The sequence below is a fragment of the Gavia stellata genome, chromosome 32 (genome assembly GCF_030936135.1).
Source record: "Gavia stellata isolate bGavSte3 chromosome 32, bGavSte3.hap2, whole genome shotgun sequence".
NCBI lineage: Eukaryota > Metazoa > Chordata > Aves > Gaviiformes > Gaviidae > Gavia > Gavia stellata.
The window spans coordinates 966,860-1,216,927 of record NC_082625.1 but is presented as its reverse complement, the minus strand read 5'-3'; the positions used below and the strand labels follow the sequence as shown (position 1 = coordinate 1,216,927).

The 250,068-nt window shown below is 59.4% G+C and overlaps 17 protein-coding genes and 2 non-coding genes across 22 annotated transcripts; 7 read left to right on the top strand and 12 right to left on the bottom strand.

The window, feature by feature from the left end:
• Nucleotides 1–16,664: 16,664 nt before the first annotated feature.
• On the bottom strand, nucleotides 16,665–17,261 carry DIRAS1 (DIRAS family GTPase 1). Its single transcript, XM_059831842.1, has one exon. It carries the CDS (start codon nucleotides 17,259–17,261, stop codon nucleotides 16,665–16,667), a length of 597 nt encoding a protein of 198 aa, XP_059687825.1.
• A 6,713-nt stretch (nucleotides 17,262–23,974) lies between these two features.
• On the bottom strand, nucleotides 23,975–26,000 carry SLC39A3 (solute carrier family 39 member 3). Its single transcript, XM_009810557.2, has 2 exons — nucleotides 25,771–26,000; nucleotides 23,975–25,199 (listed from the first exon to the last, which is right to left on the bottom strand). The coding sequence occupies exons 1-2, from the start codon at nucleotides 25,975–25,977 to the stop codon at nucleotides 24,459–24,461; spliced, it is 948 nt and encodes a 315-aa protein (XP_009808859.1). The 5' UTR covers nucleotides 25,978–26,000; the 3' UTR covers nucleotides 23,975–24,458.
• A 4,206-nt stretch (nucleotides 26,001–30,206) lies between these two features.
• On the bottom strand, nucleotides 30,207–40,136 carry SGTA (small glutamine rich tetratricopeptide repeat co-chaperone alpha). The gene is made up of 12 exons (XM_059831721.1): nucleotides 40,109–40,136; nucleotides 38,633–38,782; nucleotides 37,362–37,465; nucleotides 37,084–37,168; nucleotides 36,336–36,435; nucleotides 35,144–35,248; nucleotides 34,816–34,954; nucleotides 33,904–33,966; nucleotides 33,444–33,481; nucleotides 32,333–32,422; nucleotides 31,959–32,082; nucleotides 30,207–31,637 (listed from the first exon to the last, which is right to left on the bottom strand). Exons 2-11 carry the CDS (start codon nucleotides 38,730–38,732, stop codon nucleotides 31,968–31,970), a joined length of 939 nt encoding a protein of 312 aa, XP_059687704.1. The 5' UTR covers nucleotides 38,733–38,782; nucleotides 40,109–40,136; the 3' UTR covers nucleotides 30,207–31,637; nucleotides 31,959–31,967.
• Nucleotides 40,137–40,672: 536 nt separating this feature from the next.
• On the top strand, nucleotides 40,673–47,993 carry THOP1 (thimet oligopeptidase 1). The gene is made up of 13 exons (XM_059831683.1): nucleotides 40,673–40,733; nucleotides 41,361–41,564; nucleotides 42,957–43,105; nucleotides 43,603–43,710; nucleotides 44,443–44,545; nucleotides 44,702–44,862; nucleotides 45,029–45,164; nucleotides 45,267–45,633; nucleotides 45,887–46,088; nucleotides 46,196–46,382; nucleotides 46,836–46,964; nucleotides 47,276–47,412; nucleotides 47,549–47,993. The coding sequence occupies exons 1-13, from the start codon at nucleotides 40,718–40,720 to the stop codon at nucleotides 47,705–47,707; spliced, it is 2,058 nt and encodes a 685-aa protein (XP_059687666.1). The 5' UTR covers nucleotides 40,673–40,717; the 3' UTR covers nucleotides 47,708–47,993.
• Nucleotides 47,994–52,817: 4,824 nt separating this feature from the next.
• Nucleotides 52,818–57,698, top strand: ADAMTSL5 (ADAMTS like 5). Its single transcript, XM_059831908.1, has 12 exons — nucleotides 52,818–52,876; nucleotides 53,739–53,808; nucleotides 53,891–54,051; nucleotides 54,482–54,542; nucleotides 54,624–54,732; nucleotides 54,825–54,952; nucleotides 55,050–55,173; nucleotides 55,812–55,895; nucleotides 56,466–56,629; nucleotides 56,715–56,958; nucleotides 57,233–57,304; nucleotides 57,385–57,698. The coding sequence occupies exons 1-12, from the start codon at nucleotides 52,818–52,820 to the stop codon at nucleotides 57,696–57,698; spliced, it is 1,590 nt and encodes a 529-aa protein (XP_059687891.1).
• Nucleotides 57,699–61,795: 4,097 nt separating this feature from the next.
• Nucleotides 61,796–68,262, bottom strand: PCSK4 (proprotein convertase subtilisin/kexin type 4). Its single transcript, XM_059831618.1, has 16 exons — nucleotides 68,068–68,262; nucleotides 67,453–67,557; nucleotides 67,274–67,369; nucleotides 66,988–67,116; nucleotides 66,222–66,298; nucleotides 65,999–66,087; nucleotides 65,266–65,438; nucleotides 64,975–65,187; nucleotides 64,645–64,745; nucleotides 64,174–64,277; nucleotides 63,895–64,012; nucleotides 63,497–63,676; nucleotides 63,067–63,191; nucleotides 62,609–62,728; nucleotides 62,193–62,537; nucleotides 61,796–61,827 (listed from the first exon to the last, which is right to left on the bottom strand). Exons 1-16 carry the CDS (start codon nucleotides 68,260–68,262, stop codon nucleotides 61,796–61,798), a joined length of 2,202 nt encoding a protein of 733 aa, XP_059687601.1.
• Nucleotides 68,263–68,444: 182 nt separating this feature from the next.
• Nucleotides 68,445–73,276, top strand: REEP6 (receptor accessory protein 6). The gene is made up of 5 exons (XM_059831887.1): nucleotides 68,445–68,559; nucleotides 71,491–71,584; nucleotides 71,828–71,966; nucleotides 72,296–72,464; nucleotides 73,214–73,276. The coding sequence occupies exons 1-5, from the start codon at nucleotides 68,445–68,447 to the stop codon at nucleotides 73,261–73,263; spliced, it is 567 nt and encodes a 188-aa protein (XP_059687870.1). The 3' UTR covers nucleotides 73,264–73,276.
• Nucleotides 73,277–74,209: 933 nt separating this feature from the next.
• Nucleotides 74,210–75,607, top strand: C32H19orf25 (chromosome 32 C19orf25 homolog). The gene is made up of 2 exons (XM_059831896.1): nucleotides 74,210–74,333; nucleotides 74,439–75,607. The coding sequence occupies exons 1-2, from the start codon at nucleotides 74,210–74,212 to the stop codon at nucleotides 74,633–74,635; spliced, it is 321 nt and encodes a 106-aa protein (XP_059687879.1). The 3' UTR covers nucleotides 74,636–75,607.
• Nucleotides 75,608–75,974: 367 nt separating this feature from the next.
• GZMM (granzyme M) lies at nucleotides 75,975–77,999 on the top strand. The gene is made up of 6 exons (XM_059831617.1): nucleotides 75,975–76,113; nucleotides 76,247–76,406; nucleotides 76,533–76,677; nucleotides 76,976–77,230; nucleotides 77,436–77,635; nucleotides 77,936–77,999. Exons 1-6 carry the CDS (start codon nucleotides 75,975–75,977, stop codon nucleotides 77,997–77,999), a joined length of 963 nt encoding a protein of 320 aa, XP_059687600.1.
• A 1,422-nt stretch (nucleotides 78,000–79,421) lies between these two features.
• On the bottom strand, nucleotides 79,422–89,162 carry APC2 (APC regulator of WNT signaling pathway 2). Its single transcript, XM_059831616.1, has 16 exons — nucleotides 89,022–89,162; nucleotides 88,828–88,918; nucleotides 88,584–88,752; nucleotides 88,404–88,512; nucleotides 88,201–88,314; nucleotides 87,687–87,764; nucleotides 86,715–86,807; nucleotides 86,237–86,633; nucleotides 86,006–86,101; nucleotides 85,715–85,854; nucleotides 85,551–85,628; nucleotides 85,343–85,459; nucleotides 85,050–85,264; nucleotides 83,835–84,966; nucleotides 82,401–83,705; nucleotides 79,422–82,358 (listed from the first exon to the last, which is right to left on the bottom strand). The coding sequence occupies exons 1-16, from the start codon at nucleotides 89,160–89,162 to the stop codon at nucleotides 79,512–79,514; spliced, it is 7,122 nt and encodes a 2,373-aa protein (XP_059687599.1). The 3' UTR covers nucleotides 79,422–79,511.
• Nucleotides 89,163–96,213: 7,051 nt separating this feature from the next.
• RPS15 (ribosomal protein S15) lies at nucleotides 96,214–98,190 on the bottom strand. The gene is given in 5 exon segments (XM_059831867.1): nucleotides 96,214–96,366; nucleotides 97,209–97,443; nucleotides 97,675–97,703; nucleotides 97,705–97,761; nucleotides 98,166–98,190. Coding segments are annotated over 5 exon segments (438 nt in total). The 5' UTR covers nucleotides 98,169–98,190; the 3' UTR covers nucleotides 96,214–96,252.
• Nucleotides 98,191–100,633: 2,443 nt separating this feature from the next.
• On the bottom strand, nucleotides 100,634–127,545 carry DAZAP1 (DAZ associated protein 1). Of its 3 annotated transcripts, none has more exons than XM_059831942.1 (12): nucleotides 127,493–127,545; nucleotides 121,357–121,397; nucleotides 120,730–120,896; nucleotides 120,356–120,421; nucleotides 119,622–119,732; nucleotides 117,175–117,223; nucleotides 112,551–112,633; nucleotides 109,052–109,205; nucleotides 107,513–107,542; nucleotides 106,943–107,083; nucleotides 105,889–106,071; nucleotides 100,634–101,637 (listed from the first exon to the last, which is right to left on the bottom strand). In XM_059831942.1, the coding sequence occupies exons 1-12, from the start codon at nucleotides 127,522–127,524 to the stop codon at nucleotides 101,465–101,467; spliced, it is 1,230 nt and encodes a 409-aa protein (XP_059687925.1). In that variant the 5' UTR covers nucleotides 127,525–127,545; the 3' UTR covers nucleotides 100,634–101,464. The 3 variants fall into 3 exon arrangements, with proteins under 3 accessions (XP_059687925.1, XP_059687927.1, XP_059687928.1); XM_059831944.1 differs by having other exon boundaries at nucleotides 119,622–119,729; XM_059831945.1 differs by lacking the exons at nucleotides 112,551–112,633; nucleotides 120,356–120,421; nucleotides 120,730–120,896; nucleotides 121,357–121,397; nucleotides 127,493–127,545 and having other exon boundaries at nucleotides 119,622–119,656.
• Nucleotides 127,546–129,061: 1,516 nt separating this feature from the next.
• GAMT (guanidinoacetate N-methyltransferase) lies at nucleotides 129,062–131,779 on the top strand. Its single transcript, XM_059831892.1, has 6 exons — nucleotides 129,062–129,245; nucleotides 129,912–130,057; nucleotides 130,138–130,201; nucleotides 130,534–130,601; nucleotides 131,074–131,184; nucleotides 131,542–131,779. The coding sequence occupies exons 1-6, from the start codon at nucleotides 129,062–129,064 to the stop codon at nucleotides 131,680–131,682; spliced, it is 714 nt and encodes a 237-aa protein (XP_059687875.1). The 3' UTR covers nucleotides 131,683–131,779.
• A 1,173-nt stretch (nucleotides 131,780–132,952) lies between these two features.
• On the bottom strand, nucleotides 132,953–137,195 carry NDUFS7 (NADH:ubiquinone oxidoreductase core subunit S7). The gene is made up of 8 exons (XM_059831946.1): nucleotides 137,167–137,195; nucleotides 136,557–136,593; nucleotides 136,164–136,232; nucleotides 135,606–135,723; nucleotides 134,701–134,880; nucleotides 134,570–134,616; nucleotides 133,680–133,768; nucleotides 132,953–133,165 (listed from the first exon to the last, which is right to left on the bottom strand). The coding sequence occupies exons 1-8, from the start codon at nucleotides 137,180–137,182 to the stop codon at nucleotides 133,068–133,070; spliced, it is 654 nt and encodes a 217-aa protein (XP_059687929.1). The 5' UTR covers nucleotides 137,183–137,195; the 3' UTR covers nucleotides 132,953–133,067.
• Nucleotides 137,196–137,419: 224 nt separating this feature from the next.
• Nucleotides 137,420–137,493, bottom strand: TRNAN-GUU (transfer RNA asparagine (anticodon GUU)). The gene has a single exon. It is a non-coding gene; the product is annotated as a tRNA-Asn (tRNA).
• Nucleotides 137,494–137,784: 291 nt separating this feature from the next.
• Nucleotides 137,785–137,857, top strand: TRNAF-GAA (transfer RNA phenylalanine (anticodon GAA)). Its single transcript has one exon. It is a non-coding gene; the product is annotated as a tRNA-Phe (tRNA).
• A 1,857-nt stretch (nucleotides 137,858–139,714) lies between these two features.
• On the bottom strand, nucleotides 139,715–148,633 carry PWWP3A (PWWP domain containing 3A, DNA repair factor). 2 transcript variants are annotated; one of them, XM_059831763.1, is made up of 15 exons: nucleotides 148,597–148,633; nucleotides 148,119–148,161; nucleotides 147,538–147,633; nucleotides 147,186–147,277; nucleotides 146,766–146,836; nucleotides 145,322–146,350; nucleotides 144,610–144,732; nucleotides 144,141–144,211; nucleotides 143,586–143,662; nucleotides 143,023–143,083; nucleotides 142,437–142,512; nucleotides 142,261–142,311; nucleotides 141,393–141,823; nucleotides 140,410–140,498; nucleotides 139,715–140,167 (listed from the first exon to the last, which is right to left on the bottom strand). In XM_059831763.1, exons 3-15 carry the CDS (start codon nucleotides 147,592–147,594, stop codon nucleotides 140,089–140,091), a joined length of 2,307 nt encoding a protein of 768 aa, XP_059687746.1. In that variant the 5' UTR covers nucleotides 147,595–147,633; nucleotides 148,119–148,161; nucleotides 148,597–148,633; the 3' UTR covers nucleotides 139,715–140,088. The 2 variants fall into 2 exon arrangements, with proteins under 2 accessions (XP_059687746.1, XP_059687747.1); XM_059831764.1 differs by having other exon boundaries at nucleotides 144,610–144,669.
• Nucleotides 148,634–152,090: 3,457 nt separating this feature from the next.
• LOC132319832 (calcium/calmodulin-dependent protein kinase type IV-like) lies at nucleotides 152,091–161,549 on the bottom strand. The gene is made up of 11 exons (XM_059831615.1): nucleotides 161,452–161,549; nucleotides 157,511–157,589; nucleotides 157,156–157,218; nucleotides 154,705–154,787; nucleotides 154,452–154,524; nucleotides 153,768–153,858; nucleotides 153,594–153,668; nucleotides 153,294–153,369; nucleotides 153,012–153,138; nucleotides 152,744–152,896; nucleotides 152,091–152,315 (listed from the first exon to the last, which is right to left on the bottom strand). The coding sequence occupies exons 1-11, from the start codon at nucleotides 161,547–161,549 to the stop codon at nucleotides 152,091–152,093; spliced, it is 1,143 nt and encodes a 380-aa protein (XP_059687598.1).
• A 21,762-nt stretch (nucleotides 161,550–183,311) lies between these two features.
• EFNA2 (ephrin A2) lies at nucleotides 183,312–231,791 on the bottom strand. Its single transcript, XM_059831902.1, has 4 exons — nucleotides 231,670–231,791; nucleotides 188,933–189,222; nucleotides 184,977–185,042; nucleotides 183,312–183,433 (listed from the first exon to the last, which is right to left on the bottom strand). Exons 1-4 carry the CDS (start codon nucleotides 231,789–231,791, stop codon nucleotides 183,312–183,314), a joined length of 600 nt encoding a protein of 199 aa, XP_059687885.1.
• Nucleotides 231,792–250,068: the final 18,277 nt, after the last annotated feature.

Below are 250,068 nucleotides of genomic sequence, written 5' to 3'. Positions count from 1 at the left end.
TCCGCAGAACCAAGCGTCTCCCCCGGCCACGCAGGACTCGCCATCTTCCCATGAACGCAAGGACAAAAGCCCACGCGACACGGAACAGCACCATCCCCGCCCAGCCGAGCCGCAGCAGCGGACAACAAAACGGCAATGCTGTCAACACGCAGCTTCACACTCTAAAATACTAAGAAAAATTACCTAGGATTACGAGGTGACACCACAAAACAAAATATATGTTCATTGTTTTTTAACAGAGCCGTTTACCATTTGTTCTTAATCTCCAGCCCCTGTACTCAGGGCAAAACTACTCACGTAGCAAAGCTCTGCTGTGCTTCAGAGCATCGCAGAAATAGGCCTTTTTAAAAAAACATATTTAGAAAGGGATATCTGAATAATACTTTGCCCTTTTTTGGTATCTTTTCTCAAAAGTGTCTTAAGAAGCAATAGTTTGCTTCCCTACTAATCTGGCGTTAGAAAAAAACCGAAACTATCTCAACTGCCTCATTATAATCATGTTGATGCTCCTAAAAATCTGCAGTCAGAGACTTGAACTCAGAGTGAAGCTCCTTCCACCTTTGAAACACCAAGTATGGTTCACATCATACAGAAGACAACAGCTGGAGTCCACAACATCCCGAGAGCCAAGCTGACTCGTGGCAATGTAATTTCAACTCTCCTCTTAGCACAGTTGTCCTCACTCAGACCAGCTAATGAAGTCTGAGTTGCAAGAGCAAACCTCGTAAGATCGGAGCGGCAACCGCTACGGGTAGAAAACTGAAAAAGCCTTCAAATGCTACAGAGAAAGCCCTCTCCTAATGAGATCTGTTTCAGTGTCACATAAGCCAAGAAAGCAAACTAATACCATTCATAGAAATGGATTAGAGCTGAATCTTCTGTAAATCTGGTCATGCGAAGAAACAAGCAAATTCACATTCACGGAGAGGTACTTGCCAGCTCTTGGTGCAAGGGTGGAAGAGGTCACGAATTTATGAGCTTACGAATCCATTCTTCTCTAGCACATTGATACAGCTCGCAAAACCTTGAAAAGAGCACTTGGCGACAAGTCTGCCAGCAAGCTCTCTGCTCCCTGAATTCTTTGTCATGCTCATTCCCTACGGTCTAAGGGAAATGCACGCAGGCATTAGGGACAAGTATTAGATCATGTAACAGGTTCACCTGCTCCTTAGCTTTCTACTCCAACAACTAGTTCCACAACAACCCTTTAAATCAGGATGCTAATAAGGATAACGCCATTATCCTGGAAGGAAGGTATAAGAATCAAGAGCAAGAGCACTATCAACTTTCATCCTCCTCTATTTTTCTTAGACAAAATTAAACACTGCTAGTGAAAATGTTTGGGTTTTTTTTTTTTTACTTTGATCATCTCACTCAAGTTTGGTCCACACAACTATGCAGGCCCCAGGGTGAAGTGCCTAGTATTTTAAAATGTAAAAAACCAAACAGTTTTAAGAATTCCACAATTTATGATTGCCCGGTGCTACCAGCACTCGGAAGAGGAAATACGCCTGGTCGGATGCAACCTGCAAACAAGCTCAAGTATCAGCCAACATCAGGCAGAAGAAATACAGAAGATGTGGACAAAAGCCTCTCAAACGCTGTTATAGGATTAAGTGGAAAGTGTCCAAGCCCATCCTTCTTCCCACCCAGCCGTTATATTTTATTTTTAATCAGTGTAAGGCTACAGGTTAAGCCAGCACATCCCTCGTTTCTTTGGTTTGAAGGAATGGGAATTTACAATGCAATACCATTCACAGCAAGCAAGCAGCCAACAAGAGAAAGATGGAGAGGAACACAGAGCCAACCTACAGCCCTTTTGCAGCAATTAAAAAAAATACTGCATTTGATTCATTTTTACCTTGTATGCACTTAAAAAAAAAAGTTCAAGTAGCATTTGGACAACTCTTAACAGAAGTCAGCTGCACTGCTCTGCCTGGCAGTCCAACACCCGGTCCACGGGCACAAGCACTCAGGTTAGCTCGATACAATCAGTCCCCGCAGGAATCTGAACCCATAATTACAGCACATCACAGCAGTCTGCACATGGAAAATATGAAGGAGGAAGGCTTTATTTATGCAGGGGACAACAGTTTCAAGGAGGATATGATTAAATCAAGGAAAAACCGTTAAATGCAGAAAGTTAGCAGATTCAGGAAGCTCTTGAAAGAAAAACAGCTGCACCAGAGACTCTTTGGCTTCAAAAACTACAGGAAAAACACCTGCGTGCCAGAGAACTTTCAACCTGAAATGCCTCAGGAGCACTCACCAGGATCCTCAGGGTTAAAAATTCAGAAGGGCACTGAACTTTATTACCTCCAGCAGAAGCAACCCTCCTGCCAGCCTGCGGCCCCTCCCTCAGCTCAGGGTGTTAACAAATTTCCTACACCACCAGCAGTTTGCTTTGTTAAGCCTGAAACAAGATTTCCTGCCCCTCCACCAACCTTCCCCAAGTGCTCTTCCTGGAGGCATTCGCATCTTCCCCAGGCTAGCAGAACTGCCCTCCAAAAATTAGGGAGCAGCACGCTTTTTAATCAGGGTGGTTTGCCTGCAGACAGATCATATTGCACCTACAAAATAACAGCATACGCAGCTATTAGCCAAACAACCTCTCCCAGCTGTTATTTACTGAAGAGAGTAGGAAGTGGTTACTCTCTCGAGCTACAGCTAAACCACAGCAACTTTTAAGTTATTTTTTTTTCTTAATGCAGTACGAAGGGAGCGCAGTAACAGTGTACCAAAGAGATGCACACAATACATCTCCTCTGTTAGTTGACAACCCTCTTCTATTTCGGGAATGCTCATCTGCAGGTGGAATTGGATTTATGTTCCCATGACTGACAACACAACTCACTCGACTCCGCTCCATCCTGGCCTGTGGCAGCTGCTGCTATTTTGAGCCCTATGCCTCTCCAGCGCTGCCGAACAGTATTATTCCAAAGGTGAGAACTATTTCCAGATAACACGAGAACAGCATTTTCCACACTTAAAAAAAAATAAATAAATCATGCATTTTTAAGAAGTTTTGCAAGAGGGTGAAGAACCCTCTCCAGCAAAGTCAGGGTCTACTTGCATTAATGAGCTTTTCTTACACATAACCCACGGAGTCGCTGAGACTATTAAAACAAAATTAAAGTCACTGCCCTGTAGCCCACTCGCTGCCCCGCTGGAATGGGTAAAATACTCTTAACCTGGGCTATCACATAAATATTCTTCACCAGCTAGTAGGAAAGCATCTATTCCCTCTATCTTGACAAGAACCTTGCCTTCTGGCAACAGCTGGGCAATGTAGTCCTTCAGAAGTCACAGCTACAGCCAGTCTATGCTGGAATTGTCCCCAGAAATATCCATAAACCAGAAAGAAATAGAAAAATGAGACGTAACGTTAAGATTGAGTCAATATTGTATGTATTCCTAACAAAAATGTGAAATCCAGAGCATATAATTTTGTTTTTCACGCATAGGCACCACAAATACTTTTCACAAACACGCACCGAAAGAGCAGGTTCTTTTTAGACTACTTAAGAAACGTAAGAGTTAACTGCTCCTCAGGAGCCTCTAGAAAGTGTCAGCCCAGATCCCCAGAAAGAAAAGCTGAGGGTGGGATAATAAGGCGAAGAATGTTAACCATCTAATTAGCAATCAAAGAAGAATCTTGCGCTCAGTCAGAAGCGCTGACTTCTTTAAGCTTCGTATTGACCCGTGCAAGTGCAGCAGTTCAGCTAGAGCTGTTCTCGGTCGCTCACCCTGAGGTCCCTAACACAGAGAGCCTTTAATCGCTACAAGCAGCCAGCTCTGCAAGATGAAGGGCTAAGCAGGACGATCGACCAGAAGGTCTGAAACCAGAGCAGTTCTGCTTCTTCCCTGCACCAGTTGAAAGGCTGCCCACGGCAGCTCTCGTGATCCGACTTCCACTGCAATTAGCCACAAAAGCTGTACGAGGTCAGCGATTGTTTCAGCCTTCAGAAGCTCGTGTCTTCCACGATGCCTGTAATGAACAATGCCTGGACAAATCAAATTCTAGTCAAGCCATCACCAGCTGCAGCTCATATGCGCACAATTTTTTAACTAACATTCTGGAGCAAGCCCTTCCTTGTCCTCCATAAGCTGAATTGCTTGTGCCCCACAGGGCTGTTAGAAAATAATTACTTCTCTAAACCCACAGGCTACTCTTCCAAAGTAGGTGTGCCCCATGACTAATATCTGGCAACCAACCAGTTCCATCTGCATTGGTATGCTGCGAGCACAGAGCTACTGCTGTCACTTGCAACAGCTCCAGTTATAGCTACACTAACAAATGTGAAACCCTTTTTTTCACCCCAGTGTCCTATGTTAAAACTGCTGCATATATTTCTGTCAATGTCTTTACAAAGTCTATCTGCTATTTATCATAAGCGCTAACAGAGCAGTCTTTAAAGCAAATGCTCTAAGCTCCACGAGTGTCTACAAGAGACCATAACACCATGTATTTGAGCGCTGACAAATGAATTTGGCATTGCACCTCTGCAGTGTAAATCAGCAGAAAACACAGGATTTTGTTGCCTTTCCCAGAAAGATATTTGCAGCAAGCCCCTTCAGAGCACAGGGTGGGATTTACGCTTTAACACGCACAGAACAGTCTGTGGACTCACCAAAAGGGAATTAGAGAAGCCCACCCGTTGCTGCTGCAGCTCCTCCTGGGGACACGCTTTCTATAGCTCGCTTCCCGACACAACCGGCAGCACGGCACCAGGAAACATGAATTCATTCAAATGCGGAGGGAACACACAGTACAGCCTGAAGCGGCTCTTTCAGATGGATACCGGAGTGCTAGAAGCCAAACTCAACTTAGTAAAACAGGCTGCAGGAGAAACTTGGGAGATAAAAAGATACTCATGTTCACACTGCTGACTGCCTGAATCTGTACGGAGTATGTTTGAATCATCAGTTTCTTTCCCAAAAGACTGGCATGCTGCACAGTCCCACCTCAGATTAAACACACCTGATCCAAACTGACAGCACTTACAGGTCTACTGATGGACAGACACCCAGATTCTGGAAAACAGACGTTTCTGGAAAACATTTGTAGGCAAAGCAGCACGGGGTTTTAAATTGGAAGAGAAAGACATGATGAGAGGTTAGTTTATTTCCAAGTACTTCTACATTCCTCTTTGAGAGCTTTTCGTAAGTCACATTCACCTGACAACAATCTCCAGGTCCCATCCGTAACAAAAAAAGCAAACAGTAAACCATTGTACCGACCAGCATTAATCCCATCCTACCTGCAGTTATCTTTACCTGACTCCAGACAGCGACTAGAGCATAAGGTGAAGGGTCCTCTTCATTTATACATTTCCTGTGTTCCTTCTTTATCAACAGACACCCAAGAAACCAACCAACAAAATAAAGCTTAGTGATTCCCTGACCACATGAAAAAAATAGAGTTTAAAGACCATCAACACTTGAATTTCCAGTCTTGCACAGTTTCATCTCTGAACTTCATTCCATTCTTAGTCCTCCAGGACACCGACCTGCTCTCAACTGCTAGATAATATTTCTTTATTTTAGTACATTCTTCTCCCCCTTCCTTGCTTTTCAAAACTGATACCTTCAAACATCTCATATAAAGACTATGACTTACTGAACATTTATTTCCTCATTTCTAAGCTACAGTTTCAGTACTTAAGCAGAAAACATGCTGGTTCCAGGAGGGGTGTTCCCCTTCCATTTACTAGCTGTAACACATACTTTGCAAAAACTCATTTTATATCCTTCCAGATGATCAGCAGCACTTTTGTTTCAAGATTTACCAGTCAGTATCTTACAAGGATGGAAGCCAATGGGTCAAGATCAACAGCGTAACTCCACACGCGATTCAACGACGGGAATGACGACAATGTTTAATCAGGATTAGCTGCAATTAAACCTGCCTGACTCTAGCGTAACACCACAGGTGCTCACAACACTCTTGGGTTACAGGAAAAATGGTTTCCCACAGTTTTGCCCAAGACACAAGGAGCATGGTGCTCCTTGAAAGTGACGCCAGTTCCTCTGAATCACTGAGCACGCGTTACCTGGAGCTGTCTGCTCAGACACCCAGCACCACCGACCGCACGCGCTTCAATCCCACACCAGCCAGAGGAGGATCCACTGCTGAAGTTACACTTATGGACAGAATTCCAAAGTTAGAAGCAAAAAGGTCATATTTCTTGGCCTTAACTATGGATCTTTGACTAAAAGAAGAAAAAGAGCCTCTCGGGCCTGTTTTTTTTCCTTCCAATAGAAAAGTCACGTAGTAACACTAAATTCACAACATTTGTGTTTGGGAATTGTGCCATAATTCATAGCGAGAAACTGAAAAGAGAAGCCGTGATATATCATGATTTATTGAGCATAAACACTGATCCTTTGCCAGCAAAAAAAAGAAGTTACCCTTAGACTGGAGGAAACGAGAATAACCATGACTACAGCAGGAATAACCTCCTAAAAGCAGTTTCTACAGCATGTCCACAGAGAAACTCTTCTGTAGTTTCAGAACTGCAGCAGAAAAATCTGAGGACAAGCTGCCAAGGGTTAAAACATGAGAAACACTTAGACCTTGTGCGTTTTTCTAAGAGCAGATGAGGCAGAAATGGACAAAAAGCCTTCAGGGCTCAAAAAAACCCCCGAAGTATTCTATATATTTAAAAATAGATTTATTTTTTCTGAAGGGGATAAGTTGGAAAAAAAAAAAGCTTTTGGAGAACATTAGCAGAATGTCAGTCTCCCTTGCTGGCTGCTCCCCGGAGCCACGAGAGGAGGCTGTCACCTCCACGCTGCCACCTGAGCGGGACCGGGGAGGTGTCGGCAGGAGGAACAGTCTCCCACCGTCCCCGGGCCCACAGCCCTAACGCTGGCTTCCAGCCAGATCCGATTTTGCTACTCGTACGTTCGCATTCGGAGCAAGATATTTTTAAAATTACTCTTACATGGTCTGTTTTTTAGCTTTTTTGTTTTTCTTCCTCTTTCTGTAGAAAGAAAATAAAACGAAGCAGGAGTTACCGAGGTTTCTCAGCTTTTACAGCTTCTTAAAAGTCCATTAAAAATGTATCTTTAACTGCAAATTTGGAAATGTTTTCAGTTATACAAAACCGACATGGGCTGGAGTACTTCAAAACTTTTCTTGTCTGTTAGAAGGAAGGGGGAAAAACACACAATAAATTACAAAAAAGCATAATCCTTAACTAAATTTCCTGTTTTGTGTCTCAGCATTAACAGTGTGCCTGAATTTCCTCCTTTTTTTTTTTTCTAAACATCACAGCCAATCCCTACCCACCCATTTAACAAAAACCTAATCCAAAACTACTGGAGATTTCAGGCATGTTTGAGTTTGAAATATCAGCTGAATTCATAACTCATTCCCAGGAAAAATCCAGCTCCTACGCCCCTTAAAACAAAGATTAAACATACTTCAGCTGAAGAACTGCTCCTCTCGCACAATGGCCGCTTGCGCTGAACACCACCAGCATCAAGAATTAACTGCGGATCACTATATTCAGCTTTGTCAAACAAATTTGTTGTCATGACCGCTTTTAGTGGGTTTTTAAATTAATTCGTGGCTTTTCAGGTATTTTGGAGGAGCAGCAGCAGGAAGGAGGAAAGCAGTCAGCACAATCCCACAATACAAAGGACATTTTAAAGTGTTAATCGAATTGATGGGTTTGCTGGAGAGAAAATTTACAAACAAGAAACTTGAGACTGAGCAACTTTCACAAATAGTATTTAAAATGAAAACATGGTTGTGTTGCACAACAGCCTATTTGTTCTAGTATTTTAATAAAGGGCCTTTTAGCAGAACGAAGCAGAAGCGAGCAGATGATAACAGGAGGCTCTTATACATGACAGCAGTAAAATCTCTATGGCCAGAGCTGAAGCTGAGGGATGGAGCAGAGTCGCCTCAAGCAAGCTGCCCATCGCTTACACACGCACAAGGCCACCAAAACCAGATGTGCCCAGCTGGTACCCAAAAGCAAGGTCTGGCTCTTCCACTTCTAAGTTCCAGCAATTTATTTTTAAATACAAACTAAGCGGGTAAATCTAAAAACAAATTAGGTTTTGTTAAAAAAAAGCTCTCTCCAGCTTTGCTGCTTTGCCCTTACTGTGACAGGATGGTCAGACAGCACAGCAGGAGGGAACTGGATTTACATTTTCTTTTAGTTTTGTTCCCGATTTAATTTCTTCTGACATTCTGCACATCAAGCTAGGAAACCCATAAAAGAGAAAGTTAACGTATCACATTGTCTGGCAACAGGTGAGAAGAACTAACCGACACGCACACTGTCCGAAGAAGTCAGAGATGCTACAACTGGGAAATTCTGAAACTCGCTATGTGCACAGGATCCCACTGAAAGATTTCTCGTCCGTGACTAAATTGATTAAATAATTTGAGCGATATTTGAGCAACAATAGCTTTCTACCTCAAAGTTCAACAATTAGACCTTCGCACCTCAATTCCTTTGACTTCTCGTGAAGATGGGGAAACCAACCCTGGATCTACCAGCCACCCGAGCAAGCCAGCACCGTAGCCACAGCGGCTACCTTACTTCAAACCATACCCACTATTATGTTGATACAGATAGTGTTTTATTTATAAACCCTATTTTCCTCTTGCTCTACCCTCCCCGTGCAAGAATGCCCAAACAATCACAAACCTTTACCCTGCTTTTTACGCAGACGTCATTTTTGGGTCATCCACCCACAGCCTTCCCACAGCGCGGCAGGGCTGCCATCCCTCTCGCCGGCTTCGCTGCTATCCATCGCGTTCGGAAGAGCGGTTTGGAAACTCTTGCAAGTTCAGAGCTGCGTTTGGGTGTACAAACCCAAGACGACCGAACCACCCGATCTTTCCAACCCGAGCTAATCTTCGCAGCCGAAAAGGCAAGAAGATGCGCTTTTTTTTTTTTAAGTGGCAGCTCGAGTTCTGCCATTCATCACCTCCTCACGAAGAGGTCAAAGGAAACTTCCCTCGGCCGCTGGCGAGCGGACAAGCGGCTATTCCAAGCCCTACACAGAACAGACCATTCTAAGGGCAATTAGTTAGGCGCTGGCGCGCGGCCAGCCCTGCATCTCTGCAGACTAACCACTGCGCTAACGGGACGACTTCTGGCAGGGCAAGCCACAACTCCCCGTTACAGACAGTGACAACTTCTACCGCCTTACTCGCACGCGAGGAAGCGGAGAATGGCAGTTACCGGCAATAAAGATCAGTGTTTTCCAAAGGGCAGAGTGTCCAGTTCCTCTGAAGCCGAGTCCAGGGACAAGCAGCAGGACCACAGGTGCGGGAGCCGGGTGCTCGCCTCGTTACGCTAACGAACTTCAGGGCATGACAAGCTCCCAGCACACGAGGTAGGGCAGAGCAGTTATCGCCATTTCGCAGATAAGGAAATAAAGGCAGGAAGGCAGAAGTTGGGCCGGCCACAGGGGAAGTGTGATGAGCCGAGGACAAACCTACATCTCCCGAGTCACACGCTCCTCTCCTGGCCACTGAATTGTTCTTCTTGCCTGTTTAAACCAAGAGAAGCCTGTCTCCCGGTGTGCTGCTATTCCCCTACCTTCAAAGAGGGATAACGCCTTCCTAAGATAACTCTTGATGTCAAAAAGCATTAATTACCTTAAGTAATACCAGTTAAATACTATATCCAGGGATAAGATGGATACAGAACAAAAACTGGTAGGTATGTTGAAATGTGCCTCCTGTGTAAATCATTAAAATCCACAACAATACTCCAGCCACACAAAAGAGCTATTTCCATTTGTTTCACAGCTACAGATGGCAGAAGAAAACCTCTCAGACAATAAGCTCTATTTAAACATATTGATCCAGCTTTTTTGGTGCGTTTTCCCCCATACTGGCTACAACCAGAATATGATAAATGGTGCTACGTAGTCACAGAGCTCCCGTGCATTTGCTTTATGATCATGCAGCTGACTTGGAGCCCAAACCAGCAGCGATCAGCTCATCCACCTGCACACAACGGGATGTCCCACACAGCAGAAAGCTAAAGATAGGCAAAACCTCCAAAGGGTGAAGGTCTGACTTCAGTACTACGTGCTTGAGAAGCAAGTAGTCTCTGAAAAGCAGTATGTTAAGAAAACCAAGCAATTACCTAAAAGGCCTCAAGTTTACTTACAGACTCAGGCTAAATATCAAGTTACTGACTGCTGTGGTCTACCACAAGTCAGCTTTTCTGCTGGTAGTAATCGCCGCAGTCGTACTTGTCCGGGTCAGTTTTACAAGGAAGCCCACAGCTATAAATAAACCTGAAGGTTGTCAGTTTTCCCCAGAAAAACCCCAAACCCATTGAAGATAATTCAGCACCTTAAAAGCCACAATAACTTCTTGCCTCATTTACAAGCAGTAACAGAGAACGCATCTTAGAGCGGAATGCAGCTCTGTCACAGTCCATTGGGGTTTTATTTAAGGCCACACCTGATGGCGATGGCCCAGTACGGAGGTAAATCCCAGTCACCTGCTCCAGCACTGATGAAGAAAACCAGCTGCAGAGATCAGGTACCCAGACCCAGATCCCAAACCAGGCACCGTGACACCTTCCAGTCCCTGCGTGCTACATGGCATACGCTTCCCTTCCCTAACCTCGTAAAGGACACCCGCCAGTAGCCAGCTTTTCATTCCACACACTTCTATTTAGAAATGAGGAGAAGGAGATGGATTTCTTTGTCTGCGGCACCCACTTCTCTACTCTACCTCAACAATACAGAAAATCCAGACACTGCAGCTACCCCTCTTTTATATAACCCATGCACTACCATTCACTAATGCCTCCAAAGTACTGCCCAGAACAGGCAGGCTACCATTACTACCCTTCGCCAGACATCAACTCCTCCAGCTATTTTCCCCTTCTCTCCGCAGCCTCTAGCCTCTATACCAACCCACCATTAATTCACGCATGGAAAAAACAAGTAGATTATGCGATATTAGACCTTCTGACAAGCTTCCCAATCTCCTTTTATACCCCGAAAGAGGGTCTAGACCCATTCCCCATTAAGTCACCCAACTTTCAAAGCAAGCTGGTGCTGAACTGTGTCTCTCACCGATTACGATTGCCCCCTCTCGCCTCACCCACACAAAAGCCCAAGACGCCCCTCACCATCCCAGCTCCAGCCACGCGCCCCACTGCCCCCCACCTCCACCACGACAGCCCCTTCCACCCAACACCGTCCCGCTTCAGCTCACCCAAAGACCTCAGGGGCCCCCCACCACAATACAGCACAGCCCCTCCCTGCGTTCACCCCCAAGCACACCCCCAGATCGCCTCCTCGCGCAGATCCTCATGCAGAAATTATACCCCCCCGACCCACCAGCACCCTGTGATCCCCATCAGATACCCTCCCAGCTGCTCATCCCTATCCTTCACCCCTCTACCACAAGCTCCAGCACCTCCAGGACCCTCCTAGCCCCTCCAGGGCCCCTTAACCCCCACCCCAGCACAGCCCCCTACCCCCAGCCTCCCCTTCTGACCCGCCCAGGGGTTCCCCTTCGCCCAGCCCTGTACCCCAGGCCCCCAGCACCCTCCTGACCCCGTCACTCCAGCCCAACTCACCCCTCGTACCCCACGGGCTTCCCAGCACCTCCCAACCGCTCCAGCCCCCCAGGGCCTCCCAGCCCCTCCACCTCCGGGGCCAGCACCCTCCCCGGCGCCCAGCACCCACCTGCCCAGGCGCCCCTCACCGCCAGCCCCACACCCTCAGGGCCCCAGCACCCCCACTGCCCCCTCACCCCACCACCCCCCGCCCCAGCCCGCCTTCGGCCCCCTGCCCCGGGGCCCCCTCACCCCCACTCCCGCACCCCCAGGCCCAGGACCCCCCCCCGGCCCCTCAGGGCCCTCACCCCCCTCCCCTCCGCCCCACCGCCCCCCTCGCCCCGCCCAGGGCCCTCTCACGGCCCCCCCGAGCCGCCGCGGGCACCCCTCGCCCAGCCGCGCCACCCCCCCCCAGGCCCCGCCGCCCGGGCCGCAGCGGGCCGCGAGGGGCCCCGGGCCGGGCCGGGGGCTCCGCCAGGCCGCGGGCTGCGCCGGCCGTCCCCGTCCGCTCGCCGGCGGCCGCCCCCCGCCCCAGTCCCGGCGGCGCGGGCGGCTCCTCACCGGTCTCGGCGGGGCCGGGGCACCGAGGGGCGGAGGAGCGGAGCCGCCGCCTCAGACACCAGCGCCGCCGCGCAACGCACCCTGCTGCCCAGCCCCGGCCGGGCGCGGGCAGGGCTGGCCCCGCCCCGCCGCCCGACTGGCAGCCCCGCCCGCCAATGGGCGCTGGCGCCGCGGGGCGCGCGGGGGGGCGGCCCGGCGGGGAGGCGGGGCTGGGTGCGGCCGCCAGGTTCGGTTGCGACGGGGGCCCGGAGGGAGGGCGGTGAAGGGGCGGGGTGGGCTGTGGAGCGGCGGGGGTGGCAGCCAGTCAGCGCGCGGGGCGGGGAAAGCGGCGGGCACATGCAAATACTACATTAATATTAATGAGCGAGTCGCCGCGGGGAGGGGGCGCGCTGCCGGCGGCACGTGGCGCCCGGGGCGCGAGGCACCGGCACCCGCTGCAGCCCCGGAGCAGCGGGACGGACCCCCCCCCGGGGCCCCCCCGACGGCTGCGTGGCCGCTGGCCCGGGCCGGGCGGGGAGAGGAAGGGCCGCAGGACGCTGCTGCCGGGTCCCTCCCGGTGTGTCTCGCTCTGAGTCACCGGTTGCTTTGAACCTGCCCTTCCCCTCCCAGCGCGGGGGGGGGCAGAGCCTGCGGCCGGCCGGGCCCCCCCGCTGCCCCCAAACCCCCCTGGACAGAGCCTTTCCAGCCTGGGGGGCGAGGGCGAGAGCACGGGCCCATGGCCCTGGGCAGAGCCCCCCACCCCGCTGTGTCCCCCCGGTGCTCCGGCCCCGGGTGCAGCAGCCCTGGAGCTGCTCCAGCCTACGTGTGCCGGGGGGGCCGCGGTGTCCGTCTCCCCCAGGTCCCGGCGGAGCCGCTCTCCCTGTGCAGCGAGGGGAAAATCCAGGGGGTGAATCCGCAGTGGGCGGGAGTCACGCCGCCAGCGCCGGGGAGCAGGGGTCACGCTCGCCCGGCCATGAATCGAGGCTTTGATTCCCCCCAGCTGCCACCAGCACCGGGCTGGCCCGGGCCCGGTGGTGCCTGGCTCCCGGCTGCGGTGCCGGCGGGGCGAGGGGGGCCCGGTGTCCCCCACGGGAGTCACCGTGGGGGGACGGAGCCACATCCCTGGGGCAGGAGGGGCAGAGGATGCTGCGGCCATCGCTCCCCGGCAGCGCTTCTCAGCACATCCCAGTGCTGCGCTGGCCTGCGGCAGGGCCGCACCAGTACGCACCAGTTGCAGCTCCAATCCCAGCATGAACAGAGATGGAGAAACGCCGCGTCCGGGCTGTCCCCACCGGCTCCCCCAGCCCCGGGGGGGGACGTGGCCCCGCTGCCGGGCGCACGCCAGCCCTCGCCGGCGGCTGTGCCGAGGTTGGGCAGAAATCCCAGTAATCCTGTTAGTGGGAAGAAGGCTGATTTTTCCCCTAATCCAGTTTGCTCCCATATGCCCTCGCCTGCCGTGTTATAAGCCGCTTTGACCGCAGATGGGGCTGCACCGGGCACGCGCCGGGGCACGGGGGGAACCCCCTGGCTTTGGGCCGGAGCCTCGAGGGGTGTAAGGGCCACGAGCGCTGCCGGCAGCCTCCCCCCGCCGCCCTCCCTGGGGGGGACGCGAGGGACGATGTCCCACACAGCCACCGGCTCCCGGGGTGACGCGTGGTGCCAGGAGCTGATTTGGGTCCCAAACACCGGAGTTGTGCTTTTAAGCATTTTTACGGCCGCGGGCTGCAGCGACGGCTCCTCATCAGCCGGCGGAGCGCCGGGAAACGGCTGCACCACGGCTCGTCCCACCGCTCGCTAATTAACGCGGAGGAACGGCTAATCAACGTCAGGGGAAGCGCCGGGTGCCCTGCGAGGATCATCCACCTCGATCCTGTGCCGCTGCCTGGCCGGGCTCCCATCTGCGGGTTTCGGGGGGCTCAGGGTGCCCCCAGCCTGGGTGGTCTGATGGCTGCTGGGTGCCGGGCTTGGGCACGGGGGGCTGCAGTGGCCAGAGCCACCCAGACCCTCCTGGGAGCAAGTGGCCTTCTCTGAGAGCGAGAGTATCCCTAGGGACATCCCAAGGGACATCCTGATGGACATCCCGAGGAGCACTGTGAGGGACAGCCCTCGGAGCAGCCCAAGGGACGCCCCACGCTGCAGCAGGACCGTGGTCCCCCCCGAAAAGCCTCTCCTGCTCCGTGGTGTCTCGATGGTCAGAGTCCCCATCTGTACTGGCCAGGGTGGGGGGACAGAAAGAGGGGGACAGAAATGGGGGACGGGAGACCCAGGAATGGGGGGGCAGAGATTTTCTGTCCCCAAGCTGAAGGCGCTGCAGAGCTGCTGTAAACGCTGGGGGGGTCTCAGAGCCCGGAGTTTTGGTGTGACAGTGCCCAGGGGGCTGCCCCCCCCAAACACCTCTGAGCCCCCCAGCCTTGCCTGGGCCTCCGCGGCCCCGGGGGGTCCTGGGGGGTCCCAGTGGGTGGGGACCGCCATCAAGCGTCCCTGCGCCCGCATGTGCCCGTCCCGCTCTCCTGCCCTGGTGCCCACCGAAGGTCCCGGCTCCCCCCAGCCCACGGGAGGGACGTGGGGACAGAAGCAGTTCCTGTGGCCGGTGCCAGGGAGCCGTGACATCCCCACGGAGCTGTGACTGTCCCCATGGAGCTGTGACCATCCCGGCAGAGCCATGACCATCCCCACGGAGCTCTGAGCATCCCCACGGACCTGTGAGCATCCCGGCAGAGCCATGACCATCCCCACGGAGCTCTGAGCATCCCCATGGACCTGTGAGCATCCCGGCAGAGCCATGACCATCCCCACGGAGCTGTGACTGTCCCCAGGGACCTGTGGCCATCTCTGCAGAGCCGTGACTGTCCCCACTGAGCCGTGACATCCCCACGGAGCCGTGCCCTTGCCAAGGCCCTTGCAGCCTGCGGCAGCCCCGCTCCCCCCGCCGCCCCCCCGCCCGCGCCCGCGTGCCCACGCGGCTCCCGCGCCCGGGGAGCAGATGGTTTCCATGGCAACAGGCATGATGACGCACGCACCGCGCTCCCACCCCCTCCCCACGGGGACGCCAGCCCGCGCTGGCAGCGAGGGGCGGGGGGCTGCATGCAGGCACACACGTGTGCACACGGTATGGCACGCGTGTGCACACGGTATGTGCATGTGCACGTGTGTGCACACGGTATGTGCATGTGCCTTGGCACAGACGCTGGTACATGCGTGTGCGTGCTTGCGCATGCACTGTGTGCATGCACCTGTGCATGCGTAGTTGTGCATGCACTGACATGCATGCGCGTGCACACACGTGCACGCACACGCACCCCCACCCCTCCTTTCGCCCCTTCGGGCCCAGCCGTGGCCCCCCGCGTGGTCCCGAGCCCCCGGCCGGGTGCTGCTCCGCGGGGACGCGGGAGCGTTTCTCATCTCTTTATTGAAGGAAGACTATTTCTAGAATAAAGGCTACATCGTCACGTCACCTCGTCCCCTGGGCGCTCGGGTCGTGTTGTAAAAAGCCAGGGGTGGGGGGAGCTGGGCGCAGCGCGGGGGCCCAGCCTGCCCGGGGACCCCCCCTCGGGGACAGCCCCAGCGGAGGGTGAGCGGGGCCGGAGCGAGGGGACAAACCCCGCTGGGACGAGGGGCTGGTGACAGCGCGGGGGCCCCGCTCCGGCCACGGGGGAACAAGCAGGGCTGGGGGGGGTCAGGGGCCCCAGGGTGTGGGGCCAGGCCACCCCGCAGCAGGGACTCTGCGGGAGCGGGGGGACGCTGAGCGCCGGCGGGGCACGGCGGCGGGGAGCGGAGGGCCCATCACCGTGGCATCGCGGCCCAGCCGGGCTGCGGGGCTCATCCTGCGCGGGGAGGGGGCAGCGGGGGTGTGGGGGGGCCCGTCTGGCCGCGGGGCCGGGGGTCTCCCGCCGGAGCTCACCAGGATTGTGCTGGGTCAGGACCTCCCTCGGACCCGATGCCTTGTGCTTGGGCTGGCGGCTCCGGGCTGCGGCGCCGGGACGGGGCTGGGGGCTGCGGGTCAGGAGGGGCCGCGGTGCCAGGGCAGGGCTGGGGGCTCGGGGGCAGCGGGCACCGTGCGGAGGCTGCTCCCGCCCCGGGTCTCTGCCTGCAGGAGCAGAGCACTATGGCGTGGGGACGGGGGAGCAGGGAGGGCCTGGGACGCATGTGACTGTCCCCAAGGGTGTCACCGACACCCCCACGTCGCACCGTCCTTCCCACCCACGAGGACCGAGGTGGGGTCCCCCACCGGGGAGGGGACGGGGACTGGCTGGTGCCATCGGTTGTGCTGCAGAGTGTGTGTGGGGGTGTGCGTCCCTGTGCTCCGCGGCGGTGCCCGGCCGCATGTCCCTGGTCCCGTCGTGCCGGGTGCAGGGCAGTCGAGCATCCCTCGGCTCGGTGGGACGCCCCGTCTTCATCCCCAGACCTGGGGCGAGTGCAGCTGGTGCCACCGGTGCGCCGCGGCGTCCCTGCACAGTCACGGTGATGGCACGGAGCAGGAGGGGACGGTCCCGCCGCGATGCCACGTCCAGCCGTGGAGGGGGAGAGGGGGGGACCGGAGAGGGGGGTGCGGGCCAGTCCGGGGCTCTACATGATGCTGCACTTCCCCTTGATTTTGTCTGTCCTCTTCTGCTTGCTGGAGCGCTTCCCATCGATGGTGAGGCTCACGTTCCTCCTCTTCTCCAGGTTCAGCAGCTCCTGGAAGAGCTCCTTGACGTTGTAGTTCATCTTGGCCGAGGTCTCCATGAAGGCGCATTTCCACTCCTTGGCCACAGCCTCCCCCTCCCTGCTCTCCACCTCCCGCTGGGTCTCGTCGCACTTGTTGCCCACCAGCATGATGGGGATGCTCTCCACGCTGCCCTTGATCTGCACGATCTGCTGGTAGATGGGCTTCAGCTCCTCCAGCGACTGCTTGCTGGTGACGGAGAAGACCAGGATGAAGGCATGGCCCTTGGAGATGGAGAGGCGCTGCATGGCCGGGAACTGGTGGCTGCCCGTGGTGTCGGTGATCTGCAGGGTGCAGACGCTCTTGTCGCAGCTGATGACCTGGCGGTAGGTGTCCTCGATGGTGGGGATGTAGGTGTCCCGGAAGGTCCCCTTCACGAAGCGCAGCACCAGCGAGCTCTTGCCCACGCCGCCGGCGCCGAACACCACCACCCGGTAGTCGTTGCTCTGCTCCGGCATCTTGCCCCCCGGAGATGCTGCCGCCACTGCAAGGGAGAGGGCAGAGGGAGGCGTCACGCCGGGAACGGGGGCTTCGGGATGGACACCCCCGGGCACTACTCTGCGGGGGGAATGGGGCAGACCCCCCCTGGACCCCGGCTCACAGCCCCCTTTGAGATGCAGCCCCCCCTGCTCCAACCGGGCCAACGCAACTGGGGGGTCCCGGCCCCTCCCGTGCCCTTGGGACGCCCTTGCCGGGCAGCCGGGGCAGGACGGTGCTCGCCGCCGGCCTGGGGTGCAGCAGCATTCGCTATTTTTACCAGCCGCCCGCTGCGGCCATATGGCCGAGCCGCGGCCACCGGCACAGCAGCTGCGGCCAAGGCTGCCGGGGCAGCCTGCGGTTGGGGGGGGCACACCAGGCACCCGCGGGACCCCCAGAGCTCCCGGGCAGCAGGAGCAGCCCCGCGAGGCAGCTGCCAGCCCAGCGAGGACCCGGCGGCACCCGGAGCCCCCGATGGGCCCCTCCAGCTCTCCCACATGCGGCTGCTGCGGCTGCCAAGTACGGAGGTGCCATTTCACGCAGAGACCTCGGTGCCTGCCACGCTGCCCTGTGCCCTGCCACCCCCCACCACCCCGCGCTGTGCCCTGCCACCCTGTGCCACCCTGTCCTACCCCGTGCCGTGCCTCCCTGTGCCGTGCCACCCCGTGCCATCCCTCCGCTCTGCTCCCACCCCAGGGATGCAGCGGGGAGCAGAGAGACGTGGGCACTGGGGGAGAGCATGGCATGGCCGTGGGCTCGTGGTCCGCAGGCTCAGAGACCCCCCCGGCTGCCCCTCGCGCTCCCAAACCTCAGTGCTCGCTTGCAGGGGATGCATGGGCCCGGGAAGGGTCCCCGCTTGTGCCCCCCCTGAGTGATGCAGCCCTGGGGTGTGAAACGAGGGGGCACAAAGAGCCCCAGGCTGAGCATCGCCTCGGCCAGGCCCTGCCTCAGTTTCCCTGCTTGCAGCGCGGGACTGGCAGCATCAGCCCTGCCCCGTGAGGTATCTGGCACATGCGGGAGCATCACGGAGCCTTGGGGCCATGAAACCTGCCGTGGGACGGGGTTCCCCATGGTGCCCGCCAGCGGCAACGAGTGGGGCAGGAGGGGAGGGGCCCCTGGGTGCTGCTTCAGGCGGATGCTGGAGGGGGTCAGGTCTGTCCCCAGCCAGCTCCGCTCCCGCCACCCTCCACCTCAACGCAGGCACCAACAGGCCTGGAAGGGGGGACAGCAAAGCGCCTCCGGCAGCTCCGCGCTGGCGGCCACCTGGGCACCGCAGCCCCCTCGTCCCTGGGCACCTCCGGGGGGAACCAGCCCTTTCCCGCGGCCGCTGCATCCCCACCCCGCGGCACCGGTGGGTCGGGGTCCCGCAGGCAGCCCCAGTACCCCGGCACGTCCCCAAACATCTGGGCAGGTGCTGGTGTCTGGAGAGCCAGGCGCGCAGGGGTGGGCGCTGGGGAAGGAGCCCATCGCCGCAGCCTCGGGCACCCGAGGAGCTCGTCCCATGCCCGGGCACAGGGCAGAAAAACACCCCTTGGATCCCACCACATGGGAAGCGTCGCTGGCACACGGGGGCCGGGGACGGAGCAGGGGCCGTGGCTGAGCTGGTGCATGGGAGCATCAAACCTCGGCCGGGGGCTGGCGACGGTCCTGCCCGTCCCACCTGCCCGCGGCACAGCCAAAAGCACCCCCGGCCTCGTGGCCACGGTGTGGGGTGCTGGGACCGAGGGGCTGGGCTGGACGGGCCTTCACGGCACCCAGGGGTGCCCAAAGGCCCCGTGGCCTGTGTCCAGCAGCCCCCCCACACCCCCAAACAGCCCTCTGTGCCTGCGGGTCTGGACCACGGCCTCCCCTCGGCTCCCGGGGAGGGGGCTACCCGCCAGCCGGGGGCACAGCCTGGGCCTGATCCTGCCGGGGGGCTCTGCACCCCCCCCAGCACCCTCCCACTTGGACCCCCGGCGCTGGGGGAGACAAACAGCCGGGGGGGAGCCTGGGGGTCGGGAAGGAGGGCAGGGCAGGGCAGAGGTGAAGGAACTGGGGCAGGATGGAGATGGAGGGGCAGGGAAGGGGCAGGGAAGGGGCAGGATGGAGACGGAGGGGCAGGAGGAAGGGGAGGAAAGGGGCAGGGAAGGGGCAGGATGGTGATGGAGGGGCAGGGAAGGGGCAGGGAAAGGGCAGGATGGAGATGGAGGGGCAGGGAAGGGGCAGGGAAAGGGCAGGATGGAGATGGAGGGGCAGGATGGAGATGGAGGGGCAGGAAAGGGGCAGGGAAGGGGCAGGATGGAGATGAAGGGGCAGAGGCAGGGGCGGGATGGAGGGGCAGGGAAGGGGCAGGATGGAGATGGAGGGGCAGGATGGAGATGGAGGGGCAGGAAAGGGGCAGGGAAGGGGCAGGATGGAGATGGAGGGGCAGGAGGAGGGGGAGGAAAGGGGCAGGAGAAGGGCCAGGATGGAGACGGAGGGCAAGAGAAGGGGCAGGGAAGGGGCAGGAGGGCGGGCAGGGGCAGGGACCGGGGTCCCCCCCCGCCGCTCCCCAGCCGTGTCCTGCCCTGGCCGGGGCCCCCCCCGGCCCCCCCCGCCGGTGGCGGCTGCCCCGTCCCCGCTTCCCCCGGCTCCCCGCCGCGCCGGTCGCATTGCGGTGCCCGCCGCCTCACCGTGTCCTGCCCGGGATCCGCCCTTGGCTGCGGGCTGCGCGGCGGCCTCAGCGCATGGCCCGGCCCGGGGCGGCCCCGGCGCGGCGGCTCCGGTCCGCCCGGCGCGGCGGGGCTCGGCTCGGGGCGGCGGGGCTCGGCCCGGCCCGGCTCGGCGCGGTGCGGTGCGGCGGGGCCGGCTCGGCACGGCACGGCTCGGTGCGGTGCGGTGCGGTGCGGTGCGGTGCGGCCGCCGCAGAGCCGATCCCGCCCCGCCGCCGGCCCCGCCCGCCGCGCCCGCCCCGCCCGGGGCCGCCGGACCCCCGGGCCCAGCCCCGAGCGGCTCCGGGACGGGGCGGCGGCAGCGGCGGGGACAGACGGAGAGGGACGGGGACAGACGGAGAGGGATACAGGGGGATGGGGATGCACAGACGGCGACACAGCGACAGGGATACAGGGGGATGAGGACACACGGACAGGCCTGTGGACACACGGACAGGGACCACACATGGACACGGGGGGGGACGGACACAGGTGGGGCCACGGACCCACGTGAAGAGGACCGCGGATGCACAGCCCGGGATGCACAGCCCGGGGACACGTGGATAGGGACAGAGACCCACAGATGGTGACAGGGGGGCACAGGGACACACAGACAGGACAGACGGATGCCGACACCCCAAGCTAGCAGGGCGCCGGCAGTGGCAGGGTGGCGTAAGCCCCCGTGGCAGTTGGGGGGGCCCTGGCAGTGGGGTCGGGCTTTGGGGACACAGCTCCCTGCGCTGCCACTGTGCCACGCCAGCAGAGACCGGGAGCCCGTGCACGGTGGCACCGCGGGGTCTCTGTCACCAACCGCAGTGTCCCCTCCCCGGGTGCCGCAGCAGAGCGGGGTCAGGAGCCCCAAAACCCCGGAGGGACCCCGGCTGGGGGCAGAGCTGCTCCTCGCAGCAGCACCCGTTCCACAACTCCCCTGCGAGGGGACACGCTGGGGGTCCTTAGGTGGGACCCAGGGGGCCATGGGACCCCCAGCCCACCTCCCCAGTGCCGGCTGAGCAGGACTGGGGCCTGAGCAGCTTCGGGGTACGGGCTCAAGGGCTGACCGTGCCCGGCGAGGCCGCACCACGGAGGGGCTGGCTCCTGCTCCGAGGGTCCTGCAGCCGAGGCGCAGCCCCCGAGAGCCGTGGGGCTCCTCTGCCCGAGGAAAGCCGGCTCCCCACCCCGCCACCGGCATGGGGGGCTGGAGCATGAGGAGTTTGAAGTCCCCTGCCAAGGTTGGGGTCTGCCGGCGCTGGGGACCGCGGCCGGGGGCTGCCAGGCCGGGCTGCGTGACTCACGCTCACTCCTGAGCAGCAGCAATTAAAATCCGCAGCTGCTATTAATAGCTGCCGGCGCAGGAGCGGGGCCGTGGCAGCACCCACGCGGCTGTCAACACGCATCCCATTGAGAAGCGCTGCCAGGCCCAGCGGGAGCGGGGGGGCCACGGCCGCCTCTCCCCTGGGGGGGACACCAGCCTTCCCCCTTGGGGACAGGGCCTGGGCCAGCAGCCACAGGGCCACGGGCAGCCGCAGCCCCCTCCCGCTGAAAAGCCACGCTGGCAGGTGCCCCCCCATCCCTGCAGGCCCCCCGCAGCGTTATTAGCCGGACGGGTACTACTCGTTAGAGGAAATGAATGAGTTTCCTTGATCATTTTAGCTGCGGCTCCTCCTCCGTTTCATTCAGTCCCCAGCTCCCCGCCAAGCCTTACGCAACGGGGACACTGCCGGCTGCGCTGGGGTGGCTGCACACGCATGGCTGAATCACGCGGATGCCAAGCAGGGTGGGAGAAGGGGGGACTGGAGGGTCCTGCCCCCACACTCCCCCTCTGAGCTCGGCACAGCTCTGGGGGGGTCCGACCAGCAGCCCCACACCCAGTCCCCTTGGTGGGGTTCACCTCCCCGGGGGGACTCGGCCCATCTCAGGGATGTGCACGTGCTCCTGCTGCGTGATGCGGCACCGAGCAGCCGGCGGAACGAGGTGGGGGCTTCAATTAATCAAGTGACACAAATGGGAGAAGGCCAGAGCCTTTATTAGGAGCAGCCGAGGGGACTCATCCTTCTCTGCTCCTAAACCCACACAGGAGTGCTGCGCTCCGCTGCCCACAGGTGAACAAACGCCCCCAGGCACAGGGGAGCCCCCCCGGGCGAGGCGGGAAGAGGGGGGGCAGCTCAGCATTATGGCGCTTGGCACCCCCCGTCCCTGCCCCCCCGGCCAGCCCCGATCCCACACTGCCCCAGAAGAAGAAAGGGCGTAAAATGGAGGCTCCAGCCGTTCCCCCGCTGTCACACTGACCACAGCCACAGGGAGCGCGGGGGATCCCTGATCCCTGCTTGCGGCAGCAGATCCCTACTGCTCTTTTGGGCGCTGGTTAAGAAATGTCCTCATGCCCACAGCTTCTCTTGGCTTTAGTACATCAGCCCCTGGTTGCAGATGGCGCGGGGCGGGAGGAAGGATGAGGAAGATGAGATGATACACCACGCCCTCGGGGCCCTGCTTTCACCAGTGCTCTGGGAGATGCTCACATTTGCCCAGATACAGGGAAAAAAAGTCCCTACAAGAAAAGCGTTAGCTGCAGAAACGAAGAGGCAGGGACGCAGCAGCCGTGCCCAGGAAGGGACAGTGCCTGCTGCGCTCCCCTGCCCAGCATCACACCTCACCTCTGCCCCCTTGTCCCACCTGCCCGGGACAACCACCAGCGCGGAGAAACAGCCGATGGGAGCGATGCCGCCCCACACGAGCTGCCTGCAAGAAGTGAAATAACACACAGAGGTTTACCACGTCGAGGCAAATTACGTTCTCATCAGGCCCTGCTAATTTGTGTCATCTGAGGCCTAAAATAACCCTCCCTCCCCCCTTCCACTCCAGGTTTTTCAAAGGAAGATTAATTGACTTGGGTATGTTGCAGCAATTAAAATACCGAGCACCAGGAACTGTCAGATGATCCTCATCAGCCTCCATATGCTGCAGCTGTGCCAACCACTGGCTCCAAGATGCTGCTTCACAGTCTCACCCATCCTTCTTGCCGCTTGGATCACGGTAACAAGGACTGCGCCACGGCTAAGCCCGCTCTACATCGTTATAATTCCATCAGCGCTCCCAACAGCTCTGCCTGCGGAAGCTGCTGCAGAAGCGAAGGCTACGTCTAATTAAAATGCATCCCCCGCGAGAGGCCGGCGAGGAGCGCGGCTGCGTCACCCTGCCGGGCTGCGGAGCGGGAGCCGCTCTCTGGCGTTACAGCTGCGGGAGGGAGCGGGGAGGGCAGGTCCCTGGCTCCAGCCTCTGATCAGAGCTCCTCGCCTAGGAGGGCAAATCCGAAGAATCCCAACGGGATCCGCAGCAGGCTGAGCTTCCCTGGGGGGCCACGCTCCGGAGACACAAGAGAGATCTGCTTGTGCGCAGTCAGATTGCAAGTGCCTCTAATCAGCCCTGCCACAACCTCATAAACCCCCAGGGAAGAGATTTCTCTCCTTTGAAAACACCGACAAAAGGCCCGGCAAAGACCCCGTAACGCGGCACAGCCAGGCGAGCCTGCTGACAGCACGAGTAGGGGCTCCGGCAGCAGCCCCCAAGACATGTTTGATGGCGACTGCTAAACCCATTTCACTGCAGACCAGTTAAAACACAACCACTTGCCCTAAAATATTAATGCTGGAAATTGCTGCTGCCTGTTTCTTACAAACTAATGGATCCACGAGCGCTGCGGAAGGGCCTTCGGACAGGGGCATGAGGATTTTCAAACGATACACAGACACACTGCTGGAGGTTTTCTTGAGGGAATGCTCAACATATGGATGAGACGTTGAGAACGAAGCACGGGACGGGGGCACGGCCCAGCCTAATTTTTTCCGTTAATCACTCCGAGAAAGAAAAGCTCCCAGAGCCACTTGTGAGCTAAAATGGAAGCTCTGCTTGGGGGGAGCTGGCGCAGCAGGCACACCGAGCAGCCCCAGAAGGGATGTTATTTCTGGCAGCTATCACAACCAGGTTTTGCTCAAAACCAAGCTAGCAAAAGCAGCTTAGTGCAGCTGTGAAATCCGTGATCCCACCTGCTTTTGACTTTATTTCTGTTATTTTCTCGCCTTCTCAGAGCCTGAGAGCTAAGGAAGGAGACTCTTGGCCACAGTTTCTGCAATGGGTGTGAGGGGAAGGAGGGAGGGGGCTGGCCACACAGATTAACAGGAAACCACACGCTTGACAAACTCTTTGCAGGCAGCCTTAGAACCAGATTCTTAATGTTTGCATCGACTAATCTCCGCCCAAGCTGCTGCGCCTGCAGCCCCAACGGGCAGGGACAATACCTCGTGACACCTACACTGGGACACTCCTCATTTTTATCTCCCTCTGAGCACACAGGAAGAAATTCTCCTTCTTCAGGTCAATATGGAAATACCACCCGGACCATGATGTTTCATTTGGCCATTGAGCTTCAGTGTCCCCCTTGGCTGAAGAGGAGGCTCATCTCCGGTGCTGTTGGCAAGGGAAGGAGGCGAGGTTTGCTTTCCATCGCTCCTGCGTTCACCACTTGAAGAAGACCAGCCCAGCCAGAGCCGTGTAGCCCAGCACCAGGAAGAGAACCTTCAAGAGACGGTCGTTCTTGTCTTCCAACTCCTTCGCAAGGATCTCGAAGAAGGTGATGAACAAGAAAGTGCCCCCCGCGATGCCTTGCAGGAGCAGGGAAGTAATGTTGCTGGCCGCGTTTTGGGAGCTCTCAATCCCCATCCCAATGCTAATGCCCAGAGGAATCATCAGGCTCACTGTCACAGCCATCTTCACAGCATCCTTCAGTGGCAACGAGGTCTTGGCCATGCTGATGCCCAGCGCCACCGCTACCAGCGTCTCGTGAACAGCAACTCCTAGGAACAAGCTCATGACTTTGCCACCCTCCTCCTGCAAGCCCAGGGCCAGTCCCTCGAAGATGGAGTGTGTACACAAAGCAAACACCAGCCCGATGAGCCGTAAGGGGCTGGAGCGGGAGAGCTCCTGGATATTCAGGCCATGGCTGTGGGAGTGATGACCGTGTTCACTGTACGACATGCGCCCTCGGGAAGATGCGATGAAGGGACTCTCATATTCAGAGTCACTTCCGACATCCGAACCGGCATTGAAGGTCTCCAAGTCGATGAAGGAGGGCTTTTCCTTCTGGAAGGTCAAGATGAGCTGCTCCACAAAGACTGTCACAAAGAAGCCAACCATCACGATGGTCTCAGCCACCGGGTAGTCCGTGGTCACGTTCCCCTGCCTGAGAACTTCATCAAGCTGGAAGGAAGCAAACAATCCACAGTGAATCAGTCACCTTTGTCCCCCTAAAGGGGAATACTTTTATTGTGCTCACAGACCTCTAAAAGGACACTAAATTGATCCATGATGCTTTAATACCCTTGTATACAGGCCTCAGCATAAGAGTCAGGTAACCTATTTCCCTTCCAGTGGAAGGTTCATGGCTGTCTGAAAGTGTTTTAAACACAGGCTCAATGGCAGGAGTTTGAGCCTCACACCCCAGGCGATGCTCAGCCGCCTTCTGCATCAAAAAGGTCTCCAGTTACTCCACCCAGACAGTCAGCGGTAGCCGAATGGGAGGCGGGTGCAGCTCGCCCTCCTGACCTGGAACACCAGGCACAGCACGGCAGTTTCCGAGGAGGCTTCATGGGCCACTCTGGCAAGACATAGACCTCTCGCCCCCATTTCCACAGGGGCAGAGGTCTGGCGGCCTGGGCTCCTGCAGGGCAGGAGAGGGGAGGGTGGTCCCCCCCGCACAGGGGTCCCTAAAACACTCAGTGGCACAGGTTCATTAAAATTACTCGTAAGCAAGAGGCTCGTGAGCAGTTACCTTTTCTCTCACAGCAGGCAGCAAGGCGTTGAAGCAGGTGGCCAGGAAGACTCCTCCTCCAAAAGAATTGCAGAGAGCAAGAACCTTCTTGGAGCGATGAGCTTTCTCGTAATCAGCCTCAATTATCTTGACGGGGAGGAGGGACCCAGCCAGCATGAGGACACAGATGCCCAGCAGACACAGCACTTTGGCAACCACGATCTTCATCGTTCTTCCTGGTGAAGGCTCCCTGCCAAGGGCCCTGCGGATGGCGGCTGGGGGGGGTCCCTCCGGCCGCTGTCAGAGCGGGCACATCAGCAGTCAACAGCACAGACAGACCACAACGGAAAGGTGCTCCCGGGCTCAGTTCCTGTGGATGGGAGTAAAACGAGAGAGATTTTTCCTATATAAGCATATACTGTGCAAAACAGCACCTTGCATCCCAAAGCGCATAGCACGCTCTCCAGAGGAATCACCCTAACCCCCCAGAGGCAACGGGTGGAGATGACAGTGGCAGCACCTCACGCACAGTGGGTAGAGAAACCAGCAGAGAAAAATTTAACTGCAGCAACCAGTAACTTAAAAACCTTGTAAGAATTGTACTGGCCACACAGAACTGGCACAGCCTCAGATTTTAGAGGTTTCATTTGAAACACCTACACAGTGACAGACACAAAACACTTTATCCTCTGCAATAAGATCCATCCTGAGTCCAACCAAAGAATCGAGTCTTTGGTTTTTAACCATGAAAAATTAATCCGGGCTTGAGCTGGTGGCTTTTTATCAGCCAGAAACGAACTTAAAGATCTCCCTTCAACATTCACACAGGTTTTTTTTGTACTACCCTTGAAGCTAGACTATCAGATTCATTCCTGCTCGGTTTCCTGAGCCACCATCACCATCTCACTAGGGTGGGCCACAGCCTCTACAGTTGGTTGTTTGCTCAGTTAGTGGAAGTTTCGACGGCCGATCGATATGCACGTCTCTAAAGGGAAACCCTACAGAGAAATTCACTGCAAGGTTCTCTGTTGTCCACAGGACGTAACAAGAGAGGAAGCAGAGGTTGTTTCATACAAGAGAAAAATGCAAGATTTGAGTTGCCTAGGTCACAAAAATTGACTTAATTTGAAATGTAAAAGCGTTTCCATCCAGGTTACATGCAGCGGCACTGAAACTTGTTTTCCTAAAATCATTTTACGAAATAACAATTTTAAATCTATTTATAAAAATACATAAACACGAACAGGTCCCTCTACTGCTGCTCGTTCTTGCAGCAGCACAGCAAGCACCTTGGAGGACTTCACTTACCACTTGCACCAAATTGACTCATAAAGTCAAATCAACGGCACCTCAAAAAGGTTCTCTTGCAGGTCACCCAGGTAAGGGCTGCCAGACAGCCCCGAGCACTGACGAGATGCTGCAGCCTGTATAGGGGTAATGAACTAACACAGAACACTTCCAGCCACGCTGACACCCACACCTGTGATGGACAAGGTAAATAATTGGATACCTGCTTGTTGGAGCAGCAAATTAATTTTAATACAAAAAGATTCCTGAGGCTAAAGCCTCCCTTGAGGGCTGACAGTATTAATCACGATCACCATTTCTGCGCAGCGGGCTGCATAAATGGTGCTTTTATTAAAAAGAAAGTGGGAGACTGAATGACTCTGTACTTGGTAAGGGAGTTTAAAGCCCTTTTCCAAGTTTGCAGTTCAAGCAGGAGTGAACAGAGAGGTCAGGGCAGTCAGGCCGTCTGTGGTAGGTCTGGTTCTCAGCCGGGTGTCCATGGGAAGCGATGTTCATCAGAAGAAACCCATGCTCGGGTGACACTGATTGACTCACTCCCTGGTGAACCCAGCAGACGAGCCAGGTCTGAACAAGTCCAGAGCCCGAAATATCAGTGTACGTTGTCAGGGCTTCCGCAAGCAGGCAGCCTGTCACTGGGGCTGACGAGCAGGCTCCCTCTCCAGAGATGTTGACTCTAGGACTGCCAACACTCATCAGTGCTGTGCTGACACAGCCAGGAGTCATGCTGCCTTCGTAAAGCACGCGCTGCAGTTTCAGCATCAACAGAACGACAAGGCTTCCACCTCGCACAGCGACGGTCTGTTGTTATGCCAAGCTTCTCAAATGAACTCTCTCAGAAAACGACGTTAGCAACGCCTTGGGATCACCGATCACGAGAGCTTATGACTGCACTGGCTGGGTGCGAAGGCACCACCCACGCCTGCTGTGGTAGGCAGGCAGACAGCTCCCAGGACAGAGGAGAGGAGAAAAAGCCTCCTTTTCCAGAATTCACACCTCCTGTGGAACACTCCTGGCTTCCACTCAGAAATTCAGAACCCCCCTAACTTCATTTTTCTTTTTCTTTCTTTGTTTAACCCAGCAACAGCCCCCAACAAAGCGTAAAGCCTCAAGCTGCTGACAGTTGGCAGAGCAGCCGCCCTTCAGTGGCCCCTGACCTGGGGTGGAAAGCAGCTTAGTGAAAAACGACATGGTAAGCAGGAGAAATACCTTGTGTTTCTCCTCGCCTGCTCTTTCCAACGGCCCAGCGTTCAGGAGCCAGGGCCACCGATGTCTGGATTATTTCGTTAGCCTGAAAATTTCCATAACAAAAAATAAACTCAGGACAGGTACTGCTTGGTTTAGCGGCTATTAGATAAAGCAGACAACCCTCTGTGGAAGAAAAAAAAGGGTCTCCTTACGTGTGATCCTTTAAATCTCGGCTGTTCTGTTAAGAACACGCACTCACGATGCCCCCAACACAATGGCACAGGGAAGAGAGGGTGATGCTGAAACCAGCCTGGATTGCCCCAGAGCCCCACTTGTCCCAGCACCCCCCAACACCCGAAGCCGCTTGAAATCGTCCGGGTCACGCTGGAGAAGGGGGTGCTGGGGTGCTGTCTCCCAGGCCGCCAGAGCAGGCCTAAGGCTGCCTGAGCAGCCCGGAAGGGTGCCGAAACTGGGGGGACTACAAGGGGTGCTGGGAGAGGGTGGCCGGCAGCTCGGCCGAGGCCTGCCGCAGGCGGGGAGCGGGGTGTCCCTCGCAGCTGGGGACGGGGCCCAGCCTGGAGCCCCGCTCCCCGGGGGCCCTGTCACCCCGCACCCCAAAACCCCGCCACCGCCCCCCCAGCCCCGGTGTTACCCCCGTAACGCCTCCCGCCCCCCCCCCCCCCCCCGCCGTTACCTCACGAAACCGCCCCCGGCCCCCCCTTACCCCAACCGCCGCCCCCGGTTACCCCGGCAACGGCCCCCTCCCCTCGGCCCCCCCACTCACGCGCCGGCTCCCGCTTGCGCCCCGTCCAGGCAGCCTCCGCAACGGCGCCCGCCCACGACGCCCTCCCATTGGCCGCGGCGGAAAGGCCGGTTGGCCATTGGCCGCTAGAGCCGCCCGTCAGCCCACCCACGCCCTGCATGGCGTCCTCTCCCAGCGCCCGCCCCAGCGTTGCGGTGCGCCGCCGAGTAGCGCCCGCGAGAAACGCGGACGGCGGCGACGGGTTCCGGGGCAGCGCCGGCCCCGCAGAGCTGTCCGGGGCGGCCGGTGCTGAGCGGGGAAAGCAGCGGGGTCCGCGGCCAGGCTGGAGCCGGCCAAAGCGGCGGAGGAGACCCACAGCCAAGGAGGAGCGCCCTCCACCACCGCACTCCCTTATTCCCGCAGGTTTTCGGCTGCTTTTAGCTGAAGAAACCTGCGAATTCGGTTACAATAGCACCCACAGCTGCAGGAGGCCTCAGGGAAAGCTGAAATGAACCAAAAAAATCCGTTTCCCCCCCCCCCACTATCAGCACACTCCCCAGAGGAGTTAGGAAATGGGAGTCTGGAAGGAAACCCGCTCTGTGGAAAGCGTGCCGCCAGCTCGGCACTTCCAGTTCAGCCGCAGGCACAGCGGGGCAGGCGGTACCCAGAGCCGCAGCACCCAAAATCAGGGTCCTGCTCTTCCCTCCTCCGTCACGGACCAGCCACAGCCTGACAAGGGCAGGAGCACTTCTCCGGGGAGAGCTGCACGTTGAACTTGGTGGTATAAACCATCAAGAGACAAGGAACAGATCTACAGCTACAAAAGAACAAGCAGGGTAAGGAAAGGAAATAGCACTGAAATCATCTGAGAAGGGAGGAAAAAATCCCTGCAGTTTCCTCCTTTTGGACAATTCTTGAACTTTTTCTTTCCACACTGTCCTACAGTCTAAAACTTCTCCTTTTGCTAGGTTACAAACACCAGCTGGAGAGAACTTAAAGGGAGCAGGGGAGGCAGAAATGGAAAGAAAATACTTCTATTTCTGTGCTGCAGAAACACACAGGAGGAGCATTTCAGCAGGAAAACACAAAAAACCAGGGGAGGGGGATAAAACCCGTCTGCAGGTTGGGCCTCGCAGCCGCCACGGCCCCGAGGGAGCAGAGCCCTGACCCTACACGGGGTCTTGCTTCAGTCATCTGGGCAAGAGGGATAACAAAGAAAGTGTCCAAATACTTTATTCTTCACAAGTTACATTAACAACATATTACTTTATGTAGCATTTACAAATCTTTTTTCTTGATAATAATCTTCAGATATACCTGCTCGCTCACACCACCAGGTCTCCTGAAAGGGTGTTTTCCATCTCACACCTACCCACCTTTGGACCAGACGCTTTTTGCGGTCAGGCCCCAAACACGCCTTCCCCACCACATAATCGAAAAAGCTACTTTAAAACAAATTCTGAGGTCGATATAAAAGTCTCTGGCCTCAACTACTGACTTCTAGGGGAACTGGCCAGAGCTTTCTATTCACCCAAGGAAGGACACGGTTAACTCTAGAGGGGCGGAACGCTGCAGGTCACTTGAGTTGGCTACAGGAGCTTTTCCCCCCTCGTCTCATGCACTGTGCCGAGGTGTAACCGCTCCTCGCCAATCCCCTGTGTCAAACCAGCAGCCACTTGCTTTCTGACTATCCAAGCAGCATTTTTATTCCTTCTGCTCTCTACTCAGGCACCCTCTGCTCCTACCATTAGCACAGTCAACCAGGTTGATTACTTACATGCATAAAAGACAGATTAAAAAAAGCAGAAGAAAAAACCCTTTTAAACACCAAAAAACATCATATATCTTTCTTACTGTCCACCGGACTAGTTCACAGATTGGATCATTCCAACAACATAGCCATAATTACTAAACACTAGACAAATTTTGTCAGGACCGGGAAAGAACCCCAAGAAGCATACCTGGAAACACTCACTAAAGGAGTAGTCGCACATGGGCATGTTCTACCAGTCCCAAGCCCAACACATTTACACTAACCTTTGAGAGGCGACCACCAAACTCCCGTGTATTAACAACGCTGGCAATGCTGCTACAGACCTGAATGAGAAACGTGGTGAATCTAAGTCAACAGAAACCCTGTTCCTGGAGGCAAGAAGGTCCCGTGATCTCCAGAGTGTTCAAACACTACCGTCTCGTAACGGGCAGGAAGGTTAAATGGGGCAGGACAGGGGTTAGGTAGGACTTGAACACTTCCTTGAAGTGGTACATGGGCAGGAAAGTGAAGACATCCTGTAGTGAAGAGTGCATCGTTCTTCAAAAACGGGTTAAAAAATTCCCATGTAGCAAATAACATAGAAATGTAACAGTGTAGTTAATTTTCTGAGTTTCTTTAGAAAGACTGTTGATGCTGGTTTGTGTTCAGCTTGCTGGATCTTCCAGAAGAAAAAAAGACTAATGGAAAGGCTGAGGGGGAGGAGCAGGGACGAAGACTAGGGAAAGAAAGCGTGATTCTGTCTTTAACATGCAGGTCATATAAAGTATTTTGGTTTTCCACTATTTTTCCCCCCGTCTTGGACACTTCCAACTCAAGAAATGGCAACACGCACATGGCTTCCAGTTTTTAAAGCAAAGAACATAGTTCCCACGGACTGCGCTGCAGAGACAGGAAGACAAGACATTTGCAAATTCAGTCTTTCAGGAAATAAAGTGTCCCTTTAACCACCATGACCGCTAGATAATGAAACTCGTTTGCCAGTCACACAGTGTGTGAAGAAAGTTCTTATTCACCACTCCTCAGGGCTGAGCCTTGCATCTGAGGCATGGTACTAGCAGTACTCATGCAGAGAACCCAGTCTGTACGGAGGGGAGACACATCAAATTGCTAAATTAAGGCACAAGACAGATACTGCAGCCAAATACAGAAATTCCCACTCAGCTGGCCACAGCACAGCAGCACTCCCGGCTACAGCCTCACCTGGATTGCTCATTCCTGTTGATCTTCGTTACTGGCACTTGGAGTTCGACTCCTAATCTGGCTTCGTAGCTGCTCTATTAGTTCCGGATTCTGCTGCTGCATCTGCTGAGCAAACTGCTGGCCCCTGAAGGACAACAAGCAACAGTCCCATGAGTGTTCTCACACACACAAACACGGTCTGGTGCCAGGAAATTCTTTACGGCCAATCGTCAAAACTCCACTCTAACAAACAGTTCACATCACAAAAAGAGGCAGTACTTTGCCCAACATTTAAGCGTTGCTCAACTGTTAAATTAAGATTCCACTTTTTGTCAGAAAAACCCAAAATCCATTTATTGACCAAGGCAATGGGGAACACCCAGTTCCATACTCACGCTTGTATGAGGCTGGCGAGATCATTCGTAGAGGGGCTGGTGCCTGCTGCTCCCATGGCGTTGTGGCCACCCGAAATCATCCCAGACATGCTGTGGAAATAACAGTCATTGCTCAGAGAAGGAAAGAACCACAGAAATTGTTTGGTTTATGCTGGGAGGGGAGCATCAGCGTAATGGGAACTCCTTCCCACACAGATTATGATGATATCTGCAAGGAAATCTTCTGCAACAACTTTTTGTACATTAACTGCAGAAGAGTAACTGTAACATTGAAGTGCACAATATGTAGAAATATTTATGATAGTGTCAGCTACTGTATTCACAGAGATTTCCCCTTTCATGTGCAAGCCCCATGTTGTATTTAAAACACTGCCCTTCCTCACACAAGCTAATTGCTTGCTCTGCAGCAAACGGTATCTACTGACAGGACAGCCTAAACACCAATTCACCCATGGTGAACAGCCCCTTCTTCTGGAAGTCCTCAGGCTGCATCTGGCACAGAAACTCAGTTGGCAACAGCAGTGGAAGGAGCAGGCAGAAGCAAATGGAAACAGTGGCTGACATTCAGCTCTTTAGCCAAATTATCTCATCTGGTAATCAAAGGATGGGCTCTAGAAGGTCTCTACCTCACTGCCTACCTGTGCTCTGAAAGGATGGTCAGGAGAGGTATGTGCCTTATTAATTTTATGACTTTACACTATCTAAGCATCTCACAAACATTGTAAATTGATCCCCATAACCTTGTAGCACAAAGAACAGAAATATTCTCGTTCTAACTGAGACAGAGCTGTGAAATCCTGTCTCTAGGTCACATAAATACTGTGCAGTAGGGCCAAACTGATCCCAAGCGTCCCAAACCCAATTCCAGTGCCACTATCTATCCTGCCTCCCTTCTGCAAACCTTTATACTAAGATCCCTCTTCAGCACAGTCCAGGCTACTCAAAATACACACTAGCTCAGGCAACTGGACTGATTTAAAGGCTGCCCTCCATACCTCTGGCCCAAATACCCTCCCGCTCCCACCAGTTCAGACCTACTGCAAATGCCAAACACACACAGAGCCTCAAACAAGCAATTCAAAGAGGAAATACAAGATGGGATCAAACTTACAGCTGTTGTACTTGTGGATTGTTCATTAGGTTAGATGCCTATTTAAAGAGGGGAGAAAAAATGACACCCTATTTAGTCAGAAATGACTGGGTAGATATGCAGATGTTATGCCATTCAACTCCAAACAAAGTGAAGGCAGAAATACTTGGAAACAGATCAATAGGACAAAAATAGCCAAGAGGAGCACAGCACAACACACAAGACAAGGCTGGTAATGCAGAACAGGCACCCTTTCACATCCAGCATATCACAAGGAGAAGCCTGTAAGTCACTGGCTCTTCATTCGACCCCAGTGAAATACAAGCAGTTTCCACACAGCAACACTGAAACCAAGAAATGAAGTGAAAACAAACCGCTAAAGCAACACAGGAGCTCCCCGCGCCATGTACCAATACATTTCATCCTGAACAGACCAGCACACAGACCATACAGCCTGGCTGTGAGCTGTGGCCAGATTTACCATACTCATGAAGCCGGGGTTGTTCAGCAAGCCAGCTAAATCAAATCCTCCTGGACCTCCAGTCTGTAAGAACAAAGAAACCACACGCAGATGACGACATCCTCTCACTTCCTGATGCACATTACAATGAAAATTACGTTAATGCTTTACTCCCAGTGTAAATCTGGCCCTTAAACCATGACAAAGGGAAGAGGCTCTGTCCATACCCTTTCTGTAAATCTGAGTCAGACAGCCTTGGGGGATTTAGGCTCACTAAGGGAGTCAAAGGACAGATGTCTGCATTACATGACTTACTGATCACCTCTCTCACCAGCTGAGTCACATTAGTGATGTACAGCTGTAACCCATTACAACTGCCAAATTAAACACATCCACTTGGTCACCTTTGCACTGGAGAAGTCTTTAGAAAATTAAAATCCCTTCAAAATTATACACTAACTGTTTCTGCATGGAATGTGTCAGCAGTGCAGTCACCAGCTTTCTGGCTAGGAAAGCTCCATGTTTCTTTTCTTAAGAAAACAATCTTTGTAAGAAAAAAGCCACCTAAAATGCCCTTTTGGTATTGCTAATAGGTCATTAGAAAAAAAACAAGCTGGATTTTAGGAGTAGTGACTAGAAAACATGCTTAAGGCAAAATTACTGTTTCAAAACACTGCCTTCTAATCAGTTTCATTTTCCAGCTCTTTCAAACAAGCCCAAGGTGACTGTGCTCAAGCAGTGAGAGAAGTTACCCTCTCTGGATTTAGTGGAAACATTCACATGAACTATCTCCCCTGTCTGCATACAAGATCTGTATTCTAAACACAACCCAGGTCATCAAGGCTCTGCCAGACAGCACCTGTCAGCACTTACAGTGAAGAAGCCTCCTTCTAATCTCACCCACATATAACAAGCATTAGTTTCAGAACTTACTGGACTAGGAGTCTCCTTCATTTTCTGTTCAGCTATTTTAAGGTTTGATTTGTATGTGTCGTTGTCTGGATCCAGCTCCAGGGCTTTTTTGTAGTAAACGACAGCTTCTGTGTGTTTATTTAAACTGGAGAGGGCCAAGCTATTAAAGTGGAAATAAAATTAAAAGTCAGAGTTAGAGAAGCACTTGCAGTCTTCCTCCACCCCCAGCAGAGGTGAAACACTAGGTATTTTTGCATGGCATTCCAGGGCAGAACACCCCTGATAGCATCACTGCCACAAGACATTTTGAGATTTACATTCTGGCACAAAACCCCCTGTTCTTACTTACCCCATTCTGCCATAAGCTTTGCTGTAGTTTGGATCAATGCCTATAGCTCTTTCACAATCTCTCACTGCTCCGGCATAATTTCCTAGTTTACTGTATGCAGCAGCTCTGGAGGGAATGGGAAAAGATGTGCAGAAAAGACTTATCAGCTTGAATATGCTGATCAAGGTCACCCCTGTTGTACAAGGCAAAGTCAAGTGTGAACTTGACATAAATCCAGGCCATATCTAGGCGAGCAGGCTGCTGTCCAAACACCCAGCTCCACGTTCCGCTCCTACTGCAAATAAATCCAGGCTCTTACTCCTCCTTATGGACTTTCCAAGAGGAGCCTGGGCTCCAGGGAGGCACGCAAGTATCACGCTTGCTGGCTCAATCTCTCTCAGCTTCCCTTATGCCTTGATTTCTTAGTCATAATGACCATTTCATCCATTTCCCCACACACTCCACATAAGAGGGAAAACTGTTTTTGAAGCCATAACCTGCTCTTTCAAGCCTCAGTCTCACAGCTCTTCTAGATGACAGGGCACTTGCCCAAAACCTCATGGGTCTTTAGCTTAGCTAAAAGCATCAGTGGCAGTTCCTCACCCCAAGAAACACCTCACAACATCATTAGCACATGTGCAGACATGTTACTTACATAGCCAGCTGTATGTACGTACACATAAGCACATAACTAAACAATTCCTGATTCAAAGTCTGTTTTATTCAACAATTGTCTTCCCATCAACTTTCAAACACTTTTGCTTGGAACTGAAAAAATAGGAAATTCACTTGCATACCATTTTGCACACACATCAGCTTATCTAATTCTCAATAGCAAGCCTTCAACTTGCCTCATTTCACTCCTTTGTTTTTATTATCAACACAGTCTCTCAAAGCTGGGCTCTCTATCCCACTTAAGAGTTAATTGCATGAAAGCAGACAATATTTCTTGGCATCCTTATATCTCCTCTAATGCCTAATAAGAGTTTGTTTCCACACCCACATCCTATCTAGAGATGCCAGGGCACAGAGCTGGCAGGAGGCACAGGAAAGTGTGTCACTATGAGCTTAAAAAAAGACACACAAAGAGCAAGCAACAGAACAAGTAGTCTACAGAATTGTAAAAAAGGGATTTTGACCATTCAAGAGTCTTGGATATAAGTACTAAAAACAAAAACACAGGTATACAAGGGTGGAGAAAGATAATCAGTACCTGTTGCAAAAATACACAGCATTGGATGGATTTAATTCAATTGCTTTTCCATAGAAAGACACAGCAGCTTCGAAGTTTTCTGCCTTCATTTGTTCATTTCCTAAAAAGATGGCGAAAAGGGTCCTTAACAAGTGAAAAATGGGGACAAACAAAAGCAACAGGCCTGGATCTACGCTCTACTTGGGAAAATAGAACAAGAGAGAAACCAGCGACTTTTGCAGGTCAGTCAAACTCCTTGCAAGTGTGAGGCATGTTCAGCAGCGAGGTAGGGGACCCACATTTTTGGCAATTCCAGGGTGCCTGATGCCACAAGCCCCCTAAGCACCCTCAGCTGTCCTCCCACCTCAGGCCTCCCCAAAGCAGCACCATGTCCTGAAAAGCACTGCAGTGTGTTGGCTCAGAGAAAGCTCTCCATTGTGCTTCAGCACTAATCATGCCCTCTTGCACGGCAGAGAAAAGGCAACATGCAGAGGAGAGCTCAACAGGAAAGATGCCCTGTTCTACACAGCGCAGGCTTCTTTGGAAGCAGAAGAAAATGCTGACCCAGCTGTCCATCTAGGCTCTGTGGCAGCTAAATTATGCCAACCTACACACACTGGAGCACAAGCAGAGAAACAGGCAGAAATGGAAGGGTTGATCCCATTTGCTTTTTTCCCCATTCCAAGCATTCCCTAGGTGCTGAGTGAATTAAGCCTCCCTCCCCACTACCATCTAAACCTCATTATACACCAGCTCCAGAGGACGTTACCTTCAGTCTTGAGTCTTTCAGCTTCAGCTATATCATCTTCAGAGGGGGTGATGGGCTCCGAATTTGTTCGGATGTGTTCAGGCTCCTTACAAGGAAAGGAAGAACACTGTGGTAAGGACTCCCACTGAGATGTACTAGACCTCCCCCTTCCCAAGCACCAGCTCGTCAAGCCCAAAACATTTCACTCCCACACACCTCCGAGGGGGCAGCACTGCCACAGAAATCAAGCAGAGCTCGCTGCTTAAATGGAAACTCAGCACATATTTTAGGGCACTCACCTTCCCTGCAGCAGCTTCAAATATTTCAGGAAGAGTCTGGGACACAGCTAGGCCTTGGTCTTCCATCGAGACCCCAAATGCTGTCTCCAGGCACTGGATGGCCACTGGACGAGAAGAGTCAGGTAATTAGCTTTCCCCACTCCACCAAAATACTTAGGCTCCTCCCATAGCACCTAAATTTCTCACTGTTGAACATACCAGGAAAAAACCCACAATTTCACACACCAGACTTGATACTTGGGCCATATCCTCAAATTTTGCCAACACCTCAGAGCTGGGCAAACCTTAGCTCTGGAGATCAAGCTCCTGGATTGAGTCAGTCACAACTCCCATCCTCACAGGTGACTCCAGAGCAGGTGCTGGGGGTAGAAGTTAATCAAACTGGGGCTTTGCCAGCATCCCCACAGCCACAGGTGGCACAGAGCAAGGAGAGACCAGCATGTTTCACTTGCTAGAGGGTAGCTGCTCTGTGAAGCACCGTGGCCACACAGAGGTCCATGGACACCAAACCACCACCTCCTCCCTCATCAGGCACATGGTCAGGAAGCCATTCCCAACACAAAGGGGAACCTCAGTGACACAGAGCTCAGTTTTACAGAGCTCATGCCATATTTCACAGTCCAAAAGCACCAGGAATAAACGCCTCCTTCGACCCAACACCCTCCTCCTGCCCTCTTCTCCTGCCTCGCCCAGGAATGTACCCCACTCTCTGCAGACGTGCCTGCGCTCTCTTTCAGTGGGACAAATGTACAGGCCAAAGACTAAAGCATAAGCTCCTTAAGTGGATCTTTTAAGATCAGTGTGCTCTTGTTACCAGTGAAGCCCTCTGAAAAGCCTGTATAAATACTCCAAGGTGTGCTGTGCAAAAGCATTTCAATAGCAGAATGGGAAAAGCACTCTGCAAGTATAAAGCACTTCCATACAACGACAAAGTTCTCATTTTACACTACACTACGAGCCTCCTGACTCCACCTCATTTAAGATAAAACTTTTAGTCACAAACCCAGGGAGGCTTTTGATCCCAGGTATATCCCTTCCTCAAGCTAATCTGCTTTTAAAAGAGATACCAAGAAATCAGATAAGCAATCAGCATCCCTCATGCCCTGGATACCTCCCCAAGGCAACAAATTAATTTCAGACCTTGAGCAAGGTTTGATGTTAGGAACAGCCCAGCCAAGTAAGAGGCAGAGCAGAGTAACCGTTCAAATTTCCCCATGCGTTGGGCTGACAGACCTAGACACACGAACAGGGAAGTGCATACGACCACCTACCTTCCAAACTCTCTTGAGCATCTGGAGACAGACCCCCATTCTGTAGCTGGTCATGTAAAAACTGGATGATGGAGTAGGCAAGGCGCTTCTGGTCTGCCATTCTGGGAGGCTGTGAAGAGTTTGTTTCGACTTCTTATAACTTTAAAAAATCTGCAGAGAGAAAAGTTACCTGACTTGATGAACAAGAAGTCCAAGGGCTTTCCCGCTGCTCTCCCCTAGTATGAATGTGGGGGATAAGGAAGTTGTTCAGGACTGGCCAAGGCCTCCAGAGCCTTCATTAAACTCTCTGCTGTAATCACAACCCCTTTACATGAACCCTCTGGGCCTCAATGCACCCTCTTCAGCACAAGCTGCACAGCACAGTCCTGCCCCACAAGGCTCCTGCCGAGGGAAATGCTTCAGAGATGCTGCAGACACTTGGGCTACCAAGATGTCTCTGACTGACCAGGACTAGCCAAACTGAGCACTGAGGAGTTCACCACTAAAAAACCGCAGTCTTCTGCTTTCAGAGCATAATTTGCTTCTGAAACAAAAACAAGGGCTGAAGCAATTTGCCACTGTAGGCAGAGCTGGGGTTCAGAGCTGCCAATCCTCTGCACTGCTCGCCAGCCTACATCACCTGCCCCACCAGGGTGCTGATGGTAAAGGAGAGTGAGGACCCAAAGCAAAGTGACCCCCACAAGCACATCCCAAGGCTGGGGCTTCCGATGCAGGTCCTGCAAGCACCACAGACACAGCTGCTCGCATGGCCTTGCTGCTGAGCTGCAGTGCTCTGCCTCTCCAGAATGCTTAACTGCACTTGTAGCAAACCATTTAGGGTCATTTAATAGAGAAACTAAATTGCTTAAACACAGCCACTGTAAAAGAGAGCCCAACAGAGCAAAGCTGGCCCCAGCGCACTGAAAGACACCAAAGATACCACAGGTCCCAGACACAGACAGGCATCGCGGTGCATGGTGCATGCCTTGGGTGAAAGCCTGTGCCAGGCCCCCAGCCCCGGTGACAAGCGAGGCCAGAGAGCCCACAGACCCTCCCAGGCCCCCGGGGGCATGCAGACAGGAGGAAGGCACCTGTCCTCAGCCACAGCGCCGGGTCCCTGACAACAGTCCAGGCCGCAGCTCCCACCGGTGCCCCCGGGCAGGCAGAAGGGAGGCAGGCCTGAGGGGCGCGGCGGGCCCCAGGCCACCGCCCCGCTCCCGGCAGGGCAGCCCCGTTCGCGGGGAGACGGGAGCAGCGGCAGGGCTCTCCCTCCCGGAGAGAGCAACGCGCCCGCAGCCCGGGGCCTGCACGGGTCGGGGCGGGGGGCACACCCCGCCATAGCCCCGGGCCCGGCCCACAGCGGACCACGGGCGAGGGAAGCGCTAGGCCCCGCCGCGACACCCTACCCAGCCGCTGCCCCTCCAGGACGGGAGGCAGACAGCTCCCGGCGCGGAGCACAGCGCAGCCCGACCCCCCTCCGCCCCCCGCCCCGCTCACCGGGCACCCCGACACTCGCCTCAGCCGGGGCGGGCTCAGCTCTACGCATGCGCCGCGCCCACCGCGCCTGCGCACTGCCTCCACCCAGGGCACGCCTGCGCTGCGGCTAGGCCTTATCTACCCCGGCCCCGCCCCTATACGGCCGGGAGGAGGCGACCACGCAGGCGCCGAGTCTTCAACGCATGCGCAATCTCTGCCCCTCGGGGGCGGGGCCGGAGGCCGGAAGCGCAGCTGTCGCTCCTCCCTGAATTTTACCATAGAGAGGGGGCGTTGCCATGGGAACGGGCGGGCGGCAGCCCCGGGCCGCGTCGCTGCTCGCGGCGGGGTCCGCTCCCGCTGCCGGGCCCGTGGCGTCGCCGCCGCGGCTGAGGGCCGGGGCAGGGATGGGGCTCTACGTGTGCGGGCGGATGGGCCTCTCCCCCCGGCCCGGACGGGGTGAAGGGAAGCGGAGAGCGGCCCAGTCCTCCACTCTCCCAGAATCCCTCGGCGCGGCCGCTCTCTCTGCCGGCCTCTATGGTTGGGGCACATGCTCCGTGCGTGGGGCCGGCGCGGTCTCCTCCCGGCCTCGTCAGCAGAGCGGGGCCTCCCGGCACCCCCGGCACCCCCGGCATGGCCCCCCCCACAGGTACCGGGCGGCGGCGGGGGGAGCCGGGGGGCAGCGAGGGGGCTGGGGCGGGGTGGGAGCGCATGGGGGGGGCGGCGGGGGAGAGGAGGGGAGGGGAGGGCAAGGGCGAGGGGCTGGCGTGGCGTGGCGTGGCGTGGCGTGGCGTGGCAAGGGGGAGAGAGGGGTGGGTGGCGGGAGGAGGAGGGAGCCGGGGGCAGCCCCCCAAGGGCCGTGGAGGGAGGCCGTGGTCTCCTGCGGCCCCCGCTGTCACCTCTCTGCCCCACGGCTCCCGCCCCGGGCAGGGGACAGCCTTGTTCCCGGGCTGCGACAGCCGCCCCCCCCCCGTGGGCAGCGGCACCTGCCAGGGGCACGGCGAAGAGCGAGCGGGGAGGGAGTCAGGTTTCTGTGAAGGGGTTGGCATGACTGGGAGGGTAAACAGTGCCCGGAAAATAATCCGGCTGCTGATTGCGGCCGGCGCCCTGCTTCCTTAGAAGCCCGGTTGCTCATCAGTGCGGTTTGTTTGCTGGGCCTCTCCTTTAAGTGCTTTTATCGAGCTTTAGCTCTGCGGCTGAATTTTCTTCCCAGCCCCTGTGAGGGGCATCTCACAGACGGTTTCCTCCCCACCTCGGTTTCCTCCCCACCTCCCAGGTAACGTTGTGGACAGCCAGTCCCCCAGGCTATTGGCAAATCAGCTAAGATGGGACCTGACTGCCGAACAGATAGAAAACATGGCCGCAGAGCTCACGGAGAGGACCAAGCTTGTGTACGACCGGGTGGGCTCCCAGGAGCAGGGCGAGGTGTCCTATGAAAACACTCTCAAGGCATTGGCTGATGTGGAAGTGGAATATACAGGTGCGTACACCGAGAGGGAGTACTGGCTTTCTGGAAATCAACGTGTTATTAAGCTTTTTCTGGTCGTTCTTTTGCTCTGTACTGTCCTCTCCTTTTTTCTTCCCTTGGCCCCCTCAGCAGTACGTTGGGTTTTTTTCCAGTTAATGTTTATACAGCTAGATGTAAGTACAAAGACTAGAGTAGATTTGGAACGGAAGAGCGAGCCTAAAATGAGGGCGGCACTTTGGCAGCAGGATGGTCTGCAGGAGGAGCAGCCAGGTTTTCAAGGTTGTCTGCAGCTTTTATGTGTCAAGGTGCATTAGCGGGAACAAATTGTGCACTGGCAGAAATGTTTTGGATGATCTAAGAAATCTTCAGCTCTCTTCTAACTTTTCCCCTAAGGCAGCGGATAAATGTCTGTCCGTGTGCCTTGTTTAAACACTGCTGTCGTTTTAGGGATTATGTATAAAATAACATGACACGATGGCATTGTGCTGGCAAACGATGCAGGCTTCGACATATCTCCGGCTAATTATTTACAGCAGTAGAGTGCCAAAGTCACGCAGCCCCCTTCCTGCCTCACAGCATCTGTTAGCTGTCCTGACTGCCCGTGTTGCGAGGTGTCAGGTCTGTATGAAGCAGAAGCCAACCTGAAAGCCTCCTCTTTCTTCTCTCGGATTTCTTTTTCCTAAAATAAGAGGAAAAGCCCTTACTAAGCAGGGGTAATGTTAACTTCAGCAGAACTCTCAGCACTTTCCCTGGAGAGGAGCTGCCTGCTCACCTTCTGCCGGGTGGAGAGTTCTCGTGCCTGGAAGGCAGTGCCTTCCCACCGGAGTTGTATTATTTGAGGTTTTGCAGAGATGGTGGCAGGGAATGTTTTCCCTGTTTTCACTTCTAAAATGGAAATACGTCAGGACAGAGCACACCTGGGACGTGGTGGCTTTGGAGGAGCGCCTGCAGTAAAGGTGTGTCACTTGTAGCCTGGTCCTCTAAGGAAAGGAGTCACGCAACGATGCTGCCTGTGTGTCTGCCAGCATAGAAGTCCGGTGATTCTTGAAACTGTTGATACCAGCTGTAGCTGGGGCAAAAGAGTTGGGATCTGACACATGTGAAATTCATGAGAGTTTTGTGAGAAAGATGGATTGCAGTGGGAAATCAGTGACAGCTGTGCTCGGCAGCAAGGAAGGGGTGAACGGGTGCTGTGGGTGGCTGAGTGCTGCTCAGAGAGGACAGCTCTGGGTTTGACGGCAGCAGCTTGCCTTGCTCTTCCTTTGTGTGGGCAGGCAGGTCAGGCTCCAGGGCCGTCAAACTGGCTCCCAGTTAACACAGACTCTCTGTGTACACTCCCACTCAGGAGCAGTTCTGGGACATGAAGCCATTGCCTTCGCCGTAATCCCTCTTCTCTCTTTCCAGTCCGTCGGAACATGCTGGATTTCCCCCAGCACGTCTCTCCTTGCAAAGACATCCGTGCAGCGAGCACCGAGGCTGACAAGAAGCTCTCGGAGTTCGATGTGGAGATGAGCATGAGGCAGGACGTGTACCAGAGGATTGTCTGGCTCCAGGTTTGTGCTTGGGAGGATGCTCTGTCTGTGATACACCCGAGCAGGGCACTGAAACCTCCTGGAATTACAACAAAGCCTTTTCCCTTGTCCTGGAACTTAGAAGTGAATGATACCGAGGCAGGTCTGGAGCTGAACCGCAAGTGATCATGGCAGAATGGTCCAGCTGTTAGTGAGAACTGGGGACTTGGGGTTTGAGGGCTCTGCCCCCCTTCAGGGCCTCGATTACCCCTTTGGTAAAACAGCGTTAGTAAACCCAGCCTGCCTCGCGCGGGGAAGGGGCTGGGTAATGCCCTGAAAAGTGCTGTAATACAGCATAAAGGTGAGATGTTTAAAGCAATCCGACAGGAACTAATACACCAAACCAAAGCCTTCTTGTGGGGTGTTTCCATCTACTTCTGGGTCACTGATGTTACAATAACCTGTAACTCCTCCCAGGACCCAACTTTCTGCAACACCTGATCCTGCGGTTCCCTGTGCTCATGGGTTTTGTTTTACAGGAGAAAGCAGAGAGCACTTCGCTGAAGCCTGAAGCAAAGAGATATCTAGAGAGGCTGATCAAATTGGGTAAAAGAAACGGTCTCCATCTCCCTGAGGAAACGCAGGAGGTGAGATCGCAGAGCTTAAAGTAAGCACATGTAGAAGAGGCCTTGCAAGGCTAACGGGACAGCGTAGCGTTAGAGCAGAAGACTGAGGCTCAGACTCCTGAATTTTGTCCCCGATTCGTGTGACCTTGGGTGCATTGGGTGATGTCTCTGGTCCCCTCTTTTTCCTTTCCGTTCGATGGGGATGACGTTTACAAAGTGGGGTCGATGCTGGGAGTCGGGGCGCTCCCGACAAGCTGAGATTGCAGACGGTGCTGTGCAGGTCAGGAATGGAAGTGGCACCCGTCCCCGACATGCAGAGGGGCGGTCAGGGTGCCCCATTGGGGCTGGGGTCGGGGTGAGCGGGCTGCGGGGGGCTGAGCTGCTCAGGGTCTCCCTCTCTTATCATGTGCCAGTCATGGAACTTGAAGCTGGGTTAAAAACAGAAGAGAAGGTGAAATGAAATAAGGGTAGAGGAGGTTGTTGCTTAAACACCTGCAGCTCCTGAGCTGGCAGGAGGCAGCTGGGACCTTGCTGAGGTGGCTGCTTTCCTACCAGGTGGGATCAAAGGGAGCCTGTTCTAGGCTGAGAGCTCAGCGCCTGCATGCAATTAATTCTGCAGCGTTGCATTTGAATAAAAGCCAAGTGCAGACCGCTGGGCAACTCAGCAGGCAGGCTGCTGGCTGGAGACAGTGAACGGTGCTGTTTGACTTCCCCCTTTGGACTGACTTTTCTCTCTTCATCTATATTTTAAAGAAAATTAAAGCTATTAAGAAAAAGCTGAGCGTCCTTTGCATAGACTTCAACAAGAACCTCAACGAAGACACCACCTACTTGCCCTTCTCGAAGGAGGAACTAGGTATGGAACACTGAGGCTTATTTCTCTCCTGGTGTGGCCCTGAGTGCCTGGATTCCTCTGGCCAAGGAGCAGGAGCCTGTTCCTGTGCTCCATCCCAGAGCTGGTATTTCTGGAGAGGCCTGAGCTCTCCATCAGTCCTGTCTGCTCTTTTCTCAGGGGGACTCCCTGAGGACTTCCTGAACTCCCTGGAGAAGACAGAGGATGGCAAGCTGAAAGTCACCTTGAAATACCCGCACTATTTCCCTCTCCTGAAGAAGTGCTACGTGCCTGAGACGAGGAGGAAGGTGGAGGAAATGTTCAACTCCAGGTGCAAAGAGGTAGGTGGGCCTCGCTGCTTGCCAGCAGGGCCAGGTGGGATGCCAGGTCAGGTCCAGGCACTGAAGGGGTCTTGTCTGAGATCTGTGCTTCTTTCCACACTGGGACTTGTGCTTCCTTTCTTGCCTGCATACCCCACTTCACTCTTTGGCTGACTCTACCTTGCAGGAAAATTGCTTGATCCTCAAGGAGCTGGTGGACCTGCGTGCTCAGAAAGCCAGTCTCCTGGGCTTCAACACGCACGCGGACTTTGTGCTGGAGATGAACATGGCTAAAAGCAGCAAGACAGTGGCTACGTTCCTGGGTACGGCACTTGGCTGTGGAGGGGAAGAGCAGGGACATGTGCTGAGCCGTGTGTGCTGCTCTCAGCCCCGGACACTAACCCTGTCTGCCTTCGTTTTCCCAGATGAGCTGTCTCAGAAGCTAAAACCCCTTGGGGAGAAGGAACGGGCTGTGATCCTGGACCTGAAAAAGAAAGAATGCGAGAAGCGCGGCCTGGAGTTTGACAACCGCATCAATGCCTGGGACATGCGCTATTACATGAACCAGGTGGAGGAGACCAAGTACAGCGTGGACCAGAATCTGCTGAAGGAGTACTTCCCCATGCAGGTGGTCACCACAGGCCTGCTGGCCATTTACCAGGAGCTGCTGGGGCTCACCTTCCATCTGGAAGAGAAGGCTCAGGTCTGGCACGAGGACGTCCAGCTCTACACGGTGAAGGACACCTCCTCTGGGGAGACCATTGGCAAATTCTACCTGGACCTGTACCCGCGGTGAGGCCTTGGGCAAGGCGAAGCGAGGGAGGAGGGCTAGGGTGCGGGGAGCAGAGCCTGCCACGCGCCTGGGGAAGAGGAGAGGCCGTCCTGCCCCCAGACGCGTGGCCGTGCGGGGGGAGCGGTGTGTACTCAGCCAAGGCTGTCCCAGGAGCACGGGGTCACCAGGGGCTTCTGCTCTGAGCAGGACTGTGGTAGCTCGTGGCTGGCCATGGGGGAGGATCCGTGTAACAGTCTCCTCTTCCTGGCATAGGGAAGGGAAGTACGGGCACGCAGCCTGCTTCGGCCTGCAGCCGGGCTGCCTCTTGCCGGACTCCAGCCGGCAGATCTCGGTGGCTGCCATGGTGGCCAACTTCACCAAGCCCACACCGGATGCACCTTCCCTGCTGCAGCACGATGAAGTGGAGACGTACTTCCATGAATTTGGGCATGTCATGCACCAGCTGTGCTCTCAGGTGAGGCCGGGCTGAGCTGGCAGAGGGTTGGTTTGTTCCCTTTCCCCCTGTCATGCTCTCCTGTGGGATTAAATGATGCCCCGCTCTAAGCTTGCTGTGTCTCCTAGGCGGAGTTTGCCATGTTCAGTGGGACACACGTGGAGCGGGACTTTGTCGAGGCACCATCGCAGATGCTGGAGAACTGGGTGTGGGAGAAGGAGCCGCTGCTGCGCATGTCCAGGCACTACAAAACTGGAAGCCCCATCCCTGATGAGCTGCTGGAGAAGCTCATTAAATCCCGGCAGGCAAACACAGGTGGGTCCCTGCAGAGGAGCCAGCGAAGAGGGGCCGGAGGGGAGCGAGGGCAGAGCCTTGCCGTGGTGTCCCCTGTGTGTGGGGAGGAGAAGGGACCCTTAGTGACCTGGCTGGGTAGAGGAAAGGCTTTGTCTTGCTCCCTGTGGGGACTGAGAGGACTGGGGGGAAGGAGCCACATCTGCCTGCTCTTAATCTGGGAAGAGCGAGGGTGGTGTGGTGGGAGGTGCAGCGGGCTGGGTGGTGGCACAGTGAGAAGAGGTGCTGGGAGAGGCAGGGATTGTCTGCAGGCTTAGGGCTGAGCTGGCGCTGCTTAACTGGGCTGGTCTGGGGAAGCGGGTCGGAAGTTGGGTGTGGGGAGAACTGTGGGAGCTCCCCAGCCTGCCCTGCTGCGACCCGGCCTCGGAGATGCTCCTGCAGGCAGGAGCTCAGTTTGCCTCCTCTTTCTGGGAACAGGTCTTTTCAACTTGCGTCAGATTGTCCTGGCCAAGGTGGACCAGGCACTGCACACCCAGACGAAGGCTGACCCCGTGGAGGTGTTTGCCCGGCTGTGTGAAGAGGTGCTGGGCGTCCCTGCCACCCCAGGTACCCGGGGGCTTGGGGGTCCCGCTCTCGCCATCTCTCTAGGCCTGGCCTGCCAGCTTGGCTCAGCAGGTTCTTTTCACGGCTGGGCCTTCAGGCTGGCTCGGTGGGGACATTTTCTGCTGGCTCCAGGAAAAGCAGGACTGAAACCATACAAAAATAACTGTAAAGTTCTTCCCTGTTTCCCCTGGGATTGTGAACAAGCTGACCCAGTGCCTGCTCTGACATATTTACAGTACGGAGGGGTTTTTCCATGCTGTGAGCTGTTCAGCAGCCTTTCACGTTAACGCTCCTTCCCTTCCTTTGCCGCAAAGGTACAAACATGCCCGCTACATTTGGCCACTTGGCCGGAGGCTACGATGCCCAGTACTACGGCTACCTCTGGAGCGAAGTGTACTCCATGGATATGTTCCACACGCGCTTCAAGCAGGAGGGGATCATGAACTGTAAGGTAGGGAGGACATCCTGCGCCGCCGGGCTCTCGGCGTGTGGCAGGGGCTGCCTCCCCTGCCAGAGGTGGTGGGAGACGGCAGCATCAGTGGGAGGGCGGGTGTCCTACGCATACCCCTGTCTCTCTCTCCTCGCAGGTGGGCATGGATTACAGGAATTGCATCCTGCATCCCGGCGGTTCCCTGGATGCTTCCGACATGTTGAGGAAGTTCCTGGGCCGCGAGCCCAAGCAGGACGCCTTCCTGGCCAGCAAAGGACTGAAGGTGGAGAGCAACTCGCTGCCTTCGGCCTGCTGAGAAACTGCCCCAGCCCGTTTGAATCAAGCCAGCTCCTTTGTCTACGCACCAGTCCTCTCAGGCCAAGCGATACCCGGTACTTCTGTCACCAAACGCATCCTGGGCCGGCCCCTCCCTGGAGCTGTTCCTCCAGGATCCTGCTCCAAGCTCATCCTGGGCTTCAGGAGCCGGATTCAGCCCTGGTCCAGGGCTCTGTGGTGACAGCTCTGCAGAGGGAGTTGAATTGCCTTTGTCACCCCCCCAAGGGGGATGGGGCTGTCGGTAGCCCACACAAATTGGCTGAACTTTGAACCTGATTTCTGCACGAGGGTGAGTTTCGGCCTCGTTCGTAGCCGGGGAGGAGGGTGAGAGGAGCTACCAAACTTGAATCGTTGTTTTAAAATCCCTTCTTTCTAAGAATTGAGACTTCCCACCGGGCTTGGCTTGTTTTGTGCCCTGAGGCAGACTTACTGTTCAGAGCACGAAACAAGCAGCCTGAGAAGCTGCGTTGGGCATCGTGCTCTCCCCGTCTTTGGGCAGCTGGCAGCTGTGGAATAAAGATGGGGAGATCCCAGAGCTTGTAAACCATTGTGTTTACTGGAATGTCCTGCCCTGAGCCCCTCAGATGTTCCTGCCTGGGCAGCAGGCCTGGGAGTGGGGCAGAGATGGCCAGTACAGCTCTTCCCAGAACAGGGGGTCTGGGGAGCGTGGCCTGGACCCCGCACGCTGCCAGGCGTCCTCGGGAGGTTGTACCTTCCCCCAGGCTGTATCGGAGGTGCTGGGACCCCGTGCCCGGGGCCATCTTAGGGCAGCCGATGCCTTCTGGGCTCAGGTTGTAGGGGCAGAGGGTGTGTTGCTATTGCTGTCACCTCTAAGCCAGGGTGGGACAGGGGAGGGCTGTGTTAAAAAAAAAACAAAAGCGGACAGCTTCAAAACAACACGGATGCTGGGGATAAAAATATCAAGTGGGCTTTGTGCCAGGCCTTGAGCGGCCGGGCTCTGGGTGCGGCGCCAAGCTGGGGGACGGCAGCCAGCCCTTTGCCCAGCTTTGGGAGCAGCCGGGCTGTGCCACCTGCCCCCCCAGCTGTTCCCCTGTCCCCGAGAACCCTAAAACCAGTGCTGGCGTGGCATGGCGTGCCTCCCTCTGCTCTCTGCTTGCTTCTACAGCGCCCTGCCCGAGCAGGCGGGAGGGCAGGGCTGTGGATCGGAGCTGCCGGAGGGAAGAGTTGACCCTAAGGGCAAAGACTGATTTCGGGTTTTGCTCATGTAGGAATTACGCGCGTGCTGGGAAGGGTTTTTAGGAGCGAGTGTGTGGGGTAGGCTGCTTCCTCAGTAGCAGAGGGGAGCCGAGGACCTTGGAGGGGAGCTGTGAGCTCCCACTGGCGTGAGGGATTTGTGGCGACGGGGTACTGAGGGCAGGTCTCGTTTTCTGGTGTCCCAGCCCACCTCCAGCCTCGGGTCAATCTGCGCAAAGCCATTTCAGGGCTGCGCCATCGGTCCCTGCAGCTCTTCTGTGGTTTGAGCACGCGGAGGGTGCCGGCGGGAGGCCGAGTGCCCATGTTCGCACCCACCATCCTGGCCAGGGCTGCGCGTGGGAGCTGCCGTCCCTCCCCAGGGTCTCGTGCTGCGGCTCCCTCCCCAGCTGGGCTGTTCCCTTCGCTTCTCCTCTCATCTGGGCTGCGTCACCAGAGCGGCTCTGGCTTCCTTCCCCGCAGCCGCGGATGAGAGTGTTGGAAGAAAGCTCGTCCCAAGTGCAGACAAAGTCGATGCTGTCACCTCCCTCCCCCAGACCCCCCCTGGTGACACGGGAAGGCCGGTGACACCCTCCCTCGCTGGTCCCCTCTTGCGCTGACATGTGGACGGGTCCGTAAGCAGCGAAGTGGCTCTTTGGTGCTTGCTGGGGCCATGTTGAGCATCTTGTCTTTGTCCCCCCCTCCGTTTTAGGCATAGGCAAGTGTCTGTCCCGGGTGCCGGCTGCGCAGGGCCGGGCGCTCTCGAGTTGACGCTGTGGGTGTTTTAAGTGTCATGTTTTTACTGAGCTTTCAGGGTTTTCTTTCAGACCTCTTCTCTCGAGGGAGAGAACTGGAGCTGAACGGGGAAACCGCGCACTTTCCTCCCTCCTTCCCAGGCCACAAATAACTCCGTCCCTCCCTCCATAACCCCTGCTGCTGGTGGTGTGGTGAGAGGTGCTGCCGGAGGCTGCAGCCGGGCAGAGCAGGGGGACCTGATGCCTCCCCAAGTGCTGCTGGTCCCCATGCGTGGGTGATCCCCAGGAGCGATGCTGGGCAGCGGGCTCCTCGGAGCTGCACCTTCTCCCCGCCAGCTCCTCGTCCTCATCCTGTCCCAGGCTGGCAGGGAAGAGAGGTCCCTTTCAGGTTTGGGTTTTTTTTTTTCTGTTAACCTTTTCTAAGGGCAAACTGGTGTGTGTGTGCCGTTTGTAATGGTCACGTCCCACCCTGCTTGTTTCAGTGACTGGATTTTAGATGATTCCTAGCACTAATAAAGGTTTTCCTAAGCGGATGTTTGCATGGCTCAGGTCCTGCCGAGGAAGCTGTTCCTTCGTGGCGGGGAGATGGTTGTCTCCTGGTCCCTGCCGCGCCGGGGCAGCAGGGTGGTGAGTCCCCTCACCAGCACCGCGGCAGCCCCCGCAGCAGTCTGCACAGTGGGTCCTGTCCTACGAAGACGGGCACCGAGTGGCAGGCGCGGGGCGGCAGCCTGTCTGGTGTGAAGCCCTGGGGAGCGAGAGGCAGTGACCCCCCGTCCCCGCCCGTGTCCGTGCGGGCTGTGTGCCCCCCGCCGGCCCCACACCTGGGTGAAGAAGCCGTGGTCCAGCACGTCCCGCAGGCTGGGCCGCGCCGCGGGCTCGGGGGCCAACAGGCGGGCGATGAGGTCCTGGGCGCAGGGCGAGAGGTGGGGGGACAGCGGGTACTGCGCCGCCCGGATGCGCCGGTACAGCTCCTGCCGGTGAGCCGCCTCGAACGGGGGGCTGCCCGTCAGTGCCACATACCTGGGGGGTCTGGCTGCTCAGGGGGGCCGGGAGCACCCCCTGCCCTTCCCTCCCTCCAGGTCCCCACTTACATGGCACAGCCCAGGGCCCAGACGTCCGAGGGCACCCCGTGTCCCTTGCGGTCCAACACCTCCGGGGCCAGGTAGCTGGGCGTCCCGCAGAGCGCCCTGGGGAGACGGGCAGGGTGAGCCCCGGCCTGGCAGCACCCCCCGGCAGCACCACGGCCACACTCACCCCCAGCACCGTCCGGCCGGTGCCTCCCGCTGTGCCAGTCCCAGGTCCCCGATCTTCACCTGCATCTTCTCGGTCACCAAGAAGTTACCTGCGGTGGGAGATGAGCCCGAGTGGGGCCGATGCAGCTCACCCTCCCGCCACCCCGGCTCTGCCCCACACACTCAGCTTGAGGTCCCGGTGGACGATGCCCTGTCCGTGGAGGTAGCGCAGCCCCGAGATGATCTGCCGCAGGTAATACCGCACCTCCGGCTCCGTCAGCCTCCCCCGGGCCCGCAGGATGTCAGCGAGGGACTGGGGATGGAACGAGGCTCCAGCTCGGGGCCTGGCAAAGCCCCGGCGTGGGGATGCTCCATTTTGGGGTGCTGGCGCTTGCTCACCCTCCGGCTGCAGTACTCCAGCAGCAGGTAGACGTGGCTGCGGTCGGCGAAGTGCCCGTGGAGGCGGACGATGTGCCGGTGGCGCAGGCGGCCGTGCAGCTCCCGCTCCCGCTCCACCTGCATCGGTGCGAGCCCGGCAGCCCCCCGGGGAACCCTCTGGATCCGGGGACCCCCAGCATGCACCCTTGGGGAGGGGAACCCACCCAGCAACCCGGGAAGGAGGGAGAAGGGGCAAGGGCAGGGCGGTGTGGCTCTGTGGGGTCCCCATGGGCATCGCCCCCCGTCCCTGGGGTCTTTCTGTGGCCCCCCCGGACTCACCCTCTCCCCGATGCCCACCGCGGCGAGCCGGGCTCGCGGGATGACCTTCGCCGCGTAGACCCTGCCGCTGGCCACCTCCATCAGCTGGTAGCAGCGCCCAAAGGCGCCCTGCGAGGATGGTCCCACAGGAATGAGCAGCACCGGCACCCCGGGGCGAGCCGAGGGGCGAGAGGCCGCGGCAGAACGGGGTCCTGGGTGTCGGGGTGCCCTTCACTGGGGGCCCAGGGGACCCGGCTGGCGCTGGCCCCAGGCACCTGCTCCGCTCTGGCTCGGTCCCAGCATCCCCCCACTGCCTCAGTTTCCCCTTCCCCAGAGGGGACGTGGCGGGTGCCCCTTGGAGCGGGACACCTCGGGGACCCCCTGCAGCCCCACGGGGTGCGGGTGTGTGACACTGCCGGGGGGCCCAGCGGGGAGGGGGTGCTGGCTGGGGTGAGGGGCTGTCGGGGGGTTGCAGGGACGTTGTGGGGGCGATGGGGGATTTACCTCTCCCAGGAGCCGTCCCCGCTTGTAGAGCGTCCCGCTGCCCCTGTCCTCGATGCGCCATCCGGGGAGCTCGTCCCCCGCGCACCCCCGGGCCATCCTGCCCAATCTGCCGTGCCCTGGCAGGGACACCCCAAGGGACACCCGCACCCCGGCACCGTAACCCCTTCGGCTCCGGCCTGGGGGTGCCTGGGCTTGCTCTGGGGCACCCAAGGGTGCTGGGTGTGTGTGTGGGGGGGGCATCAAGCACCAGAAGCCCCCCCCCAGCACATCCCACTGTATCTGCCAAGCACCAAGCGGGGACCACCCCCCCGGGGATTCCCAGCATCTGGGGGTACCGGGAGGGTCCCGGATCAGGATGAGACGGGGTGGGGGGGTCCCGTCTGCCCCTTCCTCTCTGCAGCTGGGGCTGGTGGGGTCCCGGGGGGGCGCAGATGCTGCTCCGCAGCATCTGCGCCCCCCCGGGACCCCACCAGCCCCCCCGGCCCGCCGGAGCTCCGGGCTCCGAAGGGTTAACGGGCGGCCGGGGAGGGCTGGGCGCACCTTTGGGGCTGGATATTAATAACGCGGCGGGGAGGGACGGGAGGCGAGCGGGGAGCGGGGGGGGGGGGGAAGCCTCGCCCGGCCCCCCCGGAGCTGCGCAGCCGATGCCCGATCGTCCCGGGTCCCCCCTCCCCGCTGCCGGGCCGGGACTGAGCCGCCGGGACGCCCCGGTATGAGCGGGTGGGGGTGTCGGGGCGGCCCGGTCCCCCGCGGGGGACCCCACGGTACCGGGTAAGGTCCCGATTTCTGCTTAACCCCTCGCGGACCCCCGAGACACCCCCTTCCCCACGCCCCGCCCGCGGTCCGCTCCGCTCCTGCGGGGAAACTGAGGCACGCGGAGCCCCCCGGCCGCCGGCGGGGTCTGGGCATCACCCGACCCTCGCCGGGCTCCGGACCCCCCCCCCACCCCGGAGCGACGGCACCGCGACCCCCCCCGCCCTGCCGGGGGGACCCAGGGCTCCGGGGCTGCGGCGGCCACTCGAGACCCCCGGTCCCCGTGGGAGCTGCGCGGCGGGAAACCGGCAGGGCCGGGGGGGTTCCCCGGCGTGGGGCTGGGACCCCGGCACCCCCCGGCACCCCCCGGCACCCCCCGGCACCCCCCGGCACCCCCGGGCTGGGCGGGTTGGGGTGCGCCAGGCTCAGGCGCTTTGGGACCCGGGGGGGCCCCCCGCTGCCCCCCATCCCGCTCGCCCCATGGCGGGGCCGGATCCGGATCAGGGAGCGACAGCGAGTCCCGGCCCCGCCGCGCAGGTCTGGTCCTGTCCCGGCAGGCAGCGAGCCCGGCCCGGCTCCCCGCCGCGGGGCCGTGGGTGCGGCGGGGCCGTCTCCCGTGCCCGGAGCCGCGTGGGCACGTGTGCGGGACACGGCGTCGCCCGCTCGGCTGCGCCCACCCGCATGGCCCTGCTCGGGGTCGCACCCCACGGCCCCGGCTGGTGGGGACCCTGCCGCTGTGTCTCGCCTTGCCTCCGTCTCGCCTCCCTCCCGCTCGCTGGGGTCCCCGTGGGGTGCGCGGCGGTGCCGGGATGTGGGACACCCCACTGCCGGCCCCCCGATCCCTGGGGCCGGTGGGGCTCAGGGGTCTCTGCTCCCGCAGGCGCCGGCGGCCGTGGCGGCTGCTGCTCCTGGCCTGGCTCAGCCTGGGCTGCGGCGTCGGCACCGCACAGGTGAGGGGTTCGGGGTGCACGGCGGCACCCCCGGGCTGCTCCAGCCCGGCCCTGGCACTGACCGTCACCTTCCTCCACGCAGGGCCCAGCCCTGGGGATGCCGGCGCGGGTCCCCGAGCCCCCAGCCCCTGCTCGGCCCCGCCGGCAGCCGGCCCGGGGTGCCTGGGGGCCCTGGGGACCCTGGAGCTCCTGCTCCAGCTCCTGCGGGGACGGCGTCGCCCTCCGCACCCGGAGGTGCCTGCGGTGAGTGGGGGACGGGGCAGCATGGCCCCCCCAGGGCGTCCCCACTCCCCCGCAGCACCCACACCCTGTGACACGGCTCTGCCACTGCCTCCGCACGTGCCCCTGCGGGCCCTCGGCACTGCGCTATGCCCTGGCCAAATTTCAGCCTGATTTTGGAGGGGAAGGGATTGGGGAGGGTGGGGGGAGCCGGACCCTGCCGCCTCCATCCTGGGGTGCAGCTCTGGCAGGACGCGGCCCCATGCGGGACATCGTGGTCCCTGCTCCTGCTCCCCCGTGGCGGTGCATCACTCCCAGCCCGGCTGTGGCTCGGTGACTCGGTGGCGGCTTGGCCCCGGAGACGGGGAGAGTCCCCGTGGGGGATGCAGGGTGCAGGCAGGGGTGCTCGAGGGGGCCGTGTCCCGGCCCCACCACACTGACGCTGTGGCCACAGGTCTGCCGAGGAGGAGCCGTGCACGGGCGACCCACGGCAGTACCGGCTCTGCCAGCTCCAGGTGAGCGTTGCGAGGGCCATGGCACCGGCATGGCCAGCCCCAGTCCCGGTCCCATGGGGCTCCATGCTGCCACTCCCGCAGGGCTGCCCCGGCGGCTCGGTGCCCTTCCGTGCCATGCAGTGCTCCCTCTACGACAACAAGCCCGTCCTGGGCACACCGGCCCGGTATCGCTGGGTGCCTTTCCACGGAGGTGAGTCCCGGGGCTGGCGGCATCAGTGGGCTGACTGGGGGCAACGGCTGCCACCAGCGTCACCCCCTTCCCTTCCCGCCCGGCTCCTGCAGCCCCCAACGTCTGCGACCTCAACTGCCTGGCTGTGGGGCACAACTTCTACTACACCTTCGGCCGGGTGCTGGACGGCACCCGCTGCGGCCCCGGCTCCCCAGACCTCTGCGTCGGTGGGCGCTGCCTGGTGGGTGTGTGCGGGGCCGGGACCCCTGGGACCCCCGGAACCCCCAGGACCCCAGCCGTGAGCCCCCACCCCAAGGCTGCATCTTGGTTCCCCGCAGAGCGTGGGCTGCGACGGGATCCTGGGCTCGGGCAGGCAGCCTGACGCCTGCGGCCAGTGCGGCGGCGGCCACGACATGTGTCTCTTCGTGCACCGGCTCTTCCAGGGCGCGGACTCCTCCTCCGGTGAATGAACCATTGCCCCGGCCCCCTCCATGGGTGAATGCTTTGGCTCTTGGCTCCCCTGTCCTCCTGTCCCCCGTCTACGTCCCCAAGGCATCGCCTGGGTCCTCCATCACCTTGTTCCCCTTGCCATCTGCCCTGTCGCAGCCGGCGCATCGTCCCTGATCCCTTCCTGTCCCCAGCACGTGGGGACAGGGACAGCGGGCTCAGAGGACCCCCCTCACTGGGGTGATTTTCTCTCGTTGCAGGGGGTATCACTCCTCCGGAGGCTGGGTGGGGGAATCTCTGGGGCACCCCTGTGGTCCGTGGGGTCCCCAGGGGTGTCCAGAGGTCCCTGGGGGCACCCAGGGTCCGTGTGGTCCATATCCAGTGTCCATGGGTGCCTGGCCAGACTGCGGGGATGATGATGCCCATGAGGGCAGACAGCCCCCGATGGCACCCCAAGGACCCCCAGGGCCATCGCTGGGTGCTCCAGATGTCACAGAACGTGGGGCCCGGCTGGGTTAATGCCACTGGTGCCGGGGACAGGGCTCCTCTGTGCCCGGTCCCCTCCCGCCCCAGCCCTGACCCCCCTGTCCCTGGGCTGTCCCCTTGGGCTCTGCCCCAGCTCAGCCCTGACTCTGCCCCCCGCCCCCCGCCAGGTTATTTTGGGTACATGAATGTGACCAAGATCCCGGCTGGGGCCACCCAGATCAAGGTGACGGACAAGAGCCGCAACTACCTCGGTAGGACGTGTCCTGTCTCGGTCCCAGTCCATCCCAGTCGGTTCTGGTTGGTGCCACCCATGGGTGCGGGCAGGGCAGGGGGTGGCTGTGCCGTGCCATGCCGTGCCGGTTCCCCGCTCAGACGTTGTTTTGAGCATCGCGGGTTCAGTGAACTCGCCGGCGCCCGGGGCACTTTTCCAGAGGCGGTGGCCGTGGGTTTTGGGAACGGCTGCGCTGGAGCGGGGCCAGACCAGCCACCGCGGGAGCAGGACCGGGACCCCCATCCCCAGACCCCCCAGTCCCCCTCCCAAAGCAGCCGGGGCCCCATCCCCGCCGGGACCAGGGCTTGGGGGCTCGGGGGGTTTTGCACACCAGGGTTTGGCTCCGGCTTGGGACCAAAGCCAAGTTCTTACAAGAAAGCAGATTTCTCCCGAGCCCCAACCGCAGCTCTCCCAGCCCACACTGCCCTCCCCGCTCGGGGAGAGGCCTCTGGTGGGGACCCAGGCATCCGGGCTGTCCCCCAGCCCAGCCCAGTGCAGGGGTCTCAGGGACTGAGCGGCGCTCTGTCCCTGGACGCGCTCCCTCCCGCAGCCCTGATGACAAGCGATGGGCGCTATGTGCTCAACGGGGACTGGTCCATCGCCTGGCCGGGGCCGTACGAGGTGGCTGGCACCCAGCTGCACTATGCCCGGGCACCCGACGGCACCGAGAGCCTGGAGGCACCCGGGCCCACCGACGAGGATCTGCACGTGATGGTGAGGGTGGGTGCGGTGCGGGGACGGGGGCAGCTGGCCCCATGGTGCCCCATCGCTCCCCTTAGCTCTGCCCCTGCCCGTGCAGGTCCTGCTGCAGGAGCCCAATCCCGGCATCGAGTACGAGTTCTGGCTGCCCCGTGGGCACCCCCAGCCCGGCCGTGGCGATGCCAGCCCCCTGCGGCAGCCCCAGCCCCGGGGGGCTGGCAGCCCCCCGCCCTGGGAGCCCCCGGTCACCCCGGCCCCTGTGACGCCGCCCCAGCCCGCGGGCTCTGCCACGGAGCTGCCACCAAGAAGCGCCCCCGGCCGGAGCGGGGCTGGGGCTGCCACAGGTGCCCGCTCTCCCGTGGGGGTCCCCACAGCCCCCCTGCACCCCATGGCTCTCTGCTGTGGGGAGAGTCCTGGAGAGCCCCAGGGGTTCTCCATGAGACGGGGACTCTAAAAAAGGGCCCCCTGACTTAGCCCTCCCCGGGACCCTTGGCAGCCTGGCATGTCCCCTCTCTATGGGATATGGGCCCCCATACTCCCTCCCACTGCCACAGGAGGGGGTTTTGGGGGTGCCGTGTCCCCTCTCCCCCCTAAACTACTGCAGCTCTGCCCTCGTAGGGCGATGCGGGAGGTGCCGCCCGGCCAAGGGACGCTCCCAGCGCATCCGGCACTTCTGCCAGAGCGACTTTGGTGAGCACCGGGGACAGGAAGGGGCTCAGGGCGATGCTGGGGACGTGCCCGGCTCAGGGTGCCCCGTGCTTGCCCCGCAGTCTTCCAGGGCCGGATCCTGGCACAGCGCTTGGTGGGGCAGGAGACACGCTACGAGGTGGAGGTGAAAAAGCCGTATAGGCACCGCTTCCCGCTGGTGACCCGGGAGTACGTGTGGGTGCCCAACACCTGCGGCTGCCCCCCGCTCCGGGAGGGCGGTGAGTACCTGCTCATGGTGCGGCGGCACGTCAACTACGAGCGCACGCTCAACCGCATCCTGCTGCAGGACGACGGCTACGCCCGGCCGTGGACGCCCCGCGAGGACCGGTTGGTGCAGGAGGCAGCCCAGCACTGCCCCCAGCCCCGGCCGCCCTGAGCCCCCCCAGCTCCATCGCCCAGGGAGGGGGTGGCCGGCGGGACCCCGAGGGCAAACCCGGGGGCTGGAAACGCTCCCGCGGTGCGCCGAGCCCTTTCCATGGCCGTGGAGGGGCCATGGCCCCCAGGGACCCCCGTCCTGCCCTCTGCCCCGTGCCGGGCATCTCGCCATCCTTGGGGTCAACTTGGCTGCGGTGGGGTGGACGAGAGTGGTAATTTATTTTTTTGCAGAAAATAAACCCATATATCACCTCGCTTGCCGCGTGCACCTTCCTGGCTGGAGCCGGCCCAGGGAGTCCCTCGCCCTCCCCACCCCAGGCTGCCCGGGCAGGGGGTCCCCTCCCGCGTCCCCATGCTGAGCCCGCAGAGCAATGCACCCGCCCAGCAGCGTGTCCCTGTCCCCGAGATGGACACACGCCAGGCTCTGCCTTTCGAGGTCGGGGACCCGTCGCTTATCTCTCTTCCGGCGGAGGCGAGCGGGTCCCTCCCTGTGCTGGAGCCCCTTCGCCCGTAACCCAACCCGCGGGCTGGCGGGTGCAACCGCGGGGCCTGCGCGGGGACGGGACGTGCCCGGGGGTGCCGCGGGGACCGCCACCCCGGGAGCACTGCTCTGGGTCCCCCCTGGGGTGCTCAGGGCTCCGGGGGTGGTCTGGCACCCATCCAGGGGTGAAGGGCTGAGCTCTCCCAGCTCATGTCGCTGGTGGCTGTTCCCAAACTGGGCATGGGGCTGGGGCTGCAGCTGGGGGGTGCCCAGGGTGGGTGCCCTGGGGTGCCCTGAGTGGCAGCTGCCAGCCCAGGATGGTCCTTAGCATAACGGGCAATTAATCACCAGGAGCCAGAGATGAGCTCTGGGGGCAGCTGGGGCTCCATACTGGGCTCCCCATCTGGTCCCAGTAACACCTGCGTGATGCTGGGTGCTCTGGAGGTGGGTGGAGGCACCTTGGGGTGATTAGGGGTGGAAAAGTGTCTCTGCCCTATAAAAGTGCCCCCTCCCACTCCCCCATAGCTGATTTAGGGCTGCTGGAAGGGTTGTCCCTGGGCAGGGTGGGTGTGCTGGCTGCTGTGCCCTTGGGGGGGTCCCCAGGGCAGCACCCCCAGCTCCAGCAGCTCTTTTGGAGCGAGCGATGCCCAGCAGCCCCAGGGCTGGGGCTCTGCGCTGTCACCTTTGGGCATCCTGTGCTTGGGGTCTCCCTGTTTGGCTGTCCCAGCCATGGCGGGTTTGGGGACGGTCACCCCGCGGGCAAAGCGGCCCCGCAGGGAGAGCAGTGGGGACCTGGGGCTCTCGGCCACCAAAGCTGGGGCTCGCCGGCGGGCCAAGAACCAGCGGCGAGAAGGGGACCAGGGTGAGCATTGCCCGCTGTGGGGCTGGGACCCCTGGGAGCGTGTCCCATGTCCCCCCTTGGTGCCTGTGACCCCCAGGAAGGGCCGGCTGGCAAAGCTGCGTCTCGAAGGGGAGGGTCGCAGACCGGCATCTGTTCCCTCCTGCCCCAGGAAAAGGGGTGAGTGTGTCCCCCGGGGCAATCCCTGCCTGGGGAAGAGGGGGTGCCCCAGGCTGTGCTGATGGGACCCCTCTGTCCCACAGAGCCTGCGAGCCCCCGGTTGCAGCCCTGCTATAAGGGCGCCTACTTCTCGGGGCTCCCTGCGGATGAATGCCAGGAGCCTGCTGCCCCCAGCCTGTGAGTATGTGGGAGGGGGTCCCCACAGCCCCCCAGTCCCACTGTACCACCGACCATCTGCCTTCCTCCGGCCAGGCTGGTCCCCGGTGTCCCGGTGCCCGGCAGGGATGGTCGCCGGAAGACCCGCAGCACGCTGGAGCGCACCCTGGTCCTGGAGCTGGTGAGCTGGGGGGGCTGGGGGGGGGCCTGTGGCTGTGGGGCTGGGGTCTGACTCTGCTCCCCGCCCTGCAGGAGGGGACCCTGGTCTGCTCCTCCGTGCTCACCGGCTGGCGGCAGGGTGCTGCGGCCACCTTCACCACGGTCTTCCAGGGAGACTCCTATGAGGTGGGTGCCCATATGCTGGGGTTGGGACAGTGGGGTGCTGAGTCCTTGGGGTGGCACAGAGGGCTGTGACTCAGGGCTGTGATGAGCCACAGTGTCCATGTGTCCTCTGTGCCTGTGTCCTTCCCTAGTAGCTGGAGAAGTGGGCCCCAGGGGCTGAAATCCCAGGGGAGAGGGTGGCCAAGGGACCCCTGGGATCCTGCTTGGGGTGCTGTCGCCCCTCTTGGGGGTCACCGTGGTGTCAGGACAGGGGTGCTGGTGGTTTTCTGGGTCTGCCTGACGATGCTGTTCCCTTCCAGGTCCACGTGAAGCTGCGTCCCCATGTGCAGCAGTTCCTGGAGAGCCTTTCCAAGACCTACGAGGTACCTGGAGCCCCCGTGGGGTCTGCGCGGAGCTAGCTGGGTGCTGCTGTGTCAGGGTGGGGGGGGCAGGACTCAGGCAGCCTGCGCAGGGACCTTCTCCTGCTCTCCCAGATCTTCATCTTCACAACCGCGAAGCAGGACTACGCTGAGAAGGTCCTGGATGTGCTGGACCCCAAGAAGAAGCTGATCAGGTGATGGGCTTGGTGAAACCCCGCTGGAGATGTCCCCTGTGGCAGGGATGGGTCCCCACGGGCTCTGCCTCCCCCCTCCAGGCTCTGCCTTTCCCAGCGGGACTGCCTCTGCGCCCGGGGACGCTACTGGAAGGACCTGACCCGCCTGGGCAGGGACCTGGCCAAGACGGTGGCCCTGGACCACACCATCCAGGGCTTCCCCGTCCAGGTACCGGCAGCGCTGGCTCTCTGGGGGTGGTGGTGGTGGGGTTGTGTGCACCAGCCCCCCGGGAGCACCACGGCTGCGACTGCTCCTCCATGGCCAGTGCTCGCCCCCTCTCCCCAGGCTGCCAACTGGATCCCAGTGCTGAAGTGGTGGGGAGACCTGCGGGATGAGGAACTGCTGCGCCTCATCCCACTGCTGGGACAGCTCAGCTGGGCGGTGAGGACCGGGGGGCTGGGGACAGGGACGGGGAGGGGATGGCCCCCTGGGCTCCTGGGGCAGGGTGGTGTGAGCTACCCTGGACCCCCCTCCGGGCACAGCCCTCCCCGTCTCTCATCTCTCCCCGTGCAGGATGACGTGCGCACCGAGATCCAGCGGCGCTTCCCGCACCGCAGGCTGCCTACCGAGGACTAGACCAGCCTGGGCAGAGGGGAGCGGGACAGAGAAAACCCCTCGGAGGGGCCGGGGGGCTCACAGGGCTGTGGGAGAAGCCATGTTCCAGTGCGTCCAGGCCCTAACTCATCCCGCAGCGCTGGGCTGGTGGGTGCTTTGGCAAAGCTGTCGTCCCCCAGGCCCCTCCCTTGGTGTCAGCACCATGCTCTGCCGCCTGCGAGGCGTGGGTCCCAGCCTGTCCCCAGGGCTGGGGGTCCTGCCGGGGAGAGCCCCTTGTTCTCAGCTGCTACTTGAGGGTTAGCTCTGTCCCGGCTCCCTCCCGTCTGTGCTCTGTAAGGTCCAGCCAAGGGCTTTTTCATGGGTGATTATACACTTGGACAAAGGTCTTGCTCTCTTCTGTAGCTCCTCAGCTGTACAAACACACTGCGCCCGGGGATGGCACAGCCGGCGGGGGGAGAAACCGTCCCCACCATGCCACAGCCGTGTCCCGGGGCAGCCGGGGTCCTGCGGTTGGGAGGCTGAGCCCCGTGCCGTGCCAGTGCCCCTGGGAGGGCCCCAGCTGGCAACTCTCCCCGTGCCCGTCCCAGCCCTGCCTGGTGCCGTGCTGCGTGCCGGGGCGCAGCTGCTGCTGTGCCGCTGCCAGCCCTGATGGGACAGCGAGGGCCCAGGACGTTTGTCCCTGCTGCTGTGGTGGGGGGAGAGCAGGGCAGCTGTGGGGTGCAGCAACCCCGGGACCCCTTTTTTTTTAAGGACTAAAGGCTGCTGGTAAACAAGAGCCAGGGACTGCATCATGCTCTGCACCACGCAGCAGCAGTGGGGTCCGGGCTATCCTCCCCGAGCAGCGGTTTGGAGTCCGGCTGCCTCAGCTCTGCCAAAAGCTGCGTGGGCTCGTGGCTAAGCTCGTGCTGGAGGAGCTGGCTGTGGTCGCTCGGGTGCAGCTGTTTGGAGAGAAGTCACATCTCCTCCTCCCCACGGCCCTCCATGCCTGGGAAAGGGCGCAGGGCTCCCGGCCATGCAACCCCAGCCCTTCTGGAAATAGCTCCCTTGCAGTGGTGCGCCAGGACGGGCCCCCCGCCATGGCTCAGGTCCCCATGGCATGTGGGGGGACGAGCCAGGCAGGGAGGGAAGCCACCACCTGTGTCTGTGCCCATGCACAGGGTGGGATCAGCCCAGGTGCTGCTGGAAAGGGAAGTCACCCTTCGGAGAGGGTGGTCCAGAAAGGCAACAACCAGTTTATTTCGGAAGCCAGGTGAGGGCAGCTCTGTCCCAGGCTGGGATGCGGCCCTCTGTGTCCGTGCAGCCCAGGCTGCTGTCACGCTGTCCTTCCAGCCCAGGGACAGCAGGCATTACCTTTCACAATGCAAAAGGCCGCACGATATGTGACATAGAGGATGGCTGAGAGGATCAGGCCCCCGCAGATGAGGACAGGGAGAAGGTCCCTCTGCAGCCCCTCCTCGGGGGGGCGGTCCTGCAGAGGGGAGCAGGAGTGGGTGAGCTCGTCGAAGGTGCAGGTGGGGGGACAGGCCGTGCAGTTGTTGGCCGAAGCGCCCTGGCACGTGTAGCAGGAGGGGTGGCAGCTGGCACAGACACGGGCTGCGTTCATGGTGGCGGCGTCTCTCCGGGAGTGGCCGTAGTAGTGTGGAGGGCAGTAGGACAGGCAGGAGTGCCGGTGGGCGTACGAAGAGCCGCCGCACTCTGCGGAGGGAGGGTGGCATGAGCCAGGCTGCGGGGCCGGGAGCACCGTCCCCTCCTGCCCGAAGACTCACCCTCGCAGGCCCCCTGGGCATCCCGCCTGATGCACTTGTCCGCAGCAGAGGCTGCAAAGCGCCTGGCCGTCATGTCCTCATCTGTGCCGTGGAGGTGCAGGATGAAGCTGGTCAGCAGACCTGGGGGCAGGAGGGACAGGACTCGGTGCTGATGGCAGCTGCATTCCCACTCTCCAGGGTTTGGGATCTGCAAGCTGGTGGATGTGGGGCTGGAAGCTTTGGGGCTATGTGGGGGAGAGCAAGCCATGCCCCCTTCCTGGCTGTGTGTTGGCCAGGGAGACCCTCAAAACAAATACACATGGCCCTGCAGAAAAAGAGGGCTCATGCCCAGGATGAGCGGGAAGAGAACAAGCCAACAAGTTGCTAATCACTGTGGGGGAAGGAAGAAGAAAGGATGACCAGGCACTGGGTGACACCCTGTAAATGGGGTTCGCTCCCCTGGGGCCCTGGGCACCCACCTGTGTTATAGGCATCGCCCTTGTTCTCTAGCTGGAGCATCCAGGTGCCATTGGGGTTCTCGTCCCAGAAGTGTGTGGACATGAAGGTCCAGTCCTTGTAGCCCTGCTGACTGGTGTCGTATGGGCTGGAGGAGAGGAGAGGGGAGCCGGGAGTGACAGCCCGGGGGGCTGCAGGGGGGCATGCAGCCCGAGGAGGCCCTAGAGTCACCCTCTTCTTGGTACAGTGGGGCGTTGCCACGATGTGGCAGGGGCCACAGAGGAGTTTTGGGCAGCGTGACTCCATTCCCCGTGGGGGCCACAAGGAGCTTCAGTGTGGGGGAGAGTCTCCCAGCCCCAGGAGAGGCTGTGAGAGGAGAAGCCCCCTCTGCCCCCCAGCAGCTGGTAAGTCTCACTACAACGAACTCCCTGCGAGCTCGCAGAGCGTCCTTACCGCACGGTCACCAGCGTGGACGTGGTCCCCATCGGGCTGGTCAGAGAGATCACCAGGTCCCCTCTGCGGCTGTAGCTCAGAGAGAGCTGGACCTGGACGTGCTCCAGCGAGCGGATGCGCTTGGTCCTCCCCGAGCAGAGGGAGACGTCTGTGGAGATGGTGAGCTTGGAGCCGATATTCCTATCAAGTACAAGAGGTAAGGGCATCTCTTCCCCCTCCGTGGGCATCCTGCCCACCCGCCACCATGACGTCTAAGCACAGCCCTGTGGTTACAGCAGAAGCCGTGCAACACAGACCACCTTCTGGGAAGCATTGCTTGTTCCTGTGGTGAGCACAGCATGACTTCACTGCAAGAAAGTCCCTGTGTGAGGTCAGACCCAGGGGATATCGTCCCTTACCGGGGGGCATGAAGAGCTTTGACTGAACACCTCTGCTGAGGCCGAGTTCCTGTCCACACCTTGGCCATCTCCACCAGCAGACCAGCGTCCAGGAGCCCGTAGCCGTAGTGGTGGCTCACTGAAAAGCAGAGGACACGTGAGCTCCTCTGCACTGCGAGAGCACCGGGGGCTCCTGCCCCAGGCCTGCTGGCAGGAGTTTGAGGGGCAGCACGTCCCCCCGCAGCTAGGAGAGGGAAGCGGGAGCAGGCAGGGCAGGCAGCAGCTGAGCCCTGAACCCACCCTTGCGTCCGACAGCGTTCATGGCCCAGTCTTCTGCCTGCAGGTGAGCGGGCTTGGAGGTCCTGATGACGAGATGCTGCAGGTCACGCCAGGTCAGTGCTGGGCTGGAAGCAAGGAGGACTTGGGGACAGAAGTCTCTGCTTTGGGTTAGCTTTTGAGGGTGAGATTTGGCTTTTCTAACTTCTGATGTGGGTAAGTTAGCTGTGTCGGTCCAAGATGGTCCCCGCGCAACCTCCTTCACTGCTGAAATGGGAGCAACAGAGACCTCCAGAGGACAACTCTCCTCCTGCCTCTGGCTGCTCTCCCGCAGTGTCCTGGGAGAAGAAGCTGCCCCACCAGAGCCCGGGGAGACCTCAGCTCCACACCCCCAAACCTGCCTGGTAGCAAAGTCCCCCTTCCTTGTCCCTGCAGGGTCCTGGCGAGGCACCAGGCCCTCCCTGGGGACCGTCCCACTGCTGCGATGTCACCTACTTGGCCTCCAGCGCGAGGGCAATCATCCCGGCAGCCAGTGGGGCCGAGGCGGAGGTGCCCGTGTGCTTGTCGGTGCAGCGGTGGTGCAGGTCAGTGGTCACCTGCGGGGGAGAGGGGGGTCTCTGCACCGCTGCCTGCTGCTGGAGCAGAGGGCAGGACTGGCTGGAGTTGGGTAACTTCAGTAAATGCTCCCTCCGGGTCCCTTCATGCTTTCTGGGGTTTAATGCAGACACTTTATTAAAGCCTCCCTCTCCCTCCCCAGGTAAGGAGGGCTTGATGAGCCCACTCTCTGCTGGGAACCGGTATCTGCCCGAGGGTCATGGCACTCACAATCTGCGCCTCGCTCGTGGTCCTGCTGCTGTAGGTGGTGGTGAGGATGGCGGAGCAGCCCTCACTGTACCAGGGCCTCCGGCCGCCCGCCAAGACGCTGCCCACTGACAGGGTGTAGATGCTGTTGGCGTACCCGTCGCAGTTGCAGTTGTCGTAGTTGATCCCGCCGTTGCCGGAGGCCCAGATGAAGATGGAGCCGAGGCCACCCCGTCCCTGGCAGGAGGGAGGCAGAGGGGGTTGAGCAGGGAGTCCTCGTGCCGGTGAGGTCCCCAAGGCCAGCGCCGAGCTTACTTTGGTGGCCCCTCTGTAGAAGGCCTCCGAGGCCAGCATGCCCGGCCCGTCCACCGTCTTCCCATCATCCTCGGGGCCCCAGCTGGCACTGTAGATGTGGATGTGCTGGGAGCGGAGGCTGAGGGACTGAGCCTCCACCATGTCCGTGATGGGACCGTCCAGCATCCGCACACCTGCAGGGCCAGGACACCTGCGGCAGTGTCCGAGAGGCGGCAGCACTCGGGAGGCCACCCCAGCTCCGGGTGGTTGGGAGCCTCGTACATGCCATGTGAATGTAAGGACTGAGCGGCATCTCACCGGCCCCCACTTCACCCCCCCCAATTGCCTTGAGCACCTTTTACGCGATGCTGCCCCAAGGAGATCAGGCTCCCACAGGTCTGTTCGGCCACTGCCGTGAGCTTGTCCCCAAAGCTCCTCGTTAAGCCCTTAGCAATTAAGCCCAGTGAGTTCTCCCAGCTTTTAACCCCATTTGCTACACTCGCTTCCGCAGGGGAGCCTGAGCCTGCGCGGTGCTGGTGCTGCCTGCTGCAGCCCCGCCTCATGGTGGGTGTTAAACCCCCAGGGAGCACCCAGCCCCGCACGGTGGCCGGGTGGCGGTAACACTGCAGCACCCTCTACCCCCCTGCAAGCCCCTGGCTCCCCCCAGACCCTGCCTGGGGCCACGCGTCCCCCCCGGCGTGCCAGAGCTGGTTGGTGACCCCCGTTCCACCAGCATCTTGGAGCAATGGCTCACCTCCGACTTTGGCGTTGTATGCGACACCTGCTCCACAGATTCGGTTGTTGGCTGCAGCCGCCGCTTCTCCTGCACAGCGTGTCCCATGCCTGAGGGGCAAAGTCAGCATGTGAGCCGTCCTCCGTGATGGGTGAAGGGGCCTGGGACAGCCTCAGCCCCCAGAGAGATAAAGCACCCAGCACATGGAATAGACTTACTTGGACAATCAGCTGGCAAAACTCACCGATTCTCGTCCCCGGTGGCGTACCTGGGCTGGGGATCGGGGTCGTTGCTGTTGAAGTCGTAACTTGCCAGGGGGTCCTATTGCAAAAAGAGGCACTGGCATGAGCAAACTGCCTTTCAGTGTGGGTTGTGACAGCTTGACAGGGGCTCCTGGCGCTTCGCCCGGTGTCTGGCAGCGCGGATCGCCCTGCCTTGCCCGCAAGCTCCCTGCCTGCTCAGCCCGGAGAGGGCGGGGGGGCCCCTTTGCACCCAGCAACTGCGTGGGGTTAACCTGGCGTTGTTGGAAATGGGGTTTCACTAAAGGAGCGTAACTTTGCACGTTGCTGCTGTACTGCTTCGTCGCACTCAGGTTCAGTGAGAAAGCCCAGCACGGCGAGTCACGCGAGGGCGAGCCTCACCAGCCGTGCAGTTAGGAGAGAGGAACTACAAACCACTGAAATGATGTTGTTCTAAACAACTAAGATTTACCTATTCTTTCCTCTTTGCTCTGGGAGCACGTGAGGACTTACTAGCTTTACTGGCTTTGCAGCTTGCTGTAATTACGTCTATTTTGGGGGCTTGAGCGTGTACAAGTTCTAACATTTCCTCGAGGTGAAAATTCACTGCGGGAGACACCAAACCTTTTGATCCAGCCACGCAGAGGCTGAATTCCCACTGCAAAGTCCCACGGGTGGGATGAAGGCACCAGCTCCCACCCTCCCCTGGAGACAACATGCCCTGAAGGAGCAGGTTCCTGCGGCCCACGCTGCTCAGCCCATCGTAGTTACATAGTTGGCAGACAGGTCCGGATGGTCCTTCTCGATCCCATCATCCAGGATGGTCAGCACGACCCCCAGCCCAGTGTACCCTTTGCTCCAAGCAGTGAGGATGTTTAGATCGGGATTGATGTCATTGTTCTGGAAAACGGATTAAATTCGATCAGCCCCTGGGCAGCAGGCTGAGGGTGACCTTCAAGGACTCTGCTGCTGCCTCATCACTGTCAGCATTAGTCCTGTTTATGCGTGGGGGAGGTGATTTGCTCGAGGATTAGAAGAGAGCGCGGCAAAATCTCACCATGTACCACTGTCTGTGGAACCAGGGATCTGTTGGCACCACGCTGACACTTCTCTTCGTGCGCCTCTTTACAGTTTGCTGCTCAAACCAGAGGACCTGGGTGGGAAGCAGCGTTGCTGGGGCAGGCAGAGCCTGGCCAGCATGGCACGCCTCCGTCCCCGCAACCGCCTCCTCCCTACCTTTGGCTCTTTCGTCAGGCGCATATTCCAGCCCCAGTGCCTGCTTAAGGCTTTCTGCCTGGTGCCGCGGTGTGTGAAATGATAATAAGGCTCTCCCTCCATCACCTGCAGGCGCAAAGAGCTGTTGTAAGAGACCATTTCTAGACAAACAGCTGGGCTGGGGACGTGTGTGCCAGCTCTACGTGGGTCGCAGAGATCAGAAAGACGCATTTAATGTGAGCTGTATGTGGCAGGACAAGCAGAGAGCATCACTTGGGGACAGGGCAGGCTCCCAGGGAAGGTCTGTGTGCGCGCTTTGCGTTTCCTCGCTCACCCGTGCACACATGGAGGCCGTTAGCAACCCACAACTTTTATGCTTTCATCCGCGTCCGATGGTTCAAAACTAGAGGGAATGATCCAACGCCCTATTTTAAAATTAAACCAGTGTCCCGGTGGGGATGAGCGGAGGGGACAAGTGGTGGGGACAAGCAGAGGAGGATGAGCGAAGGGGGACACCGGGTGGGACGAGGGTGCCTGGACGGGAGGTGCTGGGCTCGCCCCGGCCCCCCACCGCCCCGTTGCCCTCCCCGTGGCAGCGCGCCGGTCCCCGGTCCCCGGTCCCCGACCAGGCCGCACCTGGCCCAGGCAGAGCAGGCCGTGCCGGCGGGCCAGGCCCCCGGCCTCCCGCGGCCCCGCCGCCACCCGCACGGCCCAGCTGCTCAGGTAGACGCGGGGCTCGGCGGGGCCCGGCGGGGCGGCGGCGACCGCCACCAGCAGCCCCAGGAGCAGCCCCGGCCCCAGCGCCGGCCTCGGCCTCGGCCGCGCCGCCATGGAGGCCGCGGCGGTTGAGCGGGCGTTGCCGTGGCGACAGCGTCGCCCCGCCCCTCCCGGCCCCGCCCCTCCCTCCCGGCCCCGCCCCTCCCTCCCGGCCCCGCCCCGCCGCCGCGCTGGCCCCGGGGGGTCGGACCGGCACCGGGACCGGGACCGGGACCGCCGCCGCCGCCGCCGCCGCCATGGGCACGGTGCCGCAGCGCCTGCAGCGCCTCCTCGACCGCCCCGGGCCGCTCGGCGACCTGCTGGGTCGCCTGGAAGCCCGCACCGGCGTCCGGCGGCTCTACCTGGCCACAGGTGCGACCGGCAGCCCGGGACCCCCAGACCCGCTCCGGTTCCCCCCCGGCCCCGCTCCCGGGCTTACGCTGCCCGCTCCCCTCCCGCCGCCCTCCCCGTTTGGGGAGGGTCCCTCCTTTGTCCTGGGGCGCCCTGGCAGCCCCTCACCGTGCCTCTGGGCTCTGCGGGGGGGCGCGGGCAGAGCCCCCCCTTTGGGGGCTGCTGGGTGCGCTCACGGAGCGGGGCCGCGCTGGGATGGGCGCCGGGGGGGTGGCGGTGCCGTCTGTCCTCGCCTTCGGCAGGTGCGAAATCCCACACCCCGAAACCCGCGGGGTCTGCGTGTCGGAGGTCTGGGCCCGTCCCTCAAAACCCCTGAGAAGTCTGGCCCTGACGGAGGGGGGTCCCCGCTCCCCGACAGTCGAGCCCCCAAATCACAGCGGGTCAGACCGGGAGTTGGGGATGGGAGCACCCGTCCCGCTCGCCCCGCGGGACTCGCCTCCCTCCCCGGCGGGAGGGCAGAGGTCCGGCTGTCGATCGGATCCTGTTTGCTCATTAATGAGAAACCAGCCGGTGTCTCCCTGGGGAGCGGCCTCCCGGCACGACGTGACCCCTCGCCTCGGTCCTCGCTGCGGCTCTGACCCTCAGCCCCGTGCCACGCTCTGCCAATTAACGATTTGCCCATCCACATTCTCTGATTCGGTATTTCATATAAAACCTCCCAGGAGGGGCTCGTTGTTTTCTGGTTGCCCATGTCCCGCCGGGCGCTTCTCCTGCCTCTCACCTCCCGGTGTGATTTCCTGGCCTTTTACCTGCTGCAGGGCTCGTTTTCCTGCTCCGAGGGGGAAAGGGGTCCGTGAACAGGCACGTGCCGCTGTGAGCGGTTTGTGTTTGGACGCGCTGCATGGCATAGGGCGTCTTACGAGCAAAACGGTCCCGGGGCTTTGGTCGTGCTCGGGTGTGATGGGCTTTTGGGGGTAGGGGAAGAGCGGAGGCACCGCTTCCACCAAAGAGCGATGGTCCCTTGTTCTCGGTCCCTGCCTGGAAAGGAGAAGCTGGTGTTAAACTAAAAATACCCAATTTCTCCCTCCCTGGCTCTGGAGCAATTCCCAATTTGTGTTTGAGCCCAGCAGGGTTGGTTCTGCATCTCTGGAGCCAGCAGTGACCCATGGGCTGTGGTTTGGAGCCCCTCTTGCCTGCCCTCTGGGCCCCACAGCCAGGTCAGCTGTGCGGTGGCTTCGGCTGGGTAAAAACCATCCCGGAGGAGGACGGTGTCCCCTTCCCGAGGCACGGGGCCACCGGGCTGGCTGTCACACTGGCTGCTCGCCCTCCTCGCTGGGGAAACCTCTCTGCCAGACTGGCAAAGCCTCTCTCTCTTTTAAGTGCTGTTGTAAGGATCAGTGTTCTCCCAAATGTCCGCTCCTGTGTGGGGCTGGGGGTCTCGGGGGCAAGGGGGGACGGGACAGGCACTGTGGGACGGCTCCGGCTGCCCCCTCAGCAGCTCTTCTTTGTAAGCAAAGCCTTTCACTTGTTTTTTTGGTGTTACGTAAATTTCTCTGGGGGCTAAACTTAGCCCGTGAAATCCCTTCTCAGGCTCTTGGGGGAATGACACCCAGCGCTGCCTGAACCTGCCTGCTACTTTTCCTTGAAGGGAGGTTTGTGACTGCTCCAAAGCCGCGTTGCTCCTGCCCATCTCCTGGGAAAGACCCGAAGCCCTGTTCGTGCCTGGAGCTGCGGCTGCCCCGCACCAGGCGCCAGAGCAAGGCACAGAAATGCTGCAGTGAGCAGAGCGGGGATAATCCATCCTCTGAGCAAGGGCTTTCCTCTAATTCGCTGGCACCGACAGGTTAAGTCCTGGCTTTCCTGCCTGCTGCAGGGCAGCGCTTACATTGATGGAGGAGTCTGTAGGCAGGGTGGGCGAGACGTTGCTGGGATGTGACAGTAAACGCCCTTGACTCTGGCTCTGCGCGTCCCTGGGCTGCTTTCCCACCCTCTGCCTCTTCGGGGTCTGCGTTTCAGCTGCCTCGGGCAGGTTGGGAGGGAGCTGCTGGGTGCCGGCATCTCTGGGCCCTCTGAGCCCGCATGTGAGCGAGGGCCCTTCGCCGTGGCCGTGGTTTCAGCAGCAAGGGCTCCTTGCCCCGGTTTCCCCCTTCCGCCGGCTCTCCTGGCTCTCCCAGCTCCACTGATCCTGCCTCCTGCAAGCATCTGAGGGCTAGGCAGGCTCCAAACGACCAAAGCTGTGGCTTAAATTTAATTTTAATGATTTGATTTAATAACAGGGAAGCAGGATCGGATTGCTGGTTCTCAGGGGGCTGAACCGTTAACGAATGGTGGCTGCTCAGCACGAGCACGTGCAGGGGATGTGTGCAGGGAGCAGAAAGGAGACGCAGGCTCCGGGAGCAAGGCCGCTCGCTGGGTGCTTGGCTCCGGTAGCAAAGCTTGTCCTTGAACAGTCTGTATCAGAATGCCAAGCAGCTCCCCGCGTGTGCAGAGGAAGCTCAGTCCCTTAACTTTGGACTGTAGGTGTGTGTTAAAGTCTCCGCTTCTGACGTCTCTGCAGCCTTGGCCCGGGTCCAGGCTAGCGATGGGTGGAAAGCACCACGAGTTTGTTGTGGGAAGGTCCCTTCTGGGCCAGGGAGGGGACAAACGGTGACAGGACCAGATTGTGGCTCCCTTGGGGATGAGTGAGCGCCCGCACTCCACAACAGATTCTGCCATGCGCCGTGGCTCAGCACGGCTGCGCGAGCAGCGTGTTGAGCACCTCGGTGGTCTGGTGTGTGGAGAGTCGTACTAGAATTAATTGGGGGTGGTCGTTATTCCCAACTGGAGGGTGCCAGCATGTGCCTCTTCGCACTACTGGGATGAGAAACGTGCTCAGCGGACTGAGCCAGTGTCTCTCATCACCATCTCTGTGTTGGCAGGTACGTGACTGTCCTTTCTGTCCCCCCCCGGCAGGTTCTGTGGCGTTCCTGGGGCTCTACCTCATGTTCGGCTATGGCGCCTCGCTGCTCTGCAACCTCATCGGCTTTGCCTACCCCGCGTATGTCTCGTAAGTACCAGTGTCCCAGCCCAACCTCCCTGCAGCACCTGGAAAGCTTTCCCTGCCGTTAGCTGAGGGTCTCCCTGGTAAATGAACGGGCGGTTATGGTCGGGAAGGTCCTGAGACCTTCCTGAAAATGGGCAGCAGCACCCGGTAGGCAGGTTTGCTCCAGGGTTTGGAGGACTTGGGAAGGAGGTGCCCACCCTGGCAGCAGGTCTGCAGCAGCAGTGCCCTTCCCCTCTCCTGCCGCAGCATCAAAGCCATCGAGAGCTCCAGCAAGGAGGACGACACCACGTGGCTGACGTACTGGGTGGTGTACGGCGTCTTCAGCGTAGCCGAGTTCTTCTCCGACACCTTCCTCTACTGGTTCCCGTTCTACTACGCTGGGAAGGTAACAGCTTTTCTGGGGGCTGCCAGGGCCAGAGTCCTCTCGCCCGATGGCTGAACTTGGAGGAGCCAAGGGTGGTGGGCTCTGCCCCGGTAGCAGGGTGGTGGTGGTGGTTATGGTGGGGCCACAGTCTGTCGTGGAGTTCTCTGCAGTCAGCTGAGGTCCTGGTACCTGCAGCGAGCTCCAGCCTTGGGAAGCTGCCTTTGGGCCAGGCTGGGGGGGACTGGAGCAGCTCAGCTGCTGCCCCGTCACTGCCCCCCTTTGGCGGCTGCCTTGCTCAGCCCCTGCCCGCCCTGCCATCTCCCAGCTCCGAGCGTCTCTCCTCCCCGCAGTGCCTGTTCCTGGTGTGGTGCATGGCCCCCGTGTCCTGGAACGGGTCGCAGGTGCTCTACCAGAACGTCATCCGGCCCTGCTTCCTCAGGCACCACCAGACCGTGGACAACGTGCTGGGCAACCTCAGCACCAAAGCCCTGGACGCGGCCTCCAGCGTCACCCGAGAAGGTAACGCCCCGGTCCCCGCTGTCCTGCTCTGTGTCTGGGGCAAGCAGTTTTCCCTGGAGCAGGACCCGGCTCCGATGGGACATGGGCAGCTCTCATTTTAATTATCAGCAAGCATCTCTCTCTCTGTGACCGCGGGCCGTGCTCTCACCGCCACGGCCCCGTCCCCCCACAGTGGCAGGAGCCAAACGGAGAGGTTTGCTCTCCCCGCTCTGTAATTCTCTCTCTTCTCTTTGCGCCTCGCGGTCCAGTCCTGCAGACTCTGGTCAGCAGCAGAGCCCGGCTGGCGGCCGAGGTGGCACCGCAGCTCAGCTTGTCTGTATGTAAGAGCCGTGGTTCCCGCTGCCACTGAAGGGAGAAGGGGCCGTTCTGCGTGAATCGCCCGGCCGCTACCACCGTCCTGCGGATGGCTGCGGCCACCTTGGTGCCGGCCAAAATAAGCTCCTGCTCTTGCGGACGCCGGCATGGCTCACGCGCAACCGTCCCTGTCTCCCTTGGCATGGGTAGAGCAGGCGCTTTCTCCCCTGCTTCTCCGTAGCCAGATCCCCAAGCCGTGTGTCCTCCCTCGGCCCCGCCGTGTCTGTGTGTTCCTCAGCGCTGGTGCCAACTCGGGGCTCCCATTCAAAGCCCCCACACGCCCCGGGGTGCAGGGAGGGGGACGCATGGCCGGGACGGACTCGTCCCCGGGGCCACCGGCTGGGTGGCTGCTGCTCCAGGGATGGGCCCTAACGCCATCCCCGTGTCTCCTGCAGCCTCCAGAGCAGCCCTGAACCTGGCGCAAGAAGCGGAGAAGAGCAAATGAGAGTGGCCTACGGTGCCACCGGTACCGGTACCGGCACCGCGGCCTGGGCCTGGGCCTGGGCCTGGGCCCCGCTCGGCCGGACCCGGCCGAGCGGGGCCCAGGCCCAGGCCCAGGCCCCACCGCTGCTACCCCCAATAAACCCCCGGGGCCTCCCGGTGCTCCGCGAACCGCCTCTTCCGTGAAACCGCGCGGCTCCTTTAAGATCGGGGGCGGGCGACGCCTTTAAGAGACAGGGCGGGGCCCGGGGAAGGAGGGGCGCGGCGGGATGACGTAACTCGAGGGCGCGGCGGAAGTGAGGTAGAGGGGAGGGGCGACGGCGCTACGGTGGCCGGGAGGAGGGCGGCGGGTGAGGAGCGGGGCGGGGGGGGTGGGCTGTGTGTCTGTCTGTCCTGGGGGGGCGGGAGGCTCTGTCTGTCCGTCCTCGGGGCGGGAGGGGCTTTGTCTCTCCTGGGAGTGTGTGTCTCTGTCTGTCTGTCTGTCCCGGGGGGAGGGAGGGGGCTCTGTCTGTCCTGAGGGGCGGGGTGGGGCTCTGTCTGTCTGTCCTGGGGTGGACAAAGTGGGGGGGGCCTCTGTCTGTCTGGGGAGGGGGCCTGCCCGTCCTGGGGCAGGGAGGGGGGAGGGCGGGCTGTCTGTCTGTCTAGCAGGAAACGAGAGGGCTGCTCTCTGTCCTGGGGCAGCGAGGGGGTCTGTCTGTCTGTCCGGGGAGGAGGGGGGGAAAGTCCCTCTGTCTGGGGGGGGCAGTAAAGGGGTCTGTCTGTCTGTCCGGGGGAAGCAGTGAGGGCGGTCTGTCTGTCTGTCTGGAGGGGATAGGGAGGGGAGAGGTCTGTGTGTCTGTCCAAAGGGCAGCGCAGGGGGGTCGGTCTGTCCGTCTGGCGGACGGGGTGGGGGCAGCGCAGCCCCCTCATCCCGCCCCTGCACCAGCCCCCACGCATGAGGCCGCCCCGTGATGAGCTCCAAGGCCAAGCGGGTGCTGCCCACCCGCCCTGAGCCCCCCAGCCTGGAGCAGATCCTGGCCGACGTGCGGGGCACCCACCCGGCCGACCCCGTCTTCCTCCTCCCCGCGGAGCCCCGCCAGGACCACGGCCCCTCCCCAGGTGAGTCCCAGGAGGGGGAGAGCAAGGGGGGGGGGCGCTCCGCCAGCCCCCGCTGAGCCCCCCCTGCTCTGGCCCCCCCAGGCTCCCCCGGCCCCGCCAGGCAGGAGGCCGCCGCGGAGGAGAGGGAGCGGCTGTACCAGCAGAGCCGCTCCTACGTGGAGATGAATCAGCGGCTGCAGGAGTCCCAGGAGCGGCTGCGGGAGCAGTGCGAGGAGCTGCGGCAGGCGGGAGCGGCACTGGAGCGCAGCATTTCGGAAATGAGGCAGAAAGCTTTCTGAGGCCGGCAGCTTCCCTCCGGGCAGCATTGGTGCTCGGGATTCCTCTCTGTGGGCGCCCTGGACTGCGGCGGGCACCTTGGGACGCCCCGCCATTGCGGTTTCACCTGCCCAAATTGGGGGTAGAACCGATCGCGTTTGATTTACGGGAGGATCTGGCATCGCCACGTTTGCCAGCACCTCACCAGCGTGGCAGCGGGCTGGGGCTGTGCCGCCTCGGCAGCCTGACCCTTCCCCAGGGAGCGGTGGGACCTGCTGCCCGCGCTGGGAGGGTCTGTCCAGGTGCGGTGGCAGGTTCCCGGTGTGGGAGGAAAGGTTCAGCACCCGCATTTCGTCCCTGCTGTCAGTGAACTTGATGCCCTCGTCCCTGGTGGGTGGCATGTCGTCTGCGCCCTCGCGCCGCAGCTTCACCTATGACTTTTCCATCTGGTACTGCCCCGAGGACGACCACATCGCCTCCCGCATCTCGGAGCACTTGAAGAAAGAGGGTTTTCGGGGCTACACAGAGCACCAGGACCAAGTGGCCGGGACATCTGTCATCCTGACTGCCATCAAGGTCATCGAGGCCAGCCGGGTGGCCATCCTCCTCCTCTCCGCCAAGTCCCTGGGCGACCCGTGGTGCCAGCGCATTTCCCAGTGGAACCTGTGTCACATCATCCAGTGCCACGGCACCAAGATGATCCCCGTGTACGTGGGCGTGAAGAAAGCTGAGGTGCCTCCCTTCCTGCAGCACCTCATTGAGCTGGAGTACCCGACCGAGTTCTTCTTCGACAGGCTCGTGGACAGCCTGAGAGCACCCCGCTCGGCAGCGAGCAAAGCCCGGCGCCCCGCATCCTCCAAAGCGAAGAGCTGAGGGACCGTGGGTGGCTGGGGTCCGGTTTAGCAGCCTGTTTGGGGTTCGGAGCCAGTGGCCCCACAGCGATGGTGGCAGGAGTGGAGTTGTCCTGTGCTGCTAATAAAGGTGGTGGGAACGGGTCACCCCAGCGCTGGGGATTGTCACAAACCTCATTTAAAAACCCTTCTCGGAGAACTGAAGATGCGACTTTTCTGTCCGCACACCCCCGCGTCGCTTGCCGAGCAGGGGGTGAGGTCAAAGCAAAACCCCAGGGAGCACCGGGGTCGCTGTGGGTGGTTTTCCACCCTCCCAGGCGTTACCCTGTGGGTGCCTCTTCCCCTTCCTGCCCCCCTTAGCGGGGGTCCGTGCCCCATTGCCGCCCTGCACCACTTTCACATGTGACCCGGGACCTCTGCTGCCGTGCTGGCTCGGCGTGGAGCGTGGCAGCATCGCCGCTGCAGAGCGACACGGAGCAGGCGGGCGCTGCCACCCCACAGCGAGCGAGGGATGGGGGCGAGGGGCAGCCTGGGGCGGCTGCTGCCGTTGCTGCTGACCCTCCCTTCAGCCGGGCCAGGTGAGCGCCGGGGCGGTGGGTCGCGGGCGGCCGGCGGGGTCTCGGCATCGCTGGCAGCAGAGATGGCAGCTGGCTTGCAGAGATAGGGCTGCTGCATGTGCTGGGGGGACGGGGGGGCTGGTTGGGGACCCCCAGCCCTTTCCCTTTTGGTGGGGCAGCCGATCAGCAGCGGCAGGAGTGGGACAGGCTCTCCTCTGCCCGGCAGCGTGGGGCTGGCTCCAGCCGTCGGTCATCGGGGGACACGAGGCCAAACCCCACTCCAGGCCCTACATGGTGTCCGTGCAGTTCGGGGGGGCTCACGCCTGCGGGGGAGCGCTGCTGCACAAGCGCTGGGTGCTGACGGCCGCCCACTGCTTCCCTTGGGGGTGAGTCTGGAGCGGCCGCATCCTGCCCGCCGCAGGGATGGGGATCTCAGAGGGGCTCCGCGTGGCCGGCATCGGGCTGAGGCTGGCACCGGGCTCCCGCCAACACCGGCTCTCGCTGTGGGGCAGGACAAGGGCCAGTGGGACGGCGGTGCTGGGGCTGCACAGCCTGCGGGAGCACGGGGCGGCCACACAGACCTTCCCCATCCGGGCAGCCTGTCCCCACCCTGGCTACAACCGCCGGACGATGGAGAACGACATTCTCCTGCTCCAGGTGGGGCTCGCACCAGCCATGGGGAAGGGTTTGCCGTACCGGTGGTGCCAGGAAGCGCTGCCGGAGATGGGGCTGAGCTGGTTCACGCTGCACCGGTGCAGCCACAGCGAGGAGCTGGGTGACATTTCCTCTTCTCACCTCTGAGCTCTCTCACAGCTCGGTGACATCTCCCCAGTCCCGCGGGTGCTGCGCCGGCTGCGTGCTCCCCCTCGGCCGCCCACCCGCCATGGCGGTGGGGTGCTCCCTGCCAGCCCCAGGCCGTGGTGGGGTCTGACGCTGCCTGCCGCCCTGCCCGCAGCTGGAGGGGACGGTGACGCTGAGCAGGACGCGGCGGCTCATCGGGCTGCTGGGACGGGAGCCAGTGGCCGGGGAGATGTGCAGCCTGGCGGGCTGGGGGGCCCGTAGGCACGGGGGGCTCTCACCCACGCTGCAGGAGCTGGAGGTCACGGTGCTGGACACGCGGATGTGCAACAACAGCCGCTTCTGGGACGGCGAGATCACCCCCACCATGATCTGCTTCCAGGGACGCCACAGGGGCTCGGCACCCTCCAAGGTGAGGAGCTGGGGGGGGGCAAAGGGCTTTGCACCAGGGCCAACCGGCTGCAAAGCTCTGTCCCGCCCCGAGCCACTGTTCCTGGGCACGGGGGATGCTGGGGAGGATGGTCATCCCAAGCAGAGAGGTGAGATGCCCCCCTTGGCCATGGAGGGGGTCCCTGGCCCCCGGTCGAGGTCCACTTCCCACTGTCACCTCCACCCAGGGTGACTCTGGGGGCCCCTTGGTGTGCGGGAAGCGGGCAGCGGTGGCCGGCGTGCTGTCCTTCACCAGCCCGGACCTCACCGACCCTTTCAAGCCCCCGGTTGCCACCTCAGCCGTGAAGCACAAGAAATGGATCCAGAAAACGCTGCGGGGGGGCTGTGGCTCCCGGGACAGACAGACCACCCCTTCCTATTTACACAGGTTGGCTTTTAATTCTTAATACTGTCCAGGGTCCCGGTAAAATAACATTAGTACATACATACAGCGATGGGGGGGAGCAGGACACCGCAAAACCCAGCAGGATTGTCCGCAGAGGAGGGCTGAAGCCGACGGGCACACGAGGAGCAGAGACAGACGAGAGCAGGGCTGGATGGTGGGGCTCGAACCCGGGGCCACGGCCGAGCGCGGGGGGAGATGCTGGCCCTCCTGGCACATCTTGGTTATGGCACTCCGCAGTGAGGACACATGCTGCCCCCGGGGACTTTGCCCCCTTTTCTTCAGCCCCGGCTCGAGGTCCCGCAGTGGTGGCCGCTGGCTGCAGCCCCCCAGCTACTGCCGAAGCTGAGGTCCCCAGCGGGCACCGGGGGGTGCGCGTCCCCATGACCCCGGTGCACATCCCTGGGGACCCCATGCATGTCCCCACAGCCCTGGTGTCTCCCTGGCCTCCGTGTGTACCCCTATGGCCCCCCTGCGCATCTCCGTGGCCCCGGTGCAACTCCCCAGGGCCCCTCGCTATGTCCCCACACCCCCGTGTGTATCCCTGTGTCCCCTGCACATGTCCCCAGCACCCCCATGGCACTGGTATGTGGGGGGCTCATAGGTCACCCCATCCAAAGTGGGCAGTGACCCACAGGGTGGGAGGACCAGGAGACACCCAAGGGGTCGGGGAGCACCCGGGGAGGCTGGGGATCACCCGGAGGGGTCGGGGAGCACTCGCATCGGGGGGTCCCTCCGCAGCCCATCTCACTCCCCGGGGCCAAGGCGCTTCCCGCACACCCCAATCTCAGCGCAGGGGGCTGGCTGGCAGCAGGAGTGGGGGGTGTCCCTGGTGCTTTGGGGCCGGGAGCCCCCACGCTCGTGGGCGTAATCCAGTCCTGGATGGACTCGTGTCCACGTGCACAGGGGGACGCTCCAGGATCCTGGCTGCGAGCCAGGATGGGGCTCTTCCACCCTGGGGCGGGAGGCTGGGGGGCTGTGGATGGGGGTGAGGGGCCCCAGACCCTTCCCTGGGGGTCGGGCACCCCGGCACCAGCTCAGCACCCCGTCCTCTCCCAGGGCAGCTCCCTAGCCCAGTGACACGACCCTGCGAGCAGCCCCCTGGGATGAGCCCGTCAGGACCCCGGCCACCCACCAGCGAGCCCCTGCCCAGCTCCTCCCGCGCCTTTGCCACCCGATGTCACCCTGAACCAGTGCAAGCACCATGGCTGCGGCTTACCCATTAGCAATCAGCCGGGCACCTTAATTAAGAGCCTCCAGCGGCACAAATGGGGGGTCCCAGTCCCGTCTCCCCACGGCCATGCGCTCTTCCCCCGCCACGAAGCCTCTCCCTGCCTTGATCCAGCCACGGGTTCCCTCCCCTTGTTAATAAATGAGCTGCGATTGCTGGCAGAGCCAGGTGTGGGTGCCGGGACAAGCTGAAGCATGCGGCGGAGACCTGGCGTTGGGGCGCGGCGTGCCATCTTCCCAGCGTGCAGGATCAGGCCCTGGTTCAGCCTCTGCCTGAGGCGGGCAAGCGGGATGGAGGTACGTGGGGACGTGGGGACACGGCCCCTGCTCACCTGTCCTGGGATGTCCATCAGCGGGAGGAGATGGCCACCGAGACTCACCCCAGGTTGGGGTATCGGCCCCGGCCCCAGTGCCCCGCAGGTCCCCCTGGCTCTGTCCGGTCCTCGGCACTGGGAACTGCGGCACTCCGGTACAGCAAAACCCCAGTGGGGGCAAGCAGCAATTTGGGGTGACTTGCCAGTCCCCAGCATGTCCCGTGTTGCTTTCCCCCCCCCAGCACGGTCCTGGGCAGCTCCCATGGGGCGGGGGGGTCACGGGACCCTTGCCACGGCGTCATCCGTGCGGCAGCTGCTCAAGCTTGGATTTTCTCCACCGCCTTGTCAGCCACCACTGTCACCGCCATGGGGCTGGGAACGTAGTTGAAGGGGGTGACACGGGCGGCTCTGCTCGGGGAGCCATGGCGGCTGCCAGGGAAGGTCCCGGCCGGTGCCTCGTGGCCGAAGGAGATGGGCAGGGTGGTCTTGGCAGGGGCCGGGGCTTCACCATCGCAGGCGGCGCGGGCATGTGGGGGCCCCTCGCGGGTCTCCAGGGTGGGAGAGGTGCTGGAGTTGGTCTTGGTGGTGGAGAAGTCCTCGGTCTGCACCACGGCATCGCTGGTCTTCCTGGGGCCGGGGGTGCCGGGGCGCTCCTCCTCGCCGGTGCCCGCCAGCGGCAGAGCAGAGGAGGGCAGCGTGCTCTTGAGGATGTGGGGAATGTCTTCGTCCCGAATCCTCCGCCACGTGCCCTTCATCACCACCACCGGTGGCTTCGCTGGCTGCCCGCCGGGCACTGCCTCAGTCTGCCGCCGCCGTGCCGAAGCCTCGGAGCGGGTGGAGAGGACGGAGGAAGGGCTGCCCGTCCTCCGTGGCACACTAATGTTGGGCGAAGACGAGTACCTCTTGAAGGGCTCGGGCGCGGGGATGCTGGTCTTCACCGGCAGCCGGGAGGGGCTCTCGGAGCTGGTCCTCCGTGGTGGCTTGGCACCGGCGGGGACTTTGCTGCCAGGCTGGGCCCTGGTGACGAGGGGCCGTGGGCTGGGGGCCGCTGGCTTGGCCGCCTTGAGCTCCTCGCAGCGGGAGGAGCAGAGGAAGACGGCTGGGAGGGTGGCACGGCTGCGCTGCGGGGAGGCGCGGCGAGGCAGTGAGGCCGCCGGCTGTGCCGGGGAGAGCTCGGCACGGTGCCGCAGCAGCAGGCTGGAGGATTCCTTGATGAAGGTGAGCTGGCGCAGGAAGCCGGAGCGGTCCGAGTCGCTCCCACTGGAACGGGCGGACGACATCCGCACCAGGTTGAGCCGGCTGCCCCCCGGCCCGCCGCCCCGTACCTTGCCACCATCCGCCTGCTCCTCCAGCACCGGCATGGCTCCCCGACCCGGCAGCACCTTCCTGCTGGGCTTCTGCATGAAGGGGATGCGGACGGGTGACTTCTGCGTCTTGGACTGCTTGGGGGCCGGGGACTTGGGGGCTGGAGCTCTGGCCGGGGGTCCTGGTGGGGAGGGCGAGCCGCCCGCCTTGCCCGCAGCCGGGGGACCCTGCTTGGCGAGCTGGGAGGGCGACGGCAGCTTCTTGGGTGCGTGCTGGGAGGGGGTGGAGGTGCGGGAGGAGCCCGAGGAGGGGGGACCCTTGCCGATGCGGGCGGGCGGTGTTGTGCTCCTCTTGGGCAGCGCCAGGTCACTGGTTTCGGGGGGCTTGCCCAGCCGGTGCAGGCTCCGTGAGCGCTGCTGGCTCAGGGAGAGGTTCTTGGCCGGTGGCGCCTCGGGCTTCGCCGCGGGGCTTTTCTTCGGGGTGGCCCGCGGGCTGGGGGCGTCCTTGGCCAGGCTGGGCATGTAGATGACGGTCCTGCCGCGGAAGACCACGGGCAGGTTGGGCACCGGCTTGGTGGGCACCGGGCTCCGCTCCGCCCTGGCGGTTCCACGGCCGGCGGGACGGGCACCCGGCGTGTCTTTCCTCTCTGGGCGGCTCTTGCTGTGCTCCCTCCTCGCTGCATCCCGGCCAGCTGCACTGCCAGCCCGTTTCTTCTCCTGCCTGCCCAGGGAGAGCTGCAGGGTCGACCCGACCGAGAGCCCTGACACGAAGGAGAGGATGGAGTCAGACTCGGAGGAAGGCTCCCGCGAGAGGGAGGCAGCAGCCTGGTGTAGCCAGGTGACGATGGAGTTGGCACCCTCCTGGATGGCTTGCCACTCCACGCTGTCCAGGTCCGAGCCCCGGTCAGAGTCGGCATCCTCGGCAGGGCGATGCCTTGCCTCTGCTTTCCGTTCCCTCCCACCAGCGCCCAGCGGCTTCTGCTTGCGCTCCACCATCCTCCGGCGAGCTGAGGGCCGCCGGCGCTTGGGCATGGCCGAGCCAATGCACTTCTGCAGCAGGTCATCCTCCGAGTTGAGGCTGGGGGAGCTGGGGGAGCCCCCCTGTGCCTGCCCTGCCGCCGCGGCCGACCGCGGCCGGGGGGCTTTGCCGCAGGGCTGGCCTCGCTCCTCGCCATCGGAGAGGTTGGCATCGCTCAGGGAGCTCATGGAGGAGCTGAGGGAGTAGCACGGTGGCGTCTCGTCAGCGATGAGGTTGTTCTGCGGTTTCGCCTTCGCTGGCCGGGGACCGGGCTCGGGCTCCCTCCGGGGGACGGAGCCACCCCAGCGTTCCCTCCTGGGTGCCCGGCCGGGCTGGGCTCTGCTGCCGGACCCCTCCCTGCCCGCCTCGGGCGGCTCGTCCGAGTCCTGCTCATAGAAGCAGTAGACAGCTTCCTCCGTTGGCGTGGTGTGGCACAGTGACTGGAAGGCCACCCCGTCCTCCTGGGGAGCATTCTTCCTCCCGGGGGGACCACTGGTCCTCCCCACCTCCAGCTCCAGCCCAGATCCACTCTTTGTTGGGGGCTGGCCCCGCTTCCCCTCCCCACCTTGGCCACGGCTCGGCCCCGCTTTCCCTTTGCAGGCTGAGCTCAGCCGGGCAGGCGCCGAGCTGCCGGAGGCAGCCCTCCTGGCCGGGATGGTGCCGGCACTGCCCGCCTCGTGGTGCCCCTCGGGCAGAACCTCCGCCGGGCGCCCCGTCCCTGGGCCGCGGGGGTGCTCAGCCTCCTCGGCGGCTGGGTAGCGCAGGGTCTCGTCGCTCAGTGAGGCAGCGCTGGAGAAGTTGACGGGGGTCCCGTCGGCCGAGTCAGTGAAGGAGTCGTCATCCTTGAAGAGGTCGCGCGCACTGGCACGCAGGTGCTTGGGGACACCGGGGTGTGCATGGGCTGGCACCAGCATGTAGACAGGGACATGCACCGGCTTCTTCGTCTGGGGGTGGAGGACCTGGCCAGAGAGCAGGGAGGTCTTCACCTTGCGGAAGCGGGAGGGCATGGCGGAGCTGATGCACTCCTTCAGGATCTCGATGTCGTCGTCGGAGGGGGGCTCAGGGCGGTCAGCCCGCCGCCGGCCCTCCAGGTACCGCTCTTCTCGCCGCTCCTCCCGCTTCTCGTGAGCTGCGAAATTCAGGCTGTTCTTCTCCGGGAATGTGGGCATCAGTTTGAGCTCCACGTCCTTCTGGACATAGTGCTCGTGGAGGGGCAGGGCACTCAGGCTGGAGGCGCAGGAGAAGTTCTCGTTGGGTTTCTCCACCGTGAAGTAGACCATGGAGTCCAGGTCCTGGGGCAGCTGGAAGCGTTCCTTGAAATCGGTGATCTCCATGAACTTCTTGACGTTGTTCTCCCACTGGATGTTGAACTGGCTGGTCTCCTTCTCTGCTTGGCAGCCCAGCTCGAAGAGGGGCGTCTTGCTGCGGCTGGGCGGCATGGTCTGCCCAGGGCTGTCGGGCAGCTCGCTGGGACTGATGGTGCCGCTGATCATCTCGCTGCAAGGGTCGCTCTGGATGGAGCTGGCGATGGAGGGGCTCTCAAAGCTGCCCAGGGAGCTGACGGAGCTGCAGCGGCTCATCACCAGTGGCGTCTCCTGGATGTAGTTCTCCGAGGAGCTCGAGGGCGTGAGGTCGTCCTGGCGTGATGGTGATGACTCCCGCAGGAAGACCTTGTCACGCTTCGGGAAGGGGATAGTGATGGGCTGAGAAATCTTCACCGGTGTGGCCGGACCCAGATCTGCCACCTTCTCCTTCTCCTGCCTCCCATCCTCACCTTCCCCATCCCCTTCCTCCATCTCCAGGATCTCCAGGGAGGAGTCGCTGTCCAGGTCGTTCTCGCTGTGGCTCTGCCCATCCAGCACGTTGTCGGCTGAGGAAAGGGAGGAGAGGGAACTGCACCGGGAGAAGCAGATCGGGGTGTCTTCCACCGAGTATTTCTGCACCGACTCCTGCTCCGTTGTGGCCGGCGGGTGGGCAGGCAGCTTCTCCGGGATCTTGCTCAAGGTCTCGGCCGTCTGCAGCAGTGCAGGGGGGAGCCAGGCTTGCTTTCTGCCCAGGAGGGAGGGGTGGTGGCCGGAGCCGGCAGCCGTGCCGCTCTTGGCCAGGCTCTCGAGCAGGGGGACATGTTGGTAGGATGGGGAGAGTTTGATGGTGCGGACCTGGGGGTCAGAGGAGAGCTTGCTGCTCACCTCCTTCTTCCACTCGGGCTCCTTGTCCAGTGCCTTGGGGCTGGGGAAAGTCACCGTCTTCTTGGCCCGTTCGGGCAGGTCTCGCTGCTCCGGCTTGTCTGGTTCAGCCGGGTCTCTGCCCTTGAGCGCAGGGGGTTCAACCCGCTCCAGCTTGCTGCCCAGGATGCTCTTGAGGTCGAGCCGGCTCGGCCGCTTCTGGTACCGCTGCAGCTCGTCCCGGTAGTCGAGAAAGGCAGCCCTGGTGCAGGGCTTCATGTGCTCCTTGGTGCAGTAGCCGTCGCTGGTGCTGCCGCTGTTCAGGCTGTCGTTGGACAGGCTGGTGTAGGCGGTCTTCAGCCGCAGCAGTGTGTGCGCCTGGCTCAGGCTCTCCCGCTTGGCGAAGCCGCCAGCGTCCGAGAGGCGGCATGGTGAGCAGGACTGGGCACGTGCCTCGTGCACCTCCTCGGGGCCGTACTGCCAGTCCAGGCAATGGTCCTCTGAGCTGAGGCTGAAGCTGTCATCTGAGGATGTGTGCATGGTGGAGATGTCCTCCACCAGCTTGTCGATCTTGGCCACCGTGCTGGAGATCTTGTTGGCCAACTTCTCGGCAGCCAGCGAGACATCGTCCTCCGGCAGCGGCAGCTTCTTGAGCTCAGCTGGCTTGCCACTGCCATCCTTCTCCGGCTCCGGGCATCGCCTCTGTGCCAGCGCCCGGGGCAGCGCCTGCCCCTGGAGGAAGGAAGAGTTGAGGAACATGGAGAGGACGGAGGCGCTGGCCGTTTCCACGCCGGTAGAGATGTTGGGCACCTCGTCATCGTCAAAGCAGCCCGAGTCAGAGGCGTAGTCCTTCACCAGGCTCTCCATGTGCCGCGTTGGCTTCTTGGCGCTCTGGCTCTTCAGGCTCTGCTTCTCCATGGTGTCGAATGTCTCGGCCAAGTGCTTGGCATCCAGCTCGGCCTCCAGCGCCTTCTGCTTGCGCATGTAGAGTGAGGGCATGCAGGAGCCAGGCGAGACGACGGTGGCGTCCTTGTACTTGGGGGGCCGGTTGGTGAGGAGGTTGCGGAGAGCGGCCGCGCTGCCCATGGCGATCATCTTGTGCTTGGAGTGGATGAGGTTGCGCAGCATGCTGACCGCCCCCAGGTCCCAGAGCAGCTCCTGGTCACGGGGGCTGCGGGCGGACAGGTTCCAGAGGGTGCCGCAGGCGTTGCTGACGATGGTGAGGCTGTGCGAGCGCAGGTGCTGCAGCAGCGTCTGCAGGCAGTTGTGGTCCCGGAGCACCTGCCTGCGGGACAGGGGGACCCCGGCCGTCAGGATGGTCTCTGACCCCCCTCCCCAGCACCGTCCCCACTCCGCGGCGACCCTCACCTGTAGTCCTCCCGCGTGGCGACGAGGCTGGAGACGTTCCTGAGGATGCCACCGCCGCTCTCGATGATGGCCAGCGAGTTGCTCTGGCACTTGTAGGTGAGGGTGCTCACCAGGAAGCCCAGGGCTCCCTCCACCGCGCAGATGGCGGCTTTGTTCTCCGTGCTGTGTGCCGACAGGTTCCACAGTGCACTCAGGACGCTCTTCAGCGTGGACTCCTGTCCAGGGACAACCACCCACCCATCAGCCTCTGTCCGGCCACCCCGACGCCCGCTCCCGCCCGCCCCGGTGCTCACCTTGCCAGCGTGCAGCGCACACCGCGTCAGCCCGGTCACGCTGCCCACCTCCCGCAGCACCTTCTTGCTGTTGATGTCAGCCCGCCAGGAGAGGTTCCTCAGGATGCTGGAGACCACCTGGGAGGGCAGAGCGGGGTGGGTGGGCGCAGGGACCGTCCCCCTGCCTGTCCCCCTCCCCGGGGGAGCCCCCCACGCCACCAGCACCCACCTGGTGCAGCTCCTCGCTGTCGGAGCCCAGCTGAGCCACGATGGCCTCCATGCAGCCCCGGCGGGAGCACAGCGTCGCCTGCGGGGAGGACGAGGGCAGTGAGAGTGACGCCACGGCCCCCCAGCCCCGCTCCCTGCCCCCCAGCCCCCCCGGCTCCCCCGGACCTTGTTGACCACGTCGCCGAAGGTGAGGTTGGTGAGGGCCATCCCCGCGTAGCGCCGCAGCGCCAGGTTTAGGGGGTCGCTCGTCATCTTGTGCATCTCGTAGTCCACCTGCAGCAGCTCGGCCACCGCCTGCAGCCCGCCTGCGGGATGGGAGAGGGGGTCACTCAGGCAAAGGACCCCCCAGCACCCCTTCCCCAGCGCTGCTGCTGTTGCACCAGGGAGGAGGATGAGTGGAAATGGCTGTGGTGCAAAAGGGATGGAACCCCCTCCCCGCGCCCACCCCACGCTCACCCAGCTCGTTCATGGCCCGCCGGTATTCCTCATCGAAGGAGAGCTTCATGATGGCGCAGGTGGCCTGGCAGATCTGGGGCTCGATGGGCACCGGCGCTGCGGGGAGAGGCGGGGGGTCAGCCCCGGGGTCTGGCACTGACGGCCCCCCCATCGCCTGCCGCCTCTGGCACACACAGATGCTCACAGCCGCGTGCACTGCCATGCACATCTGTACACACACCGGCACCCCGCTTGCCCCCGTACCCGCGCCGCCCTCGGGGCCTCGGCCCCCGTCCCTGCTCTGCATCTGCAGCCAGTCCCAGCACGTCTCCGAGTAGGAGCGGATCTGCTCCAGCACGTGCAGCACCCGCATCTCCTTCTTGGCCTGGCCCTCGTCGGGCTGGGAGAAGACGATGTTGTGGAGGGCGGCGTTGGCACGCATGCGGGCATCCTTGGCGCCGGCGGGGCTCTCGGGGGGCCCTGGCTCGCCGTCCGAGTCATGCAGGATCTGGATGAGCAGTGGCAGGCAGCCCGACTTGCGCATGGCCAGACAGCTCTCCTGCGAGCTGGACATGGCCAGCAGCGTGCGGGACATGTCGTCCTTGTCCCGCGTGGCCAACATGGACAGGAGCCAGAAGACCACCTCCACCTGCGGGATGGGGACTCGGGGTTACGCGTGGCCACCCCACGCTCCCCACCCCAGCCAGGCTCCGGCGCGGCTGCCCCTCACCTTGCTGCTGCCCAGGCTGCTGCCCCCCTCATCGGGGTGGGTCGGGGGGTCCAGGCTGCCGTCCCCCTCCATGCCCGGGACCTTCCCACAGAGCTGCAGAGGAGGGGGCAGACGGGGGCAGGTTGTAATGCACCGCCCTTGCCCCCCCTGCCCGGCCCCTCCCCGCTTTTCAGGAACCCCCTGGTGCCATTAAATTTGGCAGCGTTTCCCAGCCGGTGCAATTGTTGCTTCCGTCAATGCCAGGCTTGTATTTTAAGCCGGAACCGGGGGTGATCGGGGCGGGGGCTGCCACAGCAGCAGGCTCCGGAAAGGAAGAGTGTGGGGGAGGCGAGTGGGGTGGGCGGCATGGACTGTGCCGGGGCCGAGCCCGTGGAGCTTCTCGCGTGGGGTGGCAACGTCGGGGCTGTGCGGGGTGTGGGGCTGGCTGGGGCGATGGCGGGGCTGGGGGTTATGGAGGGGGCAGAGATGATGGAGGGGCTGTGGATGATAGAGGGGACATGGGTGATGGAGGGGCCATGTGTGGAGGGGCCGTGGCGATGGTGGGGCCGTGTGCGATGGAGGGGTCACGGCGATGGTGGGGCCATGGGCGATCGAGGGGCCAGGAGCAATGGAAGGGCTGGGGGTGATGATGGAGGGGCTGTGGGCGATGGAGGGGCCGTGGGTGATGGCGGGGCCATGGTGATGGCGGGGTGCCCGCCCTGGCAGCTCCGGCGGCCGGCAGATGCTGCGGGAGCCACCGCGCCCGCCCGCCCGCTGCGCGCCATGGCCTACTTCTCGTCTCCATGGCAACTGCCCATTTCACGGTGCCCGAGCCACACAAAGCCCTGGCTGTGCCGCGCCAGCGGGCGACGGGGACAGGACGGGGACAATGGCGGGGGGGCTGTGCCTGTCCCCCTCCTCCAGCCTCCCTGGCGGGGACAGACCCCAGCGATGGCCCCCAGCCCCAGATGGGCTCAGCTGCGTCCCGGCTACCTGCGGCTCCGGCTGCTGCACCTTGTCCTGCGCCTCCATGAGTTCTTTGTCGATCTGCTCCAGCCGGGATGCCCGGATCTGGGGGGGCAGAGCAGGTGTCAGCGAGGGCTGGGACCCCCCCCCGGGACCCCCAGCACACCTGGAGCCAGGCGTGAGGGTGCACAGGGCTGGGGGCAGCTGGGTGCCAGGGTGCAAAGAGCTGGATGTGAGGGTGCATGGAGGTGATGGGAGGGTGCAAGGAGCTGCACATGAGGATGCAAGGAGCTGCGTTCGAGGGTGCAAAGAGCTGGGTGCAGGGGTGCAAAGAGCTGGTGCAAGAGTGCATGGACCCAGTTGCAAGGGTGCACAGGGCTGGGTATGAGGATACGTGGCACTGGGTGCAAGGGTGCATGGAGCTGGGTGCGAGGGGGCACAGGGCTGGCGAGGGCAGGATGGGGTGGGAAGGCAGCTGGAGCCCCCCGGCACAGGACAGGAGGTGCGAGGAGGGGAAGGGACAGCTCCCGCCCGCCCTGACCTGCGCCCGCTGCACCATCTCGTCCGCCGTCCCGAAGCGCTCCTCCATCAGCGAGCGGATGTGCTGGGCCTCGAACTCCAGCTGCTGCCGGATCAGATCCATCTGCATGGAGAACTGGGGGGGTAGAGGCGGGGGATGGCATGAGGGGGTCAGGGTCCTGCCCGCGCCCTGGGGCCGGGGGGGTGCTGGGACGCCCCGCTCACCGTCTCCACGTGGGGCAGCTCGTCCAGGCGCGTGGCCAGGCTCTGCAGCTGGGTGTAGTACCACACCTTCTCCTTCTCCTCCTTCTCGATCTCGCCCAGCAGGAAGCACCTGGGGAGGGGGGGAGCCCCGTCAGCGCGGCCCCCGGCCCCCCGGCCCCGGCCATCCCCCCCGGCCGTCACCTCTCCCGGTCGAGCTCCTCCAGCAGCCGGAGAGTGGCTCTGCCCAGGTCCCCGACACTGTCCCGCTGGGGCACGGGTGGCGGTGGGCTGTCCTCGGCGCTGCGCCCGGCTCCGGCCACCTCCGGCGGGAACTTGAGGTTGTAGAGGCTGGTGATGTCCATCTGCAGGGCTGGGGACGGGGACAGCGGCGTGAGGGTGGGCTTGGTGGGGACCCCCCCACTCCCCACCCTGCCAGGGCACCCACCTTTCAGCTGGTCCAGGACCTCCGTCTGCCCCGAGGACACCATGACCCGCGCCTCCTGCTCCAGCTTGCCCTGGAGATGCTTCAGGACCTCCTAAAACAAGGATGGAGCCGTCAGGGGGTTGGGGGGGGGGCGCAGAGGGAAGCCCCCACAGCCCCAGCGCGGGGTCCGTGTCCCCCCCCGGGCTTGTCCTCACCTTCATGTCCGAGGTCTCATTCTCCAGCTTGGAGAGGTGGTTGGAGTTGTCCTCCAGCTCCCGCCGGAGATGGCTGTTCTCCTTCTTCAGCGCCTCCACCTGCCGCACCAGCTGGTCGTACGAGGCGATGGAGCCGGACATCTTCACCTCCTCCAGCGCCTGGGGGGGGGCGAGGTGGGCAGCACCCCGGGGTGCTCGCTGCAGCCTGCCCCCCCCCCACCCCGCCACCCGCCCGGGACCGCAGCACAGCCTGGGGGACCCCCACTACCCGCACCCCCCCCCCCGAGGGGGCAGAGTGCCCCGGCGAGAGCTGGTGCCCCCCCAAAGCCTCCCAGAAGGGACATCCCCAGCACGGGGTGGGCGTCCGGCCCCCCCGCAGGCCCCGGCCCCCCCAGCCCCCTGCCAGCCCCTGCCTGACTTCCATCCTCCGCAGCAGCTCAGCCCTCCGCTCCCTTCCCCCTTTGTCTCGCTTTTGTCTTCTCCTTCTCTGAACCATCTCCCGCTTCGCTCCCTCCCGCAGCAGGGCCAGCCCCGGCCCCCCCGGCAGCACCCCCGGCCCCGCTCTGCCCCTCCGCCCCCCCCCGCCCCCCTGTCCCCCCCCCCGCCGGCCCCGGCCCCCCCAAACCTCCTCCGCGCCGCAGCGCCCGCGGCGCCCCTCGCACCTGCGGGGGGGGGCGCACACGAGGCCGGCACGCGCGGGCCTGGGGGGGGACGGGGACGGGGTCCCCTCGTCACCCCCCCAGCGGGTCCGGCTGGCGGCCGAGAGCGCGAGGGCCCCGCGCCGCCTTCCTCAGCGCCACGGGTGTGCACGAGTGTGCGTGCAACGGGTGTGCACGGATGGGGGTGCACAGCGGAGGGGGGGGGGCCCTTCTCCTCCCACCCCACTGCACCCCCCCCTGCTCAGCCCTCCCCGCGTCCCCCCGCAGCGCTGGGTCAGGATCGGGCCCGTGTCCCCCCCGCAGCTGCAGCGGGGTCAGGGGCGGCGGCTGCCCGGGGCAGCGGTGGGGATCGATCCCCCGGGGCTCGGGTGTCCGTGCCCACCCACAGCGGCCCCGGGCGCCCTGGGACCCCTCTGCCCCTGCGAGCCCTCTGGGGGGGCTCCAGCACCCCCTCCAGCACAGAGGCCCCACCAGGCAGCGGAGGCACCCAGCACCCTCCCCGAGGCCCCACCGATGTCCTTCCCACCCCAGGAGCCATCCCGGCCCCCACCCCAAACTGCTCCTTTGTCCCTGCACCCCACAGCGGCTGGGGGGGACCCCCCCCCCCCATCCTGCCCTGCCCCGGGTCCCGCTGCGGGGTGTCCCCCCTCCCCACCGCCCGGCTCCGCGCGCCGCGGCCAACCACACTGCCGGGGGGGGGCAAAGCCCCCACGGCACAAATCCCCCCCCGCAACCGCCGCCCGGGCGGCAAATACCCCCCCAGGGGAGACACAACCCCCGGGAGGGCGCGGGGGGGGGTGAGGGTGGGGGAGCACCGCGGGGAGGCGGCGGAGGGACGGGGGTGTGGGATGAGGGATGCAGGATCAGGACACAGGCTGCAGATCTGGGATGCAGGATGGACAATGAGGGATGCAGAAGGGAGGATGGGTGAGGGATGCGGGATGCGGGATGCGGGATGCGGGATGCAGGCTGAGCACGCGTTGCTATGGCGACAGCGGATGGGGCAGCGCAGGCGGGTCCGTGGCCCTTCCCAAGCACCCACCAGACACGGGAGTGGGGTGTCAGCACCGCGTGAGGATGAAAGCGGGGGGCTCCCGCCCCTGCAGGGGTACACGTACCCACCCACCCCCCCGGGCACCCCAAACCGCTCAGCGCCAACCGAACTGCTCAGAGCCGGGACTCCCCCCGGCTCAGCTCAGTGGGTGCTGCTTGAGCACCACGGGGTGCCCCCGCCCTGCGCGATGCCGGGGTGCTCCGGCCGCCCTCCCCACGGTGCTGTGTCATGCTGCAGCAGGTCAGGACGGGCCGGGACATTTGGCTACTGGACACCGCAGGCAGTACATGGCACCAGCCCCATTGCAGGCGGGGGAAACTGAGGCACGAAGCTGTTTCCCCCGCTCCCCGGGACCCCCATCCCCACAGCTCTGCAGTGACACCTTTGGTTTGCAGGGGGTGGGGTGATGCTGGGGCAGACAGCGGCTGGAAGAGCCTGGGGGGGCCACTGCAGCCCCTCAGTGGGGTGGTGGCCAGTCTGTGGGACCCCCCACCAGCTGGGGGTGGGGGGGGCTGTCAGTGCAGCCGCAGGGCTGGGGCACCCCACCCCACCAGCCCTCACCAGCCTCGCCCCACCTCCTGCCCCTCTCCTGCCCCGGCCAGGGGCGTTGGGGGGCCGGGGGTTGCTGGGGGGGGGGGCTGAGCTCTGGCCCCCCGGGTCCCCTGGCAGGGCCGGCCGAGCGCAGCGGCCCGCAGCAGCGCTGGGGAGCTGCAGCCTGCGGGGAGGGGCTGCTGCGGCGGCACCTGCATTTGCGAAGCGTCTAGACACAGCGGGGAAAGGGGGGGCCGGGGCTGCGGGAAGGGGGGGGCCGGGGCTGCGGGAAGGGGGAGCCGGGGCTGCGGGAACGGGGGGGGGCCAGGGCTGTGGGAAGGGGGGGCCGGGGCTGCGGGAAGGGGGGGGCCAGGGCTGCGGGAACGGGGGGGCCAGGGCTGAGGGAAGGGGGGGCAGTGCTGCGGGAAGGGGGGGGCCAGGGCTGCGGGAAGGGGGGGCCAGGGCTGCAGCTACGCTCCCGCAGCCCACGCTCCGGCACCGTGACGGTCACTGTCCCACAGGACGCGGTGACCCCCTCACGGGCTGCTGGGGGCTCGGTGGTGGGGGGCTGGATCCCAGGCAGGGCCGTGGGCTGTCGTGGGCCCCCCCCGGGGGGACGCGATGGCTGCGGGCCCTGGGGACCCAGCTCCCCCCCACCCAACAGCCGCCCCGCTCTGCTCGGGGCCCCGGGATCCCTCCGGCGAGGTCCCGGCGGGGCAGGTGCCGCAGCAGGTAGATGGGTGGAGAAGCAGCACCCACGCTGCCCACCCCACCGCGCTGCCCACCCCACCGCGCTGCCCACCCCACCGCGCTGCCCACGGCACCCACCGCTCTCGGCGCTGCCCTCTCCTCCCCTGCACCCTCCAACCCACCGCATCAGCCTTTCGCACCACACCGACCACCGCACCGCACCACGCCGCACCGCGCCGCCTTGGCCTGGGCAGAGCAGGGCCGGGGGAGCCCCGCGCCCCCCATGCTCCCCCCGCCCCTTGGCCCCCTCCAGCCCGGTGGCAGCGCTGGGGACGGGGACAGGGATGGGGACAGGGACGGGGACAGGGATGGGGACAGGGATGGGGTCAGGGATGGGGTCAGGGACGGGAACAGGGATGGGGACAGGGACGGGGACAGGGACGGGGACAGGGATGGGGACAGGGACGGGGACAGGGACGGGGACAGGGATGGGGACAGGGACGGGGACAGGGACGGGGACAGGGATCGGGACAGGGATGGGGTCAGGGATGGGGACAGGGACGGGGACAGGGACGGGAACAGGGATGGGGACAGGGACGGGGACAGGGATGGGGTCAGGGATGGGGACAGGGACGGGGACAGGGATGGGGACAGGGACCACGGTCGGCCCCAGCACTGCAGCATCAGCCGAGCGCAGCCACCTCCGACAGATGCCACATCTGAGCCCCCGACCGGCTGCGGCTCCCGGAGCCCCCCGGGACGTTAAACAAACAGTGTGTTGTCACCAGCTCCCGCTGATCGACCCGGCCACGCGCCGCGACCCCGGGGACCCCCGACCACAGCAAACCCACCCCGGGGAGCAGCAGGCCGGCCCCGCACACGCAGCCCCCCCCCGCACGGCTCCTGGGCGGCACAGGCACACGCGGGGGCACACGCGGGGACATACTGGGGGGCACACGCGGGACATTGGCACGTGGGACCGGCTCCCTCCCCACGCGCAGCACCCGACCCCCTGCAGCACCCACGGCCCCGCACAGGGGCTGTTCCCACACACGCGTGCACACGCGCACGTATGCTGCATGCACACGCGTGCACACGCACGTCACGGCCTTTGGAGAGCTGTGGAGCCGTGGCAGGGCCCCGGTGGGGCGAGCGCTGGGGTCCCCTGCGCCCCCCCAGAGACACCCCCATGCAGGGACCCCCACGCCCGCCCCACGCCCCAGCCCCAGAGCGGGGCGGCCGCGGGAACGGGCACCGGGCACCGGGGGGCAGGAACGGCGCCAGCCCCTGCCCGGGGCAGCACCCACCTCGCACCCCCCACCCGGGGCGGGGGGGACACCCCTGCCCGGGGACGTGGCCCTGGGACCCCCGCAGGGGTGTGGGGCTGGGCCCGGGGGCAGGTTTGGGGTGCGGGGTTGGAGGGGCGGGGTTGGGGTGCTGGTTTGGAGGCCGGGGTTTTTGAGGGGCAGGTTTGGGGGGGGGGGGCGGGTTTGGGATGCGGATTTGGGGGGGGGGGGGGGTTGGGGCTCCGGGGCTCAGCCCCGGCCGCCCGGACCGGCCCCGCCGGGGAGCCCCCGCATCGGGAGGGGCTCTGCGGGGAGCCGAGCCGCATCGGGGGAGGGGGGGGGGGCGACGGCGATGCTGCCACCCCAGCGGGGACCCCCCAGCCGCGGGCCCCGCTGCCCCATCGCCCTGCCCGCAGGATGGGGTTGGGATGGGGATGGGGACGGGGACGGTCGGTGCTGCCCCCCCCGCCCCGGGGCTGCCGGCGGGGCCCCGGCATTGTCCGGCCTTTGTCCCCGCGGCCGGGGATGCGGGACGCGGGGGTTAAATGCTGCCCGACCTCCCCGGACCCCCGATCCCCCCAGACCCCCCGATTCCCCCCCGGTTCCCCCCCCCGCTCCCCCGGGATGGAGCCGCGCCCGCCGCATGACAGCAGATTCAGCGCAGCCAGAGCCGGGGGGTCCCTCCGCCCCGGGGGGGGGGGGCGCAGAGGGGGGACCCCCCGGCCGCATCCATCCCCCCCCCGCAACCCGGCACCGCACCCCGAACTCCTCCCGGCCCGGCCCCCCCCGCCGCGCAGCCCCCCCCGTCCTCCCCCATCCCCGCAGCCGCCGGGACCCCCGGGGTGCGGGGGGGTGCGGGGGATGCGGGGGATGCGGGGGGTGCGGGGGGTGCGGGGGGTGCGGGGGGGCAGGTGCGGCCGTACCTCATCCCCGGCGGCGGCGGCGGCGTTGCGGAGCGGGGAGAGCAGCCGGCGCGGCCCCGAGCAGCCGCATCCCGCCCCCGCCCCCCCCCGCCGCTCCCGGACGGGATTTTCCAGCGGCGCCGCGGCCGTCAGAGGGCGGTGGCGGGGGGGGCCCGCGCCCCCCGGGGGGGGTGCCGGGGCGGGGGGAGAGGGGCCCCGCGCTGCCCGTGGGGTCGCGCCCCCCCCCCCCGCCTCTTTTCCAGCCCCCCCCCCCGCAGCACCAGGGTTTGCGGGACCCCCCCCGGCCCCCTCTCCCGGGCCAAAGCTGCCCCCCCCCGCGCTGCCGCCCTGTCCGGGGGGATCGGCCCGGGGGGCGGCCGCATCCTGCCCGGTGCAGGGCTGAGCCCGGCGGGAGGAGGGGGCCCCCGGCGCAGCAGCCCCCCCGCGGCGGAGCCCCCCTCAGCCGGGAGCCCGAGCGGGGCCCGGCAGGGCAGGACCCGGGGCCGCATCCAGCCCCAGGCCTGATCCTGCTGCTCCGCCCGCGCCGCGCACCGCCGCACCACGCACGCCGAGGCCACCGTGGCCCACCCGGGGTGTCCCGGCTATCCCGGGGGCGCGGGCAGGGCAGGGGAGAGGAGCCGAGCGGCAGAGCCACCCCAGCCCTGTCCCCCGCCAGCGGGAGCTGCACCAGGACCCTCAAGGTCACCTTGCTTAAGGGACGCGGAGCCCGGTGACCCTCCCTAAAGGACAGTTGGCCCCGGCCGCGCCGCGGCATCACCGGGGAGGAGGAAAGGGCCGGGGTGCGTTCAAGACCCGAAGGGCTGGCGCAGGCCCCGAGGACCCCGTAACACACCCAGGGCCAGCAGCAGGGACGAGCCAAAACCGCCCTCCGAGCCTGGCACATCCCAAAGCCGCCGGGCACGGCCCCCGCTGCCTCCTCTCCACGGGCTCAGCCGATCCCACCACAGCCCAGGGCCAGCGCTGAGCCCAGCGGGTCCCGGAGCCGAGGCCTCGCAGGGCAGAGGTGCGGCTGTTCGGTCCCAGTGAAACTGGGACGAGACCATCAGCGCGTTCGCCACCGTCTCCGGCAGCGGGATGTCGTGGCCTGCGTCGCTGCCCGCCTGAAGGTCGTGAGGTTTTCCCAGCGCAGCTCATGCCAACACCCGTCACCGCAATGCCAGAGATGTGCCGGAGCAGGGTGGTGGTGGTGATGCTGGCACAGCAGCAGGAGTGAGGGGAGGGAGGAAAACCAGAGGACAAGTGTGCCAGGAGCAGCGGGGGACGGTGACAACCAGCCCCTCTGCCGCCTCTGGCGATGGCTTGGCAGAGGGCGGCAGTGCCAGGCCTCACCGCCGCAGGGGCTGGGGACTCGGCCCGGCGGCTTTTGCAAAGCACGCTGCCTGAAAAAGGCTCCTCGGAGCTGGGGACACCGCAGCCGGTGTAGCCGTCCCTGAACCGCCCCGGTGGCTCAGGCACCAGCTGGGTTTCCGTGGGCTCAGCCCAGGCCCTGGTGCAGCTCCTGGGCTCGACTGGATCATCCACCGCGGATCATCCCCCTCGAGAAGCTGCCAAGGGAAATGGCTGCAAACCACCAGCTGGAGCACCCCCCAGCCACCGCCACTCTGAGCCGACATCCTGCCAGAACAGCCTTCGGAATCCCACATTTAAGATGGGAAAAGAATTGTTTGGGATCTCGGCCTCTGGCAGTGCGTCCCTGGCTGCTTCCCCGCAGGAGAGGGGCTGGTTGCAAAGCCCCGGGAACCCACCCACCCCCTCAATTCGCTGCACCCCAGGCAGGACCGGGGCGATTTCACCTGAAATGCCACAAACGAAGAAAAGGAAGCACCATTCACTGCTTCCCAGCAAAGCACAAGGAATTTCACTGGTGTACTAAACCCACTCGAAGAGAAGCGTTTGCTGCGTGTGCGTACCAAAAAAAAAAAGGGAAATCTTCAGGAAAACATCAAATCGTGATTAAGACCAGCGAGTTTTGTTCGCCTGTGGCCCAGCCCTCACCCCGCCCTGACGTGTGCCCGCAGCCCCAGGAACCGCAAGGCCGGGAGAGAGAGCTGGGAGAAATTTCTTTATTTACACGTGGAAAAGGCTTCGTTACTTCAGAGGAATGAACCTGGAGGAGTGGGTGGCACCGATACCGGGCCGGCCGTGCTTCACCGGCTTGTAGGTGATGGAGAATTCCCCCAGGTAGTGTCCGATCATTTCGGGCTGGAAGAGAAAGGAGCGAGCCGCGTTGGAGGCAGCAACCAGGGCGGGGGGCACAGACCACCAGCCTCCCCCAAAACCACCCCCCCGGGGCAGGTCGGGGACTGTCACAACCCTCGTCCCTGCACCGGCAGAAGCCCCGGCGCAGCCGGTTGTTCTGGCAATGCAGTGCATGGAGCAGGCGCCGCACCGCACCGCGCCTGGGCTCCTCCTGTGGTGGCTGGGACCTGCAGGCAACGGGTGCTGCCGGCTTCGCGTGGAGCCAGAGGGCTTCAGTGGGACGAGGGGCTCCCTCTGCCCCCCAAGAGCCCCCGACCGGCACTGTGCCCCCCCCGGGAGAGGGGACACGCGAGCCTCGGAGGCTTTTTGGTGTGCTTTCAGGTTGGATTTAATGCCAGGGACAAGCCGAAAACGCCATTTAATCCCATCAGCGGTATCAGGTTGCACCACCCCACAGGTTATCCCGCTCCTCCGACACCTCACGGATCCGTTTCATCGGAAAGTGGCGCTGTCGGGCAGGGAGCCAGGGCTGAGCGTGGCCAGCGCACATCCCTGGCCCTCCCGATGCAGCGGCACACGCACGCTCACAACAGCCACGTTACGTCGTTACTTCCAAGCCACGCTGAAGCCTCGTGAGGCCTCGAGCCCCTCTGCGAGCAGCTCAGGATGGACCCTTTCAGGTGTCCCTTGGGGCCAGCTCTGCTCCAGGCCAGAGCCTCGACCTCCCCCTCAGGCACAGGGCAGGAGCAGGGTTACCCAAGGTGTTAAAAAATGAAAGCAGACACGTGCAGGATGCTCAGCTTGGATCAGGACCCGGCTCTCAGGATGCTGCCGTGACGCCTCACCTTGATCTCCACCTGGTTGAAGGTCTTGCCGTTGTACACGCCGACCATGCTGCCCACCATCTCAGGGAGGATGATCATGTCCCGCAGGTGGGTCTTCACCACCTCCGGCTTCTCCATGGGCGGCGCCTCCTTCTTGGCCTTGCGCAGGCGCTTCAGCAGGGAGTGCTGCTTGCGGCGCAGCCCCCGGTTGAGACGCCGGCGCTGTCGGGCGCTGTACAGCTGCATCAGCTGCTCGCTGGAAGGGATGGAGAGACTCAGCCCGGAGCGCAGCCCGCGGGGACCCCGCGCCGGCAGCGTTACCCACTCAGGGAGTTCAAACAGCCCAGACGGGAACGCACAGAACCGCCCAAAGCAGAGGTTACTGCAGCTGTTTTCACCCAGCCCGAGCAGAGTGCCGGGCTCTGCCCCGACCCGCAGGAAGAGCCCCCGGCCCAGCGGCGGGGAGCGCCCCGCTGCCCGCTCTTACTAGGACATGTCGAGGAGCTGGTCCAGGTCCCACCCCTCTGTAGGTGAATTTCCGGAAGGTTCGTTTCTTCTTCTGCTCCACCTCCGCCTGCAGCCGGGAGCGCCGAGGAGGGAAGGAGGGAGGGAGGGAAGGGGTGTCAGGGCCGCCCGGGCCCGCGTTCACCTCCACGCACACGGGAAGGCAGCCCAAGCCGCCCCCCACTGCCGCCGCAGCCCCCCACCCCACAGGCAGCCCGCCCCGCTCCCTCCCACCGCCCCGCGACCCTCAGCGGCGCCGGGCCCAGCCCCGGGGAAGCGGGCTCCCGCCGCGCTGAGGCCTAGCCCGGCCGGGGCAGCCCCGGTCCAGGCAGGGCGCCGGGGACGCCAGCCCCCCACCCCCCCAGGGAAGAGGCCGCGCCGCCCTCGGCGGCGGCGGCGCCCCCGGCCCCGGGCGGCCGCCCCCGCGGAGGATGGAGCCCGATTGGAGCCGCCGGCACCCCCGCCAACACCCACCATCTTGGCCGGGTCTCCTCGGAAAGGGCCGCGCTGGGGCCGGAAGCGGCGGATCTCGCGAGAGCGGCGACGGGGCGGAAGGGGCGAGAAGCCCCGCCCCCCGCAGCCTCTGGCAGCGCTTCCGCCCTCACTTCCCTTAAAGGGGCCGCGCCCGCAGGCAGGCGGAGGAGCGGGTGGAACGGGGGAGGTTGGCGCTGGTACAGAGAACGGCTACACGATGGAGCAGGAAGCCTCTTCCCGCTGAAGCCTCAGCCCAAAGCGAGGGGCAGAGCACCGGGAGGGGATAAGGCACCCAGCAGTAGGAGGGATGAGCCTGCACCGGTTTCGGAGCCGAAGGGCTGCATGTGTCCCCGTGGGTGGCACAGTGAAGCGGCTCCTTCCCGCTGAGCCGAGGTGGGACCCAACAGTGTCACCTTCACGGCACGGCTGGTGCTGCAGCCACATGCCGACCTCGCTGCCACACCGGGCGGGCTCTGAGTGTCCCTCACCCACTCGCTTCTCTTGTGGGATGGCGGCAGCCTTCATCTTTCAGCCGTGGACCTTCATCTTCCTGCTTCCCGCAGGAGCCAGACAGCTTTTCCGGGTTTGAAGCGAGGACAGACATCGCAGGCATGGCCGGAGAGCAGAAGGGACGACAAAGCCACCCCGCCGTAGCACGCAGCTGTGGCACAACGTGGCTCCTCCATCCCGTCACAAGGACACCACTCTCCACCAGCCTCCGACCCGATCCTGCTCGCCGGCTGACTCAACCGGTGCCGAGCCGAGGTGCAGACAAGCGCCAGATCATCTCTCAACACCGGCCGACGCCGTTTGTCCCTGGGCAGAGGCGGGTTTCCAGGGGATGTAATGGCCTGCGCTAACCTGGAAGAGCTGGTTCTGCACAGAAGGTTATTGGTCTCCAAAACCTTTTTTCCAAGAAGAGCTTGAAAGGCAGCAGAGCAGCAACGCCTTTAGGTCTCCTTCCATTCCACGTGTCCTTGAAGTGCCATGGTTTTGTGTTACACCACTTTCCACGGTGTATTTCACATCGCCATAAACTACAAACCAAAACTCAAGGAGGAAATGCAAGCGGTCACAGCGCATCGAAGGTGAAGCACGACGTTACACCTCTGCAAGCAGAACGCCAGAGGAGCAGCCCCGCTCCGGCAGGGAAGCGCCACGCACTTTGTGCCAGTGGAAGTAACCGAGCCAGGGGCAGAGCCGAGAGGATTCACCACGAGGGGAACTGGTATGATCCAGACAAATCACAAAAAACCCCCCTCTGAAGTGATCAAAGTCCCTCTGAGCGCAACCCAGTGCCCATCCCAACAGATTCTGAATTTCTGAGCTGAATTTCGTGCTGAGCAACGCTCCCGCAGTCTTTTCAGCTTGCAGCAGTGCACTATCCACTCCTGTAGAGTTAAGCCCTATTAACAGCGATTAATGAGAGCAGAGAGGGGTAACAAACACAGATGCACACCCAGCAGCACACAACCCCTGGGAGAAGGTTCCTCGGAGAGGATTTGGTTTTGACACAGTGGCTTTGCCTCAGGCTGAGGTAGAAAGGAGGGACAACACATAGCATGTTGTTGCTGCTGAGCCAACGCCCTGTTTCACTACTCAGGGCTCATTTACCGTGTTAGGACAGTTCATTCCCCATGGGCTTAACCCCGCATGTAAACGAGACAAAGGCTGAAGCGGTATTCTAGAAGACCCAGGTCAAATAGTTACGGACACTAATCTGCACAGAAAGATGCTCATAAATCCACGCTTTACGCTGCTCCAGCAGTTACGGAGAACCCCCCCAAAAGGAGGCACACAGTAACTAGATCATCAATATGAGGTAAAGAGAGCACACTTACTGCATCAGGACAGAAATGAGGAATGTCACCCCTGAGTTAAGCACTAGCAGATCACGTCACCAGGAACATTACCTCTGAATTTCAGAAGTCGGGGGAGAGAGATGAGGGGCACTCTCCTGGAGGTGCACGAATCCCCGAGATGGCTGCATGTGCCCCTCGCAGCTTGTAAGAACACATTTTTCACAGCGCCTGGAAGCCTCAAGGTCAGATGAAGAGCAGCATTCAAGCCAAGCCCCTCACTGCCATCAACGTGCGAGCGACCCAACACGCGCTCTGGTGACAGGCGCGCCAGCAGGCTTAGGAGCCCTTCGCCACCTCAAATCCGATCCAGGTCAGAGCCCACAACAGCTGTGTCGGCTCTTCAGCCTCTACAAAGCAAATCCGACGGTGCCACCCCAGAGCCTTCACCAGCACAGCCGATTCTCTCAGGAAGAGGGCAAGAGTTGCGTGGGCATGAAGAATTGCTGCCTTAATGCCACTGCTAGGAGTTTAACAGGCCACTGAGGCACAGCGAAAGCCTCTATACTGATGTTAAGACGTGATTTTCAAGGCTGCCAATTGATTTCTCATGAAAACACAAATTCACAAGAAACTTTTTTGTCAAAGGAAAAAAAAATGGAGACAGGCTTGTGTTTCTAATCCAAATGTACTTCTCTTTATTCAAACCAGGGGTAATCACTGGTTAGTGCAAAATGCACCTAAACCTTTTTGCCTGAGGGAAATCTACATCTTAACAAGGCCTCCGTTAACCCCTAATGAAATCCACAGAGGATTTGAAAGCATTTGAAGCACAGATCTAACGCTGCGCTTCATAAGTGACTCTGTGCGTCAACAAGTCTGCACCTGCCTTGTTACCGGTTCTACACCGTCAGGTAACAAAAGCAAAATACACTCAGTAGATTTCTTTTAACTCCCAGAGTTTCTGAACCATCCGCCCCACCGCTAACATCAGGAGTAAGGGGGTTGCAGCTTACCCTCACTTCCAACAGTGCTAACGGAAACCCTGTTTTAAATTAAAAAATAAGCCAGCATACATAGTAGAAAATTTCTCTTAAAAATTTCACAATCTGTAAATGTATATATTTTTTTCTTTTAAACATAAAAGTTTACAATATACGGTAAAACAAAGGCTCAGGAAAAATAATTTCAAAAAAAAGAAACCTGAAGTTTTGAATTAAAGCTGAAGACATTTTTAAAACCCTGTAGTTTGAACCAGTGACATTTTCTTTATTTGTGCTGATGGGTTAGAGAAAGGAAAATATTTAAAAACTGCAGTCCAAACACCCACAGCTTTGCCTTCAGAAGCCATCTTCCCCCACCCCCCAAAAAAAAAAAATGTTGTTAGGTTTTTCTTCCATCAAGTATGTGATTGTCACAAGTTCAGAAGTCTGGGATTCCTGGGTTCAGCTGGTACCAGACATCCCTGGGTGGACAGAATTCCCTGATTGCCAGCCCAGGCTAGCGCCTGTAGGGGTGAAATCCTTGCACGTTGTGGTTCTGTCCTCGTCCAAAACCACTTCCTCCTGCAGGCGGGCCACTTGATGGTTGCACCGAGGGGCCTCCGTAGGGAGGGGGCTGCTGGCTGGGATCAGAGAAACCTTGTCCAAAACCACTCAAGTCTTGTCCATACCCTGGGGAGAAGGGGAAAAAGGCGGCAGAGTAAGCTTCCCGCATCATCCCCACGCACAACAACAGGCGCAAATTCAAAACGTGATGCCCCTCCCACGCCCCACGGACGGCCTCAGGAGCCAACAACTCCATCTAATATCTTAAGATAAGCAGCTGCTTTCAGTTCTTACAATTATTTACCTTCCATACAGAAGAAACAGGCAAAAAGCAGAACTGAATAGGTACGCAGAAACAGCAGTTCTCACTTTGGAGGTAATCCTACCCAGGCTGGTAGTTAAACTGCCATATTACGGCTGTTCAGAAGCTTGAAGTGGCTTGCAGGTTTGCTGTCAGCTCATTCTGAGTATTTCCATTTTGGTTTGGGTTGGGTTTTTTGTTGGCTAAAAACTAGTACTGTCGGGTTCAGCAGAGAGGAAGACGTAACAAGGAAGTTTTTCCTGAAATCTCACAGCTATTTCACTGCAGCACCTCAGACCGACTGCACAGAGTTATTAGACCCTGGCTTCGTACAGTCAGCTTCACCATCCTCCCTGGACAGTCAAAAAGCTTCCTTTGCTGAAAAGACACACTGAAGAAGACAATCTTAAATTCCCTTTCAAAAAGCAGAGTACTGCTGCCTGAATATGTATTTTAATTAACTACTCAGCCTCTCTTTCAAGGAATACTCAAGTCAAAAAATGTAAATTGGAAGATGAGGGGGCAAAGTTGGCAAAGCAGAATCCAGAAGGCTGCGACTAGTGCACCCATTATGTACTTTATACTGGAACCCCTGGTCCAAAGTTGCCCTTAGAAAGAAGTAACATCCTTCCCTGAAAACTCACTGCCCGGGCAGGCTGAAGAATATTTGTTGCAAGTTCAAAAAACAAAGCTCCTTTTCAAAACCTGACACCCTACTGCTACCACAGGTGGTGGCGAATACTTCTAACGCGGCTGAAGCTAAGCAGCAGTCGACAAACAACTACAAAGCCCTTCTCCCACGTCCCCTATACCACCAACTGCATCCGAGTTCAGCTCATTTTAAGCCTGAACAGCACTGTGTCTCAACTAAAGTTTACGCTAACGTGTGCTGCAAATTAAATGTTAACTTGTTTAGTTCCTCAGATTGAGGAAGAACACTTCTCTCCTGCCACGCTGTCCTTCTGCGGGCTCAGTGAGGCTGCGACCACCGCTCTGCAGCGCGATTCAGATTCAGAATAGGTTTAGAGTAAGCAGAATTTGGGGATTGGGAGAAAGGGTGAAGACGAAAGACTTGCTAGAATTCTCCCTGCCAATATGAAAGACAACTAGATGCAAATTAAGAACACTGAGAAATTTAATAAAAGTTCACGTAATTAAATACGACTCTTAATCATAATAGTGGCATCAGTGCAAGCCTCTGCTATGAAAGATGGTATTAGGAATCCTAATTACTGAGTATATTTCTGCAGTTCTGCTTCTCCCTATGCAGGCTTAAAGCAGGTTTAACCCCCTTAATCCAAAACAAAGTCTCTTAGCATGTCTTCAGTATTTCAATTTCAAGCTCTGCCTGTCTCTCAGGACTTGCTACCGCTAATGAACCTTAAAACACATCTATCACAGGCTTCTATTAGCTCAAAATGCTAATCCAGTCATTTTTTTTCCAGACAGAGATAAGCAGGCAACCAAAAATACAGTTCAATTGTTTGCCAAGGGTTGAGGCTCAGAGTGAAAAAAAATCATCAAGTTATTCTCACTGTACACTGCAGTGCTACAGCATTAAGCGGTGAAAACCACAGTTCTCAATTTGTTTATCGCAAAGGAAACCTACAGCATAAACCTGAACAGCCAGACATTTCAGGACATACTGTCTTCGCCCTGCTTTCTTAATTCCTGCTGCAGCTCCCGGCTTGCACCAGCACCTCTGCTCTCCAAGGGAGCTGTGCCGACCATTACAGTTTCACTCTCTTGCTTAAGAGCCTGAGCTCAGTTCGATTACAGCGGATAAAGCCTCGCCAGGGCAGCAGCTCGGGAAGCTAACAGCAGCGTCATTCATGCTTCAGTCGTGAGTTTTCACTTCAGCCAGCTAATGGACAGAAAGAACTGTATTGCCCTTACTCACAAAAGCAAAACATTTGAGCCGCGTTGTTCCCCCCCACCCTCTTAAAAGAGACCCTGCAAGAAACACAAGTTAATTGCCCAAACGCAGATATATCAAGAGCATTGGTTGTAAATAGGCACCACCTACCTAGGTTTCTCACTGCTCAGCCTGACCATAAGAGTGTAAACAAAGTATTGGCGCGTAGCCTGAAGGGTCTTGAGAATAGGTACCCAGCCCTAGTAAGAAATGAGGAGACCAGGGTGACGAACCCCAAGAGAGCCCTGTACAGAGATAATTTTTCAGGGTGAGGGAGACACACCCATGTTAGTGTTTAATTTACTAGTGTTTACATTCATCCTAGCTGTAAACATAGCAGCATTTAAGATGCTGTCAAGCCAGGACAAATCTTAAAATGCCACAATGATTAGATAACTCAGTGCCTCTTTAAAGCCCATAAGCTTTATGCATTTATGTAAAAACATGCAGATCAGCTAGACTGCCTATTGTACAGCAATGCTGCTAACTGATTTGCTATCACATGAATTGCTGAAGCTCTTTAAAAAAGTTTAAAGGACTTTACACATAGCTTTATGAACAGGTGGATGATTCTGCAGTACTGTAGCATATTAAATACCTCTATCCCTGTTAGCACTTGTAACAGCTTTCAGGCTAGAAAACCACTCCTGAGGTGAGAGACTAACTGCAGTTGTGGTTTAAACAACTAACCTTCTTAGCCTTCTTCCTCAAAATGCAGTCAGTACTACACACCTCTTCCTCCCTCCTCCCTCCCCAGCACTCTTAAGAGGCTAACTAAGAACACCTGAAATACTCCATCGGCAAAGAGGCTTCCTAGAACATACAAGAGGCAAGTGGTACTATACACACCAAATACTGGAATCCCCCCCCCCTCCCCGGTTTTTCACAATGTTGGAAAACACATTCTTCCTAAACTTCCAACACATCCCAAATATTGGCTCCCCACTGAATAGAAAGGATCGTGCATGGATTTATACTTTATTTAGTAGGGTCCAACCCCCTTCAAAAAGAGTCTGCAAAGAGACAAGTTCTGGCAAGACAAGAAAAACTTCCTCTTGAGTCACAAGGGCAAAGCTATCTATGAAAGCAACTGTGTTTATAACAAACAAATTCAAAAACATTTCAAATTCCTCAGCATGAGAACATATGCTTGCTTTATAAACACATCTGAAAGGCTAATCTTCCTTCAGAGTCTGTTTTACATTTTTGGAACTTCAAATAGTACCTATTTAAATAACTTTACGAAGTCTTCACTTCGTAACAGTCTCTACAGGCATTTTAAATGAAGCAGGCAGGCACTAACACATGGAGAACTTGTTCAAGTGGGGAACAGTCTTAACCCACGGGCCCACCGCATGCAAAAAGTTCACATCGGAAGTAAATAATGACCAATTACAATCCCTTCCAAAAAACAAAAAAAGCAGTATGCCACAAACAGCTCCTTGGACAAGACTGCTCAAAAATAGGGCTGAGTGGAAGAGCAAGACAAGAACTCCCTCTCAGCTTCCACAGGGAGGAGCAGAAAGTTTACTCAGGAGCACAAGCACCTCTCTAGGAAATGGGGTTTGTTTTTTTTTGTAGTACTGTCTGCCTGGCTTAAAAGTGGTTACATCAATGGCTTCTATCAGCTATCTGTAACAGTTATCTATACAGCACAATTAACACACACATCTGACAGAACTATAACTTGAGATAGACAGGAAAGGAATGGGGGGAAGAGAGAAGACATGCAGCTCGGATTCTTATACCCTGTACCGCTTGCCTCTCGATGCTATTCTTACTCTTCAAGCCTATTCTCCAATCTGATCAAAGTCAGTTACACAAAAAAGTTGACAAGCTCCGTGAAGCTCTTGGAGAAAAAAGTTTTAACTAGAGATTCAGGGAGAGTGCACAAATCAGTGACTTATCAGTGCACAAGTCTCTGAAGACTATTTCACAGCATACAAGCAATGTTTTAGAGTTGATTAAGAAAATACCCTCTGGCTAGAATACTGCATGATTTAAGGATCGCTTGAGAGCTGGCGGCTGGCATTCCCATCCTGGAGAGAAGTGCCTTCAGTGTTAGCAAACTTTCTGAACACTGACTTTCTACCCAAATATAAAAGAAAAGCAGGAAGGGGAGAAAGATCAAGCCGAGTTTATTTTATATGCAGTTACTTACCAAACTGACTATAAGGGAATTCTGGCTGAGCAGTTGGGGGTTTGCTCATGTCCTGAGTTGCCTGAGATGGTGGTGGTGGTGGTGGAAAAGCTAGTGGTGCTGCCCCTGGAGTGGCAGGTGGAGGGGGTACTCCAGGTGGGGCAAACTGGTCAGGTGGAGGAGGTGGAGCACCATAACCAAAACCTGAAACACGAGGAAAGTACAATACACGTGAAAAGACACAGGTAAACACCACCCTGACTTCCTGCTTGGCTTTGGAGCGTGATACAACTTTTTAAAAATACTTATAAGCAAAGTGTTTGTTACCTACAGCTGGCCATACAGCAATTCACTCCTACACCATGGCTAAAAGACCCCAACAACAAACCTTCTAACATGAAAAATCTCACCCCAAAGGAAGACTGCAGCCACATCAGCAACCAGCAAAGAGAAAGCGATAAAGTAGGGACCAAACTCTGTGCGCTCACATGCACACGCAAGACATGAGGAGGAAGCCATATTACTCAAGATCTTAGGAGGAAAAAAGATATCCCAAACAAATGGTTTCTTCATAGCAAAACAAGCAACTCTACCTAAGCGGGTGCTATTCTCCGCCTTCTCTTTTAAACCAGGTTTGTGAATCGACTTTTCAAAAGATGGCCTGAGGGGGTAGGTGCTAAAATCCTATTTACATTTCCAATGCCAGTTGCAACCTTAATTCCTTAAGCTTCTCCAAAAATCCCAGCCTGTGTCTAGCCCAGGTCACCACGCAGCGATCTCTGTAACTTCTCTCTCAGATGTTGCAATAGGGGTACACAATAAATCTAAATTTGTTTAGCAACACAGATTTAACTAGAGAACATAACAAATGATTACTGCACCTAAGAAAAAAGTAACCCAACTCACTGACCAAAATACTTATACAGTTAATTATAGCTCAGAAGACACAATCTAGGCAAAATGTCTAAGGATAGATGAAACATAGGGGGAAAAAAACAAGTCCAAAGAAAGATGAGCAAAAGCTGCATACTGAATTTGGTGACGGACTGTACTCAAACTCCTGTAGGTCACTTACTGAACGGTGGAGGGGTGCCATAGCCCTGTGGAAATCCTTGTGGAGGTGGGAATCCTCCAGGAGGTGTCGAGACTATGTATGAGGTAAATGGTGGTGGTGGTGGAGGAGCTCCTCTTCCTGGAGGAGGTGGTCCATATCCACCTAGAAAATTAAGGGAGACCAAGAACTAAAGCCGCTGAGTAATGAAAAGTTGCTGCTTAAGTCAGCATCCTCTAGATGGGGTAAAGCCGTTTGATAGATTTCAGACGCAGTCTCAGCCTTCTATGAATTCTCACTTTGGGAAATATTTGTCCTCCAAGTATCCCTACTGTAAATAATTGCAGTTTAGAACGTAATTTCTGGATAACAAATTAGTGTGGTTGGCAACAGCAGCACGTATGTCAGCTCCCATTACTGATTTGTTAAGAATGCACTATCTTCTCCTTTGTTCTTTTAGGACAAATTCAATCAAGCTTGTAAATGTCGGTTAAATACTACAGAAATCCATACATCACTGTGAATTCTGAAAGAAACTGCACCCTCGCTCAGCAGGATTTCTCTTTTAAAATTGGTCCCATATAACGTACTTACCAATTGCCTGTCCAGCTGGCACCCACATCCCTAAAACAAAACAAAAAAAGTGACTTATACATGCATTGAAGCTCTATACTGTGAAAGAGGAATGATTTAAGAGGAACGTTGATCTTGCCCTGGGCTCTGGAATAGACTGGGTGTCCTCCCACTGTCCCTTACAGATCTATTTTTATGGTCCAAGAAACTGTCTTGGACTACTTCTCAATATGCAATTCTGAAAAAACTCTCAATCATTCAGCAAATAATGCACAGAAGAGACAGCAGTCCCCAAACTCAAATGAGATGGAGCGTTCAAGAACTGCGAGCATACCAAGTGCAAGAAACTATACTTGTGTAAAGAACAAGATCACTAAGAATCACAGCAGACTACACATCCAAAGCATATTTAATATACTACTAGGTTTAGCCTAGTTATTTTTGAAGTTTTTGAACCATAAAAACATCATCTTCTGCATTCGTTGCAGCATTAAGATTAAGAGATAAATGCATTTATGTTTTACATTAATCTTTCCAGTAGATCAGATATCATTTTCTCTACAAATAACCACACTGAAAACAATCTAGTTTCTCAATTTGCGCCGTCGCAGATTAGCACATCTGCGCAGAATGTCAAAGCCTCAGCTGCAGCTTTCAAGTTAATAAGCACTATGGGGAAACAAGCAATCCCTCCACTGAGGTATCATCTATTGTAGCAATAGATGAAGCAGTGACACTCCCTTTAGCCCCCCAGGTGAAAATTTCTCATATATCAGAGCAAGCAAGTTCTGTTCTGTCAAATGCAACTCAATTATACCACCGTATTTCTCCATAAGTTATCAAAACTGTCTTTGGATGAACTCAGCATATTTATCCTGTCTTCAAAATCTTGTGGGGCTTATAGCCATCAAACCCAAAACACACGGCTGCTCCTTTCAGCCCTGAAGGGTTCAAGCTAAATCAAGAAAATTATATGCCGTAAGTGCTCCCCTGCAGCACTGCTAGCCCCATAGCTGCTTGTTATTTTTCCAGGCTACATTAAGCAATAAAACCCAAAGACAAGACCATCTGTTTTTCTCTCAACCCTTTCAAATTTTACTTATAACTTCCTTTGAAATTGCCTCATCCTTGAAAACCCATATTTCAACAAAATTTTTTCATTAGGGTCTCACGCAGGCCACAGTCCCACAGCTGGAGTCACAACTTGAGCCCTTGAGCTTTCTCAACACCTTCTCCGCATTACCGAAAATCATGCTGATTCTATGTGGGGAGAGGCAGAACCAAACAGAAGAGGTGAAGCACTGCCTGGGACACATGCTAGACTTGGCACAACCCACTGATTTCTGCCCTATGAAACCAAGTTTTTTGGGAAAACAAGTGAAGGAACAATCTCAGCAGACTTGGGAAGGACTGATGTGTGGGACTTTAGCTCTGCTATCCATAGTCCAGCACAGCCGTAGCACTGACAGACCTGGGAATACTGCCAGTAAAACCGAATTACCAGTAAGCTGTAAAGACAAGACTCTTGTGACCGTGACTCTGAGATGGCTAAAGCCGTACCTTGAGGGCCGTATCCTTGTTGCCAGGTGGGAGGGGGCTGACCTGCCCAGCCATTGGCAGCACTTGGCATGATCCTGCTTCCCCACTGACTGGCACCGGGTGGCCCTGGAGTTTGGCTTTTGCTATCGCGAGGTTCGGCGCGTTTCACCTCCACCTAAACAAACAGAGTCACCATTTAGGAGAGATGGTGCAGGTTCACACACCCCCCTTCCCTTCACACACACCCTTAATTACACTTAAGACTACACTTAGCATCTTATGACTTATGTCTAAATACTTAATTATTAAACTTAAGGCCAGTAATTTAAAATGTTTCTCAGGTACAATATATATGATGGTAAGACATTACAAGTCCTACTGTTGAGGTATTTCAAGTAAAACACATCCTACAAATCACTTATGTTTCATCATAGTACAGTATTCATTGGCTTTAATCTTAAAACAGCAGTACCCTCTTACAACGGCTCTTCACTTTAAAAAAAGCATAATCTTTTAAATTCTTTATATACTAATTTAACATTTAAGCCAGGAGTTACAAAGATGACATTTTCAGTAAAAAAAGAACTTTGAGTAAAGAGTACGCTCTGAAAAAGGGTACTAATGCTTTAACCATTCAAACGTGTTCGGGGTTCATTTGAAAGTTACAGTTTAAACCCACCCCATCTAACTACAATTTCAGCTCTGCTCATACCTGAGAAACACACATTTGTTTGTTTGGTTTTTTGTTTGTTTGTTTTAAACTTAAGGTTTTATTTAAATGTCTAATGGAAGATAAAGACTTACCTTCCCCAGGCTAACGCTTAAAGAATCTCAATTAACTCAAACAATGTCAGAGGGAATGGATGTGATAAGAGAATCTTACATTACATCTAACAAAAAAGTAAACAAACATGCAAGTAATAAAAATGGACAGTTGAGTCAATAAGAAGCAAATCTTCATACTGTGTTAAGTCAGTGACAAAAGCCCTCCTGTTTTTAAAATTAGTAAGCCACAGTGCTTAACTTATTTTATTCAAAGATAAAATGTCCTAGTGTTCCAAGCCATCGAATAAGTGCATTTGACCTACTTAAAATAAGCTGCACATTCAATACAAACCTCTAAAAAAAAAAATCCCGTTTCCGATTTAATGAAACACTCTCAGCACTCATGCATGCTGAATTAAAGTCTTTTTTATTTTATGATTAATTTTAATGGGTGCCAGAGTACAAAGAAAATAAGTCTCAATCATCAATGGGCCTGAGTAGTATGGAAAATAAAGTATTCAGAATTCTTCCTGCCATGTCTTAAAAACCATTCATGTCGGAGAACAAACAGGAAACAGGCACAAGGCAAGGACAAAGCCCCCCGCCCCCAGCCCGCTGCAGATGCCCCAAGGACATGAGACATGACAGTAACCAAATCTCTGTCAGCTGAAGGCCCTTCCAGAGAGGAACCAAGGGAATTTTTCAAAGGACTCAAATTAATGAGTCTTAACACATTTGCCTTGAGGGAATTCAGTTATTGCTTACAAAAGCAGAGTCCCTCTTGCAATTTTAATTTTTTTTTTCCTTTCAACAACATATGGATTCATTTCAGCAATACCTTTTTAATTACCAGAAAGAAAGAGATACCATTTTTAAAGTAGGCATTATTAGTCAATGAAGAGAGCGGAGTATCTGGAGTTCATTAATCTATGCGGAAGAACCCCATTAATTTTTCAGTGCACATTTGGAAGCTGTGAACTGCTAAACTGAGGACTGAAAAATCCCTGTGCAATGTTCTTAGTGCCGAGGTTAAAATTCTACACCTGCCTAAAGCCCAGTTTACACCAAGAAACGAGGCACCTCCGTTGCTCCTAGCTGAAAAAAACACTGCATATATCTGCTTTTTATGTCATCAAAAGGAGAAGAAAAAAAAAGGCAAAACCAGATTATTTCATTTTGGTACTGAGATTGTTTGGGAAACAATGGAGAACTCTGAATTAGCACTGACGTATTCTGAAAACCGGCAGAAGAGGTGACATTTTGAGGGCTCACCCAGGGTTCTCCACACTTTCCCAGAACTGTTACAGCAGATGTACTACCCTTTGTTCCTATTTATATCTAGCACGCTGCTTTGTGATATGACCTCTCATTTAAGCGGTTCATGTAAGTTTAAGGCAATTCCAAGGAAAGATCAGAGGATGTACACAGGATATAGGTAATTCATACACATACCAATGTAAATTCACTGCTGTCAGTGCATCTGCTCACAAATGGGAGTGCTCAACTGCTCACAAGAGGAGAATACTAGTAATCGAGAACCTACACTGATGTTCTTGATTACACAAGCACATTTCTTCATTTGCTTCATTTCCATTATTAGGAAATCAGCCCACCCCTCAACCCCAAAACGAGTTCATAGGAATAAAAAGCATTATATAAACCAAAACTCCACTTATATGCAAGAATGTATCCCCTGCTAGCTAAATAAATGCTTATGAAATATCAGCACATAGAAAGACTTAAAGAGACAATGCAAAATTATACAATGCAATAATTTAAGGAAAGCGACAGTGCTCTTGTGTCTCCTTGAAATCTATTCACTCTAAGATTAGCAGGTTTAATGCTTACTTTAAAAATTGTGGTTATACTGCAAAGCTGCAAGGACTTTAAATTTACCAGGACTTCCTGTAGTTAATTTTTCTTTAAGAAGTTATGATTTTCTCTGTATAAAACTTGGGTGTCCTGCAACAATTGACTTTGCTTTTACTTTTTTCCACAGGTACAAGCATGTTCCTTGCTGAGTAACATCAAAGCAAGCCTAAAAAATTTCTCCCTATCAAACATCCATTTGCTGACAACACAGTATGAAGATGAAACAACCAGAGGTCACTTAACTGCATCGTGGTTAAATACTATATAGAGTACGTGGGTTTGTATCAAAGTTTCACAGTAAGTGACCCAATTTTTTAAAAAACCAATCCTTCATGATGTTTTTTTTTTTCCTTTTTAAGTTTAAGATTCTATAAAGTAGATTGTCTCACACCACCTCAAAATTTGAGTATCAAATACACATCTGAAGGAGTGGTATCTTAAACCAAGCCTTGAACAACTCAGATTTCATTGGGATTCTGATTTTCAAACAGCTGGAAACAACTAACTTCCACCCTCGCACCTAAGCAGTGCTCAAAACAAAGGTAGTCATCATCAACGCAGTGTAGCATAAGCTATGCTCAGCCAGAGCAGCCCCCCAGGTCTGTCAGCACAAGGCCTTACCCAAAACAAAACAGCCCACAGCCGAAGTTCTCAGGCTTTCAAGATCTGTCTCTCTTCTACAGGCTAAGCCACAAGCTAACTGCCTTTCTCACCGGTTTAAGCAAACTCAGAAGACTTTCCCCACCTTCATGGATAAAGCCTCGAATTTGGACATACACGCTCTCCCACCTAACCGGATCAATTATTTTTATTCTCCAGTGAAATTGCTAGTTGCCCAAGACTTGGTTCTTTCTTAAGGTAAAATAAAACTACAACTACACACTTTTTTGCCCATGATGTCGTGAAAATGCATGTTGACAGCCTGGTCCACTGATTGTTCGTCCTCGAAAGTAATAAATCCAAAACCTAGCCAACGACGAAGAGTGAATCAAGGTAGCAGGGTGTTGTGACACAAAACAGGATGATGAACAGTATTAGGGGCGGACCAAGGGTTCAAGCAAGGGTTTCAGATAACCGAGACTTGTGTTAAATTTTCAAAAAAGTCAATCTGAGAAAATTGCAACGGATACTTCCTGTAATTAGGCAATTAATGCCTCATCTTGGTTTCACACATGCAACTTAAACTGAGCTTGTTAACTACTTTTTAATTCGGTTTTATTCCTAACCCACCTACCAGGAAATGGAAAAAAAGTGCTAATACAGTCAGAAATATAACTGTGCCACATGATTAAAAACAAAATACTTGTGGGACAGCAGATTGAAGTCAAGCAATTTCGCTGCTCCTATCTTGGATTCAGACCAGGTTCCCAAGGAAAACCTATTATGCCCCTGTTCCCCAAAGCTGCAAAGCAACTTCCTCCCATCCCTTATCCCATCTTCCAATTAGGGAATATTTTCCGTGGAAAATAAGAAAGTTGTCTTTGAAATGTAGCTGTTAAAGCATGAAAAATTTTACCACTCCATGGATGAATGAGAAGCTTCAGAAACTAACAACCTAGATCAGAGGTTCTCAAGTTTTCCACACCTTAGAAAAAGCACATAATAGACATTCCTCCTTCCAAACACAGCAACCCCTGCCAACTAAAGAAGTGTTGCTTATACCGAATGCAATACTTGCTGTCAAGTCCCTTAATCTATTTCATTTCTTATATTTCCTGCTGCTTTCCTCTTGAAAATCTATGCAACACTTTTTTCAGTCCCGCCTTTTGCCCAAGACATTGCTACTAACTGCTCCAGATCCCCAAGGGTGGCTCATTCCCTTTTACCTGACCACAGCCCTGGATGGTGGCAGCTCAGCTGAATCCAGCAGCTTTTTAAAAGGTTGCAGGGAAGCGTCTGATGCCTGTAGGAGACGCTGGAAAAGAGGCAAAGCCCCAGGACTAAATCGCGTTTTGAGGTCACACTTTGAGAACCACTGCACTTAGGTTGTAGCTGCTGATACTGCCGAGAGAGTGGCAAAATAGTGGTTAATTTCACAGAACACAGAGGCTGGTTCATGCCATCAACCACTCGTTGCTGGTGTAACAACCAAGTCCCAGGAAAGGTAAGAACACATGCAGTACATAAATTGTGCCATTCTTTAGATTAGCTAAGGGTAGAGCAATAAAAATTAGAAAGAAAAACGAGGTGCGGCATCAAAAGCATATGGAACATGGATGCATTTCTGCTTTTCTGAAACCCAAGATTTCCCCCTTGGTTTGCATTTTGCTTTGCAGCTAGTGCTGACAGCAGCCATATATTGCTCTAAAGCATTAAACAGAAATACAGTATCTATAACAGTTAGTGTCTCTCTAAGCTTATCCAACTGGGTTGGGTAAGCCCAAAGAGGCCTATTGTAGAGAAAGTTTATATATAAAAAAATACACAAAGATACAGGCCAAAATAGATTCCAGCAGGTCAAATTCTGCTGTCAGCAACAAGAGCAAAAGACATCACTAAAATAAACTTAAAATAAAAAGGAAAAAACTTAGCATTTCCCACACACAAGAGACTGGCAGTATAAACGAAGTTTTGTTGACCTGTGATGAAAGCAGCCTCAAAATTGAGAGCAGCATTTCATCACAATATATTTGTCTGAGATTAACTAGAAATCTAAGTATTAGAGCCAAAAGAAAAGTATTTGTATTTAAATCACACATTTAGTATTACAGCCTTTATCTAAAAAGACATGGGAAAGAGTAACGATGGATACCATCTACATATGAAGGCTGCTCATTTAACTTGATTCCAAGAAGGCTGAAGGAGGGGAATAGATCATGGGATGGGGATGGGGTTTGGAGGGGGAGAAGGAAGGAAAATAAGAGGTCATTGAGGAAGTGAGTAAGGAAAAAAAAAAGGGAATTAAAAGGGTCAAGCACCACAAGATAAGGAACAGTGAAGAAATCAGAGTACAATACACAGCAAAATTCCAACAACATGAAATTTTAAATACAGTAAAAGTGATGACGTTTATCATCCAGTAGCTTTATTTTTTGAAGGACAGGACTTTATTGAAGACTAGAGAAACTAATTGCATTTAGCAGGAATCCAAGTGGACTACTGAACAGAGCAATGACGCTGGTTTGCAGCCAAGGGGAAGAGGAGAACAAACACAGCAAGAACCTGTAAATTACTTCACAGTTGTTGGTTTAGCCAAGAATAGAAAGCGCGAGAAGCACGGACTGCAACAAAGCCACTGTTTCTTTTAAGATGTAACGAGGCTGGCTGCACTGATACTTGGGACTCTGAAAAGAATTTTGATGAAAGCACTGCTTGCGGGAGAGCTAACAGAAGTAGGCAGGGACTGTGAGTAAGCAAAGACAACTTGGATACTCGAAGACACACAGCCAGCTCCTCAAGGGCGTCACTGTAGCTCTGACACTAACCGAGAATCTGGTTCCCAGTGTTCTTGTGAGGAGCTGAAGGTAGACGAATGCTACAGGGATTAGTAACACGGATAATTTTTCCCTCCTCCTACCAGCAAACTAGTGAAGTGACATGCAGTAAGGATCTGTTCAAGATGCAAGGATGGTAAAGTTAATGGAAGAAGGCAAAATTCAGAATGGTGCGAGTAGAAGATGGCAGCGAACTGGCCTTTTAAACTTTATAAATATATAGTCACTTAGGTACCATGTTAAAAGGACAAGTGTATAGACTGAGTAGCACCCTACGCAACAGAATACAGATCAGAAAGAGAAGGCGAGAGAAAACATGTTCTGGGATGCATGACCAGGAGTGCCGAACACAAACTAGGAGGAATTGTTCCTAGCACACCCCCAGGGACTAACAGGGCCATTTTTGGAGATGACAGTTAGTTACCACACTACATAAAAGAATGTAACAGAACAAAACCAAAAGTCCGAGCAGCAAGATTGAAGAACACTATTTAAGGAGTCAGATGAATTAAGGGAGAAAGTATCCTGCAGTACATCTGCACACTGGATGGAGACAGGTAGGTTTTCAAACCTGCGTACATCTCTCACTTCTGCTTTAAGCTACCACCTAAGAAGTGGACCCCAAGCCCCCTATTTTTAAAATTTTTTTTAGTATAGCTTTAAGCAGAGAAGCCGTTAATTGAGACCAGGATTAATCCAGACCAGGCATGATGTTTTAGTACCTTTTGCTCAGAGGCTGCAAAGCCAGAATGAAATATTACAAAGATATAGATGATACAATAATTACTGAAATATTTCAGAACTTCAGCCACAAATTATATTCAGATGCCCGTATCTTTGTCTCCGTTGCCTCCTCTATTTAAAATCAGATGCTCTAGAGCATTTAAATAGATGGATTTATGTTCTGCTTAAATAAAAGGTTATCTGTTGAAAGAAGATTAAGATAGCTAAAGCAAGAAAACAAAAAAAACAAATATATTGAAACTTCGTTTACACTCCAATAAAAGACAAAGCCCGTCCCTCCTCTGACTGTGGAACTGGCCTGTACCTCTGTGATAAATTATCACCTAGAGAGAAGAAATCTAAAGAGATATCGTTAATCACAGTCAAACAATTCACAGAGAGAAAAGAAAAAAAAAAGAACTTACTTAACATTACCATACTTTACTATGAAACACTTAAATATGTCACTAAGGATGTATGTCTAAATTAAAAATAAAACTAAGACTTAACAGCTTAATAAATATGAAGTGAGGAATATATTTCTTAATAATGAGTCAGAAGAGAAATGAAAGTTCAGATGGCAAACTATTCTCTAGCATGTAGAACATGCTACAAGGTGGTCAGTGCAACTAAGTTTCACGTACTTAAAATATTGCCTCTTAATTGTCAAACAGATGGCAGATGCAATGGAAGGTGGATGACATGAAACTTGCTTCGTATTTTGACCAAAGGTTACCAGCTTGATTAAATAGTCTAGTGAAACTTTCAGTTCTTCTTTTTTTTCCTTAAAAAAGCAGTCTAGCATAAAGGGATTATACGTCCCAATCAAAATTTTTGGTTTTTTTTTTAGAATTGTTTTGTGTAGTTTAAGAAGTGTTTTTCTTTAATTTTAAGTGAAGCCATTTAACCAAAACAAAAAGCATATAATGGATGGATTCTGTTCTGTCTTCACGTTCAGAAGTACTCTGAACTGGAGAATCCCCCCCATGCAGTTACAGACAGCAACATACCTTTCATGTGGAACAGGAGGAAAGTCTGCTCATTTCCCCCCCCCCCCGCAATAGTACCTTAAGCCACAGGAGCGGCTCGAGAATCAAATTTCATTCAACTAAAAAACTAGCAAAAAACCCGTAAATGAACATGAAACATCTGACTTTAAATGCGCAGATACCAGCTAAAGCTGTAGATGAAGAGTCTAGACTTGAAGTGATTATTTGCCCAGTGAATTATTCTTTTTCCTGAGGCAACACAGAAAAAAAAGTCTACCTTTTCTGATGGTGTGAAATAGTTTGCCATCTGACTATAGGAGAGCATGAAGAAATTTCAAGGACAAACTAGATCAGCCTTTACCTCGGGGCCTCTGTTTCTCTGCGTCATAGATCATTACAACTTCAGTGACCTGGAAGAGAGAAGGGAAATTCTACTAACTGTGCTACCAGGGGAGTGTTATAAACAGTTACTACAGGCTGGTTTCCTGCACTCTATCCACAAAGCACAATTAAATGCTCGATGTAGCCATCAATACCAGGCTGTCCTAGCACAGTGCAAACAAATTGGGAATATTGCTCTTTATGGGAGTTTAAGAAAAGCCTTGAGTTCATCTGTTCTGAAAAGCTGCTACATTGTGGCTTTTTAAGGTCTCATCACACTTAAGATTTCAATCTAGCATTAAGGTCGCTACACTGTTTATACCCACACTATAGCCTACTAAAAAACCCTCGAGGTTTCTGGTTTTCCACATACTATTCATCAGTGTAGCTTCTTAAAAGATTACTTTTTCCCATTTTTAAACATTTTCACTCTCCACATGAAAAGCAGCTTTAACTCCAAACACATTTAGGAATTTGCAGGGCTTCTCTGAATTACTTAGTTGAGTAGCAGTGTGGCACAGAGTACCAGTTATAAATGGATGCTTTAAATAGCATTATAAAAAAAACCCCTAAGTTCTGGATGATCAATATCAGTGTGATTTTAACTTAAAAAAACACGCAAAAAATTATGGAAAATGCAAGCTGTTTGAGGGCTTCAAGATTTTTTTCAGAATAAGCACCACTGTGAGCTACAATTTAAACAAAACCAGAGGTGTAACATTTATGTCAAAGGCAATACTAAAACAGCTGAGAGGAACTGCCTTTAAGTTTCTCAGATGCAGAAAAGCGGTCACAAAACATGTGTGATCTCATGGAATCACATCTTCGCCTTCAAGTCAACCTTAGGATATTTTTTACTAGAATCCCCTGAATTAGCTTAAAATCCAATGCAAATTCACCTTTTACTTACAGCTAGAAAACATACTTTTCACGTTATTAGACCATATACACTCACTCGCATATATCCCACTGGATGCTAACAGCTGAGTTTTATCCCCATTTGGGGATTATGCTGTCTGACAGAGCCAGATTTTTTTCCCCACTGGTCCATTTGGATCCCCTTCTTCACACTGGTCTTATTTACCAAGCAATTACCATGTCTAAGAATCAGCGCCTGCTCTTGTCTCTGCACTCTGTGTTCACAAAACATATGTAAGAGCCTCTGCTTCTCCAGAGATAACTCATAGACTCCCCAATTTCTATACTATTGTTAAAGTTCTACTACTTACTTTTAAAGGCACTTACACTTAATGGCTGTTGCCTTCTATATTTGGTGGAACATAACCCTGTATCTCCCAAGCCATCCAGAGGTCAGAATTGGAAAGCCAAAAGTCTGTGAGGAAGAGCCTTTAGAAATTATGCTCCACAGCTGTGGAACATGCTCCCCCATTTTTATTTACAAGTCTACTGCAGCCTTTCAAACTAAAGAAACAGTTGTTAGCCATTGCCTTTTATATTTTTTTTTTAATTATCTTAATAAAATTTTAAATACAGTACTGTTGATAAACTTAGCCACTTGAGAAAGAATGAACAAATCCTTTGCTGCCACTAAGAAGAGATCTTAAGAGAAAGGTGATTAAGAAAAAAGTATCCAAAAAACATACTAAATGCCACTTAAAGATGGCAAGTTCACATCCACTTGCACAGTCCTGAATTTAACTCAGGCAATCTTTAAATTTCTCAAACTTATTCACAGCTGAATTTAGTAATTTAGTTCAATAGTTTACTGTCTTAAAGGGGCAACGATAGTTGGGATAAATGGGAATTAAAACTAAACAGAAAAAAAAACCCAAATCAGAAGATACAGTCATTTCAGTCCGAGGTTACAAACTGAATTAAAAACAGGTGCATAACACGATTAGTGGTTTGCCTCTAGAATGGAGGTTCTAGGGACAAGAGAACTCAGCTGATTCCAGATGATGTTTTAAAAGCAACTGCTGTTACCAAAAAAATGGCAGGAGCCTGCAAAATTTAACCTATCTGTACACGTAGTCAAAGACAAGGGTCTTAGAAATAAGCTCACTGAAGTATTCCCTGTTCCCCCCAAAAAAATTTCAAGAAAAAGTTTTTACTTGCTGAGCTGTAAGTTATCAATTGAAAAGAGAAAAAATTTTTCTTAAGCCAACTCAACTCAGGAGTTTTTGCAAGAAGGGAACAGAATAACACATCAGGTAAACTTAAGCAAGAGGGGACAGAAGCAGCAAAGTAAGTTACATATCAGAGCAATAGATTTTGACAAACAGCAAGATACATTTCAAGATGATGAACGTTTACTACAGTTTATCACAAAATGCTTCAATATGTCTCTACAGCAGTTTGTCTAAATTAACCCAAAATTTGACAGCTTGACAAAATCTGAGAAAAGGCAGTGGGGAGGGAAAGCATCTTGCAACCGACTGATAACTGCCATCATGCTGAATGACTCACCACTCCGAATTTCTTGAAGTATTCCCTGAGCTCTGTCTCGCCACAGTTATGAGGAATCCCACCAACAAAAATTTTATTTGATTTATTGTTATCACTCCTGGATCCTTTCTGCTAAATCAAGGAGGAAAAAATTCAGTCAGAAGGACAATAAAGTTGGCTAATTCTATCATTTTGCACTTAAACATGAACAATGGTCTCTTGCAGGTGGAGGGGGAGCCATCTCCAGGCTTGAAGTCTCCTAGTCATTAAGTGAAGCAACTGCACGTTCAGAGCTCAGAAGTTCAGTGTTCGCAGTTAGAACCCAGTCTCTGTCCTTCAGAAGATCAGAAAACTAGGGACTGTGTTCTGAGGCCGTTTACTCATTTTATCATGAAATCATATTAACCTGCAGGGTGTGAAGTAGGCTGGAAAAGAGCATCAGTCCTGCGAGTGCACTTCCAGACACTTGTTTCAAGATTTGAAGAACTCAACTAAAAGCACTGCTAACAGCTTAAGAAAATACCACACCCACATGACACAAACACAGAATGTTCATTAACACCGTATTGTACTTGGAGTCTTACCATGGAAATCTAAGTAGAAGACATTTTTCAGAAATAAAATTTACACTCAAGGTCTGCATAGTGACTCCTGATTTTAAAACATGGATATAATCCAAGTGAATTCAATTAAACTGCTAGAAGGTAAGTCAAAATTTGGAAAACAGGCAGGATACACCAAGTATCTTTCCTTACCCATCCTTCCTTCGGTCGTGTCCTTTCTGGTTGCATCCCCCTAGGTGTACATGGCTTTGGATCAATCTGGAAGAAGTTCCAGTTTGGTCAGATCTCAGCGTGCAGAATATGTTCTAAAAGTTACGTTTATGGTAGCTGAACACAGCACTGCTGAAATCCAGCTCCTCAGATCAAAGCTATCGTCAATACATCACTTCTACAACGTGACACAAATCATTGAGTTAAAGCTGTCTTACAATAAATAATTAAAACCAACAACCAGGTAACTTTTACACTACCCAGTCTGCAAATGAAAAGCCAGAATTTAAAACAGATCTTTGAAGCAGTCTGGAGCAGAAAAAAACAACCAAAAACAAAACGCAAAAGCAACTTACATTTCGGCCATCTAACGTATGAGGTCTACTGGCCAGTACTGTTCCCACACAGTTGGGATCTTTAAATTTGACAAATCCAAATCCTCGAGACTGGTTTGTTGTTTTGTCTTTCATTATTACACAGTCTACAACTTCTCCATACTGGGAGAAGTAGCTACGAAGAGTTTCTGTTAAAAAAAAAAAAGCATATATGAAACAGAACCAGGCATTAACCTTACCAGGCTGTGTTTGCAATTATGAGACAAAAGATAAGCAAACAGCTAAACAAGTTCAAACTCATCTTTTGCAAATGATTAAATTCTACTTTCTCTAAACAAACGGTATACACTGCTTTATTTCCACTCACATAAAAGAGAAGTATCATCACAGTAAGCAATGATAAAAATTGTCATCTTTGGAGTTGACAAAAACTTGAGTACCAAACACTGATAGGAAATATAAAACCAAAAGTGATTAACATATATTTGAACTCTCTCCACAGCAAATTGTATTCATTAACAGAAGAGAGCAGCAGAATCTCATCCAAACCTTCCTACCACAGTACTGTCTGTTAAAAAGCTGTGTATCTGTACACTGGTTTGCTGTTCACAAAGGCCTGGCTCAACGACTGTAGAATACATAGCTTACCTTGTGTTGTGCTCCAGTCCAAGCCACCCACAAACAGTTTTCTGCAAATGAAGCATACAGCAGTTTTAGGGTGCTACACGACCGATGCTTCATCTTACTTAATGCAGAAGTCAGCTATTCTGAAGAGGTCTGGCAGTACTGAGGCCTCCAAAATACACTACAAAGCCCGCTCTTCCCTAGAATTCACTGTTCTTTGTGACAACTACCTTCTGTTTCATGCAGATTCACATAAAACTGAAGCATCTGTTTTGTGTGTCACAGCATGAACAGAGATTGTAAGCTTATTACAGGAATACATTTTACTCTTTCATGCAAAGAGAAGACAAAGAAATCAGAAAAGCCTAAGTTCCTCCAAACTTCTTTCCAGGTATTTGAGAAGGCAGTGTTGCTTTAAGAAATCATTACAATAGCCAGAAGGAAAAAAAAAACCAACATAGAACATCACACAAAGTACATTTACCTGCTCTTTTGGGGCAGAAAGGAGTTCCAGCACATAACACTTCATAGTTCAGAAAAATATGTACAAGGCATTACTGAAATTATCTGAGAAGTGATCCAAGAACACTGTTATAAAGTCGTTCTACCTGGTTAACCCCCACCCCCCAATTAAAATGGGATGTTTGGATTCCTCTCAAGGCCTGGATCATTGGCTCTAAGTTACTTACACAACTTCTCTGAGCAACAGAAGAAAACAGCTGCAGGGTTCATGCAGTTCCAATTTAAGGACGAAAACAAAATCCCAAACTTCTGGGCTAAAGCAAACTGACAGAAAACCAGACATCCTCGTTTAAGTATCCAAGTCCGTTCCATTAACTGCTTTAATCCCAGGTAAGGATCAAGAGGTGTGCCCTGTCTTGCATTAGGCCTCCAAATCCAAGCTCCAAGAACATTTGGGCTCTCCTACATCCATTTGCTACCTAACACTGAATGTTACCAGGAAGATAACTGACAACCGAAATAGGTTAAAAGAAGTATTCCACAAAAATACACTAGCAACACAGCTGCTGCAGCCCTTCGTAACAGGTATTGTAGTAAAAATAACACCAGGCTCTGAAGTTTACACACTTGATGTTACCATCTCCTACATTTAGAGGTATCGCCATATGAAAAATACTGCCAGCGGTTGGACTGATTTAATACCAACTTACTAATAGTAAGCAACGTAGGTGCATCTGCCCTGGGATGATGTGGCCAACTTTCACGTGCCAGAAGGTCAAAGCCCAATGGAAATCACAGCTAAAAGAAACAGACTCCACACAAAGGAATGCTGAACTAGATGCAGTGGTGGGATTCTGGCATCACCTGAAAGTTCTATACTTGTTCTCTAGCTGCGTAACTGGGTAAAACAGAAAGCATGTGAGGTTTTTCCATTCTCAGACCAAAAAAGCTTAAGTCCGCCCTCCGGCTTCCTTGCCCTTGTGTTCTCAAAGTACTGTCCTGGTAAAGAAAAGTCCTTAAACTGCTGATTAAAACAAAAAGCCTTCACCCATTCCTTTTATGTGCTACTCCCTCGCTCACCTAGAAAGACCAGTCAGAATCACTTTTGTCTACCATTATCCTCTAGTTAAATGAAAGCAAAAGTAGAACTACCAAGTTCAAGTCTAAGACAGAAGGCAAACTTGTGAGGCAAGTACTAAATAACAGAGTAGTACTAATTCAGCAATTAGTTGTGAAACCATTTCACAATCTAGTTGAGAGATATCTCCAAATAGATGAGAAAGTCATGGCTAAAACCCAAACTAAACTCCACGCTTAAAACTTAAGTCAACTCTGAAGCAAGCCCATCTTCTGAAAAGAGCATCCAAATCTGTACCATTTCATGTCAGAGCACGCCCAAGTACTTGGGTAAGCGCACAAAGAGGAGCAGCAGATGCCAGACTGCCTGCTTTGCAACTCTTTATCAACTCCAGGGTGTGACAAAACTTCCATGCAAAGTAATTTATGCCGTAATTAAAGGTTAGTTCAAAGCCACCTCAACACTTGGCCCTTTTCAGCAAGAAGCTCTTCTGTTAATAGTTTTGTGGGTCTGCACAGACAAGTGCTGGGATAATTTATCTTTGGAGGATGCCCTCTATTTCTCTTATCAGTCCTCATAGAGAGGAATCATAGCCTGCTTTGTCTTCAACTCGCCCTCAGATATATCCAAGCATAGCTGCAGCTGAGCTCAGGCTGGGAATTAGTGCACCTTCACTTAAACGGAGAAAGTTGAGGTTCTCCTAACAAAAAAAATTAAAACTTCCTCTCAACTGCTTTTTTCGGGAGCAGCTAACTGCAGAAAGAAATCAGCCGCCCCCCCAGCCAGAGAGCTGCTGGTGCCCAGGGAGCACCAGTGAAGTGAAAGCCTTGCACCTAGAAGGTCCTGCGTGGCAGGGCAGCTTGCCGAAGAAACCAGCAGTCCCTTTTCACTTTGATGCATTTCTCCGTGATACGGCATCTTATCGTGACCCTTACGCAACAGCCAGCGGTGACTAAACCAATGCCTTCAGAGTGCAGGTACACTACACACGAAAGTAAGGGGTGACTAAATTCAGTATTACATGGTACATACAAGCCTCGTACCCCTGAGGCAAATTTTATTTCTAAGTCACTACTTAAGAGGTGACATAAGTCTTATCTTTTAAGAAAAAAATACCAACTGTTAAGCACAGATCAAAGTGTCTTCCTAAGCAGGCCAGAAAATAAGCGCACTGGTAATATGCAAAGTACAGTCCTCACAGTGCTGCAGAAGACTATGGCTGCATCTGCTCCTGTGTTATCATAATGCATCTGATAAGAGCACGAGCAGGACATTCCATCCATTATCAACCCTCTCTCAAAGCAGGCCTGTTTTCTGCTTGCGCGTTTCAGGATGACGAAGTTTTTTCTCAAGGATAGGAAACCTCCCCCCACCTCCCTCTCCTGGCGAAGGGCTCATGGCATCCCTTCAAAGAGCTTACTCAACACCAGCCAGTTTTCAGCAACAGGTCATTTTCTGGTGACAGCCGAACTTCACTCAACAGCCGTCACCACACGTGGACCTCTTGGTAGCTTCCACAACTGCCTCTTTACCATGTTTCCCCTCCACATACAGGACAGACGCAGAAATCGCTGTGCTCTTTCTTGGGACGTTCTTTTTAGGGAAAGTTCTATAAGGAAATAACTTTATTTCCTAATAGCAATGAAAAAATAACCTGTCTAATGCTATACTCAGATTAACGTTTTGATGGCCCGTGACTGTGTGTTAGCTACATTTTCTTGGCCAACTGTATTTTGGGATTTTTTAACTAAATTTGATAGCTTGGTGTATAAGATCAATGTAAGATCAATCTAAAAATACCAGCTGCATTCTGACAGAACATCAAGCTATCTGCAGGGAAGGAGGACTCCCCGCAGTTAGTGGTCATTGAAACCTTCCAATTCCACTATTAATTATTTGTAGTCACCCTACATACATTTAAACAAACAAAAAAGCCGGGTTACCTAAGGTCAACTGCAGCAGCTGTATGTAAAAACATGGCTTCTATTTATTCGCACCCTATAGAATGCCAAACGCCAGGACTACCCTGACCTTCCACTCCGTCGGGACTCGTTTGAACACACTGCGTGAATGCAAGAGTTAACTAACCCCTACCTAATGCAAAAATCTAGATGCAATACTGTACAAGACAGCTGCCAGAAGCAAGGCAGTTGTATGAAGTAACAGCTTAGGTGAGTGCTCATTTCCCTGCGTTCAGCTTGCATCACCAGCCCGTTCGCGAGTCTTACACATGCTGCCTCCTGGCCTCCTACAAAACTTTCTGTTCAAACAGTTTATGGGCTGGCAGTTATTAAAATTACGCTATCAGTTTAAGCTTGCTGACATCACTGTCCTCATACCACCCTCACAAGTGCACGCCTCCATAAAGCTACACATCCATAGACTGCAGTGTTAGAAGGCTGCTGTAGTCCACCCCCAATCAAAATTAAAGCGACTCCCCAGCATGAGCCTGATGAGAACACAAAACGTCAGCCTGTGTCTTTGGGCAGGTCTGTCCTTCCGCCGTGAATGGTAGGACAGTGTGCACCGTGCACCAGTAAGTGAAAGACAGGGACACACAGCACCCCTGCAGCAGCAGCAGCATTCCTCCCAGTGCTTAGCTCGGGAGCAGGAAGCGCAATAATGACTCTTCAGAAGTCGTAGTACGTATATAATAAGTTTTAACCAAGTTTCATGAACCCACGTGTTCCGCTTCAACTATTTCCTGACAAAATTTGACTTGCTAGTTTATTATTTTCTGCAATAAATGTATCTGTCACTGAAGCAGATAATCCCAGAATTAGTGAGAAAGCACACAGTTATTTCAAAAGTGCCGAAACTCAACAAAAGCAAAAACTGCGCCTACGTAAAATAATCTGGCAGTTTGATTAACATCTATCATTTCTCTTAGCGCAGTCCAATGAGCTACGTCCTGAGGGACAGAAGGATCTCAAGATCAGCACTTTCCTTTCGTCCAATATAGTCCCAAGTACTAATTAAGAGTAATGCTCACAAGGCCCTACCAACTCATATCAACACGACTGCAAGGCCTCCAGCCTTCCTAAGTGTTTGTCTTAACTTAAAATCTCTGTCTAGAAGAGCGGTTAAATTCGTAACTTCCTATTAAGACTCACATCTCGCAACAGCTTTCAAAATAGAACTTCCTTCATGCAACTACAGGCAGCTGACTAAAACTGCAGTTTATTCCATGCTTTCACCTTTCCATTTGAGCACTTTTGGGGGAAGGAGAAACAAGAAAATTACCCTCTCTGATTAAAATCCAATCCTTTCAAATCTGATTACAACTCAGAAGGATCAAAATCTAAGCAGTCTGCAACTGGGAACAAGCTCTGTGACAGCCAGGCCTGTTCAGGATGAAGGCTGACAGTATTTCACGGAGCAACTTGCGACTGTGCTCACCTACAGTTCCAGGACAGCGGCACGCAGAACTCTGCTCATCAGGTCTCTCAAAAGGCACTAGATGGTAATTAAGGCCCAGGACCAAATAAAAATAATTTCAGAGCAAAACCTATGCATTTAAACGTGCCTCATGCAATATGTTGTCCGTAGCAACGTGTTACATTCAAAACAGTTATCCTGCCTCTCATATTTTTAAGAGTGTACGAATTAAGATCACGCACAGTAAATAAGCAGCTTGTTACACGCTGGAGACAGCGCAAGAATGGAAGACTGGTTCCTGTCCGCTCTAGTTTCAAAAAAGGTGACCAGTTATGACGTGCATATTCTGTGCCAAAACTTGCCGTGAAAGCTAAGCAGCCAATCGTGGGGTTTTTTTAATTTTCTTTTTGCTGTTTTCAGCTCTAAGGTGCCAAGTCTACACTCTCGTAATTTAAATGTGGCTAGGCTTCGGAATACAGCACCGAAGTAGAATAAGACTAAACAGACCTCAGAAGAACTAGACCTGCGTCAGGCTGTGGGTTTGAAGAAGCCACACAATCTCTGGGAGGCCTCTGAAGCAAAACCAGCGGTTTTCTGCCCGAAATTCAGCTCGCGCCTAAGGACAGCTAGCAGGAGGCATCTGTCAGCCGCGGGGCACGTCGGAAGGGCAGCTACACGCAGCGCAAGGACTCCTCCGCAGCACGGAGACGGGAAGCGAGGGGAGGCTCCCGGCTGCCGCCTTTGTCCTGCCGTTCCTCCGGTGAAGCGCCAAGGTCTCTGCCCCGCGGCCCGGCCGGCCCTCGGCCCCTGCGGGCACCGGCGGGGAAGCCCTGATGAGTCACCGGAACAAAGTCACCGGCGGGTTTCACACCCCCCTCCCCTCGTCAGCAACGGAGAGGGCCAGAACAAACCGCCCCCTCCGCCCCGCCGCGGCGGGGGGCTGGCGGGGCCGGGCCGCGGCTCCCGGGAGGGCGCGGGAAGCGCCGCGGGTGACCTTGGGCCGCGCGCACCTGCCGCCGCCGCCGCAGCCCGCCGCGGGCCGGTCACGTGAGGGGGGGACACCCTCCCGGCCCGCAGGGGCCCAGCATGGCGGACGGGACCGGCGGCGGACGGGGGGCCCCCGCCACCCGCCCCCCCCGGAAGGCCCGGCGCGGCCCCCGCCTCGGCGTGCGGGAAAGGGGGGCCGGACCCCCGCCCCTCCCCCGCCCCGGCGCCTCCTCAGGCGGCCGCCCCCCCCCTCACCCGATCTCGTCGGCGCCTCCCACGCTGTTCATGGCGGCGGCTCCTCGGCGGTATCCGGGGCCGCGCCCGGCTCTTCCCTCCGGCGGCGGCGGCACCAGCGGCAGGTCGCGGGCTGCGGGCGGGCGCTCCTCGCCGTCCGGCCTTCCCCCGTTTCCCCCCCCCCCCCCGCGCTCCCGAGCTGCGCAACGGCCGCCCCCGGCCCGGCCCGGCCCCCCCCCGCCGCGCGCTCGCGCTCCCTCAGCGCCGCCAACCGCCGCTGCGCGCGCACCTGCCCTCGCTACGGGGTCTCCGGGGCCGCGCCCAGGGAGGGGCGGGGCGGGGCGGGGCGGCGCGCGGGGGCCGACGGGAAGGGCAGTCCGCCCGCCCCACGTGCGGCCGCGGTGCTCGGCGCTGTGCAGCGGGTCGGGGGGGGGGTGCGGGTCCGCCGGGCCCCCCCGCCCCGGTGCCGGGCTCAGCGCCGCCTGCACCCCCCAGGACCAGCCCTTCCGCCCCGCCCAGTGCAGCCCGGCTCTGCCGCGGGGGCCCGGGTCACCGCGACCGCGCACAGCACCGTGCACGGAAGAACGTGGGGCAGGGCCCTGCGCGCGGCGCCGGTGCGGGGCACAGCGTGGGGCATGGCTCCGTGCAGAGCCCGGAGTGGGGCACAGCAGCGGGCACAGCTCCAGAGCGTGGCACAGCCCCGGTGCATCGCCCCAGAGCGTGGCACAGCGTGGGGCACAGCACCCAGCAGAGCCCCAGAGCATGGCACAGTGTGGGGCAGGGCCCTGCGTGCGGCCCCGGAGCGTGGCACAGCCCCGGTGCATCACCACAGAGCGTGGCACAGCGTGGGGCAGGGCCCTGCGTGCGGCCCCAGAGTGTGGCACAGCCCCGGTGCATTGCCCCAGAACGTGGCACAGTGTGGGGCACAGCACCCAGCAGAGCCCCAGAGCGTGGCACAGCCCCAGTGAGTTGCCCCAGAGCGTGGCACAGCGTGGGGCACAGCACCCAGCAGAGCCCCAGAGCATGGCACAGCGTGGGGCAGAGCCCTGTGCACAGCCCTGGTGCGTGGCACAGCCCGGGTGCATCGCCCCAGAGCGTGGCACAGCCCCCCCGGTGCATCACCCCAGAGCATGGCACAGTGTGGGGCACAGCACCCAGCACAGCCCCCGGGGAAAAGCCCTTCCTCCATGGCCCCCCCAGTTGCACTGATCCAGCCCACCCAGGGGTGCTGGTCTTTCCCGCTCCGGCCACGCACAGCGCGGTGCACGGTGCCACCGACCACCCATCCTCTGCCCCCCCGGCCACCCCGGCACAGCCCTGCTCTGGCACGGGGCACCGGTTGCTCCTACCCGTGCAGGCAGCCGCGTGTGGCCGCTCAGGCCCGGCTGCCCGGCGCTGGCTGTCCCCCTGCCGCCCCCAGCCCCGATAAGGGATCCCTTTCACCCAGAAGGGCCCCAGCCCGCCGTGCACACTCAGCACTTTGCCAGCCCCGGCTATTTAAAGCCGGCCAAGAGCCGGGCGGCCCCTTCCCTCCCCCAGCACCGCTGAGCCAAACTGGTGGACTTTCCTCTCCGCAGCGGCGGCACAGCCATGAGCACCCGGGTGGCGGCGGGGCCCATCTTCACGGAGGGCGAGGATTGCCGGGCGGCCTGGCGGGAGGCGGCAGCCGGCTATGATGCGCCAGACGCCCACCTGGAGATCCTGGGGAAGCCGGTGATGGAGCGCTGGGAGACACCCTACATGCACTCGCTGGCGGCCGTGGCCGCGTCGAGGGGTAACGGGGGCCCCGCGGGCTCGGGGCCGTGCCGTGGGGTGCAGCTCGGGCGTGGGGAGTGGGCAGCTTTCCCACGAGCAAACAACGTGGGGGGGGACGTTGCTGCTGGGGTCCCCCGCTGCATGCACCCTGCTCACCGCTGGTGCTCCCCATGCAGCGACGGTGGGCGCGGGGCTGCGGTGGCACTTGTGCTCTCGTGTCAGGGTGACACATTCCAGAAAGGGGCTGGGACCGCGGGGCGGGGGGTGCAGCCATCGCGGGGGCAGAGCACAGCCCGGCTGGGAGCTGCCGCTTTTCGGGCTGCGCTCCCCGCACGCCGGCGGAGGGAGGGTTTTGGCAACGCCGCTGCGAGTGGTTGCTTACTCCCGCTGCAACGGCCCTGGGGGGGGTCGGTGGGGGCAAAGGGCCACTGCAGGGTGCAGCCGGGGAGGCAGCGGGTGATGGGGGCACGGGGCTGCTCCCAGCTTCCCACTCCCACAAGGGCAGCACCGCGCTTCCCCAACCCGCGCCGAAAAAAGCCCCATTCAGGGAAAGAGCAGGGCAGCATTTGGGACTGGGGGGGCTCCGAGGTGGAGGAAAACCAGAGCTCTGTGTTTGCTGGGCTTGCACCGGCCGCCCGGCATCCCTGGGGGGGCACAGTCCCCCCAGCTGCCCTCTCATCCCCAGGCGGCCGCGTGCTGGAGGTGGGCTTCGGCATGGCCATCGCTGCCAGCAAGGTGGAGGAGTTCAACATCGAGGAGCACTGGATCATCGAGTGCAACGAGGGGGTTTTCCGGCGGCTGGAGGAGTGGGCCAGGACGCAGCCGCACAAGGTCCGGGGTGGGCTGTGCCGGTGCGCGGTGCCGGTGGGCGCCTGCCGCCGGGGCTCACCGCTCTGCCATCCCGCCCGCAGGTCGTGGCCCTGAAGGGGCTGTGGGAGGAGGTGGTGCCGACGCTGCCGGACGGGCACTTCAGGGGTGAGGCACCACGCAGCCGAGCCCGGCGGGACCATGGAGGGGGTGGCGGGGTGGGGGTCCCCGCGGCAGAGCTCGGGGTGCAGGTGAGCACCCAGCCCCGCTCCCTCCCGCGGTGGTGGGGACGGGATGCAGCCGGTGTCCCCGGGGAGCGGCACCTTGTCCTGGGGAGCTGCACATCGCTGCCTTCTGGGGGTCAGAGACACGGGGTGCAAATTTAAATGGGAACAAATAGTAATGGGCCATGAAGGGGGACGTTTCCCCCGCACATGAGCCCCGCCGGCGCCTCGGTGGTCCCTCCCGGCTAACGGATGGTCTCCGGTGCTCCTGGGCAGGGATCCTGTACGACACCTACCCGCTGTCGGAGGAGACTTGGCACACGCATCAGTTCACATTCATCAAGGTAACGTGGCAGGGTGCAGCACCCGCGCCCCGGCCCCGCAGCGCCCGCGCCTCCCACTGCCCTTTGCGAGGGGCCGGAGCCCCCGGCTCGGGTGAGCGTGAGGTTGGGGCACACAGGCGGGGAGGAGAATTTGGGAGCTCAGGAGCCAGAGCCAGAGCTGGGTGCTGGTCCCCATGCCGTCCCCGCACCCTCCCTGCCAGCCGGGGCTTAGTGCCCTCTGGAAAACCCCGATGTCCCCATGATGTCCCCAGCACAACGGTGACATTGCAGCACTTTGGGCGCACGTGGTCGCAGCCGGCTGGAGGGGAGCAGTGGGAGGGCGCAGAGGGCTGGGGTGATGCCCGGCTCTGCTGGGAGATGGAAGAGCTTGGAGTGGGATAGGGTGGGGGCCGGGTGCTGAGCCAGGGGTGCTGCACAAGGCGAGGGCAGCGTGCTGGGTGCTGAGCCAGCCCCCCCTCGGTTCCCGTTGCAGGACCATGCCTTCCGCTTGCTGCAGCCCGGCGGGGTCCTCACCTACTGCAACCTGACCTCCTGGGGGGAGCTGCTGAAGACCGAGTACACCGACATCGAGAAGATGTTTGAGGTGGGTGTTGTTCCCCGGGCTGGGGAGGGCCTGGCACCCCCAGCCCAACCCGGGGGTCCCCAAAGCCACCCCATCAGCTGGTGCACCTCCTGCATCCCTGACACTGTAGCTGTGGAGCAGCACGAGCCAGAGCGCTCCGTGGCTGTTTAACTCATCCGTGAGGGCTGGGGCTCAGCAGGGGACATTTGGGGGAAGGTCAGAGGGGTTGTTTTGCCCACAGCAGCCCAGGACGGGGCTCCCTGCACCCGGCCACTCGCACTGTCCCGTGTCGCCACGGGCCAGGGCTCAGCAGCATCTCCGCTTGCATCCGGGCAGCTCAAACCATCGCTGCGCCTTCCCGCCCCTCCTCTCCCACAGGAGACCCAGGTAGGGCAGCTGGTGGAGGCCGGGTTCAAGAAGGAGAACATCAGCACGAGGGTGATGGACCTGGTCCCCCCCAAGGACTGCAGGTACTACTCCTTCCACAAGATGATCACACCCACCATCGTTAAGCACTGAGGGTGCTGACAGCCCGGCACCGGCCCTCGGCGCTGCCCTGAAGCCGCAGGAAGCAAACACTGAGGAGGAGAGGCCGATTATGTGCACTGTGAGGAGGAGAAAAGCTCTTATCTCCTTTGATGCCAACAAGAGAAGATGGAAGCTGATTTATCTGGAGGTGGGAGATGGCTGGAGGCTTGGGATGGAAGTCCAGGGTCTCCAAGGGACCTCCTGGACGAAGGGACTCCCTGTCCCAGCGCAGATGTCGATGCAGGGGTCTGCTGGGCTCTGCGGAGCAAGATCCCACCCTGCGGCTGTCCCAGAGGCCGGTTTCCACTCAAGACTCACCCTCCTCTCCAAATACCTCAATTAAGCTGCAGCTCCAGAGCAGAGCTTAGAGCCTTTAGCCAAAGGGGTTCAAGGATGAGATGATTCCTCTAAAAACGGGATCATTTTTAGAAATCAGGGGCTGGCTTTCCACACGAGCCAGGTAATCTAAACCAGGTGGGGGAAATGGGGAGGACGGGGCAGCTGGAGGCACTTCGTCCGCTCCTGGAGCGACTCTCCCACTGCTTTCTGCTGAAGCCCACTGCAGCAAGTCCTGATCCCGACAACCTCCTTGCAGCTCAATACCGCATAAATGACGTTTCCTCTCTCTACCCAGAAGGGATAAAATCCATTAAAAAGGAATGAAATACACAACTGCTGTTTCAGAGCAATTTATTTGTCTTTCAAAAGCGCGGGTGTAACACTGCAGCGACTGCTCCTCATCCCGGGCTGGCAGGAGAACACCACACCGACTCCTGGGACACATCCATTACTGAAACCCACCGTGGGCCGCTTTATTCCTACTGTGCTATGGAGTGCTGCAGCACTCCTTTTTATTAGTCATATTCTGACTTTAAGCATTAATATTTTACTTACATTACAGAAATAGAACTGATTCCTGGCTGCTGGGCACACAGATATAAAGGATTTATTGGATCCTTTGTAGGAATTATAAACAAAAAGCAGGTGGGGAGTAAGAGAGGAGCTCAGGGAGACCTTGGGGCCCACCTGGGTGTGTGTTGGTCTCAAAGATTCCCAACAGAGCCAAAGAGCGGATCCCAGGTTTCTGGTAAGGTGTTTATGTCACGAAAGGCAACGTCAAACATTCTCCTTCCCTCACAGGCTATTCAGACCAGAAAACACCACGCTGAACGTTATCAAATTCAAATCCTGCTTTTGAATTCAGTTTTTAAACAAGTTAAAACCGCTTTAGATAAGAGGAATATATTAAAGACAGAAAAGCGTCTTAACCAGGTAGAGTTTTATTGGAAGGCTCGTGAGAATACAGATTTATTGTGCGTATGAATGCAAGCAGGTGCCCCAGGTGGGCAGTGAGTGGGTCAGTCATAAATAAGAGGCTATTTCCTGTACCAGATCTGAATCTTCTTCTCCCGTTTGATTTTCTTCTGAAGCTGCAGGATTCCATACAGCAAAGCTTCAGCAGTAGGTGGGCAACCTGAAAGAGAGAAGAGGAAGCCCGCGGGGCTGCTGGCTGCACTGAGATGTAGCCAGCAGGAGGAGAACGGACGAGCCATGGGCTTTACGCCAAAGCAGGCTGCGATTTCCCTCTGGCTTTGTGTGTGTCACAGGCTGCAGGGTTCATAAAAGCAAGAGGGCTTCTTTAGTTTAAAGAACCTAAAGCGATGGTGTTTTTCGAAAAGGTCTTTATAACACGTAGAAGTGCTTTGCTTTTGAGCAAGGTGGTATCTCACAGGAGAGCACGTGGTCGACTAAACCACAGCCCACACTTTACACAACAGTTACTGGCACGTAACATCACCAGAAGAACTCCACTCACGTACTGGAAACCCCAGGCAGATCTCACTGAAGCCTCTGCAACTTTAGCAACACAGTTTGGAACAGAAAGCGCTTTAAAAACCACACTGAGCACCATCCAAATGTACAAAATGGACTTCACTCCTGTCCTGCTCCGAGCTAGCGCTGTGGCGCACAGAGCTTGCGTTTCCTACCTGGCACGTAGATGTCCACCGGCACAATGCGGTCGCAGCCCCTCACCACGGAGTAGGAGTAGTGGTAGTAGCCCCCGCCGTTGGCACAGCTGCAAGAGACGGGCGGGTTTCAGCACATTGTTAAAGGCGGCTCAGCAGCCCAGGGGAGAGATGAGCGGGAGGCAAAGGAGCAGAGGAACCCGGCATCCGCGTGCTGTGAGGCAAGGAGCCACCCGACAGACTTTACAGTAAGGGGCGGAGCGGATGCCGAGGTTTACGCTGTGGCCATTCGGCCTCTTCGCGAGCCCTGGCTGGAGGGCAGAGGCTACGCTCCCAGGCTGTCACATTTCAAGCTGAATCAAACCGAACAGAACCGTTTTCATTACTCTTCCAAAGCAGATATTCAGAGGGGCCTTCCTCTCTACTGCAAAACCTCTTTTATTTTGCCACATGTGCACAGAGCATTTCTAGAACTCGTTCTGTCCCCTCCAGGCCCTGGTGAAACGGCCGCCCTCGGCCCCAGAAGACGAACAAGGTGTCACTTCAAGCATGCCAGAGTTCCACGGAGCTCAGATTTTATGCTGCACAGTAGAAATACTTTGAAAGCTTTTGTCCAAATGCAAATTCTGAGATTCTGGACATATACAAGTCCCTGGACTCTGACAGCTGCAAAAACCCCAGAATCTTCCACTGGGAAGACTTTGCAGTTCACAGTGACTTGACAGACCTCATTCTCCTCCCCCTAATCAAAGGGTCTTTCTGTTTCACTTGTAACAAGGCCTCTTTATACAATTCCAGGGGCTGGAAATACAAGTGAGAAACGGGATCCCCTCCCTTCATCTCCCCACTCAAGCAGAGACACCAGATTTCTCCCATGCAGCATAAGGCGATAAGGACGTCCGGGCACTTACCTCCCCATGGAGACCACGTAGCGAGGCTCCGGCATCTGGTCGTAGACCTGCGGAACACAGACATTTCAGACCGCTCCCCACTTGCGTCCAGTGTGCGCAGCCGTGCACGAGGCAGCCACGGCAGCCTGTACCTTTCGAAGAGCCGGAGCCATTTTGTTCGTCAGGGTGCCGGCCACAATCATGACATCAGCTTGCCGGGGACTAGCTCGAAACACCACCCCAAAGCGGTCCATGTCGTAGCGAGGAGCCGCCATGTGCATCATCTCCACGGCGCAGCACGCCAAGCCAAACGTCATCGGCCATAAGGAGCTCTGCAGCAGGAGAGACGCGGGTCATGGGTCAGAACGCTGAAGGCAGGAGCCGAGACCCTGGTCGGGTGACTCAAAGAACAAGAGTTGATCAGACAGAAAAGGAAACAGACCAAGAAAAGTTTCAAGGTCTGTTTAGTCAAGAGCATCGCAAACAGAAACAGTGTTTGCCATTATACAGGAAAGCAAAACCCAGGGCTGCAGGGAAATAGATGCGTAGAGATCTGTGCATTCACAGCCTCAGGGATGCTGAATGCGCTCAACGCCGTAGACGCTCTCCTCTATATCTCATGCTGCTAAAGCGGCCACCTCAGGAGCCCCGCGCAAGGGCAGCAGTGACTGGAGAAGGCAAAACTCAGCTGTAAGCCAGAGCACATGGGATTCAGGGCAGTGCCACTTGTGCAGCCTTCTCCAGGGCACGGAGCAGCTGCTCATTACAGGACTGCGTAAAACCAGAAAGCGCCTTTTGCCCGTTCCTGAAGGACAGCTCTGTTCAGACAGGCAGCCTGCGCGGCTTTGCGCCACCCTCACATTAAGCGTCTCTCTCCCACTCTGACACAGTACCCCAAATGTCAACCTCTGGCCAAGAAACTTGGCTATTTCCCCATGGAGAATTTTGAACCTATTTTTATCCTGAGGAGGAGATGGCTCAAATCCATTTCCCACCAGCACCTCACAGCATTTGATTCCATTTCTCCCTAGCGAGCACGACAGGTTCAGCGACTCACCCTTCGCGCCCAGTTGATCAGGTCATCGAGTTTGGTGACAATATATTCGCCTTTGCTAGTAGGGACGTAGGATTTTTTCTGGACAACAGCTGAGCTCTTTTGCTGGACTTGGACAGAGCTGAAGACAAACGGCGCAGTAGTATCAGTCTCCAATTATTTAGCGTAACTGCAGAATACAATCATTAGCCTCGAGGAGCTGTGATCCCATAAAGAATCCGTGGTACATTGCTTATGGACAATCTCACACCCGCTGCTACCGCTGGAGACTGTGTCTACAACCGGGTTTTTCCCCCCACTGTGGGGAGATCTGTGGAGTTCGCTGCCCAGGCAGAGCCCCGCTCTTTGCCATACCCCGATGACGGAGGGTGCCTGGCAGGCTCATCTCCAGGGCTCACAGACTGACAGCAGCCTGCCAGTTAATCCTGGCTTTTAAGTGAGGAAAAGATTGTCACGCGTACGCAGACAGAGCTCCAGCAAACAGAAGGTTGATCCCCACTTGGGATCCCCCACCCGTGGAAGGACACAGCTGAGGAACCTGCCCTGAAGCGCCAGCGTTACCTGTCGGCATGGTCAGCGGCTGGCGTCTGATGGAGCAGCTGAGTGCGAACAGAGGTCACGGCACCGGGCCTGGATAAAAGAAAAGCCGTCGCACCTTCGTCCGACACGGTCGCACTGTCCACGCCGCCCCCCCGGCCTCGGCCCCGCAGCAGCACACACCGCTGCTCTCCCCACGGGGAGCGGGGCGGCCCCAGAAGCAGAGAAAGCAGGCGCTTAGGAGCAAACCCAGGCGGAGAAGAGAACCCCGCGGAACACCCCACTCTCCCACCCGCGCCCCGACACAGCTCACTCGGGGCTCCCCGGCACGGGGGGAGCCGCTGGCAGCTGCGGGGCTCAGGGGTGCCATCGCCCCCGCTCCCCCCGCACGGACACCCAGCACCCCCCGGCCCTCACCGGCAGGCCAGCACGCCGCGCCGAGGGAGGCGAAGACCTGCAACGAGAGAGCAGGGGAGAGCTCAGCTCCGGCCGGAGCCCCTCACCCGGGGAAAGGGAACGGCCCGAACCCGGGAGGGAGCTCAATGTGGGACCCCCACCCCGGGGACGAGCCCTGGGCTGCCCCGGAGGGAACAGGGACACCCCACGGCCCCCGTCCGCTCCCCGGGCCCTCAGCCCCGCGGACGAGAGTCGCCCCCAAAGACAGCTGCGGTCCCTGCCTCGCCCCGGAGCCCCCAGCCCGGCCCGGCCCCCCCTCAGGGCCCCCGGAGCCCCCAGCCCGGCCCGGCCCGCTCCCCCCTCAGGGCCCCCGGAGCCCCAGCCCGGCCCGCTCCCCCCTCAGGGCCCCTGGGCCTCCAGCCCGGCCCGGTCCGGTCCCCCTCAGGGTCTCGGAGCCTCCAGGCCCCCCTCAGGCCTCCCTCCTGCCTCAGTCCTTCCGCAGAGGTCCGAGGCCTCCACCCGGCCCCGGCCCCGGCCCCGGTCCCTGTCCCTGTCCCTGTCCCTGTCCCGGCCCCGGCCCCCCGGTCCCGGTCCCGGTCCCGGCCCCAGCCCCGGCCCCGGCCCCGCTCACAGCCCAGCGCCGCCATCTCGCCCGCAGCCCTTCAGGCAACCTCTGGGCGCGGTGCCCCCGCTAAGCGGCCCGGCGCGGACCCGGTGCGCCGCCTCAGCGCGCCGGCGGGGAACGCGGAGCGGCGCGGAGGGGTTCCGCGGGCACCCGCCGGGCCCCGCCCCGGCCCCGCGGCAAAAAGCAGCGGGGAAGGCGGCGGGCGCATCCCGCTGCCGCGGGGCCCCGGAGGAGCGGCGGCGCAGGAAAAGGACGCGGCCGTCCCTGGGTGGGCTCGAACCACCAACCTTTCGGTTAACAGCCGAACGCGCTAACCGATTGCGCCACAGAGACCGCGCTGCCGCCGCCGCCGTCGCGCCCGCCGCTGTGGGCCGCGGGACCCCGCCGGTGCCCGCCGCCCCCCGCGTCCCGCCCCTCCCCGGGCCCCCCCGGTGCCCGCCGCCCCCCGCGTCCCGCCCCTCCCCGGGCCCTCCCGGTGCCCGCCGCCCCCCGTTCCCCCTCGCCGGGCCCTCCCGGTGCCCGCCGCCCCCCGTTCCCCCCCTCGGGCCCTCCCCCCCCCCCCCGGGCCCGGCCGCAGCGGTGGGGGGGGGTCACGGGAGGGGGGGGGGAGAGCGCTCGCACGCAGCCGAAATAGCTCAGTTGGGAGAGCGTTAGACTGAAGATCTAAAGGTCCCTGGTTCGATCCCGGGTTTCGGCAGCTGCTCCTTTTCCCGCCGGGCCTCGCGCGGTGAAACCTGCGGGTTCTTTCCCCCCGCACCCACCGCCCCGCGCGCGAAGGCGTCGCGCCCTCCCCAAATCGTGCTCCCGTGTCTTTTTATTATCCTAGAACCAAGCACAAGCCGGTGCTGAGGTGGCCCTGCACGCCGTGAAGAAGGCAGCTGGGGTGATGGAAGGCACATGGATTAAACTGGGCAAGCCCAGGGACGAGCTGGCCCTGGGCAGGGACGATGGATGGAAGGAGGTGGTTTAAATAAAGCACAAGACCAGAAAAGAGTAAGTTTGCTTTCTTGTACTTGATAACATGGAACTGTGACACTGAAACATGATACTACGGTTTTATCCGACACACAAAAATCTTCACCCGCTGTAAAAGGCAGGTGGAAGTGTCTGCCTGCGCGCAGTGAAAACATCGGTCTTTGAAATAAATGGGCATATTCAAACAAAAGTAATGACAAGCCTTTGATGATTCACTTCATCCAACTTTAATTGATTTAAGACCACATAGTGCTGTACAGGGCGAGACTGAATTTGGTCTTGAGGGATGAATATTCCAAGTACTGTAAGTAGCCTTTAACACCTGGTTAGAAAGTGTTTTTTAAAGACGTAAACATTTTAGAGTGTGTTGGCACAACATACCCTCTTAGTCAGCCCCAGGCAGAAGAACACAGTTTGATTTTTAAAGTGAGAAGTTGTCCCCACTGAGTCAACCTAAGCCAGTACTAGCCAAAAGGCATGAGGAGTAAGGACGGAGGTAAAGGCAAGATGCTGTGGAAGCTCTGCTTCCGTGCAACGGGTTGAAGAAGGATCTCCGGCGTACCATTACGCAGCATTACGTTTTAAAGGAGGGGGAAGCTGGGGAGACACTGATCCCGACGCCCAGCTTTACAGGGTGGAAGCTTCTGCCTTCTGAAACAACGGTAGGTGACCCAGGAGTGCTCCACAGGCAAGTGCCCCCCCCAGCTCCAGAGCTCGCTAGCCACGCAGCATTACAGTTTTATGCCATCACAGAAAATGCATTATCCCTGCTCGCAAGCTTTAGTGAAAAATAAAGAACAGGCCAGTTAACTACCTGTTATATTCCTATGATCTAGGTACTTGTGAACGGCCCTTTGGTAACGTGAGTAAGGATTCCAAATGCATAGTGAAACTCATTATAAAGCACAGAGTAATTAAAAGTGTAATTAAAATGTATTCAGAATATTACTATAGCCAGAATACACATCTGTATCCCAATGTACATTTAAACATCTTCCTTAATTCCAAATCGTCTTGGTTTCTACTGAACAAGCAAGTAGATCACATTTGCATTATAATATAGAAAAATACTAATCATTGGGCTTTTATCATTAATTAGTTATCAATAACACTGTGAGTGTCACAGGCATGTTGCAATAGGCTACACCTTTATCAAAAGCTGGGGGAGGGAACTACACATGATTAAATTTGATATTTAAATCCTGTAGAAAGAGACAATTGAAAGAGTTCCTAAAAATCAGGGCCTCAAACATTAAAACAGCATTCAGAATGGTTTCACTTTGAAAGGGAAAAAGTGAATGTTTTTTGTTTAAGCAAACATTGGATTCCTTTTCCACGGAATTTTACAGTTGTCCTATCAACAAAACCAAAGCTTTTGTTATTCGGATTGCATCACTAGGTACCAATTTTATTTCCACACTTTGAGAGATGCAAAGCAAGAACAGCCAACCCGCTGGAAACGTTTTCAGAGGGGAAACCTGCAGACATTCAGTAGCAGTGAAGTCACCAAGCTACATATTTTACCAGTACGTGTTTTTCCAAGGACAATAGCCCTTCCTTAGATATTTGGCCAAAATAATACAAAACCTAGTGTTATACCAAGAAGCTCTGCAAAACACCTGCAACCTTTGCAAGTTCCGTGTTACGCGCACTGACCGGGTGAGAACGGAGGTGGCCGTGCACCCACAGCGCTCCTACACGCTTTGCGTCGTCTTTTACAGGCAGTTCGACACGGCAAGACCAAGGGAAGCAGCGTGCGGTTCCAGCACGCGAAATCAAGAGCAAGGATTGTAGATACGACTGTAGCTGACAGTCGTACAGCGTTATAGTGACCACAGCTTTTGAAGACATACACACAGATTTTAAAAAGCAGGAACGACACGTTTTATACAAATAACCACTTCATTATATACACTCAGTGTCAGGATAACTTGGGAAAGCATGTACCACTGTTCAGACGCTGCCTGCAGATGCTAGTTCGGTCTTCCGCTTTTTTCTTTCTAGAATTTCTTCATCAAATATTTCTCTCTCCCTGAGAAGAAACACAAAGTTCTGCAGTAAAAACAATCTTAACATATTGAACAGCTTGCAGTGTGCTACAGTAACTCTGCAAGAATATTCCCCACATTTAATCATTCTGTTACTTAGACAACGAGGAAGCTTGCCTTACAGGAGGGAGGCTAGTGAACTCTCCCGCCCTTAGACTCACTTTTTTTCCAATATAAACAGTAAACTTTAAGAAAAATTCAGAGAACGCTAAAAATAAAGAGATACCTTTTGCTCACAGATGGTCCTTTTATGTATTTCTCTTCTGCCTTCTTGTAGTCTATGTCGTCCACAGCAGAAATCGCATAAATGATAGCCTAGAAAAGTATTTAGCTGATTTATACTCATGAAACAAAAACTAAATTACAAGCAGCGATTTGAAACTGCCTCAGCAGAATGAGTGCATTTCTGGAATAAGGTTCCTCAATCGCTTAGGAAACTGCTTGTTGTGTACCTCAAGTTCTTAAATAATACAAACTTGTCCTTTAACATTCCCAGGGGAGTATTTTTATAACAAGATTAATATATTCTTCACAGTAATTTTGTTTCTACAGAAGTTACTAATGTTCTCCCAGGAGAGTTCCTAGGAAGAACAGTATCTAAAAGTGTAACTGTAAAAACAAACAACCCACCCCCCAACACACACAAAGAGCCCAAGAAAACCCAGAGATAACTTACCAAATTAAAAAAACCCAAAACAAACAAAGCTTTGAAGAGTTTCAGAAGTAATCAAAATGCACCAGAAATCATCATTCTGCCTTTAAAAGCATCATACTAGCATTCTGTGCCAACGGCTTAAAACCAGCGTCTAGAATTACGTTGGTCCACATCTCACCCATAACCCTGCCAGCCTACTAAGGCCAACATCTGCAGCACCCGCAGGAAGCACGTAGCGATCAATACCGCGGCTTTATTTTCTCCAACATGTGAACATATTTGTTCTCTGATTACCAGCCCGTGGACATGGCTGAAGAGCCTCCTGCCCTAATTTTAACATTCTTTGCTCAAGATATACATAGAAATTAAGCACAGTTTCATGTCCCTTGAGCTGAGGGGACCGTAACCCAAGTTGGTAGGTAGGCAGGCACAAATACACCTGCTCGGCTCAAACATCACCCAGCTCCCGGGGAACGGTCCACAAGTCATTAAACTCAAATCAGGTAACACTAGCGTTACTTACTTACTTATCTCAGTGTTTCACATTTACTTACTTCCGGCAAAAGGACGTCTGAAATAAATTTTATTCCATCTCCGTTTATTTGATGCAGATTTTTAGTGTCTATTTCACGATACACTTCCTTCAAGTAGTCCACTACAAGGTCTAATTGTTCTTCATCCTCCAAATATGTTTCAACACAGGTCACGTACTGACTTGACTTCAGGAACTCCTTCAGCCAGCGGGACTGTTTTCTGCTTTTCAAAATAGCCAAAAGATGCTCTTCTGCCCCCTTGGTCTTCACTATAAACTCCACTATCTTTTTATTCGCTTTATCTCTAGCAGCTCTTGTTCTGTCAGGAAGAAGTTTCTTGGAGGGCTTCTGAGGTGAAGTTTCTGATGAAGACTCTTCAACATCTTCCTCTGCCGCATTTGGAAAGGTCATTTGGACTAAACCTTGATAACCTTCCTTTCTAACTGGGTAGCCTGAAAAGAAAAGCCACAATTATTCTTACTTAAATATAAAGGGCTTTCTCGCATACATACTTACATATACAATATAAAATAAGGGACTTCTTGATGTGAGAAGGGTTTTTTCTTCCTCCCCTACCAAAGAGGGTAAAAACCCACCACCACCAAAATCTTAATTTTGCCTTAAAAAAAAAGGAGGGAGGTGAAACTCTGACAGGAGCTCTGAAATGAACTCTCTACAACGTGAAGCAACCAGTTACCTGACTGCCGTTAACAGTCAATATTTAACTTTTATTGTGGGACTGAAAAACCTTAAGAGTGTAATAACGGTGTGTAGCAATTTCAATGGTACCCCCTCACTGGGTCTTACACATAACTCAACACACGTGTAAAACACTGGAGCTAACCATACCTACCAACAGAAGAATACAGAAGATAACGAATTTACTTACTGATATCAGCAGCAAAATATTCCAAGAAGGATCCCGTAAAAGAATGACAACCTAAAAAGCCCAAGACAGGGTTATTTATCAGTTCAATTAAGCCTATGAAACAAAGCCAACAGTTTTAGTGTTATTTTTTCTGATGCATATCAGAATGGATGACATCATCTGACTCATCTGCTTACCTACTCTAATTCGATAGTCAGAAATCAATCGAATACACCACTCAATTTCTTGGCGATAATCTTCTTTGGCTCGTTCCTACAAAACAAGAGCCATTTACAGTCCTAAAAAAAGGAGTAGCCTATTGAAGCGTTGAGGTCTAGGACACTAACCAGGTAACAGAAACGGCTAACGATAATGAATCGAAGTTTACTTGCAGTTTTCTGCATTCTCCTGAAATTCTGCCATCACCTTGCCATGCAGCGTGACAGTGGCTTTGTTGCAGGCAGAAGCCCCACAAGCAAAAACACAGTAAGAGTCCTAAGGAACTGCCTGCCTTCCACATACACAGGTATTCTTAGCAGCAGCCTCACCGAGACAGAAAAAGGTGTCAGGGGATCCCGTTCCCGTATCATTCTCTATTTTGCGGAGCACAAACTACGTTTAATTACTTTGTTGAACAGAGAGAGAACAGAGAGGAGTGGACAAAGCCAGAGCAGCCAGCTGCACCACACTCCTCCCGCAGGGACAGGTATACATTGTGTATACAACTTTATTTTCCCCAAGACATGTATACACATGCAGTTACATGTTGCTGGTAGTACTTACTATAAGGTCCTGCTTTTCTTCACAATCAAAGTGCTTCAGATTCTTAAGAGATACCGAAAAACTTGATGAAACAAAGAAACACAATTAGGAAAAGAGGCAGTTGAGTTGCACCTCTATTTACTTACTGCAATTCTACGCCTCCCTGAAAATTAGGTTTCATGAGGAACTCAGGAATGCAGGTTTTACTAGTTTGGGTTTTCATAATAAGCTAAAACTATGGAATCTTTTAAAAAATGAGAAGTATGTGGTTTTCAAACAAAACTAAGGCCTCAGTTTCTGGAAAGTTTGGGTACCACAGGTAAAAAATAGTAGCTGGGTCCCCGGGCCTTTTTTTTTTTTTTTTATTCCTCACATAAGCCTCAGTGTCCACGTGAATGCCAGCCTGTCTCAGCTGGCAGCATGACAGAGCACGTAGCCCGCACCTGCAAATCTTACCGGGTCCCTCCCTCCGAGACCAACCTTACCTTTAACCGACAGTGTAAGTGCCCTGTACCAGGAAAAGAGTACAGGACACTGCCTAAAAGAAACCGAAAGTTCAGAACGTGATTGGAATCCACATTTACCCTTTTTTCTTGTCATTTGTATTCCCTTCTATTAACAGCACACATGCCTTTCTCTGTTTCCGCTTCACCTTTTTTACCTGTTGGAAGGATAAGGTCTCATTAGCATCCTAAAACCCTAATACCCTTACAAAGCAGGAATATTTTCCATTGATATTATATAGTACACCCCATACTTAAAGGAAGTTACACAAATATGAAAAATTAAATTTAAGTGGCAAGAATAGCAAGTTACCCCAATGAAGTGTTTCTGTTAGTACACAAGGACCCATCCTCTTTCTTTTGTTAGTTGGGTACAACAACCCTAATTGTCGATACAAGATGTAAAGGCTCAGTAGCAATCCTCTGCCCCAATGTAAACAGATGCAAACTAACCACATTCATTTATGTGCTTTTGTCATACATAAATTTACTTTATGATCTTTGGAACTGGAAGTTCTATACCATTTCCAGCTCTACACGAGTCAAGAAGGGCAAAAGACACTCAAGAACTTGGTAAGCTGCTCCTTATCAGACCCCTTGCAATATCACTCTAAGAAGGCAGCAAGCTGTTCTTACCACTGCTGGCCAGTAAGGATACCTTCGCAATTTGCACCAGACCAAAATCCCTTCTTCAATTGATTGCGGTTCTATGACGAAAAATAAAGTAATTTAAAAAAAAAAAAAAGAGACAAGACAGTTAGCTCGCCCTCTCTTAGCAGCCTCCTTTCAGGGTTTCACTTCAATGCTGTTACAGGTTTCAACTATGGTGACAGGGCATCCCCCCCAAAAACGCAGCACCGGTAGTTCCGAACATGGGAACTTGGACATGTCAATCCTAGGCCCTTGCCCAGTTTCACAGTGATTTCATTCTGTTTCCAAAAGCCTTTCTAGGGCATTATTCCAAGCTTGAACAAAGCTGGATTCACTTTCTAGGAAGGTTAGGTTTCATTACCGAGGCTTGTCAGCAAACTAGAAGCACACATACCCTAAAAGAGCACACCAGTCTTGGGTGAAGAAGTGTCATATAGGTACACTGATCTCTCACCTTGATGTGATAAAATACTAGGAAGTTCTTCATCCTCATCCTCCTCTTCATCTACCAGAGCTGAGAGGCAAGAGAGACTCTCTGAGGAAACTGTCTTTGAAGACAGGTCAGACAATTCCAGTCCTGCCAACAGCAGCAAGCACCAGTGTTCGTAAGCGTGGAATAGCGATTAAGAAAGTATCAGCTTCAGCCCAGGGGAAACACACAACTGTGTAAGTGACCCCACAGCAACGCAAGTCACCGTAACACAAGGGTCTGTCACACCACACGCACTCTGTTCTCTGCCTAGGCAAAGGCCTAATAATCCGAATAAAAGACAAAAAAGGGAAAGGAACAAGGACAGGCTGATTTCAGGACTCTGTACCAGCCTGTTCCTTTACGTAACATCATTTCATCTCAACACTAGCTAGACAGCAGTAAAGAAAAAAAGAAATTAAGCATGACATTAGCAAGTCCTCTAGTGAAGGGTAAGAATTACCGCTAAGTACAGTTTTTCAGTGCAAAACCCTAAAAAACTCCAGACAACCTAAATACCACACTAGCATTTAGCCAGTATTAAAGTGACTGCATTTTTTGCTTCTCCAAATCTTAAAAGGAATTAAAATCAGCAATTCAAGAAACACATTCACAAAAACACTGCAACATTCCAAGACAAGTAACGGTGCTCGACAAAATGGGATGAAGTTTTCCCTTCCCCAAGCGATATGCCCACCTTCATCTTCCTCAAAGTCAGGCAGCTGAAACAGCTTTACTTTATTCGTAGCCACAAGTGAAGTATTTGTATTTTCCTCCTCTTTACGCTGAGAGAGGAAGCTATCATAAAGTGTCCTGTGGTTAGGAGGCCCAGATGAAGATTCAGGGCAATTCCTGCATTTCCTTTTTCTGTACGAGGACGCAGTCGCACCGATCTCTTGTTCTCCTTTAATCTGTTTTAAACTCACTGGCTTTTTTCTTCCACCCAGTTGCTTTGCTAGACTTTCACTCTCACTACTGATGCTTTTTTCCAAGTCATTCGAGGCACTTTTACAAGAGGAACCCAGTAATGTCCTTCTAGGTTGACTTCTGGCGTTTGCCTTTCTGACAGGTACCACTGTGTCAGGCTTGCAGGGGGCAGACAGAGGAGACCCTCCCTCAGCAAGGGGCTGTGCTTGATCCCCGGGGAAATCATTCCTACAAGACACAGGTGATCCTGCACTTCTTGGGCTCTCTCTTCCTTGCCTCCTTTTTTCCTCCTCAGGCTTAAGGGAGACTTTATTTCTTGGTTTGGACTTTGTCAACAGTCTGGGCTTGGTTTTTTTCTGTCTTGGTAGTGATTTTGATTCTGGTATTTTGCAGTTTTGACTATCCGAGTTTGATGCATCATACAAGTCCCCAGTACTACATTTTGAAGGGTTTATTCCACTTTCATGTGCTTTAGCACTCTCCTCCAAAATGAAAGAACATTTCTGGCTTTGTTTTTTTGTATCAGTCTTCAGGCTGGGGTTATTTTTTTGTTCTCTTTTTTTCTTGGAAGTCTCAGGCTCCAACTTTTCTTTAGGGTGAAAGAGCGATTGAGATCTGCGTAAGGGGGTAGATGACAGAGATCCCACATTGTTCTCCTGAGAAAACTGAGTATTTGGTCCTTCTTCTGAAGACGGTACTTGTCTGGCTGAGCCATTTTCATTCAGAATATCCAGGGCAATTTTAAGAGAACGGCGATATTTCAGTTCTTCCACAGCCTCACTCGAATTACTCCTTTGCTCTGGTGAAGAGGAATATGCAATAAAAGCAATCAGCTCTCTTTGTATGTAAGAAACAAAATTTTATTTTTAGTATATCTTCTGTTTAAGAGGCAACTTAAATCATCTGTGGTTCTTAAGGCAAAGTACATAGAGACACACAAAGTACAAGCTTCCAATGCCTTATTTTGATGGAACCACACACAAGTTTCTTCACCGTTCCTTCCAACACACTACACCAGTGAAGAGCAAAACTAGCTGTGATAATGTTTAGTTTATTTTCAGGATGGAATGGAAAGAGGGGAAAAGAAATGCAGAAAAACCCCCTTAAGAAATACATAAGTGAAATATACAACTATGGTCCCCAGGGTTGAGTTTTTGTGTATATTTCACATCCAGAATATAGGCAAGGCAGCAAACGTTCTGACATATCCTCACCTAAGTTAGAGGCGATGTTTTCTATACATTCTTCCCTCAGAGGTACAGCATCTGCACAGTTCACACAAATCCTGAAAATACAACAAAGCTGACTGAAAACATCACAGCATTAAACATTACTAACAGCATCACACTGCTTTCATCTGGCAATAAACCTGCCATATTTTCTTCCCCAAAACCCATACTTCTTAGTAGAAGTTAAAGAAAAAAAAACCCACATGAAGAATGCCTGAGCTAACAGCATGCTGTCTATGGATATATATGGCCGGCTCTGAAAAGGCAACAGGTTTTGGGTTAGCCACCTAGTCCTTCCGTAAATCAATGATCTCGTTTTACAGATATCTTCAGATAAAGGGATTACTTATTTTTCTTTTTAATGTCTAAGAGTGCACAGATATGACAGTAACGAGGATACTTAACTGTTCTTCCAAGCCAAGTATTTCAACTTTAAAAGAAATCTCCTTCTTATTAGTAACGGATGTTTTCCCAGTCACTCCAGTTTTGCACAAAACCTACATTCAAGAGAAAAACATGCATTTAAAGTCTTTGACCAAGTCTGTTAGACTATAGGACAGATCTGACATCAAAACATTTTTAATATGAAGAGCACAGAACGAACTGATATTCCATGGCATCTGGTTGCAGTATTAGGATCTCTACAGATTAGCTCTTTTTTAAGTGGTTACTCAGAGCTCTTACTTACTTACTACTCTGTTCCATCCATTTCTAAGTTATATAAATGAGGAATGGTTTGTGGACATATCTGTTTTACCTTTGCTGGCCATAAACGCTTCTTCCACATGCAAAGAATATACTCCTGATCTGTCATGACTGTGTTTCATGTAGAAAAGGAAAATTCCAGTGTGCTCTGAAGAAAAAAGGAATAAAAGAGTTAGCCAACGCTTGGTTCATTTTTGTCCTTTTTTTTTTTAAAGAATTATAGGACTTATATAGAACATGTATTATTACAGTTATGTATTGGTTTACCTTTGAGATCACTGGACTAATATAGCTTTGCACACATTCTCTAAAATTAAGTTCTAACAGTGTATCTTTCTACAGCTATGCAACATAAGAAGGTCTTACTGAACGTGTCAGCCTAGAAAACACTGTCACAAATAAATAAAAAAATGCTGCTGCAGGCCTGCACGTTCGGCAGCTCCCTACTACCAAATCCTGATAATGGAGGCCGCTTGTCACGTCCTACAAATTATGCCGCGCTGTGCCAATTTTTATATGTAGTTTACAACTATAATCTGAGTGAACCAGCTACAGAGTTCTCACATGTTTCTTTAAGACTTGAAAGGCTTTAAGAAAGACCCATTAAGGCCAAGAAAGTCTTTCTGTACTTACAAACCCGAGGACTTCGGTTTCCTCGGCACCCTGGAACGCGGTCCTGCCACCGAAAGACAGTAAGACGCAGAAGTTACCGCTGCGCTGAGGCACCAACCCCGCGGCCCCGGGGCAGGGACGCAAAGCCTGTCACTGCTGCGCGGTTTCGGGAAACTACGAGGCTCCCGCAGCTCCGCCTCAGCCGGCTCCCCCTGCTCTGGTTTCCCCTCCGCTTCCCGCCGCCCAGCGCCGGGGCCAGCTAAGGGCGGCGTGGGCCGCCCCACCGGGACCCCCTCTGAGGTAAGGGCCGGGACCCGGGGGAAGCGGGCCCGGTGCCCCCAGCCAGGGGCACTCCCGCTGCGCTGAGGGGACGGGCCGTCCCTTCCCGCGACCCGCAAGCCCCACCGTAAGGGCACGGGGCCCCCTCTCCCCCCTTCCCGGTCCCGGTGGGAGGCCACGGGCCGGCCTGCCCTCAGGGCCCGGGGCGGGGGGGCCTTACCGTGCGCGAAGGGGAGGCGGACAGCAGCGCTGCACCGCCTCCCTCCACATCAGGCCGTCCGCGTCTGCGCACGCGTCGCCTTTCCCCCGGCAACGCGACAGCCAATCAGCGACCCCCGCTCGCGCACAGAACGCTTCCTTCCCGGCGCCAAAACATACGCGCTCCAGCCAATCAGAGCGTCCGCTCCTCCGAGTGCTCCGCCCCTCTATTTGCCCTTCCATTGGAAGGTGGGGGGCACGCCCCGCCCCCGCTGCGGAGCGTCCTTGCCAGCGGGGGCGCTTCCCCCTGCCGCCTCGGCGGTGACGTCAGGGCTCGGGGCGGCTGTGCGTCCCCTGCGTGTCCACGGCGAGACGGGCTGCGGGCGCCATGGCAACGGGGCCATGGTGGTGACGTCACGGCGGAGGCCGCACCGTGCTCCCGGGGTGCGGCTGCTGGGCCCCGCCCCCCCGCCCCGCCCTCCCGCCCCGAGAGGCTCCGACCGCCCCGGCGGGCCCCAGCGGCCCCGCGGCCTGGCAGGCCCCGAGCCGCCTTGGCAGGCCCCGAGCCGCCCTGGCAGGCCCCGAGCCGCCCTTGGGCCGAGCCGAGCTGCGCCGTTGAGGCCGGACGCGGTTCTCTGTACCGCCTCTCCGGCTGGGAGCTGCCCGCCTGCCGGGAGGCCCCCCCGGCGCACCCCCCCGCCTCCGCTCGGTGCGCCTCCGGCACCGGGCACGGCCCTCGGGGCAGAGGCCCCGCAGCCCCCCCGCGCTCATCCCAGCGCCCCCGTCAAAGGTGCTAATTCAACACCGGGAGGGATTTGTCTTGGTTTGGTTTCCCCAGGTTAAATGGCTTTGCAGGCCCGAGCGTCCTCGTGTAACGCGGGCCCTGCTCAGAACGGCTGGTTCGCGTGTACACTAAGGCGAAAGGAGGCGAAGATCTCTGTCAGACCGATCGTGCTGAGACAAGTGGCCGTAACCCTGGGCAGATCGACGGATAGAGCGAGCGTTCGGTTGTCCAGAGCCTGAAAATAGATTGTTGTATGAAAACAGGTTAAAAAAGAAAAAAATGGCCTTCAGCAAGCTGCTATTGGCCCTACCAGTTTTTAGCCCTTGTATTCTGAGAATAACAGTGAAAACGGAGCCCACATTCTGATGTTTGATACTTTATTAGCTGTCTATGCTTCTTTATAAATACCTGCAATATCGGAAATGTCACCACTATACTGAAGTAGTAAGTTATGAAAACACATTCTGAAAACAGTATACAGACCAAAATGGCACCTCCTATTAGCTTGACTCCCAGGAGTACATTTTTTTTCTACCTTTAAGTACTGATACTTGTGGAATAATACTTTGTTGATAGAACATAAGAGGCAAACTCCTTTTTTTGCTTACAGTTTTCCCTCGTGTGCCTCCCATGGCTGAAGACACTTTTTTATTTGCTGTTACCTAATGGATACCTCATTTCCCATTATTCTGCAGGACCAGGAGTGGTCTCCGGGCAGGTTACTCAGCGTTTCCCAGCATCGGTCCCCGTTTCACGGGCTCTGGGTGTGCTGAGCACCCTGGCCTGGTCCTGCAAGGCATTTAAATAAGTATTTCATGTCAAAGGATATAAAATAGTCCCTTAAGACCCGGGTTTGTCTTAAAGTTGGAGTTCTGGCCCCGCTGGAGTGAATGGGGACACATCACAGAGTCTGAAGGACAGCGAGTGTCACCCTAAGCGTGGGATAAAGACACAGTTCAGCACGCTGCAAGGTTCAGCCCTCTAGGTTAAAAAAAGGAGAGAAAACAACTGCCCCACCTGCAAAACGCAAAGCAAAAGAAACAATTTTCCCCTCGCTGAAGCGTTCTCCTGCATTTATCAGCATTTGCTTTCTCTGAAGTGGAATCTCCCTGTGCATCTGCTTCCCCGTTGAAGGTATGACCATTAGTTAAACAAAAAAGCACATTTCTGGTTGAGACCAAATATTTTTCCAGTTAAAAACCCCTCTTGAACATCCGATCTCTCCTCTGCGTTCAGCTTTACAGGCACCCTAAACATAAATGAGCTTCATACAGTACGGATCAGCCCTTACACGTAGTCTTTACGATTTCTGCTTGTGCTGTAAGTAAATATGAAAGTCGCGGTGTCACATTTGCACTCCTGCCACTCTGATTACAGCTCTGAGCCACTGACCCACCCTCTGCGCTGAGCCGGCTGTCTGTAACAGCAACTTTCAGCTTCAGCAAACTTTTAATTTCTGTTTGCAGCCCCTCCTTTATCAAGTACTGGGTTCTACGTCCCCATCCCGGACAAATGAACCTCGTGTACAAATTTCATTCTTTTCCAGTTGAGATTTTTTTGCCCAAACACATTGTTATACGCATATGGCCCAAACTGTGAGGGGTGCAGGTCACGGTCATTGCCTCGGGCTAGCAGACCTCGCGCTGGATCGCGCCAGCTGGGCCTGCGGAGCAGCCGCCCGGCTTTCCGTAATCCCCCATGCGTAATATGGCTTTTCCTGTCCGATTACTTGTTCTGTATTAAAATCTGCAAATGCTTATCCTGTGGCTTGGTAAATAACTGCCTAAAAAATTCCTTTTCAAGAAGATTGTCAACTGATTTCATTCGTCTTAAAAAACCAAACAAAATACGTATAAACTCATTGTCCTCAATCAAGAAACAACAGCACCGTTACATGTTACAAAGTCTTACAACGTGCCGTAGAAAGAGTTGCATTGTTCTTCGTTAAAACTCGTTGTGTAAATCATAACCTGGAATGCCAACACAGAGGCCGGACGAGCCAGCGTTCCGGTTCGTGACAATCGTACCACCATCATGTATCCACAGCAAGACTGAACTGGGAACAAACGAAACTGGAGTGGAACCAAAGCACAAATCACGCAGAGGTCATCTACCATCTAGAGATAATAAAGGAACCACTGGCAAACACTTTTTCTCCGGATAGGATCAAACAGCTGGCTTCAAAGGCTCCTACAAACCCTGTCTAATACAGCAGTAAACCTACAGCTGGGTCTTGTAACAGCGACTGTAGATGTAACGTCAATGGTCAGCAATAATCCAGACGCACCCTCTCCCCATAGCAAATAAACCTTTCAGGACTATTTACAGGAACTGAACAAAACTCTGTCGTAAAGACAACTTACTGCCTTTGTAGGGAAGGTGAAAGAAATCCTTTTTCTGCTGTTTTCTCCTTGTTTTTAAGCCGCTTGGCATCTTTTCCAGCCACAGTGGCCAAAACTCGTTTAATTTGTTGGAAGACGGAGTCACCAGCCTTGTTTCCTCAGTCGGGTCCGTACAGACACACACTCACAGCGACCAGGTACGACTGCACTGGCAACAGGACACTAAAGAAGGATGCTCCACACGACAGACCACGGGCTCCCGACGCACACCTATACTCGGGGCGCTTCTGTTCCCCCCGGCTTCCCCCGCCTCTCCCGGTGCCAGCATCCAAGGGTCAGTGGGGTATTGCTTGTCGAAGCCGCGGTGAGCCGCCAGCGGCGCCGAGCGTGTTAGCTCTTGCAGCCGGCAGCATTCACAGGAACCTTGGACACGGCCGGGCAGTCGCTCCGGAAAGCGTCGCGGTCCTCGGTGGTGGTGGCTTCGGGGCCGGCGGTCCCTGTCTCCTGGGGCAGGCAGGTGCCCCGGGGGCCCCCCTGGCTGCGCCCACTGCGGGAGCAGTCGTGGTGCCCGTGGTTGCCCAAGCGGCTGGAAGCCACCACGGCTTTCATGGCAGCCTGTTGCAAAGGTACAGCAGCGTGAGCAGTTATTAGCATGTGTTTCTCCCCTTTGATGCCATTCCTGAGGTGCTTGAGCCCCCGGAGTGTGCAGAAGGGGAGGCAGCGCCCGCTCCATCAGCTGCACTGAGCTGGGAAGTGCTGCCCTTCGCCTCCGGCAGGGCTTTTCCCAGCAGTAGCTGCCTCCACGGGCAGCCCAGCTGCTGCTCCCCGGGGACGCAGCTGCGCAAGGAGCTGCTCCATCGTCCTTCACCGCCCTCCCCAAGCCAGCCAGCCCCCCGAGCTGCCACATGTCGCTGAACATTTATCTGCTCGGGGCAGGGGATCCTTAAAACCCAGCAACAGTGGCTCTCGGTGGCCACAGCTGTTTGCAAGGGGGCCGCGAACGTGAGCCAGCCCCGGGGGTTAACGGAGCTGTTTTACCTTACCTTCAGTTTCCGCCTGGCATTAAACTCCTGCAGTTTCTTCTGCGTGCTGTCCATGTGAGCAAATTTAGCGGCTTTCCCAGTGACCCAGGGATGCTCCAGAGCCTGGTGGACAGTCAGTCTCTTCTGGGGGTCCAAGACAATCAATTTTCTGACCTGTACCCAAGGAAGAGGCTTCATTTGTCAAAAGCCCCTGGTTTTGTTACTTCACAAGCATTGATCTGAAGCCTTCGCACTCGGCAGCCCCGAGCCCCGGCGCTGGGTTGCTCACCAAGTCCTTGGCATTGAGGGAAACTTCATCCCACCATGGGGACACGAACTCATAGTCGCAGGTGAGGATGCGGCCGTACATGTACTGGTCCCCTCGTGGGTCAAAGAAGGGCTCGAAGCCACACAGCCTGCGAGCATGGGAGAGAGGAGCTACATGCCACCGCCTGGGCCCCATGGCACAGCCGTGCTGGCGTTTGCCAGCTGCTCGTGGCAGGCTGAGGTGGAGTAAACCGTCTTGCCGCCGCGGTTTCACTGCTCAAGGGGCCCCGGCAGCATTACTCACAGGATGTAGGTGATGACGCCCACGGACCACATATCCACTTCAGGGCCATACGGGCACCCATGGAGGATTTCGGGGGCTGGAAGCAGAGTTTGGGGTTCAAATGCACGGGTCTGGGGGTCTCCCGGCGGCACAGCCATGGTGGGAACCTCATGGCAGAGGAAACACCTCCTGGGCACCGGCAGCGTCTCCCGAGCCCGGCACAGCCGTTGGCCATCCCTGCACTGAGCTGTGCATGGCCTCAGGCAGGGAGCAGCCTCCCCAAGTCTCCCTCCCGCCCCGCAGCTCTTCCCTCCCGCTCACCGCAGTACCCCGGCGTCCCGCAGACGGTTTTCATGGTGTCCTGTTCATCCACGATCTTGGAGAGCCCGAAGTCACCTTGGAGGGACAGAGGGGAGCAGCGCTGCCGTCAGGGAGAGGCACCATTAACGGCCCTCGTGCCACGAACCCCCCTGGCAGGGCCCCTGGCAAACCCACCGATTTTAAGGGGAGCGTCAGGGGACAGGTCTGCGTAGAGTAGGTTCTCCGGCTTCAGGTCGCGGTGGACGACTCCGTTCTCGTGCAAATACTACGGAGAGAGAGAAAGCGGGGATGCGGGAAGGAAGGGAAGGGGCAGGGAAGCCCCATCTGCCTCAGACGGAATTCGGGAAGAGGCGGCAGAGATCCGGGACCCAGCACAAACACAGGACCAACTCGCTCGACTATTCCTTTGGAAACACCCAACACCTGCAGTGCCGGAGCTGCCGGCACGGCCGCGGGGGCACGGGAAGGACGTTTCCTGTTAAGAGTTTCCATTTTTGGAAACCCGTTGCCATAGAAACCCCATCTCCAGCCAACCTGTGATGCAGCACAGCGCTGACCTTCCTCCCTCCTCTCCTTCATGCCCCCCAAAACGCAGAGCGGAAGAGGCGCCTCCGCCAGCGACACCTTCGGTGGGCCAAGGGCGAGTGGGCAAACGCCTCTCCCAAGGGATATTTGGGATGGTGCAGCTCCGGGTGCCTCTCCCCAGGGATATTTGGGATGGTGTGGCTCTGGGTGCCCCTCCCCAGGGGTATCTGGGAAGGTGCAGCCCCCGCAGCGACACTCCCGAACCATGCAGAGACTTCCTCGCTGGGCCGTCCCCAGGGGCTGCGGGAGGAACACGCGCTGGGGGCACGTTACCGAAACGGCTTCCAGGATCTGCTTGACAACGTGGGCCGCGTCCCGCTCACTGTAGAAACCCCTCTCCACGATCCTGCGGGCACATGGGGTCAGCGTGGCAGTGCCCTGCCCCGCACAGACCCCCGCTCACCCCCCATCCCCCCAACCACGGTGTGCATCAGCCCCCTCCATCCTCATCCTCTCCCCTGCCATCGGGGTGAGATTCGTCCCCCCTCGTGAGCAGCCAGGATGGGGATCGCGGGGCCGGGCGTACCTGTCGAAGAGCTCTCCTCCTGTCACCAGCTCCAGAATGAGCGCGATCTTGGAGGGCGTCTCGAAGATCTCCTTCAGCTTGATCTGAAAGGGACGACAGGAGGGATGTGGGATGCGGATGCGGGATGCGGAGGCTGGCTGTGCCGGGCTGCTGGGGTGTAAGGGGTTTAGTGGGGCAGCCAGCACATTTCCCTCCTTGCCTTTTTATTTGTTTGAACATGATTTTTTTTACTGTTTGGAACAGCCCTGCTCGCTTAATCATGCATTAAAGACAATGCTGGGGATGGGAAGAGACGGGCACGAGGTGCCTTTATCCTCTTCATGTCTTCAAGCTCGTTAGCTGGAAGAAGAGCTCACCAAAAGCTTTTTAATTTTGCAGCTTCATCGGCCGCGCTGGCACCTCAGGTGCCTCCGTCCACCCCTGTGGCGTGGGAGCGACCCCCAGCAAAGCCCTGCCCTCATCCCACCGGGGACGGATCCTGCACGTCTGCACTTGCACGGACGCAGGAGAGACGCACAGAGTCCCGAGGGGCCAAAGCCACCTCTGGGATCGGGGCTCTGGGACCCCACGGGCGCTTTTGGAAATGTCCCTTGGACCATTTGGCAGCAGAAGAGACACTAAAGAAACAGTGGTTTTCTCCTGATTTTTGTTTTTTAGCTCCCATGCGAGGTGAGCTTGTCTGCACGAGACCTTTGTGCCACTGCAGCAAATCTGGGATTAACAGGTCTCTCTTAAAAATACGTCAAAATGCAATTTTAAAAAAAAAAATTTTTATGGAAAACAGAGAATTTCATGCTTCTTAAGACTTTTGTGACACTGCGAATTTCATGGGGCTTTAATCATTACCTTCATAGGCTGGGTGACAAGCCGTGATACCCCGCAGGGTGAGAGACACTATGTGGCAGCTTATTGCATTATAATAATACACGGAAGCACTATAATTTTCCTATTAACTTCAAAAGTTTACAATCCTATTATCATCCGCTGTTGAGGTTGGTGCTGAACGATAGCGAGCGCATAGATGGCACCAGCGTAAATAATGAAACAGAGCATCTCTTCTTCAAGAAATCACTTGAACTCGGGAGTGAGCAGAACCCTACGGAAAACTCAGTGATTTAAATATTAAATCTGTCCGACTGGTTCCTCCTCTGCGTCTCCGTGGTGCCACTGCCAGGAGAGTAGAGGAGGAGGGAGGGCAGAAATTGAATTTTCTGTTGCGTTTCTGATAACCCCTCAGAGGAGCTTCTCCCCATCCACGGCTGATATCACCCGAGCATCCTCCCGGGCTGCTCCGAGCGGGTGATCCCCATCCTGGCTGTTGTCCCTGCATCTGCCCAAATGTCCTGGAATGGGGGAGCGTCTCCGTGGAAAAGGCTGAAGCGCCTGATTGACCCAAAATGCTGGAACACCCCAATGCTCAAGGCAGGCCTTGCTGAGTTGGCCCAGGGGCTTAGGGATGCCCCGGCTCCAGCCCATTGCCCCCATCATCCTCATTTTTGGACTTCCTTTGGCTTCATCTCATGCATCAAGGTTTGGGATGACGGCGGGCGGGCAGGAAGGACATCCCCGCCAGGGCTCCTCCAGAGAGCAAAGCCTTATTGTTCTAAGGACGGTTGACGTGGGCAGGGCTGGAAGCAGCCGTGCGCAGGGGTTTGAGCCATATTGCAAAAAAATGGCAGCTTGGGCAGCAGAGCCAGCGGCAAGGCAATGTCCCAGCGATGTCCCGGCGATGTCCCGGCGATGTTGCAGCCACAAAATCAATTGGAGCGGGGTCTGTCGCACCCCCACAGACCCAGCCTCCAGCGCCGCCGCAGAGGCAGCTGCCAGGTGGCTTTTTGTGTTATTTCTTTAACTCAGGTCATCCCCAAGATGCTTTTGCAATTTGCTGGTAGAACTAAGCAGCCAAAAGCCTTTTTGGCAGGTGGGGGGATGGGGGCCATGCAGCCCCCGAGCCCCCTGCCATTGCAGAGGGGCCGACACGGCGGCCCCGGCTCTGCTGACACCGGCGGTGATTAGATCCGCTCCTGGGCATTGCAAATCGTTCCAGCCGAGCTGCCGTTAGTTATCCCCTGAAGCGCTGAGCAAGAGAAACAGCGGCCGGCCGTGTGGGGACGCAGCACCCAGCACCCGCGGCCCCATCCTCGCCTTTTATCTCCCCTTGCAGGATTCATTACAGATGGGCAATTTTCTGTGGTATTCATTTGATCTGCTCGATGGAAATTGCTTACAAATGGAAATCTCAGGCCAGGGGATGGGGCGGAAGGACAGGGGGGCCCTGGCCTTCGATATCAGAGCTGGGAAGCTCAAAGGTGCTGCAAGGACCAGGAGTTTCAGGCAGCAGTGAGTGGGGAGGCACTGTGCCACGGCGAGGACTGGGCACCCGTGAGCCCGTCTGCAAGGCAGGGAGGGGACATAGGGTGCAGGCAGGGTTTTCCGTGGGGTCGTACTCACGATATTGGGGTGTGAGAGCCGCAGCAGGACCCCGATCTCTGTCCTCACAATCTTTTTGTCAATCTGGAAAGCAGAGCCCGCACGGAGGTGGCGTTACCTCTGCTGCCGGGTCTGGGTCCAGCCCCCCCACCGTGCAGAGACCCCTCTCACGCACCCAGTACCCACCCCCCCAGCCTGCTGCACCCCCAGCCCACACCCTGGCACTTTTCTCCATCCAGGCCCCCCGAACCGCGGGAGCGACGCCCGGCCAACAGCCCCGTCCCCATCCCGGTGCCCCACCAGTGCCAAGGGGCTTTGGGAGCAGAGCAGAGACCCCCCCCCCCAGCCCTGCAGCCCCCCACCCACCAACACTCACCGTCTTCTTCAGTATCTTGGCGGCGTACGGGGCGCCCGTGCCCTTCTCCTTGCAGCTGTACACCACCGAGGTGGCTCCCCTGCGGGAGGGCGGAGGTGTGAGAGGTGGCCTGGATGCGGCCGGGACGGAGCGGGGTCCTGCTCACCCCATGCCCCCCACCCCAACCTTTGCCAGCACCAGACCCTGGGAGCTCAGTGTGCGTCTTCCCCCCGTGCATCCTCCCTCCCTGCGTCGTTTCCAGCTTTCCCGGGTAAAGCCATCTTAATTAAAACCGAGTCCTACGGGGGGGTTAAATCCTTAAGCGGCTTTCACGACAGGACGGAGCCTCCCTCTCCCCACTTGCGGCCGCGAGGATGACCTCAGCGGGGACCGCAGGGACCGCAGGGACCTTGCGAGGGTCCCCACCCCAGCCGCATCCCTGCAGTGCCGGCAAGGCCACGGCACACGGGGCGATCCTGCACTGCCGCAAAACCTCCCCGCCAGGTTAAACCGCTCCAAGTTACAAGAGGGATGGTTCCCGTTAACCCCCCAGCAGTGCCCCTCAGCTGCCACTGATTTTTAGATCTGGTTAATAACGTTTTCTAACCACTGGACAGTGAAATCAACCCATTGCTTCAGGCCATTACGGGGCTCGTTTGCAATATCATCTTTGTTGCCTGGCTCCTCGGAGCAGATTAATTCTTGCCCCTGAGTAATCGACCGCATTTTATTGCTCTTTGGCTTCGCCGTCTTCTGGGACCGAGTTCAGGCTCTGCCTCGAGGCGCACGGCATCCCCGCCTGCCCGTGCCCCCGGCCCAGGCAGGCACCGACCCGAAAGGCCAGCCCCGTGCGCCCAGGGGCCATTTTTTGCACCAAAATCTCCCCTGAGACCAAGACCAACCCACAGCATGGCTGCAAACGACCTTTTGCTGCAGCACCGCATGCCGAATGCCCTGCCGGCGCTCCCTGGGGTGCTCTTGTGAAAGAGAGAGATTTGCTTTAAAAACGAGAGCGGATTTTGCAACTCATCCGGCTGAACTTGGGAATCGCGTTCCCATGGCAACGGCAGAGCGGGTACCACAGAGCCTGAGGATGCTGCAGGGCCAGCAAAACCTGGCAATTCGAGACCTGGGCCATTTTCAAAACATTTTCTTCCTTTTGCTCAACATTTTCTATGAAATTTTATTTCACAAATAAAAAGCAATTTGGAAACAAATTGTTCAGGCTTGGAGGGGAGAGGTGGCCATCATCCTCCGCTTCTCCAGCTCAGGAAAATGGGCAGAAGGCTTCAGTTTGAACCCCAAATGGCATCACTGCTGCTGCGACCGCAACAATAACGTGGTTCTAGCAGGAGACAAAGCCACGAGCATCTCCCCTGGCTCCAGCGGCCCCACCACAGCCGGGGCTTGCTCACGGCAGGCACGGTTCGCAAATGTGCCGGGTGCTTTGCAGTACACCAGCAGCACTCCGCCCTGCCACCGCCTTTCTACGCGCAGCGGATGCCTGGTTATTATCCTAATTTCCCAGCCGGCCTGGGCACGGGGGCAGGACCTGGCAGCCCCCACTCCTCGTCCCTCCGCCACCTCACCACGGCTGAATCCCAGCCCGGACACAGCGCCTCTCACCCTCCCGCTGTCCAGAAAGATTTTTCCACACGGACAATTTGCAGCCTGATTCCTGCTGCTAACAGGATCGTTTAGAAGCCCTCGGCTCGGCATTTAGGAGGTGCTGGGGCTGCTCCTCAGACACGGTGCAGCCTGCTGTGCCCGTGGCGTGGCACCGGCTGCCCCTCGCGCCTTCCCAATTACGGCAGCGGCTGGATTCGTGCCGGCATTCGCTACACCCTGGCCCCTCGCCCCGCCAGCCCCAGCAGCCGCCGCTCGCTGCTGCTTAAGGCCTCAAATAAATATCCACAATCAACCTTGACTGCAACAGGAGATAATTGCATTTGCTTTACAGATGAACTGGAAAATGTCGAACAATGGGATTTGCCAACAGAGCCTGGACCAGCGTCAGGGCACGTGCAGCCTGCCAAGTGCTGGGGCCGGCCTGTGGGGAGGACAGTGTGAACCCACAGCCAAACCAGCACCCCGCCAGACGCTGGTGCCCACGGCCACGCCGCGACGGCCGAGAGCAGTCCCCAGGCTGCTCTGAGTCACCCCCAGGGCACATCAGGCTGGGTCCTCCCCGCTGGCCCGGCAGCACAGCCGGTGGGACAGCCACCCCGCGCTCCCTCCATCCGTCCCCTGCTCCCTGTGGCTTCTAAGGCCAGAGCAGGATCCGACCTCGCAGTCCGGCACGGTGGCTCGGGCAGCATCGGCGCACCGCAGCAGAGAGGCACTGAGCAAAAGCTGTGCACGGTGAGGGGGCTCCCACCACCCCGGATCACACCGTGTGCCCAATGCACCGGGTGTGCAGCTGCGAGCGGACAGCTCCAAGGCCAAAACCGGTTTGATTTAAACCTGGACACTGAGACGGGATGGATGGATGGACGGATGGATGGATGGATGGTTGAAAGGGGTCTGGGGGCTCAGAGTCTGTCCCTCTGTCCTACATCCCTCTGTGCAGGGCTGCGTGCTGCCGAGCCCTGGGCTGACACCGGCCACACCTCAGTGAGAAGCCTTAAATACCCACTTTTACCAAAGCTGCTGTTTTTCAGGCTCAAAGCCTCCTCTGCTGACGGAAGCCCTGCGGATGGCTGGGGCTGGCCCAGCCTGAACCACCACCACTGAAAACGTCTGCTTCAGAGCCAGGGCTCGGCGGGCGGCACTGCCTCCTCTCTGCCGGCTCAGCCCGGAGCCCCCCTCAAACAGCACGGTCAGACTTTCCACACACCGGTTCCCAGCACCCCCCTGCACCCCCCTGCCCTGGGGACACTGGGACACCGGCTGCCCCTTGTCACCTGCCCTCTGGTTCGGAGCGCTCCCAGCACGGGAGGTCCTCGGTGCCAGCGCTGCCGCTCTCCTCCGCGGGACATGGGAACTGGGCCCGGACATCTCCGGGATGCGTCGTGGCCCATGGGGCACTGGCAGCATCCTGGGCCCGCCGGCACGTGGCACCGTCCCTGGTCCCCCCCAGACGCCGCATCCTGAGGGCCCCACGAGGGCTGGGAAAGGGCCGAGCTGCCGCAGAGGATGGCAGTGCCGGAGCGGTGTGTGCCAGCGGCGAGGGCAAACCGCCAGGGAAGCAGAGATGGGCACTGCCTTCGGGCGGGTTTAGAACACGTGTCTCCTGGCAGCCCCGGGAAATGGCACACAGCACCCGCGGGACCTGGCACGCCAGCCCTGATGCTCCCTCTCCGAGAACATTTACAGTAGGACCTCTGATAAATACGTCACAAGAGCCTCCACCAAGCAGCCGGTGTCTGCCAAGGCAGCTCCCGTCGGCACCACCGCGCACCCCACGGCTGTGGGGACACAGCCGGTACCCTCGGTGGGGCTTTCCAATCCAGGGGGACAAATCCAGATGTGGGAGTAAACCCCCCCCTAGGGCTGGGTCCCTTTGCTGGGGCTCACACTACCCGTCCTTCGCAGGGGGCTGCTGCGGCAGGGACCCACCGCGGCCCCACGCCGTGCCAGGCTCATCGCCCTCCTCCCCTAAGCCTTGGGCTGCTCAGAGGGGAGACGGGTCACGCCACGACCCGCTCCCCACCACGGGGGTGAGAAACGTACAGCTCCACGCAGACGGGGAACCCGGGCCCCATCCTGCAAACCCTCGGTGAGCGCTCCCGAAACCCCTGCTGCAGCGCCACGACAGAGCCCAAGCCCCAGCTTACGTGAGGACAGGGTCTCCCTCCATCCCACCCGCCTTACCCATCCCTCCATCCTCCTGCATCCATCCCTCCATCCCTTCCTGCATCCCTCCATCCCTCCCGCTCCCCGCCGGGCCAGTCCCAGCCCAGATTGGGACACACGCTCCTGCCCCCCCGCCAGCCCCTGCCCAACCCCCCGCCAGCCGGTACCGTCCCAGCTCGGGGCCCACGACGTAGAAATCTTCCAGGGCTGTCTCGCGGTGGGACCCGTCGATCCAGTACTCGCTGCCGGTCTTGGAGGAGGGCATGGTGGGCCGGGGGTGGCGAGCTCCCGCCAGCTGCTCGGAAGAGGAGACTCGAGCATCGCCGCGGCCCCCTCGCCTCGCTGCCCCCCCGCGTGCGAGCGCCCAGATGGCCCAGCAAAAAGCAGTGCTCGGGATTATCGAGCGCGATAAAGTCGCAGCCACAAATCTGCTTCCCACCGGGCACGTACGCTGCCTTTTCGGAGATAATAGCCCCCCACCTATGTCATGTCCCCCCCAGCTTGTCACACCAGGCCCCCACGCTCCCCCCGTTTCCCACCCCATCCCCATCCTTCTGGGGCTGCCTCGCCTTCTCAGAGCCTGGCAGGCCGGGCCCGGAGCCCCCAGCCCAGGCTGTGCCCCACGCACGGACACACTGGGGTATTTGCACCCCGATTCCCGCGGTCACCCCCAAAACCACCCCGACATCCAGCACGCCCACCGTCCCGGGGAGCGCGTCCCCCGCCGCGGGGCCTTGCAGCCCCTCGCTCTTTGCAACCCCGTCGGATTTGGGAACCCAGCACGTACCGTTAGCTGCGGCGTCGCTGCACGGCGGAGCCGTGTCCCCCTCGGCGCTGCCTCATCCCCGGCGCGGGGCGGCTGTGCGGAGGGTGGGCGCTGGGTGCGGGGGCCGCTCAGCCCCCGCACGCCTCGGTGCTGCCGCTGCGCCCGGCTGCAGCCCCCCAGGCCCGTGCTGCCAACCGGCGGGCAGGGCCCCCGCGCTGCTCCCCGCCGGGGGGGGGTCAGGGCTCAGCTCCTTGGCGGTGCTGAGCAGTGCTGGGGCGTGGGGATGCAGGGATGGAGGGATGGAGGGATGCAGGAACGCAGGGATGCAGGGACGGAGGGATGGAGGAACGCAGGGATGGAGGAACGCAGGGATGGAGGGACGGAGGGATGGAGGGACGCAGAGATGGAGAAACGCAGGGATGCAGGGATGCAGGGATGCAGGGATGGAGGAACGCAGGGATGGAGGAACGCAGGGATGCAGGGATGGAGGGATGGGGGAACGCAGGGATGGAGGAACGCAGGGATGCAGGGATGGAGGGATGGGGGAACGCAGGGATGGAGGAACGCAGGGATGCAGGAACGCAGGGATGCAGGGATGGAGGAACGCAGGGATGCAGGGATGCAGGGATGCAGGGATGGAGGAACGCAGGGACGCGGGGAGAGAGGGAGGGGGGGATGCGGGGCCGGGGCTCGGGGCACGGGGACCCTCCCAGGCAGCATCCCGGCCCGGCGCCGCTTTCCCGGCCGGCTCGGCCGTGCCACCCCACGGCCCGGCGCCGCCACTGCACCGCGCCCCGCCAGCCCCGCGGCTGCGGGCCGTGCTCGGCCGTCGGGGGGGCGCGGGCCCCCGCCCCACGCTGCAGCCGCTCCCCATCACTCGAAGCCCCGCGGCGGCGCCGGGCTGGGGGGGGGGGGGACGGCGCCGGATTGGGCCCCGCTCCCCGGGGAGCACCCAGCGCCCGGCACCCCCCCGGGGGCCGAGGGACGGACCCCGCCCCGCGTCGCGGGGAGCGCCCCCGGCCCCGCACCCCCCCGGGGGCCGGGTCCTGCCCCGGCCCGGGGAGCACCCGGAGCCCGGCACCCCCCGCCCCGGGGGCCGGGTCCTGCCCCGGGGAGGACGCGGGCGCTGCCGGGCGCGGCCGCACGGTGACGCCACCGCCCGCCGGATGGAGCGGGGGGGCGGGGGGGGGGAGCGGGGCGGGGGGGGGAGAGGGACGGGGGGGGAGGGGGGGGGAGGGGCAGGGCGGGGCTGAGAGTGGGACTGGGGCGGGGGGACCATGGTGGGGGGGGGTTGGGGTGGGAATGGGGCGGGACTGGGGATGGGACTGGGACTGGGGGGGGCTGGGGCCAGGAACAGGGTGGGAACGGGGATAGGGTTGGGGTGGGATTGGGACTGGGGCTGGGATGGGGCCAGGGCTGGGATGGGACTGGGGATGGGGATGGGATGGGAATGGGGCTGGGACTGGGACGAGAATGGGGATAGGGCTGGGATGGGACTGGGGATGGGACTGGGACGAGAATGGGGATAGGGCTGGGATGGGACTGGGGATGGGATGGGAATGGGGCTGGGCTGGGCTGGGATGAGAATGGGGATAGGGCTGGGGTGGGACTGGGGCTGGGATGGGATGGGAATAGGGCTGGGATGGGACGGGATGAGAATGGGGATAGGGCTGGGGTGGGACTGGGGCTGGGATGGGATGGGAATAGGGCTGGGGTGGAACTGAGTCTCGGGTTGGGATGGGAATGCGGATAGGGCTGGGGTGGGACTGGGGCTAGGACTGGGATGGGAATGGGTATAGGGCTGGGTTGGGAGTGGGGCTAGGATTGGGATGGGATGGGACAGGAAAGGGGATATGGCTGGAGTGGGACTGAGGCTGGGGTTGGGATGGGATGGGAATGGGGATAGGGCTGGGGTGGGACTGGGGATGGAGCTGGGATGGGATGGGACAGGAATGGGGATAGGGCTGGGGTGGGACGGGACGGGAATGGGGATAGGGCTGGGGTGCAGTTGGCCCCGTGGCTGGGGCCACCGTGCTGTCAGGGAGCCCGGTGGGGTTTTGTTTCCCGCAGCGAAGGGGCCGGAGCAGGAGGTTTCTCCTGTACATACGAGGGGAGGAAACGAATCCCGGCCGAGCCCCCGGCCGCGGGTGGCATCACACCGGCAGCGTCAGCTCTGACACCCAACGCGCAGGAGGCGCGCGGGGGTGTTCAGCAGCACGCTCCATTCCCCCTCCGTGTCAGCCGTGGCCAGGAACCGGGGCTGCGCTGGCCACAGGGCCCACCCGGGCGAGCGGGGCTCCTTTCCAAGCCCTCCTCCACAGAGCTGTGAGGAGGAGCAGATTTTTATGTTTCGCTATTAAAAATTGGAAATAGGGAGATCGTCCAGCGGGGCAGCAACCTTCCGCGTGGGACCGACGGGTGCCGATGCTGGCGGGGGCCTGGGGACGCTGCACGGCCCCCCCACTGCCACAGCTGGGACAGGAGACCCGCATGAAAGGACCCGCCGCAAAGGTCTCGCCAGCGTGAAACGTCCTCCTTGTAATGGGCTTCCCAAGTATTTATTAGAATATTTTATCATATCTGAGGGAGGCAAACTCAGCCCGGCTTGCAAGTCTCTTTTGAAAGGGATGTTCTTAAAGGGAGTGACCTGCTAAGTGAATAAATTGACTCTGCCCCCGTTTCTCCCCGTCCTGGTATGTTGTGGAGACAAGGGGGGGCTGGCAGAGGCTGGTTTGCATAATTAATATTTATCGCTTCATCTAGAACAAGCACAATCCCCCTGTTCGTCCCCAGCCCCAGAAAGAGCGGGGGGCTGTGTTTGAAGAGCGGAGGCAGCCCCTTCCCTTCAGGAACCCGGGAATACACCTCTTGGCGAGGCGGCTGCAATCCCACCTGCGGCGCCCACAGACACCCGCTCTGGACCCATGGGTGGGTGCTGGATGGGGCGTGGGGCTGGATCCAGCCTGGGCAGCGGGAGATGGGATGGGGCTGCAGCAGCGGCCGGGCAGCCCCAGTCCCCCGTGCACCCCACAAGCACGTCAGCCCTGGGAGGAGGGGGCTGCCCTTCGCAGCACCCCGTCCCCAGCCGGGACGCCTTCCCGGGGTGCAGGCCAGGGAAGGGGCTGGGCTGCACCTCCAGGATCCGGCCCTGGCACCGGGTGAGCTGCCCCGGGAACTGGCCCGTCCTCCCGACAGCTCGGTGGGAAGATGGGGCTGGAGGAAAGCCTCTAGCCTTTTGTCTGCGGGAGAGGAATTAATTATTTTGTTCTCTCATTACACTGGAATAAAATCCATTTCAGAGCAGCATAAATTTAGGCGCCTGAAGTCGCTTTTTTTAACATCCCGGGAAACATTTCTCTCCCTCTCTCGCCCTTTTCCAAATCATTTCTGTCTCATTGCGCAGCCATCGACATTCTGGATGAAGCACAAGATGGAGGGGCATTAACCCCAGTACGGCGCAGGGGCTGCGCAGGGCACGGATCCGTCCCTGGGTGGAGGATGGGGAGGCGAGGCCGGAGCGGGGACCCCCGAGGTCCCCCTGAACCCCACAAGCCGCCAGCGCTGGGCTGGAGGTCGCCGGCGAAGCACAGCCCGGGCAGAGCGGCGGCTGGGCACGGTACCCGCGAGAGGGGCCGGCTGCCACCTCCCGCCGCCGAGCGATGCTCAATTGTTTGGAACATAAAATGGAAATTAATACATACGGTTAAACTCCCCCCGGCATCCCCCCCCCTCCCCAGCGCCGCTCGCCTTGTTAATTGAATGGCACGAAGCAAATGAGGTCAGAGCTCACTTAAGCCAGACAAGGACACAGAAACACATCGCGCCGCCTGACAGCGAGGCAGGTCTGTCTACCTAGTGATGTTTAGCATTCCTGCCAGGAACCGCTCATTAAAAACCTAAAAGACGGCTTAAGCATCCCATTAGAGACCCTCGTGGTCTGTCGTTCCTTCCCTCGCAGATATGTTTGCGGTGAGAGGCCGGCGTGCGCAGGTAGCGGGGATCAGAGCCGGGCGGTGGGAGGGAGGAGGGAGGGATGGGGTTTGCACGCCCGCCATGGGGCCGCATCCTTCCCCATCATCAGCAGCAGGCGCGGGGCCCTTTGGGGTGCAGCGGCAGCGTGTGCGGGTCCCTCGCGCACCCAGAGCAGGAGGGTAGGAGAGGCAGGGAGAGACGCGGCCGTCCGGGGTGCCGCCGGAGCAGAGCAAGCCCCGTGCCTGGCACATGCTGCCGGCGGTGCCCAGGGTCCCCCCTGCCCCATCTCCTTCCTCGCGCTCTCCCCTCTCTTCGAAGAGATCCCCGCGGCCGGGGTTGCGGGAGCATTTCCCACACTGTGCCTCAGTTTCCCCAGCTCTGGCAGGGCAGCAGCCCAGCCTTGCAGAGGACCACGGGCGCTGAACCTCCCCATTTTCGGGGTGTCGCCGGGGATGCTCCCAGCTCTGTCTCAGGCACTGACTCCTGCTCTCGGGCCAGACCCTGCTGCTTTCGGTGGTCCATACCGCCGCAGGCTGCGCTTGGCGCTGCACGCCGAGGTGCCGGGGCCCCCGCTCCCCCTGGGGCAGGCGGGTGGTGGGTGGCAGCACGCGGAGCCACCCCCGGGCTGCTCGACGCCCCAGCCACGAGCACCGGCGTTCCGAGGCCTCGCTCAGGCAGGAGCACGTTGTACCACTGCCTCGGGGCTTCGGCGGCCGCCTCCTTTCCCCGGCGTGCGCTGGGTGCCGGGGCAGAGCCCACCCGGCATCGCCCCTCTCCCGGAGGAGGCTCAGGCGTCCAGCATTTCCCTCTTTAAACAAAGGCAGCATCTCCATGCGCCGCCGCTCGTCCTCCTCCTGCTCCTCTGCTTCCTCTTTCCCTCCTTCCTCCCTCTCTTCCTTTTTTTTTTTTAAAAAAACAAGAAATGAGTTGTCTTCCCGCAGATGTGACTAAAAGCACTCTGGAAATGTCAGCCACTGCTGGAAAGGGACCCAGATAACATTTAGCTTTAGGTAAGAGAGTAGATTTTCTCTGCACTAATTCATATTTATAAGCTCTCCTGTTCCCGGGGAGAGCGCGGCACTGATAGCACTTGCTGATTGCTAGCGAGCGGAGCAGGGAATTGTTTTCATATCTGAGATTAAAGAGTGGTTTCTGCTCCCAGTGGCACCTGTGTATTTACGCTGGTCATTCTCAATTCATTCTTATAAGATTAAGACTGGAAATGGGAAATGGTTATATAGTGCCGAGCCCAGGAGAGGCCGGGGGCTGCGGGGGGCCGGGGCAGCGCCGGCTCAGTGGTCCGGGCACACGAAAGCCCAAGGTGGAGGTAGCAGAGCCTGGACCCCGTGCCAGGGACAGCCCGGTCCTTCGCCGGGGGCTCTGCACCCCTTTGGGGGCTCCTGGTGGAAACGCTTCACCGGGACGGAGACTCCTGGGCCCGATCCTGCGGGACAGTCCCTCCGCACGGCCCCGGCGTGGATGGACGGGTGATGGATGGCCGGAGAGCAGCGGGACGGACGCAAGCATGCGGTAGATTAGGTGAAAGATTTATCTCTATTATTATTTTTCAACACATCCCGGGGTTTGTGTCAGCTGATTAAAAGCAAACAAGTAAAGCTCTTCTTCTCCACGGCGGATCAAGGATTTGGGAACTTTTAAAGCTTTATTTAGTTTTTCTTTCCTTTTTTTTTGAAATCATGTTTGCGAACTGGCTGAGCAGCTCCAGAGAGAGTCAGAGCATAAACGTGGGGGGAAAGAAAAAAAGCGGGTTGTGTCAGGGATTGCAGGGCCTGGAATTAGGGGGAGGAAGGGGAAAAAAAGGGGGGAGGAGGCAGCGGGGGAGGCGGGAGGGGTTCGGGGTGGAAAGGGAAAAAGGCGAAAGGAGAAACAAGACAATGGCAGAAGGCACCCCGGGGACTTCCTGAGAGGTTTTAGAAATTCAAAATACGCCTTAGAGCCTCAAAGCTGTGTCAGTCACAGCCCCGGCGCAGGGATCACTAAGGCTGCGGCCAAACAATACCAGATTGTCTGAGGAAGGTGGGAAAATAGGGGGTCTCAGCGGCTCCCGCTCACACCAGCGGTTCCGCTCGTCAAGCACGCGTTCCACATGAATCAATTCTGGACAGAGCCTCGGCATAATCCCCGCCAGCCTCGCTATGACAACTTGAAGGAGAATTCGGCGGCTGAGTGACAGCAGACGGAGAACTGACAAGGCAAAAGACTGCAGGACTTTCCTTTGCCTTTTTTTCTCTGGGTTTTTTCCCTCCCCTTTTCCCCCCTCGGTAACTTTTTTTGGGCAGCTCGTTTGGGCGCGCACGTGTCCGCACGCTCGTGTGCTCACACTCGTGCGGTGCCAGTGCCCCGCGCCACCGGCGGGGCTGTGCTCTCTCCTCGCAGCCCAAATGACCCCTCTGACCTCGCCCCGCTCCTGGGGACCCCCCGGCCCTGCCCAGCACCCAGGACGCTCGGGGGTCCGGCCAGCTCTCCCGCCCCATCGCTGCCCACAAGGCTGAGCTGACCGTGCGCTTTGGGGAAGGCACAGCGGGAACAGCGGCGAGCGCATGGGGGGCCGGGGAGCCCGCGCCGGGGTTGCCCGGCTCAGGCACCAGCCGGGAGCCCGCAGGAGCGCCGGCAGCGACCTCCACCCGGGGCTGCGGTGAAGGAGGACATGCAGTGCCGGCACCTCACCTTCACACCTCGCTGCAGTGTCGGCCAAGGTGTTCTGTGGCTTCAGCGCAGCCCCTCGGGGGGCTCAGGGCGGCTGCAGGACCCCCCCAGAGCTGGGGGCATCCCCTGCCAGGGGCAGGCGGGGGTCCGGCAGAGCAGCAGGACTCTCTGCAGACCAGCCATTAAGGCTTTAATAACCCCGGGCTCGTTATCAGGGGGGCGGGATGGGAAGCCTGGTGCTTTCAATTAGCCCTTTGCTGGCAGTAGCCACGTGGCTTCGCAGCTCGCCTTCGAGGGGCTCCCGCCACCTTCCCCCCTGCCCGGGGGACCGGGATGCGGCCGAGCTCCGTCCCGCCGGCAGCTCGCCGTCCCGCCGTGCCGGGGAAGCGATGGGCAGAGCAGGGCTGGTTGGGGCGCGGGTGGGCGTTTGCGGGGAGGGGGCCGGGCGGCGAGGAGCTGCTCAGATAATATTTGAAGATTGCGGTGGTTGAAGATGCTTCTCCAGCCCTGCAGCTCAAAGAGGCACTAATCACCTCCCTGCGCCTGTTGCCGCTTACCCCTGCCCTCCCGCGCTCCTGCCTCGTTAGGTAAACGGCGTGTATTATTAATAACCATATCAAGAATAAAAAGTGCTTTTATCACCTCTGGATCCTGCTCCTTTTCGGTCTCCCCTGTTCTGGTTCCACATGCCTGCTCGGGGAGGCAAGAGGTATAAAGGAAACTAATTAAAAATTGCCAGTGTCTTATGTTGGAGCATTTGGGTGCGTTCAGTAGTGAAAGACAAGCGTCTTGTTGCAAGAAAATCAATTTTACAGTTACAGGAGCAGAATAAGTAGAGGTGGTGCGTTAAAGCAAGAGGATGAGCAGGGGCTCCAAGGGTGCCAGCTCGGCGCCTGCCGCAGGGATGCGGGACGAGCCGTCCCGGGGGTGATGGGGGTACCCCCGTGTCCGCACCCCGAGCCTGCCGCAGAGCCACGGCCGCTCTCCCCCAGCAGCAGGTTTGGCTCAGACCGTGGGTTTTTCACCCGAAGCAGCTCTGCAAATCAGGCTCCGCAGCCCGGGCGGGCCAGCCCCACCGGGCCGTTTCCAGGAAAGCCAGAATTGGTCCCCAAAAAGCCATCCCGAGCATCGGCGCCCGGCCTGACCCCCCGGCAGCCCCGGCACGTCCCCGCTCACGCCGTGAATCCATTCCGCATCCCCGCCGCACAAATCCCTATTTGTATTTTATTTACATCACCTCTCTCTCTGCAGGCATGTGGCTAAAATGTATTGGTTTCGTGTACAATTTCATTGTCTTTTTGGGGTCAAGAAAATGGTAAACAAGCCAATTCTCCTTGGCGGAGGGGGTTAAACGCTCCTCACCCCGCACAGCTATCCGTCCCAGCCGGTGGGTTTCCCTGATGCTCAGGACAGTTATCAGCTGCCTGGAAATGAGGGAGCAGCAGACCGGGGGCCCAAACCAAAATGACTTTTATGCTAAACTGGATGCGGGCAGGCAGGGAGCGGGGTGGGAGCACGGCAGGAGCACGGGCGGCCGCGGGGATCCGCTCCGGGACCCCCTTTTGCCGGCACCGGGGTCTCTCCGCTGCTTCCGCAGCCACTGCCGCAGCGGTGACCCCTCCTGCTCCACCGCCCCGGCTGGACACGGCGTCCCCTTCCCGGCCCCGGCAGGATTTTCTTTTCTTTGCTTGTCACACCAGGACAGCGCCGATCCCTAATCCTCAAATCGTCCCTTGCCGGTTTTACATACATCTCTAAGCTCCTCATAATAGATTTATTTAAAAAAAAAAAAAGGGGGGGGAAGGAAATAAAAACCCCTCTGTGGGTTACTACAGGATATTTTTGTTTTAATTGGAAACTACTCTGAGCTCAGAGGGCCGGATCCTCGCCGGTGTAACCCAGCACAATCAGCACCACTCGGAGGGATGACACCACTTTATGCCAGTGCAGGATCTGCCCCCCCTGCCAAGTCTCACCCAGGCCCCTCACGGCTGCTGTCCTGAGCATCCTTCCACCCGAGCGGGGAGCTCGGCCCCCCCGAGAACCGGACCGAGCACGGCCGGGGGAATGAGGGACCACGGCTCTGGCGAGGGACCCCCAGCATCCTCCCGCCCTGGGGAAACGCCCCGGGGGGGCGGTTTGCAGCCTCGCACCCACCGTGCCCCTCGTGCCGCCCAGCCCCGTGCCCGTGGGGTGGGGAAGGAGAGGCCGAGGATGCCCACGGACGGAGGGGAGCGACCCCCTGCAAAGGCACCCCCCTCCTCCCGCACCCCACCCGCCGAGGCCAGCCATTAATTGCAGGGATGACTTTGCGGCCGAGCGCCGGCGAGAGCCAGGCCGGCTCAGCCGGGATTGTCTTGTTTCTCTGCACCTGATTGAAAATCGATACGGGAGAAAATGGAAAAATACATATTTGGGGTGACAGGGAGAGGGATGGGGGGCACCAGGTAAAGCCGGGGCTCTTGTAACGGGCTTCGCGCGGGCGGCGGGTGGATAAATCATCGCCTGGTCTGTGCTGGGCGGCAGAAGGAGTTCCCTGGAAAAGAGGAGCCAGGAGCAGAGGGGAGCCAGGATTGACTGGCTGGCTGTGGAAGGCAGGATGAGGGCTAGCGAGCCGCTTTCCCTTCCTTAGGATCCGCGCCGCTCATTTCCCTAATAACCCGCCTCCGAAGCTCTTACGCACCTACAGCCCTGCTGAAGGCAGGAGCCGGGCTGGAGGCTCCGCTCCTTCCCCGGGCACCGCCTGGACAGCCCGGGGCTGGCGTCCGGGTGGGGCGGCGAGGCGGGCGAGGGGCGGCGAGGCGGTTCCCTGCTGCGATGCAGAGCCAGAAGCTGCAGCAAATGGGGGCCGTGGCCGTGCCGCTGCCGCCAAGAGCCTGCCCTGCGCTCGCAGGGGGGCAATTCGCCTTCTTCCCGCTTCCGTGCCTCGAGGAAGGGCAGCGCATGCGCACGGGGGGGCCACAGACACGTCGCTGTGGTGTGCTGCGACATGTTGCGTGCATGCAGCAATGCCTGCGCGCGCACGCGTGCGTGCTGCAACGTACATGTGGGTGCGTGCTGCAACGTGTGTGCACCAGCACGTGCCGCAACACCAGCGTGCGCCAGGGCTGCAGCCCTCTCCATGCCTCGGCGTTCGCAGGCCGTAGGTCCCCCCGCAGCCCCCCACTGCCCCCCGGCCCCGCGGGCAGCTCCTGCCCCGGACCCCGTAGATGGGCTTCACTGGAGCATCGCTGGTGCCAGGGCGGCCGGGCTGCTGCATCGCTCAACAAACTTAATTAAGTTGCTGAGATGGTTTCGCGGAGTTTGCTCGGCCGGGTTTTTTTTGGAGAGAAGTTGCCTTGAAACCTCGGTTCTCTGCGGTCTGGGGAGAGAGGAAGGTCTCCGGGTGAATTAGCATTTATATAGCTGTGCCTTGCATTTCAAAACCCCCTTTATCTCTATTAGCACCTAATAAAGACAGAGCTTTGCTCTAATTCATAATTATAGCACTGGATGGAAATATTTGTGTTTCTATTCCCTGGGAGTTTGCCTCCAAACCCCTCAGCCAATTTGGAGTGAAAGATGGCCGGGTTCCCCCCGGCCCCGCGCTGGGGCCGGCGAGGGGCTGCTCGGGCACCCGTGTGTGGGGCAGAGCCGGGGTCACCCAAAACCCGGGGCAGAGCCGGGGTCACCCAAAACCCAGGGGCCACAACTGTTTGCATGAGGGCTCGATTGCACGGGGGGTATTTGCACGAGAGGTGCTTGCACGAGGGGAATTTGCACGAGGGGTGCTTGCACAAGGGCTCGGCTGCCCGGAGCAGGGCCAGCGGAGATGCCAAGATGGGCAGCGTGGGCAGCCACCATCTGCACGTCCCTCACGGCTCCCGCCCGGCCGGCTGCAGGGGACACAGCGGCGGCCCCGGTGCACGCAAGCCCCCGGCCGGTGCAGCCCTTTCGGGGTCCAGAAGCCCCCTGGGCTCCAAGGGCCACCGTCCCCTCGCTGGCTGCGGCCACCCCGGGCTGGATTTGGCCAGCAGCCGTGCGGGCATCTGCCAGACTGGCACCCACCATGCCGCCTTGCCGCGGCGCAGCCTCGGCCAGGCAAGGAGCTCGTTGTGGATTCACGGCACTCCCCGGCACAAATGGGTTTAAACTACCTTAAGTGTTTCAGCAGGGAACTGGCGCTGGCGGTGTAACACTGTATTACCACAGCATTAGGAGTGAAGTATTGATCCTAATCCCCTGGTTCAAAAATAGGATTATCAGAAGGGGAGGGGAGGGAGGGGATGCGGGAGGATGCCCTGTCCCTGTCCCCAGCCCTGTCCCCAGCCCCGTCCCCAGCCCCGTCCCCAGCAGCCCCGGTCCCTGCGGTGGAGGAGGAGGCTGGGGACCACGGGGGTGCCCGGACGCCCCTCGCCCCAGGGTGGCTGCATCCCCCCGGGGCGGCCCCAGCCCCTCACTGCCCCACGGGGTTCGGCCAGCGCGGGCTCTGCGGGAAGGGCCTGAGCAGCATTTGGGTGAGGGTGAGCTGTCGTCACAGGGTTTCTCCTCCGGCAAATCAGGTCAGCGTCTCCTCGTGGCGGTGACCGCGGCATTAGCGGTTCCATTTGACTGTCTCCAGATGCACATTTCCATTACCCGGCCCCTGAAAAGCCATCTTCCCCGATCAATACCCGCGCCTTTATTCCTGATTGATTGATTGACCGATAGAGCGAATCACCGCCAGCTCAGCCCCCGCTTTTCCAGGCCTGGGGGGCTTTGCTGGATTTCTGCTACATTTTCCTCTTGCTAGTACCTTTTCTTTACCCTTCGCTGCCCGGCGAGGGGGGAGCAGACCCTGCTGCGCGGTGCCGGCTCCTGCCGGGGTTGGCTGCCGTGTGCCGCACGAGGATGGGGCTGAGGGGGCTGCAAAGCCCGTGAGAAATGGGGTTGCACCGAGGAGCGGGTTGCACCGAGGAGCGGGTTGCACCAGAGAGCTGCCGCCGTGCCCCGGCCCCCCGGAGCCCCCCGACCCCCCCAGAGCCCCCCGGCGCGGGCTGATGGCAACGGTTACTCATGAAAGGGGGAAATGGATTCACTCGAGTCCTCCGCTGCGCATCTCGTTGCCTGTGACACCGGCCGGCTTATTATTATAGGTTAATGCACATGATGGAGGCTGGGGATGGATTTGGGGCTCTTCTGTGCAGGAAAAGAAGAGGGGGGTCTCCGAAGCCCCCCCACACCGTCCTGCCTCCTCTGCACCAGCCCCGGGGCTTTCTCCTGCCGGCTTGGCCCCGGCACGGGCCCCGGCTGCCGGGCTGAGCCCCCGCGGCACGGCCGTCCCCTCCTCGGCTATTTGCTTCTCCCTGCCTGGCTGGCTCTGAATACAGTTCGCGTTTCACTCCTAATCTCCTCTCCTTAGTTTTTAATCCCCTCTCTCCTCCCGGGCTGCTTTTCCCTCCTCTCCCTCGCCGCCTCTCCTTCCCTCTCTCCCCTCGCCCTCCTCCTCCCCGCAAGACAAATTACCCGTAATGATATGCTGAAGGCCATGACACCCATGTTGTCTCTTTGTCATCCTTCGTGGTGCAGCGTGAAAAGATAATACAAAATGCGGCACTTATCTACAATTGAGCGCCAAGACAACTTGCTAATCCCTTAATAACGCGGCGGCCGGGGCCCCATCGGCTGGTGGCTCCCGCCGCCGCATGCCAAATCGCCGCCGCCGCTGCCAGAGGCCGGCCGTGCCCCTCGCCGGCGCGGGTGCGCGGTGCGTGCCGTCTGCGGGGCCGCGGGTCCCCCCGGCTCCCGGTGGGGAGGTGGCGGCAGCGGACGGGTCTGCGGGGGGACAAAACCCTCAGTAAATGGACCCAAAAGGACGCGGCGCGGGGATGGGGCAATGGGAGCGTCAAGCGGCAGCGCGTAGGGGGTGGATGCCGGCCCCAAGGTTAAAAGGGCCGTATCCCTGACTCCATCGCTGCCCATGGAAACCCCATCCCTGCTGGCTGCTCTCGGTCCAGCCCCGCTGCGGAGCGGAGCAGGGCACAGCCTCGAGGGCCACCAACCCCTTGCGCCTCAGCGCGGCTCTGGGCACCCCGGAGGGGTTTATGCCCCGTGCCCACCCCCGGGGTCCTGCCAGGGGACGAGCATCACCACATCCAGAGCTTCGCCAGCCGGGATGGGGACACCGGGGCCCCCCGCGTCCGGCATCCCCCCACCCCGCGCCGCCATGACGGACAGAAATTGCCACTTAATTTCCGGCTTCCTTTCCCCTTCCCAGCCCCGCCGTGATTTACCTCTCCCCGGAGGAGCCCAAAAGCTGTAAACACACTTTTATTTGTCAGTTGTATCCCTGCAGCCGGCGAGGCTGTTGAAAAGGTAATATATGATTCCAGTCCTCTTTGCTTGATGATGTCGGGATTAGGAGCCCTACATATTTTATAGAAACCTCTACATGATCTTCCTTTATAAATCATTTAAATAGGAGTGTCTTTTCTTGGTGTGTGATATAAAATATTTACTGGAGTGGATGAAGGCTATTCATCCATGTTTACCCTCCCGCTTTCCAGACCAGCTGCATTTACAAACAGCTCAGCCCGGCGCAGCCCTTTGCCGGCTGCCTGCGAGGAGCCGGTTCAACGGCGGCTCAGCCGCGGCACGGGGAGGGCGACAGCCAGGACGGGCTCCCTGGGGATGGGGGCTCCCGCCAAGGGGAATCTGGGGGGCTGGCACGTTCTCCCAGCTCTGGTTTGCTACAAAAAGAAACGATTCTGGTACAGCATCCCAGAGCATCCTCCCCACAGCGCCCACCGGCCTCGTGCCGGGGCGTGCCGTCCTTCGCATGGCCGGCTCCAGCCTGCAAAACCGGGGTCCCCCGGCAGCTCCCGCATTCCCAGGGCCGGACCCCCCCATCCCCGCTCACCCCAGCGTCTGCCCAGCCCCGGCAGCATCCCGCTCCCCGCCCCATTAGCATTCATTGCAATTCTTTTCATTTGTTACCTGGCAGGGGAATGAAAACACGTTGTTCCCCCCAGCAGGGTGTTTCCTATGGCGAGCCCCAACTTTTCAATCATTTCTTGGCACCGCCGTGGCAGAGAGCAGCCCCCCCGCCCCCCGGGCAGGAGCCGTTGCTATTAAAAGGCTCACCCAGGGGCATGTATTTTACATAAGACGCCGTGTACATGCTGTGCAACATTCAGGAGGATCATGCTGGAGCAATTGGTCCGAATATAATGCCGGTTACCTTGCGAGAGAGGAGCTCGCCGAGGGGAATGGATGCTCACTCCGTGCCTGGGGGAGAAATCGCTCCCCGGCAAAGCTCTCGGGGCTGGCAGTGGGCAGGGACGTGGGGGCTCGGTGCTTCCTTCACCTCTCCGGACGGCCGAGCCGGGCTCGGGATGGGGACAAAGGCGCAGGGAAGGTGCCCTGGGTGCGGGCGAGATGCACCGACCTCCCGAGATGCTCTCACCCATCAATTCCTATGGCTGTTCCCACACCCGGGGGGCTGCAGCAGCCCCCCATCCACCCCTCCATCACCCTCCCTGCGAGGCCGCCCTCGCCCCCTCCTCTCCCCGGAGCGGAGGAATTAACAGCTGAAGAAAACCAAATGTCTAGTGGCCTGCAAAGTTTCATTTCCTGCGAGCAGGGCCCCGCCGAACGGCGTGTAAAGGAGGCTGCCGTCGCTGCGCGCAATTACACACCCGTCCGGCTTATTTCATGGACATCAATGGCCGCAAAGGGACAGCGCGGGGGCTCCTGCCGCCGCCTCCCCCCTGTGCCGCCCGCCAGCGCCGGGCACGGCCCCGCAGCCAGCTCAGCCGGGAGCGAAGGTGCTGGTGATGCTCGAGGAGCGGCGATGGGAGCCGGCATCCCTCACTGCGTGCGACTCATCTCTGCCGCGGCTCAGCAAACTCCCCGCTCTCTTCTCCCGCGCCGTTTTCGTAAATCATCCCCCCGAATCTGGTGTTTTCCTGGGCGCTCAGCCACCGGCAGCTTGTTACATGAACGTTTCGGGTTGTATCGCCTGTACCTATCAGGAGATAAGGCTGGGGAGAGGGTGGCGGGAGGGGAGGCAGGGAGTGAAGTGCAGATGTGACAGCCAGGTAGCAGAAAACAAGCAGCAGGGACGGCGCGTCCCCCCGCACCGCTTTATCAGCGCTTTCCCACCGCAAGCCCGGCCGCCTCTCGCAGTGATGGATGCATGCTCTTATCAGAGCCGTGCTGAAATGGGGCTGCGCCCCGGCAGGAGCCTGCGCCGGGAGCTGCCGGAGAGAAGCGACGGAGCCTGGGAGGTGCCAGCGAGGCCGCGGTGAGCACAGGGTGCTGCAGGGTGCTGTGGTCCCCTGTGTGGGATGGGACCGGGGGACACAGGGATGAGCCCCCCAGCCCTGCTGCAGCCGGGTCTCTGCTCTGCATGGCTGCGGGGGGACCGTGGTGGCGGAGGCAGCCGGATGGCACCGTGCAACCTTGGTGGCACCGTGCAAACCTCGGCGGCCACCGTGCAAGCTGGTGCATGCAGGAGCTGGAGCTCTGCAGCACCCACAAGCCACGTGCAAAGGCACAACGCCCCGGGGGGACGCAGCGGGCGAGGGGGCAGCCCGGCCTCTGGGAATTCATTGGAAGGGAGCAAATGGAAGCCAGATGCTGGGGAGGGGACGTGGGGCGGGTCCCAGGGAGGGAGCCCAGAGCACGTGGTGGGGAGGGGGGCAGCATTTCGGTGGGTGGGTTGGCCGGAGGGGGGGTCAGGGTGCCAGCAAGTTTGGGGAATCAAGAGGGCTTTGCAGAAAGGATCATTTGTAGCTCCCAGCCCCCTGCTCTGCCTCGAGCAGCCCCGGGGAGAGCTCGGCTCAGCCCTTCCTCACGGTGAACGTTTCCCTGGGCACATGGCGTCTGGGGCTGCGTCCGGGGCTGCCGGAGGAGCCGAGGCGACATCCCTGCCCGAGCAGGCACCGGGCTGGCCCCTCCCTGGCGCAAATCAGGAAAACCCCACTGCAAAGCATGGCAGGGATCGGACCTGCCCAGCGGAGCATCCCTCCTCTGGCTGTGTTTTGCCTGCAGGCTTCCGAACCTGGAGCAAGAACAAGAGGAGGGAAGCCGGAAAGGTGCCAGAGGAACTGGTGAGCTGCTGGCCGGATCCTCAGCCTCACCGGGGTGTAAACTGGGACGATACCGCCAGGGCTGGGGAAGCTACACACTCCTGAGCAAGCTGCGGATCAGGCTCCTGCGCTGTCCGCAGCCGTAACGTCGTGCCAGGCGGGATATTCCCTGGGCCAGGCGGGATATTCCCTGGGCCAGCGGAGCACGGTGCGCCCACTGCCTTCATGGGATCAGGCAAAAAAACCCATTAACTGAAATGCTGAAACGGAGCAAAGGAGCGGCGTGCCGGCGGAGAGGCGCAGCAGCTGCTCTCCCCGCAAAGGCGCACACCATGACCAGGCAGCTGCTGCCACGGGGGCTCGGGACCCCCGAGCTGCCCCGGTGCCTTTGCCAGCCCGAGGTGCCCTTGGAGGCGCAGCTGGGGTGACCCAACTGTGCCCGCGGCTGCCCGCACCCCAGCAGCCGCCCCGCGTAGACATGAGCTTCGTCCCCCCTGGATCGCAGCGGGCAGCTCCCCCCTCCCTCTGCGGCCAGGCGTGGGTCTGCGAGTTGGTCGGAGAGAGATGGAGCCGAGCACGTCCCAGGATGGGAGGAAGAGGAGGAGGAGGGTGAGCACGTCCCAGGATGGGAGGAAGAGGAGGAGGAGGGTGCAGAAGGGAGAGCGTGTGCGGGAGCAGGGCCGTGCTGGGAGAGCTCCCCTTCACCGCTCAGCAGAGGAATTACGGCACGTGGGAAAGCGAAGGTCCATGAGCCGCCCTCGTCCCACCCCACGCCTGAACATCTGGAAGGAGGGCAGGGCCCCGGCCCCCCCGTGCCCGCACCGAGCCCTTCGGTCCTGATTAATTGGCGCAGCCATATCCCAGAGTCAATCAGCCCTTAGTGCAGCACGGGGAGGTGAAGCCGTATCTCCGGCAGCCCTGAAACCTCGACCGCCGGCGTAATGGGGCTGTTGACCTCGGGGCTGCCGGTGCCCGCGCGGCTGGAAAGCCCTGGCAGAAACAACGTAAAATGGCCCAAAAACCCCCAGTTCAGACATCACCAGCCATACGTGATGCCCCCCCGCTGCCTCCCACCGGCCCACGGTGCCGGCCGCACTCGGGGGCATTGCTCCGGCAGCTGCTCTGCCTGTGGTTGCGCCCCCCCCAGCCCAACGGCACCCCAGGGCCAGGGGGTCCTGGGGATGCCCCTTCCCGTCCCTCAGCCCTGGCTCCCCCGCTCCAGCCGCTGCCCTGGGGGTGCCCGGACCCCCGCTCGTCCCCGCGCCCCGTCCTGCCCCCTCGCCCCCCCGGCCACCAGCGACATCCCGGCTGCAGCTGGGACTAAGGAGATTGAGGGGGTCATGGGGCTGGGGGGAAGCTCCCACTGGGGGTTGGGGACCCCCCTCCATGGCTGGGGGCCGTTTCCTTCCCCTTCCTTCGCACACACCACCATGTTTAAAGAGAAGAAGAGATTTAAGGCGTTGTTTCACTTCTCCAGGTCAGCGTGCAGCGGAATTCTTTCTTTTCCAGCAGTGCCAGACACTTTAAATAAGGCAAGAGCCGGGAAACCAGTTCCCGTTCCCCCACAGCCCGTCTGCTGTGGCGGGTTATCCCCCAGGGAGCCGCGGTTCCCCCGCACGGTCACGCGGATGCTGCCGATGGGAAGGCGGTGAGCAGCAGCCACACTCGGGAAGGGAACGACCCCAGCCCCGCTCGCTGGGAGGGGACGCAGCTCCGGGACCTCGAGCGTCCCTCGACCCGGAGCTGGACTCCACGGTGGCTGTTTCAGCCCCAATTATCAGCTGTGTTAATGACCCAGCTCCCATCACCCGTGCGTCGGCGTTTGCAGCACGCGGGTGCTGCAGCGGGTCCCCACGTCCCCTCTCCGCTCTGCACGAGGCTGGCGAGACCCCCGAGCCGCAGGGACCCCCATGCACGAGACGGGGGGGCCCGGCCCCGTGTGCCCCCATCCAGCCCCGGCTTAAATATAATAAAGGACTGAACGGCGCCGGCGGGCGATACCTGGAGCGGGGCCGGCCCCGGCGGGATGCAGCGGGAAGAGCATCCAGGGCTGGACCAGCTCTCCATCACCACGAGTCCTTAAATCAAACCTCGACACCTCTGCGAGAGAGACGGGCTGCCTGATCTAAATGATCCCTTTCAGGCCTTAAAAATCCATGACTCTATTAATTAATTACTAACGATGATCCATCTCAGCCTTGCGCCTGCCAGTTTGCTATTTTTAACTCCGTATTTCCAACCCCCAGTGTTAAAAAAATCATGAGTCAGGCCTCAAAAAACCCTATTGAGTGGGTCTAAAAAATGGCCTTTTTTTGGGCACGTCCCTGCCGGGCTCTTTCCTCGGCACTTTCCGCTGCCCGAGCCCATCGCTGGCAGAGCCGGCAGCGCCCGCAGAGCTCGACGTGGCACCCACCTGCCTGGCCGTGGGTGCTGGTATCCTCCCCGCCCCTGGCACACAAATGGCCCTTATTAAAAAGCAAAATTAGTCTTTCACCCTCTCGTGGCAAACTTCAGAGCCTCCGATCAGCTGTACGAGCCTGAATTAATTAACAGCGGATTGTTCCTATTCTGCTAATTACGCTGGAATACGCGCTGAACGCCAGGAATGAACATGGGCCGCACAGAAAACTTCTTCAGTACTTCGGAGGAGCGGGCGGGGGGTGCCCACCCCTCCCCAGCTGGCACTGCTCTCTCGAGGGGCGGCAGTTGCCACAGCCTTCGCGAAGGGCGCGCGTGATGCCACGTACGAGCAGCCTGTCCCGGCTTTGGTGGCCTCCCGGGACGTCACCTCTTGGTGGCCCGACGCTGCCCCAGACCAGGGGAAACTGAGGCAGAGGCGGGCGAGCAGCCGGGGCTGCGACAGCGCCCGGAGAGACGCCGGAGCATCCCAGTTCCGAGCGCCCACCCGCCAGGCTGCATCGCCTCCAATAATTAAGTACTATCAACAATTGCATATTAATTAATTTAATATCCATTATTATTCATTAACGCGGTAATTAAATCCTTCCCGTAATTAACACACCACCCAGCAGAGCGGTCTGCTGGCTCAGCCCTGTTGCACCGGGGGAGAGGGCTGAATGGGGAGCGGGGCCGGAGCAGAGTGTGGCCGCCCCGGTTCCGGCGTTGGCCCCCCGGCTCGCCGCGGCGGCAGCTCCCGGTGCCCGTGGAGGGCTGGACCCCTCCGGGGACAGGGCACGGCTCCGCTCAAAGCGCCGCGGTGTCGGGAGGGAAAGTAATTTCTCAAAAGCAAGGGCCTCACATGACATTTATTTTTATTTTATTATAAAAAAATACAGAATCCCAATGGGGCGGTGATCCGGTTACCATCAGCACGACGTCGAGGACGAAAGCGGCGTGTCTAAGGACGAAGCTAGGCGGAACGGAGACCAACACGCAGAACCAGCGCCCACGATGGGCTGCTCCCGAGGGCAGCCCGGCCACAGCGAAGCACCCCCCGCCCTCAGCACCCCCCGCCTCGGTGCCGGCCCCTGCCAGCCTCGCTGCCGCATTCGCTCTTCCACTCTCCCACAGTCGCTGTACACAATATAGATATTTATATATATAATCTATATATATATAAAACACAGACCGAAGGCCAGGTTTTGCCGTCGCCGCCCCTCCACGAGCTGGCACCGCGGCGGCGGGCGGGTGCTGCTGGCTCCTTGCCGGAGGCCGGTGGGTGCTCAGCGCCCAGCTGGGTGGGTGCCCTCCCTCATCCCCCGGATAAACACGGTGCTTTCGCTCGCCTTCGAGAACCACGACCTGGTCTGGACACACGGGGACGGGGAAGGGACGGCAGGGAATGCGATTTTTTTTTATTGTTAGGGGTTTTTTTTGTATTTTTTGGATGGTCGAGATGAGCTTATTGCGAGATTTCAGCTTCCTAGTCTAAAAAATAAAATAAAAATAAAATAAACCCTTCCATAAAATTCATTCTCAACAATACATAAAAAAACCGCTCACAGTATAGCGCTGTATGTACAGGGATGGAGCCCCCACCGCCCCCCCGCCGCCGGAGGGGTCTGGGGCGTGCTCCGAAAAGGCGCCCGCAGAGGGGCTCTGGCCAGGTCCGAGCCCATCGCCCTCGAACCCCGGGACCACCGACCCCCGGGGCGTGGGGCGGCTCTGCGGGATGGGCACGGGACCCCCGCCCCGGGTGGGACAGCCCCAGATTTAAGGCGAGCAGGGGTGGGGCCCCGGGGGACCCCTCCTTGGGGACCTGCCACCCCTGGGGTCAGGGCCAACCTCGGATCGGGGGTTTGGGTGGGGTTTTCTTATTAATGCAAAGAAGGAAAAGGAAAAAATCCGCCAGCCCTGCACCGGAGCCCCGGGGACGCCGGCAGACGAAGGGGCGACCTTGGGGAGCGCCGCGATGGTCCTGCATGCGGCCGCCGGCCCCCCCGGGGGGGGTGTGGGTGTCTCGCACCCCCAAGGCGTCGGGGGGGACGTGGTGCAGAACAGAAGGCTGCGAAGGAGGAAAACCTGCCCCATGGGCAACACCGGGGCTGGCACGCTCCTGCGGCCCCGGCGAGATCAGCCCTGCCACGGTGCGGGGGACTCCAGCCCCGGCTCCAGCCAAATGCCCTCGGCGCGATCCCAGCTGCTGGGCGAGCCCAGCCCGCCGGCTCCCAGCGCCCGGCGGTGCTCCCTGTGCCAGCCGGGCATCCCCGGTGCTCCCTGTGCCGGCCAGCCATCCCCGGTGCTCCCGGCGCCAGCTGGGCACCCCCAGTGCTCCCCTCCGGTGCGTCCAGTTTGCTTTGCCACCCGCAGAGCCGTCCCGAGGTCCCATGGGGACAGCGGTGACATCCATGGCACAAGTGGTGGGGACAGGGTGGCCCCACCAGGCGCTCAGTGGGGGCTCGTGTCCACCCCAGCCCCCCGCCTCCGTGGCAGGGGGTGGCCGGGAAGTGCGGCGGGGCCGGCACCGCGACGTCCTGCTGCTGGAGGGAGAGCCGGGCTGGGAAGGAGTCTGTGACAACGGAGCCGTTGGCACCATCGCTGGCGTCCGTCTCTCCCAGTGTCCAGGCGCTGCCTGCGGCGCTGCAGCCACCCCGGCGAGGGGCTCCGCGGGAGGGGGCTGAGCCCGGCCCCGTGCAGGTCAGTCTGACAGGAGGAAGCCTGGACTGAAACAACCCGACAAATAAAAATAAAAATCTTTTTTCTTTTTTTTTTTTTAAAAAAAAAAAAAACCAGCAAAACCCAATGAGGACTGTATTTGGTCTAGAAACGTAAAAAGCGACATCCGATGGGGAGGGCCGGAGCCCAGTGAGCTGCAGCGCGGGGATGGGAGCTTTCGGCGTGCGCAGCCAGGATCCGTCCTGCGGGGCAGCCCTTCCCCGTTCCCAGCGCGATGCCCCGGCACGGGTGGCGGTGCGAGGATGGGGACTTCACACGGCGACGGGATTCGGGCGAGCTTCTCGCCGGCAGCACCAACCCTTTACGCCGGCGACCTCCCCGGGCACCATCCCGCTGCCGCAGGAGCCACGGCTTGAAGGCGACTCGGGGTGGCCAGGATCCGTCCCCAGGCTGCTCCTTCCCCACAGAGCCGCTCCCCGGCACGTTGGCGTTGGCGCTACGAGGCCAGGAACGTCCAGACGACCGGCACCACCACGAGCACGGCGTGCGGGACCCTGAGGCTGCAGCAGGAGTTGTTGCTGGTGAAAATGGGCTCCGGGGACTCGTAGAGGGAATCGTCTGCGGAAGGGGAGGAAGAGAGGGAGGTGTGAGCCGGCAGCAGAGCCATGCGGGACGGCTGCGTTCCAGGGCGGACCCTGGCCTGGCAGAAGTGGGGTGATGCTCGGCACCCCGGGGGTTGGGGTCCTGATGCTGCTGATGCAGCAGCATCCCCCGCAGCGAGGAGCCGGGTACCAACCCCCCCCAAACCCCAGCACCGTCTCAGGATTAATGGGGTTTAAAAAAAATAAAGGGCTCGGGGTTTCCCGGCTTCCCCGGACCTGAAGCAGGGACACCAACGCACAGCTCCGGCAGCCCCGTGCCAGGGGGATGGGCAGCATGGGGACACGGTGGGTGCCCTCCAAGGCTGGAGGGTGGGCGAGGGCACAGGGCGCTCCAGTTCCCCCTCCAAATGGGATTAGGCAGCGTTTCATCCCATCCCCTCCTAACCCCCCTGACAGCCCCGTGTGCCAGAGGCGGGTGCCGTTGCGGAGGGGGATTAGCTGTGGCGGCCGGGGCGGCTCGGATGTGGCACCCGCGTGGGACAGGGGCACCCACTCGCCAACACCCGGTGGTCCCGCAGCCAAACCCCGACTGGCGGCAGCTCAGAGGGTGCAGGGGAACACGTTAAACTACGGCTAAAGCGTTAACACGCTCCCCAGGCTTGGCTCGCTCATGTTTGTTACTGGATTAAGGATTTTTACGGACCCGGAGCCAGGAAAAGCAGAGCCTGGTCCTGTCCCCCCACGCACCCGGTCCCCTCGTCCCCGCCCTGTCCTGGAGGGTCCCTGTGTGGGGTCACCCGAGACCGGGGACCCCCGTGCTGGGCGCTTGCAATTGAGAAGGTTTCAAGGACTCGTCCTGGGGCCAGACCCAATCGAGGGGTGCCCAGCCTGGGGCGGCTCTCGGGGAGCCCCCACGGCCAAAGCCCCTCGCCCCGAGCAGTACAAAGGCAGCCCTTCCTCTCCGCAAGGCATCGACGTAATAAAATCCTGATATTATTAAAATACTGAAAAATAATGTCGTGGGAGATTTTTCCCCCCCTCTAACATGCCCTAGTCCTGAACAAAACAGAATGATTTTTTACAGATGGTTTCATTATATTGGGTTTTATTTTAAAGCCATGCAAATAAAAAAAAAGAAAGACATCCTTTTAAATGGTGACATTTCGCAGGCACTCAGCCCTTCCCCAGGGAGAGCTGCTGCCATTTGCTAATTACACGTTAACAGGAGAAGAAAATTATTAATTTGTTTTTTTAAATGGCTGAGTTATTTGATTCTGAAAAGTAGCCACTGTGCAGAGATTGTTATTATTTTTTCCCCCCAGCTGAAACCCAGCGCCAAATGCCCACCACGCCGGCGACGGGCCCGCGCGGTCCAGACACCGCCGGGATGGCTCTGGTGGGGCTGCGGGCACCGTGCCCAACCCCACCGGGGTGCTACCCAGGGCACCCCGTCCCCGGTCCCCACTCGCCCGGGACCGCCGGCCACCGAGAGCACCCCCTCGCCCCGTGGGGCAGGACCGCTCCCCCCGGGGACGCAGAGCCCCCCACCGCTCACTCACTTGTTGGCCGAACGTAAACCTTCAGCTTCAGGCAGGGTCTGTCCACCATGTTCGGGGGGGACGCGGCTGCAGGGAAGCAAAGGGGAGAGAAGGGCTGGGTTAGGGGGGGCAGCGGCTCGGCCCCCCCGCGGGGACGCAGCAGAGCCCGGATCGGGGCAGGGACCCACCTCAGGGACCCCTCGAGGGTCCGCGCACGCCGGGACCCCCTGCGGCACTGCCGGGATGCCCGGGGCAGGGCAGGGAGATGGGTGGCCGCATCCAGCCCCGCCGCACAGGACCGGTGATGGGGGGTCTGAGCCGGGAGGGGTACAGCCCCCCCACGGTGTCACCAAACCTTAAAAGCCGCCATGGGGGCTGCCCTGCCCCGGCACCGCGCCAGCGGCAAACCCTGCCTGCCAAGCCCACGCCAGGGCTGCTCCGGCTGCCGTGGACGTGGCGGGGGGGAACATCCCGCCCGGAGCAGCCGGGTCCGCGTCCCCTCCCGGGGTCACCTCAAAGAATCGGCTGAAGCAGCTTGAAACGCAGATCGTGAGGTGCTCCACCACGGGGGCTCCCCCCGGGCATCGCCTCCGGCAGAGGGAAACGGGGGTCCCAGCACCCACCCGCTCCGGGGGGCACATCCTGCAGGGACCCAGCGCCTGAGCTGCCCCACAGCACCCCCAGCACAGCAGAGCCCTCACCCGCCCCTCTGCCCCACTTTATAGTGGGAGGGTGGGCTGGGGCGGCCCCTGCCCCAGGTGAGCCCAGTGAAGGGTCCCTGATGGTCCCAGCACAGCTGGAGCTTCCCTCTGGGGACAGGGGACGATGGCTCGCGTCGCCCTTGTCCGTCGCCTGCGTTGCGGAGGGCTGCGAGAGCGCTGGCAGGGCTGCGCGGCTCTCCCTGAACAGGCAAAAGGAGGATAAAGGCACGGAATAAAAATAATACTCGTTGGGAGAGAGAAAGGGAGTAATTGCAATAATTATCTTGGTGAAAGTCCCCTCTCAATATGAGAAAATGTGATTTTTATATATATGTTTTTGGAGGAATTTAATTTTCTTGTCTTTTTTTTTGGATTAAGGAAGGGGAGAGAGCATTATTCGCGATAAAGTTTAATTTCAGCTGGAAGGAGGAGGAATTGGGATGCTGCTCGCAGGAGAGGCGGCAGCAAGGGGCCAGCCCTGCCCGGGCACACGCGGTCCCCTGCGGCAGCACCGGGCCACCACCGTCCCTCCCCTCCGGCGCTTAGGGAGGGACACGGCGGGGTCCCCGGTACGGTTGGTGGCACGGGGACCACCCCCCGCTGCTCCACAGGACCTGTTTGATTTATTTTTAGCAAATAAAACCGCGGGGCAGCCGCAGAGGGTCCGCCGGCTGGGTTGGGGTCCCCAACCCCACCTGCCCCCCCCGCGCCCCAGAGCCGCGCGTCCACCACGCGCACCCCAGCACCCACCCGCCATGGGCACCGTGCACCCCCGGACCCCTCGACGGTCGCACCCAGTCCCTGCGCCCGCATCAGCATCTCGCCCGCGCCGCCAGCGCTCCCTTGGCAGTGGGCGCAGCGCCGGCGCCCCTCGGCACGGCCATTTCGGGGAGGTGCCGGGACGCTGCAGAGCCTCCGTGGGCTTTTTTTCCCCCCTTCCCTTTTCTTTTCCTCCCCGGCGCAACCCGCCAGGCGGGGAAGGCGAAGGTCACGCCAGCTGTGCCCAGCGCCCGCCATGACGTGCTGTGCCACGCCACACCGTGCTGTGCCGAGCCACACCGTGCCGTGCCGAGCCACGCCGTGCCGTGCCGAGCTGAGCCGCACAGCGGGCATCCCGCAGCAGCTCCGTCGCCAGCTCCATCCCCAGGGCCAGCCCGTGCCCTTGACCCGGCACGGGGAGCACGAGCGCGTCCCCGTGCCTGCGAGGTTAATGGCATTCCAATTTGCGAGCTCGAGGAGGAGGTAATTTCTTTTCTTTCATGTCTGCTAAATACGGTTCCTCAAAGAGGCATAATTTCTAATGTTCCGCATGACATGAATTCTAACCGGTTTAGCAATGATCAGCTTCACCATTTACTTCTGTGTAATCTCTCCCTAACGACATTAAAAATAAAAAAAAAATAAAATAAAATGGGGGGGGGAAGAGAGAGTTGTAGATGCAGTTATTTCGCGAGTGACATTTTACAGGGGAAGAGGGAGAAGGGGGAAAAAATGGTAATTTAATATAGATAAAAGGAACAAATTAAGTGGGCTGAAAACAGATGCTTTAGGAAAAAGGGGGAGAAATAATACGGGAGAGAAGCGTGCCGGCTGGCTCCTGCGCGAGGAGAGAGCCCTCCCTGTCTCCCCGTGACACCGCCGGGCGCTGGGGGGTCGTGCTTGCTCATGTCTTTTTTATTTTTTTTACCCTTTATTGATTGCCAGACTCCCAGCGCCTGAGCTGAGCCCCAGTACCTTATTTTTCCACGGCTCCGGGGGCGGCAATTCGAGGAGGGGCCGCATCCGCCCCACCGCAGCGCCCCGGTCCCGCAGCAGCGCCCGGGCGCCCGCAGCAAAGTTCCCCCCGAGCGGGTCGGCCGGCTCGGGCTTCGTCTGGGGGGCGGGAAAGGGGAGCACAGCCCCGGGAGAGCCCGGGAGCACGCGGGAGCCTGCGGGAACACGCGGGAGCGTGTGGGAGAGCACAGGAACACACAGGAGTGTGCGGGAATACATGGGAGCGTGCGCGTGTGGGAATACACGGGAGCGTGTGGGAGAGCACGGGAATACATAGGAGTGTGCAGGAATACACAGGAGCGTGCGGGAGCATGTGGGAATACACAGGAGCATGCGTGAGTGTGTGGGAATACACAGGAGTCTGCGGGAATACATGGGAGCATGAGCGAGCCTGCGGGAATACACAGGAGCGTGCGGGAGAGCACAGGAATACACAGGAGTGCGTGGGAATACACGGGAGCGTGTGGGAATACATGGGAGCATGCGTGAGTGTGTGAGAATACACAGGAGCATGTGGGAGAGCATGGGAATACACAGGAGTGTCTGGGAATACATGGGAGAGGGCACGAGCGTGTGGGAATACACGGGAGTACGAGGGAATATGTGGGAGCGTGCAGGAGCGTGCAGGAATACATGGGAGCGTGCGGGAGACCACGGGAATACACAGGAGTGTGTGGGAATACGCGGGAGCATGCGGGAGCATGTGGGAATACACAGGAGCATGTGGGAGAGCACAGGAATACACAGCAGCGTGCGGGAATATGTGGGAGGGTGCAGGAGCATGTGGGAATACATAGGAGTGTGTGCAGGCCTGTGGGAATACACGGGAGTGTGAGGGAATACACGGGAGCATGTGGGAGAGCACGGGAATACACAGGAGTGTGTGGGAATACACAGGAGCATGTGGGAATACATAGGAGCGTGTGCAGGCCTGTGGGAATACACGGGAGTGTGAGGGAATACACGGGAGCATGTGGGAGAGCACGGGAATACACAGGAGTGTGTGGGAATACACAGGAGCGTGCGGGAGCATGTGGGAATACACGGGAGCGTGCAGGACAGCACGGGAGCGCGCGGAGCCACTGCCTGGGGCTGGCAGGGCTGCACCACCGCGCCAGTGCAGCACCTTTACTGGTGCCCAGTGGTGGTCCCACGGGGATGAGACCAGTGTCCCCATCATCCTGTGGTCCCTGGAAAGCCCTGGTCACTCTCGTGGCCACCTCACGCCCATGGCTGTGACTCAGCCCCGGCGAAGGCTTTTGGCACCAAGCGTGTGCCGGCCAGGATCTCTGCCTTGAGCCGGACACGCCAGCGCTGCAGGCACAAGGGCACGGCTGGGTTTGGGGGCTTTGTAGCATTTTGGGTCACCAACGCAAACCGAGCTGCGGTTCCGCGTCCGGCTCCGGTCTGCACCGCGGGGCGACGCAGGGAACGTCCCCGGCACGCGCTCGCCAGAGCCCCGCGCACCCCCTCCCCACCGTCCCCACGGCAGCCCCCACTCACAGATGTAGTAGTACTCGTGGCCGGGTCTGAACTCGAAGCCCAGCGAGAAGGGGGTGAAGAGCTGGAACTTCTCCGAGAACTTGAGGGGCCCGTTGGGGGAGTCGGGCCGGTTGCACTCCCAGCGCTTGAAGCCCCTTTGCCGGTGGTCGCAGGACGCGTGCCCCTCGTAGTTGACCATGTAGAGGATGTAGCGCTCCATCCGCTCGGGCAGCGGCTCCTCGTAGTGCGGGCAGTAGATGTCCAGGTAGTCGTTGATGCTCACCTCCACCGTGTAGTCCCCGCGGTAAAACCTGCGGGAGAAGCCGGCGTCAGCGGGACCGCGTTTCACCGGATCCCGCCGTGGGGATGCCGACGCCCCCGGGCACACCGAAACCTTGGTTTGCCCATGACGCAGGGCCCGATCCAGCCCAGCCCAGCCTTGAGCCGCTCTCCTCTCCCCATCACCCCCCCCCGGCACCCCAGCCCCCTGCCCACCCCTGCACCCCCATTAACCTACGAAATAAACCTCTTTGTTTTACGCCCGATAAACCGGCACCACTTGGCAGTAAAGCACAAAAAAATCATTATTCACGGCGACACCGTCGCAGCGTTGGCATCGCCGCAGCTGTGCGCTGCAATCCCAGTGTAATTTGCGTTTCTGGCGCTGATTATCTGAGAGATTAAGGGATTAGCGGTGCTGGAGAACGCCGCGGTGCATGCCGCGGTGCACACCGGCAGCTCCCGCCCGGCAGCCGCCTGCCCCGGCTCCTCAGGGCAACCCCTGTGACCTCCCATCCCCAAACTGCACCCTGTAAGGGGATGCTGCAACCCCCCGGCGCTACCGGCACCGCAGCCGATGAAGCTCGCCGGCCAAACTCTCCGGCTCCCCCAGGAGCCAACCTGGCAGCTTGGCTTTTCCCCCGCTTCCATGTCGAGCGCGTTTTCTTTGCTAATTAATTTGGGGCTCCTGCGGCGCGGCTCTCCCGCCAGCAGAAAGCCCCCCCGCCTCGGCACAACCAGGGGCAGGGGACGCCCCACGGCTCCAGGGCCAGCGCTCCCAGACCCCGAGGACCAGCTCCGCACGCACCACCGCAGCTCAGCCCCAGGGTGGTCAGCACCTGGAGGAGTCAGTGTGGCTCTGGGTGGGATGGGGACGGTGGTCACGGTCCCCCCAGCCACCCCAAAGCAGCATCTCGGGGCTCCCCAACACACCCTGTGCCCACCTGAGTCTCCAGCAGCTGCGAGCAGGGCTGAGACTGGCTCAAACTCATCACAGGGGATGCCCCAAGCATGCATCCCTGCATCCCCAGGGCGGCCGAGCGCCGACGGGCAAGGCGGGCACGGCAGCGAAGTGCCAGTGGTGGCAGAGGGTGACCCAAAAGGTGCCCAGCACCCCAAAAAGGGAAGCGGGGACCGAAGACAGGAGGCGGGGGAGCTGGTGCTGCAGCCTCGCCGGAGCAGCCGAGCGGCCTCGTCCAGCCCCCATCCAGCTCATTACCTGCTTCATAAGCACTCTGATCACACAGGGAAATACGCTAATTAAGGAGAAGGGTTTTTCTCTCTCTCCTTCTCTCTCCTTTCCTGAGTCGGCTGTGCCAACCCTGCCCCTGGCAAGGTAACATTTTAAAATGTAAAATTAATACAAAGGGCCGGGATTTACTGGGAAACAATTTTCAAACGCATACAAAACAATAAAAAAAAATTTAAAACCCCCCTTCTTCTCTCTGCCTTTTATTTTAAAAAATTATTTATTTTAATGATCGTTATTAAAGCCCAAGCAAAGGCGATTGTAACGGGAGGGCCCATGCTTATCAGGGGAATAATAATAATAATAATTATATTTTTTTTTTTAGAAGAATCAACTAACTCCAAGGGCCTCCTCCAGACTGACAAATTGCTGAATTAAAGCTGATTAGCTGTGATAAATGGCACAGACGGAGACGGGCGCTGGCGGGCGCTGGCGGGGGCGGGTCACCCTCCGCTGGGGGGGCGGCGGGTGCTGGGGAGCCGCAGGGACCCCCAGCACGGTACCCCCAGCCTGCGGCAGGTCCTGGGCTGCCCCGGCCCCACTGAGCGTGGAGGAGACCCCCCTGCCCAGCCGGCACCCCCGCCCGATGCCCCTTGGTGTCCCCGTCCCCACCACCCGCGAGCCCACCGTCCCGCCCAGCCCAGCGCTTGCGGGGTGACAAGGCACAAAGTGGGGTTTAAAGCCAAGGACAGGTTTTGGGGGGACGGATGAGGGGTGGGGGGCTCCAGCCTCGCAGCCCCCCTGGCCGGTTGCCCCCCAGCAGGGCTGGCCGAGGGACGGTGGCACCTGCCACGCCGGGCTGCAGGGGCAGTGCCCTGTCCCCGTCCCCATCCCCGTCCCCATCCCATTCCCGTCCCCATCGGCCCCTCACCGGGGCCGCAAGCGGCAGATGGTGCCCAGGTGGCTCCGAATGGATCAGTCAGGGTCCGGGATGGCACGAGGCATTAACTGGCCCCGGGGGACGCTGCGCCGGAGTCCAGGACAGGGCTGGACCGGGCGTCCCTCTCATCGCACCGCGGCCGCAGCCCCCGCGGCACAGACAGACCCCGGTGGGATGCGATGGGCAGTGGACGTCCCTGTCTGCCATCGCGGCACACCCATGCCGCAGCCCGGATCCTCCTGCGTCCCCTCGTGCGCCGGCGGGGCCCTGGGGCTCCCCGGACCCACGTTTGGGGAGCAGGATGGGACCGGGGCGCTGCCACCCCCGGGGCTGCGCGTCCCCAGGCGCCAGGTGACTTTGTCTCAGCTCTGTCCTGGCTTTTCGTTGCTGGCAAATCTTCATTTATGTCTCCGTTTCCCCCCGCTGATTCACCCCCTCCTATAAATATTACATTTTTGCCTGATCAAATATTCCCTCCCAGCAGCTCTGCCGAACGCCGCGACACGCGCGACCCAGGGGCCCAAAGCAGCCGCTCGGCAGGAGGGTGGCTGTGCCGCGGCACCGGGAGCCGCTGCCCCGGCACACCGGGCAAAGCCGAGCACAGGCGGTTCCACCGAGGAGGGAAGGGGCTGATTCAGAGGCACTCTGGGGATGCTCTCAGGAGGGGGATGTGGGGATGGGGGTCTGGGCCACTGTGCCGGGCACGGGGCACCCCACGGCTGGGCAGAATGCCCGGTGCAGGGATGGTGGCTTGGGGAGCTGCTCTGTCCTTGTCCCATCCCTGGCGCCGGCCATCCAGAGCCACTACCGACCTCCGCTCGGTGTGGGACCGGAGCTGCCACCGCCTCGTCCCGGCTGGCTTTGGCTTTGAATTTCTCTGCCACCATTGGGCTGATAACCACACCGACAGCCCCAATCTGGGGGTTAGCAGGACCGAGCCCCCGTCCCTCCGGCAGTTACTGCTTGCAGCCAGCTCCGGCGGAGCAGCCGGCACCGCGGTGCCGCCGGGACCCCAGCACCGGAGCAGCAGGGATGGATCCAGCACACACCACCCCGAAAGCCGCCCCCAAGCAGCAGCGTCCATGCAGAGACCCGAGCACCCGCCGGAGGCACGGGGCGCACCTCAGCGCGGAGCAGCCGAGTGCGTGGGGAGATGCGCTGGCGCCGGCGCTCGGATACGCTCAGATAACCGAATTTGCTCATAGAGGCGCGTGGCGGAGGCTCACGCCGAGCCAGCCCCGCGCGCACGCACGGAGCCGTCTGTTAATTTGTTATCGTTTAAGTCATTCAGTTCACAAAATGTCAACAGCATTTTAAAAACCCGCCACCTGGAAAGCGCGCCGTCGCCCCGTGTAATACCCGCAGCAGGGCTGCCAGGCCGCGCTAATTAAAATGAGTGGGATTTGAACTGTCTAAACGAGGCACATCGCTAATTCGTCTGCTTCAAAATAGGAAAAATAAAATACGCCCTTCTGCGGGGCAGAAAAGGGCGAGCGGCCGGGGCCGAGCCGGGCGCCAGTGCCCCTCTCCTGCTCCCTGGTTTCGGCGCGCTCCCGGTGAGCGGCGGCAGGCTTGCAGGAGCTGCAGCTTTGCAAACCGCAGCTGGGAGGCTGCGGGGAGCGGCAGCAGGAGCCCGGGCAGAGCCCTGCGCCCGGCACACCGTGCTCCAGCCTGGCACGCCGTGCTCCACGCAGGGCATGCACCGCTTGGGCCGGCACACCCTTGCAGTCCCCGCGCCCATGGACCTGCGTCCCGGTCTCGGGGATTCCCCCTCCCTACGGGTGCCAGCCTGGGGCAAGCGGGACAAGGAGCCCTGTCCCCACTTCCACTGAGCCCCGAGTCCCTGAGGCACGGGGACGCCGGCTCGGGGCAAGGACAGGGCAAACCCCTGGGTCCACCGGGAAGTGCAGTAAGCGAGAGGAGGGACCCCGCGTTGGCACACCAACAGATGCCAAATCACAATGTTTTCAAGCCAAGTGAAAAGCTCAGCTTTGAGCAAATCCAGGTTTCTGATACTCCAACTGGAAACGCGCAGCCCCGGCCCCTCTCGGCAGCAGGGACCCCACGTTCCCCCGGCCATGGAGCTGGGGCAGGTACCTCCGGCGCGGTGCCGGGGCTGCGGTGGCAGCCGGGTGATTCTCCATCCAGCAGCTATGGGGTAATTACTGTCCTCTCAGCAGCTTGTGCTTAAACACTTGGGAAAACAGAAACCATGGGCGTGCTCCGGAGGACGTGCCGGTGGCAGGGCTGCACGCCGGGGCTCACCGCGGCCCATCGGGGACCAACAGCGGCATCCTCGGCGCTGCGCCTCCGCAAGCTGCACACAGCCGGCACCTCGTGGCACCTCGCCATGGGACGGCTTTGCCAGGAGAGGCTGGGGGGCTCCCCCTGCGCCCCGGCCAGCCCCCGCCCCGACGCTGGAGAGCTCAGCAGGGGCGGGGGGGTTGCCCGGGGGGGTGGCAGCCCCCCGGGCACAGGGCTGGCAGCAGCTTCTGCTGCCTCGTCTTCATGCCCTGCGGCGCGTGGAAAAATAAAAGAGGAGGGTGCTGGGCTGCACGGGGCTGGAGGGGTGTCTGGGGGTCACCCCACTATTGGGCGCAGGACAGCCCCCACCCCTCTAGGACAGACGCCGGGCCGATGCCATGGCCAGGGTGATGCACACCATGGGACGGGGCCGATGCCACGGGATGGGGTTGATGCCATCACTTGGGCTGATGCCATCACCGGGGCCGACGCCATGGGATGGGGCTAATGCCATCACCAGGGCCGATGCCATCACCAGGGCTGATGCCATGGGATGGGGTTGATGCCATCACCGGGGCCGATGCCATCACCAGGGCTGATGCCATGGGATGGGGTTGATGCCATCAGCGGGGCCGATGCCATGGACCGGCGCCGATGCCATCACTGGGGCCGACGCCACGGTCCACCACGGCCGCCGGAGCCCCGCCAGCGGGCACAGAGCTCGCTCACCGCCAAAGGGGTTAACGCGGGAGCTTTGTTTTTCCCTGACAGAGACGGATGGAGCAGCCTCCCCGCCTCACCCCGGCGGGATGTTACACTTGACAATTGACTACTCGCAGCTTTCAGCTCTGTCAGCTACTATTAAGGCTGGGATCCTGGCTAATTGGGTGCTTCATTAGGGGCATTCGTTACCGTTAGCGCTGCCTGACAGCCGGGCCAGCTCTGCCGGCAGGGCAGGGGACAGGCAGGCTGCTCGGCGGGCTCGCTCGCCCCGTCGCCCCTTCGCTGCCCCCCATGCGCGGGGGCTCTGGCGTGGAGGAAACCCCCCGGGGACAACCCAGGGCCTCGCCAGCACACCCTCCCCAGGAGAGCCACGGCTCCCACCGGACGGCAGCACCGCAGAGCCAGGGGTGGCTGTGCCGTGCTGCCACCCCACAGCACCCTGCGGTGCCGGTGCCGGGACCCGTCACCCACCGAGCCCCGTGCTGCTGGCAGCCGCCCTGCTCTCCCCTGGCTCCGTCTTGGTTTGCGTTTAATTGATAACTTTCCCAGTGCTGTCACGCGCCTGCCCCTTCGCATGACAAGAGCGGGAATCCATTGGAGTGAAATTGCCTGGAATAAAATATTGGAGCTGGTGAAGCGGCTCCGCCGCCCTCCCTTCCTCCTGCACCGCGGCAGCACCCGAACCCTGCCCACGGCCCCGCGCCAGGCAGGGCGGCATCTCCGTGGGCTTCCAAAGTTTTCACCTCTTGGATATCCACCATGGAGGGGAAGAACCCTTCCGAGAGCCCATCCTGCAAACCCGCGCGCCGGAGGCTTCCTCAGCCCGAGACCCCGGCCCCCGCGGGGCAGAGCCAACCGGGAGAGCAAACCCTGCCCGTGCCCAGACCCCTGCGGCTCTCCCGGCCCCGGGGCTGGCTGTCGCGACACCCCAACCCTGGTCCCGGCCCCCGCCACCGCGGCCGGTGCCTCAGTTTCCCCCCTGGGTAGCAGTGGCTCCCCCCAAAACTCCCAAACAAGGGCAGCGACCTGGTGCAAGAACAAAGCGCATTTGTTTCTCGGTCTTGCTACACCCTGCAAGACCAGCCAGTGTCCCAAGGGTTAAATAATTCAGATTTTTCTTTCCTGAACAGCTTGAAAAGAGATATGATTGCGCTCGCTGAAATACGGGGGGGGGGGAGATATTATGGATGGAAAAGAGCTATTTAAGCTGAAGAACAGTGCTGGCACATAAACAAATGGGTATAAACTGGCCATGAATAAATTGAGGCTGGAAATTAGGAGGCTTGTAACCACTGGAGGAGCGGGGGGCTGGAAGGGGCTCGCGGCGGCGGGGGCAGCGAGGCGAGGAGGGGTCTGGGGCAGGGTGCTGCTGGTGCCGGGGTGCCGGGTGCGGGGTCCCCCAGCTCCAAGGGCACCCGTCCTCGCAGGGCCGGGCACTGAGATACTTAAAATCTCCCTTACGCTTTCATCTCCTGAAATCTCCTTCATTCAAATAGTCACAGCGTGATCAGGAGTAATAAGCCTATTACAGAGCAAAATAAAACACAGCGGCCCCCGCCCCCCCTGAAACCAGCCCCCAACCTCGCCCGCCGCCCTCTCGCTGTCTTTTAAACACAACCTGATGAAAATTCAGCCGCGGAGCGGCCAACGCCAGCCCCCCGCCAGCCTCCATCGTGGTCCCCCCCCGGGAAATAGCCACAAAGCGGCTCCTCGGCGCTGGGGGAGCGGCGGGGAACGGCCCCCCCAGGAGGAGGTGCCCCCCCGACTCGTTTCAGCAGCGTTCCGGCTCTTTTCTCCATTAATCCTGCTGCTCGGCTGGTTCCTGGCATGTCCGTAGCCGGCAATGGACTTCACGCCGGGAACATTTAAGCTGGTTTTCCCATCTGTTTCTCTTTCTCCTTGGACAGCCGGCACCGCCGTGCCGCAGAGCCGAGCGCCGTCCCGCGGGATGCTGAAGGCAGCGCCGGGCACGAGCGGCGGGATCCGGACGGGGCCGTCAGGGGATTTTGGCCACGTGCTGGTCACAGTGTTCTGGAGGCAGATTCATTTTCACCGCTCAAGAGCGGTCGCGGTGCTCAAGGCAAAAGCCACTTGCAGGGTCTGGGAGGGGATGGAGCCGAAGCCGGATGCGCCCGGCCACCTGGGTCCATCCGGCGTCGGTCCAGCGGGGTCGGGCATCCCCCCGCCCCGTCCCACCGCCCCACCAGTGCCAAGGTTTATTTTAACCGTGTTGGTAAAATGTTTTGCATGGCCGGAGAGCGAGCGCGGCCACCCCGGCGGTGGCACCAGCACCCACCGCCTCCCAAACCTCCTCCAGGCTGTGCCGGAGGATCCCAGCATCCCAATCCGGCCGAGCCCCGGTGCTTGAAGGAACGAGGCGATGCTCGGTGTTACGGCAGGAGCCGCCCCGTCCTCAGCCTCGTCTCTCCCAGCCCCGCAGAACGGAGGCGGTGATCAGCCCTGGTCCCGGCGGGGCCGTGCAGCGCCGTGCGCGCTCCGGCAGCGTCCCCAGCGCCGCGGCGGCAGGGCAGAGCGGGGAAGCGCGTCTCGGGCTGCAGCTCACGGTACGCCTGTAATGTGGTCCTGAGGGACCCGCCGTACACACACCACCTAAATTATTTAATTTCTCCAAACTGCTGCACCTTTATAAATCATTAAAAGCTCCTTTTGATCTGTGTTAATGAGGTTTCCTGAGTGCGGTGGTTGGAAACACACTTCGGCACCAGATAGCGAATCAGCTAATTAAAAAAATAAAGGAGCGAGCGGGAGCGCGGCGGGGCGGGAGGAGGGACGGGCACTGGGGCGGGGCAGTGGGCGCGAGGACTCCCGGCACAAGGGCTCCCCACGACCCGGCCGGGTGGCGATGGGGGGACGGTGGGTGGTTTAGGGATGCCCGTTACGTTTTTCCCCTTTTCTTTTCCCCGGGGATGGAGAGCCCACGCCCAGCCCTCACCGCCCGTCCCCACCTCACCGACGGCTCAGCAGCCAGCCTGGCAGAGCGGGAGAGGCGGCGTCAAGCAAAATCCGGCAGGAACAAACCGAAACGCAGGGATGGTGGCAGTGGGATTGTATTTACTTTTGAATTTCCCAAATGTTTGAGCCCCAAGCCTGCCGGCCGCGGCTCTGCCGGGCCAGCCGGGCTGCGGGTGCCACCCCATGGGCTGCAGCACCCATCTCCCGCTGCCCCCCCACCCAGGGACCCTTTTTTCCCCTAAGCAACAAATCACCAGCTCTCCAGGAGCTTTCCAGCTGGGGAGCCCCGGGACTGCGCCGGTCCCGGCTGCAACCACGTCACCTGGAAATGCCGGTGGTGGCCAAACCACAGGCAGGGCGGGGGGTCTTGGTCCTCCTGATCGCCGCCGCGGGGTGTGCGGGAGCTCCCTGAACCCCCCAGGTCGGTGAAAAGAGGGACGTGGGGACCGTTTCGGTTGGGGACCGCGGGTGCCATCCCGGAGGCTGAGAGCCGGGGGTCGTCCCTTTGCTTCAGCTGGCGGCAGCCAGCCACCAACCCGGCCAGTGCTCCGGGAAACAGTCCCCCCTCCTTGGGGAGCAGGGGGACAGGGTGACCCCCCCGGGGCCGCCGGTGGGAGCCGGGGCCGTGCAGAGCCGCGGCCGGTGGGAGCTGACTGGTCAGGCGGCGAGATACTGGCGGAGCGGGTGTCAGCGTCACCTCGCCAGCCCTGACAGCTTTAATATCAATATTTATCTCAACTACAAAACTCCGAGCCCAGCTACATATTCAGCAGCTCGATTACAGTTATCTGGAATGACGGTGATGGCTCCCACGGACGGGGGGTTAGTTTCGGCTTAATGCCATTTGACAGCCCCGGCGCAGCCGTGGCTGGCAGCCACGCGGCAGGGATGGGGACGGGGACAGGGATGGGGACGGGGATAGGGACTGCAACAGGGACAGGCAGCACTGCCTGTCCCCATCACCTTAACCGGAGAGACCAAACCGTGCCAAGAGCTGCCGTGCTGGCGGTGGGATGTGCGACCCGCATAGCATGGTGTGAGCACCACGGGCCCCCCGGCAGCCCACCGAGCCCCCCTGGCACCCGTTCTCCCCGGCAGCAGCCGGCACAGGGCAGTGTGCAGGGGCTGCCCAACCCTGCCTGCTCTGACATGCCCCGCGAGCCGCTCCCAACACACCTCGCCTCCTTAGTCACCGGGGCCGGCCCGGCGTGCCCCGGCTTGGCTTCGGCATCAGCCTCCCTGAGTCACCCCCAGCCCGCAGGGACAGCATGCTCCGGCATCGGCAAACTGTTAGTGGATCCATCGTGAGTATGTTTTCCCACCCAGCATCCAAAGGATGCACAACCTGGTGGGGAAGGACCCCGGGAACCAAGTCTCAGTTACTTTTTTCATCCTTATACACTTGGCAACTATGGGCTGTGAGCCTCTGCGCCGGGTGCCGGTTTGCAGCACCGAGCAGCGGTTTCACCGAGCGGCGGTTTCGTGGCACAGGCGGTTCCCCGGCGGGCACCGTGCCCGCGGTGCAGGGCCAGCTCTGCTGCGAACCCCAAACTCGCTCCTTCTAAAAAATGCCTTTTTCCATCTTTATGGGCGTGCCGCAGAGGCCACTGGCTCGCCTGCATTGGCACCACGCGGTTACGGATGAGCCGGCACATGCAGCCACCCGGGCGGACCGCGGAGGGCAGGGCATTGTGGGTAATGTATGCAAATTCCCATGCAGAACCGCCACTCGCCAGCCGGTGAGCACCTTCCCCAGCCCCGGCACCCCTCGAGCCGGTGCAGGCTGGCACCAGGGATGCTGCTGGTCAAGGACTGGTGCTGGTCCAGCCAAGACCGGGGAGCAGCGGCCTCGCCGGCTGGTTCAGCCCGGCCCTCCTGAGGCTCGCTCCTTCATTTAACGATATTTCCCTTTCCTTTCTTTTAATGTAAATGACAGAAAATCCCACGGCGGTGATCAGACGCGGGAGAGCGGAGGTAACCTCGTCCCGGCTCGGCCGCGCTCCCACAGGAGACAACGGCTTCTGTTACCTGGGGCAACGGCGGGGAAATTATGGCTGGCATCTAAATTGCCATCATTATGCTCCAGAGCCAACACTCCCCATTTACACTTTATTGTCATCTTTCGCTTTAGGGAGATGCTGAGATATTACAGGACCGGGTGACAGAGTGGGATGAGATGGGATGCACGACGAGATAGACACAGAGATAAATGGGTACACCCGGAGCTATTATTTCAGCCTGTTTGCAGATCTAGAAAAAGAGCAGCAATCCCCACTCCCCCGGGCTAAGGGTACGCTTTATAACAGAGAAGAAAACAAAATTTGTTTAAATGCAAGCGCCAGCCTGCCGAACCGGCGGCGCATGGTGCCAAAGTGCCGACACCACGTCCCGCAGCTGCTCCCTGGACACATGCCACGTCGGAAAGGTTTCCCACCGAACCGGTGCTGGAAACGCAGCCGACGCAGCCCCAGCCTCCCTCCCGCTGCGGCGAGCGGTCCTACGGCAGAGCCTGCGCATGCCAGGCACGTCCTATCGCCGGTCAGCACGGAAGCACTCAGCCACTCTCCCCTCTCAAATACTCTCCAGACGACACACTTATCTTACAAGATGTGCCCTCAACCACAGATTAATTTGGAGGCCGAATCACGCCGGCCGGCGCTGGGCGCACCAGGCAAGCGACAGAGTGACTTGGATGGAATAACTCTTCTCATGGGCTTTTCATGTATGAATCGATCCTCATCGGCGCTCGTGGGCAGCCGGCACGGGGCTGGGGCTGGTACCCCACCGCGGGGCCGGTACCCCATCTGCAGGGCCACCCCCAAGGGCACTCATGGGCACCCCAAAGCAAAACTGCTCTTGACACTCGAAAGACCAAGTTTATTCTCCCCCACCACCACTTTTTGCAAAGTTGCACAAAGAAGCGGAAAAGCCAAACTTGGGCATCGTCCCTCCTCCCGCACTGCACGGGGAGCGGGGCGTAACAGCGCCGGCGGCGTGGAGCAAGGGGGAGCTGCTAGAAAAAGTGGAGGGGGAAGAAACTTGGTCTTTCAAGTATTTTCAAGGAGAAAAAAGAAGAAAAAAGCAAAGGAGTTAAAAAATGAGAAACTTTTCTGGGAACAGCCAGGGCTGCTTCACCTCTCCAGCCCCGTGCCGCGCTCCAGGCTGCGTTTCGCTGTGCAAAGGAACGGGAACCTGCCACGGATTTTGCTTTCTGCCTCCCCAGATCCCTTCCCGCCTCGTTACAAGGGAAGCCGGAGCTTTTAGCAGCACACACGTTTGGCACCCAATCTGACCAGACAAGGCAGCGCTTTTAACACAAGTGCTGATGAGACGGGAGCTGCTCCGCGATGGCCACGTCCAGCACGAACGAGCCGGCTGGACGGATCCTGCACGCTGCTCCCGTGATGCAGGTGCGGACCAGGCAGGTTTTCCTTGGGCTTACAAGGTTACTCGCTTTCCCAGAAAAAAAAGCAGGTGTCCATCAGAAGCATGTATTTTTGGCACATGAGTACTCCATTTTCCGTGTGCCAGAGCCTATCCTGGGGGGACGAGCCCGCTCCCCAGCCAGGCGAAGCCAGTCCTTGCGGCGGCAGCCCCTTTTTGGGGTGCTCTACCGTCACCCCCCAACCAAAGCTCCCTGGAAGCGCCCCAGCTGCTGCAATTCACACCACTCAAACCCTCGTTAACATGGATGCTCGTTAGCCCAGCACTGAGACTAATCAATACTGCCATTAACGGACTATCCTGAATTAATGCATTTTAACCTGGCAGGCCTTAGGATATTGGTCATTCTTCCGCTTAACCTGGCAGGAGGAGTTTTTCCCTTTGCCGGTGCCCGGTGAGCGTGGCAGTGGCTCGGGAGGGATGCGGGGACAGTTTACCCCAACCAGACCCGTCCCGCCGAGATGCTGCCGAAGGGGCGCACGACCCCTGCCCCGGAGCCCCGGAGGGGACGGCTGCTTGGGAGGGCTGGAGGCAACCGCGCCGGGAGCCCCTCTCCCCGGGCTGCCGCTGAAGGCAGCGTTTCGCCGCCAGCCTTTGGCTTCGCTGCCAGCTTTTGGTCGGCCCACGGTTGGCGGATGCTCCGGAACCTCAGGGAGCATCCTCAACGCAAGGGAAGGGCGGCCTCTGCCCCACGACCGCGGGGCTGGGGACCCCCGAGAGGGCTCTGTGGCCTCCGCCCCAGCACGGGGACCCCCGGGTCGTCGACCCTCCGGTGCCGCCGCATCGCCGCAGCATGCCCAGGCTGGTCCGTCAGCGCTGCCACAGGTGATGGCCCCCGGGTCCCTGGAGCCCGGAGCCCACCCTCCGGCCCCCGCGCCCTCCCCAGACCCCGGGGCAGCAGGAGCCGAGCTGTCCCCCCCCAGCACCCCAGAGCCACCCTCCCCTGCTGCTCCCGCCTGCCTCGCAGTGCCTCTGGCTAACCAGAGATCAGAAATGTTAGATCTTTCTTAACATCTCCTGCCAGCACTGTCAGTGGCCCTCTCCAGAGTACCAGGGCCCTCTGTTATGTAAACACAGCACATTCTCTGTCAAAGATTAAAAAAAAAAAGGCTCATTTGCACATAAAAGCAGCCTCTGCACTGGTTACGGACACTGTGGCATGTAAGGAAGACTGTAGGTTAAACTCGATAATAAAGCGGGGCGCGCAGAGGTCCCCGCTCCCCCTCCTGCAGCCCACTCCCCTCTGCTCCCGGCCCCACTCTGCGGCCACCGAGCTGTGCCGGCCACGAGCCCAGGGGACGGGGACGGGGATGGGGACGGGGACCGGCGAGGCACAGAGATCCCGCGGGGCCGCATGTGGGGGAACGGCCCCAATGCCCCTCGCTGCACCGTGCCCAGCCACCCCGGGACCCCCACCCTGACCTCCCTGCCCTGATGCTCCTCTGTGCCCCCCTCCTGCCGGCCACTCGCCCGCGGCACCCCCAGGCCCTGCCGGATCCGCGACCCAGCACCGTCCCCATCTTCTCCACTCAGCATCCCAGCCAGACCGGGACACGCTGCCCCGCATCCCTTCCCGCATGCTTTTGGGAGCGCCATGCGTGCCTGCAGGGCTGCGGCCACGAGCGAGGCCGACCACTGCCCTCACGCCCCGGCACGGCTTCACCAGCGGCACCGCCGGGCATCGCCACAGCAGCAACTCCCAGCTAACGAGACGCAAGGAGCCGCTCGCCTCTGGAATCGTGAATGCAACATCTCTTGCTGCCAGCTCTCGGCGCAGAGGTGAAGCGGTGCTCGCTCCGCTCCTCTCCAGCGGGACGGCACTGGGGGGGGTCTCCGTCCGCGGCTGCCCCTTGCCCTCCCCGGGGAGTGCCTGCGCCCGCCCGGCTCCAGGGATGGCGGCAGACAGCCATACGTGCAGCCGGGGTCCGGGCAAATTTAATCAGATCAGAAATTCATCGTCAGAGAGACGGCGGCTGGGAAGTGTAACGATAATTGCGTTAGTGCCGCCAGTCCTGCGGCCTCGGCTCGCCACGCTCTTCATGGAGAGCCGCGGGGGCACAGCCGGATGGGCACGGCAATGCCGGGGCAGGGGGCTCGCTGGGGGCCCATAGCCCCCCGGTCCTGGCGGGGAGCAGGCAGAGAGGACGGAGGATCCGGGAGGGAGGGAGGGAGCAGGGAGGGGGCCAGGGGAGGGCGAGCGGAGCTCTGCAAAAGCAGGCGGCCAGATGGCTCAGGAGAGGGCAGAGCCGCGGCGGCAGAAGGTGTTTACAGTGGCGGCTGACAGCAAAGGTGAGAGGGGCAGCGGGCTCCGGCGGGGAGGTGACAGGAGGAGAGGCCACCCGCGCTCTCCAGATCACAGCCTGCCACGGTCCGGCATGCGTGCACCCGTGCGCACCCACCCCAGCATGCGTGCACCCATGCACTCCCGACCCAGCACCCGTGCACACCCTGTCCTGCACACGCCCAGCCTGACATGGATGCACCCGTGCACGCCCTGCCCCACGCATGCCCACGCCTGTGCCCCGCTCACGTCCCCGGAGCCGTGCAGGAGCTCCCGCAGCCGTTGGGCCCGACACGTCGCTCCCAGTCGGACACCAGACACGTGCCAGCCCGTGCACGAGGCCACGCGTGCTCATACATGCTCCGGCTGCTCACGCTGAGCGCCCTAATTAACACGTCTGGCGAAGCGGGCGGGCGCTGATAACGGGCACGGGACGGGAGCTGCTGGGGGTTATCTGCTGGCGGCAGCCGGGCCCCCCACCGCCCGCGCCGGCTCCACGCCACAGCCCGCTGGGACAGCCAGATCAAGGCGCCTGTTTGGGGGTCTCCCGCAGGGCGAGAGGGTAAACAGCCCCCGGCGCTGACCTCGTTAGCACTGCCAAGCCCCGACACTCGTTAAGGCTGGCCCTGGCACGCTGCGGGCAGAGCCCCAGGCTATGGAGTCCCCAGCACCGCGGCCATCAGCACTCGGCCCCACGGCACGGGCAGCGGCACCGTGCCAGCCTCTCGTCCCATCTGCCGTCACCTCCCCGCCGTCCCGCAGAGCCATCGCAGGGGTGAGGGACAGCCCTTTCTTGGGGCGCCCACCCTGCCAGCCCCACGCTGCCAGGCCAGAGGGAGATGCTCAGAGCAGCCCGTCGGTCCCCGCCGGGTGACAGCCACCATCTCGCCTTTCCCTAACGCCCACCACCGCCCTAATCTCTTTAGCTCGTACTCGGCGTGCAGCGCACTCCCAGCCCGGCTGCGGTGTTGGCACTCAGCTGAGTGGCTCACGGACCGGTGGCCGGGGTGCAGCCGGGTGCTGTGAGGGCCAAGCGCGGGGACGGGTGGCGGCAGTGACTCAAACCGCCCGGCTGCAAAGGGCACTGGGGAGACGAGCATCAACCTTGGGTCTCTGACCCAAACCAGCCACTGCCCTGGTGCTCCCCGGAGCTGTCTCCCTCGGTCTCATCCCAGAGCCACGACCGGGACTTGGCGCCGACCTGCCGTGACGCCGGTGCGGCAGCCGCTGCCTCCATGCCTCAGTTTCCCTGTCCCAGGGCTGGACCATCCTGCACGGCACGGGTCCAGCAGCACGAGCAACAAACAAGGAGCACCTTCGCCACCCCACTTTGTTTGAGACACACAAATTAATAAACACGTACTATTGCATTATTTCGGTCATCGGCCACTTTATTTTCCGGCAGCGTCTCGGTCCCAGGCGGTCGCAGGGGCCGGGGGGGCAGCGGGGCGCACGGGTGACTCTTTAACCTTGCAACACTTTAATTCGCAGGAAATTTCACGCGAGCGGCGGGAGCGATTTCTGAGCGCGTTTGTCGGCCAGTGCGGCCGTGGTAATCTGATCGGCAGGAGCCGGGGAGCGCGCCGGCCCCACAATCACTGCAAAAAATGCCGACGCGGTGGAAATCGGCCACCCGACGTGCCGCCGGCAGCTCAGCGGGACGCCACGGCGGGGACAGGCGGGTGCTCAGAGGTGGACAGAGGGACGCGGCTCAGAAGGACAGACACAGCGGGCACAACCGCGGCATGGGGCAGAGACCTGCCTGCTCACCCCCCAGCCCCTCTCCCGGCCCCCCTGCCCCATGCCACCCCAGCGTCCCCGGGGGACGCCAGGCGGGAGCCAGACCCGCGGTGACCCCCAATCAAAAGGACAACGCGGGACTCTTCCCCCCAGCCCTGACGGTGACGGGCTGCGGAGCCGGCGGAGCCGTAATTTATCACGCCAGCCCCTGACAGCTCCCTTTGACGGGGTCCCCGGGGGGGCCGAGCGATGCCTTTTGTCTGCCCAACAATTAATTATTTCCTGGCTAATGATGAACTCCGACTTGCAAAGCAGGTAGCGGCTGTGTGCAGGAATGAGAGCCGTTCCCTTCGCTCCTCTCCCTCACCCCGCCGCGCCCTCTCCCCACCACGGGACCTCCCCCACCTCCCCCATGGCGGATCGGGGCAGGGCGATGTCGGGGTACCTGGGGCTCAGGTTGGGCTTTGGAACCCCGCTGCATCCCGCCACCCTTCCCACGGGCACGCTGTCCCCCAAAAAGGGTGCCCCGAAACCAGACGGCCCCATAAGCAAGAAGGAAGATGCCAGTTCAAAGGCGCACGGGGAGTGTGCCGGGGAGAGGGCGCCGGCAGAGCCGGGGCGGTGGGATGGAGCCCACTTTGGCGGTGCTGGCGGGTGGGTGCTGCGCTGCAGCAGATGTCGGCTGCGCCGGCGGAGAGCACTTTAAGTGCCAGCCGCTGCGACCGCAACCCCAGAGCGCTCTGTGCCGAGGAGCTGATAACTGGATGATGGGTCTGTGTTAATGGAGAAAATCCATTTAGGTTCACTCGATACTCTCCCACAGGCTTTCATTACACCTCAGGGGTCTGCGGTGCGCGGGGCCCTGATACGGCCAAGCTGCAAGCCCAGATCACATCTCTGCCGTTGATCTGCCTCGCGGCAGAGGCTCTGGTGGGATGCGGGGAGGGATGCGTGCGCGGGGAGGGATGCGCACACGGGGAGGGATGCATGCTGAGGGCTTCAGCCCCGAGCTCGTGGCCGCAGGTGGCGAGAGCAGCACCAGCATCCCGCTGCCCGCAGCCCTGCGAGGGACGGGCAGCAGCAGGCAGGGCAGACTCCGGGGTTGCGATGGGGACCCTGCCCCGCAGCAGCTCCCAGGGAGCCCAGCCTGGCTCGGCGCTGCGGCACGGGCAGCGTGGGCAGGGCAGCAGGCGCAGGCAGGCGCAGGCAGGCGCAGGCAGGAGCGGGGACCCCCGGGGCTGCCGGCGGCAGGAAGGCACGCTCGGGCCGGCCCCCCGCAACGGAAGAAGCGACGGAGCCGTGAAAAGAAGTAAAATAATTATCGGGAGCTCCCAGCTCGGCCTCCCCGCCTGGTGCTTTCTGTTTAAGGCTAGTTAATAGCTAGTGTTCTCTGGTTAGGCCTGAATGACATTTCCAGAGTTATAATAACTGAGCTATTACTTGCCGTATTGATGCATTCCCCCTGCCGGCAGCCTGCTCATCCCGCGCCGCGCCGCCCGGCCGCCGAAAGCTCCTTTAGTCAATAGCACTTCTATTTTTCATTACTCCCTGGAAATGTGGCTCTTGGAAGCTCATCCGTCATTCAATTACGCCCTGGTTCAGTCCTATCATACACGTGTCATAAAGTTCCTCAGATCTGAACTGCTGTTAATTTTCTGCGCCATCCCAAGGGGATGCCCGGGACGTGCCTGGAAAGCAACCAGGCAGCCGAGGGCATGCCGGGTACGGGCGCACCGGGGAGCGGGGGCTGCGGCGGTGCCGCCGGGTGCCCGGGCGCGGGGGGCTCTTTGCCGGCTGGAGCTCGGCCGCTGCCCCCTCCCCGCGTGGCAGCAGCGGGACCGGCAGCGCACGACCTTGGCAGCACAGGCAATTTATTCCTCCGGCTGGTTTATTCTTTTATCAGGTGTTGGTTTAACAGGGTGAGCTCCCCCCCTTCCCCTTCCCCTTTAATCCTATCGGCATCTGTGTTCAGCACGTCCGTACACAGAATAATCACCTGCCTGGCAGATTTGTCACTTCACCAGATGTAATCGGGGAACTTTTTTCTTTTTTTTTTCTGAAACCCTCCTTATTTTCCGTTTCTTAGAAGCTGCAGCTCCCGGGCAGAGGCGGCTGTCGCAGGCGGTACCCGCTCCAGGTCATTCCTCCCCTCACCCAAGTTGCTTTGTTCGGCTTCGCTCTCTGACCGCGTTTTGGCCGAAGGAAGCGGGGAGGATGGCGGGAGCAGCGGCACGAAGGGTGGATGCCACACGCCGAACCACGCTGCTCCCTCCATCCTCTGCTGCCCGCGAGCGCTCCTGGCCGGGCACAAACCGATGAGCTGGGGGGAAAAACAGGCACAGGATGAGGCTGGGGGTGCCGGGTCTGGGGGTGCCGGGTCTGGGGGTGCCGGGTCTGGGGGATGTCGGGTCTGGGGGATGCCGGGGGCAGAGGGTCTCGGTCCAGACAACCCCCAGGTCCCCTCTGGTCCCCAGGGTCGCTCCTTGGCGAACTGCTGGAGAAGGGACGGGTGCTGTGCTGTGCCAGCGCTGCCCTCGGGGGACCAGCCCTGCTCCCCTCCACAAAACCCCAGGGCATGATTCCTCCTGCTGCCCCACGCTCCCGTACCCTGGGGCATCCGCAGCCGTCTCCCAGCCCACGTTCTGCTGTCCCCAGGGCCGAGCCGGGGGTCCCATCCAGCCCCCGCATCACCGCCTGGGTGGCCTCGGCCACGCCGCTCTGCCTCGCGTGCCTCCCAGCAGAAAGATAATGACTTCGCCAACGTCCTGCTTCTCCGCACGCCGGTCCCCGCGGGGCCTCCCACGGGCTGTTTTCCCTAAGCCGGGATGGACACACGCCCGGGCGCTTGCGAACGCCGCGCGTCACTTGTCAGCTCCCAGGACAGCCGCGCGGTGCCTCCGGCCACGCTCCTCGCCGGCCCCTTCCTGCTCCTCGGGACAGCTCTGGCCACGCCAACAGCCTCCGAAGTGCTTTATAAACAAACATTCCCCGTCAGGAGGATGCTGCTGCTGCGCAGCCCCGGCCAGCCCCGGCCACGGGGCTGCCACAAGGCTCTCACAGCCCCCGGGAGCATGGCCAGCCCCTCGGTCCCGCTGGGAAGAGCCTCCATCCCGGCTGCTGATCTGGGAAACTGAGGCACAGAGGGGTCTGTGCATGCTTGGGGTGAGACGCGTGCGCTTGGCAGCTCCCAAAGCCTCGGGGTGCAGGCCAGCTGCCGGGATGTCCCCACTCCGTCACCCGGGGGACCCTCCCCGGCAGCTCCAGTCCCGCTTGGCAGCCCAGGGCAGCAGCGGTGGGCCCAGGTGGGCACCTCCTCCTGCCTCCTCCTCCTCCCAGCCTGGCACTTCCCCCGCTCCCCTCCCAGCTCCCCACCCAGCCTCGCGCTTCGCTCTGGGGCACGGCTAATAACTGGCCTAATTGATCTCTGACGAGGCTCTGCTCCTCGCCGGGAGATCGATGCTGGAACCCGCTCAAGGCTCTGCGAAAAGCCATTCCTCCCTCCCCGCCTGCCTGCCCAGCCGGGCAGCACCGCCCCTCGCCCGCAGGGAAGCGCCCATCGATCCGGGCAAGGATCGATGGGATGGAGAAGAGGATGCAGGGGAGGCGACCACCCCCGCGGAGGGGACTGGGGGGAGCAGAGCCCCGGACAGCCTTTGCTCCCACTTGGCCCAACCCTGAGGCACCGCAGGCGAAGTCAGCGACCGTGCATGGAGCCGGGGTGACCCTCCCGGCCATGCCGACGGGGTATCCTGTCTTCCCGAGCCTCCTCCCAGCAGCAGGCAGCTGCCAGGTTCCTCCCGCACACGGACGTGCTTGTGCCACTGCTGATGGCAACCGGCACAGCTGGCACCAGCTGCGCGAGCCTGTAGCACACACGCGCAGTCACAGCCGCAACCGCCTGTCCTGCAACATGCCGCGCTTTGCTGGCTTTGCCCATCGCGGCTCCGTTGCCCCCCCAAAAAAAATCCCAGGTGCGACCCCTGTGCATTGCTGGAGCAAAATGACGTTTGTATCACAACCCATCTGGAGGTGCCGCTGGCGCGGGCTGCGGAGGAGGCACAGGGTGCCACGTCCCGACCCGGCACATGCTGGGAGCCGGACAGACGGGAGGGCAGAGCCCGGTCCGGCATGGCTCTGCCCACGCCAGCGGCCATGCCTCGCTGCAGCCTGGCACCTCCACCCTGTGGGGCTCGGTCGCGCCTTTGGCTCCTCTGCGGCACAGCCCGGCTCTGCCGGTGAGCACCGTGGGCTATGCCTGGACAGCGCGGCTCCCTGGGGAGCAGAAGCAATCGATACGCAGTGACCGGAGATACGGCAGGTTTTACCGACTCACCGGCACGGCGGTGCCTGAGCCGCACTCGCTGAGCGAGGGGCTGCCACCAGCACCCCGGCACCGGGAGCTCCCCCTGCACCCAGCTCGGTGGCACCCCGGCGGGTCCCGGGTGGGGGGCACAGGGAAGCCCCTCGTCCCCATCCAAGGAGCGGGGTGACCGCGGGGCGCAGGGGGGCTCCTCCCCGGCACCCCTGCCGCCGTGCGAGGCTGGAGGGGAGTGGGGCAGGGGAGGGGGGGGCACCCATGGCAGGGGGGCCACCAGTCGCCTTCACGAGCCGGGGGAGGTCGCAGGGCTGACAGAACCACACTGATTTCTTCGCCTGGCTCTTCCCCCCCTTATTCCTTCCCCTCGTGTTCCCCTGGCCAAATTTGACCTAATTTGGCGAGATCAGCCGGGGTCTCCACTTCTCAGGGCACCGCGGCCCCCCCGCCCCTCCCCGCGCCTTTCACCGGGCTTTAAGCCTTTTCGCTTTGTCCATTCACTCCAAGACTAATCAGATTAAAGCCCTGCCCAGGGTGCTCCCCCCCGCGCCCCGCTTCACCCCCTCATCCCCCGGCAGGTTTTGGCAGCTGCCTTCGAGGTCCGGGCGCTGCCGGGCCAGGGGCCGGCGGTGGCACTGGGCAGCCGAGGTGCCCCCGGGGAAGGGCGCAGGGTGGGGGGGCTGCGGGGGTGAGGGAGCAACGGGGGCAGCAGGATGGGGATGAAGGCAGCGGCGGCAGCAGCTCTCCCCCCAAAGCCATCACGCTCTTCGGGGAATCCCTCTCCCTTCTCAGCCATGCCTCACATTTCAAGTCAGGCTAAAGGAGTATCTAAGAACAGAATAAATTTAGGAAAAAGGGGGTTTTTTTATTTTTTCCCTTCTTTTCACCCAGGAGCCACGTGCACCAGGACTGCTCCGCGCCAGCTGCCCTTCACCAACGACCGGGGAGCACAACAGGCACCTGCCCGCGGGCAGTGATGGACGAAACCAGGACCCCGGCTCCGGCCCCAAAGCCCCCCGGCCGCACACGAGACCTGGACCCACCAGGGCCACCCAGCAGTGCCCACACCCCGTCCCACGGGACCCCCGCTCCCGGCTCCACCAGCAGCACCCCACCGCCCAGCCTCGCTCCTCGGCAGCTTTGGAAAGGGAGGAATTCCCCACTAGAAACTTTCTGGCCCCATTCCACTTGCCTCCCCGCATGCTCCAGCACACCCCCCAGCCCCAAAATCACCAAACGCCCCCCCCCAACCTTAAAAATTGATTTCAATTCACTTTGGCCCAGCTCTGCGCACAAATGCATTCGACACGGGCACTCTCCCCCAGCCAGGATTGTATGCAAAGGCAGTTAGGGGTCAATGAATAATTCATACTCCGCTGTCTTTCAGAATTATACTGTGGAAAAATAAATCTGAGACTATATTAAAAAAAAAAAAAGAAAAAAGAGGCTGGGGGGCGCAGGGAGGCAGCTCTCGCCCCTTCGCCCCCTCGGCCAAACTTGGGCGCGGGGATGAAAGCGTCGGCGCGTCGGCATCTCCTCTTCCATTGAGCAACTCGACATTCAGGTCTGCGCGGAAACCACCTAAAATCCTTCCTGTGCTTTGTTCTGCTGCCTTTTCACCCGAGCCTTACCGAGCTGGGGAGAGGGCGGCGGGGAGGGGGGCAGAGAGCGCTTGGGGGGGTCCCTTTGAAGAAACCCACTCATCCGTTCGGCTGGTTGAGTTCAAGGGGCAGCGTGCTGGGGCGAGCGGGGGGCTGTCCTGGCCGCGGGGCCGGTGGGGGGGCGGCGTGCCCCTGCGCCGGCTCAGCCAGGACCCCCCCGGCACCCCCCAGCATCGCCCTGCCGGGGCCACCTCTGCCTCCCGCCGATGGACTGTACAAGCCCAGGGAGAAGGAGGGAGGCTCTGCCCCATCCCGGAGGGGTCCCGCGGGGCCGGGCTGGGTTTTGGGGTGCCCGCACCCCCCCATGCCCAGAGCGCCGAGCCCAGCGCCCGGCGTGGGACCGGCTGCGCCCGTCGGCCGCATCCCCCCGCCCCACAACTGGCGGGGGCCACGTGCTCGCCGCACGATGCGCTAACGGGGAGGAAAGGAAGCGGGAGTCACTTTAATTTGGCTATTTAAAAATAAAGAAATAACACAGGCTTTGAAAGCCCGGAGGGGTCCCAGCGGAGAGACCTCCATCTCCCCCTTCAAAGGCTGCCTCTGCTTTCTTCCCCCCGTTAGCAGCACACAAAGGTGCACGAGCACTTTCGTCTCTGTGGAAAGACCTTTTTAATTGGTTCCAGGCAGAAGGTTAAAATCTCTCCCCTTCCCTGCACGCTCTTCTAAGAGGGGAAAGGGGGGAAAAAAGAGGCAGAGGGAAAGAGGTGGAGGGGAGGAGGCAGGGAGGAGGGTTGTGTCAAGGCACAAGCTCTGCTGGGCGGGGGGCGGCCGAGGCGGGGGGCACCCAGAGCCAACACCCCCCCTGTGGGGTCCAGGGTGGCCGAGGGTGACGGGGACCGCTGGCGAGCGCAGGAGAGGTCGAGGGGGCTGCGCCGTGCTCTGGAGCAGATGTTCACGGGGAAACGGGAGATGCTCGGCACGAGGATGCTTGGTGCTCCCGCGGGATCGCAGGTTCCGAGGGTTTCTGCAGGGAGTCCCAAAAAGAGCGGGGAGAGACGTGCTGCCCAGGGCCCCCGGGCTGCACAGCACCCTCGGCACATCCCCATCCGCCCCTGTCCCCGGCAAGGAGCATGGTGGCCCCTCGACGCTGTCCCTGAGCATCACACGTGGCACCCCAGCCCCTCGCCGCTCCCCCATCCCCGCTGGAGCCGCCATCCTCCCGGCACTTGGGTTTCCTTTCACGGAAGGGGGAGCTGAGAAAAACGCATCAATTATTGAGCCGGGGCGCCGCGAACCCGACGTGTCCCCCTTGCTAATGCCGCTCAGGTAGAGCCGCGCGGAGCCGCAGTCAGACACCTCCTAACACGATTAGCTGCAGGGCTCTTCCAGCGCGCTTCAAGGTCAATTTTTCTGAGGCTGACAAAAGGCACGGGCGGGCAGCGGCTCCCTCGCCACGGTCCAGGACGGGGCGGCAGGACGCTGCGGACGGGCACCGGCAGCCCCGAGCGATGCCGCCTGGCCAAGGGGACCTGCAGGGCAGGATGGCGGGGCTCCCAGCGGGATTGGGACATGGTGGGGGGCTGCCAGCCATGGGACGGGGACCCGGTGGGTCCCTCTGCAGCAAAGCGACTCCCGTCACCCCGTGCAGGAGCGGGTCCGGCACGGCCGGAGGCACACAGAGCAGCAATTGGATCCAGATGTTTCCCCCAACAGCCGGAAACCACTTCCCCCCATCCGGAAAGTGCTCAGCAGCCCCTTCCACTGCCCTGCGCCGGCTTTGGTGGGGATGGGCAGAGGCGGGCGAGCCCCGCCGGCACGGCTGTGTGCCGCCGGTGCTGGGGCAGGGATTTACCCCAGCACGGCGAGGCCGGGCAGAGGGACGGCGCAGCTCGGCAGGGCACAGGCACGGCAACGCCAGCCCTGCCATGGGGCCAGCCCTGCCATGGGGCTCCTGCGCTCAAGGTTTCGGGACTTGCAGTGACAGGACCCCCGCTCAGGCTGTGCATCCAGCTCCTCCAGCCGGGCTGGCACACGGGTGCCCGGCCAGCTGCCGCGCCTCACCGCCTGCTCATCCGCATGTGCCTCCCTTCCAAAACCACCCGGTCTCACGCGTGGCGAAGGAGGGAGCTGCTGCGGCAGGCGGGGAGGAGACCGTCCCCTCCGCCACCGCCTGCTCCCTTGCAGCAAAAGGAAAAGGAGAGCCAGGGCTCCCGAGGGCTCACCGAAGGGGCAGGAGCCCGCCGACGGCTGGCACAGGGGCCGGGACGAAGCCCCTGCGGAGCTGCTCTGCTCAAGGAGAGCCACGTCCCTGCCCCAGAGCTTCCTCCTCTGCAGACGCGGCGTCACCCCACAGGCGGGAGGTTTGCTCCAACCCGCCGGCACGAGCATCCTCTGCCCCGCCACAGAAGCAGGGCCGGGTGCCCACCGGGCCGGTGCCCATCGTGCCAGGCAAATGGTAGCAAAGCCAAAAAAACCCCCAAACCTCAGTCTGGGAGGACCCAGCTCCAACGTCCGGACGCGAGCGGGTTGGGAAAGGGCTGGCAGGCAGCTCCAGGCAACGCTGGATGCAGGTCACTGCCAAAGCTGTTCCCGAGAGGTCTGAAGGACACCACGACCCACATCCTGCTTTGGGAGGGTGCCCAGGGCAGCATCTCCCCACACCGGACAGGGACGCGGCTTTCTGGCCCCTCCAACCTCAGAGCAGAGCAAGGAAAACCACAAGAAAACCTCAGAAACCCGCCTGAAGAGCCAGAACCCAAATTCACCCACTCTCACGTTATTTAAAGCCCATCGCAGCTTCCAAGTCCTGCAATGATGTGAGAATCTCAATTACCATTAAAAGAATGCGTTGCTGCTCTTTGCATTATGGAGAAAAGCCTGAAAACCAACCCCTGGGGATTAAACAACTCTAGAAAGAAGAAAAATAAAAAATTCATGTAATTTATATTATTTAAAACCTGGCAGTTGGCAAACCAGTCGAGAGACTGGAGGGAACTGGGGCCATTCATACCCTGCGGAAGGCGGGGAGACTATCGGGGCTGGAAACCACGATGCCAGCCCCGTGGCCAGGCAGCGCCCAGTGCCACCCCTCCGCACCCGGAGCCGGTCTGAAGGCAGGATCCGGCTTTAAATGGGTTTTTGAACACCTCTGAGCTTGTGGGATGCAGCACGCTGCAGAAGGACAGCGTGTTATTTTTATCGTTGCATTAGTTCCAGTTTAATTGCCGGGATATTATTAACTGCACGGAGCAGGGTCCGAGCAGCGGGGACGCTGCTGTCAGTCTGTCCTGCCTCCCACCCCGGCGGAGCGGGGTTTGAGACCCAGCACACTCGCTGCACGCCAGCACATGCTGCTTCTCTGCATGGCTGCAGCTCCACGCTGCGTTTGGTGACAACGGGGACAGGAGCCACCGACCAGCGCCGGAGCCTCCTGGTTCGTCCTCTCCCACCTTCTCCAGCCTGGATGCTCCTTCTCCTCTGGCTCCATTCAGCAGCACCGCGGAGCAGGACGGTGGCTTCCCCCCAGTCCTCCCTCCTCCTCACTCCACTGCGGCTCCCAGTCCCCTCCAGTGCCCTGCAACTGGGGACGCTCCCACCGTCACCAATTCTCCAGCCCCAGGGCTCCATCGCACCCCATCACCCCGTCCCGCCTGGGACCACACCGTCCTCCCGCAGTCTCCCTCCCACCAGCCCCTCTTGGAAATTACATGTCTCCAAGACGGCAGAAAGCTCCCGGTTCGTGCCAGCGCTTGCGGCTGGGCCCCCTCGGGTCATCAGGAGCTGGGACACAGGCTCAGCTCTTGCCTTGGCTGCTCCCGTGCAGGAAACCTCCCACCGGTGATAGTCCAGAGATGCCCAATACCCTCCCAGCTCTGGAGCTGAGCTAATCCCGGGTTTCACACCCGACACCTCAAAGGCCCCCCGGGGACAGCCCTGCCATCGCAGGGACCCCTCCGCCATCCCCGTCCCCGGCAGCTCTGTCCCCGCAGCTCGCAGCGGCGGAGCAGGAGGGAGGCAGGAGCGCACGGCAGAGCAGAGCCGCTGCTGAGAAATCATCTCGGAGGAAACAAAACCTGCCAGTCAGCGATCTGACTAATGGCATATGGGAATTAAGATACCAGAAAATGCCCTCCCGCGCCTGCCAGCAGCTTCCCAGGCAGGTGTGTTCGCAACAACTTGTTTTCACGGGGAAAGCCGGGTTCGTGCCTGCGCAGCGCTGACGAGGTGTGCTCAGCACTTTGGTTCGCACCTCTCCCAGCACAGCATCCCCGACCCTCCCGGGACCGAGCCACCCTCCCAGCCGGTCCCTGCAGCCCCGCTCCCAGCCCAGCAGCCCCGGAGATGCTGGACGGGATCGGATGTGGGATTTGCTGGGGGTGGTTTCCCGCAGCACGGCGGGGGGACAGGAGTGTCCGAGCAGGTCGAGCCCGCTGGCGATGGGGCTGCCAGAGGTGCCCGAGCAGGCTCGGCAGGGATGAGCAGCGTCACAGGGCGGTGACAGTGGCATAATCCCAACATACAAACTCCTTCCAGCAGGGAAAGCCTGGGAAAGCACCGACCCCGGGGCCTCCTGCTCAGCCCTGCTCTACTCCCGATACCAGTGGTCTCCCAGTTCAGCACTGGGGAGACGACGCCTGCCAGGGACGGGGCCCCTGTGGAGACCAGCGACGTCCCCGGGTCGATTTGCTTTATAGGGTCACGGAGGAAGGTACCAGCGCGGAGATGTTTAAGCAGCGTTTTACCATCGGAAAAAATTAGTCACAATATTAATTAATCCTCAAAGCACTTTACGAACATTAACTAATTAAGCCTCCCAACCCCTCTGCGAGGTGGGAAAGGTATCATTGTCCTCGTTTTACAGCTGCGGAAAATGAAGCGCGCAGAGGTGACGTGACTCACCCAAGGTCACTGTGAGATGGGCGAAGGTGGGACGGGGACCCCAAAATCTCCCCCGCACACCCCTTGCCTCCTGCCATCCCTGAGCAGGACAGGACCCGGCAGCGCTGGGCACCATGCAGCACCCCGAAGCCCCCCTGCAGCCGGCGTGCATCCCGCCACCCCGAGCCGGGTCCCAGCATCCCGGTTCCCACCAGAGTCAGAGGGGCAGGAGACGGGGCCACAGCACCACGCACGAGCCGGGACCTGCCGCGTCCCCGCCAGCCTGCACCCATCGCGGCGGGCAGAGCCGCCGGCACGCAGCCCCTGGGGAAAACCCGCGGGAGCCTGGGGCAGAGAGCTAAAATAGAAAATGCGGAGGGGTTTTATCGAAAGCAGAAATGACCCCGCGCGGTTTAAAAGCGATTAGAGGCCCCGGCTGGGTTATCAACCGGTGTCTCAATCACGCAGCATCGATCCAGATAATAGCCGGCAATTGTTCAGCTACAATATCATAAAGTCACTTTAACTACAGCCATAAAGCTTCCCCCGCCTGCAGCACTGCTGGGCGCTCCCCGCGCCGCGCCGGGGCACGCACCGCCCCGGGGGCTCTCTCGGGGCGGGGGGACAGATGGCAAAGCCTCGGCCCCGCCGAGGCCGTAAGCACGTGCTCGGGTCCGAGCATGGCAAAGGATGCTGCCGGCGCCGGCGCCAGCCTGCGGCTCCGTGTCAAGGGTGCGAGGGAGCAGCCGTCCCTGGTTCACCGACCTTCGCAGGGACGAGGCCACCCAGCAGGGTGTCCCCCCCATGGCATCCCTGGGGATCGCCCCCCGCTTCCGCTGCTCTCCCTTGCTGCGCTGGGAGCGGAGGGGACCGGGAAGGGACGCAGAGTCCCCCAGGGCTCCCCTCGACACTCCTCCTGGGAACCTGCGGCACACGGCGCCGGGGTTAGCGGAGCTCAAAGGCAGCTGCCGAGATTCGCCGTTTCAAGTTTTAATCCGTGGGATTTAGGGTAGTTAGGAGAAAACACGCGGTGACAGCCCCAGTCCCCTGTACGGCTCCTACGAACCGCGCCGCTCCCCGGGTTTGTTCTCACCCCCAAACAAACACGGGGGTCCCGACTGCACAATGCCAGGACCCAGCTCCTCTGCTCCCCGCAGCACTCCGGGGCGCAGGGCTTCCCACCTCCAGCCCCTCAACCCCACGGTGTTTCCGTGCCCCCGGGACGGCCACGGTCCCTGCCCCGGCTCTCAGCCAAAATCGCCAGCTCCATGTTCCAGCCGGAGGCCGGTGGGGTTTTGATCACCGGCAACCCCTGGGGACACCGCCGGCAGCCCCTGCCCGTGCTGGAGAACACCGCTTCCTTGCCCACCGCTTCCCACTGCTTAATGAGCACAAAATATTTCCGTGTTGCCAATTACTTGGTTCGTTTGTGCTGCTGCGGGCAGCGCTGGCAGAGGGAAAATCCCCTTGGAGCTTCCCCAGCCCCCGGGGAGCATGGGGAGCCCCGGCAGGGTCCCCCCAGCCCTTCCAGGGCCAAGCATCCCAGTCCTCACGGCACACCCCCAACGCCTCCCTGGCCCCCTCGCCGTCAGAGCCGCGTTCGTTAGCAGCCGGCTAATGGCTTTCCCATGTCCCCAGCGTGACACTGATGCGGCTGCGGTGGGAAAGCGAGACCTTCCCGGGATTTAAACCGGCCTTCGTGGGACTCGGCGAAGCCCCCCGGTTTGCACCAGCTGCCAGACCCGGTTTTCCCTCAGTTGAACTCCTCGAGCGTCCCCGTGCCGCGCTACAAACGTCCTCGGGGGCCGAGGCCACCGCCACCGCGGCGTGATGGAGCCCCGAAGGGCAGAGACCCCCTTTTCCAGCTGCTGGACCGGGCTGAGGCGTGAAAGGAAAGTGCAATTAAACAGGCCAAGACGCCCGTTTTGCCCCTCGGAGGCTGGCGGGGCCACTCGCCCCATGGGTGCTGACGCTCCCCACGCACCACAGCAGGATCCGGCCCCACCGGCATCTGTATGGGGCGCGAGAGCGGGTCCAGGTCCAAGCTATCACAGGGCACCCACCGGCACCTCGTAGGGCTCCATCCCTCAGGAGTGACGCTGGGAACAGCTCAGCGGGGCTGCTGGACCCCCACCCACCCCCAGGCTTCGGAAACCCCTTTTTCGGGGGACTCTGCGCCCCCAGTTTCACTCCGCTGCTTTACACCAGCCCAAGGTGGTTTGGGGGCCAACCTGCCGCTGTGCCAGCGCTGCAACCCCTTCCAGCACGGAGGAAACCCCGAGCGGCACCGCAGATGTATGCCGGACCTTGCGCCATCCCGGCTGGGTCCGTCCCGCCCTGGGGACCGATCCCTCTCCCGTCACGGCCCCGGCAGTGCCGCCCAGGCAGGATTTACAGCCGGGCGAGACCTCTCCCCTCGACGAGATCGCTGCTGCAACGCCATCATTATAAAAACATTAAACCAGGTCGGTCCCCGGGAACAGCGTTCCTCTCGCTTCAGGCTACACCTGCGTCCATAAATCCTCCCGCTACAAGGCAGCCCGGGTCGGGTGATTTATAAGGTGAAACAAATATTACAATGTTTAAGAAAAAAAACCCAAAAACCCATCCAGCTGGGCTCCCCTCCTGCCGGGGACAGGACTGCCGGTGTGAACCGGGGACCCTTGGTGACACCAGGTTTTTGCCCGCTCATGGGGCAGCGAGGGACCCCCCGGCAAAGGGCTGCGTCCGCGGGATGCCGTAATGAAGTTGGGCTCCGGTGCTGTCATACACGACGCACGCAGGAGCCGGCCACGGCTCTGAGCCACCGCGTCCCTGGCACGGGGGAACCGCGTCCCCACCGGGGCCCCAAACAGCCCGGAAGGAGCCGGGGGCTGCAGCCCCTCCTCGTGGCCCGGGCTCTGCGGACACCGAGGAGAAGGCGCTTTGCAGCCGACACCATCAGCACCACTTGCTGCATTCATGGAGCTGCTGGGGGACGCTCCGGCTCCCAGCCAAAATTCCCAGGTCCGGCCAGGGAGCAGGAGGACACGCTGTGCAGCGGGGTACAGCGCTGGGGGAGCAATGTCCTTCTCAATCTCTCCATGCACTCTACAAATATTAATTGCTTAATTTAGCCTCTGGCAGCGATCCTCACCTTAACAGCGGAGAAACTGAGGCTGGGAGGGGGGAAGCCATTTGTCTCCGTGTAACGAGCTGGAAACCAGATCCAGAACTCACACCCCAGCTCGCTGTCTTAATGATGAGAGTATCCCTCCACCTTATCCAAAAGCTTTCTATTTTAAAAGACAACATTATGATTTATTATTATTAATCAGCTTTGAAACGTTTTCTGGAGTCCAGATTCCCGCTGCCGTACGCCCATGCCGGGCCCCCGACACCCCCCCACTGCCGCCCAGCCCCGCCGGTGCTTCACATCCCAGTGCCGGAGAGCGCTCCGGGAAGCAGCCAAGGCAGAAAATGAACAAGCGAGGATGGCGGCGGGGACGAGCCCGGCCGGTCCAGCCGGAGAGGCGACCAGACCTCAGAGCCACCAACCCCAAGAACCAGCATGGACAGGGACTGCAGGCAGGGAAAGCCGGGAACCACAGGCAGGGAACGCCGGGAACCCAGCCCCGGCCAGAGGCAAAGGCAATTCATGGCGATGCACATTAGGCACAATGCCACCACCGGAGCACACGTCCCTCAGCAGAGAGTGATCCCTGTTCCCATCTCTCGTTTTACCCTTTAATTCCACCTCATGGGGCTGGGCAGCGCGGCAGCGTTGCCGGGGCTGCGGTGCAGGGGGTCCCCCGTGTTTCACGGGACTCGGCACCCCATGCGCCCGCCCAGCTCCAGCCCCACCAAGACCTGCAAACCCGGGGCAACACAACGGAGACAACGTTGGATGGGGCTTGGAGCCAAAAGCCATTTTTATCCGGACAGCGGTTTGGATTCTCTGTTGGAAACCAACCCGGGAGCATCATTTTGACCGGCATTTGCAGCTGGAGCTGGTGCCAGAAATGCCGCGTGCTGGTGCTGTATCCGACAGTGGTTGTACAACCGCCAACACAGTGCCGGTGGCAGCAGGACAGGCCCCCCACAGCCCCGGGGATGCGGCACGGCACAGCCCGGCAGGGCCACGGCTCCGTCCCGAGTCCTGCAGTGCTGCCGGAGCCGGGGGGGCGGGCAGCGGGTCCTCCTGACCACCCTGCGTGAAGGATCTCGGGAAACCCACGGAGAGAGTTTGGAGGATTTCCAAGACGGACACCATGCCCTGAAGCACGAGGCCGCCCGGAGATAAGACCCTTGCGGGGTTCAGGATAACGATAATTTCCCCTAATAAAGTATTTTGGAGCCCACCCTGTCCTTACCAGCCACCGCGGCAATGGGGGGGTCTTGGTGCAGCTGGGAGAGCAGAGGTGCATCCACCGTGCCGGGACCCAGCCGGCAGCGCCAGCTCCCCCACCCATGGGTGACAGCAGCCAAACCACTCTGCGCCACCTCGGTCTCCCAAGCACCCTGGCACCGCACACGGGGAGGGGACGGGGGACAGCCCCCACCCCAAAAAGGGGACCCCGGGAGCAGGGAGCTCGCCCACCGGCAGAAGAGCGGCTGGGCGACCCGGCACCACGGGGAGAAGGAAACGCAGCGCTACAGGTTTTGTGCAGTGCTTTAAAACGAAAGAAAATGGTGGACGAGCACGAGGAAGAGAAGCTGGGATAAAAACCAACGGAAGAAGCTCTGGGGAGGGGAGGGGAGGCGATTTCCCCCTCCCCGCGTGGGACGGGACCGCTGCTGCGTGGGGCACGCAGCCACGCGAGGGACCCTGGGACGCTTCTGCCCCCAGCAAAAAGCCCAGCGGGGCGATTTCCCCCCCCAGCGCCCGCGGCTGGGCTGCTCCCCCAAACACAGAGCCCTCTCCCCTCCCGCCAGCCCCGCTCCCCAAGGCGTTCCGCGGGCGGACAAACAAATCCCGGCTGATCCACGGGAGACGCCCGCCCAAAAGGCGGCAGGTCCTGTTTTGGGTGACGCCGGGAGCGCAGCGAGGGGCCGACCGCAGCCCCCCAAGAGGCTCCGTCGGGATTTGATGCCCCAACGCTCAGCACCCGGCCGGGTCCGGGACCGCTCAACCGCCCGGCTCTGAGCTTTCCAGCAGAGCAAAGGGAAATTTCGGTGAACACCCAAGTACCAAACACCAGGAGGGAAACCCTTTGGGAGAGCGTCTTCTCCGGCAGCCACATCTCCCACCTCCAGCCCTGCTCACCCGGCCGCTCCGCGGCTCCACTCCGCTCGGCAGCACCGCGGCCGCGCCGAGAATTGGTCCGAGATTTGTGAAAATCCCCTTCCCAAGGGCCGGCACACCGGCTCAGGCATGGGCAGCTCCGGCGCCGGGTCTGGCAAATTGTCTTGGTAAAAATAAACCAAAATTTGCAGAAGAAACGCAAGAGGAAGCGTTGGTTAGCAAAGCACTGAAGAACGTTTGGGGGATTCAAGCTGGAAGACCCGAATAGAGAAAAAGCTGATATTCCAGGCGTGGAGGGGAGAGGAGGCTGATAAAGGTTCCCTTCAATTTCAGGGCAAGGGGAAAATAACAACTATTTAGCAAACGCTTGTGTGTTCTTTTAAAAAACCCAACCACTTCAAAACAACGCTAAAATAAAAGGGCCTATCCCAGAATTGGGGTCGTTCCACCATGCGAAGCCCCACATGCAGCCACCCAGCACAGCCGGGGGACATGGACAGACGGACACGGCCCAGGCGGCACAGCCGCCCGCACCACCAGCCTGACCCTCCGCCGGCGCGCAGGGCTGGGGCACCCGCACCGCAGCATCGCTCCCGCGTCCTAAAGCCACCCGGGGCTGGACCCGCATCCACCATCACTTCGGAGGTCGGGTACCCCCGGCCCCGCCGTCCCGGGGGGCTCTGCCCCGCGTTTTTCCACTCAATTTCCTTCCCGAGTCGGCAGGAGATAAATCCCTCTGCCGAGGCAGGCGGCCGGAACGGCAAAGCCAGTGGTGCCAAGTTTAATAAGCAACCCTGATCGAGACACCAGATAATAATTGGGATTATCGAGCTGGCTGGGAAAGAGCTTCCCCGGCTCCTGATGGCCCCGGCAGCCGCTCGGGCTGCTCCTGACCGCCCCGGCACCGGCAGCCGCGCGCCTGTGCCCGGCACGAAGTGGCAACGACACCCGCGGGGCGACCAGCAGGATGGGACGGCTGCTGGGCACGGCGAGGCCGGGACACTGCCGGGGAGCAGCGCTAGCTGATGTATAATTAAAAAAAAAAAAAAAAAGCAAAACAATAAAACCCTTTTTGGATGCACCACGCACGGTCGGTACCTGCAGCACAAGGGACCCCACCGCCGCCCTCGCCCCCCGCGTCCCGCGGGAGCGCCCGGGGACCCCAGCTCCCTCCCCGCCTCCGCAAGCCCATCCCCGCATCCCGGCTCGGGGGAGCCGAGGGTGCCGCCGCCGCCGTCCCAGCACCCGCGGCTGCAGAAAGCTCAGCCGCCAAAATAATCCCGTCGCGGTTGGATTTTGTGCGGGGCGCGAGGTCCAGGGGCTTTTTTTCTCAGTGGAAACAGGATTGGAAAAAGGAAGAATTGGGATTTTTTGAGTTCTCTACAGGGTCAGGCTTGGCTGATTTTATTTTACTGCAAATATAAATAGGGCTTTTTAAAAATTAAAAAAAAAAAAAAATATCAAGCCAGCCTAGATAAAAACCCACTAGAAGACACGGTAAGAAATCCTGCTGAAGGACAGGCAGAAATATCTGTAGCCGGGCTGAGTGCTCAGAAATATTTGTATTTGCTGCCTAAACACTTTATCTGTTTCCTAGCACATGGGAGAGTTTTGCTCTCCGTGTAATGTTAAAGAAAAAATAAACCGATACAAATAATTTCTCCTCTTCTGCAGAAAAAAATCCTACAGAACTCGGTTGCAGACGCACCAGGGGAAACAGCAAATATTTCCACTGAAATTAGGCTGAACGCCACGCTAATCAAATAGATGGAGGAGACAATTCAGATGCATCGGGAGGAGGAACAGGCTGGGGGATCTAACCGGCCTTTCCCACCTCCAGTCGTTACAAACCCCCTTTGCAATTTATTCGCCTTTTTCCCCAAGCCGGCGGCCCCAGGGAACGGAGCCAGGGGAGATTTACCTCCTGTACAAAGGATCCAAAATCCCAAGTTTTAATTCTTGGGGGGATTTCGGGGTGGAGTGGGGAAGGAGCTTAAATAAAAGCACGTTCCTGTATTCAAATAAAAAGTATTGAGGGATGGTTTTAAACTCCACGGATCCTGGTAATGCTCCTGCAGCGGCCGGTGGGAATACCGGCGGTGCCTGTGCGGATGCCTGCAGACTCACTGCCGTGTCTCGGGGGACCGGCGGCAGCGGGTCCGGGCTGGCGTTTGGCGGGACCGATGCACGGGCAGCCCCGGGCAGGCGGCGTTTGCACCGGCACAGGCGGGTGCGTGCAGAGGTTGGGGATGCACGGAAAAAAATGGAAAACCCCACAAACGCAAAGGACGGCCGGGGCGGGGGGGAAATGGCAAGAAAAGCAGAAAATTGGCAGGTCAGGAAGAGCTCACGCTGACGGAGCCCACGGCTGCATCCCGCGGGATCCCACCAGGGCCATGGGATGATCCCACCACGGGATAGCACAGCCCCGCCGGGACGTGGCTCAGCACCGGGGCTGGTCCCTAGCCCAGCGGCAGCATCGCTCACTGCTCTAACAGGAAGGTCTTGGGAAGCAAACACGGGAAGAGGGGAAAAATTTAAGAGGAGGAAGAAGAAAAAAAAATAACAAAGTCTTAATCCCCATTTCTGTCTGCATCCCTCTCCTTCCGTTAATGACCCGGAGAAAAACGTCAAATGGATCAGAGCAAGGCTTGGAAACGGGAGCGCGGGTCTGGCTGGCCCCAGCGCCGACTGGCTTCACCGGAGGCCACGAGACATCGATAGCCGTGCTTTGTGGCATTGCAATCACTGCCAGGGCTCGATACGGCAGAGCACCATGGGCCCCCCCCACCACCACCAGCCTCACCGGGCAGGCAAGCCACGAGCGAGCGGGGGCATTTTTGAACAGCGTGGGAGCTGGGGAGCCCCAGCCGAACCCCGAACCCCCTCTGTCCCTGGAGACCCCCGGTCAGTGCCGGCTGCCCAGCCCGGTCCCCGCCACGGCGCGACGTGGGTGAGACCCACCGGTCTCCCCTGCCACCCCGGCTGGTGGCCCGGGAGGGCTGGGCAGGACAGGGGGGACGACCCCAGAGCTCCCGCCAGCCCAGGCTGGGGCTCGAGTCCAACATCTCGTCTGCCTTTGCGCTTCCATCAGCTCAGAGGGGCTCACTCCCCTCTTTGGGGGCTGCGGGCTCGGACCCCTCGCTGCCCCGGGCACGCCGCAAGGGCACAAGGGAAGGGGAAGTCTTTCCCCGTCTTCGTTATTATTCTAGGGAGTAAATTTTCCTCCTTTGTTTTATTTTTCCCCACTGTTGTTGCTTTGACCGCCTCGTCCCCCTCTGAAGTTTGGGATCCTCCCACCCGCCCCCAGCCCGGGGGGACAAAGCCCAGCTTCAATCGGAGCGGGGCGGCTGGGCAGGGCGGAGGCGGGTGCTTTCCCAATCCCTTTGGAGAAGGATCCTTTTTCCCCCCCATCACGTCTGCGGCATCGCCATCCGGCACACGGAGGAGCCGCATGAACCGCCGCCACCTCGTACCCACCGTGCCACTCCGGCCCGAGGGATGCGCACGATTCCGGGGCAGAGCCAGGATCCGGAGACCAAACTTCTGCTCCTCGCCCCGGGGGGGACAGGACCCTCCATCCACGCTGCCCAGCTCCCTCCGGCAAAGCTCCTGAGCCCCGTCAGGGGCGAGGGCTCACGCCAGCCTCTCACCGAAGGACGGGATAAGGGCAGGAGGAGAGGGGCAGAGCGGAGCAGGATTTGTCCCGCCAAGGGCGCACACGGGGTAAGCTGAGAGGCACCCTGGTTAAAGAACCTATTGCCAACATAAAAGACGTACCCTAAAGGTCAGGCACCTCCCTGGTGCTGCGGGGAGGTGTCACACCGGAGGGGACGTGGGGACCGTGCTCCCAGGCTCTGTGCCGAGCACCAGCACAGCCCCGCGCCGGAGCCGCCTCGGCAAACCCCGCGGCGTTTTCATTTCTCCCTGGCACTTAGCAAGTCCGGGGCTCAACACAGGACTTTGGGCAAAGCCCTTTGGTCCCCGGCCACCCCCGGGGACGAAGCCCCAGGCTGGCATCTCCATCACCGCAGCTCTCACCACCGCCAGCCACGGAAGCCCCAATTTCTCACCGTTGGTGCCGCCAAGCCAAACCCAACCGCTGCCCCCGGGAGGGTCCGGTGACCCCCTCGCCCCGTGCCCGCTCCGTCCCCCAGCACCCTGCCAGGCAGCCCGCCGGGAAAGCAGCCCACCAGCCCACCCCAGGGCCTCCCCTCTCCTTGGCTGTTGAGTGAGGAGCCTCATTAAGAGGTAATTAGCTCTCGAACAATGGGAAGCTATTTAGCAGCCCAGCCACAGCAGCATCAACACGCAAAGGGGGAGAGGAGGGAGGAGAAATAAATAAATAACAACACTCTGACCGCCCAGGAACAAGCTGGGACTGTGCGGGGTGGCAGCACCCTGCCCGGCCGGTGGCATGGCACGGCACGGCACGGCACAGCGCTACCCGCACAGGCTCCCTCCCGCCTGCCCCGCTCTACCTGCTGGGGGCAAAACCGGTGCGTGGCACGGGCTGGACGAGCCCGAGTGGCCCCACGGGTGATGCCACCCCAACGTGGCTCCCACCCAGCCCAGCGGCACGGTGGGGACAGCAATGGGGACCCCAGGGCTGGCGGCCGGGGGAGAAGGGCTTGCCGGGCTGCCGGCGAAGAGTTTGCACCCACACAAACACCCCCCACACGCCAGCGAAACACAAGCCCCGTTTTCGGGGTGTCCCTGGCTTCAGAGACGTCTCCTGAATTGATTTGGTAATCCCAAGCGGCAGCGGCAGCCGCCTGCTCATACCGGCGCTTCTCAGCCTTCAGACCTGTTCACCGCAGCGGTGCAGACCGCGGTGGCTCGGACCGCGGCGTCGGTGCTGCTGGAAGCGCCGCTTACCCCTGCGCTCACAGAGGCACAACCGGGGTTGGTTTGGGTTTTGTAGCGACGCTCAAAGCACAGGAAAATGGCCGGACTTTGGGCTGGAGCGCTTCGGGCTCAGACGGGTCACACTGGAGGGGGGGAAAAATTTAAACTCCTCTTAGGGGCCGAAGGTAACAACGCCAAGATCTGCTTGCCATCCGTAAATCCCATTAAATGCAATGAAGCAGGGCAAGATCTCTGCCCCGACGGGGGAAAAACACCTAGGGTAAAAATGAAGCCTCTAAAATCGTGATTAATATCTAACACAAAAGAACCGAAATTTTCACCATTGGGAACGAGGAGCTATTTAAAGAACAATTGCTGCAATTTTACAGACAACCCGACAGATGAACCTTGTCAAATGTATGCAGGTACAGATACAGATAGCCACAGCCACCGGCACGTGGGACATACGTGCGTACGCAGCGAGACAGACGGACAGCTGGGCGCGACCAGACCTGGATGCCAAGGTCTGAGTTTCTAGACATGTAAAAAGAAACCTATTTATATCCCTCAGCCCACAGGGACGTTGCGTGTGTATATAACATCGGGAGGGCTGCAGGCGCGCTCCTTCCCAGGCACCGGGGTGGGTTTAGGTGCGCTCGGGCATCTGCATCGTTCATACGTGTGAAGTGTACACACGTAAAGCGTATAGACATGTGTATGTACACACACATATATGAAAGGGCACTTTTAAAGCTTTCCAGTGGTAAGCGAAGGCATCACCCTCACCCCCTGCACCGTTCTCACTCCCCACCCTCTTTGTGCCTCCCCGCACCGGGACGAGCCGGGGGACGCTGGGGGTGCCGGGGAGCGGCTGACCCGCCGGCAGCACCGCGCACCCCCAGCTCGTCCTCGCATTAGGATGCGGCGCATGGCCGGCATTTGGATACCAAATGTGCGAGCAGCAGGGAATGTAATTGCGGTCCCTCAAAAGGGACAGGCAGAGAGACAGAGACGGGCAGAGAGAGAAAATCTTGTCAGGGACGCTGGACCTGTTTGTATCTGCTCTCCATTAACCGCGCTCGCCGCAGACCTGGGCTGGTGAAGAATAGCTAACACGGCTTAACGGGCTGGAAAAGAGGGGTGGGAAGGGCTGCAAATGATCTCGGCACAAAGGGAAAACGAAACAGCTGAAAACTAGAAGAGCAGTAATTGCACAGGATGCAGGACGTGGCTGAGCGCCGGCATCCCCAACCACCCCGGCACCGCTCCCGGCACCCTGAGCCCGGTGCGCCCGGTGAGGGGACTCGGCCTGCCAGCGATACGGGAACCACCCAAGTGCAAGAGCTAAATTCAGGTTAAAATCACTCCGAGGGGGGAAGAGGGCGTGTTTCTTGCAGAGCCTGGTGCAGATCCCGGTGCGGTGCCTCCGGGAGCGGGGAGGGCGGTCGCGGTCACGGTCACGGTCCCAGCCCAGGCAGCCCCGGATGGAGCTGGGACACGGAGGTTTTGGGAAGCAGCCCCGGGGCAGGGCTGGCACCCAACCCGCCCCAGCGCGGAGGTGTGGGTGGACACGTCCAGCACCACGCATGCTCCCCCTTGGCCGAGCCTTCTCGCTCCGCCACCCCTCTCCGGCACCAAATTCCCCTGGAAAAAACAAACACACGTCTTCTTCGCTCCCTCGAAGGAGAGCCGGCACACGCGGGCTGCCATCGTCCTGGCCGCAACCCCTCCTGACCCACGGGCAAGCCAGGCTCGGGCAGGTAATGGGGCACGGCCCCAGCCCCGGCTGGTTGGGGCTTCGCCACGGCTCCCCTCGCCCCGGCTGCCACGCACCGAGCTCTCGGACAAAGCACCGGCGGGCACCGGGGCTACGGCTCTGGGAGACGGCAACGCCGGAGAAAAGGAGCACAAAAGCCGACGGGCCGGGGAGCACGATCCAGACCCCCCCCAAGACGTGCCCCCTTCGCCCCAACTCCACCATCCCTGCGGCACGGACACCTCGCCCGCTCCCGAAGGGGAGGGCGCACAAAAGGACCCCCCCGAAAGTCCTGCTCTGCCGTCACCGCTGTCCCTGAGCATCACCCGGGCTCCCGCCAGCCGCGGTAAATCCCCCTGCTAGAAACCGTTTCTCCGGCTTCACGATCCCGGGATTGGGGAGTGCAGAGGAGCAGAACAGAAATCCCAGCTGTGCTCACAAAACCAAAAAGAAAAGAAAAAAAAAAAGAATCAGAAAATAAGCCTTCCAAGGCAAAGAAATGACTTCACAGTTAAATATAGGCCACGGGTAAAATCTAGACCATTTACAGCATTTGTATCTGTACTGTAAACAGAGAGAGGAAAATACCTCATACTTTGCACATTTCCCCCTCCGTAGATACAGAAACACACGGCAGCGTATGGGGGAATTGCGTCTGGCTGCAGGAACACTGTCATCCTGGAATTACTATAACCTGCCCATTACACAGCTGTAGGTAGAGCAGGGGACGAGAACGCATCTTAAATCCTCCGTCCTTCCTTGGCCTTCGAGAGGTTTCCAGTCGCAGCCCCGAGGCTGCAGGTCGGGGGGTCCCGGGATCGGGGACCCCCCGAGCACAGGTCGCTCCTTCCCGCAGACCTTTTCCCCCCCGGAGTGCGGCAGTTTCCCAGCCCCCCGATTTTTTGCCGCACGCTGCATTGTAGTGCACCCGAGACATTCATCCCAAAATTTGGGATTTCATCCCAAATCCTGCTGCAGCACGGGGGTCGCCCAAGTGAGGGGGGCCGAAGCTGGAGACCCCGACCCGCCCAGGCGATGCCGTCCCACCGGCGGATACACCGGGACGCCCGGCTCGACCCGCTGCGCCTCTCGTCGGGTCCCAAGGCTGCAAATCCACCCAAGAACCCCACGGGCGAGCAGCTCCCGCGCCACTGGCCCCATCGGCTGGGAAACACAGAGGGACCGTGCGGCCCCCCCAAGACCCCGCGGCGGGAAGAGCTCTGCCCTGGCCGGAGCCCTGCCCACGATGCCGGAGCCGGCAAGAGCCCTGCTAAGCTCCCACGGTCCCATCCACGGGCGCATGGCCCCGGACACGCAGCACCTGCGCCCATGACCGGCCCCGGCCCTGCTGCTGCCGGGGCACGGCCGGCGCATCCCACACCGGGGGCGACAGAACAGCGTTGGCGCGTCTGTACGCGCTGTAGAGCGAAAATCCACAGTTAAACGTGGGTATCGGAACAGCGCGTTATTATATAAAGGCACGTTCTTCCTCCTTCGGCTATTTCCAGGACAACCCGGGAGTTACACCCAGCAAAGCCCATGCAACCTTTTCCAAACGCACGCTTACAAAAATCATTTAAAAAAAAAACCCACTGTAAATCCACAGCGAGTGGCTAAATATCTCCACGGAACAGGCAAAATGCAGCATCCCGAGGTACCGCTTATTTTTAATTGAGACCCAGTTATGAAATACAGAATTATTCTAATCTGGGCAAATCATATTGGCCGTGAGATGTATTACCATCCTTTATAAAGTACAGATTGCAATATAAACCTAAAGAAAAATACTTATCGCTAGATCAGGTCTGTGGGTTCAGGCACGCACCCGGCATTTTAACCTTCCCCCCTCACCCTTTTTTTTTTTTAATCTCTTGATTTCCCCCTTATTAAATGAGATGGTAGGTGGAAAAAAAAAAAGACGGTGGAAAACAAGGGACCAGAAAAAGCATATATCCGTTGTTGTTCACGTTTGAGGGTGAGATAGTCTTCTACTAACTCCAGAGACAGGCAAAATAAAAACACCGCTGGCTGCAAAAAGGAAAATAAGCAGAAAACTCAATGGCAATTTCTGTATTTGCAACGTCTAATAAATCGCCTTGAATTCCGCGACCTGAACGTACACGCAGGGAGCGCAGCGGCCGGCTGCGACGCGGGGTGCTCCCACAGTGGGGAAATTTGGGTCACATCCCGGAGCCAGGCGCTGCGGACGTGCCTGCAAAACCCACCAGCCATTGTCTGCTCTTCCCTCCTATCCCTTCGCACTTCCTTTGCCCCAGTTTATTTTCCCCCTTGAAAATATTTTTCCCTGCCAACGCCAGATTTAAAATATATATATTTATATGTAATCATAAACCACCGCCTGTTTTTGAGGATAAATTGCCCCTGCCTCCTCCACGGCGCCCATCCCGCTGGGGACGCGGGCAGCTCGCGGGGCTGAGCCGAAGCCACCACCGACGCCCGGTCCCGCGCCGGCTCCCGGGACACCCGTCACCCAAGCAAGGTCCGGGGGCCACTTTCGGCTCTCAGCACCGCCGCAGGAACCCTTGGGTGCTAAAGCTCAGCCGCGGCCCTGACCGCCCGGCGATGCCGCCCTCGTCTCCAGCGGCCAGGATGGCGGAGTTTGACCGGGGGGGGCCCTCGCACATGTTTGGCATTTGGGAGAACAAAAGAAAAGAGCCCAAAGTGTGGGAGCTGGGGAGGACCAGGAACTGTAACCAAAAACTTTGCAACGGGCAAAAAAAAAAAATCCCTGCCTCTTACAATCCCCCACAAAAATGTGAGGGAGATAATAAAATCCATATGCACCGCAGGCGGCCCGCGGCGAAGGCACCGCCGCGCACAAAGGGACGGGCTCGCCCCAATTTCGGGGCGGTGCGAAGGTGCGAGGCCGGGGGTGACGGCGCCCGAGGGGGCACGCAGTGGCCGGCCGGCCACCGCTCACGAGGGTCCGTGGCCCCGCGCGCATCCCCCCGGCTCTGGGTGCCTGCGGCCACCCGCCGACACGCAGCCGGGAACTCCAATAAACTGCGCTGGCGTCACCAGGACGCTGCCAGGATGCGCCGGGAGGGGAGAAGGTGCCACCGAGGGTCCCCTCCCAGCTCGCCCGCTGCACGAGGGGAAGAGCCCCCAGCCGGGAGCGCCGGAGGAGCCGCCTCGCCGGCGGCCGCAGCTCGTGCCAGCTCTGCCGCGGCCAGGGCCCTGGTCGGGGGGACAAGGGCCAGGCCTCGCCGCGCACCCCGCAGGGCCCCTCGCCCCGCGGGGACGACAAAGAAACACCCCTTGCACCCAGAGAACGGAAGCGCCCGAACCCGAGGGCAGCGGGGGCAGCGGCACCCGCCGCAGAAGCGGGCTGAGCATCGCCGGGCGACCCGCGACCCCGCGCTGGGCTCGGCGGGGGACGCTGCCGGGGCCGCCTCAACTTTGAGTAATTGGGGGGGGAAAAAACGGTGGGTTCGGTGGCGGTGGGGTTTTATTTTTGCGTCTTCCGGAGAGTCCCGGCAGTCCGGCCCGCTGGGCCCCCGCGGGTGGCGTCCGGGGGGAAGGCGGGCGTGGGGGTCCCGGCGGTCGCAGCCACCTGAGCCGGGAGCAGGATTCATCCACGCTTCCAACTCTCCCGCAGTTGTCGGTTCCTCAAAATTGCGAACAAAGAAATACGGCAGGAACGCGACTCTCACCGGAGAGAAAAACGGATGCTTGGGGGGGGGAATGATAAAAAAATAAAGGTAACTGCAAAGACGAGGGAAAGTAAACCGACGCGGCGGCAGCTCCGTTCCCAAGGTGAGGACGAACTGGCAGCCGCGGGGCCGGGGCCCCCAGCCCCCCCGCCAGTGCCCCCCAAACCGCTCCCTGAACCCCGGCACCGGCCGCCCCCCCCCCCCGCGGCCCGGGGGCTTCGGGGGCCTCCGCCGGGCCCCCCCCGGGAGAGGGGCCGGGGGTGGGGGGGCACCGGCGGGGAGCGGGAACCCGAACTTCCCCGGAGTTGGGCGCGGAGGGGCTGTGGGTGCCGACCCCCCCCCCCGCCCCCGGGGAGCGCGATGCGCCCGGGCCCCCCCCGGCCGCGGAGAACTTCGGGGGGCGGCGCAGCCCCGGGGACCCGCGCCGCCCCCCCCGCACCGCTCCCCGGCGCAAACCGCCCCCGGGGCTCCGCAAGGCGGGGGTCCCACCGCTCCCCGGGGCAAACCGGCGGCGGAGCGGGACCCGACGGGCAGCGGAGGGCGGCGGCCGCTGTCACCCACCGACGGGGCGGGCGGCCGCGGGGCCCGGGGCGGGGGGGTGCGGAGCACCACTCGGCCGCCGCCGCCGCGGGACCGGCCCCGGCCTCACCTGGGGTTGCTCCGGTTCCAGTAGACCGCGTACCGGTCCGAGACAACTTTCCCGGTCTCGTCGCTCCAGACGCAGACGCCGACGAGCGCGGCGAGCAGCGCGGCCGCCTCCCAGCGCACCATCGTCCCGGCCGGCGGCGGGCGCGGCTCCGGCCGCTTCAGGGGGCGGCGGGGCGGCGGCCGGCGGGGCCCTGGGGGCGGCCGGGGGCGGCGGGCGGGCGGCGGGCGGCGGCGGGCGGGCGGCCAGCCCTCACCATCGCCCGCGGCCCCGGGCGCCGTCAGCGGGGGCAGTCGGGGGCGGCCGCGGCGCGGCGGCGCCGGGGCAGCCGCATCACCGCGCCCGGGCGGCGGGGACCGGCCGGCTCCCGCGGCGCCCCGGGATGGCCCCGGCACCGGGAACGTCCCCCCGCCGAACTTCGGCCAAGTTCCTCCGGGCGCCGCCGCCGCCGCCGCCCGGTACCGAGCCCCGCTGCTGTCCCCGCACCTGCGGGGCGGCGCGGGCGCAGCCCCAGGCCCCCGCGCGGGCTCCTCCGCTCCGGGGACACCGGAGAGACAAAGGCCGGGCCGGGGAGGCCGCCGCTCCCTCAGTGCCGCCGCGCCATGCTGCGCCCGCCGCCCGCGCCCCCCGCCCGCCCCGCGCGCCGCCCGCCCCGCCCCGCCCCGGCCCCGCCCCGCCCCGCCCCGCGCGGGGCCCGCGCGCCGCCGCCGCCGCCGCCGCCTCTGACACATTGTTGCCACCGGCGGCCGCCGCGCGCGCCCGGCCCGGTCCCAGGGCGGGGCCCCGCGCGCCGCCTCGGTCCGCACCGCCGCCGCGGCCCCACCTCTGCGGGGGGGAACGGGGCGGGGGGGCTCTGCCGGGGGGGGGTCACACCGGCGGGGCTGGGGGGGCTCTGCATGGGGGGGGGTGTCACAGCGGTGGGGTTCGGGGGGGCTCTGCCGGGGGGGGGTCACACCGGCGGGTTCGGGGGGGCTCTGCCGGGGGGGGGTCACACCGGCGGGGCTGGGGGGGCTCTGCATGGGGGGGGTGTCACAGCGGTGGGGTTCAGGGGGGGCTCTGCATGGGGGGGGGTCACACCGGCGGGGTTCAGGGGGGGCTCTGCATGGGGGGGTCACAGCGGTGGGGCTGGGGGGGCTCTGCAAATGGGGGGGGTCACACTGGGAGGGCTCTGCCGGGGGGGGGGGTCACACCGGCGGGTTTGGGGGGGCTCTGCCGCGGAGGGTCACAGCGGGGGGACTGAGGGGGCTCTGCAAGGGGGGTCACACCGGCGGGGTTTGGGGGGGCTCTGCATGGGGGGGGTCACACCGGCGGGGTTCGGGGGGGCTCTGCAAATGGGGGGTGTCACACCGGCGGGGTTCGGGGGGGCTCTGCATGGGGGGGGTCACACCGGTGGGGTTCGGGGGGGCTCTGCAAATGGGGGGGGTCACACTGGAGGGGCTCCGCAAGGCGGGGGTCACACCGGCGGGGCTGGGGGGGCTCTGCCGGGGGGTGTGTGTCACACCGGCGGGGTTGGGGGGGCTCTGCCGGGGGGGGTCACAGCGGGGGGACTGAGGGGGCTCTGCAAGGGGGGGTCACACCAGCGGGGCTGGGGGGGCTCTGCAAAGGGCGCAGGGAGGTTCCGCACTGCGGGGTGCAGTGCGGGGGGGGGGAGGTTTGGGGGTGCTTTACCTTGAGGAGGGGAGGGGGTCACAGGGGGGGGGGTTGCTTTGGGGGGGTTATGGCTGGTGACGCATCAGGCAGCCGGGGCGCCCCAAGGGCAGGGCCAGAGCCAGAGGGACAGACGGACGGACGGACCCCCACCCGGGGGCAGGCGGGAGGGCCGAGCCCTCCTCCCCGCCATGCATATGCAGCTTCCCACCTCCGACCCCGGGATAAAATTAAACAATAATTTGCATTAACGTATCGCTTTCATTGTCGAGCTCTTGGAAAACGCTGATGCGAATGTCACGGCACAGGCGGCACCTCGGGCAGAGCCTGCCCGCGCCGCCAGCCCCCGGCCTCGCGTCCTCCCCGGCCAGGGCCACCGCGTGCCGCGGCCCTCGCCCCGCACGACGGGCACCGCGGCCTGCCGGAGCACCCGCGCGGCTGCGGGGCCGCGTCCGGCGCCGGGGAGGACGGAGCTCGACCGCAGAAAACAGACGCGTGGGAAAAGCCGGGGGGATTTTCGGCTGCAGGTGTGCTGTCCGGTCCCGGCGCTGGAGGCCGCGTCGCGGGGAGCCACGTCCCCAAGCCAGGACGCCCTTCTCCGGCTGCCCGGGAAGGCCGGCACTCGCCGGGGCGGGAGCCACTCCGCTCCCAGACCCCCCGGGTCTCCCCCCCAAGTTCGGAAAACTTAATATACGACTCGCTGTTGCCGCAGAAGGACGAGGAGACGCGGGCGGGCCATGAACCCCCCTCCCTGGCGGGTCCCCCCGGGGTGTTCAGGCCACCGAGGCATCCCCTGTGCCCCTCGGAGCCGGAGCCAGCTCCCCGGAGCTCCTCAGGTGCCTCCGGATGCAAATACACATCCAGTTGGATTCACAAGAGCAACAAGGTGCCCATTAAAACCAAGGGGAGCGAGCAGCCGAGGCGCTTCCGCACATCCCGCTCGCCGCCTGTCTTTGCGCTTCGGCATCTGAATACCCTTGTAAATCTGTCTCCGTCTAATGTGCTTTTAGTTTTGAGTTTGTTAGCTTGAAAAGGGAGAAAGAGGTCCGTCGGAAAACACCTCCAGTGCTGCATGCAGATAGGTGGGATATAAATAAAACATGGCTCATCGGCATTATTTATTCAGCAAATCTATTTTGAAAAACTCAATGAACTGTGGGGCTCTGCACCCACCCCCCCACCCCCCCCCCGACCAAAAAAAGTAAAACAAATAAAGGCAGAATTATTTTTGAATAACGCTGCCGGAGCGTCCTCCGGCGCAGCCAGCTCCTCACCCTCCGCCATCAAGGTTATACGTCTCTTTATCCGCCTCCCATCAAGATATTTCTCTATCAAGCCACCGACAACCAATCTTTCTCCTGTCAGTGGAAGCTATCATAAAGCTGTCCACTTGTCTATCAAGTTTATTTGTTTTCATTCATCAAGCCGAGCCACTAAAAGCCTTTCCGGGCACGCCGACAGGGCCAGCGGCGGTCCCTCCCCGGCGCGGGGCTGCGGCCGGCATGGGGGACGGCAAAGGGAGCCCCAGCAGAGCCCGTCCAAACAGCGCAGCCCCGGGGGGAGCTCCGGGGGGGACCGGCAGCTCGGCCAAAACCGGAGCTGACACCCCCCGCAACGGGGATATTTGGGGACTGGAAGCCCCTGAAGCCGGACCGCCAGGAGACTGCTGCGGCCGATGGAAGAACCTTCTCAGGGATGCTGGAAGAAGCTTTCCTGGGGCGGATCCAGCTGGAAGAGGTGGACCTTGACCCAGCCCATCCACAACGGGGTTCACGCACGTTGCGACTGCATCTGGTTTGCTGACGGCGAGGGCTGTGCCGGGGCAGAACCGCGCTGGGGGCTCCAGCCGCCCTCCAAAACCAAAGGCAAACATCCCGAGGGAGTAACCCCGGCTAAGCTCCCTAATAACCCTGCTTGAGGTGCTCCTTGACCCCCGAGGTCTCCGGTCACCCGTGGAGGTCTGACACCGGAGGCGGGCGGAGGGACGGTTCTCCCCGGGGTGCCGGAGGGGTGCCCAGCACCCAGCACCAGCGGGACCACCGGCGGAGGCAAAGCACGCGTCCTCCACGGCCAAACCGGCGCGGGAGCTGCTGGGGAACCGGTTCCCACTCCCTAACACTAAACCACTGCGCAGCGGGATGGTGGCTGCTGGCAGGAGACTCGCAAATGCCACTTAAGATCAAAAAACCTTAAATTTCAAATGTAATCAAGAAAGCTAAAAAGCGGGAAGGGAGCACGGCCCCCCCGCGCAGGCACGGAGGGGGCTGCGGGAGCCCCGAACGCTCCCAGCCGGCCACCCCGCTCCTCGCCGGGCGTTTGCAAAATGAGAACAACATCAGCAGGAAACCCGTGGCTGAGGCCAGGAGGATCCGCGAGGGCTCGGGAGGGGATGGGAGTCCCAGCCCGGCTCAGGCCGTTGCATCAAGGAACTGAGCCGGATTTCCATCGCCTCCAGGCTCGATAACTCCAAGGTCTGGACTGGGGACAGGCGATTACTTTCCCTCCCCAGGAACGCAAGGCAAGCTCAGGACCGGGCTCTCCCGGCGCTCCTGGGCTCCAGGTTTTGGCTATCCAGCCTCATTTAGGCCACCGAACTGTTCGAGCGCCGGTGGCAGCACTGCCGGGGACGCCGGCCCCCCCAGCTCCAGCCAGCCAGAGGGGACACAGCCTGCGGGACACCCCGCTGCCCCCCCGGCTCCTCCGCTGAGCCCCTGCGAACTGCCGAGCCCTCGCGTGGTTCGGGCTCCCAGCTGGACCGCGGGACGGCAGCCGGCAGGGAGCTGCCGCCCCTCCGTGTCCCTTCTCCCAGGCACCGGGCACTCGGGCTTTTCAAAGAAAAGGTCACTGGGATATTTTAACACAATTAAAAAAACCAAATGTCTTTTTCCCAAGCCTTGCTCTTGGAAATAGCTAAACCAATTGGGCTGAAATCACAGGAGAAGCAGCCTGGACTGAGAAATTCAGCCCCGACAGTAAAGTCATAAGCAGCTAAAGCACCGGGTACTGGGTCGCAGGGTCGGCTCCAGCGCTGCCGACACCGCAGGCACGGCTTGCCGGGAGAGGCAGTGCCTGTTCTCAGACCAACTGATGGAGCTGGGGGATGCAGATCAGCTTCCGAGCACGTGAGACGTTTCCCAGGTCCCCACTCCAGGCGTTTCTGCCCCTGGGGCAGGGGAAACCCCCCCCCGCAGAGTGAGGGGCCATCCTGCCTGATGGGACACCGTGCCCCACGGCCCCCGACACCCCACTGCTGCGGGGGCACGGCCGGTGCCGGGCTCAGAGCTGCCCAAACGCTGCCGAGGGTCTCCAAAGGGCTTTGGATGGGGATCGTGCCCTCGCGGAGGGCAATACGCTGAAGTAGTAATTACTGAATTAATCAAGCTTCACCATATCCCTCGAGACTCATCAATTCCGTAGTTATTTTGTGGATCGAGAAACGGAACCAATAAAACGGCCATTGCGCTGCCTTCGTGGCGGCTATTGACCTCGGTCGGCCGCAGTTTGGGGGTGCCGGCTCCCGCCCAGGCACTCGCCGGCTGGCGAACCCGCGGCCGTTCGGCAAAGCACGGTTGCGCGGAGAGGCCACGGCGGGTGCCGGGCAGCACCGGCGAGTCCCGCTGCTTCCCCCAGTGCTCCGCGCGGCTTTTCTCTGCCCGTGCAGGCAACGTGCGGGCGGCTGCCGGTTCACGCGCAGGCAGCAAACCCAGCTCAGCCCCGCGCATCCCGGCTCATGCTCCACTGGAGCTGCAGGAAGTCACGGATTAAATTCCCTGGAAAATGGCCGGTGAGAGGCGAGCACAAGGAAACAGCCCGGTTAATCCTCGCCATCCAGCTCCCCGCCCGGTGTTGGCTTCCCAGCCCGGCCCTGGTTTGGTTTCTGCATGCCTCCGCCCGGCGCAGAGCCCAGCACCAGCTTTGCATGTAACGACTTTTTCTTCCCCCCGTCTTGGTGACTGGAAGGAAAACATTTTCCATGTTTTTTCTTGCCTTCTAACAGCACCGGGCTGTTTTTCTTACCAAACAAAAACAACTATTTGCCTTAATTATTGCAAATCCTGGCATTTCCAGCCCCCAGCTACTCTGGGGGGGCGAGGCTGGTTGCAGGGAGGTATAATTCACACCCGTCTTCTTTAGCTTTAATTGTATCAGCCTAGAAATTACAGAAAATATTTGCCACCGAAAGAAAAAACTTCCCACTTAGAAGGTGAAGAGTCGCAGCAGAAACGCCGGGAAGAGCCGGCGCGGAGGCAAGCCCGCCGCCTCCTTACACAGGCTGGTTATAATTTAGCTGCAACAGGAAAAAAAGGGGCCCAGGCGGGTCCCTGTGAGCCTTCCGAGCCGGAACACAAACGCAGGGTCTGAGCGCGGGGGGATCCCGGCCGGCAGCAGGGTCCGTCCATGCGGTACAGCGGCGGCAGGCCACGCCGATGCCCCGGCAGAGAGCCAGCGCGGCAGCCCTCGGCGTCCACCAGCACCGACCCCCCAAACGCCGGAGAGGCCGGGGAGGGGGCGGGCAGGGGGGAGTTTGCTGTTTAGCGCGTTTGCTATTTAAGTAAAGACACATGTGAGGAACTAAGGGCTAATTTACAGCTGGTCCTGGGCAGCCCTGGCAGGGGAGGGGGAGGACGCGCGGGGGGGGGAGAGACAAATCCATTAACTGACCCAAATGTCAGAAACCCCAAAGTAATGGACAGCCACGAGCGCATTACTTTCGGCTCATTAGTGGCTGCTGTCAGCTTGGGCCTCTCTGCTCCCCCGAGCCGCGCCGGCGCTGATGGCAAAGCTCCTGACCGCGGGGGCACGTGCCGGGAACGGCTGCTGCCCCCGGCCGGGAGGGACGGGCTGGCACCGGGCCGGCGAGCGGGCAGGAGGCGGGCAGCCGCACGGCGAGGGCGATGAGCCGCTGCGGCGAGCTGCCGGCGGTGGCTTCTCCATCTCCGGGGCGGCTGGAGCCAAGCGCCGCGATGCCTGGCTGGGAGACAGGCCTGGCTCTGCCCCAGCCCTCAGGTTGGAGGGAGCTTGTAGAAGGATGCCGAAACCTGCTGCTCGCTTCATCTCCATCCGTCGGGCTGCCTGCAGTGGGGCAGCCTCGCACGAGCCCCCCAGCCCAGAAACCGTCCCAACGTGCGGTGAGAGCCGCCCCGGAGCTGTTCACAAGCGGCCGACATCGGCCCTGCCCAGGGGCTCCCGTCACTTGGGGTCGAGCTTTACCTAGGAAACCCCTTCCAAATAAGTAGACGCAGTGGTGCAAAACACCGCGATTATAACCCAAACCCGGCTGCACCCTGAGCCCAGAGCTGCTGCGCGGGTGCCCCGGACCCCAGGCACTGTCTCCCCTCCAGCAGAAGGGTGGAACAGCCCCAAACCACAGCTCAGGGTGGAAATCCAGAGCAGGGAAACACCCAAACCTCTCCCGCACCCTCCACGCACAGACACGCTCTGCCCGGGGCCGTCCCGGGCGCTGCCTCCCCGGGAGCAGGCACACACCTTTCCCCCAGCAGCACCGGGCACGTTTTGCTGCCTCATCCGACGCTTGTTAAAACACCCAGCCTCGAAATCCAGCTGCAGATAAATCCTTCCCCCGGCTGCCGAGCTGTCCCCACGCCGGAGCCGTGCCGGCACAGGTGAGCACGGTGGCAATTTGCGCCCGCCGCGGCCCCCTGCGAGACGCGAGCGCTCGGCTGTCAGTGACGCGGGCACCGCGAGCATCCGCGCCCCTCTCGCAGCAGCCGTCCTCAAAGCAATTTGCAAACATTAATTAAACCACGGCCCCTTCACGAAGGGGGGTGGGAAATGATGCAGAATGTCACCTGGATACAAAAGCAGCTGACACCTCTAAAACCAGCCCGGTAAAAACCACCCTGCGGCAGCACGGGAAACTGAGGCACGCAGGGATGTCTCTCAAGGTCAGACGGAGGTGACCCTCGTGGGAGGAGGCAGCGGAGCCCGGGAGCCCCGAATCGCAGCCCAGCATCGCTCGGACCAGGCACACGCTCGCTTTGCAGGGCAGCAGCAGCATCCCCCCGGCTCTGCCCAGGGTGGGAGCTGGACCCCGGAGCTCTGCTCCGAGCACTGTCCCCTCCCTCCCGCGGTCACCTCTGCCATCCCGGGCGGGGGTAGCATATATTTTGCTTATTTTCACAGCAAGGCTCGCGTGCCCTCCGCAGGGTTCTGGACGTCCCCGGAGCCCAGGGAGGTGGGAGCGCTGGCCGGGGCAGGCTGTGCTCGCTCCTGCCGCAGAGATTTCCCCCGGGGACCGAAGCCCGGGCCCTCCTTACCGGAGCAGGTCGCTTTGCTCACGAATTCAGCCCACGGGCAGGGCTGGGGCAGCCGCCTCCGGGACAAACCTCACCCCTGGTCGGGCAGGCCGGGGGAATCGGGGCTGCACGTGAGGACCGGGGTAGAGCCGGGCCGAGCCCTCGCTCCTCCCGGAGCCCAGGGGTTTGTTTAAGCTGCCGGCGGAGCTGAGCTGGGCGTACCGAAACACCCAAGGTGGCTAAATGCAGGAAAGGCAACGGCTCTTTGTGAAAAGCCTCCAGCTCCCCACGTGTGCCCCAGCGACGAAGCCTTCCTCCTGCCTCTACCGGGAAACACTCGCCGCAGCCCCAGCGCCTCCGTCCCGGCGAACAAACCCAGCCGGGGCTGAGCCAGCACCAGCACAGACCCCAGTGCCGGCACAGAGCCGAGCACCGAGCAGCCACCGTGGCCTGCCAAGGGCTTGGCAGGGGACGGACAGATGCCTGGCCATCCCCTCCGGCAGGCGAACAGCACGCGGACAGACGGACGACCCCGCGGCAGGCTGCGAAGCGAGGAACAGCTTGTGCAGATCATATCTGCAGGCGTAATGACTGCGCCCTGTTAGCAAGCAATACGGTCCGTCCTCGGGAATAGCTGCATCTCCCAGCTGCTGATCTGCCGCCGCCAAGTCGAGGAGGGCCCCTGCGCGGGTGCGCACGGCGATAACGCCGCCGGCTCCGGCACTGACCGCTGCTGTGGGACACGAGGTCCAGCCTGGTCCACCCAGCCCGGGCCAGCGCCGCAGCCGTCGGTCTCGCGCTGGCAGAGGTTTATAGCAGTCCAACTATTATTTTTCCATTATAATAACATTTTCCAAAGCCCCAACGGGGGTTAGACCAGCACAGGACGGCCGTGGCGAGAGGGCGGCCGCAGCCAGCGCCACGCAGGCACAGCGGCGTGCCCGTGGGCCCCCCGAGACCCCTCGCCAGGCGCTCCCGCTCTGCCCAGGGCGACGGCGGTGCACCCGCCAGCCCCGGGCCGAGCCGCGCTGCCCGCTCCCCGGCTGCAGCCCCGAGGCCCGCGACTCCCGGAGCTCGCGATTTCCCCCCCGAGCCGAGGCCCCGCGCGCGGCGGCGGCACCGCATTGCTGAGCCAATACCCCCCCCTAGTGCCGGTGCCCCTCCGCGGGCTGCCCGGGCCCGGGGCGCAGCGGCCCTCACCGTGGCCTCGGCTCGGCCGTAAGAGGCGCTCGCGCAGCCCCGGCCTTTCCCAGTGCCGTTGGCGTGGGTGGGGGAAGTTTTATCCCCTGGGAAAACGGGCAAAGACCCCCAGCCCCATAGCTCCGCAGACCCCCAGACCCCAGCCCCATAGCTCCGCAGCCCCATAGCTCCGCAGACCCCCAGCCCCATAGCTCCGCAGCCCCACAGCCCCCAACCCCATAGCTCTGCAGCCCCATAGCTCCCCAGCCCCCAGCCCCATAGCCCCATAGTTCCCCAGCCCCCAGCCCCATAGCTCCGCAGACCCCCAGACCCCAGCCCCATAGCTCCCCAGCCCCATAGATCCGCAGTCCCCCAGCCCCATAGCTCCCTAGCCCCATAGCCCCGCAGCCCCATAGCTCCCCAGCCCCATGGCTCCCCAGCCCCCAGCCCTGCAGCCCCATAGCTCCCCAGCCTCGCAGCTCCATAGCCCTGCAGCCCCACAGCTCCGCAGCCCCACAGCCAGCCAGGAACGAGCAGCAGCTGAACAGCCGGGAGCTTCACAGGGGGGTCTGCAGCACTTCGCCCCTTTCGGATAGCGGGAGCCCCTCCGTCCCTGCGCAGGACAGCACAAGCCGTTCCCAGAAGCGCCCCGTTAACGGCTGCTGCAAGGACACGGCGCGGTGCCACGGCCACGCAGCCCGGGCACGTGGTCCCTCTCCCAGCATCGCCACTGGCCACGCACCAGGTCCCGAGCCCCCCCAGCACCGTGGCACCGAGCACATCATGCAGCTCCCGCTGCCATCCCGGCGAGCAGAGCCGCCCCACGGGCACCCGACTGCGCTTGAGGAGCTTTTGAATATGGAAAGCGCAGGGGAAAAGTGTTTTCTGTTTGGCCTGAACCCACCCAAGTGGAATGGGAAGGGGAGGAGGGGAGGGCAGCCCAAAGAGTTAATCCACTTTGAATTGCAGCGTGGCTCCAGCCAACACGCAAACCCATCAGGGCTGACAGCTTGACAGAGACGGATTGGCAGCTCCCGAGGTGAAACATCCCGGCCCGAGCCACGGAGCCGTAGTAAAACCCGTCTTGAAGGGGGCAGGTTTCGTTATGTCGTTTTTCCACAGAGGAAAAATAAATCAAATAAATAAAGGGGAGAGGGGAGGGAGAGCAGGGAGCTGGAACGGGCCCCGGCGGGGGGCATGGCTCCCGGGGCCCCCCTGGGCGACTCCCCCAGCACTCCCTCCCCAAACCTGTCCCCGGGGTTTGCAGGGCTCCCCTGCGCCGGCACGCTCCCCCGGCACAGCCGGACCCTGGGACGACCAGAGCATCGTCCCCATGCTCCCGTCCACGGGCCCCGAGGGTGGCGCGAGGCCAAGGCTTCCCCAGCTCCCGGCAGGACGCGGTGCGGGGTCTTTACGCCCTTGACGGGACCCCCGAGGAACTGCTGAAATGCAGATAAATAAGGAACCGGGGCAAAACGGGAAGCGGTGCCACAGAGCGATGCCCCACGCGGGGCCGCACACCCGTTCGTGCGGGTAACGGGGGCGAACGCAGCACGAGCAGGGCGTAAAAACCCTTCGTTCGGCAGAAGAGGCCTTTTCCAGGAAGGAAAGAGCCGGGGAAGGTGAGGCCGGCGCTGCCCTCCCAGGGCCGCCTGCCTGTCAGCAGGCAGGAATCACTGATCTACAACGGATGTCTCCGAGGGATGATAGGGCAGCGACCCTAATATTTTCTGCAGCGAGCACTCCTGTAAGCTACCTTTGTGCTGGAATGATAGGAATTCATTACAGACCACCCCCCGCCGCGCGCTGGCTCCCAGGGGAGGAATCTGCCAGCTCTCTCCAAGCCTAAATGGGATTAGGTTATCTCCCGGCACTGAAACGGAGACATGCGCAAACCGGGCAAGGTCCCAGCGCATCCAGCTCTGCGCCGGCGGGCTCTCACCGGAGGGTTTCCTCCTCACCGAGACACGATGGCCCCTGTGGAGGCATTGCCACCAGTTGCTCGGGACGGGGGACAAGCCCTCCGGCTGAGGATCCGCTCCAAAACAGACACAGAGGAGAGATTTACGGATGATGCCGGTCCTGGACACGTTGAGTGTTGCTGTGAGTTTTGGGCAAACATCACCCCCGTTGTCTGGCAGTCACCAAATACCCCTCGTCCCGTGACCGCCCCGTTTGGAGGAGCGGGGTGCAGGTTCTGCCGCATGCACGTTCCTCGGCAGCTTTGGTCCCACCAGCGAAGCACCTCGGTCCTGTGCTCCCGCGCTTGCTTCGAGATCGCCGTGCACGGGAGGGGTGCGAGGGGTCAGCCCGGGCTTCACCCGTGGGAGAGGGAGGGCGCAGCCGGAGGAACCGTGGCTCTGCCGCGCCAAGTTCAGGAGGTCAGCGCGGCTCTGCCAAGCGGCGGCACCGCTGGGACCGGTGCCGCTCTTCCCAGCTGATCCACCATAAGCTGCCGCAGGTGCGGCCGTCCCCAGGCAGGGCTCCAACTGCTCCGACCACTTCAAACTCCACGTACGGTGCTTGCGAAAGCAGACGCTGACTTGAGGTAGGAGCATCCCTACTCTCCAGACAAGGCTGCGCCGTTCCCCTCCCTCTGCCCCTGCTCGCAGCCTGCGGCGGGGCACGGCCGTCCCGCTCCGGAGGCATCACTGCCGCTTGAAGACCACCGCGACCGCGACCACGCAGCCCCGCAGAGCCCGGATGGGGCCCCCCGAACTCTCCCACCCTCGGCGCAAGCAAACCGGCTGCCTGGGTTTGGTTTAAGCACTGCTGCGTTTGCAACCATTTCCCCCTCTCCCTGCGGCTGCTGGATTCCCTCTCAATCATGTCAAACAAATCCAGAGAAAAACATGTTTGACTGCATCAAAGTTCAAACCTCCACCTGTCTGCGTCCCCGAGCAGAGACCCTTTAATGCTGCAGAGATGTAAACTCCCCCAGGTCTTCATTATGTCTTACAGGCCCGATATTATATCAGATTATGGAATCATTAAACAAAAAATTGTACTCCTCGCTGTCCAGAGGGGCCTCTAGTTACCTTGTCTAAATATAACGGCATCATTTTTAACCAAGGAGCTGGTACGGTCCCTTGGGCCTTCATTATATTTCATGGGCCTGAGCTGGAATATCATCTCACTCGCGCGCTGGAGAACTCATTCTGCGCTCGGGACGAGGCGAGCGGCTCCGGACTCCCCAATCCGCGGCCTCGCGCCACGCCGGCCGGAGGAGAGGCTCCGGCACCCGCTCCGAGAGGAGCCCGGCGGGGAGGCGTGCGAGGGGCCGCCCAGATATAACAAAAGACGGAGAAAAAGCAGATGAAGAGAGAAAAAGCAATGGGGGGGGTTGAAATCAGAGCGAGGTACGCGTCCAATTATTTTAATTGCGTGTAGGTGCCGTTTCGGGCTCACTGATGCATTGCACATCATTGTTTACTGCTCCGAGCAGAACCAATTATGTTTGAACACGGAGGGGCTGAGAGACAGCAAATAAACAAGCAGGCGTGTGGTGGGATCCACTGTACGTAGGGTTGCACCCGTCCGTCAGCGACCAGCCAGGCATGGCCCGGGGAAAGGGGGGGCGAGGGCAGCTCTCCCCCGCACCCGCCGCCGCTCCCGGGACGGGGTTCGGGGCAGGGGAGCCCCACGGCACCGCTCGCCTGCCGGCAAGAACGCAGCAGGCAGGGGGAAAAGAAAATAGATCTGCTTAAGAAAAGAGGGGAAACAAATAAAGACAGAAAGATAGAGTTTCTTGTGGGGTTTTGACACGAGTTGTCAGAGTTGGTGGTGCGTGTGCGCCTGTCTTTACAGTAAATAACTGTCAGCAATTAGAAAGTGTAGGTGTTGTGGAGGGGAGTCAGGCAGCTCCGGCACATCAATCTCGGGGCGGTGGGAAGCGGGGGCCACGAGCAGCGGCCCTGGGGCCGTGTCCCCCGGGGCAGAGCTGCCTTTGGACCGCGGGGCCCAGCCTGCCGTCAAGGCTTCGAAGTCCGCAGGGCTGCTCGAATCCCCAGAGGGACATGGGGACACGCCACCCGCCGCTGCTGACAGCGGGGACCGCAACAGTGCCCGGGGCCACCGCGGGGCCGTGGAGGTATGTGGTGGAAAGCTGCACCCAGAGACTGTATTGCAAACGCCCTTTTTTGGGGAAAGGTCACTGTCCCCCACGGCTCATCACAGCCCCGTGCCGGGACGACGCCGGCGCACGGCTGCCAGAGCCGGGTTGTTCTGCGGGACGTGGGTAGGAGCCCCTCAAGCAGCACCTCGCCGCTCCGGTGCGGGCAATCACCTCCCGCACGGGCAGTGCCACCATCCGCATCCCCAGCGCACGGGGCGTCTCCAGCAGAGACCCAGGGCTGCACCGGCAGGTCCAGGAGCCCGGCACGCCGCCCGCGCGCTGCCCACCGCGTTAGTCTCAAAAAGTACCTGTCTGGTGCCGGGCTGCACGCCCGAAAAACCGGTGCTCAAGCGATCAGACCCACGGCGCACTGCACCACGCGCACAGCCCCTGGGCTCGGGTCCCAGAGGTCCAGCGGGACCGGAGCCCCGAGCGCTGCCCCACGACCCCGCGGGCAGAGCCGGCCGGGGCTGGGGAAGGCTCTCAGCAGGAGCCAGACACAAACTCTGTTGGGTACGGGGCCCTTACCTGCCTGGGGTATCTTCGGGAAAACCAGCCGCAAGGCAAGTACACAGAGATACGTGGATGAATTCCCCACAGAGAGTTTACAGCTGAAGCAGCGCTGACGGAAGGGTTTAGGGGGAACGCACCAATTAACAGCCCCATTTCACAGGTGGGAAGCTGAGGGCTGCAGCCCGTCCCCGCCAGCAGCCAGGGTCCTACGACGCATCAGTGGCAGAGGGATGAATTGTGCCCTGAGCCTCAGCCCCCGTCCTCCCCGCCTGCCCTCCCTGTCGCAAACATCTCCATCATCTTCCTCCTCTTCCTCCCACCCTGACCAGCGATAATTGGCTCCGGCTCCAAGCCTGCGCCTTCCCCGCCGAAGCTCTCCCCTTCCCTCCTCCCGGTTTTGAACTCCCCTCTGCTAGGAAAAATGTAATAGCAGTTTAGCCTCTCAATCTGCAAGTTCTTTGACACCAATAACCTCTGTCTTTGTGCTTCCCGGCTCAGACAAAAACTCTACCTTTCAGGTTAGCGGCAGCCTGCCGCGGAGCGCGCCGGCCTTGGGGGCCGTGTAGCCCGGCCTTGATAAGCGCAACTTCAGAGGCTCGTTAGAGCGCAGCCCCAGGAGCTGGGTCCCGGGGGAGCGGGGCGCAGGGGAGCCCCGGCTCCCGTTCCTATGGCGACCGAGGATGCCGATGTTGCAGCCCGAGGCGGTACTTTTGGTACTTACAGATCAAACAGGCAGGGCAAGCGGTGCCGGGGAGGAATACACGGAGTGCAGGAAATTTAATGACTTGAGTTAACAACAGGAGAGCCGGCGACTCCCCTCGGCGCTGGTCGGGAGGAGACACAAACTTGGCCTTGTTGGGTTAAAACTTTGAATCTCTCTATTTTCCCCCACCCTCGTCCTCTCCCTCGGTTTAACATCTGTTTGGGAAACACGCATGCGCTGAGGACCGCGAGCCAGGACCCACAGCGCGGGTCTGCGAGACACTTATCCGATGGATGTTGGCCCATCGTGCGTCCCAGACCAAGAGAGAGGTCAGGAGAAGGCTGACAAAACCCAAACGTCCGACCCCCCAGCATCCCCTCCCAGGGTCCGAAGCAGAGCCGCGGCCCGTGCCTTGCTCCGGCGGCCCGGGGACCACCTTCTCCTCTTGCAGCGTGTCCACCGGCTGCAGGACAGAGCCCGGGAAGGGCTGGGAGAGGGTGCGCGGGGCACGGCTCTTCCCTGGAGGAGCAGCAGAATCCGGGGGGGACCCTCAGCATCCAGCTGCCTTCACAACAGCGAGGACTGGGTATGTGCAGAGAGAGAAAGGGAGAAGATGACTTCTCCCCGGTTTTGTCTCTCCTCACAGTCTCTTTTCTTCTCTTTTTCCATCAGCCTCCTTCCCCTCGCATGCTCTTTCCGCTCTAGAGCGTTCTGTGCTTTACTGGGGCATTAAGAGGCAGCATCTCAAACTGTTTAGTGAAGCATTAAAGGGGCATGAAAACACTCACGTTGCATCCGAGCGCTGAAAGCCCTGAAGCATCCGCAGGAAAAAAAGCAACCTACCAATTCTGTAAAATAAGACATATTTCTGTGCACAGCAAACCTGCTTGCAGTGCCAGACAACATCCATATCTCAGCTACCGCCAGCCTTTCCAGCCCCATTTCCAGCCCGGCCATCAGACATTTCACGGCTCCCGAAGTCGATCCCCCCCCGCTCCCGGCCGGGTCACTCGGGAGCGTTTGGGCCATTACCGGCAGCAGCCGCCATCTGCCACGGTCCAGCCCCTGCGCCAGGCTTCCCGGGAAACGGCCTGCCTCGAGGAGTTCATGCCCAAGACCGGAGATGCACATGGTTTTATACATGTTAAAATCATCGCAGCTCGAGCACACAAGAAGGAACCAACTCCTTACTGCCCTCACTACCAAAACTGACAGTAACTGCAAACGCCTCGGGCCCTAAAAGGGGATTTTCCCTCCATGCCCAGTTTCACCGATGCCGCAGGCTCCGACGAAGGGTTCGGAAGAACCCGACTACGCACAGGCAGAGCGCGGGTGCCCACTTCGTCCCGTCCCACGTGCACGTGCCAGGCTCCAAATGCAGCGTCAAACCTGTCGGCAGCTCCGGTGCAGGAGCTGGAAACCAGCCCAAAAACCGGCCGGTGTCCGACGGCTCCGCGGCCGGGGAGAGGGGCTGCCCGGGGGGGCTGCTCCACGCGAGTCCCTCAGCAATCCGCTGAGGTTTTTATTTTTCCTCCTCCTTTAACCTTCTAACCGCGGCGAAACCGGACTCTGTCTGGCTCGGCTGTTCTCCCTGTCCCAACGCCTCAACGTGGGAGCAATGTGGGTGCCCCCACCACGGAGCTCTGCTCCTGGCTCCCAGGGCGCGGAAGCAGAGAGGGTGGGTTGGCTTCACGTAGCAAACGGGCACGGCAGAAATGAGGGGATCCGGGTCTTCCGCTGGTAGACCCCTGCCCCTTCCCAAGCTCAGAAACGGACCCCAGGAGCCCCCGCTCCCCACTGCAGAGCGCCGCCTGTTCCTGCTGCGGAGGCTGCGGACCTGGCGACGGCAGCGGGACTAGACGGTCCAACTATTCTATATCCCTGCGCAGTCCCCAAACGGGGCATCCCTGCGACCGCAGGGCTTTGAAACAAGAAACTGGATAAGCTGGAGAACGATCCGCAGGGAAGCACCGTTCCCCACGAACACAGCTGGGAGCAGCACGGCGTTGTGGGATGTGGCTTGATGGGCATGGTGCTGTGTGGTGTTGGGTGGGTTGGTTTTTGGTGTGTTGTGGTTTGTTGTTGGTTTGGGGGTTTTTTTTGGCTTTTTTTAAGGTTGGACTTGATGATCTTACAGGTCTTTTCCAACCTTAGTGATTCTGTGATTCTGTTGCACAGCGAGCAGAGCCGAGCACGCGTGCCCTGGCCGAGGCATGCCGACCCAGGTGGGCGCGTGCACCGGCACAATCCGGGTGTGCCGGCTGGTGCTCCCAGCTCGGCGAGGTGCGGCAGGAGACCGTGGGGTGCTCGGGGCAGGGCTGTCCCTGGGGACACCGGGCCTGAACAGCGCGAGGGAGCCGGCAGGTCGGAGGTGCATCGGCAGAGCCGCCGGCAGAGCCTGGCAGCCCCCCTGCCAGCGCGACCTGCTCCGAACAGAGCTCCCGGAGACCCGCCTGTGCGATGGCTTGATGAGCTCTCCCATTTCAGAGAAATGAGGCAGGAGTGGTGCTGCCCCGAGATCCATTTCCCCCCTCCCTTCTTCTGGCGGATTTGCATCTCTCTTTTGGGCAGCAGCACAGAAGGGGCTCTGTTCAGGTCTCCCCCCTCCTTTTCCAGCAATTGTTATGTTAAAATCCCCAGGACATGTTTCTGCAAAGAATTAAAAGAGGGTGAGGAAGAGATTGTTTTCGTCAGTGTCTCACTAAGTCTCTGACCTTGAGCGTGAACAGAAAACAAGAAAAAAGGGACTTTATGCTAATATTACTCACTAAGCACAAGGGGGAAAAATAATAACGGCAAATGAAGATTATGAATGCAAATCAACTTAATAAAGAGACAGGGTCTGTGCAGGAGCCTTGTTTTGCTCTTGTATGGAAGACCTGCATTGTCTGGTTGCGCTGCACCCTGGGTCTAATCATTACAAATTATATCAGGATAGGAAAAGAAAAGAACGGGAAAGGTTTAATTCTCTAATTATGACATTGTTCATTTCCCCTGCTCATGGCTGTTCGTGTCAAGAGGCCTCTCACACCGGCCCTTCGCAAGTAGCTCAAAACTCACCTCCCTCAAGTTAACTTCCAGCCATTTACTACCGGAAATCGGCCCGTCGCCACGCAGGTCCTGCTGTGCCGGAGCGGATCCCGGGCTCGGGACCCCGGTCCCACGTTAGGGGGGTGCGGCTGCTCCTGCAGGTACCAGGGGACGTCGGGGCCGCGCTGCTCGGAGCCACGTCTCCTCCACAGCCCAGGCGGCAGCAGGAGAACGCCATCGCCCAGGCTGGGTCCGGGAGCCGCGGGACCACCCTGCTCTCCAGCCAGCCCCTTCGGCGAGGCTCTGCCTCACGCACAGTTATTTTTTTCCTCTCCTTTTCCCTTCTCTCATCAGCCTTTAGAGCCGAGGCTGCCACGCTACGGCATGGGGACCGGCTCTCGGCATCTGCACGCAGAGCATCCAGCATAACAAAGCCCTGATCCTGGCAGGGATCTCGGGCACTATCATAACACCATCATAATAGCTTTAAAGCAGCGACAGCCCTGACAAAGAACGCAGTCACGCCAGCCTTGTCCGCATTCAGATCAAGAGCGGCAGCGGGAGCCCGCTGGCTTCTTTTGAGTGGGTATTTGTTTACACGCAGGGAAGTTGCGATGGAAATGGCTGGGGCTGGTCCTCGGCGTGGCATTTCCAAGGCTGCGTGAGTTTAACTGCCTCTTTCCACTCTCTAAACGCACCTTCGCCGCAGGTGAAACACTCCTAGGCAAAGCTCTGCTTTGTAAGAAGTAAAAACCTGAGCTCAGACCCACACGCATTAAGACAGGTCACTACCTTGCTGGAAGACGCCGAAAACCCTGGTCCACGTGAAAAGGTGATCCGCTATTGCGTCTTCCCAGGCGCTGTTAAATCAGAACCCCCCCGGGGCAACGTCTGGGGCACAGAGGGTGCTGCCTGACTGGAAGTTGGGAATGGCTTTCCTTTCTTCCACAAAAGGAAAA

Bases quoted from the DNA above. Each gene is read 5' to 3' on its own strand.
- GAMT (XM_059831892.1), top strand. From the start codon at position 129,062: ATGAGCACCCGGGTGGCGGCGGGGCCCATCTTCACGGAGGGCGAGGAT. The intron at 130,058-130,137 runs GTCCGGGGTGGG...TCCCGCCCGCAG, and splicing joins CCAGGACGCAGCCGCACAAG to GTCGTGGCCCTGAAGGGGCT. The intron at 130,202-130,533 runs GTGAGGCACCAC...GCTCCTGGGCAG, and splicing joins GCCGGACGGGCACTTCAGGG to GGATCCTGTACGACACCTAC.
- SGTA (XM_059831721.1), bottom strand. From the start codon at position 38,732: ATGGCAGACCAGAAGCGCCTTGCCTACTCCATCATCCAGTTTTTACAT. The intron at 37,466-38,632 runs GTAGGTGGTCGT...CTTCTCGTCCAG, and splicing joins TGCTCAAGAGAGTTTGGAAG to TGGCCATCCAGTGCCTGGAG. The intron at 32,423-33,443 runs GTAAGTTTGATC...TTATTTCCACAG, and splicing joins AATCCACAAGTACAACAGCT to CATGTCTGGGATGATTTCGG.
- THOP1 (XM_059831683.1), top strand. The intron at 43,106-43,602 runs GTTTGTGCTTGG...TTTGTTTTACAG, and splicing joins AGAGGATTGTCTGGCTCCAG to GAGAAAGCAGAGAGCACTTC. The intron at 45,634-45,886 runs GTGAGGCCTTGG...TTCCTGGCATAG, and splicing joins TACCTGGACCTGTACCCGCG to GGAAGGGAAGTACGGGCACG.
- DIRAS1 (XM_059831842.1), bottom strand. From the start codon at position 17,261: ATGCCGGAGCAGAGCAACGACTACCGGGTGGTGGTGTTCGGCGCCGGC.
- REEP6 (XM_059831887.1), top strand. From the start codon at position 68,445: ATGGGCACGGTGCCGCAGCGCCTGCAGCGCCTCCTCGACCGCCCCGGG. The intron at 68,560-71,490 runs GTGCGACCGGCA...CCCCCCCGGCAG, and splicing joins GCGGCTCTACCTGGCCACAG to GTTCTGTGGCGTTCCTGGGG. The intron at 72,465-73,213 runs GTAACGCCCCGG...TGTCTCCTGCAG, and splicing joins CTCCAGCGTCACCCGAGAAG to CCTCCAGAGCAGCCCTGAAC.
- DAZAP1 (XM_059831942.1), bottom strand. From the start codon at position 127,524: ATGAACAGCGTGGGAGGCGCCGACGAGATCGG. The intron at 117,224-119,621 runs GTGAGTCATTCA...TCTCTCTTCCAG, and splicing joins ACTTCAAGAAATTCGGAGTG to GTCACTGAAGTTGTAATGAT. The intron at 109,206-112,550 runs GTGTGTAGTTGT...CTGTTTGTTTAG, and splicing joins ACGACATCATGGGCAAAAAA to GTGGAGGTGAAACGCGCCGA.
- LOC132319832 (XM_059831615.1), bottom strand. From the start codon at position 161,549: ATGCCCTCCTCCAAGACCGGCAGCGAGTACTGGATCGACGGGTCCCAC. The intron at 154,525-154,704 runs GTACGCCCGGCC...ATGTGCCCGCAG, and splicing joins GGAGGAGAGCTCTTCGACAG to GATCGTGGAGAGGGGTTTCT. The intron at 153,370-153,593 runs GTGAGCGGGAGG...CTCTGCTTCCAG, and splicing joins CGGGACGCCGGGGTACTGCG to CCCCCGAAATCCTCCATGGG.
- C32H19orf25 (XM_059831896.1), top strand. From the start codon at position 74,210: ATGAGCTCCAAGGCCAAGCGGGTGCTGCCCACCCGCCCTGAGCCCCCC. The intron at 74,334-74,438 runs GCCAGGACCACG...TGGCCCCCCCAG, and splicing joins CCTCCTCCCCGCGGAGCCCC to GCTCCCCCGGCCCCGCCAGG.
- SLC39A3 (XM_009810557.2), bottom strand. From the start codon at position 25,977: ATGAAGATCGTGGTTGCCAAAGTGCTGTGTCTGCTGGGCATCTGTGTC. The intron at 25,200-25,770 runs GTAACTGCTCAC...GCTTCCTTCCAG, and splicing joins TGCCTGCTGTGAGAGAAAAG to CTTGATGAAGTTCTCAGGCA.
- ADAMTSL5 (XM_059831908.1), top strand. From the start codon at position 52,818: ATGAGCGGGTGGGGGTGTCGGGGCGGCCCGGTCCCCCGCGGGGGACCC. The intron at 53,809-53,890 runs GTGAGGGGTTCG...TCCTCCACGCAG, and splicing joins GCGGCGTCGGCACCGCACAG to GGCCCAGCCCTGGGGATGCC. The intron at 54,953-55,049 runs GTGGGTGTGTGC...GGTTCCCCGCAG, and splicing joins GCGTCGGTGGGCGCTGCCTG to AGCGTGGGCTGCGACGGGAT.
- NDUFS7 (XM_059831946.1), bottom strand. The intron at 136,233-136,556 runs GTGAGGGCCGGG...TCTTTTATCCAG, and splicing joins CGCGGCGTGCTGGCCTGCCG to GCCCGGTGCCGTGACCTCTG. The intron at 135,724-136,163 runs GTAACGCTGGCG...GTTTGTCTTCAG, and splicing joins GCCGCTGACCATGCCGACAG to CTCTGTCCAAGTCCAGCAAA.
- PWWP3A (XM_059831763.1), bottom strand. From the start codon at position 147,594: ATGACAGATCAGGAGTATATTCTTTGCATGTGGAAGAAGCGTTTATGG. The intron at 143,084-143,585 runs GTAAATGTGGAT...TGTTTCATCAAG, and splicing joins ACAAATGACAAGAAAAAAGG to TTTTTCGGTATCTCTTAAGA. The intron at 141,824-142,260 runs GTAAGTAAATTC...TTTTCTTTTCAG, and splicing joins ATATTTTGCTGCTGATATCA to GCTACCCAGTTAGAAAGGAA.
- GZMM (XM_059831617.1), top strand. From the start codon at position 75,975: ATGGGGGCGAGGGGCAGCCTGGGGCGGCTGCTGCCGTTGCTGCTGACC. The intron at 76,114-76,246 runs GCTTGCAGAGAT...TCTGCCCGGCAG, and splicing joins GGCAGCAGAGATGGCAGCTG to CGTGGGGCTGGCTCCAGCCG. The intron at 77,636-77,935 runs GTTGGCTTTTAA...CCTTTTCTTCAG, and splicing joins ACCCCTTCCTATTTACACAG to CCCCGGCTCGAGGTCCCGCA.
- EFNA2 (XM_059831902.1), bottom strand. From the start codon at position 231,791: ATGGTGCGCTGGGAGGCGGCCGCGCTGCTCGCCGCGCTCGTCGGCGTC. The intron at 185,043-188,932 runs GTGAGTGGGGGC...GCTTCCCTGCAG, and splicing joins CCACGAGTACTACTACATCT to CCGCGTCCCCCCCGAACATG. The intron at 183,434-184,976 runs GTGAGTGAGCGG...CCCCTTCCGCAG, and splicing joins GGTTTACGTTCGGCCAACAA to ACGATTCCCTCTACGAGTCC.
- APC2 (XM_059831616.1), bottom strand. From the start codon at position 89,162: ATGTCCGGCTCCATCGCCTCGTACGACCAGCTGGTGCGGCAGGTGGAG. The intron at 88,315-88,403 runs GTGAGCGGGGCG...CTACCCCCCCAG, and splicing joins AGCTGCCCCACGTGGAGACG to TTCTCCATGCAGATGGATCT. The intron at 83,706-83,834 runs GCGCTCAAGGGC...TGGAAGAAGGAG, and splicing joins TGGAGCGGGTTGAACCCCCT to GTGAGCAGCAAGCTCTCCTC.
- PCSK4 (XM_059831618.1), bottom strand. From the start codon at position 68,262: ATGGCGGCGCGGCCGAGGCCGAGGCCGGCGCTGGGGCCGGGGCTGCTC. The intron at 67,558-68,067 runs GTGCGGCCTGGT...TTGCGCCTGCAG, and splicing joins GCCTGCTCTGCCTGGGCCAG to GTGATGGAGGGAGAGCCTTA. The intron at 63,192-63,496 runs GTAAGGACGCTC...CCTCTCCTCCAG, and splicing joins TCCACGCTGGTGACCGTGCG to CCCATACGACACCAGTCAGC.